This window comes from Podarcis vaucheri (assembly GCF_965113315.1).
Source record: "Podarcis vaucheri genome assembly, chromosome: 10".
NCBI lineage: Eukaryota > Metazoa > Chordata > Lepidosauria > Squamata > Lacertidae > Podarcis > Podarcis vaucheri.
The window spans coordinates 34,709,645-34,998,002 of record NC_138748.1 but is presented as its reverse complement, the minus strand read 5'-3'; the positions used below and the strand labels follow the sequence as shown (position 1 = coordinate 34,998,002).

The following is a 288,358-nucleotide window of genomic DNA, read 5'->3' as shown; positions in this document are numbered from 1 at the left end:
ATCAGCCCAATATTGTTCATTAGTTGAAACAGTGCCCTAGAATTGGTTTTTTTTAAGCCTTCCACAGTAACCTCACTAGTAAACATTCACTATATACTTCTAGACCTTCACGATATCTAGAGCAACACAATTGTCTAGTTTCTGTGGCCTTATTTTGTGTCTATAAACAAAAACTAAACACAAGACACTTAAATCTGATTTTACTGCTTGCTCTGATATATTTCCATTTTTAAAGTTCTCTAAAATCAATAGTTTACAGCTGAGAAATTAAAACCAAAAAAAACACAGAAGGAAGAAGCCTACTGACATTCCAAATACCCCACCTATTGTTCTCTACAGGACTAAGAATTCTTTAGCAGCTGCAAGAGAATCTTTATAGGTTTCTCTGGACTCTGTAACACAGTTGTTTTTGGAAACCATCACGGCTATTAGTTCAAAAGAAATGTACACGAGAAAAAGAAAGGCTGGATATGTAGCACAACACTGGAATGCCTCTGAGTGTATTTAAACTGCAATCATCATTAACCTATCTACACACTACATTTATAGCAAAGATGGTAAACCAGTGGCCATCAAGATGTCAGGCATCAATTCCCATCAGTCGCAGCCAATGTGGTCAATGGTCAGGGTTGATGGGAGTTGCAGTCCAACAACTTCGGGATGGCCACAGATTCCCTATGCATACTTTATGGATTCCAGAGAGCCTTAAGGGTCATTTATAGGATTTCAAATCTGGGATTCAAGCCCCAGATGTGATCCCTTAGGGGACAGTCTTGGACATATCTGTCTCCAAAAAGCTTAACAGCTTAAGATAATTCCTAAAAGTGAGTGATAGTGGTAGCAAAATAAACTGCTTCACCAAAGGAAACAGAACTCCTAGGCACTGAACATGTAAATTGTAGGTTACGGTTTAATGCCTAGCCAGTAAGAACATAATTCAGCTTTGTGGAGCCAGTCCAGATGCAACTCAGTTCAAAAATAGGTTCATCTTTAATGCAGAAATGTGCACAGTCTCGCTGGAGTTCTTCCCACATCCTACCATGTGGCTGATCTAGCCATTGGAGGCTCTCTGTGTGAATCAGAGGCATTTGTACATTGTTTTTCCTTCTTGCATGTTTCCCTACTTTGTATGCAGGCTCAAAAATCTTCAGCCCCCCCCCCCAGGGTTGCAAAAGAACGCGGGACATTTTTTAAAAGCATTGGGATGTTCTGAATTTGATTTGTAAGCTAATGACTTTTCATGCCATTGCTGAGCCAGATCCTTACTGCTATAAATCAGAGTAATTTCATTAAATACATGGAGGCACACCAACTGAAGATCTGGAAACAATGTTTTTCTACAGATTCCGACCTTCAGCCAAAATGTATATTTCCATCACCAGGTGGTGGCACACTGGGTCTCCATGTTCCACATGATTTATTGCTCACTGTCAATTAAATGTAGCTTTCAGTGAAGAGGAAAAATTATGTGATTGAAGAATATATGAATACATTCTACAGTGTTTTGAAGTGATGTTGCTTTTTTTTATAAGGAACAAGCAAAAGTCTTTTTACCCACATTCTAATGCATCAGTTTAGTGCATGTAAAGTGTGTACAGAAATTCGCCTATTGTATGAAGGTAAAAAAAAAAAAAAATCACATTCATTGCTCTTCCCACCTTTGTCTTTGGCTCCAAACATCAGTTGTATGCACCTCCCAGAAGACTGCCCAGAACAGAGTACAGCCCTCAAGGCAGAAAACAGCTCCACTTCCAAGTTAGCGTTTGTAAGAACTGCTATATATGTTCATGACCACACTAACATCTGATTTTTATTGTATTTATTCTGACATTTCTGTCTAGTTATCACTACCCAAAATCTACCTCAGAGCTGGCAATATGAAAACATTATGGCAATACTGCAGGCAAGTAATGTGGTTCAAAGGTCTACATTTAAAAAAAAATAAAAACAAGTGAGACACACACTTCTCCCTGCTTGGTTAGGAATTGCAACCAACATCAGATAACTCTTGACAAAAGTCTTCCTTGGTTTGTTTGAGTTTGCAAATTAAACCGTTATTTTATTCTGTTTTTGTCCAGGTACATGCAGGATATTCAGTACTGCCCCTCCCATTCAAAGGGAGGGAACATAATAAGGGCTGCTTTGCTTTTCAAAGGAAAGGTCACATTTACATTTAACATGCCCTGCCCTTCATATATATGCTTCACAATGAATTTCCCCTGTCTCAAGTCATCAGGAATCCATTATCTGCAGTGTTCTGCATGTTGTATTCCCCTTCTTCTTTCTATGGCGCATGTAGCCATGCTAGTCCATTAGGAAAAAATTCAAAAGAAAGACTACAGTTGTGTAACAACATTACTGCAATATAACAAAGTGCTGGCTTTCAAGTTCAAAAACTCCTTGTTGAGCTAAATATAACGTAGGAAAGGAAGCATGATCGCTCCTGCTTTGTGCCAGCAGTAATATACAAATGTACCCCAGCAATAATTTTTAAAAATGGGATCCTTCACTTTTGATCAGTTTTAGCAAACAAGGTGAATTTCATGTCACTTACTAACAACTTTAAAGTAACCACCTTCAGCCCAACAGCAGCTTCCAGCTTTGATTCAAACACCCAAGTATCATAAACTGCAACTTCATTTTATGTAACCTCTTACTTAAATGAGAATTGCATCCTTATTTAAGTAAGGGATTAAGAGTGCAATCCTGTCCCCATTTACCCAGGATTTCACTGTAAAGTAAGTAGCTTCTTAGCATGCACCAAGGCTGGCTGGTTCCTGCCTTTGGCAGCCTGTCCATATGAATGCTGCCAATCACAGAAGCACAGACTACGCAAACACATTACTGGCTGGTAATACATTTCATTATTAGTTATGGCTGAACTAGGAATTTCGACACAAGAGACTTTGGCTTGGAAATGCATGTATCCTTAATTACAGAATTCAACATCCTTACTGCATTTGATATAGAAGGTATTGAGTTTGTTTAACTGGGAGGACAATTACCAATATAATAATGCTCTTGGCCTCATCCATATATCAGTGGCTGTTTTCTTGGGCTGGTGGAAAATCTTAGGAAATCTTTCAGGACAATCAGTTCCTAAATGTCACATTGTACATGTGTTTTGGACTGCAATGGTCTTCCACTGCAAACAGTGAGGACAACTCTGGGATGCAGCTCACCAGCTCACCAGGATGCCATTTAGGAAGTGTATCAGAGAGAGAGAGAGAGAGAGAGAGAGAGAGAGAGAGAGAGAGAGTTTCATGTCTTCAAGAGCACCTGCACCACTAAACAACTGACAGATAGTACAGACTGAGTTGCAAACAATTCAATGGTTGCAAACAATAAAATTGCCCCATATATGGGCCCTTCTAGTTTGGTACAGTTTACAGTGATTGACAGCAGCATTGCTGGACAGGGGTCTTCCCCAGCACTCCTGCTATTGATCCTGGGGACTTCCACATGTATGTGTACTACCACTGAGCTCTAGCCTTTCCCACTCAGGGGGTGATATCATTCTCTGGATTCCCCACTCTGTGGATAATTTGGGGTTTAGCACTATAGTATAGAATGGAAATGTGGGTGGTGCTGTGGTCTAAACCACAGAGCCTAGGGCCTGCCGATCAGAAGGTCGGTGGTTCGAATCCCCGTGATGGGGTGAGCTCCCGTTGCTCGGTCCCTGCTCCTGCCAACCTAGCAGTTCGAAAGCACACCAGTGCAAGTAGATAAATAGGTACCGCTCCAGTGGGAAGGTAAACGGTGTTTCCGTGTGCTGCTCTGCTTCGCCAGAAGCGGTTTGGTCATGCTGGCCACATGACCCATAAGCTGTATGCCGGCTCCCTTTAGGACCAGTAAAGCAAGATGAGTGCCGCAACCCTAGAGTCATCCGTGACTGGACCTAATAGTCAGGGGTCCCTTTACCTTTATAGAATGGAAACATTGAAAGCTCACTTGCAGATGTGCCCATTCATTAGCCTCCTGAATCTGCTTCCCATTCTTGATCATTCTCTAGCTTTTATTTAGTTTTATGTCACAGGTTGTCAACAGTTTCTGAAAAGATAGCCAACCATATTTAAATCTGTTCCTTGTATTTTCTAGGTGTCCATTGCTGTTTCTAGGATTTACCGCCGCACTGGCAGATTTACTGTACAGATATAACATGAGCTGCTAAGTTCCCAACACACAAAAATATGATTGAGGACCAAGTTGAAATGTGTTAGTCAATATCGGCTTATGTTTTCAGCATAAATGGTATCATAGTTCACAATGAATCAGAGGTTGAAATCGGGTTGTTCTCCCCCTGTTTATAATGCCCGAGTTTGCTACAGATGACTTCTCCATGTCCGAGCCATGATCTGCAGTGTCAGTAAAGTGTAAGCTCTGTCACAGTGGATTACTTTGCTCGTGATATGTATTCACTGACAACATCACAGCCTTTTGATTTACATTGACTAGACCTAAAATAAATAAGTGGAATATTCCCTAAGGCATCTAATCAATAGCATCTGTTGCAATGCTGCTATTTCCTTTGCCCTGTTTATACCATTACTGTCTTGATTGAAGCTGTATTTTTTTATAAATGTTTCCAGGAACATATTCTGGGATAAACTCACAGGACTGTTGTATGGATATTAACAGCTCAAATCTCAAAGGGGAAGAGCTGTATTACTATTTTTCCAATATTTTATTGATTATGATTAAGAGTATGACCAAAAGGAAAATTCATTTGTTCCTCAATTTTATTTTATTTTATTGCATCTTCTGTTGTACAGTGCAACTGAGAGGAGAAACATCTGCTGGTTATGCTAAAGTGATTATTTCCTGCATTGCCGAATAATTTCTTTGCAAAATTGCAACACTGTGTTTGAAATCAAGTTTTCTGAAGTGCAGATTACAGTACATTATCAGAAACATGCGACTTCCCTGATTAGAAGATGGTTAGGTCATTTATCCCCATGAATGCTGAACAACAGGGAGTACAATAACAACCAAGCGTGTGTGAACAGTTGTCGTTTTTCCTGCTGATAAGCAGTTTGCCAACTTTCATTATATTCCTTTTTGCTATAAAATAGGGATGGCAAACCTGTGGCTCTTCAAAAGTTGTTGTCCTCCAACTCCGATCATCCCTAGGCAGCAGACCTCAGCGGTTACAGAATGATGAAGGTGGAGTCCATGCTATTTTTCTATAAAAAGAGGTGCAGGAATTCACTATGACTGCCTCCCTCTTTCTCTTAGAATGGCAAAGACGTGAGAGGTGCTGGGACTCACCTGAGAGGTGCCAGAACTGAATTCTGATGCGTTCCCCCTGAAAAAAGCCCTGCCCATCACTGCTAAAAAAAGAGAAAGGGATTTAACTTGCTTTTGAACACCACCTTTTCAGTCCATGTAGATATGAGATGTTTTGGAATGAGCTGCTGATGGGTATGATTTAATAGTATAATATGCCATACCTTGTCTGAACCTCTGGTGGTCTTGACAGTGACCTGGCATGCCCATCAAGCTAATCCAAACCATAGTTTAGCATAAACATGTAAGCATGTGGGCTCTGAGAGAGATCACAGCTGCTTTGCTCTTCCCCTGTCTTTTTGCTGCTGCACCACAGTGAGCTAAACCATAATTTGGCTTAGCATGTTATCTGAATTTCATTTAGCTGTCTCCAACCTAACCAGTAGCTGCAACTAAGGGTGTGTTCGCACTGCTGTTCACTGCAGCTCCAGTGTGCTCTCAGTGCTCAGTTTTTGTTTTTTTTTAGCCAGGCATCTTGACTTGGGGCGAGTGAGGAAGAGAAAAGGCAGCAAAATATCTAGAGACCAGCCCTACCTACTCATTGGGCAAGGACTATATTTCCAGGTAGTCAGTGGAAATAGATTCCCTGAATACTTGGAGAGCTCTCCTTTCCTGGGGTAGGTTAAACATTTATATATAACACTGATATAATTCCAAGAATTTAGAGAGTGATGAAATCTAAAACGCAGGGGAAAATGGACAAGGTAGATGAGCAGCAGGCTTTTAATAATGATCAAAACGATGATGAATTAACTTCCTGTAAGAGCTGGAGGGGGGCCATTGTTTGACTTTCAAGGAACCTCTAGGAAGAGGTTAAGTAGGACATAAAAAGGTTCTGGAGAAGGCGTTCTTCATGTTTTTATCTCTGGAGTGCAAGACCCTTTTGCAATAGGCTTTGCACATAATGATTAATCTCAGTTGTGTCAAGAAAAGTGCTGTGCTGAAGTCCCTTTGGATATTTGGCAACTGAAGTATAAGAGACAGGAGGGTGAAAAACAACAAGGAAAATTGTAGTGACTTCTGAGGAAAAAAGGCAGGAGCTACATTAAAATATTACTTGCATCTCTAGCCACAATGTTTATTTAATGAAGCTCAAAGCTATTTGCATGATTAATGTATATCATTTATATTTCTTTTACATCAACATTATGCTATACTAGGAGATCTCCTTTGATAAAAATGGGGCCTCTGCTAACCTGAATCCATTTTTAATTTTAGCAATTATTTAACAGGTGTCGTTATAAATGATACTGAAAATCTCTGATTTAAAAAAGAAGACAGAGAAAAGAAGGCAACTTATTTTATGTAAGGCATATGAAAATGCCTGGCCATTGTTGCAACTAAGAGCCTAGTATATAGGGTTGGGATAAGACTCTTGTTGTTGCCACTGGAATTTGGAAAAAGAAAGAAAGGGCAGTAGAAACAGCTGATCTGTCACTCAATGAGTGTTTCCACCAATCCACAGGCTCCTTAATTAGTCTAACCAAATAGTGGACAAATTGATTTACTTTAGAAATCCCTCTTCCAAGGGAATGCTGAGAATTGTAGCTTCCTGTGGGAAATAGGGGTCTCCTAACAACTCTCAGCACCCTTCATTCCCAACTGTTTAAAGTAGTATGGTACTGCTTTAAAGCTATAGTGCAGATGGGGCCACAATTTGTAGAACCCTGGCAAGCCTTCACTCTGTCCTATGTTAGTGCTCCCATTACAAACAGTTGAGCTTACTCCCAAGTAACATGCTTAGGGTTGCATGGCATGAATATTATGCTTGCCATCTTTCTGTCCAGTCTTTTAGGTTATTGATCCCAAGCCCGTAAATTCGATTGGAGATTATAAATTGTTGACATTTATCTAGCACTTCTGCACCAGGTATTGTGAAAAATCCCTTGAGAAAAGAAACTAAATTGTTAGAGGAGCAGAGGTAGATATTACAATAGATATTGCAGCAAAGGGTAGTGTTCTTCTCAGGGATTAAAGTATGAGTTGGTGCACAGGGCCAGCCAAAGGTCTGACTTCCACAATGGCTGAAAAGTCTGCACTAAGTATCTCTTTTAGATAGCTAGTTTTATCTTGTTTCTGAATAGCATGGTAGTCGGTTATAGCAATTACCCTTGAATCTTCCTGTCTGGCAGTATTTTTAAATAAATAAGTTTTCATATCCAGCTTTAGCATGCATGCATGCATGCATATATATATATATATTTTCCCTTGGTGTTTCACCCCAGAATTCCCTGATTAGCAAGATGCCATTTTGTAAAAGCAAGTGTCCTTTCACATTTACATGTCTAATCAATAAATCCAATCATTGTTTCCCTTAAAAAAAATTTTCAAATAATTCAAGGGAAATAAATCAAGGTGGTTCGAGTTAAAGTGGATTTTCTGATATATGAATAGCACATCAAGCATCGTATATTAGTGGTACTATTGTTTTCCACAGCTCCTTGGCCACATCGAGATTGATATCTCTAAACATTTGACTGTAATGTAAGAATTATGGGATATTATGCCTATTAAGATTGTCGCATGGAATTTCTCGTCTGACGCTTTAGTGGTCTGTGGGGAAGACTTAGGGGTTCACTGCTATAGTAACTTTTAAAATATGCTACGCACATGAAACATGATTAAATGACTAGTAGAAGAATGCTATGAGATAAGTTTAAAGCCGTCTTTTCAAAATGATTTGGCTAAATCAGCAGTGGCTGATTTGTTGAGTGCAAACATTATCCTCAGCTCTTAACAAAGTGCTCTGGATTTTGTTTCGTTTTTAATCATGTAAACCTACCACAACCACCATTGCAATATCAAGTAATACAATACATGCACAGCAATGTTTCCACCATGCGATGAGCCACAGAGGTTGAAGTGCCTCTGCGTTCTTCACTGGACTTGGCATTGCCAAGCTGTAGCACAATGTACCTTTGTGGCGATCAATTTTATTTGGGGCTCAAATCCCGTCATGCAGATCATCTGATTCCCACTGGATGCAGACATAAGGGCTTACAGGCTCCCCCACTCCCGTTTACTAACAGATACCAACTGTAAGAATCAAATGTTGGCTACAAGTCAGATAGCCAGCTGCCCAACTGTGAATATGCTGGTTTCTTCATGGATCCAGATCTTTTTTGTCAACTTTCAAATCAAAAGGTTTCAAATTTGCCATACAAATATCCCCAGAGTTTTTTTATTTGATAAAATGGCTATTTCAAGTTCTTGGGGAGAGCTGAAGGACACTGTTGGCATTTGATGGCATACACAATGTTAGACGATGAGCAATTAAATAGTCCCGAGATGGTATGTGTGATGTTGTTGGGGCCAGTAATGGTGTTACCAATATAGAGAGCTGAAGGACAACAGTGTCCTTCAGCTCTCTATATTGGACAAACAGGCCAAACCTTACACCAAAGAATAAACGGACATAAATCTGACATCAAGAATCACAAAACAGAGAAACCAGTAGGAGAACACTTCAATCTCCCAGGACATTCTATACAAGATCTCAAAGTAGCTGTTTTACTACAAAGGAATTTCAGAAATAGACTGGAAAGAGAAGCTGCTGAATTGCAACTCATTACCAAACTTAAAACCATGGAGAGACCTGGTCTGAACAAAGACATTGGATTCTTATCTCATTATACATGACTAAGCCATTTCTCACCTTCTCACCCCTTGCCTTTTCCTGTAAGACCTATTGCAGTCGTTAAGAGTCGTCAACAGGCTCATCTCAGCTATCTGCCAATCTCCCATTCCCACCACCCTTCTGAGTAATACCCTTCCCCACCTTCTCACTATATAGAAGGATCTGGCAACTTCTGTTTCAGTGTATCTGAAGAAGTGTGCATGCACACGAAAGCTCATACCAAGAACTAACTTAGTTGGTCTTTAAGGTGCTACTGGAAGGAATTTTTTTATTTTGACTATGGCAGACCAACACGGCTACCTATCTGTAACTGTGTACAGCATGTGAATCTAAAATGCTTTCTCTTGCAGTTATCTCGAAAGAAGACACGAGAGGAAAGGCAACAAAGATCAACAAAGTTTTTCAGCGAGTGTACATGCGCACATGGAAGGTTTCAAATTACACTCTTCACAGAGACTTTTCCAGCCTGTGAACTTCCTGGGAAATTCTTCTTTCTCACAGATAGGTGCATCATGTGATGTCAACAATCTGGCTGTCTGCAGCTGTGATGTTTCCATACACTGACAATTCTGAGCATTGGTGGGGGGAAAAGGATTTCAAATGGAATGGGGTATTGTGTTTGTTTGTTTTGGCGTAAAGGGAATCAACAAGTTTATCTTCTGTTTAATTGCTTTTCAGTAATAGACAATGAACTGGTTTGCATTTAGATACAATTCCACATGGACATAAACAGTCCCAAACCCAAGAACCCCACATATTTTAGCAATAGTGGTCACAAAGCTTAGATCTTATCAATAAATTTCACTAACTCTGCAAACTACTGACTAAATTATTTAAAAGAACAACATTTGAAGCAGAACTTAATTAGACATTGGTGCATTCAAAAGGGCAATGTGCTCCAATAAATGAATGTCTCATATTCTTTTGCAATTATTAATTAGAACTTGATTATCACAGGTTCATTCATGGAACCAATAATTATTGAATTTTTAGGGGGGGGGATTAAAAAATCCAGAAAAGGAACTTTTCTGGAGGAGAATGAAATCAAGACTAAGCTTAATTTGAATTAATAGCAAGCAGCTCTAATTAGATTCTGCTAAAGCTGGCCAGTATGGGAAGACAGAGAGAGAATTCAAAAGAGCTAAGTCATCAGGAAGATTTTTGCTAAATACTCAATCATGTCCTTTTCAAGAGAAAATCTTATTAGTTTTTGCATTTAAAATAAGCAATAATCCTGAAAGGAAACATTTAAAAGCAAATTGATCTACTAAATATGTTATGGTTTCAGTGCAAGAAAATAATGAAAACAATAATTTCATGTATTTTAGTTCATAGACTACAATATTTGAAAGACTGTATTGGTCAAACGATCTGTTTCATTTTCAACAAATAACGTTCTGTTCTTTATTCTTGAAGCCCTTCTCCCTTTTTCCTAATCGGTACTAATCAAACTCCCTTTTCACAAGAACTATTGTCTTCAGACCCAGTAAAAAAATGGGGGGGGGGAGTTATTGAGGTTCATTAACAACCTAAGTGCTCAGTCTTTTCCTCATTGAAGTTGGCTGCTGAATTATATCCCAGTAAATTATATCTGCTCACCAGTTTTCCTATAGATCATTCTTTTATCTGTTACTGACCAATTGCAATTTGAAGCTCTACTGAACATATATTGACAAAGGTAGAGTTAAGCAGATTTCTTGGAAGTTAAGAAAAGGCAGTGTGAAAGATTGATTTTTGTTGCTTCCTTCCTGTCCTGCAGAACTACCGGCAGGGAAAATACTAAATGCCTAATGTAATGATAATATAGGTTTCTGAGTGTACTGTAGATTGTAGACTGTACTGTACTGTACTGTAGACTCCAATTCCCATTTGTCCCAGCCAGCATGGCCAATGGTTAGGGACTGTAAGAAATGAAGGCCAGCAACATATGGGGGTTTCACCAGGATGCTTCACAGCACTGAATTAAGAAAGTTAAGCCTGTAATTCAGTGTCAACTGGATTACTAACCTGGATTACTGAAAGACACAGCACTCTCTCTTCATTGTCCAGGCAACACAGAGTGGGGACATCACAGTTCAGGCCAACATGAAAAGCCTAAGTCCAAATACAAGGTTCAGAGGGCAACAGTGGCAAGGTTTGGCTAGGGGTGGTGCCCTGATCCCCTGCTTATTGGTAGTGGTGGACCATCATGAAGGATATGGTTCTTTTCCTAATTGCCCTTTCCGACTTAAAGATCTTGTCAACCATGGAATACAGTCAAGTTTGAACTCATAACTGGCATCTAGGTATTCACCCTGTCATGGTTTATCAGAAGTTTGACAATGCACACACATACCAACAGAGACCTTCCGTGGTACCGGCAGGGTCTTTCCCCTGCCTCTCTCCGTAACCCCAACCTCAACCCCAACACCTGCTGAAATTATATTTAAAAGAAGCATTCTATAGTAGCCACATGCTTGGTAATAGCTTGTGGGTAGTGCCGACAACAGTTTCTCGAGTTTTCAAATATGCCTGCGGGCCTGAAAAGATTGGTGACTCCTGGTTTATGCAATGACCAAAGGAGAAAATATCCATATAAGCAGTTCATAGTGCAGGACAAGAATCCACACATGTAGACAGGCTACTGAAAACAATGGAGAAATACTAAGAGCAGCTGAGGAAAAAGCAAGCTGAGACCTGTGGCAAACTGTTAGCTAATACATCATGGATTGAAGACCGACCTGAGGCAGCAAGTATTTCGTGCCCTTCCAATAAGTCCAGGCTAGACACCAACCTCAGGAAGCTTTAATTATTGGATAATGGTGCCCAGAAGAAGTGGTCTTGATCTCCTGGAATGACTAAAGAGCAGTTGCTACCTACAGACACAGTTTCTGATCCTAATGTCAGGAGCATTTTACAAGTGAATGGAAGGTGGTGAAAAAAGAAATTTAACTTAGAAAAAGTGGTGTATCTGAGTAGTTAGAGGATAGTAATGTGGTTCCCAAAACAAATGAGATATTGCTACGCAAACTTGAATGGACTGCATTCCAATTAAGATAGTTTGAATAGCAATCTTTCTACATTCCCAGAACAAACAGCTAACAAGAAACCAAATGTATTACAAGGAAACTATTCAAAATCTTCTGTTTCTGATTATCTTTGAAAAGGGTGTGAAACAGATTTGAGGAAGAAGAAGAAGGAAAAAACCAGCCAGCTTATTTTCATCTGTTGCATGTGTGCTCTTCCATGGTATTAAAATGATAATACTTCTCCAATACTGACTTGCAATGTGGCATTTAATTTTAAACAGGAAATCCAGCAGTAAAATGTACCTCAGAATCCACAGTGGAAACCTGTAAGAGGGACATGGAGAAAATACAAGAGATCACTGTCAAATTGAACAAATGTGATATGTGAAGATTTCCCCATTTCCATACCATTCAATCTGTCACTTAGACATATTTTATTCATTGTAGTACTACCACACATACCTAGCTTCTTTAGCGTAAATCCCTGTGAAGTGGGACTGAGGAGACTTTGACTAAAGGTATGTTTAGTCAAAGTCTTGGTGGCCTTAAACCAGTCAAAATGTCCTGCCTATTATATTGTGACTAAACTGCTCACTTCTAAAAGCAGTCATTTGGTTGTAAAATATAAGTGCAAATTTTGCAAGTGTACTTTTAGGTAGATGAAAGGATTATTTTCTAAAAACAGCAGGCTTTCCCTGTCCCACTCCCAAATCAGGTCACAATCCTCATCCCATGGAGCACTGCAAACTCTTTCAAAATTTTACCAAGTTAAAAAAAGCAATTGGTAATCTTTTGCATTATTTCCTTCTGAGGGATCTCCCATGTCATGCTTGGTCAGCCCTCAGAGGGCAGATCAAAGTATTACACTCATGTAATAGTGTACTCAGGAGCAATTCTAACTCCACTTTCATGGGAGTAAGCCTCATTGAATTCTGTAGGAGTAAACATGGTTTGTTGTTGTTGTTGTTTAGTCATTTAGTCATGTCTGACTCTTTGTGACCCCATGGACCAGAGCATGCCAGGCACTCCTGTCTTCGACTGCCTCCCGCAGTTTGGTCAAACTCATGCTGGTAGCTTCGAGAACACTGTCCAACCATCTCATCCTCTGTCATCCCCTTCTCTTTGTGCCCTCCATCTTTCCTTGTGCCCTCCATCTGTCCTTCCAGTGAGCACTCAGGGCTGATTTCCTTAAGAATGGATAGGTTTGATCTTCTTGCAGACCATGGGACTCTCATGGTTAGGACTTCTGTTTTAGACTTTAGCCCTGTTCAGGCATTATTACATTGTATCACTAAAGAGGATGTGGTTACAATTCTCCCTGTGATCAGGGTGCCCAATTGTGAGAATTGAAACCATGTTTGGCCAAAAAGGCTTGCAACCCCCCCTGAAACATTCCCTGTAGGAAAGGCAGGGGTATTTGAGGCTGTCAGCACACATGATGGCATATCCCCATCCACAAATGCAGTTTTAAAACATCTGATATGGGGTTTTCATTGTTACTTTAATGGGAAGCACATAATCAAACTTCACAACAATCCTTCATACAGCACATTCATGCTGGCCAAGTTTTCCTGTTTTCTTTTATATCATGCAAAACAAATTCACTGAGTTGACAGGGACCTCTTTGTGACAATTGTTTGAATACTAGGAAATGATTTATGGTTGTTTGATGACAATGAATGTAATCAGCAGAATTAAATAGGACAAAAAGAAGCTTCCATTCCATGCCCTGTATAGCTTTGCTATTTTCATATGTTGTATCTATCTAGTGTGCGGAATTATAAAAAGGATTTAATCATCTTCTTAAAAAAAGAAAAGTTTCCTATTGCCTGGTTATTACTAGCATTTGATTAGAAAATACTTCTGAATGCAGGTGTTGTAGCTTGCATTTTAAATTAAGATTCCTAATGTAAAATGAATTTAGATTTTACCAATCATCATTATTTGGAATTATATTAAAGGCATTTGAAACGATTATTTTAAAAGTGGAGGGTTTTTTTTTAAAAAAAAAGACAGAAATGTATGTAAAACCTCCCAAAAGAACACAATACTTTAGGTAAATTTACATAAAGTTAATGCCTCATGCAATATGCATGAGTTCCATGGCATATTGCTGTACCACGTTTGCTAAGAGCCTAGTCTGTCATCTTACTAGGGAGAAAAAAATTCTCACTTTTTGTTTCATAAAGAAATAAATGGATCGTGGATTTCTTTGGATGTGTTTCCTACCATGCCATGACAACTGTGGAACTCCCTCTCTTTGACAGTTGGATCATCTCAATCGTTGGTAACCTTTTGACACCAGCTAAAGGTGCTTTTATTTACCCATGCTTTTGAGGGATAATGGGAGCCATGCTGGACACCAGAATGCCATGGAGTTCAGTAGCAGACAGTAGGGTCGGGTGGCAATGCTTATCCGACAGGATCACTGCTGCTTATAGGAAGGAAAGCAAGGCAGTAGGAAGGTCCATGCTGTGCAAAGGCATTGGTGGAGCCAATATGGCATTCCTGTCAGTGTGTCTGCACAACGCCAATGTCCCTGCCACCTTACTCCTCCCAGCTAAGTGCCCCCCCCCAACTCCATCATCTGCTACTGGTGGAGTTATTATGTTGTTTGCTGTGCTGAATATAATATTCTAATTCCAGTTCTAAGTATAATTGGATATGTTTAGCCTGGAGTGGAAACAATGAAGAGGCAATATGAGAGCTATCCTCAAATATCTGGAGGGCTGTCACATAGATGGTGGAGCATATTTGTTCTTTTGCTTCCAGGAGTGGGACCTGAGCCCATGGTTTCTAATTGCAGAAAATGGGTTTCCATTACACATCAGAAAGAACTTCCTGACATTATGAGCTTTTCAGCAGTGGAACAGACTGCCTCAGATGACGGTGGAGTCAGGTATTTACATGGAGGCTGAATGCCCACATAGGAGATTTTCTGCATCATCCACAGGTTGGCCTTTGATGGCCTTTGAGATCTCCTCCAACTCTATGATTCTTAGTACACATGCAAAATTGTGTGCTGCTATTTTGAATTGTATTGCTTCGTTGTGATACTGCAATATTTATCTTATGCTTTGATTATTGAAAATTGTGGATTTATTTTTATTTTAAAAATGAGTATGTTTACCTGTCATTGTTTAGGGAAGTTTTTAATGTTTGATGTTTTATTGTATTTTTAATATTTTGTTGGAAGCCTCCCAGATGGATGGGGTGTAAATAATAACAACTTCAACTTCTTCTTCTTCTTCTTCTTCTTCTTCTTCTTCTTCTTCTTCTTCTTCTATGCAATGCTGCATTTTGATATTTGATGTTGATTCAGAACTATGCTGGACCCAATCTATTGTAGCAACTCAACATTAAAATAAAATAAAAAAATAAAATAGACAGTTGACTTAATTTTAGATGTCAAATCATTGGCTAATGAAATAGATCTGTGTCTAATAATTAAGAGGAGAGAGAATCAGGAAGCACCAATATCCATTACTAATGTCATTGCGTTTTCCATTTCCACACAGATCTTCGTTCCCAAAGAAGAAAGCCACAGCATGTGATGGACTCCTGACAAAATCTCCAATGCATCCATTTGACCATTGATGACCTTCTAGAAGAAGAAGAAGAGGAGGAGGAGGAGGAGGAGGAGGAGGAGTTTGGATTTGATATCCCGCCTTTCACTCCCCTTCAGGAGTCTCAAAGCGGATAACATTCTTCTTTCCCTTCCTCCCCCACAACAAACACTCTGTGAGGTGAGTGGGGCTGAGAGACTTCAAAGAAGTGTGACTAGCCCAAGGTCACCCAGCAGCTGCATGTGGAGGAGCGGAGACGCGAACCCGGTTCCCCAGATTACGAGACTACCGCTCTTAACCACTACACCACACTGGCTCTCTACCCCTTTTCCAAGGTGAGAAGCCCCCTTAACAGCAGGGGATCTTTCTCCACAGGTCCTCTTCAAATCAAGTAGTTCAACTGGCATAGAAGGGGAAGTAACTTATAAAGGAAAATAACTTATAAAGATTTATTTTCTCCACCAAAGAATAAGAAAGGGACAGCTTAGAACAATATGCTGAATGAAACTGAGAAAGAAATATTTGTGTTTTGTAGTATAAAGTGATTGATTTTCACTGTCAGTAGACTGTTTAGACCATCTGTCCATTGATTCTAGTCATTAATCATGAAGCTGGTCATAAAATCCATGTATTTGCACGTTCAGTATATGACAATCTGCAGGCAGAGGCTTTAATGTGGGGGGTTTAACAACAACAGCATGTTTTTGCAGATGAATCCTGAATGTGGCAACTATTATTTCCCTATTTTAAAATCACAGAGTTGGAGGGGAAGTTGTGGGCTAACTAAATCAGCCCCCATGAGTTTATGATTCCGTTCTATGATTCTATGATTCTTTGCTTGAGGCAGGAGATCTAGAGGCAGAACATCCCTGTGAAAGGAAGCAGGCACTGTTGCATCTCCAGAGCTTCAGTGAAAGGTGGAGCTGCATATCAGAAAGCTAACAGGAAACAAACTGTCATAGAGTGTGCCAGTCAGTAAATCACACTCTTCAAATTTGGAGTTAACTCTTTATTAGCAAAACCACTATCTCCACAGACTTGGCTGAGTGCCAGGCCTAATGAGCACCGCAGTTCACTCTCTGTGAGCCTTACTCCATGAAATCAGTTGCTGAGACTAAAGGACCCCACCTCCCCAACAGCTGTCTATATTTCCTCCTCTCCTGGGCTTTTCCCAAGCAATTGGAGACTGGGACTGTGTGTAGCCAGTCTCTCCTCTGCCCTCTTCATGCCTCTCCTGGTTCTGGGAGATGGTGGGGAAGATTATCGCAGCAGGAGGGAGAGACACCCACGACCTTTCACTAGCCTGACTCATCTCTGCCTCTTGACCTCTCTCTTCCAACTTACCAGCTTCAACTTCTGATTCTGGACTTCTCTCTGCCACAGACTCTCCCAGCTCACTACGCCTTGTTATCCCTTCAGCTTCTGACACCTCCTTTTCACAGTCTTCTCCCTCAGACCACTCATCATCATCCCACCACCACTCCACAGGCTCTGAACCTTCTTCCTTTGGTTCCTCACACCATTCCTCTGTGTCCAGCCAGTCCATGACACAAACCTGACTTCCTCCCTCTCAGGAGAAGAGGGGATTTGGCAACAGAACTCTGTGGCCCATAACTACTTCATATACTAACTAGTATATGAAGAGTAAAGCAATGACAAACCTAGACAGCATCTTAAAAAGCAGAGACATCACCTTGCCAACAAAGGTCCGCATAGTTAAAGCCATGGTTTCCCCAGTAGTGATGTGTGGAAGTGAGAGCTGGACCATAAAGAAGGCTGATCACCGAAGAATTGATGCTTTTGAATTATGGTGCTGGAGGAGACTCTTGAGAGTCCCATGGACTGCAAGAAGATCAAACCTATCCATTCTGAAGGAAATCAGCCCTGAGTGCTCACTGGAAGGACAGATCGTGAAGCTGAGGCTCCAATACTTTGGCCACCTCATGAGGAGAGAAGACTCCCTAGAAAAGACCCTGATGTTGGGAAAGATGGAGGGCACAAGGAGAAAGGGACGACAGAGGATGAGATGGTTGGACAGTGTTCTCGAAGCTACCAGCATGAGTTTGACCAAACTGCGGGAGGCAGTGGAAGACAGGAGTGCCTGGCGTGCTCTGGTCCATGGGGTCACGAAGAGTCGGACACAACTAAACAACAACAACATACTAAACTAGTATTGTTAGGTTTCACTGCAACTCTCCCATATATGAGGTGCTGCAGAGTTCTGTGCCAGGTCCGGTGTTTAATATCATTAAAAACTGCTAAGGCAAAGGGGTAGAGGGATGCTAATCAAATTAGCAGGTGGCACCAGACTGGATGAAGTAGTTAATAGACAGAAACAGAGTTCAAGATGATCTTGACAAGATGGAGAGCTAGGCCAAAACTAACAAAATGAATTTCAGCAGAGATGGACAAATCAGATGGACAAATACAGGATGACAGTAGGTTTGTCAAAATGATATTGGGGGTTTAATAAACCAAAACTATATGTGAGTCAGCAGTGTGGTGCAGCATCCAAATAGGCTAATGCATTTCCAGACTACTACAACAGGCGTATAAGGCCCAGGTCTCTAGAAGTCATGGTGCCACTCTATTTTGCTTTGGTGTGCTATGCCCAGTTCTGGCACCATCTATTAGAGGTGCTATGGCAGTGAATTACCTCAATTTAGGATGGGAGTGAGACTGGACTAACACTAAGATTCTGTGGTTTAAATATGACAGCTCTGTATTCAACATTTTTTAAAAAAACAACACCACACATTTTAAATGTGTTTTGTTTTCACAGGCTAGTACTCCAAGAAGGAAGGAAATGACTACTGAACCTGCCCATCCCTATTTGTCTAGTTTTCCATGACTGCTTTTCCATGACTGTTTTCCACAAAGCAGTTATAAAGTTTCTTCTCAAAATAGTTTCTACACACACAATAATGAGTAGACTTGTCCAGCAACTCTGTTTATGGTTCTTATTAATAACCTTTCGGTAACGCACTTCAGAATCATTATGTCATGCCAGTTTAGAAAACCAGCATGCTAGTTCCATTTTTGGCATTTGATGAAAGAAAGCCTATGAATGGTTTCAAATGTAAGTCACGTTATGTGCAGAATTTCCTTAAAGCAAACTCCAGAAGATCAGCACATAACTGTGAAGGAACCAAATTGCTGCTGTATATCGGAGGTGGGTATCCAAAGCTCTGTTTAGGCTCTCTCAATATCATTCAGGTGATGAGCAAGGCTGTGAATGGGCATGCTAAGTCCACTCTCTGGTCACTGTTACTGCCACCCTCCATAAACTGGAAGGGTGACATCTGTATTAAGGAGCCTGTCCTACTCTTTTGCAGTTCTAAATCATACAGGAAGCCAATTCAAGTAGAGCAGACTCTCCACTGTGGACAATTCCTAGCAACTTGTGGAGGGCAGCGAAAATGGTAATGTGGGGTGGGCAGAGCTACTACTATCTTTGTCCACACTTGATTCCAATTGCAAGGGGCATTTAAGCACCCAAATAGGGCTTCCCAATTTGGATTCTTAGGCCCTATTAGCACTATACATTGAAAGCAAAGCAGTCATGGCTTCTCTCAAAAAATCCTCAGTGCTGTCGTTCGTTAAGCTTGCTTAGAGTTGTTAGGAGATTCCTATCCCCCCCCACAGAGGTACTATTCCCCAAGTGATTTAACAGTCAGTTCCTCTTCCTAGTGAACTCTGGTAATTCCTCTGTGAGATGAATAAAATGTCTCCTAAAAATACTCGGCACCCTTTACAAACAAGAGTTCCTAAGATTCTGGGGGAAACCATGATAATTTAAAGTGGTGTGATGCTGCTTTCAATGTGTAATGCACAAAAGGCCTTAATCTCTAATGACCTTTTATACTGAAAGGTCAATGTGACACGTCCCCAATCTGGGACACTATCTTCCAGGTTCAAAATCCTGCACAAGTCATGTGACCTGTGTGAAACTGCAGACCAGGGGAAAGTGGGGTTTTTTTTCAGACACAGTGCCCCAAAATGCAAGATTGTGGACACAGAAAAAAGTTTTTTTTTCTCTGGGCACAGCTCCAAAAAATGTGTGTTTTGGGGCAGTGCACAACATCATCACAGACCCAAAAAACACACATGGGGGGACAACATCTCACCCTGAAATCACAAGAATAGGGCACCCAAAATGGCTGCCGTGCTCTCACAGGGGGAAACAGGAAGTTGATGGGTATGGGGTAATCACAATTTCTTGAAGGTTGAGAGACTGAAAAAACATTTTTAATTTATTCTCTCTATTTATAATCTTGTAACTCTCCATAAAATCTCCCTCAGACTACATAGCCATAACTATTTAAGTATTTATTCATATGAAAATTGATCCACTTCACTTAACTATATTAGTCACCTTGTTCTGCATCTTTTCCATCAGCCTGCCATTTCTTTTTAAAGAGCAGCAGCCCGAATTACACACATTATTCTAAATGCCATCACACCACGGACTCAGATAACAATATTGTACTGCAGTACTGGCCTTATTTCTGACACTTCTCCTTTTAATTCATTAACACTGGCAGATGGACTAATCTGTGCAAGCAACGAGGGATAGACAAATCTGTCCATTTTTGGTTCCTCTTGGCTTCTCATTTTTTGTCAACGTTAAATTCACCACTTTTCTGTATCAGTCTGCAGAAAATATCCTCACGTAAAAATCTTCAGCATTTTTAGTGTGCATTACTCCTAATACCTGCATTTTTGCATGTAATCTTTTCTAGTGGCCACATGTTTACAAGCAATTTCCCTGAATATAATGCATTTTCATGTTATTTTTGCAACTGTATGCACTTTGATACACACTTTCCACTAAGCAACCCAAAATTTCTCTGCCATTCATCATACGGCTAATCTGGGGATAATCAACACATGGAGGGAGAGGAGGGTTGTGATTCTTCATTTCAATCCCCAGCTCTGTGCAAAATAACCAGAAGGGTGGGGGTACAGCCAAGAAGGGCAATTCCAGTCCTATACCCATCACTTTAGTCATTTGAACAGGGCTTTCTTTCTTTTCTTTTCTTTTCTTTTCTTTTCTTTTCTTTTCTTTTCTTTTCTTTTAGCTTCAGAGAGCAATGAGTTGGAGTCACTTCTACACCTACTCAGAGAAGACCCGATGATGTTAATAAACATTCTTTAATTATTTTTATTTATATATATATATATATATACATAAAATTCTGGGACATGATTTATGAAGAAATTTTAAAAAATGATTAGATACACATTCTTAAAAAAAAGAATTATTTTTATTAGGAATTTTCACAATGGACATCCCAAAAGAATGAGTCTTTTTATACGCAATCATAGCCGCCAGGATCATGATAGTGAAACACTGGAAAAGTAATATAATACCAACAAAGGAAGAATGGCTGTTAAAACTAAGTGAATACCGAGAATTGGCTAAACTTACAGACTCAATAAGAAATCATTCAAAGGAGAGAATAAGGAGAGAATGGGATGTTTTTATAAAGCATATGAAAAAATGGAGGTTCCCAGACCATCACTTGGTTTAGCGTACCTTAAAATCCCACTGGCAACCAGAATGTTTCTCCACAGATTTACCAACTGAATACAGATATTTAGGAAAAGAAATGCTCAAGTAACGTTCATGGGTAGCTGAAAGTCATGTTAGGAATCAAGGAGTCAAGCCAGAAGTTGCAAAAAGATGGCTTGCACTCTCTACGAAGAATTGTATTTGAAAATGCTTGTTATTGAGACTTTTTTCATTTCTTTTTCATTTCCTTCTTTTTTAATATTCTGATTATTTGATGTGGGTATGTATGCATATGTAAAATCAATATAAAATTTAAGAAAAAAATGTTAATAAACATTCTTAACTTTGGTTCATTCATTTCAGTGGTCTACTCTGAGTACAGCTTTGCTGAAAACAACCCTTGGCGTTTTCACTGATATTTGTAGATAAAATTATCTTTCTTCCAAAATTTGCTGCTTTGCAGTTATTAATGTTGAATCCCATCTTCCATGCTGTTGTCCATTCATCACAATCTGCCTTCAGTTGTAACATTTGGTGTTGCCTGAAAATATGTCTTCATAATGAGATAATTTATGGTCACCTCGCTGTGTGGGACAGGCTCAACACAGTCAGATCTAAAGCACCTGGTGGTTGCTTCAATCCATGTCATAGTGAATTAAAGTAGGGGTTTTGCACTAGATGATTTGCAACATAATTTCTAAATCCACAATTCCATGAAGATTTTTCTCATCAGTTCCAACTATCCAGTCAATGGACTAGCGATTATTCTTTAAGTTGCTTGAGATTCAGAAGAGGTAAAAGAAAGTGCTTCATACCAGACATAATGAAACTATGATATTTTGTACAAGATGTAGTCATGGCCACCTGCTCTGATGTCTTTAAAAGGGGAACAACAAATTCATGGAGGTGTCATAGACTGGCTGGATACAGAGGAGTGGTAGGAGACATCAGCTGGGGAACCTCCAGGGGAAGAAGGCTTGTAGCCAGGAGATTGGTGGTGGGATGATGAGGGTGGGATGAGTGGCCAAAGGAGCAGCCTGGGAGGAGAAGGTGTCGGAAGCAGAAGAGGTAACAGGATTTAATGAACAGGAAGAGGCTGAGGCAGAGAGAACAGTTTAGACTCGAAGGCAGAAGCGAGAACTAAAAAGGAGTAGGACCAGGAGACAGAAAGACAAGCTGCTGAAAAAACCAGGGAGTCTCCCCCTCCAACTGTGACCAGCTCCCTCCCCTATCTCCAGGCAGAACACAAGGTTGTTGTGTGCAAACGCAGCCTGAGGCTGCATGGGAAAGGTCCTGGGGTGGGCACTGGGAAGGTGGGGGCCTTTAGTCCTCACAACTGCTTTATCTGGGCAAGACCTCCTAGAAAGATTTGCTGAGACCACTAGGCCTAAACTGTGGTTGTTTCCTTGAATAAAGAGTTAACTTCACTGGTCTCGGGTGATCTTTTGATTTATTGCTGACCTACGTCTGAATCCAGCAACTGACAGGAGGATAACTAAGGCAGCCCATAGCCTCTGGTCATAATGTTATATATATATTATCTCCATTGTCAGAGACAGCATGCCCCTAAATACCAGTTGCAGAGAAACACAAGAGGGGATAGTGCTGTGATACCCAGGTTCTTCCTGTTGGCTTCCCATGGGCATCTGCTTGGCCACTGGGAAGACAGCTAAGTTTTTGAGTCCTCCTTCCAGTCACCATTTGCCTCAATTCTCTGCCAATTTACTTCAGCAGCCTGCTTTGTGTCATAAGTTTTGACCTCCTAAATAATTGTTGTTGTAAGATTATAACAGTGGGGCTTATAGCTCCCAGTAGGCATTTTCAAATTGCCTTAATTAGGTTTAACTATATTCAGAAACCTTGCTACTAGCTAACAATGACTTCTTAACATGTAAACAATTCTTGAAGTTTTCAGTCTTACATTCAACTGACTGACAAGACACAGAAGCATGCAAATTAGACAGGAAATCTGACATCACAAAGATCATAACATAGTTTCTCATTCCTTAGGAGCCTCTAGATATCAAATATTATTAAGCTGCCCCACATCCTCTGACACTGTCATAGCCTGACATGAAACTCTCATCTTTTGAGGCTTAGCCATATTAATTCCATTATCTTTGGATTATATCTTTCCCATCTATTAACACTAATTTATTGTAAAGGGGCGAGATGAGGCTTGATATGGATAATGAAGTAATATCAGTCTAGAGAACTTATGCAGCTCAAGACCAGTTCTCATCACTATTATTTAAAGCAGGCTTCCTCAACCTTGGCCCTCCAGATGGTTTTAGCCTACAACTCCCACGATCCCTAGCTAGCAGGACCAGTGGTCAGGGATGCTGGGAATTGTAGTCTTACAACATCTGGAGGGCCGAGGTTGAAGAAGCCTGATTTAAAGTGATTATCTGAAGTTATAACATGAGGACATGGTTGTGTGAAAGGGTTGCCATGGATCAGTTTTCATAGATCATTGATCAATGGAGGTGCATTGCTTATCCACTCTGTTATACCAATAAATGTGTTCATGCAAAATGGGCCTCAATGTATGCACAGATGCTCAATGCAAATAGAAAACAAGAATTTATGATAGATGCTGAACACGCAGCAATCACAATGAAAAAGTACCAAATGATTTATATAAACATCTGGCATTTGACTGTCGGGACAGGTTTCCCATCAACTGCAGCCTTTCTATACTCAAAATGTAGCATTAATGTCAGCTCTGGCCAATCAACAACTGCAACTGAAGCAGTCCTTCAACATGCCCAGCAGAAAAGCGTTCCAGCACTCTGAAGAATGAGCCAGCCCAGAACTTCTGTGCAGCTGGCACCCAATGATAAAACTTACAATAATGTAGTCACATCGCACAACATGGTCAGTACCATTTAAAGGTAATGTTCATGTGAGCAGAGAGCGGTACAGCACTGACTAACCCTACCCCAGATATCGTGCACACTAACTTTCCCCATCAAGGCATTGGGCAAGCTAGTATGTGTGACACCAGGATGGAGCTAATCAGTGAATTTTGCTCCCAACTCAAATTGTGTTACTTCAAAATAGGCTACTGGCTCTTCAGTTTCAGTCAAAGCATTGACACAATTATCCATTGGGGCAAGGCAAGAAGCAGAGTGTAGTGCTCAGTAAGTCTGTATAAATGTGTAGGGGAGAGGTACAGGGGAGGATTGTAATTACCATCTTATTCTGGGACAGGGATCACCTGACATCCCTATCCTGCCATCTCTGATTTACAGCAACCATTCAATTCCACAGGGAATTCCTGAGCTAAGTTCGAATGGCCTTCAGAGTAGACTAGATTTTACACCTGACCCATTTGTTGTTTTACTTCCAGTGCACTTTCTCACTCTACAATATAAAAGAAGACTTGTGTAATGAGAAGACAAGTTATTACCAATCTAGAGTCTTCTCATTATTCCATACAGTATTTTCCTTGCTAAATCAAAATCATGTGCAGTTTTACCCAGTCTACACTGATGTGTTGAATAGATTATCGTAATATAGAGCAGTTGTTGTTGTTGTTTAGTCGTTTAGTCGTGTCCGACTCTTCGTGACCCCATGGACCAGAGCATGCCAGGCACTTCTGTCCTCCACTGCCTCCCGCAGTTTGATCAAGCTCATGCTAGTAGATTCAAGAACACCATCCAACCATCTCATTCTCTGTCGTCCCCTTCTCCTTGTGCCCTCCATCTTTCCCAACATCAGGGTCTTTTCCAGGGAGTCCTCTCTTCTCATGAGGTGGCCAAAGTATTGGAGCCTCAGCTTCACGATCTGTCCTTCCAGTGAGCACTCAGGGCTGATTTCCTTCAGAATGGAGATGTTTGAGTAGTTTATATGGTATAGTGTAGTTTATATGGTATAGTGGAAGCTCAGTCTAAAAAGTTCACGAATGCCAAACAAAGGTTGAAATGACCTTCACTGACTTTTTTATTTTGGCCAGTTTGCTGTCGAGCCAAAGATGCAAACAATAAACTCTTATGCATGTGTTGTATTCACATGACAAGTTGTTTAAATGTGCAAGTCACCGAGTCCATTATATAATACTCATTAAAAAGGCTCATCTCATTCATATATATATATATATATATATATATATATATATATATATATATATTTGTTTTGACTAACAGATTTATATGTCATCTACTGTGACTGATTGTGCTCAATTTACTTTCTGTTGTATCACAAATAGGCCTGTGAATCTTGTTCACATAGCTCCTAAATGTCTGCAGCAGTAAATATCCACTGCTCCTGACTGGTGGATTGAATAAGTGGGGGACCTGGGCACACAGAAGGATGCTAATATCATCATAATGCACTTATAAAATGGATTCTGGAACCTCTTGACCCTGTTAAGGCAATTACAATGTTTGATGGAGTCATCAGTAGGAGCAATCTGATTAGAGAACTGGTGATATTAGTGTTGACCAAAGACCCGGTCAATACCTCCCATTTTACTTGGAGTATCCTGCTTTCATATTGGGCTTTTAAAAACAGATACATTACAGCAATTTCAATATGATTAAAATGTGCCAACAAAATTCTGAGGTCACTATTGTCTTCACTGCTTGCTTTGTTTATTTGCCCTGTCATTCAGAACAAGCCAGCAGGAAAGCCAACAATTATTTTTGGTATATCATTATAATTGCTGGAGCAGAAAGCAAATAAAGGCAGAGCTGTTGCCAAAAATATTGTGACTAAAATCATTTTCATGCATTACTCACTTGTAGGGCAATCATGGATACAACAGGTGCCCCTTTGCTAAACACACTGCTGCCACGTCCCATGGAATGCCCTGAGGGATCAAGGTGCCATTTACAGGAGGTACAAACCTTCACCAAAGCACTCAGAAATGAGGGCAGGGTTGTGGACGTACCATGATATTCAAAACACAGAAATATATAGGAGTTAAAAACTCTATGAATCTAGAAGAGAAACAAGGTCTGGGTTCCAGAATTGCAAATCATATGTAAAACAGGGGATTTAGAACAAAGACGTTATTTTAGGGGGGAAATTAGATTAACACAGCTGAATGTACTGATTTTAAAGCTTTCTTTCTATTTTTTGAAAAGAAAACATTCTTAATATACTCCAAACGCTCTAATATGTATGAAACATCACTTTTCAACAGCCAGATGCCCACCTGGATTTTGGTGGTTAATTATCAAATAGGCTTACCAGAAATAGGTAGGGGATTTTAATTTTATTTGTGTGGTAGAAATGAGTAATCTGGTACAATTGGTTTCTGTAATGTTAACAAAGCAGTCCGGTTTGAGATTTACCAGATATTTACTTTTTGTAAAAACATCATGTTAAAAATTTGGTCTACATACACAGGTGCGTAGCTTCTTTAGTAAATGCAAATCTTATTGCCTCTTGCTGCAAGAAAAACAATGATGGCAAACTCAACATCTCCAGAAACAAGGAGAAAACTAAGAGTGCGAGCTAATCTTCTACACAATTTAAAAGCCTATGGTTGTGTACATACCATACATTTAAAGCACATCTTGGCCCCCCCCCCAAAAAAAAAAAAAAATCCTGGGAACCGAGAGCTATGATTCCCAGCAATATTAACAAACTACAGCTCCCAGCATTTTGGGGGAGGGAGGGGTACATTCCCACCTTAGGGAACTTCCCTTCTTGGACTATATTTTGATTCAGCTTATTTTCTTTGGTTGTATGCAGATCCTCTATGTTTGTAACTTTCCCCACCACAATTATGGTTTCTTAAGCCTTATTTAAGGGTGTGCTGGAGAAGATACTCACTTACCCTATTGGCCTCTTATTCCCTCTTTGCTGTCATAGCTCTTGCACAAAACTTCCAATGTATCTCTGAGCCGAAATGAATTCTAGCCGACACTAGGGAATTTAACAAGAACTCAAGAGACGTAAGGAAGTTTCTCAACACTGGATTAAGCTTTGAAGCAATTTATAGGTTCTTCATGGAAGACTGTGTAACCAGACATAACATGATGGTGTAATGCTGTCTCAGGAATCGCAGTGTTTAAGAAGGGCCTGTTTATAAGCCTGAAGACACTTAATAAATTGGAATGATTTGGCAGCCTTTTTCAAAGGTGAGTCTGTAAAGGATATAAAACGATATCCGTGCGTTGTTCATGGTTCCGGTGTCTTGGAAAGGATCACTCATTTTCCTCACTTCTGATTATGTACTCCCTTTGAACATCTGGAATTCTACTATCGTATGGTGAATTAATCTTCCCTTGCTATCCATCAGATCCCATTATCTCTGTCATGCCATGTATGTCTGCCCTCGTGTTTTCTGAACCCGGTTCTTGTTTATTTCATCCTGCCTGTAAGTCTGCATCTGGTAAACTGGCATATGGCCATTCCCAGCTATAATCCCTTTCCAGAAGGTAATGCATTTACTCTACATCTGGAAGAAGGTTTAGGGCCTTTTTAGAAATGATATTAGAACACGGACAAGATGGATGTTAATTAGGTGCACCGGTTTCATTGTCTTGTAAAAACATAATAAAAAAATAATCACATGGAAGGAAGACGGGCAATTTCTCCCACTGGATGGCTTCTATTTATTTGTGTATGTCTCAGTCCAGAGACACTTAACTTTCCAGTCGGGTAAATAGCATCAAGCAGCAACAATGGGGCATATGCACAAGATATTTCAAATGGTCAAAGGTACTCTGTCAATGTATTCAGTAGAGTACATTCAATAGAAAGCCTTCGTGACTGGTCATTTTTTTCCTGTAACAATAATCAATAGCTGTACTTACTGGAAATACACGCTCAGTTCTCCTTTTCACAAAATGGAATATACATTGCATTTCCTAACAAAAGCCTTCTACCCACGCTCCCACAGCCTTCCAATATATCTTGTTTTGATCTCTGTAGCTCAGCTGCATCAGCCACTGTATGGAAGCAGCCCCTGTAAGAACAGGAACAGTGTGTCTTGTTGACAGGCTAGACCCAATCTCAGCATCAGCACCAGCTCACCAGTGACCATTCTTCAGTGCTAATGCTAATGAATGAATGATCATCCTCCTACAGGCAATAGGCTAATAGGTTTGGCCTGGGTAATGTAAACCTCTTGTTAACCAGATGTCTATGGAAAGCTCACAAGCAGGATCTGGACACAACTGTACTCTTCCAACTTGTGAATCCCAGAAACACAAGAGTTAGGATGCAGCCATTGGGGCTGGTAGCCACCTATAGCCTAATCCTCCCATGAATCTGTCTTTTAAAGCTATTCAGGTTGCTGTGGGTGTTATTAATGTTTAAAGAAGATAACTGCCATTTAAATATGCATGTGCCATTCTCAGCTGACACGTATTTGGTATATGAATACAAAATACAAAGTATGAAGTTGGCTAGAAATCCCAGGTTGCCTCTGATATTTAGGGGGAATTCTTTAAGTCAACAGAGGATTATACCTTGGTTTACAGAAGAACCAACAAGGTGGTGGAAACACCCTCAAGATAGATAGCCATCTTCATTCTTTCCTTCTCACATGAAGCCTAAAACCTGTTTATTCTCCAGGTGCTCTTGTTCCTTTTAATGTCTCTTCCCTTCTTTCTTTCTTTTAAATATGGAGTAATGCATTTATATGATTTTATTGTTTTATAGAAGCCGTGTGAGCGCAGGTGTGTTGTTTCCTTTTTTCCTAAGATCCCTCAAGTGCCAACTAGCAAGTGTTGAAGAAGCTGTAGAAATAAAAATGAAAAATATGACTATTTTTGTGGCAGCAGAGCCAAAATGAATAGACACCAAATGTTCTGTTTGCTCTCTGTAATGAGCTTCGTCTCACTCTTTTTCCCCACCTCAAAATCTCCCAGTTCACTGACCCAATTCCTATCACACAGTCTTCTTTTACTTTTAGAAGTGAAAGCCATTCAATACATTAAATTGCTAAAGATAGTTTCTCCTAAATCCTGTGATTTTACAGGATTTAGTAGTGCTGGTTGGGGAATGGAAGGATTAATAGTTACTGTGGGGAAAGAAGGAAGCATTGACTTCCTCACCACTATCCCCATGATGGAACCATGTAAAGAAATAATTAGCTCTCAGTTGTGAAATCCTATGCATGTATGCTCAGAAGTTCTATTGTCTTGGTACTTAGTTCTCCAGCCTCCATTTTATCCTCAAAATAATCCTGTGAAATACCGTAGGTTGGACCACCTAGTGAAGGCATAGGCAAACTCGGCCCTCCAGATGTTTGGGGACTACAACTCCCATGATCCCTAGCTAACAGGACCAGTGGTCAGGGATAATGGGAACTGTAGTCCCAAAACATCTAGAGGGCCGAGTTTGCCTGTGCCTGACCTAGTGAGAGTCACAACTAAGAAGAAAGTTAAAGCTGGGTCTCCTCTGGAAGCAATAAGACTGCTAATTTCTAATGCTTTATTATATATATATATATATATATATATATATATATATATATATATATGCAGGTTTTGGTGTCTTCGGGTGTCTTCCCGTGTAAGAGTCGGGGTGTCTGGGCGACGTTTCGACGAGGTCTCACTCGTCATCTTCAGGCTGGTGCTTTCGGCTTCTTGTTACTGGAACAGCTCTGTTCCAGTAACAAGAAGCCGAAAGCACCAGCCTGAAGATGACGAGTGAGACCTCGTCGAAACGTCGCCCAGACACCCCGACTCTTACACGGGAAGACACCCGAAGACACCAAAACCTGCATATATATATATATATATATATATATATATAACCTCTAGCTTAGATTACTGCAATGTGGCCTCAGTGGTGCAGAGTGCCTTTCATCAGCTTCAGCTGGCAGCCCAGCTGTACCCCTATCTGTACAGGGACAGCCTAATTACGATTGCCTATGCTCTGGCAACTGTATTGAATCATAGGTGAGTTGTTCCGGGAGCTTTGCTAGCACCAGCTGAATACTCAAGATAACCTTACAATGGGTGGCAGCTGTAGTGCTAAACTTTCATGCAGCGCACTTGGGAAGCAGGCTAATTGACCTGCTCAAGGAAGGGAGCTACCCACATCCATGTGTGTGGGAAACTAGGCTCCAGGCCTAATTAGAGCAATAGCTACCTGCAGGAAACCTTGGGCGTGGTGGAGATCATGGCCACCTGTGGGCTGCTCTGCTGTATAAAAAGCATTTGTCCAGTGCTCAGGCATGGATAAGCCACCTCCTTGCCATGGTGTCCGTCCCACAGTATTCTGGAAACAAGGAGGGAGCCTTCAGACCTATTGTTGTCAGTTTGCTTTTCCTTTAAATAAACCACTATGACCTAATCAGCCTAGCAGTGTGGACAGCTTGCTTTGCAAACCTGAGTATCTGGACTCCTGTGAGCCCTTCTGTGCCTCAGCGGGATATAACAGGCAACCTCTAGGTTAGATTACTGCAATGCATTATATATAGGGTTGCCTCTAAAGACAATGCAGAAAACTCGGCTCTTTCAGAATTTGGTGGCCAGGTGGCTGACTGGGACAAGACAGTTTGAGCATATTGCACCAAGCCTGGCCCAACTGCACTGACTGCCAATTAGTTTCTGGGCCCCATTCAAAGTGCTGGCGTTGACCTATAAAACCCCAAATGGCTCAGGACTGCAATACCTCAAGGACCACCTCTCCCCATATCAACTGACCCAGATCCTGTGATCATCTTCTGAGGCCCTTCTTTGTGGGCCTCCTCCACAAGAGTGCCAGAGGATGGCCACACAAGAATGGGCCTTTGCTACAGTGGCTCTCCATTTGCGGAATGTTCTTCCCAGGGAAGTTTACCTGGCACCAGCATTACATATCTTTAGGCACCAAGCAAAAGCATTTCTCTTTAACCAGGAGTTTGACTGATTAACATTCTATGGCTTTTTAAATGTGTTTGTGGGAAGAAAGTAATTGGTTTGTTTTTGTTTTATTGTGTATTCTCATTTTGTATTTTTCTGTTGTCAACTGTCCTGGAATCTTCAAATGAAGGGTGGTATACAAATTTTAATAATAATAATAATAATAATAATAATAATAATAATAATAATAATAATAATAATAGAGAGGGTCAGGTCAGGTCAGGCGATGTAGGTTCTGGACTAGTTTCTGTCTGCTGCAATGGACTAGGGCTAGGGCTAATAAAATGAAAACTGGATCCTGATAAGCTCGGACAGGTATATAATATGGAAATGCTCCTTGATTCCACCTTATAATTGATTTCTGGAAGTGGTACAGAGTGCCTTTTCCCACCTCTGGCTGATTCTCCAGCCAAGACCATTGTTGGGCAGGGATAGCCTGGCAGCAGTTAGGCATTTAACTGTTTTGATACTCTTGATAATTTCCTACTCTATGCAGGGCTAGGAAACTGCAGCTAGCACAAAATATGGCACAAAACATTTCAGTGTTCCCTTGTTGTGTGACTTGAGAGCTTCTGATTAAGAGAGGAAACATAAATTGTCAAAATAAAGGAAAGCTAGAGCTAATACCAAATGCAGAGCACATTTTGTGAGCTTTTTTCCGTTAAAGCATGTTCCGCTTTGAGGGACATTGTTCAAGGCACTGTAAGAAAGGATGCAAAACTGTTCACAGGTGGCATTTTGGGGGAAGAAGGGCAGGTAGTTTCTCATTGTTGAAGCAGCCTGAATGATGTGCTCTCACATCAGGATTCACAAAGGCCACTGCAAGTATCCCAAAGTGCCTCTAAATGCAGATATTGTTCCTTCTTTTCAAAGAGATACACACTAGGGCTTGTATCCCATGCAAGGGGTGCTCATTCTCTCTCACTGTTCAACCAGCAGTAGATTGAATAAGTGATGGCCTCAGACAGATGCAATAAATGTGCAAAAGAACGGAAGGCTGAAAGATAGTTTTTTTATGAATATGCCTCCACTTCAAATGACAGCATTCACCAAGACAATCTAAACTTGGCTCATGAAAATTCTGTGCCAAACTAATTTCTAATTCTTGTCAAATAAAAGACATTGTAAAGCAATTGGTGGTTCATGATCCTTTAAATAGAGCAGTTTTGAAATAGGTTATTCCTTTTGGGAGAAAATATATAATCTCCCATTTGTGTGTGTGTGTGTCCCATTAGAGTTCTTCCCACTATCTGATCAGGGCAACATGTTCTGTCAACAGCTCTGCAATAAAGTCCAGCAGTGGCAAACTGTGTTCAAAGCATACTAATCAGCACAGTATATAAATAAGTGTGTGCAGCACTCCACTTTCTGGCAGCTCATTGTCCAAACATTTTACTGACATACTAAGTGCTTTTTGAAGAAGGGGGCTGTGGGGAGACAAAGCTTCTCCAGCAGCAGAAAATATCAAAGGGGCCTCATAGCAAAATGATAAGATTGAGCTTTATCTTTCGTGATGTGCTTTTTGCAACTCCTGGCTCCGCTGATGTTATCAAGTAATTGCTCAATTTGTACAGCTTCTCTCTTGCCACAGTCAGAATTCAAAGCTTTGTTGTAATTCCTAGCATTCCCAACGCAGCTTATGGTAGAAGCATCCATTCTTCTGGGTATGATACAGTATTTCCCCCTTGCTTTGTTTTCATTCATTGCATAGAAATATGTCTGTTTCTGTGTGTGGAATCAGTTGTTGAAAGACACCCTATACTGAATCAGATCATTGGTCCATCTACTTCAGTGTCATCTTCATGAGGGCTGGTGAGACTGTGGTCCTCCAGCTGTTGTTGCACTTCAACTCCTACCAACTCTGAGCATTGGCAATGCAGGATGGAGCTGAGGGAGTCCATACTGACGGTCATAGTATCTGTATCCCTGGTTTATACTGACTTGCTGTGGCTCTCTAGGGTTTGAAACATGGGTCTTTCCAAACTCTAGGAGTTGTGTAGGTGCTTATTACTGTGATCTGGTCCTTCTTGAAAACAGATCTTTTCAGAGGTCCAGTGGACCTATTTCAGACTTGAACAAGAAAATTCAAGCTTCTCAGAAAGAACCAAACACATATTGTGCTACCATGATTTCTATCTTTTCAAACCAGGCCAGTTTGAAAGGGTATGGAAACCTGCCATTTCCTGGTTGCCCAAGACTAATTCTAAGGCTAGCTGTCGCATTATTATTATTATTATTATTATTATTATTATTATTATTATTATTCAAAAGTGATTAGGTGTAGAGAAGAAGACGTCTCATGCAGGAAGAAATTTTAACTTTTATCTTTGAACTATTTTATTTTAATAAGGTTCAATTATTAAAGAGCAACACATTAACTGATATTTCATTAACTTTTCAATCACTGCCAAAGCAAGTCTAGCTTACAAAAGAGGGGTAGCCAATGTGGTACCTGCCAGATGTTGTTGATTCCAACTCCCATCATCTCCAGCCAGCATGGCCAATAATAAGAGATTATAAGAGTTGGAGGCCAACTACATCTGGAAGGTACCACATTGGTTATTCTTGTGGCAGAGGAAAAGCAATTCCTGAGTAAAATTTGGCTACCAAAATTCCACCTGGAGCAACAGAAAATTTTGAGGTAGGGCAAAAGTTTTCATTTGGTACTTCCTATGTTCCTGTAGAGTACTTCTAGCACAGTATCAAACACTAAAGTGATGTTTTAAATATGGCCAAATTAAATAAAGCATTCTTGGCTATTCAGTCTTATGTATTTAATACCAAAGGCCATTATTAAGACCTTGCTGATGATAAAAGGTATCACTGCACACCATTTAGTACTAAAACAGAACATAAATTGAGCAAGGCAGATAGTTTAAATTTATTTATCTGAAAGCTGAAGATATATTTTACTGCATGAGTAAAATGGGATAGATCTAATGGCTTCCATAACAAGAAGCAGCAATGACCTATGTATGTGTGTTTCAAACTGTATAAGCTGCAAATTTGTAATATATTTATCTGAGTCTTGCAGGAGGGTTTATCTGTATCACTTGTTCAAAAGCGCTCTTTGTTGTTCAGGACCAAAGTGTTTCTCTGCCCATGATGTAACAGTAGGTTAGGTAAAGGAAAACATAGCTGAATGAGCATTCTGCGGTCAAATGAGTTGAATGAACATTAGAATGAAAATGCAAAGCTTTATGAAGGCAGTAACCCATGCAAAGGTTAATCTTTATTTTTCTTTCTATCCTCTTTATTTTCATAACTAAAGAGAGCTGTAATCCCAAACACAGAGATTTCCTCCGCTACATTTTTACTGGTGAAAATATTAACAAATAATCAGTTCGAAATCATTTCTGAATACTTCAGGTTGCCATCATGATTAGCAGAAACAGAAGCAATGAATGCCTCCTCAACCAATACATCCTTGCGCATTTTGTAATCACAAAATGAATGGACAGTTGTCACCCACCTCTTGAAGGCAATAAGACTAATTGTCTTGGCAATTTCTTACCAGTGTGAGAGGTTTATAATCCGATGCTGTGAAAAAGCATGGGGGCGGGGAAATTAAGGCAAATCTAGTTAAATCCTTAGAACAAAAACCCACTCGTTTCTGCATAACAGCATTTTATCTGCACAACGAGTCAATGATCAAGCTGTCCTGGGTAAAGCTCTCTTACATGGTCATCTGTATAATCCTGCTGTATGGTAGCATGTCTAGTGCAATGATCATTTCATAGGACCAAAGGAAGTTAACTTACTCCCAGGGCAGATCTATACACAGGGGGTGGGGAACAAAAGGGGGGAAAACACTATGGAAAATCACTTAGAATCCCCCCCCCGGCACCATCTAGTGTTGAATGTTTATAACACATTCAAAATGCTGTTTCTTGACTAATGTAGCTAAGTCCCAAGTCGAGCTATTGGTCCATCTAGATCCATATAATCCACACTGACTGGCAATTTCCCAGCAATTAAGTAAAGAACCTCTCCCAGTCCTACTAGGAGATGGTAGGAATTGTACCTAGGACCTTTTGCATGCAAAGCAGATGTTCTGAGCTAGGGCCCCTCTCCAATTTACATATCCACCCATTGGTTCAGTTGGGATTTTTGCACCAGGTTGTGCAAGCCATTGTTTGTTCCTGAACCTGGTGCTCTCCATATGTTTTGGACTAGAGCTCTATGCTAACTGGGACCAGTCCATTTTTTTAATGTTTAGGGATACTCTCATTTTCCTACTCATGTTGAAATACTGCCCCTCAATGAGGCAAGATTCACAAAATGTTTAGGGGTATGTGTACCCCTACATCCCTCACCCAGATGGCTGGGACTGATGGGAATTATAGTCCAAACAACTGGAGGGTGCCGGGTTTGGGAAGGCTAGTGTAAACCCTAGAGCCTGTTCCCAGCCAGACGCTTGCAGTTCTCTTAGCTCTATATGGAGCTTCTTAAACTACGAGTGAAAGTTCACCTTTTAAGAGAAATGTAGGAGAGAAATGTATTCTCACTGTAAAGTCTATCTGCATGTGCTCTGACAGCTGTATATTACAGAAACATAATAGTGGCACCTGCTCATAAGTTGCAGTAATTCTTTAACAATCCATTGCTAAACTTGGCAGTAAATGGGAATGTAGATGCACTGTTTATTTCCATAATTAACAACTGGGTGGTAGATGTTTTAAAAGAGCAGTTATGAGGGAGCACAATCTGGATTGGGATCATGGTGTGGTCCAGTGTGATAGGAACTTTAATTCTCTCCCCCCCCCACTCCAACATCAATCCAAAACACACACCGCTATTTCCACTGAGAGGGAAACAACCAAAGAGCAGTGCAAATAAAATAATTCTATGTTGTTATCAAAATGGATAGCCAGCAATGCCATTTTATCTTCTTTCATGGGTGGAACAGAAGAAATGAAATATATAGTAGAGAAACTCCTATTTTCACAGTCATCATTATCCATTAAGAACTATATATATATATATTTTTTTTTATGTCTCATGACATTTGTAATGGAATACAGCCTTTGTGCTTACTGGGTTTTTTTTTTCTCTTAATGAGACTAGAATCCATTCATTTACTACTTCTTCATTCTTCTTTTGTGGTTTTCACTTATATTTCTATTGTAAACAGATGGATTCGCTACAAGGGATTTTTTTCTTTTATCTGAACTTTGCTTCCGTTTAGAAGCAGATTTCCATTACCAGGAAAGCACTGCGCCCTAAGCCCGGTTTAGCCCCTTGAGGGAAGCAGCACTATAAAACGACAGGAAGTGTTAATGGCTTCACTAAAGGTGAAACTTATCATGCTAGTGGAATCTTCCATTGTTACACAACGCAGATAGTCTTTCAGAAGTCAATGGGAGGTGCAATACACAGGGATTTCTCTTCATCCTCATTATGTTTTTATTGTCATTTTCCCCCAATGCAACCTTGAAAAGGAGGCTCAGTTTTGAAAGGGGAAAAGATCCCCTACTTTCCCCCACTTCCACTGAATAGCCAGTCAGTGCACTAAAAAGAAGAGAAAAGCAGTCTTCCTTTGCATAAATAATTTAATTCCAGCGACTGTGGTAGCAATCACTCAGAATGTAAATGGCTAATTCCAGACCCTTATGCTCCCTGATTTCAATATTAAGGCTATTAAGATGTTACAGTAAGCAAACCGCAAACAAATACTCAGTTCCAAAAAGCCCATACTGAACTGTACTTACAGAAAATGAGTTCTCTACCACTCTTCGCCAAGAAACACTCGCAGCTTTTGCCTTGTCAAACCAACATCTGATTTTTTCAAATGAAAAACTAAACTGCCTTAAACCTGAAAGTTGTATAAAACTAAATGTGTTGCTATGTCCAGCGATTTGAATGTCCATGTGACTAGAATTTAGAACGAACTATCCCACAACCAACCCTTCCTACTTAGAATTCCACTACTCGTAAGAAGAAAACAAGACAGTAAAAAAACCCAAAAAAACCCAGGGGGTATAATATCTACAAATCAAAATCGAATGTCCAAAACCTTGCCAGTTCTATGCCTCATCTGCCTTGAAAATACTATTTCAGCAGTGTCACTGTATACCGATAAGAACGTAAGAAGAGTCTGTTGGGTTTGGCCAGTCCACCATCCTGTCCCCAAAGTGGCCAATCAGATGCCTATGGGAGACCCACAAGCAGGACCAGAGAACATCAGAATTCTTCCCACTTGTGATTGCAGCAGCTGGCATTCAGGGAAATGCTGCCTGGAGGTAGATCACAGCCTTGCCCTCCATGAATTTACCTCACCCTCTTTTAAAGCCATCCAAGTTGGTAGCCATCACTACTTCTTAACGCTCCCTTAAATCATATTCCTTATTGTCCTCCAATCTACAGGCTGAACATGGGCTGGCAGACATGATGGAAGCGTTATGTTCACTGTGCTTCCTTTTCCCCATTCTTTTCCCCTTTGTAGCCCTGGATATATGTCAGCAGAACCGAATATATAAGTGTCTTCACCCAGGTCAGAAAAGGGGGATCTGTGTCGCTCCCAGTTGTTCTTGAACTCCCATCAGTCTCATGAAGCATGGCTGATGGTCAGGGGAGATGGGAGATGAAGTCCAGCAATATTTGGAGGGCCACTGGTTTGCTACTCCAAGTTTTCATGGTTGGGGTATGGAGTTTTTATGTCTGCCTTTGTGGCATGAGCCACAAAGCTTGGATCAGGCTTCCTCAACCGTGGCCCTCCAGATGTTTTTGGCCTACAACTCCCATGATCCCTAGCTAGCAGGACCAGTGGTCAGGGATGATGGGAATTGTAGTCTCAAAACATCTGGAGGGCCAAGGTTGAGGAAGCCTGCTATAGATCTATTCACCTGGCAAACACCTAAATAAGCCCTTCTCGTGCATTGGATGTAGGACTGCCAATTTTGCAACGCTTACCCCACGTCCCATTGAGCAGGACATATGTAAAGGACCATCTATAGTTGCATTATTTATTTATTATTAAGTATTAAATTTGTATACACACATGTACTCTATACAGTCCTACTGTTGCATGTCTGAAAAGGGCTGTGGTGATCAGGGAATCAGGATTGTGTCTATCATCCCCCATTCAGTGGCAGCTCTGAACAGGCTACATGTATTGGGCTGTATGTATGTAGTAGGGTTAATAAATCTTAATTGATTAGATTCAGTTGATCAATCCATTAAATTTGCATTAATTTCACAGGATAAATGTGACTCATTCTGAAGTCAAAGTGAACTCAGAACACTTAACCATTTTTCTTTCTAAAGAAAAGTGCATAATGCATTTTATAAGATAGTCAAATCCTGATTTAAAGAAGTGCTTTATTCCTCCAACACACATTCATACTCATTGAGAGACTCAAAGAAATCTGTAAACACTTGGCTCATGAATTTTGTTATACTGAAAAACAAATCACTTTCCTACATTTCCCCTCTCTTTTTAATCCTGCGTGTTCAAAGTAAAATGCAGTTCAAAACAGTAAGATTGGGATTGATTGAAAAACATGTTCTGGGTGTTTCTAAAATTCATAGCTCAAAAAACAATCACCATTTTGTCTCTGTTTTAAATTCTCTTCCCTTGTTCTATGCAGTGATATTCCAAGACCCAACTGTTGGGGACCCTATAGTCATGGAGAATTAATCACAATGTGCATGGAGTTGTTTAGCAATTAGGGTGATGAAATGCCCTATAATGCAACCTGTCAAATGGCTACCTGGACAGTAGCTTGGGTTGTTCCAGAAACACCTGTAGTATGTGATTGATAAATAGCTCTGTGAGGGAAACAGCCAAGCAACTCTGGCAAGTCAGGGTCCATGCCTGCTTGATTGTCTCTGTGGTCAAGCATTGTACACCAACTGTATGCATCGCACTACTGAGGCAGTGTTCTGATCCTGCTTGACTTCCAGCTTCTCTGCAGTGTGGCCAGGGCTCAGGTAGTTCTCTTCCTTACTCCTCCTGGCTTAGTGCCACTGCAATTTAGCCTGAGTGAAAGGAGACCACTATGTGTTACTTGATGTCTAAACACCTGCCAAATAAACACTGAGTAGGAGGATAGTGGAACTTTGTCCATTAGTTCAGCCAACACACTCAAAAAAAGGTGACTCTCATATATATACACCCCTCCTAACAACAATCCACACAATCCAAAGGGAGCTTTGTTTTCTTCTACAAAGGAATATCTCATCTACCCGACGTAAAATAGGGATAAACTAATTGACATTTTCCAGAACACTGTTGCATTATTTTTTATTATGTTTTTGTTTCGATGTTATGTCAAAGATGCCCAGCAATGTCCAGGACAATGTTCTTTTCCTGACTCTTATGATTGTACTTGCACATATCTATAATTAAGGTAAAACCATTATTCTAAAGAACATAGCATAGATATAAACACAAGGGGATGCACGTATTTCACCATGGTGGTCCTTATGCAGATTCTCACTTCTCTTAAACTTTAAATCATGCATGGGGGACCTGGGGGACCTCCTATCATCCTTGACTATTGTCTATGCTGACTAGGGCTGATGGGAGCTGGATGCCCACCCCACCTAGGGCACCAGGCTAGGGAAGATTGCTCTGACCCCCTACATCACACTGGTTCTCCTGTTCTGCAATCAATACCTTTCTACCAATACCAAACATCAAAATCCACTTTTCTTTATCCATGGAACAATCACACTAGAGCTTAGATAAGGTCTGATCTGGGATACGTTTTGTAAACAACAACAGAGAATCTGAGTTGAAAGAATTAAAGAATTACTGCTGTAAGAAACAAAAACCGCTGTACTAAACCTTTGATGCTGAATGAGCCTGTTGGTAGTCCAACAACATCTGGGAGGCCACAGCTTCTTCACTCCAAATCTGTTCCTCCATGGGCAGATTGCTGTGATCCCATGCTGCACGTTGAGTATGGAACAAAGAAAGGCATAGAAATGCCTCAATCTGCCCATGGAGGAAGAAAGCAGCTCTCAGTCTCCCACAGCTGTTTAGTGAGAAGCTTATGAGCAGTAGAGGAAATGGGGTCAAGGAGTGGGCAGAGACTGGTAGGAATTGCCGGCAGGCTGAAGGTTCACCACTCCTGCCTTAAAGCTAAGGGAAACTTTCTTCTTCTTTCTAAGCAGAAGGAATGGCCTTTACAAATCAATCCCTTGAGGTGAACTCAATTCACATCTCTCATATATCATCACTAGAGAAAGGCTCTGTTTATAGCATAGCAGGTATTGAGGAGTGGAGGGACAGCACACCATCTGTAGCACTGAGTGGGCACCAAGAAAATTGATTTACCCACCCACAGGTTTGATGGATTCCTTGGTGTGTCATGATTCTCTGATTAGCGTAGGCAGTTTCTACAGTCTGACAGCGGTCACAGCATTATTTAATATAGTTCTACCTAATTAACAAACCTTCCTTACATCTATTTATTCCTAAGACATTCTGCTTTTTCTTTCCTAAAATTTCAAGGCAGCTGATGAATTCCAAATAGAGTATTGCCATCACTAATTAAATATTAGAAAGCTAATGACAATTAGGAAACAAAAAGAGTGTAAGAAACTTTAGCCACATTAAGAAAAGCACCCTAAAAACTAAGGTCAAGCAAAACCATAAAAAGAAAAAACTCTAGCAACATTATCAAGTAACAGCAACAGAACATCAGTCTGGGGTGGGGGCTGATATGAGCCAAAAAAATCCTATGAGGCTTGATTGCTACATAGGAAGATATAATACTGCCTTATACTGAATTTGAACACTGATCCAACTAGTTTAGTATTGTCTGCAATAACTGGCAGCAGCTGTCCTGGGCTTCAGATAAGGGTCTCTCAGTCCCCTCCAGAGATGCTGGTGTTTGAATTTGGGACCTTTGGCGTGAATATCAGATGCTCTGCCACTAAGCTACAGCGCTTCCTTCAACTGACTGGCGTTTGACAGGGAGAAAAGAGTTGAATTTTCAAAATTACATTAAATTGACATCTCATTTTAGGAAGGGTTATGGGACCACAGTGTCACCTGGTATTTGAAATGAACGCTTCTACTTCACTTTTCTATTTCTGTGCAACTTTTGGAGACATCATAAACATGGATGGGTGCTTCTGGATCTCCTTAATTGGACAGATTACAAAGTGTGGGCAGCGACTGAACAGGGAGCGGGAAAAGAGGGGGAAATATTATTTCACTTTGTCTTGTGTGCCTATTTTAAAAATAAATTTTAAAAAATCAAAATATTTATAGTTAAAAGTGGGAGATGAAACCAAAAGGGTAGGAGCAAAATGTGTGTGAAACTTTTCCACAGTTGTACATTTCTTATGAGCACGATGCATGCACAGATGCTTGTGTTAAAAAATAGAGCACCACATGTCACCTCGCCATTTCAGTTTACCCAATGCAGTTATATATATGCCTGAACGTCAGTGAGGCAGAGGAAGTGAAAACTGGCTTTAATATTAGGTGAAGAGCTTACGTCTGAGACTAAAAGCAGCCTTAGAACTATCGTATTTCTTTCAAACAACAGCAATAGCAACAATTTATTACATTTGTTTCCTCTCCTTCTTCCAAGCGTTTTGGGCAGTATTGGTTCTTTACCAACCATTGCCCTATTTTATTCTCACATGAGCTCAGTGAAATACTGTATGATAGACTGCAAAAGAGTGACTAGTCCACTCCACCCAGTGAGCATTGTGCCTGAGTAAGGACTTGAATCTGGGCCTCCCTGGTCCAACACTTTAATTCAGATTTAGGGGCATCTTTGGGCCTTCAGATGTTGCTGAACTGCTCATCACTGCTCATCATCGGTGGCTATGCATGCTAGGGCTGATCAGAGGTGTCATTCAGCAGCACCTGCATGCTCCTCCAATGCTATCTTCACTGATCTGGGGCCCTCTGGATGTTGTTGGTACTACAGCTCCCATCATCCTTGGCCACTGGCCATGCTGGCTGAGGCTGATGGGAGCTGGAGTCCCACACCATCACACTGGCTCTCCTCTTTTGCAACCAATACCTTTTTACCAATACCAGACATCAAAATCCACTTTTCCTTCCCCATTAAACAATCACACTAAATCTTAGATAAGGGCTGGCCTGGGATAGTTTTTGTATCAGAGAATCTGAGTTGAAAGAATTAAAGAATTACTGCTGTAAAAAACAACACAGAACCTGTTTTCCCAACCATCAGTTTATACTTAACTGTTTCCAGAGTTGCATTTTTCCCTAGTTGCTTTTTTTTATTTAGTTATTGATTCAGATTGTTTTAATTACATAAAAAATCATTATGCTTTCGACTGAAACCCCTACCATTTCCTGCTGTGCTGTGGCTTCACCACACACTCCCGGGTTGGTCTGGCGCTCTCTGCATGTTTTTGTCCCATGTTAGCCACCATTCCCTTCCTCCGTTTTGATGGCAAAAGATCAAACCAGCTAAGCAAGAAAGGAGAACTCTTGCATCTCAATGCAATTACATGATGGAGAATGGTGAAGGCTCGTTTATCAGCACTAAATACTTCATAAATACTTTCTGCAGTCAGAGGCATTCATTTGTTGGCTAACAACAAAAATCCAGTCTGTCAGTTTTACTGCCTGTTAATAGAAAAGATAATAGAAACAAAATGGAAGGAACATTATCAGCTGCTTTTGACAGATGTTTTAGCATATTTTAACAATCTGAGTTGATATTTCATCTTGGGTTGCTTTAAGGAAACCCAGCTGAGATTATTCGCCACTGAGAAAGCTCATGCAGTAGATTTCACCCACCCTTTCATCAGAAGAAAGATATGAAATCCACAGATGGCAAAACTCCATATAAAAGGCCTTCCAGGTGGCTTCGAGAAATTTATCTTTTCAATGAGAATCCCAAAAGACTGTGAGAATCTGGCATACCAGTTAGTCAGCTCCAAGTTATTATTTATTTTTCATCTATGCTCTCTTAAGGTGAGATCAAATAAATATGAGAATGATGCCCAGGGCTTTGATGAGAACAAACAGGAAGAAGATTCTGCCTCAACAAACAAGGGAATGGGGGAGCAGAATATCTTAGAATCACAGATTTGTAGAGTTGGAAGGGATCACGAGGGTCATCTAGTCCAACCCCCTGCAGTGAAGGAATCTTTTGTCCAACATAGGGCTCAGACACACAACACTGGGATTTAGCATCCCATGTCCTACCAACTGAGTACTCTGCATAAGGGGCATCACCATAATATCAGTTATTGTGAGCTTCTAGTTTCTTTTTTTGTTATGAGCTTGTGGGTGCCAGGTGTCTATAATTCCTGGATCCTGCAAGTGTTAGAATTTAATCAAGGCTTGAGGTGTTAAGCTAGTTGCCAGACTTCTAACCCCTGGATCCAGCAAGTGTTAAAAGCTAATCAAAGAAAGGGGCTCTGTGGGAGACACAAATGGATGTGGACCCTCCCTCAGCTCACAGTGAGAAGGAATAAAACCAGAGTTCAGAGCTAGAAGTCAGGTGAGCTAGAAGCTGGATACAAAAGTGGCAGGCTGGGAAAGCAAGATCTCTGTTGGAATCCAAGGCTGTGACTATGGGAGAAACAAGACCCTTTTGGGATTGTTAATGCTGTGAATTCCTCTATCGCAGGCTCAGGTTGAATATATGAGTAAATAAACCTCACAATCTCTGCAGAGACATCACAATCTCTGCTGTACCTCATTTCCATAAGGAAACACGGACCCTCAATAAACGTCTGGAACCCCTGGAATCTCACACTGCTCTGAGATTAGAGTGGTGTACAACAGTATTCACTGTTGTGTCCAAATATGGCAGATGTGGAGCCATGCATTCATTATCAGTTTGACGGATGAAATTATGCATTTGCACACATCTGCTCTGTGCTGCTTAGCTGTGTTGTTGAATGCACAACATGATATGCATGCTGTGATGTTTCTGTGTTATGGATCAGCATTGCAGAATCACCTCTTGTGGGATCAGTGGTCTGAAAATGCAATGCAAAAATACTGGAGGTGAAAGGAAATAGGGAAATAAAAGGAGAGGCATACGGTACATCTCTTCTTTTATTTCCATATTTCTTCTCACCTCCAGTATTTTATGTATGCAACAACAGCAGCAAGAATTCTTTTAGTCCAAAAATGGAAACAACAAGAAGTACCAACGAAAGAAGAGTGGCAGATGAAAATGATGGACTTTGAGGAATTGGCGAACCCGACAGGAAAAATCCAGAACCAGCATGATTAAGTATTCCAAAAGGACTGGAATAAATTTATACGATATTTGAAAGATTACTGTCGGCAATTAACATCACTAGCAGGGTTGTCTGAAGACTTGCAATGAGAAATTTTCTCCCTTTCTATATTTAAATTTTAAGGTATTTTGTAAGGAATGTAACTAGAAAAGGAAAACGCACAAAATGCAATGATATAAAGGTTAATTTTGAAAGCCATGAGGCAGGAGGGAAGGAAGTCGATGGGCTCTAAAGAGCCAGAGAGGTAAATAATGATGTGATTGCATATTACTAAATGGGAAAAAATACATATAAAATGGAAATAAAAGGAGAGGCTTCACAAAGAATATACTCAGAATATATCTAAGTCGCATTCCCTCCCTCTTTGACACGTCTGAGTTTGGGAAAACAAACATCTAAATTGTGGGCATGTTTGGAAGTCTGAGACACTTACATGCCCCTCTGCCAAGGCAAATGCCAGCTGTCCCAAACATGCCAATTGCCATTTGAAAGTGATGTTGATAGGTGAGGATGATGGGCCGTCCAATGGAATGGAAACAAAGCTAAGCATTTCCTGAAACGACAGAACTAATTTAGTTGTTGGATGTTCTTGAGATCCTGCAGGAGTTTGGTTCCACTTAGTATGCAAAAAATAGGGTAGACACTCAAAATCAGGATTGCATTTCAGTTTCCCTTACTTGATAAGCATGAGAAGAAATGTTCTTTCTTCTGGTCACCATCTCCAACAATGCCTGTACTTCATCAGTTCTTTAGTTCATTCACCCCACTAATTTGCCTCAAGAACTCATAAGTTTTTGATGATTTTGTCCAGCATCTGTTCACTTGTCACACCTCCATGATCCATGAAGTATGGATGATGCTGTTCTTCCCATGATATGCAGTATGGATTCAGGCCCTCCACCATAGTTTTGGATGAGATTTATTCCTTCCAGGCTGAAATTTGGGGGAATATGTAAAGTATACACATTGCGGACTGGAATAATACAGAAATTTCCAATAGAGTCAAATACCAAAATAGAAGTCATTTTTTCTTTGCATCCTACAGCCCTCTAGCTTTGGTGGTCATGTATTTTCCTAGTTTCTGGATATGGCAAGCCTATACTCCAGTTTCTTAGGAGTAACCTCACTTAACTTAATGGGAGTAGAGGCTTGCACTGCTAGGGAAACTATTGTAATAGGTAATTGTCATACTTCTTTGAAATATTTGCAGTTGTAATAGTTTTCTTTATAAGATAGGCCTCTCCATGTGGTAATCCTCAAAGTCAGTTTTGAAGCTCTTGCCCATTCCTAAATTAATGAGACTGCAGAGAGAGCTTTACTAATTTCAATAAAACTGAATGTCTTGAGGCTTTCCATTGGTCAGCAAAGTGGCTTCATGTCCGCACATCTGTATACATGTCAAACTCCCCTGAAGGAAACTGACTTTAGCCGGTTTCTGCCATTTCGCTGCCTTGTTTGTGTGACACAACTTGTGCCTTTGTTGGGTTAGCAAAGTCTGTTTGCCTTCAAATATTAATATCCTGGCTGGCTGACTTCAGTCACTTTATAAGCTTTGAAAGTGGTCCAGCAACGGCTTCCTGGATTGCTTCAAAACAATTCAACTTTAATTTAAGACAGAACATTAGCATTACCAATGAACTCCAAAATAACATCTTAAAGCTCTCAGCAGGTGGAGATTTGGGTGTTTCCACTTCATTCAGTGCTTCAAATGATATCAATGGTGAGAGGAATTGGTGGGGAGAAATCCTGTCAGCAGAGTCCTCTTACAGAATGCCAGTTCCAGCTGGAGTGTTCAGACGTGAAGCTCATTAAAGAGTTTAACGATCAGGATAAATGTCATACCCATTAATCTCCCCCTGAAATAGACAAAGTAAATAGCAATGAGTGAGTTAAATCTGATTTCCTCAGGAAGCTGGATGGTTGATAAAGATTAACGCTAGCTTTAATAGCGCTAAATAAAAAAGAGGACCATTCCTTTATTAATGAAGGCTGCAAGCTGACATGAAGTTCAGTTTTCTTTTTCTTTTTTCTTCCCTGTGGCATTGACCATTCTGGGTCACTCTAGAGGCAAACAATTGAAAGGTTACTGTCAAAAAGGAGCGAGAAGAGATTCTGAAGGCAACATGGCTTATTCATGGGACTAAAGAAATGGAAAGATAGTCTCTTGAGACTGTTAAGAGCCTCATAGGAATACACTAGAAAATATACTTAGCCTGTCTTCCTCAATGTGGTGAAATTATTTCATTTATACCATCAACATCCAGTACCTCTAACTTCAACTTAGAAAATCCCATGGGACTCAAAGTATTTAGGGTTCATATGGCCACCCAAGGTCTTATTTTTCAGTCTGTGCAGGTTTCTTAGTCAAAGCAAGAAAAATAAAGGACAACCTGGATGGAATTAAGTCCTCTCCCGCAGGATCTTGGCACAGGGATGGGCATCTTCCCTGCTTCTTTGAAATTTACTGACATTATCCATTTCTTATATTCAGTTCTACTGGTTTCAAATCCAGGCGTTCACAACTTCTAAGCAGTGCCATGTATTGCATAGTATAACCTCCAACATTTCATGCAAGCTTGTCTACTTAGTCCTCCACAGGTGTGCACATTAGAGTTAAGAGGGTCCCGGTTGGATGAGCAAGCCAGCTCTGTTCTGCATTGCTATTCTTGTCACCTTCAACTTGTGGGATGTGGAGGATATTGTCTGAAGAGGGGAGCCTCTGGTATGTTTTGTGGCTCCTAGTATGTATTAGAACTCTGAAAAATTAGGGTTCACAAATGTGTGGGGAGCTTCTATTTATTTATTTCATAAAATTTATATACTGCTTGATTGTTAAAAACCTCAAAGAGGTTTTAAAAAACCTCCAAGGGGTTAATAATAATAATAATACAGTCGTACCCCAGAAGTTGAACGCAATCCGTTCCGGAAGTCCCTTGTTAGGAAACCAAGGGGCAGCTTCCAATTGGCTGCAGAAAGCTCCTGCAGCCAATCAGAAGCCATGGAAATCCGACGTTCGGGTTCCAAAGAACATTCCCAAACCAGAACACTCACTTCTGGGTTTGCGACGTTCAGAAGCCAAAACGTTCAAGTCACAAGGCATTTGTCAACCAATGTATGACTGTAATAAGAATTTTAATATTTACCGTATTTTGCGCCCCATAGGATGCTCCAGCCCATAGGACGCACCTAGTTTTTTGGGGGGGAAATAAAGGGAAAAAAATTATTTCCCCCCCAGGTGCAGGGCTGGAAGAACCAGGTCGGGGAACAGTGGGAAGGCACGCTCTGCCTCCCCGTTGTCCCCCGAGCTTGTGGGGCTGGCGATGAGGAGAAGTGCGCTGATCCCGGGACTGCAGGCAGCTCTGCACCGCCATCCGGAGCGGGGCGGGACTTAGCGCCCTGCTCCCGATGGCCGCGCAGAGCTGTGCTGAGCCGGGGACTGCAGGCAGCTCTGCGCAACCCTCGGAGCAGGTCTCCCGAGGGTTGCGCAGAGCTTCCTGAAGCCTGGAGAGCAAGAGGGGTCGGTGCTCACCGACCCCTCTTGCTCTCCAGGCTTCAGTGAAAGCCTGCATTCGCCCCATAGGACGCACCCAGATTTCCCCTTCATTTTTGGAGGGGGGAAAGTGCGTCCTATAGAGCGAAAAATACGGTTTACCCAACCCATCTTGCTGGATTTCCCCAGCCACTTTATGAATAGAGGATTGCTTCAGACAACCCCCTCCCATGTGTTTCTTTAATCCTAACATGCATGCCTGAAAAGGAACTGCAATTTATTAATAGTACCCAGAATGTGCAACAGCTCCACCTCCACCCTGTTACACGCTGCTGAATTGCCTTCTCCACGTACTACATTAATTTACTCTGCAAATAGCTGACCTTGCCTTAGTTTTAATTATCTCTGTAGTTTATACCTCAACCCTTCATCCCATGCACAGCCTATGTTCTAAATAAACAAAGGAAGAAGTTAATATGAGAACTTTATAAGGCAATTTATAAACCGTCTGAACATATAAAGTTATTTCTTGAACTTATGTTTAAGCCTATATTTACCACTGCATAAAGTGGGACCTTCCTGGATAAAAGTCAAGGCTGGTTACTTCAACAAGTACAAGGAGAGGAGATCACCACCTAGAAAATTGTCATGCCTGAATCCGAAGAAGCAAATAATTATCAAGCCACAAGTGTTGGCTATAAATGAGTCTATTTGAAAGGATGAAGTATTTTGCTGAAAGGAAAGCATCTGGCTTAGGGATGGGGAACCTGTGGCCCTGCAGATGGTGGTGAAGTCCAACTCCCATCACCCCCAGCCATCATGGTCATTGGACTGGGATGGTGAGAGCTGGAGAACAGCAACATTTGGAGAGTTTACAGATTCCTCGTGCCTGTTCTATCTAGAAAGAAGTAGCCGGTTTGAAGCATCAGATGCTATTTCGTTCACTATTGCGATCAGCAACCTGGCCCTGCCTAAGGGAAATGGTCCCATGCGGACAAAATTTGCAGGTTACACCAATGCAGGAGGGTATTGCAAAAGGATTGTGAAATTATGCAGGTCACATTTCTTCTTCTCACAAAAGCAAATTATTGACAGATACTAATGTAATGAAAGAAGTCTGCTCATTATTTCTGTTTGTAATCTTTATTAGTTTTATTAGCACTAATTGCATTTGTGATAAATGTGAAGCAATATTCCTCACCCGCATTAAAGCAGCCAGGCTTTTGATTGGTATTCTGTGCAATAGCAGCTTCATTGTGATAAATGAACCAGTCGACAACAAATCAACAACACAATACACCATAAAAGGCCTTTATTAGCTATAGGAGAGTGGATTCTACCCCCCGCTCACCCCCACACAAGCACACACACTTAACGCTATTCAAGAAGCATTGTATTTTCACCTTGGGCAAACATTCCGGGTCATAGAAAAAGCTTTTATTGCCTCTGCAGACCTTTTAGTATCACTTGCTTCCCACTAAATCAAAACCTTGCTCCTAATTGGTAAACCTTATAGACAATGATGCGTTTCCAGTGGGTTGCCGTTAGCAGTGGTTCATTTATCATAGCAGACAGAGAGGCGGAACAATTCCTATCAAATACCTGCCTACTTTCTCACTTGTGAATCCAGTTTTAGAGTTATTTACTCAGCACTTTAGTAGTAAACGTATCAGCTGGCCTGAAGGAAAAATGAGAGGTTTGAAGAATGTCAATTTTATTGCAGAGGAGGAAGGGAGGAAGATAGCTACACTAGTAGCATCAAAGTTTTCGATCTGAGAGATGACAGTACACATTTTTCTTTCTTTCTGAAGTCTTCGTACAGTTCCTATGCATGCACACACACAGAATTCCTCCTCTACATTCTTAGAACATTGGGCCAACTTACTTAAACTGCTTTTAATAGTGTGTTTTCATTGTTGTGTTCCATACTTTGGGATGAAGGGCAATAACTTGAAACAACAACAACTCCTCTTGTGTAACAATTGTACCATGTCTTCCAAACAGATTTAGACCACATTTTTTACAATCGCTGACCTGAGAGTAAAGCCTGGCTAAATTCAGTGGGATGTACCGGGGGGGGGGGGCGGACTACAGCCCAAGAGGCCTGGGATTAAAGATTGAAAAATGTCATCTAGCAAAATGAGAAAAAGCTGGGTATTACAGCCAGACGTTATCCTGGATTGCAAAATTTCATTATTTTGATTAATTGTTATATACATAATTGGCAGACAGAGAAGTGGAAGACTTTTTTCACCCTCCTTTACCTCTTTCCTTGGCTTGTTTTCTCTATGCCTTTTAATTTTTGTTAGTTCTCAGTCAATTTTATTTCTATGTACATTTTGGGTTTTGAAGTTTTATATTTTGGATAAATGAAGATACATGCAGGAAGGTGATGGGCAGGAGATGAAGGACCCTGCATGGAAGGCAGGTTAGAGAAGAACCCTCAGGGTGAGAGGCCAAGGGAAGAGGGGGAAGCTCCCAGATGAGAGCTGGGAGGATTCATTCTTTTGTGTGTGGTTAAAGTATAACTGTGATAAAGAGCTTGGCATTATTATCCTCTCCCCATCCCCTTTCTTTTTTTTCTCTTCTTTTTTGGCTTCTTCCCTATCTTTCTCTCTTAGACTAGTCTATCTTTTATTGTGTATTATGTTGAAAACTTTCAATAAAACATGATTATGAAATGAACTACATAGGATTGCATGGCACACTGATTTTTGAACTTTTAAAAGAAGATTAGGCAAATTCTTAGAGACTAAGGCTATTGATGGCTACTAACCAGGATGACAATGTTCTACCTACATTCCCAGAGGCAGTATGCTTTTGTATACCAGTTGCTGAGAATACTTTTGCATTCAGGTCCTGTTTGTAGGCTTCCTGTAGGCATTTTGGACTAGATGGGCCTTTCGCCTGATCCAGCAGAGCTCTTCATATGCTCTTATGTAAACAATATTTTCTTCTATATATATAATAGAGTAACTGCCATTATTACCACTTCCAGTCCCAAGCCTAGACATTTCTATTCTTCAACATTTTTCTTTAGTTTCTTTAACCTGGGGAAAAATAATTCTCAAGTGCTATGGTAAGCTTAAGGGTTTCTTATCGTTTCTTTTGTATTTTCTTTGGAAACTCTAAGGCTTATACTGGTTGAGTTTTAATTTTGCTCTTTGGTTTTTCCTCAAGGACAGGCTCATTTCTTTCTCAGCTCCCCACTGCTTCCATGTGCTCTGAGGGTAACCCCAAATTGTGTCCTTTTAAATTCCCTTTGATCCTTTCTCTTTATATCTCTCTCATTTCAGTAAATTAAGCCATCTTTCTTCTCACTGGCTTCAGGTAAAAGAAATGGCAATAAAAATATCACACTAAAGTATACATGTAGAACCCCCAGTGGGACTTTTCAGCTACAAATAAATGTTATTTTCCACGCTGTGCAAATAAATGTGTCAAAGTGGAAATAAATCATTAATTCCCACTGTAGGGCTATTGATTTAAGTAGCAACAGCATTATCATCTTTTCAGACCAAAAAAAGGAAACCAGTCAGTCAGTAGCAATTGACAGATCCATTGGCCAATAATACTCTCACAAAAATAGACCAGTTGACTCACATTGCAAAACACACTGGGCAGCGCAGAGGTTGACTGTTCAGTATTGGAAAGTGAAAGACTGTAATGTCCTAAAGGTGTGGCACCACTATGGGTGTTCAGAATTGGTGAACAGGCTGAAAATAAGTTCCACTGAAATCAACTGTATATTCCCCATAACTGCAGCATATTCCCTGTTTCAAACATGGTTAGGCCACATGGGAAGTATTTTCCCAGCTAGGTGCCCCATGTGGCTGCTGCAGTTATGTGTCCATTGCATCCAAAATAATCTGCAACATGGAGGGTCCTCCCCACATGGCCTCATAAATGAGATAAATAAGTATTCTCCATCCACACATGATCAAGTCCCATTTAAACAGTCAGCATAGCTCCAAGTGGAGTCCCTAAGACGGTTAGATGGCGCCTTGTATGCTTCCTTCCAGCAATTCCTACAGCCAAGCTGATGACAAACATATTGCTCTGCTTTTCTTTGGACCACATCAGTGAGGCCAAGAGGGGAGTCTTGTTGTCTGGGCAGCATCTCTATACACACTACCCAGGCTTGTGCAGCAAAAACAACATGGGAGGCAGCAGCTAAAACTTACAGGTCTCTGCAACCACAGCAGGCATTGTAATTCTCAAGCAATTTGATTTCACCCCCAAAGGCACACTCCATTGTGTCTTCAGACAGAAGCCAACAACAATAGCTCAAACACCCCAAACAGAGTTATTATATGTCAACATAATAATAAGAAACTAATTCAGCACACCCCAAAAGGAACTAATTCATGTCCATCCCTTTACAAAACAAACAAGTTTGGTTCATGTTCAGTTCACCTTTCAATTCATGTTCATCCAAATTTTATATGTAACATCTATCTATCTATCTATCTATCTATTATCTATAAAATCAACATCCACAATGCTACAAGCCACTTTAAGGCAATGAACTTGAAAATAAACTAGAAATCATTCAAAGTTCTGTCCTCAAATAAACTTAATTAACATTTGATTCATTGAGTATGGGACTAGTTTCATAGTACAATTCAGAATTTTAAAATCTAATTTATTGAACTTTGTTAAACTAAACCAGTTCATTCAAAGCACTGGTTAGGTCCAAAGGGATTCATAGGGTTAGATTCAACCAACCTAGCATGCTAGCAGAAGGACTCCCAATAGCTCAATGGGGCTTCCCTCTCTTCTCTCCCACATGCCCAACTCAGCTCCCCAAATTGGTTCTGGGGAGTTGGGAAAAACCCCAGAACAAGATGCAGGGGGAAGAGAAGGTAGGTTGTTCCATCTGGCAAGTATAAATGCTTGCACTGATGGAATGATCGTATTAGTACCTCACTGATTTCATTACACTGGGCCTTTCAACCAAGCAACTGCTCTATATTCAAAAGATGCAGTCAGTCTTCCACTGGGCTGTGTTATTTTTGATTTAATTCTGCTGATAATGGTGGGACACTTTGATGTTCAGCTTAATTGGTTTTTCTTGTGACTCCCACCCAGCCAGGGGAGGCAGGGGGCAGAGAAGGGTTAGGAAACTCTTTAAGGACCAGGCTGTCTCACCAAGGTTAAAAAGGCAAGTTAAGATATTGTTCTACAGGCAAGGTTCCGACTTTAAAACACCAGTTGACATTTAAGGGGAGGGAACACCAAAGAAAACAGGAGGATCAGCGCTAAACCTGAGTCTTATTATAATAAGCAATGAAGAAAGATTAATTGTGCTGCCACAAGATTACTGAAGATTAATGCTAACACCATCACATTTGGGCCTTCCAAAGATCTGGATTATGACAAAGATTATGCAGAATTTCCGTTCCTGCTTATTTGTTCTTTTATTTATTTAAGATAATGCTGCTGCAATATTGCAAATGTTGGCTCAACTGTAGATGGATTCTGAATTTGTAAAAAAAGAATGTATTTTGATATGCATCAGTAATGCTGTATTTTTACTTTTGTACAAATAGCTGCTTTATTCCAACAGCTGTAAACCACAGAGCAACTGACATTTTTTAACTTTGACAGAAGGTTTTTACAAACAATTAAGCTGGATAATTCTAGATTAGCTTTCATTAAATCACTGTCTTTGCTTAATACCCTTTGTGATTCTTCGTAAATGAGTTTTAGATAATCTTGAGATGCAACAGTTAATCTTTCCTCCTGATTACCTCCTTATAATGCCCTAATTAAATCTGCCTGTTGACACTTTTTCACCTACTTCTACAACTGGTAACTCTGTGTATTTAGGTCATCTGCAATCTCTTTGGTTGGTGCTCTCATTTACACTGCTTAAAAAAGAAACATTCATAAATATGGCAAAAATATGACTGTTTAGTTGCAAATCAAATGTTTAAATTGAACCTTCCCTTGGAGTAAAAGCCGATTGTTTAAGATTTCTTAATGCAATTTGGCCATTAGCTATGTATGTTGATGAGATGGACTGAATAAGTTTGTTCCAGCAAAAACAAGGAGGAGTCTCATAGCACCTTATAGTTTAACACATTTTAACACACTACAATCCACTTCATCAAAAACATGAAATGTTATCCCAATTTACAGGCATGTGTGTGTGTGTGTGTGTGTGTGTACACACACACAGAAAGAGAGAGTAGTTGGGAAGGTAAGCAGTAATTTCAGAAGGAAAAGAAATACAGAAATTATTGATATCATTATAATTCACACAGAGAGAGCTTTACTGCGATCCATAGACCCAAAATTGTAATTTGTAGCTAACTGTGGTCGCTTCACAAAATAGTTTGCTTGTGATAACACAGACATCCTGGTATTGGTCAGCTAGGTATCACATGAGATTAAAAACAAACATTCAAACAATGGGCGGTACCACTGAACCTTTAGATCAGGGATGTCCAACTCCCAACAGACTGCGATCTACTCACAGAATAAAAAAACTGGCAGTGATCTACCCCTTTTTTGTGGGGGGTGTTTCAGGTCAAAGATGTTAAGCTTTTTTTAGGGAAGAATGCCACATTATGGAAAGGGAGATTTCGGAATTAAGAAAAGGGGGAAAGGGGGAAAATCACTCACCAACAGATCGCTATGGAATCAATCTGCATCAAAGTGAAAACTCCATCTTCTGTTTCAGCAATCATGTGAAAATGGAGGATGGGGCAAGGGAAAAGGATCTACCAGAACATGCCAGGGATCGACCAGTCAGATGCGACCAACCTGTTGGACACCCCTGCTTTAGATGAATAGTACAGTTTTCTGTTCAAATTCTGTTGTTCTAGAACACGTACGGAGAGTGTTTGGCTCTTAGGCATTGCTGAACTACAACTTCCATCAGCCTCGGCAAGCATGGCCAACAGCCAGGGGTTGTGGGAACTGCAACATCATTATTACTTATTAAATTTGTATCTCTGGAGGGCTAAAGGTTCCCCATGCCTGTTCTAGAATAACTACTTCAAGATTAATAACAGAATGTCCAGGGAAGTTGAAATATTCACCTGCTGCTTTTAAAATACTGCCATTTTTTTATGTCAAACTGTCAGACTGACAGTCAAACAAACTAATTGACAAAAGATTGTTTACATGCAAATACTGTCACTTGTCTTCTCAAATACCTTTTCCTGACAAATTCTGTTCAAGGGACACAGAAGGTTATTAATTAAAAAACGTGAGCAGTTTAATTAGGTATTCTCTATGTAATTTAATCTGACTTCACATTTCCTAAATGGAAAATGTGCTTGATGTCCCTTCAGCATCATGGAGGATGCCTTCCATCTTCCCTGTCGCAGGCATTCTATTAACTCTGCAGTTATGAATTGTCTTGTTGACAAATATAAAATCCTGTTGCATGGGATGGAAGGAAACAACAGAAGAGGAGTCTGCCCAGAATTTCTACCGATAACATTCAGCAAGACAAACATAAGAAAAATACATAATCAGGTGTGTGTTTTTTAGTTGTTCTTGACTGGCAGTCACACCAAGTTTTTAATTGGATATTTGATATAAGAAAATGTATAATGTGGGGAATTAGATGTGGCAGGAAACAGGACAGACAAATAGCATATGTGGTAATGAAATCTCAGCACACTGAGTGCTCCAAAAATGCAGATACAATTTTACCTTGACACGCTCAGACCTTTCTTTACACCCACCCACCCACAAACTATTACCACTACAACCGATCCTTGGATACATTGCTCCTAACCTTAGCCATGCTAGAAGGTCCAAGGACACAGCTAAAACTAAAGTAGTGTAGCTCAAGGCAGGACATCTATGATGAGCTCAGCCAAGGAGTGAATGTCCCTGTCAACAGAACTAGGAGAGCTGACACTGCCTGAGCTAGGGAGAGAGTCCAGAAGCATAGAAATTCCCACACATTCCTGTTCTGGTTTGTCAGCTATGTGAGCCTTGAAGGATCAGCTTTGTACAGCTTTCCAGGGTTGACAATCAACATAGTCTTCATCCGGCCTTTCTTTTACCTATATTCTGCAGAACATCAGAGGGCCTGCATCTGTGAGCTGACATCTCTCTCCAGCAGCCAATGTCCTAGTTCATTTGTTGCCCCCTCTGACCCCTCCTTCTGGAGCTAAGAACCTACACTATACAGCTGAAAGACACCAGAAAAGTCTGCCATAATGCTGCCCACATGGACCTAAAATACTTTAACTTTTGTAGATTGTACTTTCTTCAGTCTAGTGTATATGTTCGTCAGTCTAGTTAAGGTCAACGGAAGCTGCTCCCATAGTCTATCGCATGGGGGGGGTGGACTACCTGTCCTGGTACTGTAATATATATAGATAAATAAAAACCATTTTGCTTCAAAGGAAGATTTCTCCCTTACGCAAATTGCTAGCCCAGTGGTCCTGATACATAGCAGGGAGCAAAAGCCCATTTTCTCCATGCTATAATCCCAAAGCAAACAGCGTCCCCACAAAGGCAATCTGTGTTTTTTTTAGAAATACAGTGGTACCTCGGGTTACAGACGCTTCAGGTTACAGACTCTGCTAACCCAGAAATAGTACCTCGGGTTAAGAACTTTGCTTCAGGATAAGAACAGAATCACGCAGCGGTGGCGCGCAAGCAGTGGGAGGCCCCATTAGCTAAAGTGGTACCTCAAGTTAAGAACAGTTTCAGGTTAAGAACAGACCTCCAGAACAAATTAAGTTCTTAACCAGAGGTACCACTGTACCAACAACAACAGCCCTGCACTTAAGGCCACAGCTACAAGCTAACATGTGTGGTTTGGCCCTTATATTCCTCTGCCATTCCACAGAAAACAGATGGTAGCAGTCCCTTTTGCAGATTCGGAGGCTGTCAGACAGGGGTGGAATTTTCTCTTCTTTTTTGACATTTCAATAGGTCATCTTTGTCAAAATGTTCTTCTAGGAGCTTTCAGCCCAAGAGTTCTTACTTCCCTTCCAAGAGATTAACATGTAGTATTTATCTCTCATGTTGACAGAAATGCAAGGGCAGTCTGGTCCTAGCACATCAGGTGCATAAACAGGGTGACGTTTTGAGGTGGACTTTTGCGTCTTAAATACTATCTCAGTTTGGCATTCTTTATTTGCCTTTATGGTACCGACAGGAGACAGTAATTATTGTATCAGTGAACTTGACTCCTTACTGTTGCTTCATCTTAGATTGAAGAAAAATGTTTCTTTAAAAAAAAAAGACTGTCATCATGTTCACAGCGGTTTCAGCTCATCTTCACAATTGAACTGTTAGTGAACATAGTGAAGATCCAACCACCTGAGCGGGTGACTCACTGCTTTTGCCTTCGCCGCTCTTTTTAGCTGTTTGCAAAGTTTTCAGGTAGTGAAAAGACCAAGTATAAGGATCATGAGCTAGAAGAGCAGAGATGGATGGATCTGCTAATTTCAGCCCTCTCAGTTTCTCACTTTTCCCAATCTTATATTCAGTTCTCACACTTCTGCAGCAATGTGCTTAAAAAAAATAAAACTTCCTGAAAATTGGTATGTATTTTAGTGCAGTTTGACTTACACACACATTTTTGCACGTTGTTTCCCCTAATATAATGCACTTTTTAGATTATTTTGAAGAATATATTCATTTTCTCTCTCTCTCTCTCTCTCTCTCTCACACACACACACACACATTTTGTAAATACTGGTTAGTTGGGATACTACATCGCAAAATTCAAATAAGTGTGAATTCTGAAGGTTGGCCGAGATTTGGTTCTCATATTGTTTCAGAAACTGCAGATTAAGTGGTTTTATCTTTTAATGCAAACTGAATTGAATTTCTCTCTTGTCCCTAAGAAGGGGATACCAGGTCATTAACAAGGTCAAATCACACAATATTTTTTAGAGAAACGCCTAGCACTTGAAGTGCTAGTCTCCTTCTATAGTCATTCACAGTGGACATTGTCTGCTGTTCACTTCATTAATTGAACTTTTTTTTTTTTGCAACAAGCATATTTGAAAAAGGAAGCCTTTGCCTGAATAATAAATAATACTTACTGCATCCCTTCCCTGTAAGTATACATGTTTTCATTAGTGTCTTGAATTTGCTTCCGTTACAGATGTGAATGGGCACATTGATCTCTCCTGTCAAATTAGAAAGAAACAGCAAGACCCTGTTACAATTACACAACATCCATTTACTGCAATGGAATGTGAATGGGAGTGACTATAGTGGCAATCGTATTCATAACCACCTATGAAGATTATTTGAATGCAAGGTGGCCTGCTGTTAGTCAAGGCAGCCGGGACAGCAGTGACACTGGCTGGCTGCCTTAAGATATTCAATACATGGCATACTAGGGAAAAACGAGGCAGTTAGGTCCCAAGCATAATTGACAACTATTCTTTCCTAGAGCATCTGGAAGGAGAGATAGGATAGGGATCATTTCATTTTTGTTGCTTTAAAGCATTCTTGCATGACATTCCCTGCCCTTGATATATCCCATCCCTTCTATTAGCGATGAATTGCACCATACACTGCTGGCTCCCCTTGACTGGGTTTCAGCAGATATTTTATTCAAAAGACATTTTCTCATTACCTATTCCCTTGTCTCCCCACCCCACCCAAAAAAATGTCAGTTTGTTTTCATTCGGCTTACATCAGGGAAGCCTGTGTTCAAAGGGAACTTCTATCCTCATTCTCCTTGATTTTTTCCAGCATTTTAATGTTGGAATTTGAAGGGTGCCTCCCACAGGAATGAGGTGAAGTGGTTAGAAAAGGCATTGGCTTCTTCCACATGCCTTTCAGTAGTGGCTGTTTGTGAGTATTTATTGGGACAGCAATCAAAATATTATCTTCATCCACCAAGCTGACATTTAATGTGGGGAACAGTCACTGTGGAGTTAAACTGTTGCTAACACTTCTCTTTGGGGGTTTCTTTCTTTCTTTCTTTCTTTCTTTCTTTCTTTCTTGCCTCTACTCTTTTAGAAACTGTAAAGCACATATTGCCATTTGGTGATACTGGATCATATTTGGTCTGCCTGGCTTCAGGCCACTGGAAGGCCAACCAATATGGTGGTCTTTGCATTGCCCAGTAAGGTAATTATTATTTTTTTAAAAGAAACCTGGTTACTCATGTCATGCCATATCCATTTGCTAGTGACACAGAGGCAGGCTTCTTTCATTGGTGGCACCCGTGTTATGGGATGCCCTCCTCACTGAAATACAAGAGGACCCAACTGTATTGACAATCCCATGGGGGTTTTTTTGAAGCCACACCTGCTCACATAGGCATACCCTTGATCTCTCAGTATCCTGTTTTAATTACTGTGTTTTAATAGGACTGCTTTATTGCACATTTTAATAATGGATTTTTATATTTTTAATGTTTTAATGGCATTGTGTATTTAATTGTGGGTGTTTATATTTTAATGCTTGCATAGGTGGTTGGAAGCCTATTTTGGTATTAAGCAGATGATGATGATCATCATCACTTTTAATTTGTATACCGTCTTTCTATCTTACAGTACCCAAGGCGGTTTACAAGATGAAGAAACAAAGAATGTACACCTTATAACAATCTAATCCAATACAAAAATGTGATAATAAAATATAACTATATCCATCTTTTCTATCACTTTCTGATTTTTTTATAGTGGGTCCCCACAGACTCTTGGGGAAAACAATGGGCAAGATCCAACATTGTTGCTCCATTAATAGATGGAGTATGGCACCCAAAGAATCAACTCTCCACAAGCACAACTCTTCTTCTGAGAACAAAAGCGCCTCCTACATGGAGCAACAACATTAGATCCTACCCAATGATCCTAGACTCCTATTCTTCACATTATTAAAATTTCTCTCAGTGGCCAGAACAGGACAGCCATCAGCATTCTCTCTCTCTCTCTCTCTCTCTCTCTCTCCTGCAATTACAATCATATGTTTACAATTAAGTTATTTGAAATAGCTGGTGGAAGCTTATCAATGGCAAGAAAGTATTTTAGAAAACTGCAGTGGAATACACTTAAGAGGCTGAATTTCTGCATGCCAATCTGATACAAGAAAACCCTCCTGTTCTCAGATGAAAGATGGAGTGCAATTGCCAATGACACAGCTTGGAATGAGATCCTGTAGAGAGTGATAAGGGCTATTTGCATTGGAAGCAAAGGCGTATTCCCAGCTCTGCTCACCAATTCAAATTAGAGCTTCCCATGCAACCTTTCCCTTGAAAGTTTCCAGGCTGATAGTCCTGAAATGTTACAGAGCAATTATTTTTATAATATACAAAGAAATCACTGGTGGACTCTGAACCCTAAACTCTGGCAAGGGGTAGAGATCTGTGCCTTGGCTCACTATGGAGAATGATACCAAGGGCATTTTGAACCCTGGTAGGGCACATGCATTGTGTCAAATGGTCCCAAGTTTAAACCCTGTTAAAATGTTATCTAGTAAAAGGATTGGCAAGCAGCTCCTTGCAGTTCGTACTAACAAGGAGACTAACAATGTCAATCAGCAGATGGAAGTGACTGGGACTTAAATATGATTATTATAGTAATGTAACATGAAGCCAAATGACTCTTCCCCCTCCCCCAATAGTTACAATGCTGGTAAAGTTCTATACAAATCAGGATTCAATTAAAAGATGGGATGAGCAGTCCAAAATGTGAGCCTCCTTGCCACCCTAGTCAAATAAAACAGCCTTAATTTCACCATTTACATCCCCCTTTAAGTAGAGCCCAAGTCAAACTGGAGCTCACACAACTTTATTTCTACCACTCTCCTTTTGCCTTCCCTAAGAGGAAAAATGGTTTTACTCGGCAATAAGCAATGTCTGGAGCATCTTTTTTTCTACTAGGGTTGATAGGACTTTCCTATAAGCTCTGCTGGTCCACTGCCACCCATTTCTTCCCTGCTTTCCCTTTACAACCAGTGATTATTTGAAATCAGTTCAAGGTCTTGTGAAGTCTTCTCCTTAGTAGCAAATGACCCATGTCCCACCATTTCAATTGGAAAAGAAATTGTTGTATGGAAGAGGCGGATGAATTTGAATATATTAATGTTAGATGAACTGACGAACAAAGAGGATTTTTGTACATATTCCATTTTAAGAGACAAATATATAATACCTACAAATGCTAATGGCAATATCTCCAGATAAAAACTTGGAAACCACCAGCTATGGACAGCAGCTTTTACCGCCTCAGAGACCCCAGAGATATTGAAGCAGTTTATTAATTCTTACACAACAACAACAACAACAACAACAACAACAACAACAACAACAAAATCCGGCCAGCAACATGTATAAGTCTTTGTTACTAGCAAACCAATTTGATATACCAATTTGAGGGAGGAGTGGAATAAAGAATTAGAGATCTCAATTTCGACCACACAGTGAGAAACTGTTTTAAGTGCTACAACAAGGGCATCTCTGGACCTTAAATTGAGGCTCATATGCCAAAAAATAATATTTAGAATATACCGGACCCCGTTATGTTTGTTTAAAAAAGGGTTGTCTAAGGTATCTAATGGTTGGAGATGCAATAGGGATAATGCTTCCCTAAAACATGTATTTTCTTTGTCCTATATTGAAAGATTTTTGGCAGAAGGTAACTGAAACTATCAACAGTACTGTACGGAATAATCTTACATTTACAGAGCAAAATATCCTTTTGAATTATATACCCAGCAGATGGAACCTTGCAAAAGGACAATATGAATGGACTTTCCGCGCCCTTACCACAGCAAAAAGACTGATACTGATGAATTGTAAAAATAAAGATGTGGCTCCCTTCTAGGATTGAATTGAAGACTTATACAAACTCGCAACATATAATAACTTGCATATAAACGCAGACTTTCCACGGACAAATTCAATGATATTTGGAATCCATTATAAATACTGTAATAGGTTAAGATCAGGTGAATTACAATAACAACTTTGTAAAGTATACAGTTTTGGGTCGTCATCCCCCCCCTTACTTTCCCTTCTACATGGGTGCTGTTTCTCTTATTCCTTTTCTTTCTTTCTTTATGTCTCACCATGTTCAGTGCACATATAAGTATGTACTTTTAAACTTTCAATAAAAACGTAAAAAGGGGAAAGAACATGAAAGTTTACAGCTTTTCTTCTTTTATGTTTGATGCTGATGTCCTATTTGTGTCTATGCAAAGGATGAAATCCCTGCTTCATGAGGCTGCATTGTTCCTCACAATTTGCACATTGTGCTTGTAAAACCTCCTTAAACATGAAAAACAGAATGTAGCGAAGAGGCTCACAGACTTCAGGACATTTGAGACATTACCCAGCATCAAAGTCTCCCTCTTTAGGTCCCTAGGATCCTCAGAACCCCAGCTGGTCTCAGAGACTGGCTGGTAGGACCCTTACCTCTAGGGCTTGGAAATCCCCTCTTCAACACAGGATCCCTTCTTAATTTCCTAGGGCTGCCATACATCTCTAGGGCTGCTCAACAACTTTCGGGTTTTCCTTAAAAAACCAAAAAACCTGTCCTGGTTTTTTTTACTTTTTGAAATATGGCAACCCTAAATTTCCTACCTAAACCTGAAGGGCCCACACTGTTCCTCAGTTTTCCCTTACTAAAACCCTTTCCTCTCTGGCTCTAATTGCAGCCAGTCAAGTTTTGTTCCTAGTCTTTTCCTTTCCCCTCTTCTAGCATCTTTTGCATCCCAGTCATGAATTTCCAGGGGCCTCTTCTCCAACACTCCTGCGTCTTGCCTTTTATATGGTCACTCTGGGCATCTGATTCATGTTTCACATCTGCTACATCCAGCTGCTCCTTCTCCAGCTCACCTGTGTTTTCATTTGAATGAACTGGGAGAGGAATGCTATGGAATGTGGCCAGAACCACAGCTCCTCCATCTTAGTGTCACCCAGCAACAAACCTGTGGCTTTTACCTCAGATGCCCTTTCCATGCACTATTCTTGGGCACACAAAATGACAATCACACAAGGGAGCGTCTGAGGCATGTTGCCAGTCTCCCGGGCCCTTCATTACATCCTTTTATTTTTCCCAGCCATCAACAAAATTCAAAGGCAGGAGTCTCCTGTACCTGTGAGGAATTCCCACGCAATCCAAAACTTGTCCTCAATCACACAGTAATTTTCCTCTCCACTTCATACATTCAGCTTCCAATTCATGGAGGGCTTTAAAAGATGGAGGAAGTGATGTGCCAAGAGGTGGCAGGGTTCGGCAGGATGTTACCACCCCTTGTGTGATTGGACAAGCAGAACGCCCAAAAAGGGCACCACTGAACATGCAACAGGAAGCCACTTTTAATCCTTGCTCTCCAAGGAGTGTAGCAGCATAATGCATGGCTCATAAATGCCTATTTTGTTCACACAGAGAATTATTTTAAGATGTAAACTTTTTAAAAACATCTCCAGTTTACACCTAAAAGATGTAAAGTGCAGTTTCTCTTATCCTGTGCAATTTGCAACATTATTGTGAGTAGGAATGAACCCATATGATATACTAGCAAAATATTGCCTAGTTCTGGAAAAATATTGCTATAGAGCTTGGAATCCCAGAATAAAAATGATAGCTCAGGGGAAGGGAAAAAGAGAATCTGACTTCAGGTATTTTCTTACCTAGCAGCAGAGAATTTGAAACACATCAGAAATGGTACTGCTTTTTTCTTTTATTAAAATCAGTGGAGACTGTGCTTCTTCACTGCTATATACTGCATGCAACAACCTCAGTTTATTGAGATAAGGTTAATTCTAAAAGAAAAGCCAGTCATCCCCCCTCCCCTTATAGTCAAAGTCATTTACTATCAAGAGATCTCGGATGTGATACTGTTAGCAGGCCGCCAACAAAGTCACCCCTGTACAAAGAGACTTGCTAATTACTGTCTTCAGTGAGAAAGATAAATACGGAAATCTAGTCTCATAAATAGAAAGGAAGCAGAAAAAAATATGAAGCCATTGCTCACTTTTAAGATTCTAAGAGTATTTCATGCCACTCCCCAGAGTTCTCAGCTGTAGATTTTGCTACACATTCCCCAGTTCCCAAAACAATGAGAAGTCCAGCAGCAGCATGGCAAGATTTAGCTGTGTTTTGATTACAGAATGCTGGAGACTTATGATGTGTGCATAATATTTGTTAGTATAGATGTACAAGCTTGTCCACTGGAAGCAAAACAGATGTTTATTAAACAGGCAGCAAAACCACTGATCCAGCATCAGATTCCTAGGGAGCCACTATTGCACCCGCCAAACCTGCACTCGGAATTAGCTAATCCAGGCTAAACCTCTTCACTCATTGGCAGCCTCTCTCTAAATTAAAGCGACAACCTGCCTCTAAAATTTTGGCTTCCTCCTGCCTTTAGCTGGCAGGTGTCTCCTTCCCAAACTGTGCAGCACATTATTTTCCAAAACCTGAAGTGAGTATTGTAGCAATCACCATTGTTCCTTTGTCTAAGTGCAACAAAAGAACTCATGCACTTAAACAAAAAAAGATAAATAATCCCATTCAGATCAAACTACCATTAAAATAAAATAAAAATGGCAACCAACCATCCTCCCCTTATTCTTTTCTTTTTGGATTCTAAAGTGTGTAATTTAAAATGAAGAGGTTCCCCCCCACAAATTATGTTTGAATTTCCCCCCCTGGATTACAGAACATTTTGAGAACAGTTTCTCTCTCATGATTGCCACTCTTTGTCCTATCAATCATTATTATAGTCCTGTTACAATAATTAGGGTTTTTAATCAATTTTCGAACTGTGCTGTTCAGTAGACTGTGAAGTATAGCTTGTGTGTGTCAGGAGAGAGGTTAGTCTGGAAATTACTAGGCATAATGCTTTTTGCAAATGGTGGATATGTTTGCTGAACAGAAAGAGTGAGATCACCTCCTTATCAGGCTTTAGCACCTTCGTGTTGGGCTTTTGAATACTTTTGGAGAATGACACTACAATAATTATAAGCAAACACTCGACAAACAAACACAAATTAATGCTCGGCCAGAAATGGTAGCGTAACACTAACATAAATTCTCTTGCATTTCAGAACGGAACTATCCCCCAGTAAATGGGGTTTCTCTTAAACAAATGAAATAAAATTTCATTTTTATAAAGTCTGTTGTTATTTGATAATGCGACCTTGCTCGGTAAAACACAACACGTTGACTGCAAATAATTACAAAGGCTGGATTGACTTCAGCAAATATTCTTTCAAAAAGCTTTGTTGTTGTCTTTTGTACATTGACTGTGCTCAATTCCAAGGCAGCAAGCCCACTGCAACAAGCTTGCCTCACCCTTCAGAAAGTCAGCCATGATCTAACAGTTACCCAGTATGGCTTCACAGTTGTCCTTTCAGATACAAAGGTGATGGCAAGTGGAACCAAAGGTCTAAGCTGGTCAATAAAAGCCACCCACATTAAGCTGGCATCTTTGTTTACCGTAGTGTCCACTTTGAGAGGTTTAGAAACCTGTAGGCCTTAAAGTCTGTAGCACCTTTATGTCAAGACCAAAATAGTGACACAGCTTCTCTGGCAAATTTCCCAGTTACTCCAAACTATTAATTCCTATCATAGGAGCCAACTCCAGGGGGGCGTGGGTGCTTGGGCACCCACAATAATATAATTGTGGGGGCCAGGCACCCACAAAATCAATTAGAAAAGTGTGATGTCTTCAAGAGAGAAGCAGTTCAGCCAGCGAGTGAGGCACCCTTTTCTGGGGTGAGGGTCTGGACAGAGGCAGAGTCTGAGCCCCTCCCTGCAGAAAAGGGTGCCTTGCTGGCTGTGGAGAGGGAGAAGAAGAATTACTGCTGGCTGCCACAACTTCCATGTTGTTTTGGTGGGCAGCCACAATCCTGAGGGCGAGATGGCACCCCTAATTCCTATGAATATTGCTGATGGATGAAGGAAGGGATGTAGCTGAATGGTCGAGCATCTCCTGGTAAGCCTGGGAAAGATTCCCTGTCTGAAATCCGGAAGAGCTACTGCAAGTCAGAAGAGGCATTACTGAGCTAAATGGGCCTATGGACTCTTTATAGGGCAGCTTCCTGTGTAGGGCAGCCAGTGTGGTATAGTGGTTAAGAGCGGTAGACTCGTAATCTGGGAAACCGGGTTCGTGTCTCCGCTTCTCCACATGCAGCTGCTGGGTGACCTTGGGCTAGTCACACTTCTCTGAAGTCTCTCAGCCCCACTCACCTCACAGAGTGTTCGTTGTGGGGGAGGAAGGGAAAGGAGAATGTTTGCCGCTTTGAGACTCCTTCGGGTAGTGATAAAGCAGGATATCAAATCCAAACTCTTCTCCTCCTCCTCCTCCTCCTCCTCCTCCTCCTTTCTATTCAGTGTACGTAGATCTGCTTGAAAAAAGGACAGTTGGAATGAAGATTCTACAATGATTTTGACCAACCAACTTTCTCCTCAACATCTGACCTTGACTTGGAATTCGTGTAGGCCAATGTAATTGAATCCAGATAAGACTGGAGTAGGGATGGCTGGAAGGTAGAACAAGGACCTCTGTGCAAAAACTTGTGTAGCTGGAGCATCTGCTGTCACCAGACGTCATTCCCTTTAAAGCCCTGTTCTATTTTATTTTTCATTTGTCAGGAAAACAAAAACCTAGTGGTGGATGGGTTATTTGTAGGCTGGGATGTGATAGCATCTCCAGAAACTCAGTGATATTTTAGGTCTGGATCCTATATACGGTTTAGGGTATTGAACCGGATAACCATGAGATCCGATCCCAGCCTATGATCACAGACTTTTTGGATACTTCATGAAAATGAATATGTTCTATTAAACATTAATTGCATTTTTAAAAAGCAATATTGTTTTCCCATGTCCCGTGTTTACTTCAATGCTAATCATGTACATTGTTACTGCTGGAATAGTTTTCTCGTCTATTATTTATTCCAGGGTGGGTGGAAAGTGAAAGGAAAATAAGCATATTCAGGTACCAAGACTGTAGCCTATGACAGTTCTGATGAAGGAGGGCCCAAATAGTACTTGGTCCTCACTAGCCTGATGGAAGGGCTTCATCTGCTTCCCAGGTGCACACATATGATCATAGAATTGTAGAGTTGGAAGGAACCCCAAGGAAATTCTCGTCCAATCCCCTGCAATGCAGGAATCGCAGCTAAAGCATCCAAGTAGGACAGCTGCTGATGAATAGACTTCAAGAAGAGATGGAGCCAAATGCTGGCGATTCTGGCCAGGCTGAGCTAAGCCATTTAGGCGAACATCTCTCTCTCTTTAAAATAAAGCAGTTTGTAGCCTGCTGAGTGTTTTAGTCTCTCTACAGTCCCCACTACAATAACAGAGAATGTCCTGATCATCATGCCTTATAGCTATGCCAATGTTATGGCTACACAATCTGCAGAATGAGTATTGTGTTGTGTACAACACAATGCTTTGAGCTAACAGATGGCCTAGCATATGCTGATACTGAGTTTGAGTACAGCACAGCAGTTGGTTGACTATTTTTAACCAAAGTGATTGAAATATGAAACAAATATTCAGGTCTTTAATCTATAGTCTACTCCTTAATAGAAGGTTTGGGGAATATGTTTAAATTTGGTTTTGCTATAATCAGTTGTTTATTCTGATTCCATCTAATGAGGGTAACACAATATGTTGGGTCTCCAATTATTACAGCTGGTGTTTAAATAATATGGGCCTTTTTGTGTTAAAGAATCCATATATTGCCTCTGGTTCTTTTTCAGCATTTTTACCTCAACAATATGGGAGTCTTCTGATGTTCACTTCTCTGAAAACTCACATCAAAGCTCACTGTGACAAACCAGAATAGATCATCTAATATATTTTGGCAAAGCAGATGTCTTCATGCTGCTTTCTTGAAAATCTGTGCACATGCCCAACTCGTAGAGTCCTCTGCTTCTAAGAGGAAGAATCAAAATGAAAAATTTGTAACACAGCATACTACAAGCAAAAAACAGGTGCCCCACCCTTAATTTATCAGAAATGTTAATAATAAATATGTATGTTGGGTTAATCACAGCAGTGCTTTTAGCACTGTCCGCAAACTTGGCTGAAATGGTACCTTCTGAGAAGAATGAGACAAATCTCTGCCTATCTTCAGGTGAGATCCTCATTCTAAACTGTATTATTTAGTTAGGCACATAAGTGAATAGCAAGGTACCCAATTAATTGTCATGCCACAATGCTAATGCAAAGCTGTTGGGGTGTCTCCATCCCTCAAATATTGCCGAAAGGGGGATGAGCTCTGGCCTCTGTAGAAATGCAAAAACGGATGCTGAATTTAATCGAGGCATGATATGCGGGCTGTCTGGCTATTCATTCCCAAGAGGTGATTAATGACCAACTGAAAGGTGTTGCTTGCAACAGAGATGGCACAAGGTTCCAGAGAATCAGTTAAGCAATCCCAAACTACTGTTAGTGTGGCTGGGTTGTGGTGTGAACAACACTTATTAAAAGCATAAGGGCATGCCTTGATCTACTGCCAGGAGGCTCTTATTGCTCACACAAACCCACACAGAGTCCTGCGGCATGTAGAGAGTTCCATCTGAATGGAGCCACTTGGTAACAACAGGATCAACAGGAAGTTGCCTCCTAGCAGCTGGCAATCAGTCACATTAATGAACCTTCTGGCAACAGGAAAGCCCAGAGTTGCATACAGAAATCATGACTAATAGCAACGGACAGATGGGTTCTCCATGAATCCATTGAATTCATTTTAAAGTTGTCTAAGCTAGTGACGATCAACACATCTCATGGCAATGAAATCCATGGATTTATTTTACACCGTGCTCACATGCACACAATATGCTTAAAGCAAATTTATAGTGTGCTAACAGTCACAGCTTCCGCCAAAGAATCCTGGGAACTTCAGTTTACCCTCACTCTTAAAGGTAAAGGGACCCCTGACCATTAGGTCCAGTCGTGGCTGACTCTGGGGTTGCGGCGCTCATCTTGCTTTATTGGCTGAGGGAGCCGGCGTACAGCTTCCGGGTCATGTGGCCAGCATGACTAAGCCACTTCTGGCGAACCAGAGCAGTGCACGGAAATGCTGTTTACCTTTCTGCTGGAGTGGTACCTATTTACCTACTTGCACTTTGATGTGCTTTCGAACTGCTAGGTTGGCAGGAGCAGGGACTGAGCAACGGGAGCTCACCCCATCACGGGGATTCGAACCGCCGACCTTCTGATCAGCAAGTCCTAGGCTCTGTGGTTTAACCCACAGTGCCACCCACGTCCCCCCCTCACTCTTAACAAACTACAATTCCCTGGATTCTTTGGGAGAAGCCATGTAGTTGTTACCTGCCTGTTATGAATCTCTTGCTAATCAGGGGTTTTTTATGAGTTCAAGTATTGTGAGAGAAAAACCCTTCTTTTTCCACTTTCTCAATGTCATTTATCATATTCTAAACCTCTATAAAGAACTCCCCACCTTACTAATAGTTTCCAGCACAGAATTTGCCTTCACATCATTTTCATTGACCTATCCACAATAACCAAGATGTCTTTCCTGGATAGTTCAGATCTTAGATACAACTGACATCTTCAGTGCTTTAGAAAAACCTTCACAGCTAGAAGACTGCCAAACATGACTTCTTCCTTGCGGAATAAAAGGGTTCTTGGTATATAAGTGACTCCTTGAGTATTTGTTGTTAATTAAACCTGCTGGCAAAAAGGTAAATGCCAGCAATACTGAACAAATTAAACACTCAAGTGAATAAATAATTATGAGGACAGGCAAGCAAACAAACCAAAGTGGTTTTTTTAAAAGTCTCTCTCTCTCTCTCTTCTTTCACACACACACACACACACACACACACACAATAATATAAAAAATATTTGAGCTTTCAAACTGGCATAAAGACCCAGATGAAAAGCATTTAACGTGGCCAATGTTAGTCCATTGATTAATCAAGCAAGCGTTAAGGCAAAGGACAACACTTTCCCCCTTTTCTTTTAGTCCTCCAAAGTCAGCAAACTTGAAACAAATCACACTTGTATAAGGTCAGAAAATATTGACAATCACATATTACCGGTACAGAGACGGCAAAAGCTTTGAGAAGAATATGTGTGGTGTTAATGACTTGCCCTTTCGGTCCTAGTCAGGGTCATTTGGATTAAGTCAACCCCTTCTCAGTCAGAACGACTGATTGCTGTTTATGCTAATATAACACAGGATGATGATAGTGAGACAGCTAAAGGTTGAGCCTAGCTTGGTTATAGAGAAATTGGGTGGTGGTGGTCAGAAACCAAAGTCTAATGTGGCATGATAAATAGCAAAAATATTGATTTAGTATGGCTGATCACAGGCAGAACCATTGTGTATTCTATCCATAACCTGCACTGATAAAATAACCCTAATTATTTTCAAATTATTCACAGCTCATGTTGATCATGCACTTATTAAAGGCAATTTTATGCATTTCTTAGTGAGAACAATTGCATGCTTACATTAATTCAGCGGATGTTTTATGCAGATGTCTCAAACCATTTTGTTACAAAGTAATCCTACTGAGACAAGTGTGTTTTGAATTTTAGTCATATTGGTATTTCCACTAAGTCACCAGTGGCTTTCATGGATTTACTGCAGAGTTTTGCCCCAACATAATTTGAGGTCTAGAATCACTTTCTTGCAAGCTTCCCCCCCCCCCACTGGGGAATGACAGCTGTCAGTAAAGATTTGGTTCTATGCTTTGTCTTTGGCTATAGATACATGGAGCCCTAAATGGTATGGGAACATGGTATCTTAAGAGAATGCCTTCTAAATGTAAGATCTTCAGTATAAGATGTGCATTAAGATTTTCACATAGAATCTTTGCTTGCTTGCCCTCTTTTATGAGGGATAAAGCTTACATCTAACTGGGGCAGGTCTTTTTCAGCACCGATACCCTCCCTTTACTACAGTTTCTGCTCAGCTCCTGTGCCAGATTCAAACTTGGTTAGCTTGGGGAAAGTTGTGCATGGTGCCACCTTTAGGACAGCAAATTATTTCTGCAGTAAGTGTTGGTTTGCTCACAGTCAATCACATGTAAGTTAGTCACCTGCACAGAGTAATAGCTGGGAAATAGTAAGACGGAGCCTTTCAAGGAAGTTATATGAACAAAGTAGAGCTTCCAATATATGCAACTCATTCATTCACCTTCCTTTTGAATAATGATACAGATAAAATATTTTGTTGGATCTTTTCACTCGTGTTGAAAGAGCAAGCATTCAAATTAAAGGCTAGAAGATGGATCAAATAAAGAAAAAAGGAAGACAAAGATGTTGCATGCATTTTCTCCAGATATTAATGAGTTTTGTTGTAAATTCCAGACCAATGATAACTCCGTCTTGCTGGCACCATATGCTCCCCATCTCTTAATACAGAACATACAACCACAGCACAAAGGGGAACTTGAATTCCTGCATTTGTGGGAGTTGAAGGAGAATATGCTTTAGTATTTGCTGGAATTGTGCCTTCTCTAGGAGGATGTAAACCAGAAAAAGGAAAGAACAGTTTTGCATTAAGGCAAGAAACAATAGATTGCATTGTATTAATTTTATTGTATACTTCAGGAAATTTCAGAATACCACGGCAACCACTACCATACCATACTAATAGAAAATGCATTGCATTTCAAATTTGTCATTATAATGAAGTTTTGAAAAAGAACTCATTTCGCCCCCCTTAGATTATTATACACATTATTACTATTCCTTCCTAAGCTCAAGAATACAGATAATATTCAGCACATCCAGACACCTCATATGTACGATTGCAAAAGCATTTATTTTTTTTAAGATAGCAATGCGCTCTCTCTCTCGCTCTCTCAAACACACACTTATTTTAAATATATATAATGTGGCTTAAGATTACTCTGATAAATCAAAGCATGTATGGTGCCAAAGTCTGACCTTCTCTCCACTTCTTGGGCAAGCACATATATTGCTCTTGGGTCAGTGATATGTACTTAATAAAAGGAAAATACTGCAAATAGTTGTGGGGATGAGATATGGTCTTCAGGAGTGAAGCAAGACATTTGTGCAACTTCTTAATTTGCACTGCAATTGGCTTCCCATGAAAAACTCAATACCTTTCACAGACGGAAAGGGGAAGACTCCTGTGTGCCGGTAGGCAGCTTATTTTTGCTTATCCAGTGGAACTTCCCCTCCTCTCACATTACTCCCCCCACCCAAGTATATGCAAAGTATATGTAAAGTATGGAGGGAGTTAAAGAGAGAGAGAGAAGTTCCATTGCAAAAGAAGAGGTTGTTCTGTGAGAGCAATGACTTTGTTGGATACAACCCTGTTTGAAATGAGTAGTTAATGAATGTTGGTCAATGTAATATTAAGGCTTACAAAGACTGAGAGCCAGTGCTCTGAGGATGCTGCAATCCCATTTTCTTGAGGGAATGTTTGGCACTAGAGTAGTGCCAGTGGTCCCTGCTGCCTTTTCACACTGACTTCCTCCTAATAGATTGACTGACTAAGATATGCAGTAGGCTAAGTGCTACTTCTTAGCTGATGTCAAAACATATTTATATGTGTTTTATGTACTAATGGGACTTCTACATCAGTCACCTAAGTGCTTAATAGCTCTAATGTGGTTGCTTAATGTACTTTACTGAGAAGACAAACTGAGAACCCAAACCACTTGCTTTCATCCCATCCAAGAGATTGTTAACGGCACAATCTTGTTCAAGTCTACTCAAAGTACCCTTTGAGTTCACGGGAGCTTATTCCCAGGTGGGTGTGTATAGGTTAGAAGCCCAAATTGGCCAGAGAATGAGCTGCTTGCAGTGAGATTTGTTCCCTCTTCCTAACAATAAATAAATGAAAATGCTCCAACATTAAGCTGCTCTGAGAGAGGACAAAGTAAAGGGAAAGACACTCTGGCCTCTGGCAGAGGTACAAAAGCAGCTGTGAAGTTTCATCCCTGCCTTTCAGGAAGAGCGCCACGCTAAGAGGAAGCCAGCCTGGCTGCAGACTATGGCTAGAGGACCAACAGGAATCCAAGCTGTGTCTATCACAGAAAGATTATCAGTTTGGAGGAAATCAGCTTACCCCTTGTTGTTTAGTTGTTTAGTCGTGTCCGACTCTTTGTGACCCCATGGACCAGAGCACGCCAGGCACTCCTATCTTCCACTGCCTCCCCCAGTTTGGTCAGACTCATGTTTGTAGCTTCGAGAATGCTGTCTAACCATCTTGTCCTCTGTCGTCCCCTTCTTCTTGTGCCCTCAATCTTTCCCAACATCAGGGTCTTTTCCAGGGAGTCTTCTCTTCTCATGAGGTGGCCAAAGTATTGGAGCCTCAGCTTCACGATCTGTCCTTCCAGTGAGCACTCAGGGCCGATTTCTTTCAGAATGGATAGGTTTGATCTTCTTGCACTCCATGGGACTCTCAAGAGTCTCCTCCAGCACCACAGTTCAAAAGCATCAATTCTTCAGCCATCAGCCTTCTTTACCTTGCCCCTAGTAAGACAAAATGTCTGTTGACCTTCATTTCTTTGTTCTGGCATGGTGAAGCTGACCTCATTTGACCACTGTTTCTCTCTGCTCCTTTCTGGCTTGGGCAGAGCAAGTCTCATAAGGGAGGTACAGAAAGGCAGATTCACCACTGCAGCCATGCTGGCCTTATTGGTATGCCAACTCTGGGCTGGTACAGCTGATGGACCAGAGGACTGAGCTCTTGGAGGAATTTATGGGCTTCAGATGTAAAGCTGCTGGGATTCCAGCCCAAATAAAACATTCCAGGGCTTTCCACCACTCATGTGGTGGAAGCTTAGGAATAGCTCAAAAACTCCATGATGGCAGACCCCCAACCACCAGTGGCGTACCTCTCTCTCTGGCAAAGGTCAGTGAAAAGAAATCTATGCAGCATCCTAGCCAACAACAATGGGTGTGGACTGGGACTGTGCTCTTAAAACTAAGTTCTCAGATTTGCAAACTATGTATGAGCCTCTCAGTATCATTGTTTTTGGATTTACAGTGGTACCTCTAGTTATGAACTTAATTCGTTCCAGAGGTCCGTTCTTAACCTGAAGCTGTTCTTAACTAGAGGCATGCTTTCGCTAATGAGGCCTCTTGCTGCCACTGCACCGCCGGCACACGATTTCCCTTCTCATCCTGGGGCAAAGTTCTCAATTCGAGGTAACTCTTCCAGGTTAGCGGAGTTTGTAACCTAAGGTGTTTGTAACTCGAGGTACCACTGTAGTTGCTGAGAGGCCACTTTTGGAGACACCCCCCCCCTTTTACAAAAATAAATAAATAAAGCTGGATAAGAAAGACAATACCTAAGTAAAATTTTATGATTTTGGCTCTCTTTGTAAAATCCAGCTCCTTTGTACTTCTCCATGGACTCTCTTTGATGTCACTATCACTGACACATGGCAAGCCACAGAATCAATTTTTAAAAATGGCCTAGCAGGGTAGGTACTCATAGTGAGCAGTTTTCTGACATGCTGTGTACAGTACCTTTCTATTTTTTTTTTTTTTATAATATTTTTTATTAGTTTTACAAAAGTTTTTATAACAGACAAACACAAAAAAGAAAACAAACAAACAAACAAGTATAATTTCATAATGTCATTTCATAAACTTCTTTCCTCGGACTTCCCCATACCTCCCCTTTCTGCATCCTCATGTCCAAATTTTATAGCAACTTATAAATGTTTTTTCCAACTCTAATTCGTCATAGTCCTTTCTTATTCTAATCTTATATTACTGCAACCCTTTCTCTCTATAGAATCTCGACATTCTAAACTTCATCAAGTTTATAGTAGTCCTTAAGATAAATCTTGAATTTCTTCCAATCTTCTTCCGCAGTCTCCTTTCCCTGGTCTCGAATTCTGCTCGTCATTTCCGCCAATGTCATATAGTCAATCACTTTCATCTGCCATTCTTCCACGGTGGGTAGATCTTGTGTCTTCCAATACTTTGCGATCAGTATTCTTGCTGCTGTTGTTGCGTACATAAAGAAAGTTCTATCCTTTTTTTGCACCAATTGGCCGACAATGCCCAAGAGAAAGGCCTCTGGTTTCTTAAGAAAGGTATATTTAAATACCTTTTTCATTTCATTATATATCATCTCCCAGAAGACCTTAATCTTCGGGCATGTCCACCAAAGATGATAAAAAGTACCTTCAGTTTCCTTACATTTCCAGCATTTATTGTCAGGCAAATGGTAAATTTTTGCTAGCTTAACTGGGGTCATGTACCACCTGTATACCATTTTCATCACATTTTCCTTTAAGGCACTACATGCCGTAAATTTAATTCCGGTGTTCCACAACCTTTCCCAGTCAGCAGACATAATATTATGACCAATGTCCTGTGCCCACTTAATCATAGCTGATTTAACTATTTCATCTTGTGTGTTCCATTTCAACAGCAAGTTATACATTCTTGACAAACTCTTAGTATTGGGTTCTAGCAGTTCTGTCTCGAGTTTTGATTTTTCCACCTGGAAGCCAATTTTCCTGTCTTGTTTAAAAACCTCCGTTATTTGATAATAGTGGAGCCAATCTTGTACTTTGGGTTTTAGTTTTTCATGGCTCTTTAATTTCAGTTTCTCTCCTTGCTGTGTACAGTACCTTTCTAAACAGCCATCACAACATTCTGACTGGGAGACAAAATGATGATATGCTTGATAGATTATGACAGTAGCCTGGAAGGGGGTGGGGAGAAACCAAACCAAAAATCTATATATGCATTCATGCCATCAGCACAGAAAACTGCTTGGTATGCCTGACTTGTAGCACCCAGTCATCAAATGAAATTTTTGAGTGATTGATTATCGTTTGAAGAATGCTGATGAGCTCTACATTCTGAAAATCTGCTTGCAGATAATTGGCTTTATTTGTGATGCGTGTAGGATGCTGAGTCATTAATGAGGCAGATTCTACTAGCAATTTAATTTGATCAAATGTTATGAGCACCAGACACTGTTCTTCCAAATATTTCATCCAGATAAAGTGAGCATTCTTCCATCACTGGTGGCTTTCCTGAATATGTCAGAGCTGACCAGGTATTAGCAGATTTCAAAATACGTTACTGCTGTTTACCATATGATCTTTTAGCCTCACTGTATTAAAATGTACCACTAAGTACAAAGACTTTGTCAAAGTTTGAGGGGATGGTGTTGTGTAATCCTATATGTATCTACACTTACACAGAACCATGCCCTGTTGGATTCAATAGTGGCATAAAGTGAGACTCCATAAAATACAAAACATGACCCTAAAATTATAAGCTTGATAGACCAAAAACCAGGTAGGGGGTTGAAAAGTTCACACAGCATGAATTAAAGAGATCAAGCTTCATACAGCTTACCCAAGTGATGGAATGCACCTGAAAAACAAGGTTTTCTGCTTCCACTTAATTCAAAAGTGAACAATTTGTGGCCTGCAGCCTAATTCAATGCAGGTAATGAGGAGAGAGAAAAATGTGTAGCAAAGTCCTGGTATCTACCCCTGACATAGATTCCACCAAGGGAATGCAGCCACAACAGGGGGAAAAAACAGCTGTCCACTCCTGGTATAAATTATACTTTGCACTGTTCCAGTGTCAGATTAATTTCCAATGTGTTCTAGAAGATAAACTACCATTGGGTGCTTATGGACCATTCCATATCCTTATCAATCGTATCTGAATTGTAGGACGTGGTCAATTGCCTTCCTTGCTGATCCCAGGAAAAAGAGAGAAGACGAGGTATTGGGAGAACAACTCTGGAATGTTGGATTCATGGGATGCTCAGCTTTGATGTTATTTAACACAGGCATCCCCTTTCTATTATTTCCTTTTGCCCTTGCTTCAGAATGTTCCAGTTTGTACATACAGGTTGCTTATTACAAGAACCGACAAAAACCTGCTTTGAGACTTCTGGAAAATAACAACCTGATATAAAGAATCAGGAAGTAGGATGCACTGTGGACACAGTTGTGTCACTGTCACATATCCACAAAATCTTAAACATAAAGTGGAAGAGCATTTGCCCTTCTTTAAAATGGGCAAGTGTTTATAGACAAAATGGGCAAGTGTTTAGAGAACATAATACAGATAAAGTATTCTATGTCTGCAAGAAATGATATTCACCCATTGCAACACCCCCACAAATACAAGTTCTTAAAATAGATGAGCTTTAGTGTCCCAAACACCAATAACAAAAAAAGTGAAGTACTCCCCAATATAATCAAGGACTGCACACATATTCACATTAAAATACAACCGCATACAAATGTCTAGAATAAGTAATCCTGGCCCTGTTCAAACATTACAATACCAACATTACAAATGGTAGCTGCTGATAAACCCAAGGTACATTTTAATTAGGCCTTTGATGCCCTAACAGTACATGTTTAAAGACTTATGAATCCATCAGGATAATCAATGAATTATTAGTACCAAGTGTTAAAAATGAAACGAAACTTCAGACTTCAGGGGTTGTTTTTGAAGGATGTTTCCTTATGTAATAAGAATAATCACAGACTGTAGGACAAGTTTCTGCTCTGACGATCTTCACAGGAATGAGGGTGTCTTATCTGCTAGCAGCAGCATACCCCTAAACATTTTGTGAATCTAAGTTTTGACTCATTGAGGGGCAGTATTTCAATATGAGTAGGAAAATGAGAGTACCCCTAAACATTTTATTATTATTTTAGAAAAAAAGCACTGGGTAGTAGTATGGCCTTTGAAAAAAGGAAAGGTTTTTTCCCCCTTTAAGGTCAGAGGCATTGTAGACAGAAAGTCTCAAATCAAACCAAAATTCAGAATTATTATCTCATCTTACTGTTGTGCAGTCCTGAAACCTGAAGTTCTTTCCCCACGTGCTTCTTTCTGCTGCGTTTTCCTAAGCTACTCTTATGCCTCTACCAGGAATATGATGTTCCTGTCATACCACTGTTGGAGTAAAGAACTACTAACTGTGCAAGCATGTTTAGTCAGAAGTAGGCCCTACTATGTGTATGGGATTGCAATCTTCCTCCCATTCTCTACAACAGTGGTGGCCTTCCGATGTTGTTGGCCACCAGTTCCCATAAGGCCCATGTCCAATGGTCAGGTATGACAGGACCTGTGGTCTAACAATATCTAGAAGATCACAGGGAAGCCACCCCTGCTATGTAGCTACTGCTGTTGGTTGGGCTTGGCATGCCAATGGAAACAGTGGTTGGCATGCCAATGGAAACAGTGGTTGCTGTTAAGGTGATGTGACTTCTCTTGTTCTCTTGTTCTTATGTAAAGCCTAACAGTGAAAGAAGAACATTGGTCTTCCCAATTTAAATTGGGTACAGAGTTCTTGCATACAGAGCATAGGGATGAATCTTTTTTAGAATAACTGTAGTACACACACACACACACACACACACACACACACACACACGCAAAGACCAACACGTACCTATTTTAAATGTACATGAAAATGTACTTTCTGAAGTTCTGGCAAGTGATTTACATCCCAAATGTTGGCTTCTTTAACTGATTATGGGTAGAATCATTCGTTTTGCGATAATATCGAGTGCAATAGATGACAGCATGTGCAAAGTATTTGTTATCAATCATTTATTACTGAAAACAAAAAGGATTTTCTTATCTGGCACATAAACAATCATGTCTACAAAAAGGAAAGCCTACAAATCTTGATAATTTATACAAATAACAGTTCTCAAAAAAATAAAAATTTAATTTAGTAAACTTGTGCTCTCTTTTTTTTTAAGCACTGTCTGCAATATCCACCACAAATCCCTGAGCAGAGACAACAATTTAAACTTATTCCAAAATTGAAAGTTAGAAATCCCAGCCCCATAGTGAAAATGTATGGAGGAACATGGAACAATCTTCTTTTTTTAAAAAAAAAAAAAAACCTTCCACCTGTCGTTGTTTGAAATGAGACAGACAATGCCACCATAAAAGTGTGAACTGCTTTTGTGCAATTAATGTGGGGGAAAAGAATGAAACACAAGAAATGGAGAAGCTAGAGCAACAGTGAAATGTTACAATCAGGAAGTTGTACTTGCATCTGAAAGCTGAAATTTGAGCCATTTGGGGATGCCAGTTAGGCTGCAATCCAACACACGAGTACATAGGAGTAAGCCCATTGAAATCAGTGGAATTTACTTCTAAGTAGATATGCATAGGATTACAATTTTAAAAAGAAGAAGCAGTTTTAGAGGTTAATATAGCATTTATTTTTATAGCTGCTCAGAAATATGGTGTGGAATGATGGCTGTAGTACTAAAGACTGTAATATGTTATCATATGACTTAACCTGAAATGTTGAATTTCAAACTTGTAAGATTTTAGTTTCCTCCTTCCTAAACAGCAGTGTTTAGGCTTTCACCTTGAGCCAAGTCCAAAGGTCATTGATTCTGCAGAAGGTCAATAAGTTAGAGCTGAGGATAGGGTTGTAAGACACTTGTAACTGATGGTCTATGATTACCAAGCTTGCTAAAAGAAAAACAAAGTGCATCTAATGCAAAATGCTATTACAAATAGTGACAAATAGTAGTTATGCCGATAGAGCGATATTGCAAGACTCCTTAACATGTATACATTAAGATAGCTGAAGTGATTAAACAGCACAGAATAAATGTGTTCTCATTTCCTTCTAAGCACCAATACACACCTCAAAACATTTAAAAACACAGCGTGAAAAGCAAACTAGAAGGCTAACAACAGTTGTGAAACACTAGGTCATGACTTTATTTTTTGCTTCAGTTTAAAAATAAAGAATGTCAACAATGTATTAATCCAGGAGTACGCAGCAATGGAATGATACTCAGTCAAAGGAAACTTTCACATAATGGATTATGGGAGTTCCCTTAATAATCTTCATTTCAAGGGTATTCCATGATATAAGGCCAGGATACAAAAAACACATTTCGGAAACTGCAGCCCCACCTTCCATTGAAAATGGCCGCTGAAACAAAAAAAGAGTTTCAGTAGCAGCTTGTGCTACGGCATGGAAGTAAAAAAAAAAAAAAATTGCCCTCAGACATGCCTAAAATTGTTTTTTGGAACCTGGCCTAAATTTATGCCCACTTGTGTTGAAGTGAATGTTGAAATAGATCCTATTATGTCATTTAAAAACCTGCCTACCCAATAAAAGAAGTTGGTAAATGGCCGAAAGAGCACAGATCAGTCTAATATGTTTTAAAATATTTTTTTTTAAAAAATACAGATTGTAATAACTATGCCAAATGAACTGAAATGTTAAGGAAAATGAATGGTGCCACTTTATTGCGATAAAGAAAAAAAAAAGATGCAATATTGAGTTGGAAACTGCACAAATGTTTTGCCCCCTGTATGTAAAAACGTTAAGCATATGCAAAAATAATTGGCAACCATTGTCAGTCACATAATCCCTTTCAGTCTAACACCCTGTGAATTCGCTAGATGCTAAAAGCATTAAATCCTTTTAGTTTCTTGCTGCCTGTAGCAAAATATTTCCCTTCCCACAAACTGCTGATAAATCTCATTGCTAACATTTCACAAACATATTCACCAACTGCACCCGTCTTCAAATTGTTCCAGTAACATGTAGCTGCTCCGTAGGCAGAGATGCAAGTAAAAGGTTAGCATTCCGTTTTGACAGTAATAACAGGCACACAGCTGCACTGCGCTTCGGCACAAGGTAGCTGTGTATCAGCTTGATGCTGACAACTGTCCTGTGTGAGCCACAAGGCATGGTATATTCAAGCTAAAGGACTATACTGTGTGGATGGATGCAACTGTTGTCGGCATAATTTCAAGAGCAGTGCCACTGCCAGCTGGTCCTACACAGCACCTTGCTCTCAAACTAAATGTGACAGCTCCCCCATGTTTCTTTTTCATGCGCCTGTCCCATTTGCATCTAAAGAGTGGTGTGTGTGTGCGCGTGTGCATGTGTAGGACTCTCTTCTTTTTCAAAAGTTGCATGGTAGTAGAAGAAACTGATCCCTCTTCCTGCAAGGCATGGGCAAATCTAACAATTTTGGCTTTTCTACATTTTCCATCTTTCCCATCTTCACATTTCTCCACATCAGATTGTGGATTTTTCTAAACTGCTCTCATGAAAATTCACCAGAATTTCAGTGCAACTTTCTCCTAATATTCACCTATTTGTATGCAATTTTACCTCAGACACTTTATTTGTTTTTGCACACATCACTTCCCCTCAGTTATATCCATTTTTGTGCTCATTATTTGGTTGGAGAACTGCATTGCAAAATTCAGAAAAGTGTCGATTTTGAAGGATGGCTGTGTTTTGGATCTGATTGTTCTGGAAAGTGTGAATTGTATAAGATTTATCCCCACCTGTACTTCCTGCCTTGCAACCTGTTTCTCCATCACTCGGGGTACTTTTTTTGCAACCTGATTCCAGTCCCAGAAGTGAGCTAAACCGGTATAACTTGCCTAAATCTTTAAAGCACAATAAAAAAGGTGGCAGAGGAATGCTCTCTGAGGAATGTTCAGCTCTCTTCTTCAATACACACTTTTCATTTCAATTTTTTTTAGACCCCTCCCACTTTTGACAGGAACAAAGCAGCTACACAAGAAAACAAACATGGTTGTGTTTATCGCATCTACAGCCTGCCTTAATTCTTCCTGCTTGGAGACATTTCTGTTGGGTGAGTGCAATGCTGCCCCTTGCTTACTCCCCTCAAAACACAGCTAACAAGGTATTTGTTAACGTCTTCAAATAATGTTCTTAACAACAGGCTGAAACAAAATGTGCCCTTGTCAAGATAGATTGCAAATTGTGTTTCATCTTTCAAATGGTTGCACTCATCTGTGAAACAGATAAGCAGGCAGCCCTAAGGAGATACACAATATTAAGACAAATTGCAAACACATTGGGTTTTAGTATACATTTTAATGAATTACAGCCTCAGAAAATAACTTAAGCCAGTCTATATCCTTTACTAAAATCCCATGTTGACTGGATGGATGTTATATAGGCCAGCATGATTCTTCTACCAGAAACCACGTGAAAATGACTACGATGGCCTGGCAAATATGCTTGAAAGGGCCCCCCTTTCAAGTGCTCAAGTTTCAAATCTAATTCATTTTTATGCTTGTGGGAGTAACTATAAAGTCCTTCATGAAACTCCTGAGAGAGTTTCCACCTTTCTCTCATTATCAAAATGTCACACCAAGAAGCAGCCCTGTAGGTTCTCCTAGCAGCAATTACAACCTTCAACATTTGCAGTGCAGTCCAACAAGAGCACTCAGCAAAGCAGCACCCTGGAAGTTGTTCTGGATTTGACTTCTTTCATCCTTTGCAAAGAAAGGTTCTGGGTTTTCCCCCTTCCAGCGCATGTCAGGTCATGTTTTAGATGTTCTTAAGCCTTGCTTTTCCATAATATTCCAGAGTTTGCGTAGATTTGACTGTGTTATGACATCATCTGGTTTAAACTGAAGGGCATGGAGATAGTTTGATTCTGCCTCCAGAAGTTTGCCGTTGAGATGAAGAATCGCCCCCAGATTCATTAGGGCAGCTGGATACTGGAGCAAGAAAGAGGAAAGCAAACATGATTAAAAGTTTATTTTGTATTTTCTTTCTCTAGATAACCTTCACCAAAGTCACAAAATTAGTCCTTCATGTTTTTGTGGCCTACTTTCATGGAAGCAACTTAACAATTCGTAATAAGCATGTAAAGGGAAGAAGGGTAAGGGCGGATTTACTGCTTACTCCATTTTTTTTATTTATTAAATTTATACCCATGCTCCCAAAGGAGCTCAGGACAGCAAACAACAAATGATGAAACAATGAAACACATTTAAAACATTTGCAGTTCAGATACAGAAAGGGAAAGATCTCAGGTCAAAAGACTTGTTGGAGGGGGAGGGACTTCAGTAGGTGCCAAAAATACATCAGAGATGGTGTTGGACTAATATTTATGGGCAGTGCATTCCGAAGGGTAGATGCCACAACTCTAAAGACCCACTTCCCATATCATGTGGAACAGACCTCCTGAGAAGATGGTATCTGCAGGAGGCAGTCATCTGCAGAGCACAGTGATCAACTGGGTATTTAAGAAATGGTCCTGAGCTATATTGGGCTTTGTGCATCAGACATGGCACTGTGTAGTGTAGACATGGAAGAGTTTTTGTTCCTCTCCCATCCCAAATTGATGACCAAACAACAGGTATTACATGTAGTAATACAGGTCGGGCAGTGCCAGTCTGATGGCTGACATGAGAGGTAATTAATTTTAAATCAACCCAAAGATTTCATAAATTATTGTAATAGTTAAGGGCTTGCTTACTTTGTTATTTTTCAAAGTGCAAAGCTGATGATCGTATTATTCTGATTAGTGTTAAGACAAGTGGCGTTTAACTGAAATCTGGCAATCAAAAATAATTATAGACAAACGTTTAAAAGAGGCATCCACAAAACCGTCTGGCATCCTACTCCACAAAATGGGTAGGAAATAACAGCAAAACTCTGCACCAGGCAAGGGAGTTTTCCTAGCTGAAATCTCATTAAAAGCTTGCTACCAAATAATAGGTTAGCAATAGTGAATTGCTAGCCGAGTTGTGACCTAAATGCATTTTTGGATCCATAGAGCTGAGTCCAACCAATGTCCTGTCCCCTCTTTATTGTTTTAGAGCCTAAAATAAAGGCACTATTGCATGTGACTTGGTCTACACTGGAAGATATAATGAATAAGGTTAATTATCATTACACCACCACACACTACTACCCAGAACATATCATAGACATATCCCACCACTACCAGTGTGAAAACTGATTGCCACTGAGATTCATGGCAAAGCTGTAACTAATGTTCAAGATGCAGCTCAAAATCCCACATGTACTTTCCAGGCAATGTCAAAGGAATTAGGAATGCCAAAGGAAATAACAGTGTTATAATAATTGGCATAGAGCTATAATCAACATAGTGTATTTCATGGCGGTTAAAATATTGAAATAGCGCTTCCCTTTCCAGATGTTTATTAGATTCCTTGCCACTCTCCCCCCAATGTGAACAAAATATGAAGCTCCAATTGAGACAGGCATATGTATTCTCACAAATCAATGGGTACCACCCAATGATGTTCACCCATCTCCACAGCCAAAATTCACCTGGATTCTGGGACACCTGGATTCTCTTTCTACCCTGAAGTTCTCCAAATCCTTTTAGAGCAGTATTATATTTTTTTTGGGGGGGGGGGTTAAGTGGCTGGTTTGCATGAGGAGAACAGAAAGGAGACTTCACCCAATATATGTATATAACTGGTACAGTCCTCTTTAATCCTGTTTTCTTCTTATTGGAAAATGAGGTGTGGAAGAGGAAATAAAGAGGTAAAGCAAAATAATTTACCCTTTGCAAACCAAACCAGGTAACACTGGGCATATAAAACATAGACTACCATTTGCAGATTTTGGTTTTGCAACATGAGCCTAAATTGTTTTTTCTCTCTCTGTTAGGGAATTAGAATTTAACAGTAGTATTACCTGCCATATGTGCACTATTTCTCAGTACAGCCAGTATGCCATTCTACTCAAACATTGTAAACAAGGAGAACTAATAAATGAATTCATAAAGTACCTTTATTTCCATGCAGTACACAACACCCTGATTACCATACTGCTAGCTCTGAAAGCAATCTTGTTTACATGTATCGAAAATATCATGCTTTTTCATTCTCAGCTCATGAAAGCAGGTTAAATATCAAATAAAGTGAAATCTCGTTTTAGATGTTATTTCATATTATATTTAGACACTATCCTAGTTGACATTTGCAACCTGTTTTCTCTATAAATATAGCTAATAAACCAGCAGCTTTCATTGAATTGTAAGTTCTGAAGCTGACACAAATATCATCTGGCCCAGCTTTCTGCCCCAGCATAGATACTTCACAGAGCAAGTCATATCCACAATGCATGAGTAACTCAGAATAAAGGAGATAATATCACAAACAGAAAACAAGGGGAACTTCATCTATGACACACAGGTGAAAATAAAGCAAGACTTAACAAATAAAGTATCTCCCACGAACCGTCTGGAAATATGTGAAAGCACACCATTCTATTGGACAGGGGCTGAGGAAAAAAGGAACACACCTCCAGAGTTGACAGCTAATTTTGTTTGGGTGAAAATCTCTTTCTCAGCCTAAATGTGAAAATCTAGGAGGGCTGAATCTTGTCCATTCTTATCTGATGAAATCAACAGATTGAATTTTCAAGCAATCTTTTGCATGCAAGACCAATTTTGGGATTGGCTCCATTTTTCTGGAGCAACAACTGTTGTGACAGTAGGATGTTACAAAAACAGGACACATTACAGAGGTGGGAAATTTCGTTTTGTGCTCGTTTCACTTCCTTTTTGTAAGGCATATCCTACGTTGAACAGACCAATTCTAAATATCTCCCACAGAGAAAATACATTTCCCCTGTCAACTAATTCTCCAGAGGATCACGGCACTCAGAACCTCTGAAGGATGGCTTGCTGGAAAATGAGAAACACCTCATTCTCAATGTCAACAGATTGTGAAGAGATGGGCAGAAGTGAGGAGAAGTCCCTAACTCCAAGAGGCCTGTAGTGGAGCACCAGATTAAAAGAAATGTGAGATACCTTTTAAAGATAAGAATTCTACTTGGTTTTTAAATCATGGACGTTCCTCATTAGTCTCTCTGCATATTTCACTTCAAACAAGAATGTAATAGGGTTCTCATGCATCCAGAATTTCCCAGACATATCCAGAATATCGCATTCACCAGCAGTGTCTGGAAATCGGCCAAATGTCCGGGAAAATCCGGCCGTATAATAGCCCATGTTGGCAGTGCTGATTTTGCCAATTTCCCCTTTAAATAGTTCAAAAGCGGGAAATGTTTTTGTGATCTTGCAAAAAAAAACAAAAAAAAAACTTAGGGGAAAACTAAAAAAACAAACAAATTCTGTCTGAATTTTCACTGTTTGAAATATGGCAACTCTAGAATGTAATAAATTAATCACCTAGCTTTAGTTGATATCTTTCTGGGGGGTGGAAGTCATTTTTAACATTAGAAATGGGGAACTATGCAAATTGCTTACTATTTCTCTGCAGACTCTGTGCTTGCCTGTCTGAAATATTATTTATTTAGCATTTTCACCCAGCTTAGACATTTTCACCTCTGAAGGAAAGAGTCATTCCTCTCCCACAGATGACACATAAAGTTGAAAGCATCCACACAGCACCACCACCTCTTCGCCAAGCAACTCTTCCACATTGCTTTGTGATGCGTGAGATTTGGCACTGGCACACTCTCTCTGTGGCTCACGGATGACAGAAGAATGGATGGCACCTGTCTGCTCAGGCCAGTGTTATCGCATTCTGCCAGCTGAACGCGATGAAGCCTCCGCCACAATTGCTGGGGCTTTTCTCCAAACACATAATCTTTGATTTAAGATAGATGAAGAAGCTTTACGGCACATGAGTGGTGCCAGTCAGCAGCTACCAGCGTAACAGTGTGGAACTCGCTGCAACCGCAGAACAAATGACCTCCCACACCACATGAAAGGAAAACCAACTCCTTCATTCATTTCCTTTTGGAGACGGAGGCTTTGCATCAAACGGAGCCAGCTGGAAGTCCTATTAGAGTTTTAATGGAAGTCTCTTTATGGCATTCTAGGAATTATTCCATTATTAGAGAATTCCCATCTAATCATTTTGTAGGCTTTGTAAACTTATTGCCTTACTCCTCAGACTTTGCTGTGTTAGTTAAAAAAGAAAACTGTTCGCCAGCGAGTGCGTGAGCTCAGCCACCTTGGTACTGTGGCAAATGCACATGATAAGGGTCACAAGCAAATATCGGAGTGCAACTGGTTCAGCCTAAGAAGTGAAATGTCCTTTACGCAACAGAATTTTAACAAGCAATAGGTTAAGGAGTGAACTAAAAGGGGAAATATTGCATTTGCAAGTACAGGCAATTTCTCATTTGTGTGCATGCACATGGCCACAAACCCAGAAGTGGCACAAATGGGGAGAAATGGCTGTAAAAGAGGGCAAAAAGGGCAAAAATGGTGCAAAAACAGTGTCTAGCAATCCCACGACCTTCACAAGTGCAATCCTAGGAGCCTTTGCACTGATGTCTGAGGCCTGTAGAGCTGGCTTCCTCAGCCTCGGCCCTCCAAATGTTTTGAGACTACAATCCCCATCATCCCTGACCACTGGTCCTGCTAGCTAGGGATGATGGGAGTTGTAGACCAAAAACGTTTGGAGGGCCGAGGTTGAGGAAGCCTGCTGTAGAGAGTAGGAGTTTGAGCAATTAGGTTTGGAGGGAGCAATTGTGGTGGAGTTGGTGGGTTTTTGCTTTTTCAAAGATTTCCAGAGGTTTAGAGGTTGTTTGCAGGCTTTTTCAATGGTGTTTCCAATATACGCAATTTCACTTAAGTGTGCGGTGCCTCAGAACGTAACCTCCACATAAATGGGGAGTGGCCTATAGAGGATAAAGAGTACACCCTGAACCCAAATTAGAATCCTTTGTGGAAGGACCACCTTTCAGGAATCAGATTTGTGTGCTGCGACAAGCATTATGGACTCCTAGGGATAGTTGGTAGTGCCATGCTCTGCTCCGCTACAGCAGGGGTGGGGAATTTAAGTTGTTGGGCTCCAACTCCCATCAACCCTGGTGTTTTGGCTTTGCTTGCTGGGGCTGATGGGAGTGCAGGAACATCTGGAGGGCTTCAATCTTGCTGCTTCTTCTGTTCTGCCTTTTCTCACACAGTTTGGTCTCCCCACTTCCCTGGCTGACTTTTATGTATTTCTCTTTTCAGCATATATGACCACATCCTGTATTCTCCATTCACTCCCACACAGCTCTTCTAAATAACCCCTCATTTGCCTTTATACTATCAGCCAACAGAACTCCATTTCTTCAATCTGTCTCCCTGCTACGTTCAAGTCATATACTCTATCATTCCAAAATGCAATCTTCTTTTGCATTGCCTCTGCTGTTCTCCATCTTGAACAGGGCCAGGGAAGGTCTTAATTTGTATGCTAACTCAGACTACCCTCGGGCCATTGACAATTATTTGAAATTGCTGCCTGAATTAGCTCCCTGCTTATAGGTAGACAATTACAGACACCACCACATACAAGGCCAAACTCCTTGCACACCTCTGTTAAATGCTGAGCGTGTTCTGAATAGGAAGACAAACATGCATTGCTAGTCTGCTGCCCATGTGACAATTACTACCACGAGAAAAATTTCAAGAAGATGCCATCGGACCAATGGTCCGGACATTCAGTCCTTTGTTATTTCCTGACAGGGGAGGCCATGCACAACCAAAAATGCACTGGGTGGCTAACGTTTTGTCTAAGGTCCATTCATGGTACCTGATGTTTAAGTGAACCTGAGCTTGAGCAAAGGTTCACCCAGTATGGAAGCAGGATCTGCAGCAGATATGTTGTGATACTTGAGGGCTGCTTAAAGCTAAGAGACTGCTCATCAGCAGGAGCTGGGATGGGAACTCAGATGCAAACTGGGCCTCAGACATAAATTCAGAGACCCCAAATTAGGGATACCTAAAGGAGAGCTAGAGATGCGGGTGGTGCTGTGGTCTAAAACACTTAGCCTCCTGGGCTTGCTGATCAGGTTGGTGGTTTGAATCCCTCAATGCGGTGAGCTCCTGTTGTTCAGTCCCAGCTCCTGCCAACCTAGCAGTTTGAAAGCATGCAGTGCAAGTAGATAAAAAGGTACCACTCCGGTGGGAAGGTAAACTGTGTTTTCGTGCGCTGCTCTGGTTTTGGCTAAAGCGGCTTAGGCATGCTGGCCACATGACCCAGAAAAACTATCTGCGGAATCGGACAAACGCCAGCTCCCTCAGCCTGTAAAGTGAGATGAGCACCGCAACCGCAGACTGGACTTAATTGTCAGGGCTCCCTTCACTTTTACCTTTAAAGGAGACCTATAGGGAGCTGCTATCCAACCTTTATAGCTAGCCCCTCCTCTACCTGGGTGACCTGCGGAGTTATAAGGTACATTTGGTCCCAATCTTGGCTTTTCCGTGTTTCTGACGATTGCCATTCCTGAACAGGCCCCTGGCAGCAAGATGTGAATCTCATGAGTATTCAGCACCATTTGGAATGGCTGGGGAGAGATGATCCAGCATAACCTTGATGTCCATTTTTCATGGATGAACCTTATGCCCTGGAATCCAGGAGTTTAAATATAGATTTAATTTAAGAACTAGTTAAGGGGGCTCACTGCTGAACTTTACTGAAGTGAAAAATCTTCAGGACACAGAAACGGCTTTAATATTTGAATAGTGAAAGTTCACTTCGAAAACATGCAGAGCTTGTGAATACGAAAGAATGAAAAATAACATATTGTTGTTAAATTGTGTGTGTTCATGTGCTTGTAGGCATGCCTTGGTGGGTGGGATGGCCATTGAAAGTCAGATTTCTCACCCTGACCAGGAATGAATGGAGGGAGGGAGGGATTTCTGCATTCCAGTGCAGAATATGTGATTAAAATATGCTGGCAAGACATCCAAGTTCCTCTCTCTCTCCTTCCCCATTTCTAACAAGTTTCTCTCTGGTAAACAAAATACCCTTGTTTGCTGGGTTTTAGTGAAAAAAATAAAAAATAAAATAGAGGTCAAATCTCCTGACTCTCCAAAACTGATTGAAGTGTCATTAGTTCACATCAGGCATGCTCAGTCAGGTGGTTTTCTTTTCTTTTTAAAGAACAAGCAGTTGCAAGGCCTTTGCAGCTGAATGAGATTTAATGCTCTGAAAAGCACGCTTCCCAAATATTTTAGCCGTGTCATTAGACAGCTCCCTCTTCTAAATATAAAGAGCAACTGATCTCCATTTGGAGGTTTCAGCTTGCTAATTGAAAACATGCACAGTGGCTTGATAAAGCGCAATGAAGTAATAAAAGGAGAAAATGAAAAAAGATTTATCTGCAGGAAGCATCACCGAGCATGAAAGCTCCTCTTGGTGGCCCTGATTCATCTTGCCGATGACCAAGTTATAATGTGCTGTCAGGCCTTTTAATCCTCCTGTGGTGACGGCAAGAATTTTCACTTGAACTTTTATTACTGATGTCACTGTCATGCTGCAGTGTGCTATTTTCCAAAGCAATCAAAATGTCAACAGCTTCTTTTTATTGCTAAAGAGAACTGTGCACAGCTGAATCATTCCGGATGTGGCATTTATTTTTTGACAAACCCCAAAGTGTTACCTTCAGAGTTAGACTGGGACAAAGAGGCTGCCCTTGAGGTTATTGGGGATGCTACTTTAGAAAGAAGGTGCCGATCCCCAACAAGGAACTACAACACACAAATCCTGACCGGGAAAGCTGTCTGCAAACAGACGCCGGCTCCCTTGGCCTGAAATGCATGAGCACCATAGTCAAGTTTGACTGGACTTAACCGTCCATGGGTCCTTTACTTGCGTCTGGGTGGGAATCTGAATTTTAAACAACAGGAAACCACAGAAAGAAATGCTCTGTACATGACGGAACTGTTTGTAACGATCTTTACTTCTGGACCATCTCCTTTCAACAGATAATGGATAGTTGACATACAACCCTAACAGGGAGAAGCATCTTGGAACTGGTTTAGTCTACTTTACTTTTTCAAATGACCATATCCAAAGAGAACAGTTTCTTAGCACAATGAAATGAACGTCATGCTGTTTGGGTTCTGATCCTCCAAACTTTTCTTCCAACTTGGATTTTTTAATTTTTTTTATAAAAAAAATCTTATATTTTTTAATTTTTTAAATTGTTTTTGCGGGGGCGACTGTTGTTCAAATATACTCAACTGGTGAAAGCTATTTGCCATTTACATTTGTACAAATTTCTTATGTAATGGATTATATACTGGCAAAGTATGAATACAAAACTTTAAACTACTAAGTATTACATGGCAGCCTAGGAATCCCCGGGGAACATTTACTGTAAAAGTAAGCCTACAGTTTTTGCAATAGCTATGCACCGAGAGCTCTGATATACAGTTAAATACGTATGCTCTCCACAATTATTCATTCAAGCCATATGGAAACCAAGCTGCATATTTAAAAATATTATTTCATTAGTATAATAAAACTTACCAAACACTGATAAAAGCTATATATATTTTTTAAATACTGCAGCTATTTTTTTTTTAATACTGCAGCTATAATTTTTTTTTTTAAGTAAAATTCTAACGTATGTGTTACGGACCTCACAAAGTGCTTATAATTAAACTCCTCTGGCTTTCTAAACCGAATACTTTCAGGATTATACAGCCCATAATTATTGCATGCAATTGTCAAACCATTTGGCGTTAAATGCAAGCATATTCAAATCACTGATTTTTTGTTTATAGGTCTCAAGCTGTGCTTTCATTCCTAAAACCTGCAATTCAATCATTTTCACATCTAGCAATTTGTTGGATTTATCAGACAGTAGCTTTTTTCCCCTACTAGCAGTTGGGAGTTCTATCAAATGAAAGATGTGATTCAGATCAATGGCAACCTTGCAACTTCTGCAATATCTGACATTTGATGCCATAAGCTGTAATAGCTTGGCAAAACAAATACCAGAGGTAGAACGGAATGACTGCAAGCCAGTATGATCAGAGACACGCTGATCCAGGGAAGTACACTGGCTGCAAGATCATTTCTATTTGTATTATGGAGTTCTGTACTCTCACTTACACAAAGAATTTCAAGTTGTTATCATACTTCTGATGTTTTGAATATGGTTCAAATTAAAATAAGCCACCGAGAAAGGAGTTAGGTTTATGAATTATTATTGTTCTTGTTATTTATTAATTTATGTACCACTTATAGGCCAAAATGGCTTCTACGCAGTTTACAGCTTTAAAATCAATTATTCAAGCCGTATGTAATTAAATTCCACAATAACAACTCCATAAGCACATTAAAGTATGCTTAGTTAAAACAGACAAACCCGTTAAAAAAAGTGACAATGAAAACGTTTTTTTTAAAAAAAGTAACATTCTAAGATCAAATGCAACCTGCCAATAATCAAGAATTTCCACAAATCCTGCGAGTACAACTAGCAGTCTAGTCCATGGGTAGGCAAACTAAGGCCTGGGGGCCAGATCCGGCCCAATGGCCTTCTAAATCTGGCCTGCGGACAGTCTGGGAATCAGCATATTTTTACATGAGTAGAATGCGTCCTTTTATTTAAAATGCATCACTGGGTTATTTGTGGGGCCTGCCTGGTGGTTTTACATGAGTAGAATATGTACTTTTATTTAAAATGCATCTCTGGGTTATTTGTGGGGCCTGCCTGGTGGTTTTACATGAGTAGAATGTGTACTTTTATTTAAAATACATCTCTGCATTACTTGTGGGGCATAGGAATTCATTCATTCCCCCCCCCCCAAAAAAAAATAGCCCGGCCCCCCACAAGGTCTGAGGGACAGTGGACTGGCCCCCCTGCTGAAAAAGTTTGCTGACCCCTGGTCTAGTCCATCAAAACCGGTTCTGTCAATGAACATGATAGCTTCATTGCAAGATTCCTCTCCAAGCTCTACTTTCATTGATATGTTCTCATATTCACTTGAGGCTATGAGGAGAAAATAGCTAACAGGAACAGATGAAGCTGCCTTGTGCTATGCCAAACCATTGGCCCATCTGGTTCACTACTGTGGCTCCCCAGGGTTTCAGGTAAGGAGCCTCTCCTAGTCGTACCTGGAGATGTTGAGGCTCACACCTGTGACCTTCTGCATGCAGAGCTGATACTCTGCTACTGAGCTACAGCCCAAATATTTGTAAACATGCTAATGGCCAAAAAGTCAGAGGCATTGGCCCAAAGCTGCTCTGCCATTCACATCACTCAAATTTCCACCTGACAGTTCCCACCTTTCGCTTGTTTGTGGAGCAATTCTCTGTTTCTATCACTCTCTGTAGGAGAGAAAAAAATGTGGTGTGAGAAAATGCTCTCTGCGTTCTCCAACCAGGGCATTGAAAAGAGCTATCCAGAGTGCTGCTGACCACTTTAAGCAATACGACTCCACGGCAGGAAAACTTGGGCAGAGATGATTAATTGAGAGCTGACAGTACATGACAGGTGCATCTTTTGTGATTCAGGAAAAGCTTTGTGAAGCAAGGCATCAAGATTAGGAAAGGGACAGGGACCTTAGCCGGAATCACAATGATTGTCAACATGAATATTCAAGAACTCCATGAATGGGCCACTGTTTGCATTTCCAAATGCAAACTACAAAACAGAACATGGCAGTGATATTTATCAAATGAAACAGTTAGTAGTAATGTGACACCTGAGGTTACAGCCTTTAAACAGACCCCAAAGACTTCTCCCGCCCCTTCCCCCAACCCCATCCTTTTTACTTATTTTACTGCTGGCCCCCAACACATAAAATTTTATCTGATGCTGTTTTTATTACATTATCTATTCCATTGTTTTTACTATTTTTATCATAAGATGCCTTGGGAGAACTTAGTATAAAAGGCGGGGAAGAAATTGAAACAAACCAAAACATGCATATACACCAGTTCACTTTATGTCTTTTTAAAATTTAGGCCAATGAAGCTAGAAATGGTCCTAGGTTTTGATTTAAGTTAAGCGGCAACCTTGATCTTTGTACTCTCTGTCCATTAAGTTAAAGTCTATTGTAGTTATTTCAACAGAAAAGTACTATTAGCTTAAGGTTACCAGACGTCCCCAGGTTTACAAATCAGTCCCCATACAAAATCAATTGAAGTTGAAAAGTGTCCCTGGATTCATTGGAAAAAATCTGGTAACCTTATATTAGCTTCACCTTGCCCTGATAAAGAATGTACAATAAATCCATGAATCTGACAAAAATTGGAAGATTTTGAGGTTAGGTTTTTATAATAATAATAATAATAATAATAATAATAATAATAATAAGTCAATTTGCAAGATAAATTTGAGCCCCAGGGCAAGGCAAGCATAGAGAGTTAACCCAATAATTCTCAACCAAACAGACTAGTAAAATACACACTCCCATACAGTATGCAACAAGCCATAAAAGCAGAAGCTATGAAAAAGGTCAATTTCCTTCACATCATGTAATGTATTGTTTTTTTTAAAAAAAATGCAAAGTAGTTGTGAAATATTAAATATAAAAGGCAGGTGGGATAGCTCAGTCGGTAGAGCATGAGACTCATCATCTCAGGGTCATAGGTTTGAACCCCACACTGGAAAAAAAGATCCCTGCATCGCAGGGGGGTTGTGACTAGATGACCCTCACGCTCCCTTCCAACTCTACAATTCTATGGTCCTATGATATCAACTATGCTCCAGCTCTAAACAGTGTTCTCCAGATAACACCAGAGGTGCTGATCAGCAACCAAGCCTTCAAAACATAAAGGTGAGAAGGACTGAAGAGCTACTGAACAGGATAATTTCCAACCATAACACTGGAACATTTCAATGCTATTTAAAGGATGTGTATTTTGTATGCAATTCCAGTACACACAGGTGGAGCTGAGCTCCTGGTCAGCAGCTTTTGAACTAGCTGCTAATTTCTTTTCCATGAAATAAGATCACATGGAGAGACTCATAGTATCTGCATGTGGTTTTCCAATTAAATTTTTCAATCGTGGCCTGTTTTTCATGTGCCCTTGCTCTGTTTAATGTAGTAATTATTTTTTAATTTGGCCAGTTGCCTAATGCCAGGGCAGCGGGGTCCATTATGAAAAATAGTGACATACAGCAAAAACAAAACAAACTTAACTGTTTCAGTTCTGAAGACGTTTATACCAGTAAGGGGGGGGGGGGAAGATGTGTAGCACTCTACTGTAAGGAAAAGGTATCGGGGAAAAGAAAAGTGGAATGTGGACTTAAATATATGACTAGGATAGCCACATTTCTTGGGACCAAGTTCTCAAAAACAGCAAATGAAGAAGTAAATTGTTTCTGCCCCTCTTATAGAATTAGAGGGTACCTCCAGGGCCGTCTATCCCAACCCTCTGAAATGATGGGGTCATTGCAGAATGGTGGGTGGCCGTTTACACAATTGAGTAATACCACCTACAGTATGAGACTATACAGGCAAGATTTGTTCATGACAACTAGGCCGTAGAGGGGGTGGTTCGGGATTCCCTTTGAAATCAGACTGTTTAATCAGAGAATATTTATGTATTTAGAAGACCTCTGTACCACTGTTTAGAGCAATCACCTCACAAAATGGTATCTAGTCCATAAAAAGTCATTTTAACAACAGACTAAAACCAACCCTAAACAATAGTCTCCGCTATCCTGCATAGCCAGTGTTATAGTCCCAGACTAGGCCCCAAGGGCCCAGGGTTCAAATATAAACTCATCTATAAACTCAATGAGTGACTTTAGGCCCGTCACAGCCACACAGCTTAATCTACCCAATGGGGTTGTTGTAGGACTTAAATGAGGAAGGGGTGAATCATGTTTACCACCCTGAACTCTTTGAAGAAGAAGGTAGGATATAAATTCAATAAACAAACAAACAAACAAACTCCATCAGATACTGCTACACTAAGCATTTGTCTCTTACCAAACACATTGCTTTCTTTATTAAATTTCTATGCAACCCTTCATTCTAGGGTCACAGAGCGGTTTACAATATAAAAACACAAAAATACATATACTATAATTTAGAAGAAAGGGTTTAGAATATTATCACAAAAGCACACTAATGGACAAGCAGTTAGAGGAAGTTTTGCTTTAAAAGAAATCCCTCCATCATCTAATCAATTAATGGGGCTGTTTTCGAAATAAGACTTAAAATACTCTACAAGGGGTGAAAATCTTGCTGGATTCTTTTTAGCAGTAATTCAAATAGATGGTTTTATTTCTGAAATGCTGATGTACTGCTGTGACCTCTATATTTCGCTGCACTTTATTTTGATTGACACTGAGGGGTACATTCAAAAGGCACAGACCACAGCTCTGGAGAGAAAATTATGTGGACATAATTGTTATAGGATTATGAGTAATTGGTGAGAAATAAAAAGCACAGGCATGTGCCCAATTCAGTCTACACTTCCTATTCAAGCATGACTACATAGCCATCACATTTTAAAAGTTATGAACAATCATCCCCTTAGCTTAATGACTACTCATAATTTTGTATGTGTATTATCTTATAACTTTCAAATGTATTCTCAAATAAGGTGCAAAACAAGGCAAGAAGAACTCTGCTATCTGAGATGAAAAGTTTATCTAGTCTAGAATCCTGCTTCCTAGAGCAGCCAACCATGAATGACTAAGAAATCTGGAAGAGGTCCTGCAAAGCAAAAGCCTTCTCCTGCTTTTGCACCCCACCACCTTGAACTCATAGAATCACAGAATTGCAGAGTTGGAAGGGGTCACAAGAGTCATCTAGTCCAACCCCCTGCAATGCAGGAATATTCTGCCCAACCCAGGCTTGAACCCACAACCTTCTGATTAAGTTTCATGCTCTACCAACTGAGTTATTGGTTGTTGGCATATTGCCTAGGAGATCCACACAGCTATCATGATGAACAGTCACTGACTGATCACACCAAGAAAACAAAGGGAACATACATAATTATTTCAGCGCTAACTATGAAGTGGATCTGGCTGAGAGGCAAGGGCTGCTGGCTCATGGTCGCCAATCAGCTTCACAGCTGAGTGGAGATCTGAACCTGGGTCTCCCCAGTCCAGATTCTGATATGCTAACAGTTACACACACTGGACACTGTTTTAATTTGGTTGAAGTAAATTTGGCATGATCAATATTTCTCCTCAAAGCACCCTCCCATGACGAGGGCTGCTTGATTCAGGCTGGAGAAAAGCACTGCGGACTTTTAATTAGTTGGACGCGTAATGAAATAGAAAGTGCCATCAGTTATGAAGACAGCACATGATAATCATTATTAGGAGGCACCGCAATCCGTTTCTTATTAAGAGGGTTATTAACATAGCATAGTTTGCTGGTAATAGAAACCAGAAAGCTATGCAAAAAGTTGCTGGGAAATTCCATGTGTGGCAGAGACCTTTTATTCTTTCGTAAGACTTCCTTTGTGCAAGACAGCTTGACTGCTTTACTTGCTAGACCTTTGAACAACAAAAAACACATTTCAAGGTGCTCAAGATATACTGGCCATTTACATACACGGAACTCTCACGCTGTAATTACTTTCCATCTCCCAAAAAAGCTGTGCAGTGTAGGCTGCATTTGTTTTGCCCAAAGCTAATCCCAAGCCTTTCATTTGGGTGGGTGGGTGCACACTTGTGTGTCTTGCTACAGTAAGATATTCAATCAAAGCTTTTTGAAGTGGTAGAGTGGAAACAGCTGCATCTGACAAGGTGTTAAGGCATAAGTTTATAGCTGTCAAAAGTTGAAGTTTGTAAGCTGGACTGATATGAGACCAGGAGGTTGATAGCTTGTAGGCTGTGGCATCTTCATAAGGAAAGCACCAAGGTTGTGGGCTAAAAACTCTATGATCTAGTAAGCTTTTATTTGATATTCTAGAGGCCAGATTTCAAAGCGCCTTGTTAAGAGCAGATGTGTGGGTAGCTTCAGTAACCTTCTTTTGAAGGTATTTTTTTAGTTCATACATAAAAAACCCAGACATTGAATGTTGCCTCGTTAGAGAACTACTGCTCCATCCAACAAAGACATAGGGTTCACTTTGAAGATGCAAGTTAGAGTTGGAATGGATCACAAAGGTCATCTAGTCCAACTGCCTGCAATGCAGGGATCTTCTACCCAACGCAGGGCTTGAACCCATGAGCCTGAGATTAAGAGTGTCATGCTCTACCAACTAAGCTATTTGTGTTTTTGAAAAGGTCATTAGAATGAAGGAAATTAGATTTTTACAAACTAGCCTAATATATGCTTTTAAAGTAACTAAATCCTGGTTTCTAAACATACAACAAGAATTACCAGTAAGGTCTTGTCCCTGAGATGAATACATTGAGGAACACTACAAATTGTGGTGACCAAACAACCCAGATAAACTTTCTTTGAAGAGGCATTTCTATCAATCATAGAGAAATAATACTTTGCAACAGACTACATGTTCTGATAATGCTGCTAAAGGTTCATATGGCCACAAATTTTCTGAGGATGAGGAGAATTTCTATGTTTTGCTCTGTAAAGCCTTGGTGAAGACTGAAATCAATACATTCTGATCTGCAAAAATGTCCTCATCCATTCATTTCGGGGGGGGGGGCCTTTTCAGAAACCCTTTCTGGCCAGACACTGAGGTCCAGCTCCGAGGGCCTTCTGATTGTTCCCTCGCTGCGAGAAGCCAAGTTACAGGGAACCAGGCAGAGGGCCTTCTTGGTAGTGGCACCCACCCTGTGGAACGCCCTCCCACCAGATGTCAAAGAGAAAAATAACTACAACACTTTTAGAATACATCTGAAGGCAGCCCTGTTTAGGGAAGCTTTTAATGTTTAATAGGTTATTGTATTTTAGTATTTTGTTGGAAGCCACCCAGAGTGGCTGGGGAAATCCAGCCAGATGGGTGGGGTATAAATAATAATAAATTATTATTATTATTATTATTATTATTATTATTATTATTATTATTATTATTATATTATTATTATTATTATTATTATTATTATTTCCTATAGGTACATAGAAGCCAGCAAGTAGGAAGAATCTGAAATAGATGCCAATTTGCAGGTGATTTAATACATTATGCAGGGACAGATCTGGGTTAAGTATTGAGTGTAAACTGAACAGAAAGATGTTGCTGCCTAGTATACCTGTATTATACATGTGCTTGCAAAAATGTATTGCATTCACACTGTACATTGTGCTGTGTACTCTTGGACTTAACTGTACACCTAAAAATATAATATATGAAGTGACCTTAAGTCACCTGTAGTCTTTAACACTTGATACTAACCTATGCACACTTCCAACAATTTATTGTATTACTGTAATAAATGAGTTGGGAAGAAAAAGCACTTCCTTTCTTCCCTTCCACATCTCAATTTAGCCAGAAGGAATCAGTTTCACTGACAAAAGCTCTGGGCAGAACATCTGAAGCGTGGCATTATAAACCAGTAATATCCTATTATTAGAGTGCCTATTTCTGACATCTAACACCAAGTATCCTTTCTTCCTGCTCTGTAAAGCTTTGTAGCATTTTATGGCAACTATTTCAGTCAAAACAAGTTAGTTGAATAGGATCAATCATTCCGTCTATTTCTGATGTTCAAGCCAAGAGTGCTGTGGCAAAAGTGGGATGACATACAAGGAAGACAAATGATCAGGCTTGGGGGAACCCTAAGATTTCCAGAAGTACTAAAAAAAAGTAAAATATGTGGGAGGGGGGATGTCCCCTCACACCAAAACACCTCAACTAGTACTGAGCATGCTGAATGGCTACAGAATGAACAATTTTTCAGCAGGGAGTCCGGGGCAATGGATGGAGAGGCAGGAAACCTCAGTAGCAGCATCCCACACTACTATATTAAACAATGATGCATATAACTTAATTAAGGAATGAAGCACTTCTTCAATAACAAATACATTTTTTAAAAGACATTGTTTCCTTTTCTTTTTAGAAGTGTTTCTAAACATTTTAATGTTACTTACAAAAATCAACAGGAAAAGCAATTCATACACATGAAGCATGAATTCCACCTTCAACATGAATTCTATAGTCAAGCTTCCTCACGCAGATTGGAACTGCCCTGCATTTCCCTTAAATGTGTGGTATTAAAACCCTGGCAAAAGGTACATTAGCACGGTGTAAAATAATGATTAATTGAACAACCTGTAGCTATCCACAGAGTGATGCCCACTCAAGTAAAATTGGACTGAGAGAATATGGTAAAATAGAAGAGGTTGTTCCATCCCTAGCAAACAGAGTGGGGGTGGACTGTATTTCAATTTGTTTCCTTTTTTCTTTTTTTTTAGTTTCATAGATCTCATAGTTCATTCACCTGTATATCACATGTTCAGAAACATTTCCGTTTCTATTCATCTGAATTGCATTCATTCACTAGTTAGTTTTTTCCATTGGTTTCCAGTGAAAACACCAAAGTTGCAGGCAACAGAATAGAAAGCCCAGGCAACCCTCTGAAACTATGTCAATAATAACATCCCCTATATAAGACATATCAAATTTCAAATAGATGAGGCAAAGGGGGCCTCTCATATAGGCAATTATATAAAAAATGATCCTATAATCTACCCATTAATTTCAGCTGGAGATAGCTGAATTTTTTCTGCCTGTGACTTCTATATTTTTCATCCTATTGCCTATTTTCAAACATACTAGTACCCACTCCCTCACCAGCACATCATAATTGCCACATTTCAATTATGTATGAAAAAGGATCCTCGTGTTATCTGTAACCTTAAAAAAGAGGCAAACAATCTTTTTTCTATCTAAAATAAATAGTGCTTTCCATTATGTCAGTTTCACTGCTTTCCCTTTTACCCTTCCCTGTGACCTCTCTATGAACTGTAGATAGCACTGCAGTTTATTTTTTCAGTGCAAAATAATGCCTCTGGTGTAAAACAATTTAATAAAATTAACAAATTTCAGTCCATTTCCTTTCATTTTCCCTCCAAAAACTAATGAATACATTGGCATTCATGCATGTTGTTTTTCATTTGTTTTCAGCAACTACCTATGCTTTTTAAGATTCAAATCTAGGCCAAGAAGCTGAATTTAAAACATAGAAATAGTAAGCGGGAAATTGAGCATTTCTAAACACTGCATCAAGATTCCTGTCTGCAGCAATTGATTTGACAAATGTCAAAGGTTTCATCAGAATATTAATAATGAATAAATTATCTCTTAAATTATCCTTTGCAATATACGCTTAGAGATCAAACCGTCACAAAATTAAATTCTCCTCAGGATAGCACATTTTCTTGCACTACTATAAGCAAAGCAGGCTTGAACTGTGCATCCCTCTCTACGGAAGTACTTACATGAGGTCTCAGCTCAGCTGCCATTTTATAATACTTCTCAGCTGCTTCATTGAGGCTAGCTTGTCTGTTGGAGCAGAAGGGGAGACAATTAAAGTTCAGTTGAAACCACATTGGGAGCCTACAATTCTTCAGAGGGGAAATAAAAAATAATTTATTTTTACAATTAATCAACAATAATGATATTATTTAAAAAATAGGGATTAATAACTGCTGCAAACAATTAATGCAGTTTCATGGTTTACATCTCTACAGCTTAGAGAGATAGATGATAAATCGATGATAGATGATTGATTGATTGATTGATTGATTGGTAGGTAGATATAACTTTACATAGTTTTCAAACAAGCTGAAATTGCTTTGTGATGTATCTATTTACTAAATAGATTTACAAGCAGAGCAAACCAAATTCTGGTTGGCGAGTAGCAGGGTGGAGCAACAGATTAATCGTGGCATTGCAAGGCTTGCTGGAAGGCACGTGAGTAGAACTGGGGGGGGGGGTTAGCTGCACTGGGCCATTCTGAAAAGGTTCTATCAGCTTTGGATACAGCAGTTCCACAAATGGTTCTGCTCCACCCAGCCCTCATAATGCCCCGTTTCAGGATCCTACACTTGCTAGCTTCGCAAGCTTGCTAGCTTCGCAGCTTGTGGATAACTCAGATAAGACACACCTCTGTCTTATCCCAACCCCTTTCCAGCAGCATGTATCAGGGTTAGGTTTGCTCTGTAAGGAGATTTGGCTATTTACTACTGCCCACTAGTTGGCTTGAGTGGTCTCAATGACTGGAAACTGTTTAAAGGTAAATTCACCTATTTAAAAAGTAACTTCTTTCTCAGAAATAAATTATAGAACTGGTGCATAGTTTAACAAGAGAATTGATTTCCAAAACTTGGTAACTGGCAACTAAGAGAAAACAGGACAACAAATTGATTACTCAAAAGTTAATAATAAAAAAGACCTGCTCTCAGGGAAGCAGGTTTGGAAGATACCAATTTCCTCAGGTATAGTATGCTGAAAAAAGGGGCAGCATTTGATTCCCCACCCCCTTTGTAGTGCATTTTTTTACCATTTACACAAATGGAATTTAAGAGACACCTACAACAAAATGAATGTTAAGCTTCTTGCTAAAACTATTTTAGCAATGCAAACAAACCACACAAGCTTGAAGGAAAGTAAAAGAAGCCAGCTGAGCATTAGAGCAAAGCTGCCTGAATTAGTCCCATGGGTAATTCTTACCAATCAGGTAGATTGTACAGATTCTACAGATTGTACAGATTGTACAGTAGATTGTACAGACAATGTTTCTGGCTCAGTAAACCATAGTTTATGAAGTATTGGATCAGTGTGGTCCTAATTTCCCTTAACCCAGGATGTGTCTGCTCTTGCTACATTAAAACTCTGTTCCTCCTTAGGTCCAAGATGAAGAACTGTGGTTTAATATCAATTTACAAACCAGGATCTGAAACCACAGGTTATTAACCAGGATCTGAAACCAGTGTCAAACTGACATTTCATCACACTTCCTCGTTTCAGAAAGAATGATAAACTGTGGTTTAATGTAATCTAAGATTTGAGCAATAAAGCCAGTACGCAAGTAGAAGAGACAAAGGGAGGAATGAAGGCAGATTCATGGCCCCAGTACTTCTTCCCAGTTTGGCAGAATCTCCTTGCTTGATAGAGGATTAATGCACTTGCCCTTAAGCAGAGGGTATGACTTTGGCTGGCACTGGGACATTCCAGCTATGTTATCATGTTAATGAAATGTAATCATGGATGCAGCAGTAAGATTAAAAAGCAAGATAAATTAGCGGTGAATGAAAGAAACGAAACCCAAGAGACCTGTGATCTGCTCTTCACTTCATTTGAGAGCTATCTGTGTGGAATAGACCAGACAGATCTTCTACAGGGTGAAAGGTAGCTTCTTTTAAGTATGTGTGAAGGCTCTGGAGACCTCAGAATAAGGACTTTGGCAGCAATGGCAAAGAACATCACTTTCTGAGTCACTGGGTCAAACCTAAGGCAGGCAGAGTTATTATCCTTTTTTCTGCTGTGCCTCAGTCATATAATGGCCAAAGAGAGTTCTGCTGATGCAGGGGATCTGAGGAAGCAATATGGATCTGAGGAGCTCTATGCCTGGTTCACCTGTCTAAAGAACTTGTCACTCAAGTAGTCCAGATACTGCCATAAATCATTCTCTACCTGCTCCAGAACATAACCACATGGTCTTCAGCCATTTTGCTAATTTCTGGTCCCTTCAGTCTTGATCTGTGCTTGGATTTTAGCATTTGGCTCTGACCCCACCAGGTCTTGATGCTATAAAACACTAATACAGTAAGACAATATCTAATTTAGAGACTAAAGAAGGGAAATCATCTTCACACGGAAATTAATTGTCTTGAATGCATGCATTTCATGTTGTCATTTGTTCAAAATGTGTTATCGAGCACAGAATTTTATATAATGAAAGTACAGATTTCAAAACCTAAAAATGAAAGGATGACAAAAAGTAAGAGACAAATACAAACAAACCTGAGCATGTGAGCTGCATTGAAGACAACATCAAACTCTGTGTTATCCAATTCAGCTGCTTTCTTTGCCATCTCTGCAGCTTCTATCAGGCGAGAATCTTCTAAGAGAAACTGGCCTGAAATACATGTAGCACTGATATGAGCTCAAAAGGGAAGGCACACACTTAAGTATGGGAAACAAAGTTAGAAAGGACTATTCTTTTACATATTACATTACTATCCTGAATTACCTTGTCATATTAACTTCAGATGAACTATTACAGAATAATTTGGCAAATATTTGTTTACATTTGCATTCCAACCTTTTCTCCAAGGAACGGAAGGGGACATACTTCGCCCTCCCCAAAATCAGAGACAGAATGCTATGGTGGAATGGGAAGTGAACCAAGGTATTCCTTGGTCTAAATACAAATCTCTTACCATTTCATCACACCAAAAATACTGCAGCATGGTACCATGAAAAACCTATTAAGTGACCCGGAAGCATTAAAAGGAGAATCAGCATCTATGTCCATACTAGGTGATGACTTGGTAAGATGACTTGCCACCAACAGTCTCAGACCCATTATTAGACTAAACTTTGCCTGAAACTGATCTAGAAATCCACTTCCTCTTGAAATGGCAAATGTTGTGAGGTAAACATCTCTTATCAATCATAGATAGATAGATATGGATATCGGCTGATAATTCCCTAAATCGATTAGATTGAGAGTACATCTTAAATAAGTTGATTTTGCACTCTTTCTGCAAAGATGGAAACTTGCCCTCAGCATTTACAATCAGCTTGTGTGGTTGGGGACCTAAATCAGTTTAGTCTTGGAGTGATGCAATATACCAGGGAGGACATGAATAAAGTGCATGTGGTAAATTGTATCTCTACAATAGAGGTGGGAATTCTCAGGATCAGGGGCCAAATGCAGCCCTCTGGGATCTCCCTAGACCATTCCCTCCCCAGGCCCACACTTTGCGCCAATCCTGTTCCACATCCAGTTTTGTTCAACTAAGTAATACTCAGAGGAGATCCACTTAAATCAATGGACAAGTTAGTTATCAACTGATTTCAACAGGTCCACTCTTGAGTATTATTTAATCTAACGAAAGCCTATGTATTTCTCAATGTATCATTTCTGCGGATTGCCTAGATCAGCTGCGGACTACACCAGCTTTTATGAATGATAGAGGCTACAACAATCCCATGCACATAACATCCAAAGATTACTACAGAAAAATAAAAACAGTTTTAACTTTTAAAAATGGTAACAATGTACTTTTAGAGGCTAGCCGATGATTCTCCCCAATTATTATTATTCATTTGAAGTGTTGTACTTTAAAGCATAAAAAAATCTGATGCCAAAAATACTTTTAGCACTCCAGGATCTTTGTGATCCAGTCCTACTTACAATAATAGACTGATACATGTAATTTATTAACTGCATGCTATGTTAACCAGACTGAACCAAGAACAAAAATTAGAAACATTAACCAACAAAAACTCTGCAGGTTCAGCTACAGAGAACAGCACACTACATGATCAATTGTTCATTACATCAAGTGAGTGCATAATTACAGTAATTTAATGTGAATAATCAATTTTATTATAACACAGAATCATTAAGTGATTTACAATTATTAGGAAAATGTATTATTCAACGGAAATTAACTTCAAATCTCAGTGGTTATTAATAAAAGGGGTGCTATTTAGCAGAACATCTCTGTTGTTTTGTAGCTATTATAATATAAATCAAGCCTTTTTTCTATCTGTGTCAGTGGGGTTTTGGAAACCCTCCTCATTTTTCACCTTCATCCTTCCGTGCATTTAAGTACCTCACAGGCAAATCATTCTTTCATGAACCATATACAGTTGCCAGGTATTCTAAATAAAACCATTATTTTAACTATTATGTTTCCAAAAAGAAATAAACTTATAGAAGGGGAGGTCTGGTCAGGGATGGCAGGAGTTGTCCAAGAAAACTAAGGGGCGCTATACTGGCTACCCTCATGCAGGAGGTGTCAACTGTCAACCCTGAAAGAATCCTCTGCACATTATTTTAGCGTATCAAGGGACTCATACATATTTGGCAAGGAGACTCCAAGGATTCTAGAGTGGCACACACAGTGTAACTACAACTACAGCAACCTAACTTGAATAACCAAGAAAAGGTGACAACCCCAAACCACTTGAGGATCAGGATGAATATCTCTGATCCAGAAAATGCTCTGTATACATGGGTCACTGCACAGGGCAATTTTTCTTTGGAAAATCATTTTCAGTTAATAGTACTTAATTATTTCCTGAAGCCTTGAAGGGGGTTACTTGATGTTTAAGTGTTGCTATTCTGTCCTGGACCTGGAGCATGCACCAAAATACCTAAAATACCACCACCATGTGTTTGCTACACAACCCTTTAACATTTGAGTAGGAAATTGGAAAACATTGGAGAAATTAAGGAGTTATTCCTCAAAGACTTACATTTTTTTTTAATAAGAAAGATTCCTAAATAAATGGGGAAGGAGTCATGTCTAGACACTGCAGAAATATATGTGTTGATACATGTATTGCCTGTTCTAGCAAATTGTATGAAATCAACTGCCAATGGATGTCTATGACATGATGGTTTAGTGGGATTACAGAGACCTTCCCCGCACCCCCGTATAGAAATCTAAACATGTGACTCCAAATTACAATTAAAAATGTGTGTTTAATTTCTGAGCAACCCTTTGAAAATTTCATCCAACAACAAACCAGTGAATAGTTATGGATTTATTTCCATGGTACAGAACAAAAGACCCTAAGCATCTTATTTTCTGTCATTTTGATGTTTTATTTATTCAACCCTTCTCTATCCTTAGCTGTATTAATCACAATTTGGAATATAAGACAAAATTCATATTCCTATACAGTGGTATCTCGGTTTTCATACGTAATCCGTTCCGGAAGACCGTTCAAGTTCTGAAATGTTCGAAAACTGAAAACTCAATAGCCGACAGCTAGGCCTCAGGATCTTGCACTCGGCGGTAGCGGCCTGGCATGTTTGACTTCCGAGGCGTGTTTGAAAACTGAAGCATTTACCTCCGGGTTCACAGCAATTGAAAACCGAAATGTTTGTCAACGGAGACATTTGAAAACCGAGGTACCACTGGATATACTTGCACATGAACATCAGTGGATTTCACTCTATTTCAATTTACATAAAACCTATATGGTGTTACAAAGGAAACATAAAAATGTATAGAGGGCAAGCAGATGAATATCATCAGAAGAAACTCTCAATACTTCAGAAATAAAATACATAATGCATAGAGTATGACTAGATTCCAAGTCACAAGTGACCATTTATTCCTTTTGACTCCTTGGTGAGCAGCACTAGAGATGTTTCCATCAGTTTTATATTCCCTATGTGTGCCAAGAGGTTCTACTTTGAGATTTACATTGGTAACGTGGATATATTTTCCTGTGGTTTTGCAGGGAAATATATATATGTGGGTTATGAAGTATACTTGCTCAAGCAGATGCATGAAGAGTGGAGAGCAAATGTTTTGAGTGTCAACTTGAGATATGCTTTTGCTAATGGTAATTGCTATGGAGTCAAACTATTCATGCTGCTTGATAGGTGGTTTAAAATAAGAGCAGCAAAAAAAGGAAGACAAAAGGATGCTTAAATGTTGGTTAAATCTATACATTTGATTGGAAACCTTACAAAACACCGCTCGCTTAAAGAAACAGCATATAGTCAAGTGAAGTGTGGCATATTGGGGGGGGGGTTGGTTGGTCACTCTCTTCATTATCTTCAAATCCACTTATTTATTCAATTTTCAATGAACTTTCATAACATTGTTCTCTCCGAAACTTTCAAAACTCTATCTTCCACCAGGAAGTGTCAAATAGTGTCAGTTTTTGTGCTGCTTCAGTCCACTCATTCTTGGGTTGCCAAATGGCTGTATCCTTGGTCACATATTTTTAAAGGAAGGGTCATAGCTCAATGGCATCTCCAGGTAGGGCTGCAAAAGACACTGGCCTGAAACTGCTGGAAGCTGCTGCCATTCAGTGTGGGACCAGGTATAGCCAAGAAGGTACCTTACAGATGTTGTGGACTACAGCCCCCTTCACCCAGCCCAACAGGACAAATGGTTAGGAATCATGCAAATTGTAGTTCCCAATTTTTGGAGTGCACCATGTTGGCTACTGCTGCTGCAGATGATACAGAGTTGTTGACTAGTGGTCTGATTTAGTAGAGAAGCAGCTTCCTATCTTCTTACTTTATAGAATTTCTGGGGACTGACTTAAATACAGAAATTTATCTGTAGGTGAATCATGCAAGATTCCTCTCATACTTGACTTTCTGTGTTCTGTATCTCAGGTAGATAGATTTGTAGTAATGGATATCTATTTTAAAGCAGTAGCATCCTACTGAAAAGGTAGTCCTGACTTCACACAACTGTTACACTACTACGTTTTATAGCAGCAGTAGAGGACTGGTGGCCCACTGGACGTTGTAGCCCAACACCTCCCATTCATTCCAGCCGGCATAACTCATGGTCTGAGATGACAGGAATTCTAGAACATCCCTGCAATTCCACCAAATATTGTAGTCCAACACTTCCCATCCATCCCAGTTAGCATGGCAAATATTGGACTGCAACTCCCATCATCCCTCACCACAGGTCATGCTGCCTGGGTAGATGGAAAGTGTTGAGACTACAATTTCTGGAGGACCACAGGACTGTACTGAGTGATGACACCATACAAGTATTCTCTCCTGAGTTTTAGTTTAACTAAATTTATATGCCATTTAGTACATCTGGAAGCCAATAAAAATGCAAAGATAAAAAAATGTGACAGAAAAGTCATTAAACCAATACATACAGTGGGGGGGGGGAGTATTTGATCCCCTGCTAAATTTGCCTGTTTGCCCCCTGACGAAGAAATGACCAGTCCATAATTTTAATGGTAGGTTTATTGTAGCTGTGAGAGGCAGAGTAACAACAGGAAAAACCCCAGAAACCCAGAAGACATAAGTCAGAGATTGATGTGCATTATAATGAGTGAAATAATTATTTGATCCCTTTGCAAAAGATGACTTAGCACTGGTGGCAAAACCCTTGCTGGCAATTACACAGGCCAGACGTTTCTTGTAGGTGGCCACCAGGTTTGCACACATCTCAGGAGGTATTTTGTCCCACTCCTCTTTGCAGATCCTCTCCAAGTCAGTAAGATTTCCAGGCTGATTTCCAGGGGGTTTCCTGTTGTTATTTTGTCTCTCACAGCTACAATAAACCTACCATTAAAATGATGGACTGGTCATTTCTTCGTCAGAGGGCAAATGGGCAAATTTAGCAGGGGATCAAATACTTTCCCCCCTCACTGTACGTGCTAAAGGCCCTCACCCCCTTTTGCCAAATCACCCAAGAACATAAACTATCCAACCACATCAAACAGCCACCAAATGCCAGATAATTATTGCTAATTAAATGCCTTTTGGTAGGGAGCATATTTGCCTGAAACTGAAAAGATGACAAAGTCAGTGCCAGGCAATCTTCCCCGGGAGACCATTTCACAGGCAGGGGACTGCCACACACACACAAAAAAGAGCTTCCTTATGCTGACCAAAAAGCACATTTCCTATAGATGAGGTGATCCAGAAATGGAAATTTGTGGGTATGTATTGTTAAGATTCACTAGTTCTCTTGTACTCCATGGATGGGCTATTAGTAACATGCAGCTAAAAGCTGAATCAAACCTCACAAGTTATAAATCTTAGACCAAAATGAGATAAGATAAAATAACCAACTTTTGCTTTGTACTGTTTCCATTTGCATACCATGCCTGCTGTTCATTTAATTGTGCCAGTTGGAATGAGAAGGTAAATTAAAATAACTAAACAAAAACACATCCTGCAGCGGCTGTTGTTGCTCATTATCAATTCAACTTACTCAGTTTCCTTGCAGTTTTACAATTCCAGGTTTCATGATCAGTGAATTTATCCTCATCAAATTAGAAACAGTATAAAAAGCTAACCACAATGTATCTTTGACAGTCCAAAAGAGACATTCTAACTCCAAATTAGCAATGTACTGCATACTCATTATATATCCTTGGGTCTTAACTAAAACAGTTTTTTAAAAAGGAGAGTTGCGAACCAACAGTGTGATTTTTCTGTGCAAACTGAACATTTCTGTACATCCGCCACATGCATAAGAAGCTGCTGGAACATGGGTGCATGTGTAAAGGAGCCCAGCTCCCTCTCCTTCACAACCCAGCTCTGTGTCTATGATTTCGCATCTGTTCATAAAGCCTTTAAGTGCAGTTGCACTTAATGCACATGGAATATCACAACTCAATCCAGATCTGCCCTCTCTCCTCCACACAGGTGGTCAATACTGTCAAAGTTGAAAGCACAAAGCAATTTCTTGATGGTGGGAGGGGGCCTCTGTGTTCTGCGTATTGGGGCCAGTATAATCTTGGAAGGCAGAAGGAGGTTAGATTTCAAATTTTCAAATTCTTGAAGTAGAATCCTGGTTGTCCTGTACTGATGCTCACTATTGGATAATACTGATTTGCCCACCCAATATCAAGAAGGGCCTGATGCCATTATTTCAGTGATAACAAAGATGTCTATTAATCTTTCAACACTTAATAACTATTAATCTTCCTCCCATGCCAACTGAGCCGACCAGGAATTTTGAAGTGAGATTCATCTTTGTATCATGTAATTCACAAAGGAAAGGGACTTTCTATTTTGACTGTGATTTACACATCAGAAGGATAATTCGTTTTAACTGGCATGATTATTATTTTTCCTTTACTGTCCTGCCAGAAGCAGTTTTTAAATCCTTGAGTGCGACAGCAATGTGAGGAAACACTATCTATTGAAAACTTACCATAATGCATATAACAGTTTCCCTTGGTGGGATCCAGCTGAATTGCCTTTAAGAAATACTTTTCTGCTTCACTCTTGCGGCCCTTAAGGAGAAGAGAAGAAAACATACACAAATGGATCATCTGGACACTGTGTCATTGCAACTTTGCCATGCTTTAAAACTACCCTATGAATAAGTAAGATAAGGATCTACACCGGGGGGGGGGGGAATAGAATGGTCTTGATTTCATTTAATGATAGCTTAGACCTCCATGAATATGAAGTTCACGCCATTTCTCTTCTGTTAAGATTCATAAATACATATATATATTCTCCAAACATCCATGCCATGGTGTTGGTTCTTTGCTAATGCAAGGTTTGTGTCCAGGGCAGGTCCAAATTGAGTTTTTGTCCAGGGCAGGTCCAAATTGAGATGGTTCACTTCACTGCCTTCCATTTTTTGAAGAGATGCATAGCAAACTGTTCTTCCATCACACACCCTTTTGGTGTCTCTTCCTAAGGACTGCAAACCCTGGGATTAAGGAGATAAACTGTCTCCATCCCTATACTCCAACATTTCTGTTTCTAGGGGTTGCCTGTGGGAGTTTCCATGCCTTCTGGCAAGTTCAGCTCAGCTTACTGCTGTCTGCATCTGGGTAGGCATGGGAGGGTCAGGCGAATTTTCCTCAACAAGGACTCCTTCGTGTCCCAGAGGTAAGACCATCCTGTTCCATCCCTGGTAATATGCAATCATGTAGAAAGTTTTCTGCAGAAGGTTAGGTGCTTTCCCATAGGAGACCCATGAGATGAGAGCTTGAAGTTAACTTCAATCTTACACTGGTGCCACATGTTTTATTGTTAACCTTGTGAGTTGAACAGGAGAGGTGTAATCATGAACAAAGGAATAAAAGGGTCTTTCAAAGTACAGCTAAAAGAGAAAATACGCAATGGTCTGCCCCACATAGACCAGGAGTTCCTTGTAGCAACAGTCATCTCATTTCAAGTGGAGTCCCAGACCTCCAAAGGACTGCTGACCAAATCTGCATTAAAAACACCCAACCATTACCCCCAGCGTCAGAAATCTACCTGGATTCATCTGTATTTTAAACAATGCCCTGAGGGAGGAATACAATAATGAGTAAGAAAGAAGAATTGGTGCCTCCTGGCACAACTGTAAGACAAATATGGATTATAGGAGAAATGCAACATATTAAAAATCACAACAGGGCATTAAAGTTATTATCCTCCTTTGGCAAAACATTTAAAGTAACAAAGCATTCATCTTCAGGTCTCCCAAATAACAGGATGAAACTGGAACACATTGCTAATGCTGACTGAATTAACATTTACATCTCTTGTGTCATTGCCCTGAAACAGGCAAATACTATTAGTCTTAGCTGGCTAATTATAATGTCTCATTGCATACTCAGATTTCTATTCCTAAGAAAAAAGAAACAATTCTCTGGATCCCCTGCCTTTTTCTGTTAAGCTTCAGCCTACAGAATTATCTCCATGAAACCAAAAGGAATGCCAGATAGTTTCCCCATTCATTCAGTTCTTCATAATATGTCACAATAATACTATGGTTAGCTTCCTGAAATTACTACTAAATTCAGTTTGAACGCACTGGTGGGCTGCAATGCGAGGGGACTAGAATTCAAGATGGCACCAAGTATAAGAAATGGGTGTTTTCTGAATAGATGAAATAAAAAGAAAAAGAAAATCATTAGCAGAAAATCTTTTCAGATTTCTTTGCTTAGCCCTAGGTGGAGTAACTGAAAATGACTAATTTAATCACCCTGACTATATCTAAATTTTGTTAAATAATTACCAGAGACCTTGCATACTCTCTTCTCCAACTCTTAAAAAACAAGAACATCATTAACCATGTATTTTTCAAGTTTCCTCCAAACCTCTTCTTTCCTGTCAAACAGTGTAACATCTATCATTTGACAGAATCAGGCTATTTTACTACTAATTTGCAGCATTTATCAAACTTTCATCTTGTCAGGCAACAATTTTATTTTTTTTTTAGTCTAATGACGTGAATGTTCCTTTTCTTAATACGATTTACTAGGAACGCACATAAAGCTAAATAAGAGCACACATATGCTGCAGTAGTTAGACATGCACTCTGAAGTTTATAGCTCCGACATTGCAGGAATTTAACCCAAGGAAGGATTAGAACTTTGGAAAATGACAGACAGAGGAATCTTTTCTCATTTTAAGGCAAAAACCTGGTGTGACTGTTAAAATGGCTTAAGTAATTTACACCATATTCTATTGCCTGCAAATTCTCCCCTTCCCTTTAATGTGTGCTGAATGACTATTAGTATTTTTTGTTATTCATAAATGGAATGATTTCTGAATATTAGGGTGCTATGAAACGTCATTCTCCCACAAATCACTAACTTCCTCTTGACACAAAATAGACACAAGCACAAAGATACTATTTATCATCTAAATGCCTCCAGTAAATGAACAATTGGGTAGGCTATGGACTAGTTTACACACAGCATGGGAATGTATGTTTCCCTATATATGGTTGGTTGATTTTGGAGTAGGTGGTTTTTTAAAAATATTTGGGCCGGAGCCATTTAGTACCTACACCTTTGTAAATAAAGCAAATAATAGGCTCCAGTCTTTGAATCACCTTCATACAAAGGAAACTAAATCCTGTATGATTGCTCCTGAAACTATTCACCATTCAGGGTGGCTGGTGAGAGCATAACAATATCCTAGTGGCCTTAGGCTAATCCAGTAAGCAATGCTAGATATATACCACTGAGGATTCTGATTGAAAACATTTTTGAAATAATAGAACCCAGGGAATAATTGAAAGGAAGGAAATCCAATTATTCAATAAAATGTGACATTTTATTCAAATAGACTGACATTATTCTTTGATTAAGAAGCTATAAAATTTGCATGCAAGGAAGGAAGAAATCTGCACCAACATCTCTCTCGATCACTGGACGTTTTGGTTTCCCCATTAATACTGGTATCTTCTGACAGCTGGTAGAATGTTCTGCAACCAGTCAAGGCAGCTGGCACACTTTAAGCTACTGGAGAATTTAAAATTCTAAGAAGCTAATAGGAGGGAGATTAATGCAGTCAAGCAGTTCTGAATAATGCACTTGTAGAGAATCATATTCACTGCCAGGTAACAATTAGTTTACTCTCTCAATCTAATTCATTTTCTACGTTTCCCACAAAAAAAAAGTGTATTAAGACTCCCTCCTTTCAGTTAAACAAGGTGTGTATGAACAGACAGAAACTTAACTGTGGCAGCTTAAGTTCATGATGCAGCACACTTCAGTGGCTGGGGAAACCCAGCCAGATGGACTGGGTATAAATAATAAATTATTATTACTATTACAACTACTATGAAGCTTTGCAATAATTATATGTCCAGATAGGTCCAGTGGCTCCAAAACATTTATTGAGGGGAACTCACTGATTGAATTATCTCACCTGAGCAGGTGAACTGTCGGATCTGGAGGTGAAATTCTTAGATGCCTATGAAGCGCTACCTGGTGTCCACTACTAAAATCATCTGTCTACAAGGCTGCTGTGATCCTTAGTTTGAAGGTGGGTGAATATGTGTAAGACCTCTAAATAAAGCCAGTAGGAAGGTTAAAAGGGATGAGACTGAAAAGTGCCAATTACAACCTTCCCTCTCACCATCAAGAAATGAAAAACATAGTGTCACCACTGGATGCTATTAAGTATTTATTTTAAAATGTAAAGTGCCTTCTGTTTCATAATTAGAGTTACAAAATTTTGGCAAGCAGACAAATCTGCTGTAATTGGACGGCAAAGTCAGTGCAAATATAAACGAAAACGTAATTTTTGGGCATGTGGCCAAATTCAAAAGGAAGCAAAGTTGACAGATGCCAGTTTACAAAAGTAACTACAATTTGGAACTGCTTTCATTTGCTACAGTCATGCTAATGTTTAAGTTCTGGGATAAAAATATTCAGCGAAGCATGTTGGCAAAATGACTGAAAAGTTACGCAGAAGGACATATGGAGACAAGGAGAAAGGCATGAAATAAAGGCGTACACATGAAACTGTGTTCACCAAGACTGCACACTTAGCTAACTTTACTCTGAAGTATATTATCTTTCCATAGTCACCCATGACCTAGTAACATTCAAGTTTGACTGTAGATTCAACATGATGGTGGCTTTTAAGAGCTAGGTTAAAATTGAGAGTGGTTAATACTTTCCAGGACCAACTGTTTTCACTGATCATATAAGGACTGTGAACAGGCTGGGAGGCCTCCTTCATGCTTGTCCTTATACAAAGGAAAATAGGTCAGACTGCATCCTGGCATAAGCAGGAAGCATTTGTGGAAATTGGCTTTCCGTTCATAAACCCTGAAACTACTCAACCAATATGTAGCAACAACATGTTATCCCAAAGCCCATGGGCACGCAGGCAATACAGAGGTAAATGCAGCATGATTCCTGTCCCAAGGGCAAAAGTCTCCAAGTCCACCTGAGCACACAGCTACTTTGGCCAAGATTTCTACTCTGTGGCATCACAGCAGCTAAGCCAATGACAGCTCTCCTGCCAAGGTCCTCTGTGACATCAGAGAAGATCAACTGTACCAACTATAACCGCCTGCTGCCTGTAGGCTGTGAATATGCTAGTTAGATTATAACTGCATTCAAGCAAGACTATGGTACAGTGTAGAGAGAGATATGCAATCTGGGATAAGTACATTTGAGAACTCAAACCCGACATTATGTGATAAATGTCACAGCAGACATACCAGTACAGATAAAATGCCTCTCAAGCTGAAGTCAGAAGCCTGGCCAACATTATGAAAACCTCAACCTCCATTTTTTGTATAAAAAATTGCCTTCACATTAGATTGCTGACACTTTTTTTGTACCTTCAGGTCTTGTTCAAATGATAATTAACTATTCTAAATACTCAAGACTGCCCCTTTCACTGTTATTTTTGTCAGAAGCACAATTACATATATTACAGGAACGCTGTAATGTTAGAGTTTTTTTCTAAAATAAACATGTTTATATTCAGAAAATACATATATTGTAAATGATCACAATCAGGGAAGGACTTCAGCACTCTGGCAATACCAGTCAACCAGCTCTAGAACAAGGAAGTTAGCTTCAACAGTGTCTTCCCATAAGCAACTCATTTTGACAATGAGATATTGGGGAGTTTATAACAGCACCATCATGGTGCTATGTACCTTCAAAAAGCTAAATAGCGTTTCTGGAAAAATAAATAAAATGAAAACAGGGGCTTTAGCTCAGGGTTGGCCGCCTTCCAGTTATTCAACTAGCTGAGCCACTACTCATATGCCTTAACCACTAAATTTTCCTCCTCTTATGCTTTCTGGTAAAATACACCCTGGCGAGTTATAATTTTAACATATGAATTTATAATATTACTTGATATGTGGGTTGTGAAGAAATTTCTTCCAGTTGACTGTAGGCAGGGAGATCATAATTTCACTAGCCATTCTGTTACAAATATAGATTCGGGTGTGATTTACATTGTTAAAAGTGTTCCATGTTCCCATTCTGTGCCACCCAAACTAAGATATAAAACGCTTTTCATAAAATAGTTAAGGTACATAAAATACTATCTCCTACTAAGCTTTTATTAATCTATCAAATTAGCATAGGAAACATAATAGAACACAGATAAAATTTGTGCTTAAAATGTGATAACATAAACAAGGTTAAGCAGAAAATCTAGAGCAGTGCTATGCAAAACTGGCATAGCTTTATCTACATACTGACATGGGCATGAATAATGAGTTTCAAATGAATGACGAAGTCACATTATTTGTCTTCTGCACTAATTCATGCTTCTTTGAGCACCATAACTTTAGTGCACTTCATTAATTTCTATGAACACAAACATTTTATATGGCACCATATTATATGCTAAACTCACACAAGAACATATGCCTTAAAACTCTAACAATTGCAGGAAGTATGGAAACTAAAGTCACCATCAGCTTTACTGTATTAGGCATTGGCCTTGAGACTTTTCAGGTAAAATTTCAAAAAAATAAACTTTTTTAAAAACCTGATACAATAAAATTCTCAGTTAAGTTAAACTAAAAACATCCATTATCTAAAAAATATCTATTATCTTCTTAGAACTCCTTAGTTGTCCTAATCCTTTACTCTTCTTTCACTTGAAGTTTCCTTGCAGTTAAAACATACAGTGCTGTTCTACATGTCACAAAGGATGTAATTTTGCTAATAGAAAACAGATGATTTCTCGGTCAGAACAAGATGTTAATCTAGCCAAAATCCCCCCGCCCCATTTTCCCTTGGCCCATCATAGGGGACATTATAGAACGGAATTGATTACATTGTCTGGCTTGATTCAGGTTACAAATACAATTCCACTGGGAGACAGGAGCTTGTTTCTATCTGCCATTCAACATGGCAGAAGGCATAACCTGTAAGCAGAGCGTGAGAAAAGCATTCTGCAAGGTGAAGAATGTTAAATCCTCAAGGTATCTAAACCTATGACGGTCCTTTTAAAAGAGACAAAACCATTGATAGGCTTTAAATTGTCGCAACAGCCTCATATCTCCCCCCCACTCCCCTTGGACTTTCATATATCCTGTCGCTTAGTTTGTTTTTTGTGTATTACCTAGGAGATCCCATAATACTTCAAGCAAATTATACATTTGAGACAGCAAGATATGTCTGTTTTACTAATCATGTACACACAACTATGAAATCTCAATAATGTCACATGTATCCTTGTTTCAACCGATGGCCAGTCTACCTCTGAGGATTTGGTCAAAGCTCTCTCTCATCTATAGCTGAAAGCCTGAAGTGATGACCTGCTCCAAGCCACAGTTTTCCCAATTCATTTCAAACGCTGATATCACCAGGGATGCAGACAGGATTTAGCCTCAACTGAAGTGGTGTCTCTGGTAGAATTGTCTCATTCATGTCCATGTTCTCATTCATGTACATGGGGAAAAGCCAAATGCCTCATCTGGCAATAAGCTGCAGTCCCACCATGCCTGACAATGGACCATCTAGCCATCAGCAGCAGTGACTTCCACAGGGATGGGAACACCACCTCCTGCTGAAAGGAGCCCCATGGTTTAGAACAGAAGGCAATAGGTTTATAATACCCCAGCGTCACTACGAGCTGGGTTGAGGAGAGGGAACAGAGGATGAACAACAAAGTTTGTCTGTTGTGGAGGAGCTCATCTTCATGTCTTGTGGTCTGGGGGAACAGCTCTTCCTATTCAGGGCTCACCGGTCATGTTTAGCTTTGGGGCACAGGGCACACTGTGTCCTCTCTCTCTTCAGATTCAGTGATGGTTGGGAAATTGAGGAATGAGTTGGGAAGAGAGCAGAGTTGGGAAGAGGGAGCCTATTAGGGTTTTTAAAATAAATAAACACTGAATTAAAGGCAAACTTTGAGAAGTCTGGCTATTAAGATAACGTTTTAGAAACACTCACTAGAATTTTAGCCAAAATGAACATCTTCTTTCCCAATAGTTATGTATTTGTGTGGTTTTTTATATTGTAAATCACCCTGTGATCTTCTGATGAAGGGTGGTATAGAAATATAATAAATAATAACAACTTACCGTTAAAGCCAGGAGTTTCCCATATGTGAGATGAGCTGGGATATGGTCTGTTTTGGCCCGCAGTGATTCCACATACCAGTGTTCTGCTTCAGGTAATCTGCTGAGCCTCATGTAGGCTTCCCCTGCACAGCAGAATTGGAAACCAATTAGAGGACATGGAGTTATATATATATAGAGAGAGAAGAAAATGGGTTAATTTAATGGGATATAACCATTTAACTTAGTTCACAAGGCATCTTCCTCAGTCCTAGCTGGAGATGCTGGGGATTGAACCTGGGGTCTTCTACATGCAAAGCAGATGCTCTATCCTTAATAATAATAATAATAATAATAATTTATTATTTGTACCCCACCCATCTGTCTGGGTTTCCCCAGCCACTCTGGGCGGCTTCCACAAAGACCAAAAATACACTAAGATGTCACACATTAAAAACTTCCCTGAACAGGGCTGTCTTAAGATGTCTTCTGAATGTCAGGTAGTTGTTTTTCTCTTTGACATCTGGTGGGAGGGCGTTCCACAGGGCGGGCGCCACTACCGAGAAGGCCCTCTGCCTGGTTCCCTGTAGCTTTGCTTCTCGCAATGAGGGGACCGCCAGAAGGCCCTCGGTGCTGGACCTCAGTGTCCGGGCAGAACGATGAGGGTGAAGACGCTCCTTCAGGTATACTGGGCCGAAGCCGTTTAGGGCTTTAAAGGTCAACAGCAACACTTTGAATTGTGCTCGGAAACGTACTGGGAGCCAATGCAGGTCTTTCAAGACCGGTGTTATGTGGTCTCGGCGGTCGCCCCCAGTCACCAGTCTAGCTGCCGCATGACTGGTCTTGACTATCCTTGAGCTCCAACCTTTCTCTAGCATCACCACTGGAAACAGGATAGAATCTAGACTTTGCCTCCAGTGTATTAAGGCATCAGGCTAGTTAAGAGGTAGGTACATTTAGCTCTGAACTCCCAAGAATAGTCAAGGGCTTAGGGAGAAAAGCCCTATGGGAAGAAAAGATTCCGCTGCTGCCTGAGGCTACTGTCTCTCTTCTTAACTGGAAAGACAGTGCTATCCAGACCAGGCAGTAATTTGAAACAAAGACAGGTGACCTTGGAAGCTACAGCTGGGTGTTCCCCTTTACCACATGACCTTGACATGTATTACAATATGAAAACTTAAACCAATCATGAAAAAAACAAAGCAGGGGTTCATTAAAACTCAACTGTCTGTTAATAGGACTGGATAGTTACTCAGGTCAATCAGAAAGCCCGATGAAAAGGAAAAGTCTACAGCTGGCATCTAAAAATTGACATTATTGTCAGTGGGACCTCGAGAGGCAGCATTTTTCATAACCGGTAAGCATTTTGCCAGTGAGCAAGATCAAATAATCTCCCCTCAGTTTGCAGAAGAAGTTCATAAATAAAGGGATCCTAATATTGAGGCTACAATACTTTGGCCACCTCATGAGAAGAGAAGACTCCCTGGAAAAGACCCTGATGTTGGGAAAGATGGAGGGCACAAGGAGAAGGGGATGACAGAGGATGGGATGGTTGGACAGTGTTCTTGAAGCTACGAACATGGGTTTGACCAAACTGCGGGAGGCAGTGGAAGACAGGAGTGCCTGGCGTGCTCTGGTCCATGGGGTCACGAAGAGTTGGACACGACTAAACGACTAAACAGATCAAAATCCCTGACTGAAATGGGGCATGAAAGGAAGCTTCATCCAGATATACCTGTCCTTGTTCTACTACCATATGTTCAACGATATCTGATGTGCTGTCTTCTATATGAGAGTACAGCAATTAAGAGGGAAAGGAAATTCAGGACACCATGGGCTAGATTTCATACGATCCTCTCAGAACAACTAGATCGTTGTAGATTGTCTACTAAAATTAGCTGCTCTCTGAAAGTTATCTTAGACCGTGCTGCCAGAAATTCCACTGCTGATCCCTGAATGTCAAGCAGTATTAAAATGCATCACCATAAATATATGCAATGATGATTTATATAGAACTTTCAGTTTGCAATAATGCATCTGTCTATAGCTGATACTAACAGCTGTGGTCAGTTGGTTAAAAATTTAGGCAATAAGATACTTCAAGCTTTATGGTGAGAAATAAGGGTTTCAAACACAAGAGTGTGATGAACTTTAATGCGTTTCCCCTTTATACGAATTCACACACATAGCTGAACAGTGGATTTTAAATTTCCAATATCTACTACACAGTAACTTCTAAACATGCGAATATAGCTGAGTATGCAGCAGAATTTCCTCCTGCAGCATCATATTTGTAAAAGACAAACAAATTATAGTTAAAAGCAGAAATAAGACTCAGCCAAAAGATTTCAGCGAAGTAAATTATTCATTTTTGTTGAAATAAATCCATTTTTATAGCTCCAGATGCTTCTTGGCAACCTGAATATGCAGTTTTGAGGGGAGCAAAAGGAAGCTTAAAATATTAAGGTCTGTAAAATGCTACTGTTTGTTACAAAAAAATGACAGACACAAGCAAATCCTCTTTGCTTAGCCTGTCCCTTTATGGAAAAGGGATGCAAGCATTTGCTGAATGTGTTTTAAGGGTCCAATTTACCTTAGAACTAGGAGCCTTTAGAGCTCATTTGTTTGAAAATACAAATGATGTGTACAATTTGTACCTTTTCCAAACACATGAGGACATACCAGTTAACCTGTGGCAAACCAGATGTTTCTGAATTACAGCTCCCATCAGACCCAGCAAGGCCCAGTAGTCAGAGATGATATGCGCTGTAGTTCAATCAACATCTGGAAGGCTACAGGTTAGCCATCCTGGTGGACTAACAGATTCAAGCCTCTTGAAACATGTAACACTGTCTCAAAAGTCTATGCTACATGAAACATGATTTTAGGTATATTTAAACTGCTGCACAGCAGAAGCTGATTTACAGAATGACGAACGAAGCTCTGCAAAGCATTTGTTAAGAGGTTACCATGCAAATATATTTGTTTGCTTTGTTTAAAATATTTCTTAATCGTCCGTCATTAAAATATAACAGCGTGAATAAAAAGTCACAACTACCAAATAAATATAATGGACACATATCCTCCCAGGCACATCTTCCCTTCCTCAAGAATAACAAACACTACCACCACCACCATCAAACACCACATAAATTAAAAACAGTTAAAAGATTTTTTAAAAACAACAACAACAACAACAACAACACACAGTTAAAACAATTGTTTTAACAATTGTGGCCCTGTCTCTGCTTTGTAGCTGGTGCTGCAGCTAGGAGATGCAGAGTGACTGCAGGTGCAGAGGTCACAAGACTACAGCTGTGCTCAGCGGCTGGGGCTGGCTTGCCTAATGGTGAGAGGCTCAGCAGGTAGAAGGCTACCAGGAAGGAAGAGATAGATGTAGATGGCGAAAAGACTGAATAGTAGAGAAGGGGCAGTGGGTATACTGAATCAAAAGCCTTGCTTCCCATTGTAGCTTTGCGGGGGGAGACCCCCAAAGAGAAAGAAGAATGGCAGCTGAAACTGATGGAGTATGAGGAGATGGCGAGATTGACAGGGAAGATCAGAAACCAGGAAGATCAAATATTTACTAAAGACTGGAGTAAAATTGTAATTTACTTAAAAGACCACTGTAAACAGTTAAAATCTTTGGCATGGATGTAAGGACACTTGTAATGTGGAATTATTTATGATAAAGGTAAAGGTAAAGGTACCCCTGCCCGAACGGGCCAGTCTTGACAGACTCTGGGGTTTGTGCGCCCATCTCACTCAAGAGGCCGGGGGCCAGCGCTGTCCGGAGACACTTCCGGGTCACGTGGCTGGTCACATCTGGTGAGCCAGTGCAGCACACGGAACGCCGTTTACCTTCCCGCTGGTAAGCGGTACCTATTTATCTACTTGCACCCGGGGGTGCTTTCGAACTGCTAGGTTGGCAGGCGCTGGGACCGAGCAGCGGGAGCGCACCCCGCCGCAGGGATTCGAACCGCCGACCTTTCGATCGGCAAGCCCTAGGCGCTGAGGCTTTTACCCACAGCGCCACCCGCGTCCCTGATTTATGATAATTATGGTTAATTAATAGATAAAAAGGTGAAGAGACCCCGACCGTTAGGTCCAGTCGCGGACGACTCTGGGGTTGCGACATTCATCTCGCTCTATAGGCCGAGGGAGCAGGTGTTTGTCCACAGACAGTTGGTCATGTGGCGAAACCAGAGAAGTGCACAGAAATGCCATTTACCTTCCCGCTGGAGTGGTACATATTTATCTACTTGCACTTTTACATGCTTTCGAACTGCTTGCTGGGCAGGAGCTGGGACCGAGCAACGGGAGCTCACCCCATCGCGGGGATTTGAACCGCCAACCTTCTGATCAGCAAGCCCTAGGCTCAGTGGTTTAGAACATAGCACTACCTGCATCCCCTAAATAATAGATAGATAAAGGTAAAAGAGTGGGATACGGGTGGCGCTGTGGGTTAAACCACAGAGCCTAGGACTTGCCGATCAGAAAGTCGGTGGTTCGAATCCCCGTGATGGGGTGAGCTCCCGTTGCTCGGTCCCTGCTCCTGCTAACCTAGCAGTTCGAAAGCATGTCAAAGTGCAAGTAGATAAATATGTACCACTCCGGCGGGAGTAAGTAGGTCCACTCCGGCGGGAAGGTAAACGGCGTTTCCGTGTGCTGCTCTGGTTCGCCAGAAGCAGTTTAGTCATGCTGGCCACATGACCCGGAAGCTGTACGCCGGCTCCCTCGGCCAATAAAGCGAGATGAGCACCGCAACCCCAGAGTCAGTCACGACGACCTAATGGTCAGGGGTCCCTTTACCTTTACCTAAAGGTAAAAGATGAGGCAAACTTAATTTTAAATATGGAATCCATGGAGGGAGGGAAGGAGGTCCGAAGGTTCAAAGGAACCTTGTATTTAAATGTTTGAAAAGGTTATGTTTTATATGTATAAAATTATAAAAAACCTAATAAAAATATTATTTTTAAAAAAGACCCCTAAAGAGTGGAATAGCCCTTGGATTGGAAATGGAAATCTAACATGCAGTTCCCCACCCAGTTAAGAAAGTATAGCTGGATGTGAACGAAGTATGTAGCAACGAACGCTATATTTTCATGAGGACATTTTTTGCCCTGCATTGTGTTAGTGCTCACAATTTAATACAAAAATAGGAAACTTATATGCAGTGTAGAACTTTGAACTGGGCTTGCATCAACAAAAATATTGTGATTAATGACAGCTTTGCTCTTTAAGTGATACGTGTAACAGAGAAAGATCAATTGTGAGACTTCTAGTATAGTCCCAAGAGAAATCTGATGACTTTTAATAATGCATCCCTAGAGTCTGTGTGATAGAAATGCTATTGTACATTACTTAAATCATAGCACAAAAAGGGGAAGGTAGGGAAAGATTCATTAGTTGCCCAAGAGAATACCAAAGTCTTAATTATGCCAGACAAAAATTGTTATATGAAGTGAAAGATTAGGAACTGTTTAATATATGCAGGCAGTGAGGCACCTTGTTTAGCATACTAATTGAATGTCATCTTAGTATTTAAGGGACAAGGGGGAAAGAGGCAATTATATTTTACTTAATTTCTCAGTGGGGGCAAATTGTAACAAAATCTGGATTTACATAATCTGAATAGAGGAGGTACGCATTCTGTTCCAGATTTAAAAGACTATGCCTGTAGGGTCTTCCTTTTGGTTTATTCCCAGTTAATAAAAATGTCTCCTGATTCGAGGTTGGCTTCAAGCACAGAAAAATAAAAACGAAAACATTCCACAAATATTGGTGCAAAGGAACATGTGCTACAATGCCCAGAACACTTAAATTAATTCACTTCCACTTAAAACGCTCCTTGTTTTATTAAATACAATAAGTGTAAGACAAGGGATGTCAGCTTGAATACAGACTGAACTGAAGCACTCTGTGCAAGTAAGAGAGGTGAAGAACACATTGTTGAGGCTTCCAAAAAGCTGCTCAGCTTGCCATCTGTGGCAAGTAAGAACTATTTCCTAGTAACTTTCACAAGCTAGGGGTCTTGTTTGTTTCATGCTGTCAGTAACTAACACGTGTGTGCTATGTGGGTTTTATCTGCAAGGTTGTGTTAACAGAGCAAATATGAGATTCACTGAATACTGGAAAGAAATTAGGGGATAGTGAAGGTAACTAGGTGCACTTTCATTTCAATTCCTGACTGAATTTGAGGAAGCAGCATCTCTGGTGGGAAATAAAGAATAGCCCGGAAATAGAGAGCAAAAAGAAATAAAAAATTGTCAAGACTGGTAGTGCTGGTGGTCTTTTGCAGAATAATTTGGAGGTCCAATGACACCTTTTGTTACTAGTGAAGCGCATAGTTTCCTACGACTGTTATGTGCAATTTGTTTTGTTCTGTTTCTATGGTATCATTTGTTTATGTTCTTAAAGGTGTTGTAAGACACTCTGTGTAACAATTGATTAACAAGTTGAAATGGTGATGGTGGTGATAATTTCAAAACAAATATTTATCTGAGTGTACATTTATATCTATATAAAACTATAACTATATACAAAACTCAGGCTCATGAGTTCCCCATCTTCTCTGGCACCACCACAAAGAAGAGATTGAATGCTTTTGTTTCTGTTTCTATCTATCCACTCTTTGCCACTGTGTCCAAACCCTGACAAACTGTGGTTATTCTTAACTATGGCTTATGGAAACAAAGCTAGCTTCAAACAGTAGTATGGAAGTATGGCTCTTACGTTACACAAAACTATAGTTTAGCATTATCTCATAACTTGTGTAGCGCATGTCTGGGTTTCATCATTCAGTCTCATTGTCAGCTACTGTGAAAGAGAAATACCTGCATGGGAAATAACTCTGCAGTTCCCTCTAATCTTATCATTCAACCTTAATACCAGTAAACCTCCATCTGTTTACAGATGTTAACACTGTGGATATAAGACTGGCCCATGTGTAACTGATCTTATATCAAAATGTCAATGAATTAACCAGATTTCTAGTGTATTTAAGTGTGAAGATAAAAGGGAGGCAAAGGGATAGCATATTGTTGTTGAGTATACATATAATCATACTATATTCATACTGTTTCTGTGTCAGAACTGTCATGGAATGCAACTTTTTAGACCAGGTGTGGGGAAACCTTTGGCCCCCCAGATGTTGCTGAAGTACAACTCCCATCATCATCCACAAACATGGCTATTTCCCAGGGATTATGGGAGTTGTACGTCAGCAACATCTGGAAAGCCAAAGGTTTCCCTCAGCTGATCTAAACAATGACCTAAATATTTTATAGCCTAACTTATGCATGAAGAAATCCAACTGTATGAGAAATCCAAATGTAAACAGATAAAATATCTTTTATAATTTGCATATATATATATATATATATATCTATGTATATAAATGAAGGATGCTCCTTCAACATGTGTCTGGGCAGATCAAGAACATCTTCCATTTTTGTACTAAGAGCCCAGGCACCTTGATCTAATTTGTAAGTGTTTGTTAACAGAGTCAATTTCTATTTATTTCGCTTGAATGGTTCCTTATGGACCCAGACACCCAATTAACACCAAGCTTAGTTAATTGGCTTCACTAGAATAAAAAAAAGTAATTTAGCAGAATCAACAGCTAAAACGGAGATGCAAAATGAAATCCAAAGTTAATCAATTTCAACAAGGAAGAGAGAAATCGTTTAGACCATAGGAGCTCTGCAATCCTATAACCTCCAGAGCATGAACAAATCATGATCAAAATGAGGGCCCTGAACTCAGCTTAGATTGTCTTTTATAAAGGTATCCACATTCAGCAGATAAAGAAGAGCACATAGTTACTAAGATTTTGCATAAACTAACATTTATTCTGATACCTATTTTGGTATATGCAGTACTTATCAGATAGATGAGCCATTGCATATGGCATGACAAAAGGGAAACAACAATTAGAATACCAGACTTATTTTCTAGATTTCCTAGATAGAAATTATATGAACTAGCCCTGTTCACATTACATGGTAAGTCATAAACTATGTCTTACCATGAATGGACAGCATGCTAGTGCATGCTGTTGAATTGTTACCATTTCACCCTTTACTCCCTATAGCCAAGAGAAACCACAAACCTTGACTTATCATGATGTGTGAACCAACATTAATAGTTTCTACCAAATCAACCATGACTGGTAAGCCAAGACCAAACCTTGGATTATTATCATGGTTTGCAGAGAAACAAGTTGTGAGTGCTGATATACTCGTCATGGTAACTCCAGCCTGATGGTTTGTTTCTCTTGGCTCCAAGAAGGATGGAGCAATGCAGGAATCATTCATCAGCATGGATTTATTCCTTAACTGTGCTGTGTAAATATGGGTGGACACACACACACACACACACACACACACACACAGAGAGAGAGAGTCACTGGCTTGGATCCAGAGATGTCTGGCACAAGTGGTCTTTTGCTTCTATAAGGTAGCCCAGTCAAATTCTACAAATTCCCTTGACCTGCTGCAGTCTCCCATGCCCCATCATATTGCAGTCCAAAGGGTCCAACAGCTGTCAGGAATGGCTTCTCAGAGAAAGGAAGCTGTAGTAGGGGAATGATGATGAACTGTCACAACCCCATGCCAACCTGGTGCATATTCATGTGTTCTTTTCAAGTAGGGCAGCCATCCATGCAATATGGTAGGTTGGTTATTATAGACTCCCCGAATTATATTCAACTGGCCTGCAACTAGACCTATTTTTTGAGTTTCAGGAACATCTACCGATCAGTCAAGTTTCTTAGGTATCCTGTTTTTCTTTCTGAAGCACCCCCACCGCCGCAAGCAAAGAAAAGGCCTGCTGAAATCGATTCACTCTGAAAGGCACTAAAGTTGCACAGTTTAAGAAATATTTTGTAGACGTTAATCCATCAATTTGCAAATGTGGTAAATTAGTATTGACTAGGGTGAGTCGGACTGTTACTGTTGTTTAGACCCATTGCTTATGTTTGTTTTAAAGCTATCTGATTGTTTAATATTGCATTGGCTTTGACTATCTAGAAAACAACACATGCAAACCTTGGCTGACAAAAGGAAGCACGGACCAGTTTCACAAGTAATGCTAAGCCATAGTTTACCTAAACCAAGGTTTATAAAACAACAAACCATGGCTTACAAGCTTAGTGTGTTTGTGATTAACAAACTATATTTAAGGGAAGGGTTGGGTTTGGATAATTGAATTAAACCATGGCTTGGGTTATGTGCAAACCAGGCCACTGTGTCACCATTTGCAAGTCTAAAGCAGCCCTTCTTTTTATGTCGACCACCCAGTGATCAACTTATACAACTACACTGTAAGTGTCAGAAACCCCACTGCTGTTACTATGGATTTCCAAGTCTTCACACTCAGCACATGCTTACAAGGCAGAAGTTGACAGAATGTATTACTAAGCCATTTAGGGGCATCTTCATGAATTCCTGTGCATCTTGTATGCCTTCTTCCTGCAACATCTGCAGCAAAACTTCTGCCAAGTGTATTACTCTGCTTTCCTTTGGTCCACAGCAGCAAGACCAAGTGGGTGGTCATGTCATCTGAGCAGCCCAAGACCTCCATACACACTGCCCAGGCTTGTGTCCCAAAGAGCTCACTTTGGTGTTGCTACTGCAGCAAAAACAGTACAGGTGGCAGCAGTTACTGGTTTCTGCAGCCACAGCAGGCAACAGCGGTTTGACTTCACTCCCAGAGGCACATGCCATTGTCACCTGAGACAGACAGATGCCAAAAACAGCTGCAACAACTACTTGCACATGAGCCTAATAATAATAATAAATAATAATGATAACAATGATAACAACAACAACAACAACAACAACAACAATAACAATAACAACTTATTATTTGCACCCTGCCCATCTGGCTGAATTTCTCCAGACACTCTGGGCGGCTCCCAATCGAGTGTTAAAAACAATACAGCATTAAATATTAAAAACTTCCCTAAACATAGGATAGCTGCTTATGGCCTTGACATCTGATGGGAGGGCGTTCCACAGGGCGGGCGCCACTACTGAGAAGGCCCTCTGCCTGGTTCCCTGTAACCACACTTCTCGCAGTGAGGGAGCCGCCAGAAGCCACACCTGAATCTCCTAATTTATCACCTCATATTTATGATAAGTAAGGAAAACCATGTGTATTTGAAGAGGGATACCTAATTGTGACCAGTAGTGGTAGGCACAAATGATGAACAAAGTGTCAAAATACCACCTAGATGATTTATCAAAATTACACCTGAAGGACAGGCATTCAGGTGCACTTAGAGGAATGAAGTTACATACAGGAAAAAATGTATGTAACTAATGATCTGAAACCTGAGTATATTCAGCCTTGCTCTCTTTCCTATTACCTTTTAATATTAAAATAAAGCCCCTATGCTCCAACTTACATTTATACCATTAAGCTGACTAACATATGAATTATTCTAGCAGGTGGGCTTGTGTGGTTTTAAGAGCAATGCAACACAATCAACTGCATAATATCATATTTCCAAGACAGAAAAGGCCCAAGCAAGCCTAATTTTAACATTAAACTACTCAAGTTCCCATAGGGACCATTATTTCGTTTGACCCCAAGAATTAATTGAAGCCTTAAAACAAAATAGATTACCTATTTAATGCAGCTGAGTTGGACTTTAGCCTTTGTATGGCATGTCCGAATGCCAAGCCAATTAATCTGTGTTACCCTTATACTTTCTTCTTAAAATGAAGTGCCAAAAAAGGAAAACATACACCAAACAAACACTTCATGCAATCTTTAAAAATTAGACTGATAATCATTTTAAATCATACTAATTCTCCCTTTTGAAAGTGAAATGAAAAGACTGATAAATTGTTTTCCTTTGGTAAAGGGCCAAACATATGGTTTCCTTACTTTGAATCAAGCACACCTGACCAAATAAATCACACCAATACTGAAAACCAAATTTATTTCACAATTTCATATACGATGCACATTCTGGGTAGACAATGCAAGAACGACCATGATACCAATAAGTAGAAGAGAGAACTAAACTGTCAAACTTTAGACTTCCGGAGGCGGCGCGAAACAAGTAATGGCGGTCCTCTTCGCGCTGCGAAGAGGGGCTCCGCAGAAAAGGGTCGTTCGCTGCGGCAAAGCGACGACCCACTAAGAAAAACCACGAGCAGAGTGAGCTCGTGGCCGTGGGATCCGGCGGGCACCTAGAGCAACCCCCAAAACGAAGAAGGGACCCCGTAAGGGGCTCCGGAAGCGCGGAGGGGAAGCGGTGCTGTGGATTCATCGCTCTTTCTGCGAGAGTGAAGCCGCGCGGCTGTTACGGATGAGCGCCGACCTTTCTTCCTTCTACATTGGATTACAAACCAACTACTCGTGAGTAAGACTCACCTGAGATTGGATTACAAAATTTATGAATTTGGCTGAAAGCGGGAGACGAGAAAAAGGAAGTCCGTCTCCCGATGGTGCTTAGTGATCAAAGGCAAAGGATTTGACAAGCTGGAAGCAGCACAGAAGGGCTTTAAAACAAGAGAAATCATACGCTTAGAGAAGCTGGAAACTGAAAGGCAAGTTACTTTTATTTCTTTGGGACTGGCTCTATCTTTTTTTATGGGGACTTTCTCCTCTGCTAAACTTACTAAAAAATTTTAAAGACTTTAAAAACCCAAGCCCCGGGCTTGCAGCGGGACAAAAGGCTGCTTTGCAGATACACTTACAAATCTGAAATGGATATTTAGAGGCATCACTGTTGGATACAATTTAACAACTGTACTTTGCACCTTTTAAGAGACTTGTGGTAACATTGTGAGAGCTCTGCTAGAGGGAAAAGGTCTTCTCCAAAGACTATTGTTAATTTACTTAATTGCAGGAGCTTTAATGGCGACTGAAATTTTGTTTCTTCCTCCCTGAACTGTAACATTACTCCCTCTAGTGGAGTTTGGGACTTACAATCTCCTGAGAACCAACTTTGCTTTGTCTCTCTGTGGTTTGGTTGTTTACTCCAAGGCCTGCCTTTCCCATGAAATTTTTGACAGCTTGACCTTGAATCCAGAGACAGGTGGGGAATGAGCGACAGAGTAAAAACAAGAGCTGCGTCGAAGGCAGGGAAAGGCAAACTGACACAAACAACCCTATTTTCTCAGGGACGCAGATCTTCAGTCCCTGCCGTCTTGCAGACTGCACCCTCGCCAACAACTCTAGCTGAAGAAGCTGAACAATTAACAGGTGAGGATATGGCATCTGGAGGGTCTAACACTTTGTTAGAGGAAATGTTACAACAATTTGCAATTTTGAACAAAAAAGTGGATGACCAAACTGCAAAAATTGATTTAGCCACATCCTCAATTACCAAACTTTCAGAACAGGTGGCTAAGCACTCACAAGACATTGGAAATCTAAACGACGTAACATCTGAAAATCGAAAATTGGCGGAGGCTGCGAACCAAAAAGCAGAGGCCGCAGCAAAAGGAGTGGAGGAACTGAAAGGAGAGGTAAGACCGCTCCACAAACATATTACCGACCAGCAGGCCTACCTGTCTTTGGTGGAACTGCGAAACAAGGAAAATAATCTGAGATTACGCTCTATCCCAGAGATTGAGAAAGAGGACTTGATAGGTTTTCTAACAGCAGAATTCTCTAAATTCTGGGGTATTAATGAAGACACAGATTTTAAAATAACAACTGCATTTAGATTGGGAAGAGTCGTTGGAAAAGACAGGCCTAGAGACTGTTTGATCATCCTAAGGACTAAACAGGAGAGAGACAAGCTACTTGACCTACATTTTAACAAAGCACTTGTGATACAGGACAGAAGAGCACAAATCTACAAGGACATCCCTAAGCAACTACTGGATCTCAGATCTAACTATACTGACCTAGCTGGACTTTTGAGAGGTAACGGAATACCATACAGGTGGGAGTTTCCACAAGGCCTTTCATTCAAATACAAAGGAAAGAAGATAAAAATCAAAACGAAAGAGGACAGCCAGAAGTTCCTACACGACAACGGAGAAGACTTGCAGAAAGGAGCAGCAGCTATTTGGCCACCACCAGAGTCTGGGAAAGAGCCACCACCTTCGGACTCGGACAAAAAAGAAGACACCCAATAAAGAGTAACAACAGATCGATACAGGATGTCTCTGCAGCTGTATAGTTGGAACATTAATGGCGCGAATTCCCCAGAAAAACGCAAAAGGATCTTCCATATTCTAAAGAAAGAGAATTTGGACATAATTTGTTTGCAAGAAACTCATGTGACCAGGTTACACAAGAAGGTGTTAACAAATAAAAGATTAGGCCAAGAATTTATTTCATCAGACAGAGTTAAAAAGAGAGGCGTGGTGATCTACGCCAAGGAGAACCTTTCACCAAAATTCTTGTTTAAAGATGAACAAGGAAGAATCCTGGCTATTGAAATATCGACCCAAGGAGAGAAAATTTTGATATTAGGAATTTACGCACCAAATGAGGGGAAATCAGAATTTTATAAGAAGCTGCATGAGACATTACTGGACTATCTGGACTATTCTAACATCATTATGATGGGAGATATGAATGGGGTTGTCTCTACTTTTATGGATAAGTCACAGAACCAGAATTTGACCAAAGATGGAAGACTACCAAAAACCTTTTTTGAATTAACTGACAATATGGATTTAATTGATTTATGGAGGACGAGAAACCCCCTTGGTAAAGAAGGAACTTTCTTTTCTGAGGCCCATCTGTCATGGACAAGAATCGACCAAATTTGGACAACTAGAGGGCTGGCACCTAAGACTACAAAAATAGAAATCTGCCCAAAGACATGCTCCGACCATAACGCTCTGAAAATGGAAATGAGACTTACTACTGCCGATTCCTTCAGATGGAAAATGAATGACAACCTGTTAAGAGATCAAGAGATTGTAAAGAAGGCCCAAAAAGCTTTAAAGGACTACTTTGAAATTAACTTGAATACCTCGGTGGAAAAAAGAATAATCTGGGACGCGAGTAAAGCTGTTATGAGAGGGTTCCTGATACAACAGAATACGATCAAGAAAAAGTTCTGGAATGGTAAAAAGGATAAGATATTGGAGAAGATAAGGGATGGTGAGAAAAAATTAAGATTAAACCCAAAATCAAAGGAGACTTTAAGAGAAATTAAATTCCACCAGTCACAATACGCGAAACTGATTAATCAAGAAGTGGAATGGAAGATTAAACAAATGAAACAAAGATCTTTTGAGTCGGCGAATAAATGTGGGAAACTGCTAGCTTGGCAGTTGAAAAAGAGACAAAAATTAAATTACGTTACCAATCTAGAAGTTGAAGGAAAGAACATTCAGAAACCGGGAGAAATTAGAAAGTGTTTCCAGAAATATTTTAAAAAACTGTATACACAAGGATCCGAGGATGCGACTGAGATAGAACAATTTTTGAAAGAAAACGGCCTTCCAGAATTATCACAAGAAAAGAGATCAATCTTGAACTGTAAAATAACACAACAGGAAATTGAGGATGCCATTCAGAATATGCAGCCAGGCAAATCTCCAGGTCCTGATGGACTCACCTCCAAATACTATAAGACCTTAAAAGACTACTTGACACAACCATTAATGGAGGTTTGTAACCAGATTATGGGGGGAGGGAGGGCACCAGATACGTGGAAAGAAGCATTCATCACACTGATACCTAAGGTGGAAACTGAAAAGACTCAACTTAAGAACTACCGACCCATCTCACTCCTAAACGTGGATTACAAAATATTTGCGGATGTTTTAGCTAATAGATTTAAAAAAGTACTAAATGAAGTAATTCATAAGGACCAAGCAGGCTTTCTCCCAGGTAGACATTTGTTTGACAACACTAGGAACATTATCGATATTCTGGAACTTTTACAAACAAATATTAACACCAAAGCAGTGTTAATTTTTATTGATGCGGAGAAGGCCTTTGACAACATTTCTTGGAAATTTATGAAGAAAAATTTGGAAGGGATGGGAGTGGGAAGGGGGTTTGAGAATGGAATAGAGGCAATCTATTCAGAACAAAAAGCTAAGTTGATAGTGAACAATGTGGTGACAGAAGAACTTCATATTGAAAAAGGAACACGCCAGGGGTGCCCCCTATCCCCTCTGTTGTTTATTTCGGTCCTGGAGGTTTTGCTGAATATGATAAGGGAGGATCGGCAGGTACAAGGAATACGGGTCGGAGCGAAACAATATAAACTGAAAGCATTTGCAGACGACTTGGTTTTAACATTACAGGAGCCAGAACCTAGTACAAAAAGAGTTTTGGAATTGATTCAGAAATTTGGTCGGGTGGCGGGTTTTAAGTTGAACAAACAAAAAACTAAGGTGTTAGGGAAAAATTTGACGGTTATCGAAACAGAGGGGTTTCAGAAGGAAACAGAACTAAACATTGTTAAAAAAGTGAAATACCTGGGGGTCAATCTGTCTTCTAAGAATTTGAACCTATTTAAAGATAATTATGAAAAATGCTGGTCAGAGGTTAAAAAAGATTTTGAAATTTGGTCAAGATTGAAATTATCCTTGTTAGGCCGAATTGCAGTTATAAAAATGAACGTTTTGCCTAAAATGTTGTTTCTGTTTCAAGCCTTGCAGGTCGTGGACAGAGTGGAATGTTTTGGAAAGTGGCAGAGGGATATTTCTAGGTTTGTCTGGCAGGGCAAAAAGCCCCGAATAAAGTTTAAAATACTAACTGATGCAAAGGAGAGAGGGGGGTTTGCCCTGCCGGACTTAAGGTTATATTATGAAGCTGCGGCCTTCTGCTGGATGAAAGATTGGATCTTATTGGAAAACACTGATGTCCTAGATCTGGAAGGCTTTAACAATTCGTTAGGTTGGCATGCGTATTTGTGGTATGACAAGGGGAAAACATATGGAATGTTCAAAAACCATATTGTCAGGAAAGCAATATATATGGTCTGGAAAAAATATAAAGACTTATTGGAAAGTAAAACTCCGAGGTGGATCTCACCAATAGAGGCCAAAGCTCGGAAAACAGCCAATATGGAGGCACATTGGCCGAAATATTGGGAAATAATAGAAAACATTGGAGGTAATTGGAGGTTGCAGAGCTTTGAAAAACTAAAGGATAAGGTGCAAAATTGGCTACACTATGCCCAAATTAATGAGGTTTTTAAGCTAGATAAAAAAATAGGATTCCAGGTGGAAAAATCGAAACTTGAGACAGAGTTGCTAGAACCAAAGACCAAGGTATTATCGAGAATGTACAACTTGCTGCTTAAATGGAACACTCAGGATGAGACAGTTAAGTCAGCCATGATAAAATGGGCTCAAGACATTGGTTACAATATTATGTCTGAAGACTGGGAAAGGTTATGGACCACCGGTATGAAATTTACGGCATGTAATGCCTTGAAAGAAAACATTATGAAAATGGTATACCGGTGGTACATGACCCCAGTCAAGCTTGCTAAGATATACCATTTGTCTGACAATAAATGTTGGAAATGTAAGGAGGCTGAAGGGACATTCTTTCACCTCTGGTGGACTTGTCCAAGATTGAAGGCCTTTTGGGAAATGATTTATAACGAGTTAAAAAAGGTGTTCAAGTACACCTTCCCCAAGAAACCAGAGGCCTTCCTTCTGGGCATTGTCGGCCAGAAGGTGTTAAAAAAGGATAGAACTTTGTTTATGTATGCTACAACAGCAGCAAGAATCCTTATCGCTAAGCATTGGAAGACCCAAGATTTGCCCACACTGGAGGACTGGCAGACGCAATTGATGAACTACATGGAACTGGCCGAGATGACTGCAAGGATCCGAGACTTGGGAGAAGAGGCAATGGAGGAGGACTGGAAAAAATTTAAAGACTATTTGCAGAAGTATTATAAGTTGTATGAAACATAAGACGTCGTATGATTTGGAACGTTAGCCCCAGCAATGAAATTTAATTATTTATGAAACTGATAACACTCATGAAAGAATCAAAGTTTAAACGGGTAAAAAGGATATTATGCTATATTTTTAGAGTAATTGGAGAATAAGAGATTTAAACTTAAATTGCAACTGAAAATATAAAGAAACACACGAAATAAGGGTATAATTTGCTGACAATTTTATTATCAAGAATGCATTTATGTGGGAGATGTGGGGAAGTCCAATGGAAATTTGAAATAAGTTGTCGAAATGGTTGAGATTTTCTGTTCTTTTTTCCTTTCTTTCTTTTGTTCTGCTTTTCTTTCTGTTTTCTTTGTAATTTGGAAAAAATGTAATAAAAATTATTATAAAAAAAAAAAAATAAACTGTCAAACTTTAAACCTGAAGGCTAAAAATGTCAATCTACAGTAAAAGTAGCAACATTTTTAAAGTAGGAACCAGCTGGCCAGACCAGTGAGACAAAAGCCACTGGGCATATTCCTTGAAATTCATGGAAAACAGATGGTACAAGTGACTTAATATTAACAATTTAGCACTAAATTATTGATAATAGGTCTAACTGGAGTTCTTGTTCTTTGAAAGCACCAAACACATTGTAATCGAAGAGTTAAACAGACCCAGTATTTGAACTTTTATTTTTGCATGAAACCTTAGTTCAAATAAAATACAACACCCATGAGCATTTATCTTCTCAAGCTTAGAATTGTCCAAAGCTTTCTACAGGGAGTTAGTTCAACTACCTTACTGTGTAGTGAGCAAGGAAGAAAAAGAAGAGATTTGTGGGGCCATGTGCAAGCCTAGCTTCAGTCCTTTTCAATAATTATGGTAAGTAGAAGTACGAATAATTTGTTTGTCCCTTTCCCAGTTTGTTTAGAAGAAGTTGGTTCAGGGAATCTCGTCAATGTACAATGGCAGCTACCTAGAACATTAAATCTCAAGTCCTGAAGATCACACCTGACTAAGAATAACCTTGCTATATTAAAATATATAGTTCTTTAGGTTCTTTGTCACAAGAAAATAAAATGAATGTCCAACTTGCATAATACAAACCCTTTTCAGACATTCAGCTGAATGTAGGTTGTGGGCACTATGGGATCATGGTCACAAGCAGTTTGCTGACTAAACACACACATTTGCAGATATAAACAGAGCCATATGGTAGCCAGAAGATTATGATGGTTTTATATCAACTGGTTGCCCATCTGTGTGCTAATCCTGACAAACTCCTTACTAGTCTAGGTCAGGACCAAGTGAAAGACTGCTTTTAAGCCCATAGGAACTTACCAAGCCCTTCAATCAGCTTTGGGTGCCCTGTTTCCATGGGCTGTAGACTGGAAGAAAGGTCTTGGGCAAGGAGCAAACTATTAAATGCAAGCTCGCTCTCCCGAGGCGATTGGCCCAAAGCAGGCCACATGGGGAGGAAGAAATGTCCCCTCACCCTCCAAAGAAAGCCACATGAGACTTCCTTCCTCCTTGGGGTGGAGAAAACCCACTCACAAATGAAAGTATGGTGTGACCTTTTCAGTGGTGGTAGTGGGACAATTCTGGAGATTCCCTCTTGGGAAGATACAGCAGGCCCTCTTTTTTTAATCACTTCTAGATATGATCTTAAGATTATTTTATTTCAACAGGCATTCAGAGTTTGAAATTTGTCTTGCCTGATTCATCTGCTACTGCTTTTTTAGTCTGAGTTTTACGTATTGATCTTTTGTTGCTTTAAATTGGTTTTATTGACTGTACAGCACTTTGGATACACAAATATAGGAAAGTGGTTTATACATAATTTAAAATTAAAAAAACAGTGCAGACATCTAGGCTTCTCTCCGTCTGATCAAGGAGCCTGGTACCTCCCCCCCCCAAAAAAAAAAACCTTCTGTGGAAGACATTACACACATACATTTGTACACATGTATGGGTCTAGTTGCCCATGTGAATGTACATTCATAGGTCATCGGGGATGAGGTCTGTTTCCATAATCCTCGTCTATGAACTTTGAAAGTATGAAGAGGGAATAATACATTCCCTAAACTTTAAAAAAAATAATTTAACAGAAAAACAGAAATTTGTACCGTGGGCAGAACGATAAGGTCTCAGTGTCTCATATATAATGGCCAATATAAATAATCTTGAATGAAACTGCAGGAATCGAATGGGGAGTTACAAATAATCTAATCACCTTGATGGTGAAAATGCTGAATTTTCTTTTCAAATGTTTGCTTTGTACTCACCCATCATGTTATATAAACTTTGTGGTGCAAACTGCCTTGGCATTTTCTGTATTGCTTCTTTGTAAACTGTAAGGGCATCCTGGGGGGGGGGGGGACGGAGAGAGAAAGAAAAAAATGTTCTTATTAGAGAATTCAGAAGCAATTTCTACATGCAAATTTAATACAAGAAAGATGCAATTGTCTTCATTAATCATGAAGAGGGTCGCATTTCCCACTTATAAAAAAGTCAACAAAAAAGATGAGTCTCTTCAACGCAATGCAGAATAATTTTCATCATTTCCCATCTCATTTGAAGAAGGGGAAATGGAATATTTAATAACTTCCAAAGGCTCATTAGCTTACATTTAAAATTCAGTAGAATTACACAATATACAAATTAGGATTTAACTACAGACAAGTATTTTTATTATCATGTGATTCAAATGCTCACAATGATACCTCTCAATCTACTATAAACACAAATCACTATTACAATCTGTATTGTTTCATACAAAAGGCTGGAAGAATATGAAGGACAACTGATTTATGCAGAATGCATAAAATACAAGCAGCTTTGCATTGAGGCTTATTCAGCTGGCCTACCTTAGCCCAAGCATAAACATACAAAAACCACAGGACAAGGGTCAAAGCTCACTAGGGAGCTTAGCGATAGAGAAACTCCTTTGCATGCAGAAAGCCCCCAGTTCCTGGCATCTCCACATGGGGCTTGAAAAGACTCCTGTCTAAAACCCTGGAGAACTGCTGTCAGTCAGTGCAAAGAGTATTGAAACAGATGCAAGACCTGCCTGCTCATAAGGCTCAATGAGGCAGTCACCTCAAGTAGCAGGCTGGGGACAACAGGGAGGTGCCATTTGCTGCCTCCTGCACTTGTCACCCTCTGCTGCCTCCTTCACCACTACTCCTCCTGCCTGCTCCTCTCTGGCCTCCTTTATTCTCCCCCACTGCATTTAGCATGCCAGGGCTCCAGTAACATCAGGCAGTGGTAGAGGTGGAGAGATGGAGCAGGTGTGTGTTTGCATTTTCTAGCCCTGGTTGGATGGACCCATGAGTATAAGGGTATAAAGCAGCTTCCTATGTCCCAATGGTTGTTCACAGTTTATTTATTGAAATTGCTTGAAATTTATGTTCCTTCTCACAGAATGACACCCTCCCATACCCTTTGCAGATCTCTAGAAGCATCATGCTGGGTTCAAAGCCATGTTCTCACAAATAAAAATTCTGCCTTCCCTGTGCTGCCTCACGGAAGGCTCCAAACCTTCAGGAAATGTAAAGGTGGAACACTGCTAAGCACAGCTCTGGCCTCAACCAATTGCTTTTAAGCAACTATTATAATGAAGCTTGTGAAGGTATCTAACATGGTTGTGGAAGAAAAAGCTCTCACCTCATACTGTCCTTGTTCATGGTAGAGTTTCCCCAAATTATAAAGGCAGCTAGTAACCGAGCTCTTGTGAGCATGTGGATCTTTTAAATTTTCATCAGGAATTTCTGAACACTTCAGGAATGTCTTCCTGGCTTCGTCAGCCTTGCCTTGGTTCATTAAGATGATACCAGTATTTAAATAGGCAGCTGTGTGAGAGAAAAATAAAAAGACATCACACGTTCATATGAGATCCCACTATAGCCAGGCTTGCTTAAAACCATCAAAGCCATGAGGACTACAGTTGCTAGTACTTTTTTGTAAAACTAGACTGATCTTTACAATCTCCAACATGGTCCAATTCTTTATTGTCAAAACAGTATGTTATAAAGGATGGGTGATGAACCTGCAGCCCTCCAGATGTTGCTGAACTTGTACCATCATGACTGGCAATGGTCATGTTATAGATTTAATGACTCTTGCCACAACCCACTCCCCTAGAGAAGATTATGTACGATAAAATGCCACATTCTACTACTGCAACAAGAAAAACATTTGAGCCCCAACAAGGTAGGTATGTGAGTCTGAAGAACAAACAAAGCTTCTGTCATAAAATTCAACAGGAATGGTAGCTATTCTCCAAATAAATAAGGAAGGCTGGTAATGAGCAACCTTTGCACGTAGGGGGGCTTAGGAGGTATTATGAAAAATACCTATTCTGCAAGCAGAATCTCTCCCTTGCGCACAATTAATTCTTTACAGATAAAATGTATTTTTCAGCGCTCTTTTCCAAAAGTGGTATTTATACCACAGCACGAGAGAAAAGCATCTTTTAAAAACAAATGAACATGCAGCTTTACTTACAGGCTAAAGTAGGTCTGCTTCCAATGGCCAATTTATAGTAATGTAGTGCTTCTGAAAGCCTGCTGTTCTCCTGTAGCAACAACCCTCTGTATTTAAAAGAAAAATGGAGGGGGGAAAGATAATTGTATAGAGAGTGAGAATTTAATTATAAAAAATAAAGTAACAAGAGTCAAATTTATTGGTCTATATACTGGCAATGTACTGTAAAAGAAAAACGTTTAACCACAAGCAAGGAAGAAACTAAAAAGAGGTGAATTTCTAAGTACAAAAGCTGAAGCAGTTCACTAAAACATTTATATTTATATATGCAGAAAAAGGCCGTTTAAGGCAAGCACTTTTATAGCTGTTTATGTTATTTAGGATAATTTGTTCTGTTTAGCTCTCTTGATTAAAGAATCTGAATGCTAAGAAAATGGGATTTTATAAATATGCATTTTTGTAACCTCCAAAGCCTTGATGCAAAACCTCAAGATTTTTTTTAAAATGGTAACGCCATTTGTTGTGATGCAAATGATAGCCTATGTTTGCATGGGACTGGTCCTGCGCATGGTTGAATACTGTTATGAATAGTCAATAGAAATGTCTGCACACATCCTAGTAGTGTGTTTTTGGTTGGAAATGATTGAAGCTTTTGAAAACTGAATTATTTGTTCTTTCAAGAAAAAATGGTATCAAACCCAGGGCTTTGTATTAAATACAACAAAACATCTGCTGTATGCTTTCAGGAAGTGGCTGTGTGGTACATCCAAATAACACAGAAAAGTTTGAGAGGGATGTCTTCTTAAACAGCACGTATCTTTCAGAGAAAATGCATGCAGTCCACAAAGAGCAATCTTCTTGCTACAAAAACTGAACCCCACAAATTTTTGGTTCAGCTCCCACTTAAAATAAATTTCAGTGTTTGGAATTTCCATCAATGGCATATTAAATCTAGAGGGAGAATACTACAAAAGAACAAAAAGACAGCTGCACAGACTGGTAGCGTTCCTGCTGAAATGTTTTGAGAAATGTTTCTTTGTCAAGGAAATGTTTGGCTGCTGAAAACAAAGTTGAATACTGTGATGGTGGTACCAGTGATGGACAGAACATAGTGTCAATTTCCTGGATACTCTCAACCAATCATGGCTGGGAAGCATGGGAAACATTCAATCAAGAAGGAGAGAGGTTGGAAAAGGTTGGATTTGTAAGTATAACTGCAAGATAGGGCCTTGCTAGTGATTTGTTTAGTAGATTTAACCTGATAAATTCCTCAGGTAGAGGGAAGGATAATAGAAAATGGCTAGAGTTGTTTCACAGACAGGGTAAAGCAGATTGCTACCTAGAATGGCTATCTACTATTAGTTCAGAAAGTAGCCTGACTGTCTCTCCATCTGTTCTCCATAGGTTCGGCTGCCTCTTGAGATATCATCATCAAACCTAGCCCGAGGGTTCCAAAGCTGGGAGCAGTGGTCATTGTCAATATTTGGATGCCAGTCATCATTTTGAACCAATATGGTAGACCAAAATGTCACTTTGGCATGACTTTCCCCATTTGGCGGGGGGAATATATGTTCAGTTGCCCCTCGCTATATTATCAACAATCAGCCAATCAGAATCACACATACTTCATATAGGTATTGCTTTTCTGAATCTGTGTACTGTAGATAATTTTATCCCTAGCCCACAACTCTCGGCGGGGGCGGGGGGCAAGAGGGAGAGGGTGGAAGGCAGGCAGGCAATAATTTTATTTCGTTTTTTGAACACAAGGCATAGGACAGGAAAATAATTCTCTACAGTTTTCTGAGTTGAGTAGATAAGAAGGCAAGAAAGTTTTCTTTTTAGTAAAGCCCTTTATTTTTTATTAAAGTTATAGTAAAATTACTTTGATACATTCCAACAAAACTTATAGAGTGTTACATGCTTATATCAGTCACATATAAGAAAAAAAGACTGAGTGAGGACACTGTTGAATAACTGAATCACTGAATACCAAAGGCTTCAACTCTCCATGGCATGGCCTCTTTATAAGCATGGCAAAAGGTCATATATTAATGCCAACTTCTATTTGCATGGATTTTTGGGGACCGTACATTAACAAATTGATTGTGTTGTATAGATGCTTGGAAGGAGTCAGATTCTGCACTTTCCCTTGCCATCCTCTCAGAGATGGTCTACTGGAATCTTTGCAATGGATGGCAACATCTGAACAGGCAGCCCTTAGTTTTCCATTTACAACAGGTTAGACATGGAAGAGCATACAGTAACAGCATGACACAAGCTAGTGTGGTGTTCATGTGTTGCACTAGGATCTCAGAGACCAGAGTTCAAATCCCCACTCAGAAATAAAGTGACATAGGGGTAATTGCTATAATTTTATTTTGGTGAATGATACATGCTGCCTGCAATCTTCTCTTACGTGGAGTAAGTTACATGGAGCCTATTCATTTCATTGAACAGAGAAACAAGCCACAGAGTGGTTGGCTTAATATCACAACAGATCACTCACTAGTTGGCAGTTTTTCTTTTTATTATTTTATAGGATTGAGAGAGCACTGCTGAACAAAGATCTAAGTTTGTGTACACCACTGAGGATGGATGACTTGTAGCCAGCGGCTAAACAGTTAAATATAGTAACTCTAATAATAATAGATCCCAAGTTCAGGCCTGCTGTCCACAGCTGTTGTATTTTTTCCTCTCTCTCCTGGCGATAAGTCACTAGAATGATACTTTGCTAAGCCACAATGAAAGACAGAGACAAGAATAAAGCTCAAAAACTTTTTCTGGATAAAGATAGAAAATTGGATAACTATAGCAAAATTATATGATTGCATAGGATGCAAAATTGTAGTGATTATATTTGAAGAAGATGCAAGATATATGACTGGAAAAACTCCCTGAGAAAATGCAATACTTACTCTCAGAGAGAAAATGAAGAAGAAAATCAGGTTTTTGAAACTATCTGAATATAGACAGGATAGTTATCAAAGGCCTGGAAAGATACTGGCCTGTGGTCGATATATATGTGTAATATATTACATTCACAAACACCTGCATGCATGTTCCACAAAAATTACGCCTAAATCCTGAAATTTCCCCCATCTTCTAAAATACATGAAGTCCACAGAAGGAAGACAAAGCATTTGTAGACCAAGCTATGCTCTAGAAACGCTCCCAAACCCACTATCACTTCTTTGGCCTGTTCCTTTCTGTCTGTAAGGTAAAGGGTAAAGGGGCCCCTGACCATTAGGTCTAGTTGTGGCCGACTCTGGGGTTGCGGCACTCATCTCGCTTTATTGGCCGAGGGAGCCGGCATGCAGCTTCCAGGTCATGTGGCCAGCATGACTAAGCCGCTTCAGGTGAACCAGAGCAGCACATGGAAACACCGTTTACCTTCCCGCCGGAGCGGTACCTATTTATCTACTTGCACTTTGACGTGCTTTCAAACTGCTAGGTTGGCAGGAGCAGGGACTGAGCGATGGGAGCTCACCCCATCACGGGGATTCGAACCGCCAACCTTCTGATCGGCAAGTCCTAGGCTCTGTGATTTAACCCACAGTGCCACCCGTGTCACTTCTTTGGCCTGTTCCTTTCAGTCTGTGCTGATGCCCAAATATTGGGCGCTATCCCAGAGAATTGCCATTCCTCCTTTGGTCTCTCAAAGTAAAACTGCACACCACTTTTCTTCCCTATTGTGCCATGCTGAAATAGTATGGGTAGGGGTGAAGGGATGTCTATCTGTAACTTTTCTCGTTACAGAAACAGTGACATAACATCATCATACAAAGGCTGTTGCACCACACTTGCAAGGAGCAAGATGCAATGCTGCAAGGAGATCCTGGTTTATTTTCTTCTTCTTTTTAAAGAGTGTCCTGAATATACCATCATTTGCAGATTGCAAACTGAGGTTGACTCTTAACAAGAAACAGAAGCTTTCAATCTCATCTTGCAGTATGAAAAGGAGAGGGGAAGCCACAAGATTCATGCAAGAACAACAAACGGTGATCTGTTATTATGTCTGAACCATGCCATTGTAGTGGCCTTCTCTTCATCCATAACAATCACAAAGTTTGAGACAAAGCAGTGATGGGCATACTGAAAGGTAGATGTAGAACAACGCTTCAGTCACAACAACACGTGACAATTTTGGGATACTAAAGCAAGCACAAAGGTTGAATTAATTTTCTAGTTGCTCTCTGCTTTGCCTATACAATTACTCTTTGATATATTCACTCCATAATCCCCTTGTTTTGGAAAGTCTCTATTGTTATGAACTTTAGATTAGATGCTTGCACATACTGAAACAATTAACTATTGTTTTTGTAGTGCTCAGTATATAGCATCACTTTTGTATTGTGTTTATGCCACTTGGATATTCTGCTCTCTTCATTAGAGGACCTCAGAACTAATTTTCTGCTTTTATTAGCAGCTTTAATATTGGCATCCACTGAGGCAATACAGATTTATTTTTCCCTTCTGTTTCAGAATACAGACTGTTTTACAGCTGTTTTACTAGCTATTTAAAATTCATATAGATGCAAAATGAAGAGCAGATGCAAGAGTGAATATTGAATTCTGGTAAATAATTAGCCTTGCTTAATACTGTTTATAAACTTTGGTGGAACATAGTCTTGCACATGACCTAGAGATTCTTCATCAGGCAAAAATAAGGAAATAAAAATCTTTTTCCAAAAGTGAAATTGCCTCTGGATGGGTGTTTGATACCCTATCCCTTTTGCTGTAGTGTCCAAAAGAAAATGTTGAGTGGGCTTCTGCAGTTTTATTTCCACCTTTAAAAGGAAAATATCTAACAAAGACACATATATTATACGCACACAAAGGAAGAGAGAAGAATCATAAAATTTTACAATTGGAAGCAACTTTGGAAGTAATCTTGTTCAATCTTAGAACCACACTGCTCAATTAGGAAATACAATACAGGATGCATTTGCAGCATTTTACTCTGTCAGATGACTATCTAGCCACCAGTGAAGAAGAGTCATCACTTTTTGACATTTTCTGTTCCATCGTCCAACAGTTTTCACCCTTAAGAAGGTTCTCCTAATGCTAGGTAACTTCTTAAGGGTAAAAACAGAAAATGTCTCTGTGATACTGGAAGACAGGCATCAAATCTCCCCTTAATCTTCTATATCCAGTTCTTTCAACCATTTGTCACAGAACTTGGTTTCCAGACCCCTCACAGTCCTGGCTGAGCCTCTGGATCCACTCTACTGTATCAATGTCCTTCTTACACTGTAATTCCAGAAACTGGCAACTTTGTGAAAGCAAACAAGTACAGTCGTACATCGGTTCTCAAATGCCCCGGAACTCATAAGTTTCAGCTCCCCGACGATCGAAAACCAGAAGTGAGTGTTCCGGTTTATGAACGTTCTTTTGGAAGCCGAACATCCAACGGGGCTTCAGCGGCTTCTGATCGGCTGCAGGAGCATCCTGCAGCCAATCAGAAGCCGTGCTTTGGAAGTCGAACAGACTTCCGGTACGGATTCTGTTCGACTTCCAAGGTACGACTGTAGCAGCATTTATGGGGCAGGAAATAATGTCTAACAACAACAGCAGCAACAGCAATTTTATATGCCGCCCATCTGACTGGTTTGTCCCAGCCACTCTAGTTGGCTTCCAACAAAATAAAATATCAAGCACAGTAAAATGAAACCTCCAGTTTAAAAGTGAAGAAACACTGCTAGGTATTTTTGCGAAGTATCTTGAACCAAAAACATGTGTTTCTCCAAACTCATTTATTTATTGATAACTGATATTTTGGAACTAGTGTAGCTTTTTAATAGATTTTTAAAAAAGACTTTCCCCCACAAAACAGCTGAAATGTTCAGTCAGTTACCTAATAATCAGTATAAAATGCTTGTAGAACCCGCTGCAAAAGTTAGTTCACCCTTGAGAAACAATTCCCACCCACACAAATTGTCTTAGATTGAAAAAACAACAACATTTTGCTTTGGGCTCTTATGTCAAAGTTAAATAAGGAAGCAGGAGACTGAAAACATATCTACATTGCTAACAATTCAACGTACTAAAAAATAATGTTTCAGAGAAAATTATTTTACATCTCTCTAGTTTGTACATTCTGTCCTTGAATATACTTTAAAGGCATGGCACATCAACGATAATAAGGATTAATTTCAAGTGAACTATCAAGACATGATGAGTCTAAGTAAGGTAGAATTAGTGCTAGGCACAGACTTTTTGCAACATACAGATTTCCTACAGTTAACCTTTTAAACTTGTAAAAAGACAAAAGATGTAATTATTAGATGGTTAAAATAATTTATTCTGATGTTTCCCAGGCAGTTTCTACTCCCTACCATCCTCTGCTTTTGAACTTTACACACTATAACTTCAGCCTTGAAAAGTCTCACATTGGCATAATTCAGACATTATGCTATAATAAGGCATGCCTAATGTCCTTCTTTTCTTACATCTTATCATCTCCTCTCCTTCTGCAAAGCTGGGAGGAGTTGCTCAGAAGCTTCTGCCTTTGATGAACCATGACTTACCATAATGGCTGAATTCATTGATTGTGATTAACTGTGGTTGTTTTAAGCCAGTCAGTGTTGGAAACCAAGCTTTGAAGTTGTCCTGTTTGAAATTAACTAAAGTTAATGCTAGTTTATGTTATCCACAGTTTGTTGATTCAGATGACATGACAAACTGTAGTAAACCAAAAGTAGAAGCTTCCAAAATCTTCCTCCTGGATTTAGCATGCTGCCCAAGCTTAGCTAATAGGTCAAGTTTAGGCATATACTATATGCTGTATCTGCATGATATGATAATATGCTAAACTTTTCATTTTAAAATGATGCAAATGTGTTAGGCTGATGTAGCTGAACTGATAGCAAGGCTTCATTCAGTGGAATGGAAATATAAGCAATTTTTGGCACTCACCCCTCCCCCTGAATCCCTGCCAAATTTGTTCCAGATGACTGGGGATCCCCACATAAAAAATTTAGGGGAGTAGAGACTCAGAGGGAAACTGCTGAAAATTGCTTCCTTCCTCATTTCATTGAAGGAAGCCTTATCATCAGCTGAGAAAAACCAGTTGATACAATCCTAAATCTCTATTCATGTAGAGATACTTCCTCATGGAAATAATTTTGTCTGTGTGTCACATTGATAAAATATCACTTTTAATTAGGGGTGCATTGAATATTCATGATTTTTGCTTGCAATAGCAAGCATAACAGCAAACCATTTGGCTCTTTAATTTAGAATAGTGATAAGCAACAGCCAAGAACCAAGGGTAGAACAGGCTGGTTGACCTTTTGGCTGTGAAACAATGCGCACTAATCACAGACAAAACCCTGTCCTTGTGTACTTGTTTTTGCATATGAATGCCACAAGCATGCAATATCACTCTGCAATGCAAGAATATACTTATCCATAAATAGGGAAGATTTTGCATCTACCTATATTTAATATGATTCTAAAGAACCAGTTAATGCTATGACAAGTGATAAAATGATTTACTGCTCTGACACTTCCCTTTCTTAAAGCCATCTTGGTTGGGACTTTTTGAACTCTTTCATAAAATTCTCTGAAAGCTCAAAAGGACCATTCTGAGTGCTTTCTTGACAGCCATTTATTCTCTCCAACCTTCCCTACACTTGCCTTCATTACTCTAGCCAAGTTCAAGCATTTGCCTGAACCATACCTCTGTTGAAATGTGGGGATGGGGCATGGACCATGCACAAAAGCCCTGCTCCTAGCAATCCCATGTGCATCAGGCTGGTGTGTTCAGACTCCAGCCTTCTGCTTTGAACAGGGAAGACGTGCAACACATTTTTACTTGTATTTACTTAAACCCGAGTAGAACCCTCTTAGCAATCGGGGACACTAATCAAGCAACGTCACCCATCATCCAAGGTGTTCCACTCCCATTCAAGAGAACAATCACCACCACCCCTACGTATGTTGCCCACTCAACAGCAGAAGCTCAAAGGGAATTCAAACAGGGGTGTTTGGGTGGGGCTTGCATGAGTGCCACACCCTCATCCTCACATTTAAACACTGCATGTTTGGGAAAATATCAGAACATGGATGCTTTCAGCAAACTTACCAAGCAAGATGGGTAAGGAGGTAAACCATCTGCAAGGAAAGCTCTCTCACTGGTGGCCTCTCCTCCATCCCTTTCTAAGGGCCCAGAATCCCTGGCAATCTATAGCCCTACACCCTGTTGGTATGGTTTTATGACCTAACAGTGACCCAAGAAACAGCTTCCTCCTTCTGGCTGCTGCTGCTGCTGATAGAATATGAGGGCAGAGGTAGTCTGGAATAAGGCTGAGTGTATTTACAGACCAAGCCAAAATTAAAAGGCATTTTTGGTTTGCCTTGTAAAAAGACCATTGTTTTCAACCTGGGGGAGGGTCACTTCAAAATCCATTCAATTCAGAAAATTGGCAACAACACTATATGAGCATGGTCAGTGGTAGTTAAGGCTGGCAGGAGGGTGCAGAAGGGGGTGGGAATCATGCTTTGAAGGAGCAGGGGTGGGGGAGATAATATATGTTCCTATGCCTGCCCCCAACCCCTTAACTATGGTTAAAGATTGGTTGTGTTTTGTTTGCACTGGTGATGAATTTGCTGCGGCTTACTTTGTATCCTGCGCAACACAATATGGGTATCATTATTTTTCCTCTTTCATCCACTTTTCTTTCTATAAAAGTAGTATTAAACCCAAGTACTATATATTCCAAATTTGCAAAAGCCTCTGGAGGTAGATAAGCCAATAATTATAATCCAAAGCTAACAGGCTGGCTCAGACTGTTTTCAAATCAAAGGGTCAATTTTGTGACAGATCGTCATGGCTAGATATCTGTAAAAAATATATGCTTGGTTTGCAGCTTGCTATAACCATGCACTTTCGAGTTTCCAGTTCAGAATACACAGTTTGTAGGGAAATAAATGGTGCGTATACAAATTTAGAAAATTGAGGCACGGCTACTTGCCAGAGCATTCCAAACTGAGAAGCCTATCACCTTCAGGATAGCATTAGGGTGGCCAATTTGCACAACTTACATGACTATACAGGGAAGCACTGCACACACAGCAGGAAGTTTACTGAAACTTTTTCCTGTACCCACTCACAGGGCTACACTTGAAAATTGTATTTCGTTTCAAAATTGCCTTGCCCATTCATTGTGTGCAAGCTGCTGTAGTAGAAAATTCAAGGATACCTTTGGCTGCACATTGCTCACTAAGATGGAAGGCAAGTCAGACACAGCAGAATTTAGAATCTTAATTTCATGAAGTGTGTCCACAATTTTCCCTGAAGATTTAGTTTGTGTAGTTCCTGATAAACATAAGCACTGAAGTTAAATATATTAGCAAGACATGTTTCCTTTTTCCTGTGGCAGCTTGCCAGCTAACTATTGCCCATGGCAATTCTACTATTGTTTTCATAAACCACAGGTTTCTGTTGCACCTTTGGAAACAGCCAGTTGCCCCAGGACACAAATGAAGACAGAGTGAGACCGAGAGCTGGTGTTATTAAAAACGAATCCTTTAAAAACAATGGAAGCGTAATTTACACAAGATAAATTGAAGAGCACATAAAACTTGGCTCAGGAATTCCAAAGAGCATCTTCAACAGCTGAAGATGCAAATACATTTTTAAAAATATTAAAAGTAAAAGGTCTTGCTGTGATATTAATAACTGGCCACAGGCACATCAGGGCTAAGAGAAGTTTGCTCCCACCTGTTGTGGAATGCTACATCTAGGAGCATTGTTGCGGCCAGCCCTGGAAGATGGGAGACAAGGTTGCTTGGCGTACGCACATATGCCAGCACCCATGTTGGGGGGGAGGAGTTTAGTAGCCTTGGTTATACCCCTAAGGGACTCTCTGGGCCATTGTTCACATCTCCCTGACCCCTGGGTGACCTTGGGCCAGTCACACTTCTGTGAAGTCTCTCAGCCCCACTCACCTCACAGAGTGTTTGTTGTGGGGGAGGAAGGGAAAGGAGAATGTTAGCCGCTTTGAGACTCCTGAAGGGGAGTGAAAGGCGGGATATCAAATCCAAACTCTCCAAACTCTTGTTTCATGGGACGCGGGTGGTGCTGTGGGTTAAACCACAGAGCCTAGGACTTGCTGATCAGAAGGTTCGAATCCCCATGACGGGGTGAGCTCCCATTGCTCGGTGCCTGCTCCTGCCAACCTAGCAGTTTGAAAGTACGTCAAAGTGCAAGTAGATAAATAGGTACCGCTCCGGCGGGAAGGTAAACAGCGTTTCCGTACACTGCTCTGGTTCGCCAGAAGCGGCTTAGTCATGCTGGCCACATGACCTGTAAGCTGGCTCCCTCGGCCAATAAAGCGAGATGAGTGCCGCAACCCCAGAGTCGGCCACGACTAGACCTAATGGTCAGGGGTCCCTTTACCCTTTATCTTTACCAGTTGTTTCAGGGCTGTGTAGGAATTTCTTGCTTGCCTGCACATTTGGAACAGCAGAGTTTTTTCTTTCTTTCTTTGCCTACTGGATTCAGAGAAGATTGGTGTTTAGGAGTAGGTGCTGTTCAATAGGTTGATATGGTCAATATGATTTCATGGTGAAGCTGGCAGGGAAGTGTGGGAAAGGTTATGGTTAGCTAAGGTAACAGGTGAGCACACTGCAGCACTGTCTAGGCTATGAGGCCCTTGGTCTGGATACAGAGCATTCTTAAGGCTTATCTGTGCACCTGCTCAGAGTTTTGGGGCCTGGAAAAGGAAATGCCTTGTCCTGTCCCTTAGAATGGGTAAGATTTGGCTCACCAAAAGCTGAAGTTAAGATCGCTTTCCCCACTCTTCTCATTTCCCCATGCATATGTAGTTTAAATAAAATGTGTTCATAGTTCAACCCATCACTTGTGTTTCACCTCTTAATTCCTGGATCCAGTCGCAAATACGCAGGATTCAGATATTGTAGAGAGCCACTTCTCTTCTGTCTTTTCAAAAAGAGATACTGAAGAGATAGGCATATCTTAACGGCACTTGCCAAGATAACAAATGAGGGGCACTGTCATAAATCTCTGTAGAGGAGATTTATAAAAGTTAAATGACAGATTAAGCTGAAAATCATTGATTCCTGCATAATTGGCATTTGGCAAAGAATTCGGGGTTTAGCCATCCTCTAACATCAGCCAAAGGACTTAAAGGTAGGTAGTAAATCTCTGGAAGTGTTGGTTGAAAACAAGGGTTCATTCAGTATAAGGCAAATTAGCTAATGCTCTGAGAAATATGTACTAGGAATGAATTTGGGAAGGGGAAACAATTAAAAACACACTGAAATATGAATGTATCAGTTAACAGATAACAACTGATACAGCATGCCTGGGTTCAGTATAACCAAATTCCCAAAAAGTATTTTATTTAAAAGATTTATCTTCTGTCAATTACCAAACAACAGCAGGAACAACAACAACAATTCAGTGCAATTTATAACAATTTGATAATGGTCAGAATGCTAATGATCTTGTCACATCCTATATCCATATACATATATAAAGCACCATATAAACAATACCATCAAAATGTAGCATTCATGACCAAATCAGTATATTCAAATGGGTTCATGCATCTGGAGGCTGTCATATGTACAGGCTTCTCAGTGAACATACATAGATGGAAACTAACAGACATTACATAGGAGTGAAATCATGATGACTGTTGTGGGCAGTAGATGGAAGTAGTGTTATTTTCGCTGGAAGATATGAAGACCACAACATGTGTGTGTATGTGTGTGTGTACGTGCATGCGCTGTACTTCTACACTGAAGAAGTCAAATATTTATGCATCATTACAGTTCTTCTTGCAATTCTGCATATGCCTGGCTTCAGAAAAGAGAGAACGAACAATAGCTTCAATAAGCCTGCTTTTAGAAATGTTCATGTTTGATCTTATGCTTTTTATTTTCAAAACTTACTCTTCATTACACATTTCTTGATCTCTACAGCATATTAGAAAATGAGCTTCCAATTCCTAAACAGGTGTTGTTATGAAGATTAATTTATCAATTACACATTACCACCAAACATTATTTTTTGTAAAGCAATGGTTGCTACGGAGAAAGATATATTGTGAAGCTGTATTCTAATTTCATTTCACATTAATTCATATGTACCACAACAAAGAAGACAGGAAGGTGCCATATGGTACACAACTTAAGTGGCCTGACTAAGCAAGTGGTAACTTTTCGGACAGGCAAGGCAGACTAGGGGGCTGACTGTATCTAGCTAGTTAAGGCTGCAGTGATTCTAAATAATCCTAGCACCAACATATATAGCACTGCACACACCACACACATTGTTTACAAACTTTTACTCAGAATAGTCCTATTGAAATGAATGATCATGACTAAGTTAGGACCATTAATTTCAATGGGTCTTTTTGAATGAAAGCAAGTTGAATACCACCCTTTGTATTTACCAAGAGCCTTCCTATCCAGAGGTACTCAAATATGCCTTCAAAAAGTCTTCACATAACACAAACTGATTAAGGAGGTTGACAGGTTCTTTCAGGAATGAATTTCATCATATCGGTGTGACAAGGCAGAAAACTCTCCTTAACCTCAACAACTTCACTGTGCAGCATATAGAACGCAGAACAGGAGATTCCCAACAGATATCACACAGCAGGGATAAATGATGGAGGAATGCATTCCCAAAGGCTCTGTGAACCACTTTTAGTACAAATATATTTGTGGGAAACATGACTCTGTTCCAGGCCATTTTGGGCTTTAAAGTTAAGCACTAGTGGGGTAAAATTGGGCTCGGGAGTACTATATAGGCAAGTATTTCAGATGAACTAAATATGGTATTGTATTCTCTCTGAATTCCACCACTGTTAGAAGGCTCACTACAAGAATACTGCATTAACCTTGAACTTCCAAGTCATTTTCTAAAGATAGCTCCATGCAGATTGCAACACAGTGGTCTAAACAGGAGATACCCAGAACATCGAGGATGGGTGTCAAAGAGAAATGGCTATAATTGTTGATTCCCTAACTCAAGCTGACAGGCAAAGTTGTACTGCTTCAGGATTTTTGGGCATGCTGAGAAATACTAGTGAATGGTCTCTTTGTTGGGGAGGGGCTGGGACACAGGCAAGGGCCTATTCAGAGACACAGCAGCAGAACACCAGATCTTTAGGGAAATCAACTTCTGCTACTCACCGCAGAACAGAGTTGAAATACATGATGATCTGATAAATGTGGAGAACAGAAGGAACCCTGTCTATCTGAGTTTGAAGTATGATGAATGAAAGGGCAAGGGGGCAGAGGCAGAAAAAACAACAGCTAAATATCATCTCCATTTCCAGGAGCCAAATAAATGGCCTCATTCACAACCAGGCTTGGCAGATGAAAATAGCATAAGGAAAGCTATGCATACTTACAAATTATAAAGCATATCAGCCATGTTGCTGCGGTAGTACAAGGCATTCCTATAGGCGCTTTCAGCTTCAGAAATCTTGCTCTGACTCTTCAGAACATTTCCAAGGTTACCCCATGCTGCCAAGAGAAAAAAAAGCAGTGTTCAGAGAGAGAGACAATCCAATTATATGGAATGTAGTACCTGAAGATCAAGAAGGACCTCAGGGAGAAAAACCCACACAACTCTCTCTTTTCTTTTCTCCATCCTGGAGCAGCAGAAGAAAACATCCTCTCTTTTTATTATACTGCATTGTTTCTTCTATTAGCAACAACAATATGCATGCTCTACAGTTTAATCCCCAGAGTGCATATATATTAGGGGGAAAGTCATCTGTTGGTAGGATCAGGAGCAACAGTGGAATGCTGAAAGTTGAGAGGAAGCAAACAAGTGAGGCACAGCAATTGAATCATGCAGCCTGCACAGGCCTCGGATAACAAAAGAGGAAATTCCCCTTGAGATAGCACACTTCAAGAGCATCAGCTTTGTAGCATGGGCACTTTTATACCGTTTTATTTATAAATGACTTCTATTCAGAAAAACTCACCTTCAGAGGCAGGACATAAACAATCAGGATTTCAATGGGACATAAAAGCAATTACCGTATCATAGGTATGCTTGAAATCAATAGACAAGCAGATGGATCAGGGAGCATTACCATGTGAACAACTGAAGTACACTGGTATGCAAGAATAGACAAATGAAACATAGATTTGTGAACAAGTGAGTAGATGTCCCTACAACATTTGTGTTACGGTGTGAAACGGGAAAGTTCAAGCTATCGGATCTGGGCAACAGAAAACAAGAACATTATTGATTCTGCCCAAGTCGCTAGGAAATAAAGAAATAGAAGATGGAGGGAGGGGAATTATAGGGATATCCATGGCTTGGTCAAAACCAAGGGATTCTCCTTTGCAGAATGCAATATTCTCTGCATCATTTTCCTATATATTTTTAGACTGACTCTCAACATTCTGTGTAGCTTCATATACTGTAGTTCAGCTCCAACATTTATATCTCCCAAATCAGGCAGGTGCATCAATGTCTTAAGAGCACTAGGCTGGTAACTGGCTGGCAGAGGCAGTATTAAATAATGAACAATAGATACACTCACATGTATCACAAACATAATAATAATAATAAATAAATAAATAAATAAATAAATAAATAATTTATACCCTGCCCTCCCCGGCCAGGGCCAGGCTCAGGGTGGCTACAACCAAATATAAATTACAATAAAACGTAATGGGGGGGACAGTAAATTAAAATACGACTTAAAATACAGTTTAAAATGCAGTCTCATTTTAGTAGTAGCCCATAAATCAAGACCATAAAGGGAGGAAACACCAAGTATTCACCCAAGCCAGCTATCCATGCTGGTCCTACATGGGCGAGCAAAAAAGCCAAGGGAAAATTTATATAGCAAATCCCATATAAGGGGTCAGAGCGAGTCCAAGCCGAAGGCCAAGCAGAACAGCTCCATCTTGCAGGTCCTGTGGAAAGATGTCAAATCCCGCAGGGCCCTGGTCTCTTGTGACAGAGCGTTCCACCAAGTCGGGGCCAGTGCTGAAAAGGCCCTGGACCTAGTTGAGACCAATCTAAGCTCCTTGAGACTCGGGACTAACTACACTACACTTGATCTTAGCCAAAAGGGGACCTCCAAAGTGTTGTTATTTATGGACCTTAAGGTCCTCCGCGGGGCATACTAGAAGAGGAGGTCCCATAGGCGCGAGGGTCCTAAGCCACATAGGGCTTTAAAGGTCAAAACCAGCACTTTAAACCTGACCCTGTACTCCACCGGGAGCCAGTGCAGTTGGTAAAGCACTGGATGAATGTGATCCCACAGCAAGGACCCCATAAGGGGTCCTTTACTTTACTCTGCTTTGCAAAGTAAAATTGCTAAGATGCTAGTATGGGACAAGCTTCTTTAGACCACAGAAGTATTTCATATTTCCTTTAATTAGTGCATTTAAATGAAAAAAGAAAGACTTCACAACCAAAACTACATGGGAAAGAGTGCTTCCTATGATACCATATACACAATAAAGTTAAACAAACACAACTGCAGCATTATCTAAAATGTTTAAGATTGAAAGAACAGCACGATTGGCTTCAAATACCTGAAGGGGGATTTGGTCTTCTGTTTCGTGAACGGCAGGCCCTCGTGACAAGTGTCAGGCTGTTTTTGAAACTTACATTTTCAACCACTGCTTGCAATACAGCCTGGGAATCAGCTGTTGAAAGAGGGAAATCCCACTGGCCATAAGCAACGCCTTGGGCTTGCCTAAGGTAGCTGTTTGGATCCCAGGCAAAAAGGTGTATGAGCAACAATAGATTTCTGTCAACGTACACATCTCAGAGTACTCAAAACACTCAATAAATGTACTTATGAAATATTTAGATGTGGAGAAAATGTGAAGATAGCCACTTAAATGTCAGTTTCAATCTATTGGAGGAAATGAATCCCCTCCCTCATTTTATCTGAATGGCTTTTCAGAAAATGGGACATGGCAATAACGTCCAAATTAGCACATTATTGTTTGGGCAAGAGAATATGTGATGTATTGAAAAATGAACACTTTTTATGTCTCTTTGGAATGAGTAATTTGGCAACGTTGTGAGACCTTATTCATTGCTTTTGCTAAATAGTGGATTGTAATATTTGATTGTAAGTGGGAAACATCAAATCTGGCAGGCCCAGACATGTGAAATAGTAGCTTTCACAATATGCACTCAACAAGTGGCCAAAACTAAATTACAGTCAATGGGTTCCAAATCTAAGTCAAAATGTACAATGAGGATGAGAAGAAGGATAGGGAACCTGTGGCCTTCCAGATGTTGCTCCCATCTTTCATCACCTCTAGACAGCAATGGGAATGGGTCTGGAAACTGGAATCCAACAGCATGTGAAGAGCAATAGGCTCCCCACTCGCTGGATTACAGGAATGGGAGCTATGTGTGTACCTAATACACAATGGAAAACAAACATTAAAAAATATATGTAATGAGCATTGTTGGATTTCCTCTGTAATACTCTATATGCTCCTATTTCACAAACACACTTGGGGTTGAGAAATGGAATACTGGGTGGAGTTGAATTACGAGTGGGCAGGTACTTGTCCCTGTGTTACAGATGCATTTACTCTAAACAGGGACAAACACAAGAAATGCCCAATCTGGATGACTGCCTACAGAAGACACTGATGAAACCACTTCCAAAGGTGCTCAGCTAATTAAACCACAGTACAGTGGTGCCCCGCAAGACGAATGCCTCGCAAGACGAAAAACTCGCTAGACGAAAGGGCTTTGCGGTTTTTGAGCTGCTTCGCAAGACAAATTTCCCTATGGGCTTGCTTCGCAAGACAAAAACGTCTTGCAAGTTTGTTTCCTTTTTCTTAACACCGTTAATACAGTTGCGACTTGACTTCGAGGAGCAACTCATAGAACGCGGTGTGGTAGCCTTTTTTGAGGTTTTTGAAGACTTTGGTGATTTTTGAAGCTTTACCAAAACTTTTCCGACACCGTGCTTCGCAAGACGAAAAATTCGCTAGACGAAAAAACTCGCGGAACGAATTAATTTCGTCTTGCGAGGCACCACTGTATCAGATTCTAAGATTTCTTCATTTAATGGAAGGAAATGCATACTAAGCAAGACAAGCTCTAAAACGTTTAGGTCTTGGTGATATATTGTTATTAATGTGTGCTTTAGGGTTAGAATATTGCTGGGTTTTATTCCTTATGTTCTTCCTATATCACTCAGCACTAACGCTATGGTTGCCATAAATTAGCAAGTTTAAAATAATACAAATACCTCTGTGACAAAGCAAATTTCCTCTTTAAAATACTTCCATTTATGAAAACATGCCTCCAGCATTAGAGAACAGTTTTGGCTCTTGTTTCATATTCACTGACCATCTAAAGGCTGGAACAGTTCAATCCTTTCTCTTTAAAATTCTTTGTTTCCATTGTTTGCAGAAGCTGTCTTTACTGCCTTGGCTCCTTTTCAATTCATTTTTGTTCAGAGTGAACACTTAGCTGCAGCATAGTTACTTCAAAATTGACTTCATACATAACCATGAAACACTGTGGTATATTAAAGGAAAATTGACAAAATTGATTTCAGAACAAATGTCAGTAGACCTAGTTCAGAGGTCACGGTGAAATTGTGAGCTTCAAGCTTATGCATTCTTTCCTTCCCATGCAAACTCTGTTCTCTCCTATTTTTTCTAGTGTGAGCAAACCACAGTTTTCCAAACTGGGCAAACAATGGTTTTGCAGAAACAACAATTTGTTTCCAATCCAAACTTGGAAACTCAACTCAAACCATAGTTTCCAATTATGATTTGAAAGCAAAGCATACGCTCCTTTTATGTCTCCCACCACCACCTCCAGCACAAAATGGTTTGTGCACCAAGTCTGGACCAGGCTTTTGTCCAAATTCTGAAGATAATCATGGCAGTCGCCTATGGCCTGATTGCCGCATTACAATGGTTAGGAGGGCACTTCCACTGCCATTGTTTCTTGGTTACAACCAACTCTAGCCAACCCATGCTTAAAAACCAAAATGGTTTATTTATTTATTAAAATTTATATAACTGATTGATTTCAAAAGATTATCAGCAAAAAATTATAAACAGTTAAAAGGAACTACCGGTACTTGAAACATTCAAAAACTAGGCAAAATCAGTGCTAAGTTCAAAAACAGATTAAAACACACACCAACATTCTACATATCTGATAACACTATGTAAAGGACCCCTGACAGTTAAGTCCAGTCGCAGACAACTCTGGGGTTGCAGCGCTCATCTCACTTTACAGGCTGAGGGAGCCAGCGTTTGTCCGCAGACAATTTTTCCAGGTCATGTGGCCAGCATGACTAAGCCGTTTCTGGCGAAACCAGAGCAGCACACGGAAACGCCATTTACCTTCCCGGCGGAGTGGTACTTATTTATCTGCCTGCTCTTTTTGGGGTGCTTTCAAACTGCTAGGTTGGCAGGAGCTGGGACCGAGCAATGGGAGCTCACCCCATTGCAGGGATTCGAACCACCAACCTTCTGACCAGCAAGCCCAAGAGGCTCAGTGGTTTAGACCACAGTGCCATCCGCGTTCCCTAACACTGATGTTATTTTACCCTGAATCTTCTAATGACATTTCCCAGTGACTTCATATATGAAGCACTGGGAACAAGATGGAACCCTGTGGCTACCTATTATACAGTGGTACCTCAGGTTAAGTACTTAATTCGTTTCAGAGGTCCATACTTAACCTCAAACTGTTCTTAACCTGAAGCACCACTTTAGCTAATGGGGCCTCCTGCTGCTGCCGTGCCGCCGGAGCACAATTTCTGTTCTCATCCTGAAGCAAAGTACTTAACCTGAGGTAATATTTCTGGGTTAGCGGAGTCTGTAACCTGAAGCGTATGTAACCTGAAGCGTATGTAACCTGAGGTACCACTGTATAGATATCTACTGAGGGTACCAGCCAAAATCAGCAACCAGAAGCACTAAATGCAATAGCCAGTGGAACAGCTTATTCTGTCACTGGGGAAGAGACTGTTCAATATAAAGGGGCTCTCAGCTGAACAGTTTTGATGAGCACCATTCACCTATAAGTTTTAGAAGATTAGAAATAAATCCAATATGACCACTAAATCTCCTCTTTTTTGTTTGTTATTAAACTTTTATGGGCATCAAATTCCTAGACCATGACAGATTAGGTTTGGTGTTATACATCATCCTGCACCACCTTTCCTAATCCTCACCACCTTTTCCTCACCACCTTTTCATAGCATGCTATAAAGTACAGTGGCAAAACATAAATAAAGATGTACAACACACATCAACTAGGTTCAGTTGCGCTGCAACATCCGCTACTTTCATTAGGGCTTGTGTCAATTCCCCTGAAACCAGCAGCTAAAGCATCTCTTTTCTCACGTCTGAAGCTCCTCAAAACAAAAAACAGTCTAATATTGTAGATACTAGTTTTCAAGGTGAATCACATCAGTTGCTTCTGTTCTCTGTCAAAAGTACTTGAAAACCTCTTATCTTCCCTTGAGCACTTGACTGATATTAATAATCATCAACACTTCTGTGACGCACTGAAGAAGTACCTGCACTTCGCAAAGTAATTTTCAATAAATCACCATGGGGAGGTGCCTCAAAAGGCAGGATGTGAGCCTGAATTCACTGCCTTCAAGTTGCAAAATCTCCTGGGGTGGGGTGAGGGAATCAGTGCAGAGCCGAATCATCATTTCAAATTTGCATATCACAGTGTACTGTTAATCCCACAGCATATTCAAGTACCTATTAGGCATTTGTGTTGCTCTGGCCTTCTGGAATGTACTGTTCAGCATTCTGAGTTCTACTACCATCAAGTGTAGAAAACATATTTTTTTTAAACCTAGTTGAAAGCATCATTATTTCTGGGTGCTCAGGAAACAAAGCCCTTGGAATATCTTGTGCCCTGCAAAGCAAAAGGTATAAAACTGTATACACTTTTCTGGAATACACTTTAATTTTATCTGCGTCTGGAATTTTATGTAATATGAGAAATCTGTCAGCATCTTTTAGATTAATTCTGTTACTGCAAGCCAAGGTTTTAACTCGCCAAAATAAATGCTCTTATAACTCATTTCTTAATAAATAAATGTTTTCTACAAGCTCAAGTTCCAAAATTAATCTGTTTTATGCATTCATTTTACATACAAGCAAATATCTGCAATTGCTCATGCTAGCTCAAGTCTGACAACCAATATTTCTTATAACGTCCATAAGGTATACTTTTTTGCATTAGCAATGTCATGAATATAGTTTGTTCAATGTCACTGTTCAATTTATTTCAAGAATTTAGGAATCACTACCAATGGGAGTTGGTATACACTAGTCAATTGTTCCACAAGTCTGAAATTCATTTTAGTAATACGAAAATAGATTTTACAAGAACTTTTGACAATGTGGTTATAACAGCTTTCTTCAATCAAATGCAGCTTATATGGTTGACACCAAAATGTATTGCTATGATCCCTATGATTTCTTCCTAGATTCATTGGTTCATATATGATATGCACAAAAGGACATGAAGGTGTTGACAAAATGTATTTCAAAATCTGAGAGGCATTTGAGAGCACCCTGGCCAAAGAGACTAGAATGTGTTTATTTAATTGGAACCAATGGCCTGATCTTACAACTTACTACACCAGGAAAAAAGCAATTAGAATATATCATTATAACATCACAGCGTAAGCTGTGCACGGGTCTTGCTGTGCAAATGACAGCTGATGTATGTATGCAAATAAAAATGGTTTTCCCAGGAGAAGCAAGTGGAGCCTGGCCAAGTGTTTAGAATTTGCTTTCCTATAGGATGTAAGATATCCGTCTGAAATAAGACAAACAATGAAATTTAGAGGTATGTACAGCCAATACTGTCCACAATCCTATATTAATTTATGCCAATTGTCTGAACTTAAGCTCTTAAGATCAACTGCAAACCATTGTTCAAACATTCAAAAGAAAGTTGCAGCCAGATGGGTGGAGTATAAACAATACTACTACTATTACTAAAAAAATTAATTAAGGAAGAGTTCGCCTTAATTTTTACAGCCACTCTTCTCCTGATCCTACTAAAAACAAAAACAAAGAAAGCCACTGTTAAACGGTGTGACTCAACTAATTTGGAGTTATTTAAATATAACATTAACCAACCCCCCCCCCCAAACCCTGAGTATATCAGAAAAGCAAATGGGCAGACATGCAGAGGTGATCTTCCCAATCTTTACTCTGCAGCTTCCGCTCAGTTAATGACTGGCAGATTCCCTGCCAACTTGGGGTCAAACAGACTGGCCTTTGCATATGAGAATTTTAGGCAGCAGCACAATATTCCTTTCAGCTTGTACTCTTGGGTATCCTTTCCTTCCCCGAAAGTGAGCAAAACTGTGTGTTGTGCATTTTGGAGTAGCTCATTTTCACTTTGCTCACGAACTACATAAATATGAAATGGCGCTCCACCTGCCCTGTCGATCGGAAGGGCTATATTCCTATTTTATTTCTGTTTCTCAAGTAATCCTGAACCTAACAGTATTCTGCAGAACTTCTCCAATTGTTCTCAGAGCTCACTTTCAAAAAAAGTCTTCAGTTTATTTAACCTTTTTAATGAGAACTCCTAGAAAATTAAGTTCCAAAAATAACGTCTGTTGATAGCTCAGTCAGTAAAGCATGAGACTCTTAGCCTAAGGTTCATGGTTCGAGCCCCATGTTCAGCAAAATATTCCTGCACTGCTTGGACTTGGAGTAGATGTTCCTCATGGTCCCTTCCAATCCTACAGTTCTATGATTCTGTGAATAATCTCACCCCATATCTGCCAAATCAATCACTGCCAAATCAAATCAATTCTGCAGTTTCCATTTTATTAGGAGGTCCATTTTATAAGATGTGAGCAAACAACTTTTGGTATGGCAGCACCTGAACTTCAGTACTTCCTCCTGTTGCCATCTCTCCTGTTTCCTTCAGTGCCTTCCTTTCTCAACAAGCCTTTTAAAGCAAAGATTTTTATCCCAGTCCCTATGGGAGGCAAAATTGTTTTTCTATTGGTTTTCACAAGAACACAAGGAGAGCATGCTGGATCAGACCTAGTCCACCATCCTGCTCTCACAGTAGACAACCAGATGCCTGTGGAAAACCTGCAAGCAGGACCTGAGCCCAAAGGAACTCTCCCCTCTTGTGGTTTCCAGCAACTGGTATCAAAAACATTGCTGCCCCCAACTGGAAAGGCACAGCATCGCTATCATGGATAGCTGCCACTCATAGCCTTTCATTGTTAAATTGGTTTGGGGGGTTTCATGACAAGCGATTCATAAAATGAGAAGAAGTTGAATAAATGAATAATTCTCTAAGCCAGCGGTTCTCATCCTGTGGGTCCCCCAGATGTTGTTGGACTACAACTCCCATCATCCCTGAGCTCCTGCCTTGCTAGCTAGGGGTGATGGGAGTTGTAGTTCAACAACATCTGAGGACCCACAGGTTGAGAAAGGCTGCTCTAAGCTTTGTTCAGGCATCCCTACATATGGGAATGGGAACACGATCATTAGCCCCAGCTAGTGCTCCCGAGGGCCGACCCTCCCCACTTCTCATTTTCTGGGGCTGAGTTTCTGCAGCAAGTTGGCTGATCTAATCATGTAGGTAACCTTGCACATTCAGGGGTGCCTCGTCTGCTGCACTTCAGCCTGAACGGACCGAGGGCTACAGGGGTGGGCCATTGGGAAAGCCAAAGAGAGAATGGCGAGAGGGGAAGCATTCCTATCTTATCCATCTTTATCGCAAGCTCTCTGTCTCACTTAGGAAAGCAGGCTAGAGGCAAGTGTGTCATTTGTACCTTACAAAGTGTAGCTCTTTTAGTCTCACCTTTCCGGTAACTATCAATAAGCGTAAAAAAAAAAAAATGGCAGCAGAGAAAAAGACTTGTCCTCATGACCACAAAGATAACCTAGTTGTTGGCTAAAGTGGTATATTTCCTTCATTTCAGATCTCGGCATTCCTACAAAGTTCGGATCTCTCCCTCATGTCCCATTTAAACCCCACCCCTCCAGATAAATAAATAAATATATAAATGCAGGCCCAAATATATTCCTATGTCAAGGAGATAAAGAACTACCTACGGTAACTTTTAGAAGACATCTGAAGGCAGCCCAGTATTGGGAAGTTTCTTTTAATGTTTGATATTTTACTATGTTTTACAGTGGTGCCCCGCAAGACAAATGCCTCACAAGACGGAAAACCCGTTAGACGAAAGGGTTTTCCATTTTTGAGCTGCTTCGCAAGACGATTTCCCCTATGGGCTTGCTTTGCAAGACGAAAACGTCTTGCAAGTGTTCCAATTTTTCCCCGCTTTCCCCCCTTTTTCTAAGCCGCTAAGCCGCTAATAGCCTTTTAGCCACTAATCCGCTAAGCCTTTAATAGCCGCTAAGCCTTTAATAGCCGCTAAACCGCTAATAGCGCTAATCCGCTAAGCCGCTAATAGGGTTGCTTCGCAAGACGAAAACAACGCTAGACGAAGAGGCTCGCGGAACGGATTAATTTTGTCTTGCGAGGCACCACTGTATATATGCTGTAAGCTGCCCAGGGGTATGGGCGGGGTATACATAATAATTAAATTATTATTAATTATTATTTAGAATCCTGAAATTCCAGTATTAAAGAAGTGCTACTGAGAATAAGGCTAATTAATACTGGATTGTCTGAATTACATAAAAAATCATATTGTGTTAACTAGGAGAAGTTTATGTTGGTTATCTGATGTTGGAGTTCACTTAGTGAGAACCTTATGAATTTGGGTTACTCTCTGCACTTAGTATTGCAGGTCTCATCTGCACTATACATTTAAAGCAGCATCATACCACTTTAAACAGTGATGGAATCCCCCAAAGAATCCTGGGAAATAGGAGTGGCAATACAGAAAAACATCTGGAAGACAGCATAGATAAATTGTTAGTGCCATTTCACTTAAGAGTCATTGCTAGTTGTGCATTACTTGTCAACAAATTATTTACTGGCTTGATTTCTCTGTTTGATTGAGTGGAGAACAAGCATTGCATTTATCTATTATTACATATATATCCCATCTTTTCTTCAAGAAGTATCAATTGCTAGGCTGGGCAGCTAGTATGGGAAGATATTTTTGTTAAATCTTTTGTTTTTTTCTTAAGGAAAAACAAGCGATATCTACCTACCCCCTAGGGCCCAGAAAATATAAATCTGATATTACTATCAAAACATAAAGGAACAGAAATGCCAACCTGTTTACTCTCCCATCTTCTCAAAACTGATTCATTCACCAAGGGTTCTGTCCAGCACATATACGTACATTATGCATGAGCAAGCAAACAGCTTGATGCACAAAATGATGCAAAAACTATGTTTGTTCTCCTGTCTTTTTTGCTTCTGAAGGAATATCTGAAGTAGAAACTTAACAATTTCTCCAGAAACAAAATGCATTCACAGAAGATGCAGGAACAGCTCAGGCATTTCACTTCGTGAGAAAAATGTACATATCTGCATAACAGCCAAAACTGTTTAGAATTGAGTGCTACGTTCACAATAGTCTGAAATCCCTTATGGACATGAAAAGCATACTGTTGTGTTGCTGTGTCTATATACAACAGCAGGAACTATATTCTTCCATGTACAGTACATCATATAAGATATTTGCTGTTTCCACTGCTATAATAATGGAACCACAGGAAGTAGATATGAAGAAGTGTGTCTAAGAATGTGAAAGAGCTGAAGAGAAGAGAACTTTTCCAAGTTTTGGTAGCCTCTATGAACATCACTGAATCTGATCTGTCTCATATTTTGCTATGTAACTGTAGTTTCAGGAGTGCCAGATAATTTCATGATGCTATCAAATATGATGAGTAATGTTGCCAGAAAACTAATACAGAGGTCTGAAGTTCTTCTAAAGGGGATAAACGTTCTAAACATTATCGGTTGAACCCAAAGGTTCCAACAGAAAGCCTCTTCCCATCAAATAAGGCAACCTTTGCTTCCCATCCATTTGTTTCTGAAATACTGGACTGTTATTTACAACAGGATAATAACACTATGCACCTCAGCACCCATTTCCCCACCCTTAGTCTGCATTTTTAAGCTACAATTTATAAAACTTTATTGCTAAATGTAGCTTGCTTTGCTACAAATAGCAATCAGCAGATCCAAGTCCTGGAGTATGCTTGAAAATAATACTGTTTCTTACATACAAGCCATTTTGAATTTGTTTAAATCTAACCTAAATTTCCCAGGTGCACTGCTGCGGCCACACACCATGTGAAACAAAGACAGGCTGTTCATTCAGATATGCAGCTATTAACAGGTTAGATTTTCCTAACATTTCAAATACCTGGAAAATGCAACAGAGAGATGTTTCATCAGGGAAGCTGAGAATAAATCACCCTGTTTATGTAACAATACTGATGTTTCATTATAATTGTCAAAAGGACAGTACCACTAATATTAAATATCTATGTTGGCTGTCTTTTTAAAGTTTCAAGTTTGGCCATAATCAAAGGAAAACAAGAAAAGGGGGGGAAGTTGATCTGATTCGCATGTTTTAGACACCCCAGTAATTACCAAACTTTTCTTCACTTGTGGAAATAGATTCAAATATCTGAATCAAAGACAAAGTTAAAACATGTTCATACATGGGGGTTATGTTCCAAGGAACCATGTGCCTCAGTGAAATCGCATATAATCAAAACCCATTGAAAATGCCTGCAAACACCCTGTTCTGCCCCACCCCACCCTTTTAGTGATGTTTCAGTGATTTCTTTTTGATGTTTCCGGGTCACTTCCAGGTTCGGTGCAATGCACATATACACGACCGTGTGCATATTTTAAGTGCGTAAACTGGGGGCCTGTCTGTATTGCTTATTAAGTAGCAATTCATTATAGCATAGTTTGTTAGATGTGTGAAATGTTTGTAAAACATTTTTGTGGTTGTTTTTACTGCATGCTAAAATGATTCCTCTTAATATGGAATCAAAACAAATCTATATTCTATATGACTGTACTATTTGTATGGTATACTACTATACACTAGTGCATGGGTAGGCAAACTAAGGCCTGGGGGCCGGATCCGGCCCAATCGCCTTCTAAATCCAGTCAGCAGAAGGTTCAGGAATCAGCATGTTTTTACATGAGTAGAATGTGTCATTTTATTTAAAATGCATCTCTGGGTTATTTGTGGGGCACAGGAATTCATTCATTTTTTTTCCAAAATATAGTCTGGCTCCCCACAAAAGTTTGCTGACCCCTGCGACTTGTGTATTTAAACGGTTCATAAATGCACATGTAGGATCCATATCCTAAGTGTTCAATCCAGAAAGAGAAAATAGAATTATAGACAGTGGATTTTTTTTAACATAACAAAACAAAATAGAGAACATTACCTTTAGCTGGATTTACTTTTATCCCTGACTTATACAGCATCTCTTCATTCTGCCAGTCCCCATTCCTGACAAAAGTCTTGAGTCCATAGAAAAATATTAATGCAGCTGTGGCAAAAAAAATCAAGTTCTTCAGAAAGCGCTTTTGGGCTTTGATGTAGAGGGCCCTGGTGCCCACAGTGATCAGCAGGCAGAAGCCCATACTAGGTATATACAAGACACGCTCTGCTATCACAAAGCCTACATAGAAAAAAAAGTTTGTGGCTGGAATAAAGGGCACAATTAATAAGGACAGAGACAGAACTACAATATTCTCAGTTGAGGGGAGTTGCGGTCTCTGCGGCAAGTGTTTGTTAATGCCGTTTTCTTCTTTAGATACAAAGCTGGGCTTCAACTCCAAGCTTTTATACTCCATTTCTGATAGGCAGTTATGGCCATTGGTGTTCTGCTTGCCATTTGTTACGTTTTTCCCATTGCATTCTCTCTCTTTGCTGGAGCTTTTCAAACCGGTGTAAGCAAGGAGGAGAAGTCCAGCATAAAAGGCCACTGTGTGTAGGTTCCTCCAGTCACTGACTGTTTTGAGAAGAGGCACAGCATCCATGGACCAATCAAAGCTAAGAGTGTCCGGGCACAGCAATAGCCAAAGATTTTTGGTTGGCAGGTAAAAAAAGGTCAAGGTTCGTGTTAGAAAACTCTCCGAGTCAGCTGCTGGGTTGTCAGAGTTGGAAAAGCTGGGAGGTTTGTTCCCCATCCAATAAAAGCGAAGACCTAGTAGCAAAGCTCCCCAGAAGATCAATAAACCAATGCTCAAAAGAAGGGGTAAATTCTTCCGCTGAAAGGGAAAAAAGAACAATAAATAAAATTACATTCATATTTTGGTTTTGGGGATTCTGAAGTTGCTTCTGTGAGCTTTTAAAAACCTTACCTAAAGAAACTATACAGTCCTACAAGCTTTTCCAGTACAATCTATTATGTCTAAATGCTTTTATAGAATTGCTTGTCCATCACTAAGGTTTGTTGTAAACCAGAAGCTACACTGTTATAAAAACAGAAATACTGTCTTATCTTGCAAATTTTCCACCTTTTTTGTGTGTGCGTGTGCAATTAAGCCACTTGCATGATTTGATTCTGCATGTGAGCATCTGGCATGTGCATGAAATGGTCATGTGATTTCATCACACTTTGCTTAATCTGCTTTTTGCCTTACACAAAGAAGCTACCAGAATTTCAATTGCACAAGGAGCAATCTAAACTCACACTTGTAATAATACAGTTGCAATCAGCATACTGAAAATCTGTTGCTCCTTTCCCATTCATTAACTCCAGTCTCTGCTTTAGCCTGGACATCAAATACACTTTTTTTCAAAGGACACGTAAAATTGTTTCTCTCCAGAATCCTCCCCATAGTGTGCGCTCTCTCTCTCTCTCTCTCTCTCTCTCTCTCTCTCTCTCTCTCTCTCTCTTCCATTTCTTTTTCCCTCCAGGGACGATCTGGAGCTCCATTCAAAATAGCAATTTCAGCTATACTGAGCTGCTATGCGGGGTCCAAAGGTCAAAGACATGAGCAAACTAGCTACAACAAGTGCACTTTAAAGCATGCCTTTAGTTTACTTATGGTAGGCAGTAATAGCTTGACATTTGCTTGAACTGCTCATCATATTCATGCTGTATATCTTGGTCAATTATTTGGTTTCTGTGTGTGGTTTTTCTGGCTTCTGAAATTGCAGAAATTGCTTTAGCATCCCTCCCCCCCCCCCAATCATCCTCAGTGCTTACATATTGCTTAGGTGTTCACTGAGCTTTCCATAGTTTTAGATTGGAAGCCTTCCTAATAATCTCCAGCATGCCAACCATAACACAAGATAATGTTATGAGCCACAAAGTATGCATAAATACACCATGCTTAAGAATTTCTGCTTCTCTCCCAAGATTCTTAAATGAAGACTGTGAAAGAGAAAACTTTGACCATCAGCATATTTTAGAATATGCTGCTACAGTATATCTTGTGGAATCAATACAGAGTACAATTAGCAAAATTAACAAGGAACCACAACTCAAAAGATGCGTTGGTAACCCTGGTGCCAGCACTAGCAAAGGTTACACGTGCATCTGTGATTGACCATTTTATGCAATACTGAAACTTGGAATATCACATTTTCCAGCATACCGTAGAACTGTAGCAAAACTAGAGAGAAGCAGTTTCAAGTCCAACATTGTAAGCGTGAAGGAGGCAGGAAGCATGTGACAAAGTTGCCTTCCCTAACAACAGGGCATATGTTGCTTGACAAAAGCTCTTCTAAAAGTCAGGAAAGTGCAGAAAGTTGCGAGTTTGGGGAGCGGGGGCGGAGAATTCTGAACATACTAAGGAGCTATTGGAACCAATACAAGTAATAATAATAATCATTTTATTATTTATATGCCGCCCATCTGACTGGGCTGCCCTAGCCACTCTGGGAGGCTCCCAACAAAATGTAATAAAACATAAACCATTTAAAAACTTCCCAATACTGTGCTGCATTCAGATGTCTTCTAAAAGTCATATAGTTATTTATCTGTTTTACATTTGATGGGAGGGCATTCCACAGGGCAGGTTCCCTGTAACTTCACTTCTTGCAGTGGGGAAACTGCCAGAAGGCCCCCATAGCTGGGTCTCAGTGTCTGGGCTGAGCGATGGGGGTGGAGATGCTCCTTCAGCTATACAGGGCTTGGTTCTAAGGATCCAGGTGTATACACAAAAACTGGAAAGCCTGGAACCCCTGGAACCAGACCCCACAAGGTGGAGGGTGCCTTACTTGGCTTTGGGAAGGAGTCAGGAGGGCTCTGGCAGGGTCCTAGAACCCTCTCACCTACTTCCCAAAGTTCTGCAAGCACTTGCCCAGCTTTGGGAAGGAGGCGTAAGGGCTCTAGAACCCTGCCAAAATTAATGGGCACTGCCATTCAAATAAATAACAACAACAATAATAATAATTTATTATTTGTACCCCGCCCATCTGGCTGGGTTTTCCCAGCCACTCTGAGCTGCTTCAGATTAAGATTAAGAATACATTAAAATGTCACACATTAAAAACTCCCCTGATGTCTTCTAAATGATGCTTATGTGTGCCAAGTCGTGTGGTTGATTATATGGGGCAGGGCTTACTTCCCCCCCCACCCCTCAATTTTTTTTAATTTAAGTTGGCACCCTTGACTAATGCTTAGGTTGAATCCCTTTATTATATGCTTTTCCCTGATGCTTCACAATATGGGATTGTAGATTTGTGGGACTGTTTCCAGCCACATGGACCAAGGAAGCAAATTTCATCCACTTCTGTCAAAAAGAATGGAAGTTATAGCCTTAAAAAAACAAATTCCAATGGTGATTTCAGGGTGGAGATGGGATAAAGAATGATGCAGACTCAGGAAGACACTGATCTCAATCAAGACAGCCTTCACATCAAAACAAGCTGCTTTATGAAGTGTCAAACCTAATATTGTGGGCAGTGCGTATCTCAAACCATTTCCAAACACAACCTACAAACACATCACCACTCTTAGTAGCTCATAACATGGTGCTTTGTAATAAATTTCAGTGAGGGTAGGATAATGATTGGAGTGGAAAAGCCAAAGGAGTTGTTTATCCAGACATTAATTTAGGGAACAGCTCTATAAACAGTACTTTTATTTTCGGTATCTGCAGCCCTTGCTTTTTAGGCTATAAATTTAGAAGAGCCCAGCAGGAGGCAGAGTTCTTTATAATACTTGGCAACAAGGATTTGGATTACTGTACTCCCGAGTCCTAATCCAGCCCATCTGCCATATGCTTTGGCACCCTCATAAATCCTCTAACCCTTCATCAGCTATAATTTTCCTCTGGGAAAGAAAACGAATGTGCACAGGGGGTTTTTCTTCCAAAGATCTGATTAAAAGCACAGCGATCATGTGTGGCATTTCAATCAGTGAATCGTCTTGCACATTCACCAAACCCAACCAATCCATATATTGCATGATGCAATACTTTTGCTCAGATTCCGACTGCACACCTCTACCATAAATACTGCTGAATTAAATTCCGCAGCAGATTATCCCACACTGTAGCCCTTGTCAATGTGAAGTCCTCATTTATCCAGTGACATATGGTGTTTCCAGAAGGCAAGCATTATTTCCCTCTGCCCTTTCCTTATCCTTTTAGGAACAAACATCAAAGAAGCACACTCTGAAGATCTGAAAGCATGGCACGCAGCAAGAAAAGGTTCAACAACACACAAGACTATTCTCACATTACAAAGAGGTGTATATGCCGGCATTTATAAATAAATATAACCTTCCACATATCTCAAAAGAACATAAATGCCTTCAACCAATATAAATTGGGCTGCATTATACAAATGTTCAGAATTTTTTGTTTGCACAGACTATAGAAGGTAAGCCACTTCCTGAAGAGCTGGGTCACTTGGACTTTATTAAAGCGGTTCAGAGTACCCACAGTGGTTTTTTATAGTTTCTAAAGCTCTCAGCAACCTCAGCTTCATGCATCTAAAGGTGACTGCATACAATATCCACTTGACATCTGGTGGTGGAGAGAGCCATGGACATCAAGGATCATTCTCCATTTGTTATCCATGCTAAAGAGGTATTCGAAAATGTATTCTTCAGCAACATGTCAACATTTTTATCATATAAATTCTAAGGGGTCTTCATATGTACACAAAAAAAGTATAAATCAAAAGGGTGTTGAAGATACCCTAGATATTTGTTTTTGTTTTTAGATTTATAACTGCACCCTAACAATGCTTAGGGCTGAGAAGCAATCTTCAGGTGCCAATAAAATTATAATACAAAATTAAACTTAAAATATTTAAAAAGCCATCAGATCACAGTTTTAGTAACACGCCTATACATTTCCAGCAGAAATAGAGCAGCTGGAGAAAGAGGGGGGGGACTGTGAGTGCACAAGGGTGTTTCCCATCCTTTGGACCCCCTGGGAAACTCAACAACTTGCTGTACCTGGAACGATGTGTGGAGAGTACAGCTGAATAGGACACAGCTGTGGGCATTCTGAGGAAGCGCCATCCACCTTGTGCCTGCCCATAAAAAGCAAGTCTAGATAGCTCAGTCAGTAAAGCATAAGACACTTAATCTCAGGGTCATGGGTTTGAGCCCCTCATTGGGCAAAAAGATTTCAGCATTGCAGGGGGTTAGACTAGATGAGCATCATGGTCCCTTCCAAATCTAAAATGCTATGGTTCTAGTGAGAGACAAGGGTGATGTCTGCTGAACTCTTCTTTTTTGTGGATGAGCTGAGTTTGTTTGGAGGCTGATAGTGGGGGGTAGTCCAAAAGAGAATGAACTGATATTGATTTACATATGTATAATAGTAACTTTGTATTAATGTAACATTTTTATATGTTACTGTGTATTTTTGTAATGTTTTGTTTAAGTTGTCTGTTGTTGCTTCTATTTTGTACACTGCTTAGAATTTTTTTAAAAAATAATCAATCAAGAAAAACAGGGTCTCTGGAAGATACCACGCCCTCACAAGTTCACACAAAAGCATTATATATCTATGTGCCCTGGACAAACAGCGTAGGCAAACAGAGACACATTGCAAGCTGTACTTCTATAAAAGTAGAAATAATGAGTCTCCAAGCCAAAATGCAGCTAGTTTTTAGGAACGGTGAGAGATGTTGTTACATGGGCTGCTTTTTGAAGGCACTAGGATATAAGCACAGCTATATTTTGTTTGATGGATATGTTGCTTTGTTCAGTAGGTTTTTAAATGTGCTAAACCACCTGGTGCCTTTCAGATAATAATAATAAATAATAAATTTTATTTATATCCCGCCCTCCCCAGCCGAAGCTGGGCTCAGGGCGGCTAACAACAATCAAAATAGTCCAACATTCTAAAACATTCATTATAAAATTAATTAAATCAAATTAAAATCAAATTAATGGCAACCATCAAGCAAAATTTTGTGCAGATTGCCAGAGGAGGGGGTCAGGCTGCGCCCTGACAAAAGGCCTGGTGGAACAGCTCTGTCTTGCAGGCCCTGCGGAAGGATGTCAGGTCCTGCAGGGCCCTAGTCTCTTGTGATAGAGCGTTCCACCAGATTGGAGCCGCGGCCAAGAAAGCCCTGGCTCTAGTTGAGGCCAACCTAACCTCTCTGTGGCCTGGGATCTTTAGGGTGTTTTTATTTGCAGACCGTAAATTTCTCTGTGGGACATACCAGGAGAGGCGGTCCCGTAGGTACGAGGGTCCTAGGCCGTATAGGGCTTTAAAAGTTAAAACCAGCACCTTAAACCTGATCCTGTACTCCACCGGGAGCCAGTGCAGCTGGTATAGTACCGGATGGATATGATCTCGCAGCGAAGACCCCATAAGGAGTCTCGCCGCGGCATTCTGCACCCGCTGGAGTTTCTGGGTCAGTCTCAAGGGCAGCCCCACGTAGAGCGAGTTACAATAATCCAGTCTGGAGGTGACCGTCGCGTGGATCACAGTGGCTAGGTCAGGGCGAGAGAGATAAGGAGCCAACTGCTTAGCCTGGCGGAGATGAAAAAATGCCGCCTTTGTTACAGCTGTAATCTGCGCCTCCATAGAGAGGGAGGTATCGAAGATTACACCCAAACTCTTAACAGACGATGCTGGCACTAATTGCACCCCCGCAAGAGATGGGAGTTGCCCCCTCAATCCCATATCGCTCCGTCCCAGCCAGAGGACCTCTGTCTTCGAAGGATTTAACTTCAACCGGCTCCCACGTAACCATCCAGCCACAGCTTCCAGACATCTGGTCAGTGTGTCTGGGGCCGAGTCAGGATGGTCATCCATCAACAGATAGAGTTGGGTGTCATCGGCATACTGATGGCAACCCAGCCCAAAACTCTGGACAAGCTGGGCGAGGGGGCGCATAAAGATGTTAAAAAGCATCGGGGGGAGTATCGCACCCTGAGGCACTCCACACACCAAGGAGTGGCGCAATGACAATTCCCCAAGCGCCACCCTCTGTCCCTGACCGGAGAGAAACGAGCGCAGCCATTGAAGGACTGTGCCCTGGATCCCCACGCCGGCAAGGCGGTGGTCCAGAAGTTCGTGATCGACCATGTCGAAGGCTGCTGACAAAGATGTGTTCCAGTTGTTCTCAACCTTGGGTCCCCAGATGTTTTTGGCCTACAACTCCCTTGATCCCTAGCTCACAGGACCAGTGGTCAGGGATGATGGGAACTGTAGGACAAAAACATCTGAGGAGCCAAGGTTGAGAAAAGCTGCAAGCTTTCATAATTCCTGATGATTTGCCATGGTGGCTGGGGTTTAAGGGAATTTGAATCCAATAACTTCTGGAGGGCACAAGATTGGGGAAACACTATGTTAAACATCCAATGGAATGCTGAACTTTTCGATAAAGCCAAATTTCAAAGTTGGGCACAGAAGGGGGGGGGCGATAGAAAAAACTTGACCGGATCTTGTGAACAGGCCATGCCGGTTACTGCTTCTTTCATGCAAAGCCAAGGAGAAAACTTCAAGTGTTCAAACATGCCTTCTGCATGTACCAGGCCTTGTAACAGCAGATGTTATATGCTGGGGTCATATTGCAGACTTTTGGGTGGACTACGACAGCAGTAGATTCTTGTCTGCCATTTTCTGTAGTACAGAAAACGTACAAATTAGGCCGAAATGTTCAAATGTTGCTAAGAGTTACAGCAGTTACAAAATGTGCTCAAATGATTATGCCAAGTCTTTCATTTGTTTGCAGTATTATTAATACCTAATAGTGCCTTGCTAAAGCAAACCCAAAGCCAAGAAGCATGTTTTATTTCAAACAGAAGAAGAAAAAATAAGTAGTACATTAAAACTGCAGGAGGGGAGACACTTTGCAAGCGAATTAACTAAATGGATTTTATGAGCAAAATGTCATTTAATCCCAAATTAAGCCTCTGGAAGGTCTAAGCAGCTTTAACAATCCAGCAGTGGAAAACCATCCAATACTGAATTCTATTTGTAGTATAAATAGCAAGCTGGCTCTGGGATTGACAGAAAAAGCTATCCAGATGTAACTGGAATCCAATCAGCTGAAGTACCTGCCAGTCATCAACTGAGTCAGCATTATCTATATTTCCTCTTTTTATGTGCTGCTGCCTATGGATTTATCCCCTTTTATGTTTGAATCGAGGAGATGAGGAAGAGGGAAGAATGACATGATAAACTGTTTCATACGGCTGGCCTACACATTACTTTCATCGCATAGAGGAAGCTGCAAATAGTTTCCACATGATAGATTTTGGTGGTAACATAATATGTTATAGTGCTCTCCCTTTTCTTCTGCCTGGTATGGAGATTGGCTGCTTCCAGTCTCTAGGAACCATACAGACCAAATCTTAGGCTCCATGGTGCTTAGTCAGCAATGGGATGTAGGTTAGGAAGCATGTTGATCCTGGTAGCTCACTTGCACATGGTTTTCAGCCCACATTGATTTTTATCTCATCTAGAGTGTACTTCTTGCAACTATTTGCATTATTCATATTAACTAGGGACAGACCAGGGTTTTATTACAAGCCAATAATATATTTTTTAATAAACTCTGGCTGAGTTTGGACTTTGGCTGCAAACAGATGTAAATTTACCTAGGAGCAAGCACCACTGAACACACTGATTTACTTTCAAGTACATGCACAAAGGACTGCACTTTTACTATAGAAAGGTACCCTGAACATGCTGTTAACTCTCTTTATATTTAATGCCCATCCAACTGTGGGGTGCTTGATTTCCTATAGGAAAAGAGAGAGAGAGAGGTGCTTGGAACTACAGTCTGCTTTGGTTACCTGCAGTATTCAAGTTTCGTCTAGTAAACTTTTCCCATGAAAAATAAATGTTTTCAAAAACCATTGGGAACAATGCCAATTTGTATGATTGGCCTTTTGTTTTTTGGTGTCTTTCTCAGGGCTGCATTGGATCCCCTGTTTTGTCTGTGCTTGGCTTCCCAGCGACAAAGATGAGTAAGCAATGTATTAGTGGACTGCAGTTTGCTACTCGAAGAGTTCTATGCATTTACAGATGTGTGAGTTCATTTCCTTTATTAAACATCTCTTCCACCTTTGTAGTTTCTGAATTCTTGGCATGGCACAGTTTGTGAAAGCGCATTGCTACAGACGCTGATCAACCCTCATCTTAGCGTATGATGCCTTGTCATAGCTTCTTTCTTTGAGGCTTATCATTCGTCTCAGTCTCGTAAAACAGTGTTATCCTCAACGCGCTCTTTTTAAAATTGCTGCTTCTAGGATTAACTTTTACTGGCTTTTTTTTTTACATTAATATTATCAGCAGCCTGAAGCCCCCATGACTGCAGCTTCACGGAATCGTAAATTTCACATAGTTGGTGAACACTTCTACTCCCCTGAGACAATCTAGGGTAAGGATAAGGCAATTTATATTATACATCGAGAAATGTGAGAATTCTCTGTGGAAAAGGCTTTTCCTCAACCACTGACAGAACCCTGAGCTAAACAATGCATGGTGGTTGCAGCTAAAGGATAAGCTAATAGCAGACTGCAGCTTTTTAGAATAGCCAGTCTTACCTCCCTAGCTCAAAATGCACACATACACAAGCTTCAAAGAAATCTAAGTTTCCATGTTGATGCCAAATTCCCAGGGAGCCTCAGCTACTGAGATTTCACCTTCCTTTTTGAGGCACAAAACTTGTACGGTAAGTTCCAGAGAGTGGTTATCCTGGATGAAATGTTACTTCTCCCATGTGGGAGCAATGATGTGCCCACCCCAAGTGTAAGAAAAAGCAAGGGTTAGCCTTATAAATCATGTAAACTACATGTGTTGGTCTCACTCTCCCTCTCTCTCTCCCTCTCTCTCTCTCTGACTCTCCTTCTTTGGAGTTTGGCTTTTTCATTAACTTTCTATGTATTCTACTAAGTGGAAATTGGAATGGAGCACTATTAGAAGAAGAATGAAAGGAACAAATTAAAATTATGTGCAGCAAGTACCATTTTCTTGCTATGGATAATGAGTATCTGACAATCCATTTATCAGCAAGCTCAGTATTAAAAGGTGCAAAACCTTCAAGCAACAGTAAATTACCGCAAATGTAATACAATAATTTGATGGGCTGGACATGGGTTAGGAAGAGTCCTCCCAAAGCTGAAGATTTGTTAAATGCATGTTGTTATAAGACTTAAGAAATTATAAAATGACATGAAATTCTTTTGATATACTTCTGAATCTCTTATATAGGTCAAAACATTTTAACATTCTTAATATAGCCGTTAGATCCTCAGCATACAAAGCTATCAGAAACTTAACAATTGATAAGTGGTAGCCTCAATCAAGTGAAAGGAAGGGGTGGGGGGGACAGAGATCCTTGTGGAGAGAATAGAACAGGAAATGCTTATTCCATTTCATGGTATTGTAGCTGACATGGTGACTTCTTTGTTAAACTAATGTCAGGAAATCAAATACTTAGCAGTCTTTTGCCTTCTAAAGGCAAGCTAATTCTAAAGTAAACTTCTAGAATGTTAAGCACCTAAAGAGTTCAATTGTTGATTCTGCACTGGAGACTGTAGGAACCCCTAACCTATTATGCCATTACGCAAAAAGCTATTTGAATGCCAGCTTTTGGAGTGATCTTGTTTAGCTTTAAAGAAAGAGATTTAGCCATTCCCGCCAGGGAGCAGACTATGGCTGAACCAGTTTTAGCTGTGAAGCAATTTGGTCTTTGTGGCTGAAAGCATTCTTTTTTCCTTCTGTTTGAAAAAACAGCATATTCTTCAAACAAAGTTCAGTTTCACTGGATTGTTGTTGTTTTTTAAAGTAATAATTCCTATGTATTTTGTCAAAAGGAAACTTTTTAAAAAACGTTGATATACAGATGAGACACAGGAAAAACAAAAGTAACTGGATTTCATTTTTGGAGGGGGGGGAGAGTTGGAATCAATCTTCATGAGTTCTCTTTAGCAGGCTTGCTGAAGTGCAAATGTGTTTCCAGCACCAATGAATTAAACTGCAACATTCTTTTTTACTCTGTGTGGTTCTGGTGCAACAAGCCAGCCATTATGAAATACATTCCTGTCTCATTAATGAGCTAAGCTTGGGAACCCAGCATTTTGGAAACATAGAGAGACAATTTATAATGAGACTTCAACTCAGTGGGAAGGCTGAAGACTGCAGCCTCCTCTCAAAGTTATCATAATAGAAACTCCTTAATGAGTGAAAGACCTTCTTGAAGAGACTCAAAGCACCCTAAATATGAAGAGGATATATTATGTTACATGTATGCCCACCTTGCTGAGTTTCAGCTGAAGTAAAGGCCCTTTTGTGTCTTAGAAAAGCAGGCTGGTGCCAGATTTACATATATCAGAAGAAACAGGGCAAAGTTTACTGAACAGGATACCTCAAGCTCACACCTTCAAAGTGTTAAGGGACCTGCAGTGCTCCAAGGCAAAATGGAGGCTGGCAACTGACAGCAATGGGGCAGAGTCAAGATCATGGGTAGGCAAACTAAGGCCCGGGGGCAGGATCCAGCCCAATCGCCTTCTAAATCCGGCCCACGGACAATCTGCAAATCTGTGTTTTTACATGAGTAGAATGTGTCCTTTTATTTAAAATGCATCTCTAGGTTGTTTGTGGGGCCTGCCTGGTGTTTTTACATGAGTAGAATGTGTGCTTTTATTTAAAACGCATCTCTGGGTTATTTGTGGGGCATAGGAATTCATTCATTTCCCCCCAAAATATAGTCCAGCCCCCCACAAGGTCTGAGGGGCAGTGGACCAGCCCCCTGCTGAAAAACTTTGCTGGCCCCTGGTCTAGATCAGTCAATATTTTCAATGGTCAGAAAAAAATGGAAGCCAGCATTGCTGATCCCCACTTCTAACCTTCAGGCTTACAGAAGCCTGCTTATGAAATATATTGTCACTCACACCTTGAATTGCTTGTCAGGATTGCAAATGACATGGGACTGCAAAGCCTCTGTCATGTGCTTGAGAGGCTGCCTCCCAAGAAGATCATGATGAGTGGGTGGGGAGACCACCCTAGTCCCATCATTTGGTCAGAGTAGGAGCAACAGCATGGAGCTTCCTTCTCCCCTCCCTGCTGGAAGGGGAGGTTGGCTTGCTCCTTGCTTCCTCCCAAATCCTTCTCCTATTGTGCGATGTCTTTTAGACTGCGTATTTTATTGATTGCTGTAAGCTACTGGAGAGGAATTTTTTTAGATGAACAGTGGGGTAAACATTGTTTTAAATACGATGGTTCAGCAAGAGATCTCCAGGGCACTTCTGTTCAGAATCCTCCATTTCAGGATCAATTCATATTGGGTCCTTATGAGGATAAATGTCAAGGAATCTATTCTTAACTGAGAATAACCAGTGCCCAAGGCACTTTTCAGGATATTTGCGAATGTGTGATTCAGCTCTGCTCCAGGAGCTGTTTTAAGTCCTGCAGATCTGGAACACCCAACTGTCTGCCTACCTGGCTTCACCTTTCCTAGATCTTGCCAAAGTAAGATGAATGGCAATCTCTGGCTTCAGTTGCCACTGCCTGCAGCTTCAGTCTTTATTGTAGCAAACCTTACACCATGAATTTCAACCCACCACAACAACACATCATTACAGTAATGCTAATATACTCCCAGATTTAAAAAATGAATAAAAAAGGTGTGAATTGAAATGTTGTATAAATACCTTTGTCACTTTTTCAGTTGTCTGCTATGTACCGGTAAATGCCTCTCCACAAAGACAAGCAATGCTAGTGCCTCTGCCGCTTTGATGAAGACCAAATATATTTAACGGTTGCATAATACTAATTATGGGGCAGTAGCTTGCATGTGGGACGCAGGTGGCACTGTGGGTTAAACCACAGAGCCTAGGACTTGCCGATCAGAAGGTCGGTGGTTCAAATCCCTGTGACAGGGTGAGCTCCTGTTGTTCGGTCCCCGCTCCTGCCCACCTAGCAGTTCGAAAGCACATCAAAGTGCAAGTAGATAAATAGGTACCACTCTGACGGGAAGGTAAACGACGTTTAGTCATGCTGGCCACATGATCCGGAAGCTGTACGCCGGCTCCCTTGCCCAATAAAGTGAGATGAGCGCCGCAACCCCAGAGTCGATCACGACTGGACCTAATGGTCAGGGGTCCCTTTACCTTTTAGCTTGCATGTATCTGGCATCAGATTCAATTCCATGCCTCTCCACTTGAAAGGATCAGGTAGCAGGTGACGAGAAAAGTTTCTGTCCCAGATTCTGAAAACTTGTTGCCAGTTAGATCAAGCTAGATCAACCTTTGGCCCTCCAGATCTTGCTGAATTACAGCTTCCACATTCTCATCAGTACTGTACAGTGGTACCTCTGGTTACATACTTAACTTGTTCTGGAGGTCCGTTCTTAACCTGAAACTGTTCTTAACCCGAACCACCACTTTAGCTACTGGGGCCTCCTGCTGCTGTTGTGCTGCCGCCGTGCAATTTCTGTTCTCATCCTGAAGCAAAGTTCTTAACCCGAGGTACTATTTCTGGGTTAGCGGAGTCTGTAACCTGAAGCGTATGTAACCTGAAGCATATGTAACCCAAGGTAACACTGTAGTACCCATTAGCAAAGTGCAACTGTTGCAAAAACTGTTGCAAAAAAAAAAAGTTTGAGGCTGAAGGAAATTTCCACACGGCAGTGAAAAAAACCAAAGGTGTTTATTGCTAGCAATAAAGGCTCAGTGCGATTACTCTCCAAAGGCTGAGCAACCCGCCAGGGGAGGGGCTCATATGCATCACAACCATATGACTCGCACATGCATGAAGACATACAAGGATCCCGTTATGGAAACAGAGGCCTCAAATGAATTTTGCATGATTGATGGATTAAATGAATTTATATACCACCCTATACCCGGAGATCTCAGTATGAGAGGCAGTATAAGAGATGCTGTGAAAATGCCCTGCATAGCTAGCCCCCCAGTGCAGATACATGAATGTTTACACAAAATTTGTCCCAAGCTTTTGCACTCTCTAAATTCCTAAAGGCAGCATAGAGAAATAAACATTCAAAAGTGAGAAATGTATGTTGCAGCTATGTCATTTCCAGTAGCAAAAACACCCTCGTTTTTATTTTAGTGAAACCATGCTACTTACTGTTGAAAAGCTGTTGCAGCAGAATTTCCCAAAAAAGAGAAAAGGGTAGTGCCTTACAGAAATGTTGAAATATACTTTCATGTAATTAATCTTATGCCTTTAGATGTATTAATATCAGAGGCAAAATTTTTGAACACAAATGTCAACCCATGAAGTTAACAACAGGAAGTTATGCTTTGTTATAAGCCTGAATCAGGACTGGTTTCAGCAGAATGAGCTGGTTAAAGTCCTGAAGTGTACCAGTTTCAGGACATATGGTGATGGTAGCAGTGCTGGGGATGTTTATACGCCTTCTCCATATTAAAAGCAAAGATAATTAGTGCAGTGGGGAGAAAAGTTCTGCCCCAGCCTTATCACTGATGTGCTAGGTTTCTACCTGAGCATGCGTTTCAAAAGTAAAATGTGAAGTTTTCAAAAATGATGTTCTCCCTCATCTGCGATCTGAAGTGGCACAGTTCATTCTACCACCTGTATTTAGATGTGCAGCTTCAAACTAAGTTTGTGCAGAGGGACAGGCCAAAAGCTTTTAATCTTGGTTGTGAAGATCAGTGCCATCTTGGCTTTGAGAATTTGACACACATCCCATTCCTTAATTTAAAACTCACACCAACACCACCCATATTTTTTTTAAAAAAGAAAACTCTGATCAAAATGCCATTTTCATTATGCACAAGTTAGTTTTGAGTCTTCCAGTTCTCTGGGTGCCTGCACTGTAAACTCACTACCTCATACCAATGTAATGTCCTAATTTAGGATAGTTCAGGAATAGATCGAAATATGTCGGCTCTAGAGGAAAGGAAAGGCTGAAAAGATGGCTGCTAGGTTGCCAGCAGTCAGCCTGAGGGCAGATAAGTAGCTCTACAGTTCATTAAAAATGCCAGTATCCTTCATTCTTTCACCCAGGAGGGGTTCCCAGAAAAATAAAATGCAGAGACAACATTCTAAACACTGGCATTTATATTTCCCTAGAAAAACAATAATTTTATAGTACATATTTACTTTGGACTGGTTGTTCTTTCACAGATATCTAAAGCACTTACTAAAAAAACATTCACGATCCAATAAAGCATGGGGAATTGAGAAAAAAACATAGGAAGGAAAAGATACTAACCCCAGTTTAAGCAGACAATCAAAATCCCACATCCCCACCACTCAGAATGGCCTGGCCAATGACACTAATGACCTGAGATGTGTTTGGTTCAAGAAAGTGAACTCCAAGGGACAGACAGTGCTATGTTGTGCTGTCTCGTGTTCCCAAGGGGGGACTAAGGTACAGCAAGAGTGTAATTGGCCAACTAAATGGAAAGCAGCACCCTGAGTAGTTTGGTGCATTGACTTTTATGACAAAGAAGTCTTGTACGTATACACAAACATGGGACTGAGCTGGAAAGCTTGCATAGGAAGCAAAAGGTTGTAAGAGCAAGCTGAGAAGCAAAGGGGAGAAGAGAAGATCTTTTCCAACACTTGTGGTGCTAAAAATCAGTTAGCAGCCAAGCTGCTAGGAAGGTCATGGCATCTGACCTAGAAGAGGGCACTCCTTATGTTTTCATTTTGAAACTACAGAATGCACCCATTTTTAAAATGCCTGCATGAGATCATATTGACTCGAAAACATCTCTACTTCTCAAAACATGTGCTTTGGCTCCCTTCCAAGACAATTTTCTCATGCTATCTGACCCATGGGACATAGCTGGGGTGGACCTGAGCAGAAATTTCCCAGGAGACACTTTTCTCAGAAATATTCCAAGATTTTTCTTTTTCTCACCCCACCTTAAAAAAAAAGTCTCGTGGAATTTTTTTCTATATATCCACTCCCTGTTTGTGGTAAAAAATAATTTTCCCTGCCCCAAATGCCTTGGAACGAATCCAGGCCATTATGGAGGCTGCAAAATGGCAGCCAAGCTGCCAATACAATTCCTACTGCTGTCATTTACAGTGGCAGCAGCCACAACAGCGTACTACCAACACTGCTAATGGTAAGCCCTACTCTAAGAAATAACTACATTTGCTCATTTGTTAAACTTTCCACCTATTGGAAGAGCTCAAGAGTCATATGAAGTTAAGGCATATCCTTAGAAAAGGACTGACTGGGTAAATCTGATATTTTCATGGCAGCTAGCATATCCAAACATATATTGCATTTCCTCCAAGAGATTGTTTACAGATATAGAACCAAACATTACTCCTGAAAAGTAAAAAGTAGCCACAGTGGCTCACAGTAAAAAAATTCCAAATTACCTATACCATTATTAGACCAACTAAAATGACATAAAACTATGTGCAAACTTTCAAGCTCCCTTGACCTTTCCCCCAGGCTACATGGTTAAAGAAAAATGCAGTAAGGAAGAGAGAGGAAGGGCTATATTGCTCAAGTCATGTCTGTATTTGCCAATAATCTTACGACAGAGTGTTGGAGAAGCTAGTAAACTCTCAAAGAAGGCCCTTTCAAAAAAAAAAAAGTTCTTACTCAGCTCTGCTTCCATGAGTTCTGCATCACTGAGCCTGATGAAGAGTTCTGTGGAACTTGGAATTTCTATTTTCTGACATTTTGGTAGGCCTGATAAAGATACTGCCCTAATAAAAGGTAAACTCGGAAAGCTGCCTGCGGACAAATGCCGGCTCCTTCGGCCTGAAAGCGAGATGAGAGCCACAGCCCCACAGTCGCCTTTGACTGGACTTAACCATCCAGGGGTCCTGTACCTTACCTTTACCTTTTTTATTGCTCTAATATGTATTTTGAAGCATTATCCAGCAGCCCAGATGAAGCAGAAAGAACACTCTGGGTGTTGTAAAATATTGGCATCTAGAAGCACACAGTTTCAAGTCTTGATTTATGGCGCTGGGTGGAAAGCAGGGCAGGGGAGAAACACACCTTGACAGAGAAAGTTCTGTCTGTGCCCCAGGATATCCTAATGATATTCTCTGTGGTTTTTGCTTTGCTTCATTTATAGTGAATTTGCTATGTATGAACCACTGCTTCTTCTATTGCTATAACTTAGAAACATTCTCTTCCCTTCCCAAGGCCATAATATAGCAGGAAATTGTTTATTTTGATTCAACAACCTGGTTTAATAAATCCTGCAACATACTGAAGACAATATTATATAGCTTTAAAACCTACACGAGGGACAAAGACAACCCAATAATGAGTGAAACTCTCCAAATTTAGAACTTATCCATGTAAACAAAAAAATGTGAACAATGCGCAAGTACTTCTACTGTAAAATTGCACTGCATGTCAACATTAAACAGCAACAATACAAACAAAAATAGCTACTACCAAGAATTTCAAGAGGGAAAATTCTCAAAACCATAATTCAGTGTGACTGAAGACCACTGTGTCCCCATGGTATAATCTTACATGGCTTCCCAAAGCTGGGATTTCTTTTTCCCCCCTCCTTTTTTATTGTGGGAAGGTGTTCCCACAGATAAGGAGCCACAGAGGGGGAGTCACAATGGAAAAGGCCCTCCCTTCAGCTGCTACAAAGTTGACTTCAGCAGACCAGACAGGCTTCATCTGAAAACCTCAACATACAGGCAAGAGTATATTGGGGGAAAGTATATACAGGTTCCAAATTTTGAAAATTTCATAAACAGATATAAGTACCTTAAGATTGAGCTCGATAGCAAATTGACAGCCTGTTCTTTCAGAAGAGATATCATATGCACATGCTAGGTCACTCCTGTCAGTGCCCCTAATGACTGCATTGTGCACTGAAAGAACTAATGTTACTGTGATGTGCTCTACCTGGTAGCTCCACACAGGGCACCTTACAATAATCAAATATTCAGTTTATCTATGCATGGAACAGCCTATGCCTGTCCAGAAATGGCCTTACCTGCAACACCAGTCAAAGATGGGGAAAGAAAGCTTTGAACCTTTGGTGATGAAGGCTGTGTTCTTTGTTCTTCAGAAGGTATGCAGACCTGATCAGATCAGGCAGCTATCCTAACTCCTGGAAACAGAAACCATCCATCCACAGCCTCTCCATCTTATTGGGCTTCAGTTTCTAATTTCAACTTACTGGCTCTTATCCAGTCCACCACTCATTGAAGCACCAATTCAGAACATGCACAGCCATACTCAGCTCAACTGTAACAGAGGAACAGAGCTGGGTATCATCTGCATACTGATGACACTCTGCCCCAAATCCATTCCCTATCACTTCATATAGATGTTAAACAACAGTGGGGGAAAGAAGATGGAGCCTTGTGGCACCTTCACAGCATAACTTCCAGGGGGTCAAAATGTAGTCACCTAATGATACTCTCAGGTACAAGTCTCATAGGCAGGAATAGACCTCCTGCCTCTTGTTCCAAACCTGCAGAGACAGTCCAGTATGATACCATGGTTGATGGTATCAAAAGCCATGGAACCAGGTAAAGCTAGAAGGGTCACATTCCCTCTGGCCCACCCCATACAAAAGGTCATCCAATTTGTATAATCTTCCTCTCGCCAATCAAAGCAAAGCCACTATATACTCCTTTTCAGAATGCATTTTCTGTTATGCTGTTCCAATTGCCCATCCTACCAGCTGGCTTGGTTCAAATTATTTCTTTAAAAATCTATAAATGCATTGCGATCAGCAAGTTTCCTGTCAGCATTAAAGGAGATAATCCAGGATTCTAGGGGTGAGATGATGATTGATAGATAGATAGATAGATAGATAGATGGCATAAAGTTAAAAAAGGGGGAGAGTTAGAAGTTACTTGAAATAAGAGAGAGGCACACAAAATGACTATCTAGGAACCATCTAAATGCTAATTAGCAATAGTGTTAGAGTCTTGAATATCCAAGTATAATAAATGTAAATTGTGGTATATTTAGATTTTCTGCTTGCACAGGCGGCAGCACATTCTTCTCAAAATAAAAGTGGGCATCCTAAACCATAGCACTTAATACTAGGTCTGCACTTAATTAAAATGTACACAAACATCTGTGTTTCTCTATTTAGAGGACAAACAAAGGAGACCCACAAGGGGAAAGGGTAATTAACAGGTGGTGTGGGCTTCCGACTGACACCTGACTGAAGTTATAGCACTGACCAGCTGCCTCTCACACAGCACAGGTGGCTACTCATGGTAATTACTTCCACTATCTAGTGAAGTGTACAACAATGACATTCCTGTATATGCGCACCAAGAATATCCTTATCTCTTGTGAATGAAGCTGGGAGATTTCCAAGATTCCCAGGATTCCAGGCAATAATTGCTGTCCTGCCCTTGAAAATTCTCAGGAAAGCATTTCTAATTTTCACACTGAAAAAGACTAGTTTTGGGGAAACTCTTATTTAAGGAAATATTCCAACTGAAAAGCCAAGTGTATGTGAAGAATGGTTCGTTTTCATTTTCTGGGAATCAGCGATGTTTTTCTCCTGATAACTTACACTAGCAGTCAATCCCTGCTCACTCTCAGCTTCAGGTAGAATGGGTGTATGTGGACATATGGATAGGATTATGAAGATATGCAAAAGGGGTTGCAAATGAGTACATTAACAGAGAGGGAGTACATTTGTTCATACTTTTATTTCCTACCTAATAACATGGTAGATTTTCATCATATATAATGACATGAGAAACATTAGTTGACTTATCCAGTGATTTCCATTGTTATCCCAACATTATCTTACCCTGTGTTTAAATTCACCCACAGACAGACTTCATTTTAGCATTTGGCAATTTGCTTATCTGAATGATATATGTATTGCAATAAACTTATTATAACCATATTGAACTGGCTTAAAAAGGTCCTCTTTTATCAGTTTCTTCAAATTATCATACCGTTCCAGGAAAGCAAAAAACACCTTTCAAATATGGTGTCTCTTGAAACATTGATCTTAAAAGGATATTGTAATTCCTAAAGTTACTTCTCCAGCATTAAAAAAAATAAAATACTAGTCACACCCTGTAAGCCACAACTGACTAACATTATAGATTCATAGATTTTTCTATTCATCTTCTAGGATCAACTTAAGACACAAACCCACAATCTGAATAAAGCGTGCATCATTTACTCCAGACAATATATGCTGAAAGATTATGCACTAATGTTACCAGCGTATAATAAATCACATGGAATATATTGTCAGATTGACATCTTGAGCTAATCAATAAAAGCAAGACAATGACTAACAGCTGAATCTATTTTCATGCAACCTACAGCCCTTAACATAGTTCATCTTGTTAGGTGTGCCGCAGCATGATAGGGATGGAAGATAATTTAACCTTGCATCAATTCGCCAGTTAAATTCCGTAGTGATGTCAGAACCACTACATCTGCCTATGTTTCAGCTTTTTGTAATAATTATATGCTGTAATCAGTTAACGGATGGCTAGTGTAAAACCAACTCACTTTAATGATCTAGAGCAATGACTCTGACCTGACATGGTCTTTTGCAATTACTGCAGCTCATCGGTGTGTGCTAAATTACGCTGACAATGCTGCCACTCTTAAGGACATTGTGCACCCACCCCTCTTTGCTAATAGCCAAACTCATGAGATTAGACAACTTGCGCCACAAACTGCAGTAATTGTATTAGCTCCTAAAGGTATGTGTCTAATGGGAATTCTGCCTCATTTAGGCATCGTGCTCCAGCTGAAGTACTTTCATCAAGCTGTCCATCATTCCCTGGATAGGTTTTCAACATTTGCAAGCCCGCTGGGAAGAGATGTGTGGTGTTTTATCAGATGTTCCAACTTCCACAGGTCAAGTTCTGAAAATGCCAGCAAGGAAAGAGCTAACAGCATCAATGAAATCTGAATTGCTGCTGGATATTAATCTGAATATAAACTTTCCTACTTGAGCAACAGTAAAAAAAATAATATCTTTGCGTTACTATAACTGTGGCACACGTAGCACAGATCCTAATTCAAACACACATAGGATGTAACAGGTAAAAACATATTGCTAAGACTCAGAAACTGAATAGATTGCTACAATTAATAATAATAATAATAATAATAATAATAATAATTTATTATTTATACCCCACCCATCTGGCTGGGCCTCCCCAGCCACTCTGGGCGGCTTCCATAAAAACCCCAAATACAATAAAATATCACACGTTAAAAACTTCCCTGAACAGGGCTGCCTTAAGATGTCTCCTGAATGTCAGGTAGTTGTTTATCGCTTTGACATCTGCTGGAAGGGCGTTCCACAGGGCGGGCGCCACTACCGAGAAGGCCCTCTGCCTGGTTCCCTGTAGCTTTGCTTCTCGCAATGAGGGAACTGCCAGAAGGCGGTTCACAGCCAGCAATCATACTTGCCTGGCATGGATTCAGTGCTCCCATTACTGGCTAAGGGATGAAAATGAGCATAAACTCGCAGGAATCACCATAACCTAGGGAGAGGCCACCATATGTTGCTGGAAGACAACTCCCATCATTCCTGACCATTGCTGGGGGTAGTGAGTGCAGGTGTCCAGCAATGCTCTAAGAGCACTACAATGGTTACGTCCATCATAGCCAACATAATGGAACACCTGCTATACATGCCATGACAGGTCTGCTGATTTTTGACCTCTAGTACAATTAAGGAATTAACATAAAATAGATATTGCACTGGACTTTTTTTTTTTTTAGATCACCACATCTCAGGACATTGAGGAAGACAATTGGCTTAATTATATTTAAGTGGGTGCATGCCTGCAGCATTGCAGCAACCTGACTGTTCTGTATAACCTGTTCATTTGAAGGCAGACCAGAAACAGGCATGAGTGGAAACCATACAGCCATTCAAGAGAAGTGGTAAACAGGCTAAATCAGAAACACAAATAGGTATTAGTGCAAGAACTCCACAGCATTCCTGTCCTTTCTCTTCATCACAGGGCTTAGAACCCAGCAGAGCATAGAGAAACCATCTGGTGCTCTTTAGAGTCATAGAGATTAACTTTAGAAAGCAAGGTCACAGGAACCTTCCAGGCCACTATGCAACTGCAAACTGCTGACACAAAATTCCTTACAAAGCCATTGAGTCTTTTTATGTGCGCACACTGAAACCGCACCACAAAATCTGCAAAAGTGCAGAATACAACTGGGAGTTGCATGCTAATCCGCAATCAAGCTTAGAAGTGTCAGATTGGGTCAGACTGTTAAAAAAAGATCATCCGCCATCTACTCTAACACACACTAACACCACTTAAAACAATCCAGAGTCTAGCAATGAATTTTTTTTTCTGTGAAATATATAAACTAGTTGCCAAATACCTCTTTCTAGAAAGAATCTCCCAAATATACTTTGGACTAATTTGTGTCAAATGCAGGCTCTTTGAAAATTTGGGTTTTCTTAAGGTTGTCCTTTCATGCAACATTTTGTGTCAGTCATCTAAAAGGCAACATATATTGAGAAGGGGAGAAATTCATCTGAATGCATGTGACAAGTCCACCAATACCCTGAAGAATAGATGTACCTGAGAATAAGCCATACTGTTCTTGAAGTTGGCAATTGGCATGTAAAGTCAACATGACAAGCAACCTTTAACACCATCTGTACAAATCCCCATGAAAACTTATATTCTCACCTCATGCCTCAAAGAATAATTGCACCCTAGGGAAACTCTAGAGGACATTCAAATGATTTTGCTACTTTGCTTCTTAAGGTTTGAGTTTCTGACAACATTATGCTTATGCCTTGTCATAAAGGGCAAATGTGTAATAGAAAATATTAATATTCCCTTCACAGAATAAGCTGATTACCTTACCAGTGGAACTACTTTAACTCGTTTTTAGATTTGATTACTATTGTATATGATAAACAATGTATTCTATAATTCTTGTTAACTTAATAATGAGACAGGGTTTTTGTCAGCTCTAAAACCCTATCTAAAACTATGTCTATAGAAGAGAGGGTGAGTAAGAAACAGCTTACATAAAATATCAATAAAATACACAGAACAGGAAAAAATGCAATCTAAACGCAAAAGAAAAACCTAACTACAGAAAGAAAATGAAAGGCTTTCTTCAAAACAAAGAAACTCATACACCACTGAAACACAGCAAAAATACAAAATATGAACTAGCTAAAATCAAAGGATAAAATGAACAGCATAACAATTAAATCGCAAAAGCAGTGCTAAAATAAACTTCACTGCTCATTTAAACTATATAAAACAGATGTCGGTGAGATGTTGGGTGCAGATGCTTCACAATTGGGGCAACCACAACAGAACATGCTCACTTTCTAGTAATCATCAGAATCAACTCTGTGTGGACAGAGCATGAAATCCATGGTTCAGGATGGCATTTCATACCATATCGACTACCAAAAAGAGGGGTCTTCTGCGTCAGTTCTGTGACTGATTTTGAAACTGAAACCCAGTGATGGGGAAACTTTCTTCCCAGGTGGTGGAAAGGGCAAGAGACAAACAGTGGGTGGAACAATGGGTCTTGTTAAGTAGATAACATTCTGGCCATTCAAAAAGCAAGCAGTTTCTATACACAATCTATACACATAATGCAACAGGCATTATGTTTCAGGAGTACGTTCCAGCTAGCAAAAGCACTAGAGGAAAGTTCAGGTGTGGATTTGAGAGAGTGGTGTTGGCCAGATAAAAAGGTCTAGAGTGCTTGGGATTGAAGTTCCCCACCCCTTTTCCACTATGGACCTCTTTCTTCACTAAGATATTAAGCCACACAACCTTCAGAGCTTCGTCTCGTGGAACCTTGCAAGGTGGCATTTCAGCACAGTGGCATCCAAGCTATACAGTGGTGCCCCGCAAGACGAATGCCTCGCAAGACGGAAAACTCGCTAGACGAAAGAGTTTTCCATTTTGGAGGTGCTTCGCAAAACGAATTTCCTATGGGCTTGCTTCGCAAGATGACAATGTCTTGCGAGTTCCTGCTGTTTTTTTTTCCTTCCCCCCCTTTTTCTAAGCCGCTTATCAGCTGATCCGATCAGCAGATAAGCCACTAAAAGCCGCTAATAGCGCTAATCTGCTAATCCTTCAATGGGCTTGCTTTGCAAGACAAAAAAACCGCTAGACGAAGTGAATCACAGAACGGATTCTTTTCGTCTTGCGAGGCACCACTGTACAATGAGCTTCCCACTGAAATACATCAGACACTTAAGTTGGTGAGTTTTCACCAGGTGTTAAAATATTTCTATTTGCTCCAGCTTTCCCTGCTCTTAGATATCAGTAGAATGGTCAGTTATTACCATTTTGATATGGTGCTTTGAATTGTGGCTTTGTATTTGATGGCTTTATTCTTCACCACCTTAGGAGGTGGTATTGAAATGTTTTAGATAAATAATATAGATAATAAGAGGGGAATAATCATCACAGCTCTGTACAGAGTTATTCCTTCCAGTTGTGTAATACCTGCCTTCTACAAAGCAACGGTCTACAGTAATTGCCATTTGTATCACTATAGCTATCCTACAATAGTATATCATGCATAACAACCTGAAACATTGAAAGCTATGATGGCGTACGCTCTGGCTCCACAGTTGGTGGCAGTAATGCTTCTGAATATTAGTTGCTGGAAACAAAAGGAGGGGAGAGTACTCATATCCTGCTTACTGTATTTTTTGCTCTATAAGACTCACTTTTTCCCTCCTAAAAAGTAAGGGGAAATGTGTGTGCGTCTTATGGAGCGAATGCAAGCTGCGCAGCTATCCCAGAAGCCAGAACAGCGAGAGGGATCCTTGCTTTCACTGCGTAGTGTTGCTGTTCTGGCTTCTGGGATTCATAATATTTTTTTCTTGTTTTCCTCCTCCAAAAACTAGGTGCGTTTGATGGTCTGCTGCATCTTATAGAGCGAAAAATACGGTAACTCAAGGGCATTTGGGTGAACACTGTGAGAACAGGATGTTGGACTAGATGGGCCACTGGCCTGATCCAGCAAGCTCTTCTTAACTACATTGTATTCAGAAGCCAACTTGAGTAACATTTGACTTGACATGCTGAACTGGATTTGTCAAGCCAAAACTATTCCTGGTTTCTGCTGAACTTCCTCTCGCCTTACAACAGAATAATTTTCCCCAGAAAGTCTTGCTAAAACTTTCCTCTTATGTCTTTAATGCCCAGAACTGTAACAATAAAGAGCTGAGACTTCCCATATGGCTTAAAAGGAATCCTGAAAATTCTCCATTGCTCCATTTTTCACAAGACGTTTCCAGGCCAAATGGCAATGATGGTGAATGAGAAGCCCATGTCTAATCTATGTCCCAAAGTTGGAAAGCAATTTCTTAACTTCCCTCTTTCTTAACCATGTCGTATTTAGCCACAGTGTAGTATTGCAGCATTGCCAACATTAACCATAGCTAATGTGAACCAGGTTCCTGCAGACCTGATTCACTTGGTTAAATTAGGGCCCTTTTGTGTTAATCATGTTCCATAGTGCAGACACAATGCTAAGATATTTAACTGAGAGGGAGGGGACAACAGCAGCCTACAGCAGCCTACAACCCTTCTGACTACTTTAGCATGATTAAGAAATTGCAGTGCTAGATTTGTACTGAGACTATAGATACCAATTCTTTATCACTCCCTTTTTCTATCCTTGCTTTCTTTTCCTATCAAACTTTTGGTTTACTGAGTAGAGAACTGCCACTCATGCTATCCAGGCAAAGCACCAACTGAGTGGCTGGGGAAATCCAGTCCGATGGACGGGGTATAAATAATAAAATTTATTAGTAGCAGTAGTAGTAAAAGATGAATAATCATGAAAGAATCTGCTCCAGACATTTGACCTAAGTACCAACCATGGCTTTGTTTTTTAGAGAGCACCTGTTGTTCGCTAGAAGAAAGGAAGCTGCAGGGCACAAACAAATGCAAATATTTGTTCAGACTTTCACACGTTTATAATGAGATATAAATGCTGGATAAATTAATTCTCAGCTGAATAACCCTGAATGAAGGGACTCCACAAGGGAGTAATCAGTTGTGGTCCCGATCTTTTATTTAGCCCTTCAAAGTGTAAGAATCCACAAGACAAACAAAGGCCATGTTTAACAGTTTAGTGCACTTGTGTGCTCACATTTGTCTCCAATCACTTATGCGTAGATAGCAAAATTGGCAAGAGGTCAGGCTGCATTCTAAATCTAACAATCATTTACTACATAGCAGGTTGTTAGGAACTAATTTTTGCTAGGACACAGTCGTTTTCTAATTATGATTACAGAGTGTTGTCCTAAGTGCTGCAAAGGAACCCCTTGAGCTCAGGAGCACCAATGGGTAGAGTCACAAATGAAGACTGAAAAATCCCCAATGCCATTCTTAAAAAGCTAATTTACCGAAATGCTATGGGGATTTTATACAATGGTGCTTGATCTTTAGTGATTATTGTGTCGTTAATGTTTGAGTTTAAAAAACAGTCAGAAAAGCTGTATGGTGTGATGTGTGGAAAGAAAAGTGAATGAATAAGGTTAAACATTTCATTTATCATATTACGACATACTATCCTAAATATCTGAGTTGAGCAAGTTGTTTCACTCTAGCCAATTTGCTGCTGCAACAAGTCTTACAACTCAACTAGGTATTCGAAAATTGCAATGATATTTCTAGATTATTTTTCTGATACCAGCTTGCAGAGTTTCATTAGGCAAGGTTGACTCTGTATTTTTAAACACACACTTGCTTTGAGAAATATAACTTCTGGAGTAGCAGAAAAAATAAGGAAACTGCAGACTTGAAGTAATCTTTAGTTCAAAGTGAACGTGTGAATCTTTCTCCCAGTTCAAACTTAAGGTGAAGTGTTAGCTGTGTCACTCTTAGAGCATTAGGTTTCCACAACTAAAATTAGCTGCCATATAATTTCATTAAATATGCTATGACACTGTGGGTATAACACCAGATTACATTAACAGACTTCATTATCACATTTGTGACACATTTAATGTTACAGATAACTGGAAACGTATTCCGTATGAATTACACATTTCCCATTTAAAATAATAATAAGGAGAGAAACTTTTTTCAATTCACATTTTGGAAAGCATGGTTCCTGACCTACTCATAATAATGGCATGTTGTTTGGTAGCATTTCCTAACACTACGTGGTGTGCATTCAGATCAGATAATTTCTATAACAGTGACTTGAACATATAATGCTAAGCATTTAGCACTGCTGAATTAATAACATATCCAATAAAGAGCTAGTTTCAATGCATTTTAAATCAAAATATTGTCGTGGCCTCTGCCCCATTTGCTTCATCTTTCCCCCACCTTTTTCAAAGGCAGAGCACAAAGGCTTAAATTAGCTTTGTAGTACTAATTGGACAGAATAGTGCAATCTGCAAAGTTGATTAATGGCCCTGTTCTCAGGCTGGGAATTGCAACTGCAAAAGAATTAGGCCTCTGAATTTGCATAGTTTCTATAATTACAACCCTCTTCAAATCTCATTTCCTGGCTAAATTTTGGCTCCACATTAATGTTTTAGTATAATTTGTACAGATTTCGCTGCTGACATGCAGAATGACGGGATACACAAGTTACATGTACCTGGCAAATCAGTCTAACCACAAGCAGTCTACTTAACACAATTGTAGAAGTTGTGGGAAGCTATTCAAGAAAGCTTCAATATAGAGTATTTTCCTCAGTCCAGTCAACACACCCTTCAAGCCAATCTTGCACAATATTGAGGTGCAAACACAGTTCTTTTCAATTTATATTAATAAAATAAAATAAAATTAAGAAAAACATTTTTAAAACATTTCGTATCTCTTTTAGGACTGTTACATCTTGAGATAACCCTACATTGGTTTGAGGATCAGTTCATATCACCTTTAGGCACAAGGCCAGCTGCCTATTTTTCTGGCCAGCTTAACATTTTTCATCATAGTGAGTGGCTTCAAGCATATCGACAGCAAAGAAGCTCTATGAGAGCTCCACTGTAGCCACAATTCAAGATTAAATATGTCACCCCACAACACACATTAGGGTTGATTAAATTACTGTGCAGAACCATGGTTCTTGCTCACAGTGAAGTTGCCATGAACAAGTAAATGCAATCTGGGCCAGTCACCTGGTTAAAATCAAACGGGAACATGCAAAGACACTATGGTAGAGAGGGCATATATGTATACCCAAGGGGGTCTGTGTAACCCACCCAAGGGGACCGTGGCACCTTTCACATGACAAAAACTACCATAGAGATATCAACATTTTCAAAAGTAGGAGGTCCAAGGTTTGGCTTTGGAAAACAGAGGGTCTCTGCAGTACAGAGCTAACTGGGAACCAGTGCAATACAGAATCAGTGGTTAATAAAGTCAATTATTACAGGACAAAAATGTGCATTTTCCTGCCTCCCGCCCCCCATCATTGGAAAAGAAGCTGTTAGAGCAAGTCAACAATAATACTTGCCCAAGAAGCATTTAGTGGACAGCACAGCAAGGTGGAAATGCCAAATGCCAGCTTTAAGAAGAACCACTGTGGAATGATTTGAATTCTATTTCTACCATAAGGCATCTGTGTGTGTTTTTTAAATATGGCAGGATTTAAGTGATTCTTTCTTCTTTTAGATAAGCGCACTTCGTCAATATGGTGCAGAAACTGATACGTCTGAGCCACAGTTCTTACCTTATAGACAGCAGGAATGATTTGGTGCATTTTTAGCCTATGAAATATAAAGACATCGTAAACGGCTGAAACTGCTAGAACAGTCACTCCTTGCTCCTTCCACAACATGCTGCAGGTGGCGCATAGCCCCGTACCCAAGATCCAGCCCCAGGTTCCTTCTGAGTAGTTCCTTGTGCAGCAGTGTTTAGTATAGCAGACCAGGGAAAGCAGAAAGAAAAGGCAAGCTCCAATATCAGCCCTTCCTACAATTCCTGCAACCGCTTCAGTATGGATGGGATGCGAAGCAAACAGCAAGCCAGCCAGTAAGGTCCAATATCCATCGCCAAACAATATTCGGGAAAAATTTGTGAAAAGACCTGTGACTGCAGCATGTAAGAGGACATTTACAAGGTGGTAGCTCCAAGGATCCATTCCTCCGATGGCATGGTTAATTCGAAAAGAGAGTGTACAGAGAGGTCGATATGACTTGTGACTCCCGCTGTGAGTAAGGAGAGTGCCCCAGAAGTCATTGTAGAATATCTGAGTCCATGGCGTTTCAGGAAGAAGGTCCTGGTTTGTCTTGATAGCTCGGCTGAAAAATAAGAGCAAAGACAAAAAGAATCAGACTACGTGACCACTACAGTCGAGATTACTAAATTATATGCACATTCTCTCTTCTTCTTTTTCTAAATTAACACAAAAAATATGTAATATCAGAGCTATTCCACTTCTTAAAATTTCATACTTTGCAGTACAAGCAGTGTTAGAAGTATCTCTTCTATTGACTTTTTGCTACAATAAATTTCCATATAAATTGGCTTTTAAAACCTTAGAAACAGATGTTATGCTGGATCCATTAAATTAAAACACCCTTCAATGACATTCATCTGAGTCTAACCCAGAAGCAATCACTTATGAGTTGATGGGTTATAATTAAAACCTAAAAGAAATATGAGTAGCTGACAAAAAAAGTGTGGCTTAAACTAGCAATTCCTTACCAGTTCCAAACTAAAACCCCAACTGGCCTTTTGCACACCTATTTTAATTTACATGATGGAATTAAATTTGCTGACATGAACTAGCAATAACTACACAAAGTTACCAGATGTATGCAAATTTTTAATCCACAGAGAAATTCCTTGACAGACACAACAAATCTGTCTAATAAAGATAATTCTGCAGCCCATGTTTGACCAACTATAGGTGGCTAAAAGATGATGGATTTCACAGGGACCTGAAGTCAAGTTTTGCTGGTAGCCAGTTCCATAAATTCAAAGTGACTGTTTTATTTTGTCCCTTCTAACCCCATATTTTCCATAGCAGCTTCCATACAGGTAATGGCATTGGTATAAACTCTGTTTCCTCAGCTACTGTATCATACCAGCTGAAATGAAACAGAAATGGAATCTCTCTCTGTGTGTGTTTATTTTTGCATAAAAGGAATCTGTTCCTGGTGTGAGTTTATACACATACATGTAGAAGAAGAAGAGGAGTTTGGATTTGATATCCTGCCTTTCACTCCCCTTCAGGAGTCTCAAAGCGGCTAACATTCTCCTTTCCCTTCCTCCCCCACAACAAACACTCTGTGAGGTGAGTGGGGCTGAGAGACTTCAGAGAAGGGTGACTGGTCCAAGGTCACCCAGCAGCTGCATGTGGAGGAGCGGAGACGCGAACCCGGTTCCCCAGATTACAAGACTACCGCTCTTAACCACTGCACCACACTGGCTTGGATGCAAAGTTGTTAATCTTGGGTTTCCTTCCCAATTGTTAGTTGCAAATATCTCTCTATTAGCAGGTCTATAGGTAAATCACTAAAAGGATATGTAACAATTAAGCACAAACACACATACAATACAGCCAAGTGTTACACTGGACAACTTTATCTTATGAATGGGATGGCTGATATTGGGCTTAGGTTGGCAAAGAAGATACAAAAAGTATGTTCTCCCACTTTTTGCAAACAGAATTAATGGAAAAACAGATTTATTCAAAATTTCAGACACAGCTATATGTTTTATGACCAGAGTTCATTCCTGCAGTGATGCAACAGAAACTGAAAGAAAGAAAACATCAGAGATCCTCACACACATTACTACCCATCCTTTTTTTTTTAAGCCAATAGAAGGTCGGTGGTTCGAATCCCCGCAACAGGGTGAGCTCTTGTTCTATCCCAGCTCCTGCCAACCTAGCAGTTTGAAAGCATGTCAGTGCAAGTAGATAAATAGGTACTGCTGCGGCGGGAAAGTAAATGGCATTTCCATGCACTCTGGTTTCCGCCACAGTGTCCCATTGTGCCAGAAGTGGTTTACTCATGCTGGCCACATGACCCAGAAAGCTGACAAACGCCGGCTCCCTTGGCCTGAAAGCGAGATGAGCACCGCAACCCCATGGCCGTCTTTGACTTTACAAAAAAATCCCCTGACAAGTCCCACTCCCATCTTCTCTTTTACCTATTTGATAACCCACATATTAGGGCCCATTTGCAGGTATCCTGGGAAAAGAGACCCTGCAGTGGGCAGATTTCCTCAAGGTCTCACTAAGGGAAGAGAATGCTGCTTTGTTACAACTAAGAATTGTGACTTGGCAGCTGGTGTCTTCCCCACAGTTTACCAACACACAAGTCCTTTTGGACCGGGATGAGGGCAGAATCCCCTCATAGGTACTGCTGCGGCGGGAAAGTAAATGGCATTACCATGCGCTCTGGTTTCCGCCACAGTGTCCCATTGTGCCAGAAGCGGTTTACTCATGCTGGCCACATGACCCAGAAAGGGATATTCCCAGGGGAACTGAAGGAGGCGGTGGTGCGTCCGCTCTTAAAGAAAACATCATTAGATCCCTCAGATCTATCCAATTACCGCCCGGTCTCGAATCTTCCATTCCTGGGTAAGGTGATTGAGAGAGCGGTTGCTGAACAGCTTGGTAGGTTTCTGGATGAAACATCTGCTCTGGATCCATTCCAGTCCGGCTTCCGCGCTGGTCATGGGACCGAGACGGCTCTGGTCGCCCTAACAGATGATCTCCGCAGGCAGCTGGATCGAGGCGGGTCGGGGCTGCTGATTCTTCTAGATCTGTCAGCAGCCTTTGACATGGTCGATCACGAACTCCTGGACCACTGCCTTGCCGACGTGGGGATCCAGGGCACAGTCCTTCAATGGCTGCGCTCGTTTCTCTCTGAGGGTGGCGCTTGGGGGGGAATTGTCATCACGCCACTCCTTGGTGTGTGGAGTGCCTCAGGGTGCAATTCTCTCCCCGATGCTTTTTAACATCTTTATGCGCCCCCTCGCCCAGCTTGTCCGGAGTTTTGGGCTGGGTTGCCATCAGTATGCTGATGACACCCAACTCTATCTGTTGATGGATGGCCATCCTGACCCGGCCCCAGACACACTGACCAGATGTCTGGAAGCTGTGGCTGGATGGTTACGTGGGAGCCGGTTGAAGTTAAATCATTCGAAGACAGAGGTCCTCTGGCTGCGGCAGGACGATATGGGATCGAGGGGGCAACTCCCATCTCTTGCGGGGGTGCAATTAGTGCCAGCACCGGCCGTTAAGAGTTTGGGTGTAATCTTCGATACCTCCCTCTCTATGGAGGCGCAGATTACAGCTATAACAAAGGCGGCATTTTTTCATCTCCGCCAAGCTAAGCAGTTGGCCCCTTATCTCTCTCGTCCTGACCTAGCCACTGTGATCCATGCGACGGTCACCTCCAGACTGGATTATTGTAACTCGCTCTACGTGGGGCTGCCCTTGAGACTGACCCAGAAACTCCAGCGGGTGCAGAATGCCGCGGCGAGACTCCTTATGGGGTCTTCGCTGCGAGAGCACATTCATCCGGTATTATACCAGCTGCACTGGCTCCCGGTGGAGTACAGGATCAGGATTAAGGTGCTGGTTTTAACCTTTGAAGCCCTATACGGCCTAGGACCCTCGTACCTACGGGACCGCCTCTCCTGGTATGCCCCACAGAGAAACCTACGGTCTGCAAACAATAACATCCTCAAGGTCCCAGGCCTCAGAGAGGTTAGGCTGGCCTCAACTAGAGCCAGGGCCTTCTCGGCTGCGGCTCCAAACTGGTGGAATGCTCTGTCACAAGAGACTAGGGCCCTGCGGGACCTGACATCTTTCCGCAGGGCCTGCAAGACAGAGTTGTTCCACCAGGCCTTTGGTCAGGGCGCAGCCTGACTCCCTCCTCTGGCAACCTGCACAGAATTTTGCTTAATTGGTTGCCATCAATTTGATTTAATTAATTTTTATAATGAAATATTTTTAGATTTTGTGATCATTTGACTGATTATTTGATTGTTGTTAGCCGCCCTGAGCCCGGCTTCGGCTGGGGAGGGCGGGATATAAATAAAATTTATTATTATTATTATTATTATTATTATTATTATTATTATAGCAGGACGAAGCATGCTAATGCATGCTCTGCGAACACGTGCAGGTAACAGAAATGGAACCCCTACATGGTTGTCGCCTGTATACAAAGGGATCCCTTTGTTTACTGCACTGCAGCACCACACAAATAATGGCCAGAGATAGGTATTGCAGCTGGCTGGCTAGAGTTCATATAGGTGCCTCAGTGGCTTTCCTGGTTTGATTGATCTTCCTCAATCTAAGAAAAAACATCAAATAAGAGAAGCTTCTCCAGAGAGATTCCTCTGTCTTGTTTTACTTCCCCTCCCCTGGACTGCTATGAAACAGGTAGAGAAATCTGTCTTCATAGGCCACTGACACTTCATGACAAAAACGCTTCTGTCATAATTGAACTTTAAAGGATATAAGGGGTTTATAAAATTCCTATTTTACTTAATTTTCTTGTGACTCTAATGGAACACTTATTTAAACATACTGAACTTTATGTATGAGTGATGGCTGCTTTGTCTTTAGGTGCATGCCTCTATATCTGTTTATGTTTAAGCTACTTTAACATGCTATACTATTTGTTTCCAAAGACCTTTTGATGTTTATAGTGTAACAGTGCTCATATCATCTCCTGTGCCGAGACCTGCTCAAATATGATTTTCTTTCATAGCAGGCAGTAGAGATATACAAACTCTCTCCTGTCTTAATTCCTGATTTTTATGTTTACAAAGAATTGATTGTGAACCCCATACTCCTATGCACATTAATAGGCATATCTTCACTTGTATATAGTCCATGTATGAGTATGTTGCTGTTGTTTTTAAGTATTTGAATGAAACAGCCTAAGCCAAAGAAACTAATGCATGAGTAGACCCAAAAATAAATGTGGAATAAGTAAGCTCCTGGCAACTGTTGATGTACATCACTTGCATTTTCAGTAGACTGCAGTTATCCTGATACTTTACAATGTAATTTCTATTCTTGGTCTGGTCAATATTTGACCTATATGTGCATGTGTTCTTTAGAGCAGACTTAAATTGGAAATGCTCATATCCAGCTTTTGTTATGAGAAATCAACAGAGTTCTGTACAGGTGTTAAGAGTTCCCACTCCAGTGAATTCTTGGGAGCAGGGATGAAGGTTGCACAGGAATTTGTTTCATAAGCCTGAGATACCTTGTAGAAGAAAATAGGTTTTGTATTAAGTCTGTTGAAGCTCTTCAGTTGTACGGTGATGACTGGTGGGAACTACATGAAAAGAGAACTTTAAAAATTCCATTTCAACTTAAAACTATGAGACGGGTCACAGATCAGTAGCAGAAAGCATGCTTTGCATATAGAAGGAACCACATTCAACCAATATGTAATTGATGGACTTGCACATAGTATTACTGTGCACTGGTAAACAGATTCAATTGTTTTACTATTCAAACAGCTACTTAGTTTCCTACACTAAACTTTATTGAAACTACATTTAAGAAGGAAAACATTTATTCTAAACCATGTATCAAAACTTTTGAACAAAGTGGATGTTTGTCTACAAAAAGGATACTTTTTAGAGACTTAATATCCATGCTCCTAGACCACTTGTTTGCCCTAGAACAAGACTAGCATCTATATGTGGTTTCTGTTTTGTGATAACTAGCAGTCATTTCATTGGGAACAAAGTCATTTTGTTGGGAACAATACTACTCTATTACTCCATTTTTAAAATAAGTGGGAGGGGAATAGAGAAGAGAGAAATACCTGGAACTACTTTTAAAAAGGCAATAAATGAATGAAGAAAACTGATAAAAATGCAGTAATTGCTTACTATTAGGTGTCTAGAAAATAAAACACCCGCTACACACACCTGTTAAGTATTAGAAGAGAAATGGTCATGATGCTAAATCAATTGACTGATACTAAATCAATTCCAACTAAAAATAAAAAGGTACTGACTTATTTAGGCTTTACAGCAGGTGAGACTAACTTGACATTCTCCAGTTGTTGTTGTTGGGCTCCAACTCCCATCACCTCCAGGCAGCATGGGCCAATGGTCAGGGATAATGTGAGTTTCAGTCCAAGAACATATGGAGGGCTATAGTTTCCTCATATGTCCTTTAGAACGATGCATGCCAGGAAAGCTATTCCTTGGAGCAGTTACCAGAAAAGCCTTGGAGACTGAACAACTACAGCATCGAATGGTAAACGCTGCTATCTCAGTTATGAGGGTGCTTGCAACGCCTGAATCTTGCTACTTTCAGCTGTGCAGGTGTGATCAAGTTGTTTTTTTCTTCCTCCCCAAATAAAAAGAAAAATTCAAGAAGAAACTAAGAACAAATGGTGGGAAGGTTTATTTCACCTATTAAATGTTTGTTGGCCAAATCAAAAGCAATGTTTGAAGCAGTTTCCTTAACACCTTAGCAAGTGCTACAGACACTATCTGCACAATATTCAGGTGGTTAACTTCTGCAGGAAGAATCTAGGTTAAAGGAACCAGCAAACATTAGATCACTACTATCAGCTAGTTTTCTCATGAAGATTTTATCTTCAGATTCTAGTCATTATTCCAGCATTACAAATGGGGATTTAAAAAAAAAAAATCTGAAAGGCAAAAGTGTCACAAGGAGAGCCATTTGTCAAAGTTCCAGCAGAACTGGCACTTTTCTGTCAGCCACAGATATTTTCAGGCTCAATAAGTGAGTCTACCCCTTTAGGTTTTAATGCCTGCCCATTCTGCGCATCCCAGGGGGAATCTGTGGCTTACTCATAATATCACTAATGGCTTGTATTTTTAAATATATCTTGTATTGTCAAAATGGCTAAAAGAAATATTGGGAAAAGATTGAAAGTCAAGGCAAAGGACTTCCTTATTTCCCCACCAAAAGAAGAAATCTATTTATGGAATACTGAAGTGATGATATTTGTGCATAGTGCATGCAGCTGGCTCACATTTTTTAAAAAAATAACACTTTCCAGAGATTAGGAATAATTTTCTAGTCTTTGGCCTGCTTCTATGGGAAAAACAGAAAACCAGGCAAGCCCATAGGACATATTATCTGAAGCTGTGGCTATCCTGAGAATTTCCTCCCCTCACTTTCTACAATACCCAATGGGGCGGGGGGGGGGGCTTCCAAAAAACTGCAAGAACAACATTGCAGCAGTACAGCGACCTTAGGAAGAAAGGCGTCAGGTGACACCAGGGCAAGATTCAGAGTAAGGTCAAGCAGACATTTGCCACTGGAGATACAGGTATGTTGGGACTAGAATAGATGATCCACTTCTGGTTCTGTGATTCCGTGGACGAATTATCTACTGAAAGTGTGAAGAGGAAAAAAATGCTGCATTCCCTCTCCAGCCTTCATCCCTTGCTTGCCTTGAAGCAGATCTTCCTTTATGACTCAGACGTTAGAGTTAATTCAATTTGTGCATAACAGCAGCCTGTGCCTCCTATTAACCAGAGGGGTAAGTGCAATCCGCTCTCTATAAAACTGTCTACCAAAATTGATGAGAGAAAGTGTATGGTTCAATGATGAAGGACAAAGTTGCTTGAAAGGAGAGAGATGATGATACTCAATGACTTAACCTATAACCCTAAGCTGATCCAAATGATATCACTACAGTGGCCCAAACACTTTCTTTCTTTCTTTCTCTCTCTCTCTCTCTCTCTATCTCTCTCTCTCTCTCTCTCTCTCTCTGTGTGTGTGTGTGTGTGTGTGTGTGTGTGTGTGTTCAACCATGTGTCTGGCTTCAATACTGTTGTAACAGTTCCCATATGCTATACGTACTAATCATGAAACACTCAGGCATGTTAAGATAAAAGTGGCATTGCTGGTATCAAAAGTTCCACAAGTAGTTTCAGGGTTTTTTCAGATGCTGCATACATAATCATGAGCAAGAAACTGTGTCATTAGTACAGTTGGGTCTGATCATACTTGAGTTTAATGCTGCTGCCCAGCATAGATGCATGACAAAAGAGTCATCAAACTTAATTTATTGCTCTCTCAAAAACAAATAATGGTTTACTTACCTTGCTGTAATGGTGTAACATTTATGCTAGTTCAATTAACTCCTAATCACTACAGGGTACATAAAATGGGATACAGCTCAGATATACGACACTGAAAAAGAATCTCCACCGCACCTTTCTAAGTGTGTTATATCATGTTTAAGCATCCACCATTGTGTATAACTGCAACAGGAGACTCCACTGCAATTATCTTACTTTTTACAGTAAACTATGTGAAAGAAAAAAACTAAATAGATTAACTTGGCAGGGAAGTGTTATTAGAATATGATGTCTAGAAGTCAATGAAAGTCCCTAGAAACATAATAATGCTGCCCGTAAGCTCAGCAATCTTGAACCTTCAGCATTATTAATAGTGTAAGAGTTTGTGCTAGCATTTTATAATTTTTTTAAAAGTCCAAACAAGCAAACCATCAAGCTCAAAGTAATAATAAAAACAGGAAGAATAAAATTACAAGATAATAAAAAGGAATGAATGGCATAAAATATATTCCATAGTGGAATACAAGATGTGTATTTGTACCAAACATACAAAATATTCTTGAATGTTGCCAAATAAATTCATTTCTAATGGGAACGTGCCAACCATGAGATTGTTTGGTCATATAAACCACAAAGAAACTAATTCGGAGGGGTCTCACATCACTCCTGGTGCACATATTTTCTGAGTCAGTTTTTCGGAAATGGCAATGAACATGACTTTTTTAAAACCACAGATCCACAGAATAAACAGATGTGCCATTCCACCCTTGAGATATAGAATCAATTGTTGAGAAGCAAGGTCAGGACTGGCACCATCAAAAATGGATAGGAGATACAACTTGGCATCCATGGTGACCTGTTTGCCAACAATACTGCCAATCACCTCTACAACCTGTTTGTGTACATAGCTATATCCCCACCACATATGCCAATATGTTCCTCGTACTTTACAACTCCATCAGCATAAGGGGGAACCAGATCTTACAATATGGGTGGGGTTAAAACTAGTGGTGGACCACCTTCAAAGAATTCCCCCTAATGTTAGCAGGCACGTATCTAAAGAGACAAGTGGGCCAGCTCTTAAGCCATTGAGAATCTTTCAGTTCTCTATTATTATTATTATTATTATTATTATTATTATTATTATTATTTGGTCCGTCTGTTACACTGATTTCAAAGTAGTAAGTAGAGAGAACTGGAATTGTATCAGTAGGGAACATACCATTTCAGGGCTCTAACAAAGTGCTCTTGCCATGCTAACAGTGCTCTTGCCATGCTAACATTTGAAACTAAGCCACAATTCTACTTTAGGCTTTACTTTCTTTAAATCAATGCGAAATAATATTTGCAATCTCTCAGATTCTGACATCAAGATTATTCTAGGAAGAACTATGTGGCAGAAGCAGTTCCAATTTCCTGACCTGGATATTATTACCAATGGAGGGGCCCAGATTTGAAGATACCTGGAACCCAAGTAGAAAATATACATAGGGTGAGGGCATCAGTTGCTTTGTTATAAGGTGAAAGACCTTCGTATGGAAGCAACTCCTGCTGATACTGCAAACAATTTTATTCAAACATGTTTCTAAGGAGACCTGCCAATCTAAGTCAGAGATAGCTAACACAATGCCCTCCAGATGTTGTTGGCCTAAAACTCCCATCATCCCTGACCATTGGCTGTGCCAGCTGGAGTCAAAGGGAACTGTACTCCAATGATTTTCAAAGAACAAATCTCATAGAATAAAACAGAATAAAATACCATAAAAAATTCAGAGAAATGTAGTTTCTAGAGAACCCAAGTCAACAGTAGGATGAATCAATATCAGCCTTCCAGGAATGCTTCAGTAAAAAGAAATGTTTTTAGCCTGCTCAAAACCATAAAATAGTTACTGCATGCTATATCTATAGAGATGCAGTTTCATATGGTAGGTGCTACTCCAGGTAACCATAGGCATGTGTGTGATGTTGCACGTCTACGCTGCAGCGGCAGGCACCCACAATCCTGGGGGCGTGATGACACCCCTGAGAAGTGGAACATCATTGGATGTTCACATACTATGCATTGGCCCCGATTCACAAGTTGGATGTTTTAAGTAGAAATTTCACTATGGAGAATCTGTTTTCAGCACCTTTTGATTTATGATCAATGCCTAATCTAGTCTTAGAATAAAAAGCCTGGAATGCCAGGATTTAAATACTAGTGCTGAATGTCTGGATGAGATTGTGAAAGTATTTGGGGTGACATGTGCATAAGAACATGAGCCAAGGAGTAGTTCTCCTTTCTTTTATTTTCTTGAGTTCAGAGAGAGCATTAATATTAACATGCAGCAGAAGACTGGCACATAAATCATCTACAGAACTATTTATATTATGTACAATTTGGGATCTGCAAAAGGAGAATAATAATAATCATGTTCCTACATCAGAGGACAGCTAATGAAATTCACCCGCTGACTGCACTGCTTGCACACAGCTCTAGAATTTGACAAACTAGTTATGGATAATCAATGTTATGGTTTCTCCATGAAATATACCATGTTATACATAGTAAATGAGGAAATATTAACATCTGTTTGGTCTTCAAAAGCTAGCCTAAATAGCATACAACTTCCATTTAAGGGATTGTTCTAAGGATCCACATCACTTAGAACATGGCTAGGCAAACTAAGGCCAGATCCGGCCCAATCGCCTTCTAAATCTGGCCTGCGGACGGTCCGGGAATCAGCATGTTTTTACATATGTAGAATGTGTCCTTTTATTTAAAATGCATCTCTGGGTTATTTGTGGGGCAAAGGACTTTGTTCGTCCCCCCCCCTCAAAATATAGTCCGCCCCCCCCACAAGGTCTGAGGTACAGTGGACCAGCACCCTGCTGAAAAAGTTTGCTGATCCCTGTTTTAGAACCTAGGTTATAAGGTGTGTTTCAGAAATACAGAGAGGAGCAAAATAATATTGCTCCCATTCATCCTTTGCTTAAGGCCAAAAATAAAAATTAAAAGAATCTATAGCACCAAGGTTAGATTGCTATCTGTGTCATTTTCCCCCAGGTTACTAAGTACCAAGTATCTTTTAAAGCATTTTTGGTTCTCAACAATATGACTGAATTAGTTTATACAAATTATACAAATATAAATAGAATGGAAGAACAAATAAAACAAACCTTTTTTAAAAAAATATATGGAGCGTGTCTACATGCCAGCAAAAATCATCTATTCTTTATAATATTGCCAGTCTTGTTAGTGGCTATAAATGAGTTAACAGATGAAAGCTATCACTGGGAATCAAGGTCCCACTATAAAAATGCAAAATCGAAAACCTATTATCAGCTAGTCTCAGTTCTCACACCACCATTTGAAAGGCTGTCTATATCCTGTCATACCAAAAACTAAGAGAATGATAAATGTATTAGAGGTGGGGCAGAAAGGGGGAGGTTAAGCACTCAAGCATTCAGAACTGTAAAGCTGCATCAGCTCCTCAAAGCAAAAGCAAAAATATTAACAACAAACCTTTTATCCCCCAATACTGATAAAGCTTCAGAAACAGTAGCATACAGTGGCAACATAGCAAGGTTAGAAAGACCCAAGCCATCTGAGGTTGAACATTACGTAACTAGCAATACAGAATAAGTTGTTGCAACTTCTGTTAGGATGTTTTAAAGCACCATTATTTTATTAACCATATGTCGGCCATCCTTATTAAACACAATATTAAATGTTGTATCCTGATTAATTATGGCTGCAAAGCACTGTGCACCTGTGCAGAAAGCAACTTAAATACACTTATGAGAAGCATTTCTCGTCCCAATTTAATACTTCTTTTTTACCACTGAGAAGGAACACAGAGAAACAGGCATACCAACTTAGTCATACAATGGAATGAAATGTGATAAAATATATTGTGGGATTGGAATAAAAAAATTTGTTTTTTATAAGTGTCCTACTTAGCCTGATGACAGGCTAAGTCATCACACCGTTTAATTGCCTCTTGGGCAAATGTACAAGTTTTGGTGAGTGCTAGCAGTGGGTATGGATAGAAGCAAAGGTGTGTAGAGAAGCAGCTCTGAATCTTTACCTACACACAGTAGGCTATGTTACAGCCACATAAAAGAAAGGTTTCTGCCCACACACATCTCTCCATTCCAGCAAGCAAGAGGCACCACCACAGTTCAAGTGAACTTTCCAGCCAGGCAAAAGCAGTCAAAGAGGGCACAGATTATTGCCAGTGTGAGGCAGGGCCTGGGAAGAGGAAGTGGGGTTTATGGAGAATAACGAGGGGCAGATAAAAGAGGTCATAGGCCTGAGTTTCCCCAGGGGGTAATTGGGTTGGTTTATTTGTTTTAAGGGACGCTGTGGGTTAAACCACAGAGCCTAGGACTTGCCGATCAGAAGGTCGGCGGTTCGAATCCCTGCGACAGGGTGAGCTCCCGTTGCTCATTCCCTGCTCCTGCCAACCTAGCAGTTCGAAAGCACATCAAAGTGCAAGTAGCTAAATAAGTACCACTCCAGCGGGAAGGTAAACAGCGTTTCCGTGCGCTGCTCTGATTCGCCAGAAGCAGCTTAGTCATGCTGGCCACATGACCTGGAAGCTGTATGCCGGCTCCCTCGGCCAATAAAGCGAGATGAGCGCTGCAACCCCAGAGTCGGCCATGACTGGACCTAATGGTCAGGGGTCCCTTTACCTTTACCTTTATTTATTTTTATTGCGTATTTTGTGGTTGGCTTGTTTTTATTCCTTGACCCACCCTGAGACCTCCAGGTATAGGGTGGTATATAAATTCAGATGATGTTGATAGGGTTGAAACAGACACTGGCCACATACATGCCAGGCAAATTCTTTTCTCTTCTGCAGACCAAGTGGGGCTTGCTGTAGAGACCTGTGTCAAAATCAATTAGAAAATGTTTCTCGTGAATAGTGCTGTCATATGTAAAATATCCTGTGGTCCTCCAAGGATGAACAATGGTTTTAAGGGAACTGGGGAAATGTTCTGCATAATTATGGGCTTTATGGATTTCAGCTTGGTTCCAACCTCATCACCATAGCCTTTCATTGGGAAAAACTATAAATCGGAAAGTGAAAAATGAATTCTGATGACACAGAAAAATCTGTTTTATCTGTAAGTATTATCATGCAGAGAAGCTTGGAAGATCTGAGCAAATATAATCATAAGGAATAGGCAACGAAGTTTTCACAAGATGACTTAAATTCTCAAAACTTTATTGGGTTACTAAATTTCTGAAGTAAGCTGGTTCAGTAGTTCTCTTAAGAGAACCAGTCTCCTGGCCAAAGTTTGAAACATGTGTATTGTTTGCTATTTAACACTCAACCTTAGGAACTATGAAGGAATCAAGGAAAATGAAAGAAGAAATGGCAATTCCATGGGCCTTCTTTTCCCATTTCAGATAACTCCATGGGAGGGGAATCTTTTTGAATCCACAAGCCTTATCGCGATTGGCCTCATTGGCCAAATTTGACTGGTGTGTGGCCCTTTCCACCTCGCAGGATCCCAAATGTGGGTTTTCCAAGCCCCGGATAGACAGCTGGTGGAAAAGTAACCTGCATTGTACAGGCTCCTTTTTTCCTCTTCCCCGCCTACCTGTGCACTGATGAAAGGCCATTGAATGCTGCTGCCTTGGCTGTGCAATCCTGCTCCTGCCAATGCAGGATTAAATCCTGCCCTCCTATCCATCAGCCAACATTGCAAGTAATATCAGCTGATAGGAAGGTGGGTGTGGTTTGAAGAAGATTAGCCTGTGAGCCTGTTGTTCCCCACTGCTGCTCCAGAAGAACATAAAAACCTATGTAGAGTCCTACTGGAACAGATCAAAGATCATCCTTTTTTTCACTGGTGCCAACCAGATGCCTATTGGAACAGGACCTGAGTACAATAGCCCCCTCCTCACTTGTGATTCCCAGCAATTCAGAGAACACCATCCTTCATGCCACATAATGAGCAAAAGAAAAATAGAATTGCCTGGATAGACACCTAAGAGAGAGAGTACAAGCCTAGTACTCACAAGTTTACATCCTCTCACTCCACAAATGCTCTTCACATCATTGAACTCACATAGCAGATCATCTTCATCCCACATTTCCCCATATTTTCCTCTCTTCTAACCACATTCTGATCCCAACGCAACCCAACAGGGTTTAAATTATTTGACTGCTGGCAGAGACACATGTTTGAGGATCATGGTAGGCAACATATGTTTTGGTTCATTTCTTTGCCCAAAACAGTGCAGTGATCTTTGTGATGTGAAGCTAATTGCACCCATCTTCCCTCTCCTTCCTGAACTTTATAACCCCAAGTTATGAAAGCCATGAAAGGACCAGCTACATCTGCTCTCCCTTGTGTCTTTTCTTGAGTCTGAACTTCTGCAAGCCTTGACTATTCTGGACTCATGAAAACGCACTGACGTGTATGCCAGCAAGCTGGTGGCAGATTCACTGCATCTTGACAATTTTAGGATGTATTCACCTTTGAACATGCTAGCTGCTGATCTGCCAACAGATGACTGACATAAACACCAGAGCATTCTAGTGAGTGTCAATACTGCATCACATTTGCATGACTTAAGTCTCTTATGCCCTATATAAAGCAAAGAGGGAGGAACCAAAACACTCGAAACAGACAGATATCCCTCAGTTGCTGCAATTTAAAAACATGGGAGACTGACCCATAAAATGAAAAACAATTCAACTGATTGAATACTATAGTTTCCGTGATTTGGGTAGTCAAATGAGAAATTGCTTTAGAAGAGGTAAAATGAACACAATGAGCTTGGGGCAGTGCAATTTTGGGTAATACTCCCCATGAATAGAATAAAAATGTGAGCAATATGGAAAATCTGTTCACATGAGAGGATTTGCAATAAAGTTCCCATTCCTTCCTACTACATCTGCAACAATAAGCGCACTGCAATTTCAATACCTTCGACTGAATTTGGCTGGTGGCGTTCGTGAAAATATAACTCTATTCTCAGTATTCTTCCTACCTGGTGCCCCTAACAACTTAAGGGCCAAGCGTCAGTTAGCAGTTATCACCTTCTCTTTGGTACTAACTTGGATGCCGAGCAAAAATTAACAGCTATTTTCCAGGAGGTTTAGCTTTCCTAAGGATCATGTGGGTGAAACACGAAGCTCTTTTACAATCCTACTAAAAAACCAAAGTCACTGGTAAACCACTTTCCTCAGCTCCCTAGCGCAATATTAAAAGGCCATCCACTTCTCAAACAGCAGCAGCAACTGTTTCCATCTCCAGCTGTAAAAGCACCCAAATATCACAAAAGGCTGTGCTGGATTAAGACAATGATTAGCTCTCTCAACACTCGACCATAAATTTTCGTCGTAGAGTAGCACAGCGACATGACAAGAAGTGAGAAACAAAATCTTACCAAATTACTGTTACATTGTGGGGGTGGGAAGAGAAAGGAAACTTGGAAGCTTCTGCCTGATATACATTTCTGTGTTGATTCCATGAAGCTACTGAAGCCAGAGCCACCCGTGTAAGTAATAGGATAATAAAAAGAGCTTTAAAGAGTTACGCGGGCTTCCCACAAAAGGTCAATATTTATTTTAATGTGCATAATTAAGCTGAGCAGCAGGCAACCAGTTTTTGTTTTAAAGGGATAACTGTCAACTTGCCTCTCCCCCCCCACAGTCAACATTGATACAAGTGAACACAAAACTTGCAGATTCAGAAAAGATGCTTTTGAGGAGTTCTGTGTATCCTAAGCTATGGTCTCTCGGCATTGCAACCCACAGGAATTTAACAGAAACACACACTTATCTACACACGCACACAGGCAGCTCAGAAACTAAATATCATATATTTCAGCACAACCCAGCCAGAACTTTCATACACCTTTTCCCCCAATCAAGTAGTTATTTCTTGATTTGTAAGCCATTTGCCAGGTCACACAAATATTAGAATATATCCACCGTCCCTCATTAACATTTAGTTTATTTGAGAACAAAAAGCTTCATGCTGTAATGAAACTGTTATATCTGTGTAGGTTTTCTTCATCTTATTTAAAAATAATGTGCTGAAAGGTAAACTAACTACTGAATATAAACTATTTCTTATTTGCCTACAGTTATGCTTACTAATGGGGTAGGGGGCATGAGAACACAGATTGCCAGATATCTGCTCTGAATACTGTTGCAACAACACCAGCAGCCATGCAAAAATTCACCATTCAGTTGTCAAATCAGTTCACGTCACCTAAGACAAAGAAAGTTCAAACCTTGAAGGGTTTTTTCCCCTCTCCAGATATGTCCCTTACAATATTTTAAGATAATCCTTTTGCACTAGACCTTTTCCTGGAATCCTACTGAATACCTTAACAGGCATATAACCAAGAGTGAAAAATGTATGCAAGAGGAGCAACGCATTAACACAGCTTGAAGAAAATAAGAGCCAAGATCCATAGCACTCACCAGTGAAGGTGTGTGTATCTTAGGTAACTGGAATGTTGAATGCAAGTAGATGAATGATAAAGCACAGAATGAACAGATTAAGAGGTATGTAAATATGGTCACCAGTAATGACTAGAAATTTAAGATGGAGCCTTGATTGTACTCTTACATGCCAACACCAACAGTAATTGCATCTGTTCAACCAGTGAAGCCATGTCTACCAATGGTTAATATAATTAATGTCATGCAGTTCTATGCCAGCTATAATATGGGACTCTGCAAGCATTAGTACAAAGTTACTGCGTTTCTCACCACACCTCTCCATATTACCTAGCATCTCCAGTTTACAACTGAAATACAGTATAGATGTATGATTCATACCAGCACCAGTCATGTGGCAACTTTTCTTTCTTTTTTTTCCAACAGCAAAAAGTTTGTCAGGGTGTCACATCAAAAATGAATGTATGCAAGTCCCATTTGCACAGTTTGTCCTAATCATGTAAGGTGGTTTCCAAACTTGTGGCCACGGATGCAATGAATGGTATTAGCATAGGAATGATCCATGCAAACTGATGAAACACCTGAGTGGCATTTCCATACATTGCATACAACTATGATGTGAAAGACAAAGCCAGGTAGAAGATTCCCTCCCCCCCCCCCGTCACTACCACATCACCAAAGTACCATACTTTGAGGTGCAACTGCCTACTACCTTTTGTAAAACACAGTACAGTGTGGAATGCTTAAATAGAACAGTTGAGAGCAGCTATTCATAAAAACAGGGGTATTTCATACCATAGCAAAAGACTGGGCATGATTTCTTAGACAGGCATCATTAAAGATGATATCTTTACTGGGGTCTAGGGGTGGAAGTAGCTGTTCCTAAAAAGAGGCAGCTCCGCTAAGCCTGTAATTATTGGGAATTATGGCTTCCTTGTAGCACTGAAATAGTCAACCAAAAACAGAGAAGCCAAGGATTACGGAATCTTTGGAGCTCTTCTGAACACTAAGTTTAGCACAACATAGAAAACAGAGGACTAAATAAGTATCTGCAAGGCCAAAGCTATATGAATTACTTCTAGGTGGACTAGCTCTCAAAAGGGAAATGTCTTTTTACTGCACAATGCAGCATTCGTGTGATACATAGAATGCCCTATCCAAAGAATTCAAAAGAAGGTCATGCTAAGGGAAATATTTCACCTTTAAAAGCATTCATGGACCATGTTTCAACACTAACTACGGTCAGTTTCAAAACAAACCTATCTCAAACCATGGGTTACGAAAATGCCTTTGTTTCAAAACTATGCTTAGTGTTAAATCATAACCCTGGATTCAAACAAAACATGAAAACATGTTTAAGGAAAACAAAGTAAAAGCTTCCAAGTCATGCTTGGCTGCAAGCAAGAGGCTGTGGGGAGTAGGCCTGAGGCTCATTACAGCCTGCACACATCATGTCAAATCATGGTTTACTGTGACAGGCAAATGTGGGCATCAAATGCGAGAGATAGACATACCATAAGTAAAGGGAAACTATGGCCTGGTTGACCCAGTGAGCCAAACTATGGCTTGCTGCGACAGCATAAACATGTGGGCTTCCAGAAATGAGATGGCAGTCACTTTGCTCCTCCCTACTCATTTTGACTCCTATACCACACTGAGCTAAGGTTTGTTCTTGGCTACAGTTCATGGTTAGCATGTGAAGCCTAGGTTTGGGCAACGTGTGAAGCCAAATCTTGGCTTAGCTGAGCACGGTAAGGGAACAAAGAAAACCAGGAGGAAGCGAAGTTGTTGCATGCTCTGCTTCAGGAGCCTGCACAGTCATGGTAAGCCATAGCTTGTCTTGCTGTGTTGTATGAATAACTGAGGGCCATTAAAGAGGGAACAATGTAAAGCTAGAATGCACATTATTTAAATTTATAGGGTTGTGGGGTTTTTTAAAGTACTGTATTAGAAAAGCATATGCATGGGCACATTCTTTAGACAAACACAAAAATCTTAACATTTTGTCGGTGTTTCCTTTGAAAAGTTGAACACAGAAATTTTCCACACATTACCCCAATTTTCTGCATGTCTTCCTTGAGAAACTTGAAACAAAGTTAGTTCTTTGTGCTGAACTATGGCATAACAAGGTACCTTGTTACAAGGTACTATAACTCTTAGAAATTAGTCCTTGTGTCTCAGAGGGGTGTTTATACACAGGTACATCAAACAGAGGTTACCTAGATGCATTGAGATTTTTTTACAGATCTTGGATATACAATGGAAGAGGGCATCCTTTGCACCCATCTGTAAGTGTATAGTTTGGAGCCAATTTCTCCTGTTCGGTTAAGTTAGCTCCATTTTTTACATTATTGTGCCATCTTTGAATTCATTCTTTTGCCTCAAAGATTGAATGCCTTGTTAAACATACGGCACTCCACAAGCAAATCTGTACAAGACAGCATTCATCTCTATTTGCCCCCAACTGCAAGGATCATGCTAATGAACTGATGTATCATTTTTATTGCAACCAAATCAAGGCCCATAACAGGTTCCCATTACTTAAGTTTCCTTCAGCTATGCCCACGGCCATTTGGCTTAGTCTACCTATAAATCACGGCTTAGCTGGATGATGGCACAGTAGCACACCATTGAGGGTAGCATAACCATCTCTTTACCCAGCTACTGGGATGTATTTCAACCATGAGCTGAATCCAACAAGGAAGATCCACTTCCAACACCTGGATGTATTTGTTTACACAGCATCTTTGCTTGAAGGATGTAGTTGTCTCCTGCATGTGTTCACATAATCCTTCAAAAACCTATTTCAGGTACTGTATAATAATGACCTGACAACTGAAGTTTCATGGTAGTGTTTTTCAAGCTCAGATAACTAAAGCTTGTTTAATGGGACTTGAAGAAAATATATTATCCACCTTAATGAGAATTTATGTAAATCACTGGCAGTGGCTTGTGCAGGATACAGTTACCATTAATTATCATTAGCCTTTTTTTTGGTTTACTGCCTAATTGTTCCTTTTGCCTAAACCTATTTCCCCTTTATTTTCTATTTTTTCAATTCCCCTCCAAAAAAACATCCTTCCAAAAGTAAGAGGAATTTCACTTGAAACTATGCCCCTTGATGTAAATTTAAATTGTCAGATGGAAATGAAGTTATTTCAGTTTTCCAGTTTGATATTTTTTATTAACCTACACAAGTAAATTAAGAGAGAAGCTGTAAGGCCTATGTGTCTAAGAAAACCAATTTACAGGAATAGGTATGGAGATGGATCAAGAAACTATGTCCTGTGCTTTTTTCTGCTAAAGTTTTATCTTCTAATAAAAATTATAAACCCTGGAGTTTGAATGGCTGAGCAGGCTCCTAAGCAGCTGCTTGCCTGATCATCTACTACAAAAGCAAAGTTGTGCATCCCACATCAACCTGTTTTCTTGAAACCCCATTTGTCTCTTTTTTGCAAAACAGCATTGTGGTGGGGTGCAAGTTGCAGGGGGATAAATACACAGTGGCGAGGAGGGGGTGGGTGCTTTTCTTTTGCAACTCCCCCACTCCTTGCTTCCAATCCATTCCCCACCCACCCACCCAATATGGGATAACAGACCAATGTTCCCATTGCAGTTTCCAACAAAAACCCTCCAAAAAGACCCAGCAAGACACTTTTTATAAAGAGGAACAGAGTTGTCCCCTTTCTCTCTACACTTAACTGTGCGCACTGAACAGTAAAATATTTGTGAGCTGTCCACTTCTTTCGACATATTTGCAAGTACACACAGTAGAAACTGGATATGTAGTTTGCTTTACACAGAATATTTTAAGGGTATCTTCTGAGGGGAAAGAACGGGAAGCTGTGCCTCTGCGTACAAATTCAGGGATATATGCAGCTTCACCATTTTTCTCTCCATAAAAGCCAGACACAGGGCCACAGAAGTGGGGGGGGGGATAGTTGTACAGAATGCTAGAAGCCTTAAGTCACTGTAGTGCAATAACAGAGAAAGAGAAATAGAGAAGTGCAAGGCTTGTGAAGGGATTACAGGCTGACTCTGAAATATATCCTGACACTAATTTCATAAAATTGCTTGATTTGATTGATGTGTCATTAACGGACTGTAAGGTATCCACTAACTGCAGTAAGATAAACTAAAAAGAATAATTACATCTTCAGTGGGACTCTAGTATTAAGTAATTTTTTCCCCTATTATAAATGGTCATTCTGTATACAACATTCAATACCGTAATAGCGAGGACTGGCTTTCAGCACTGTAATTTAGTAAATTACAGTTTCTGATTCCTAAAATGCAGATGTATTCCTGCTTAAAGTGGCCCTTTTATTTTAGCTTTTCCCACTGCCATTGAGAACATACGATTATAAGGTCCCCACAACCCATCCTATTTTTTGAACCTCCAGTGTTCTATCAGTTAAAAGTACCTAGGATTTTTAAAAAGAAGTTTGCACATTGGATGTGCAATAGGTCTAGAAAGTTTCCAAAAGAAGAAAATCATCCCACAATTCTAAGAACACTTGCTTGCAAGTAAATCCCATTCATTCATTATGAAAGTTATTTCCACATCAGTGTATTCATAGTTTTAACCTCAGGGGTTTCCTACATATATAAGGGTATGCTTTGACAGCCGTTTGGTAGTGCAATAAAAGTGTAGTTGTTCCCAACTTCTCTTTCTCGGGGTTTGGTTTCTCTTGTAGCAATGCCATTTTCTTAATAATAGATGTCTTCTATTTGTAGCTGGGAATTTCTTCCCCATTTCCAAACAGCAGCCATCGTTATTTCAGTTAAGTAGAGAGAAACGAGACCCCTACTCTTCGAAGAGCTGTGTGATGAGTGTTGCTTTATTAATGCTTTAGACCAGGAATGAGGAGCTGGTGGCCTTCCAGATGTTGCTGGACTACAGCTCCCATCATCCCTGATCACTGCCCATGCTGCCTTAGGCCAATAACATCTGGAGGCTATAGGTCCCCATCCCTGCTTTAGACAAAGAGCATCCTCAGCTCTCCAAGAGTCCCATAATTTCTGGTACTTTTATAGAGGGCTATATATGGCTTTAAAAGCATGGTGCATTTCCAGAATTGTCATTCACATCTATCATCAATTATTTTTAAACTATTTATCTCAACTATTATATGTGGCTGAATATGACATTGCTGGCTTTGAGAAGTTACAGGTGACTATTTTCTGAGGGTTAAAATGTGTCTCAGGCACATAAATTCTTTGATCTTATGGGAACACCATTATCCATAGACCTCTGCATTTAGGTGCTAGGTAAGCACCTATTATATTAAACTACCAACTCATTCTGAGGATGTCACTTAAAATAGCAACCCCCAGTTACTATTTATAAACTCTTTGAAATGCTACAGTAGTAGCCTTGAAGTAAATGTTACTTCCACTTCAGGCAGATTCTAGGTTAAGGTCTTTAGAAGTCCCCTCTACACATACATACACACACACACACACACACACACACACACACACACACAACCTGTGTGTGGAAAAAACAAAGGAAATCTGTCATGTCCCTTCAGTTGAAGTTGCTTACTTTCCTGTCGGAAAGCATTATTTGGAAAATAATTAGGACTGTCAATTGTAAACTTCCTTCAAGTCAGTCAAATGATGTCATTTCATATATTTAAACAGATGTGGGAATTTCAAAAATCAGGAGCTGACAAAGGATGGGTGGGAGAGACAGACAGGAAGCGACCAAAGTAGTTATTTTGGAAAGCCTTCTGAGAGAAATACAACAGTGACTTCCCCCTATCGCAACCCACCAAAAAGCAGATTTAATGTCAGAAACATAGGGCTACCTTATCTGCGCTTCATGAGGACCTATGAAGTTGCCCAATACCAAAATAGAACATATTGTGCAGTTTTGTCTATGTTGACTGGCAATACGGTTTCTTTAGGAAGAAATGGAAGCATTTCCCAGCCCTGCTGTAAGTCACTGAGGACTGAACTTGAGGCCTTATTCATGCAGGTACCATACCACAAAGGCACAGCTCTTTTATTAAGAACCCTTTGTCTTGGTGACTCAATAAGGAGGTTTACTTTTTAAATGTATTGTAGGATGCATCAAAATAATTGCACTTCCTGGTTTGAGGGCAATATTGGCAAAGGAGTTAATATGTTATGATATGTGTTATGATCATTACGTGTTACCAGAGACACTATGAATAAATAATAACCGGGTCACTAAATTGGCCTCTTGTAGATCTGAAAAAAGAGATGCACTGTTGCATTATACCCCTAAGACCAAGGAACATCTACAGACAGAGGGACCATTGGGCTTCCATGAAAATTAACAGCACTTGCTGAAACTTGCCAGCACATACATCAAAGCATTCGAAAAATAAATGTTTGTATTCTCTCTTCCCTTTCCTAAATTACTCCTCTGCTTTCACATTTTAGAGTTAGCCATGAAGCAGGTTTACATCATCCAGAGTTTAAGAAACCATTTCAAGTTCTACTTGCAAATTAGTTTACAGCACATTGATGACATCAACTTCAGTGGAGACATAATGCTAGGGTTAGCATCAGAAGAAGAAAAAAGAGGATAATCCACAGGGAGGGGGAGGGGGGACTGCGAGTCCACAACTAACTCCCAATATATTAAGAGAAAGAAAATACATTTTACTCTCATTACTTTCTTTTTTAAAAAAATTAAAAATTCTGTTTTTACTGCTTTTTTATACCATCAATATCAAACACCTTTTACATGGTTGTAACATGTGGGTTAAACCACAAAGCCTAGGACTTGCCAATCAGAATGTCGGCGGTTCAAATCCCCGCAACGGGGTGAGCTCCCGTTGTTCGGTCCCTGCTCCTGCCAACCTAGCGGTTCGAAAGCATGTCAAAGTGCAAGTAGATAAATAGGTACCACTCCGGTGGGAAGGTAAATGGCATTTCTGTGCGCTGCTCTGGTTCGCCAGAAGTGGCTTAGTCATGCTGGCCACATGACCCGGAAGCTGTCTGCCGGCTTCCTCAGCCAATAAAGCGAAATGAGCGCCGCAACCCCAGAGTTGGTCACGACTAGACCTAATGGTCAGAGGTCCCTTTACCTTTTAACAGAGATCAAAAGACAAAGATTCAGATGAATTCAAATACCAAGCCCCTTTGGACAAATTCGGAGATAAATTCTGCTGTACAGAACTAACAATAACTGCATTTTTTCAAAAAGGAACTTAGCAAATCTAGATGCACAGTTTCTTAGTTTTCTTTAAATATCATCCTAATTATAAGGGTTTTGAACAACACTGAGGAAGCCTCTGGGCTAATACAAAATCAGTTTTCAGTAAGGAACAAAACATTGTTTTTGAAATCACCTAAGATGAGCTTGTTTCTTTAAGACAAATCTATTTTCAAAATTTTATTATACACAGAAGGTGTAATATTACTTCAATATGTCCCCTTCATATTAATTAATTAATATAAAAAGTAAACAGAAAACATGATTTTGCATTTCTTAATGCATTCTTTGGTTAGACTTCTGTTATGGAAAATAGTACAAAACTTAGTAAAAAGTCATTAAAATAGGTGTGTTCAAATGTGATTTTAAAAATCACAGTGCTGGGCATCCACTCTTGACCAGCAACTGAAAAACAATCAAACATGGATAAGTCTTCTCTTTCTGTGAAATGGTTGGTGCACTGTTCTGTGCTCAGAATCGCTAAAACATTTTCACACACTTTGCGCACTTTTAAAAACATGTTGAACGCTTAAAACACTCAGAAAAGGAAAGACAAAGATTTTCTTTAAGCAGATGTAGATTGTTGTATAATTGAAGGCATTTTGCAACTAAGGATAATTCTCTCAGCTCATCAGCTTTTTAGCACTGAGATAGAATCCACATAATAAAGCCCACAGCTCCCAATTAAAAAGGAAAATATGAGGATTTTTGACTATTCCTGGTGTGTAGTTTCATTTGCACTCAAATTTCATCAGTAAAAGCACCTGGGCCTCAGTGTGAATGCCATGACATCCAAATTCATGCATGATTTACTTCCTCAGCTAAAGCACTTTCTGTCCAACAAATAATTGGCATACAACGTTGACATGGGTGTAAGTAATTTGAAACCTGTTCATGTATAGCTGCTTGCAAACCAAAGTCCATTTTCATCATATCCTTCCCTACTTTTCTGAGATTTAAAAGAAGGAAAACGCAACTCCCACGGAAACTCTCTTCTCCATCTTTTAAAATATAACAAAGCAGTGTTTTAGTATTACAGCAGAACTTTGTTCTACACATCATTTGAAAGGTTACAGGGGGAAATGGGAATTGGGAAAGATATAGGAAGAAATAAAATACATGACAATTTGACACATGTGTTGTAAGAAGCCTGCATAGCAGCTGAAAACATGTATTTCTGTAGTCGCGAACTAGTTTTAGTTAACTACCTAGATGCCTCCCTTGCCCAGCCATCTAAGCACACAACATTATTATTCTATTCTACATCCACTCAGTCCAATATTATATGTTAATATCTCGGAAATTGTAATGGAGATGAAGGAAGCCCATCAAAACTAAAAGGAAAGGACACTAAGAAAACCTTACTTTTCAAGACCACCAGTGTAGCATTTTGGTTGGGACCTGATTTCAAAAAGGCATACACTGGTAAACAGTGCCCTAATTAGCATTCCATGTGTGAACAAAGAAACAAGGGTCAGTAGATCCAGGATAGGGTCAAGTTATCAAAACGCTATGGGACAATACAGAGCCTCTCTCTAAAAGAAGTGGCTCATCCCATGAAACCACACTAAGGTCCCTTAACCTTTTTCTCCCTCCTTCTCCCCCATTCTCATTTCTAAGAGGAAGAAAAACAAATCACTTCAATGCAGTGCTATTACTAATTGGTAATTATTCTGCTATGAAGACAGCAAGGAAAAAAGGGCAAGCTCCACTCACAGGCTGCCCAACAAAAAAATTTTAAAAGGACACAATTAGCATACCTAGTTAGGTTGGGCTTCCTTGCTTTCAACGAAAAGCATGCAAACACTGTCTTACTTTGAATATTGATTATATTGAGTCCTGAATTATGCACATCAGAAAGTATCTATACAAGAAAAAAAAATCATTTGAAAAGCAAAAGCAAGTTTTCATGGTGAACAAAACAGCTACAAAATAGTGTTGCGTGTACCTAAGTTATCCGAACCATGAGAATTTCCAGGGGGTGTAGCACTAACTAGGATTTGTGGAATGTTACAGGAAGCTTGTGACATTTTTGAATTGTTGTGTTTATTTAGAAATATGCAGGTTGAGCAAAGATGGAGGCTCACTCCAACTGACGCCTACCCAACATTTTCTGCTCCCACATCAGATCTTCTAGCATCTCTAAGTTGCTTCTAGAACTCCAAAGAGCTTCCAACCCTTTTCAGTATCACTCTAACCGCTCTTGACACTCAAGAAGGGGATCTGGATGACTTCTTAAAACCATTTAATGGGCAGTTAGCAATATCAGTCAGTGAGTGTAACCAACACAAGAAATAGACGTGGTTTGACCTTTCCTCCATTCCTGGAATCAATAATCACAGGTAGTGATGTGAAGTGAAAATTCTCTAGAAAATTCTCTGGAAAATATTGTCCACAAACTGTAAATTCTAATGTAAGGACCAATTTTACAACCCACATTAAAAAAATCTAGAAAATAATAAGTCAAGCTGTGATATTGCCAGTGTAAGTAATGAATACTGGGGGGTTTTTTTGATCCAGTTACATTACTGAGCATTGTGTCATTCACCATTGGCAGTTCGAAATGTGAGCTACATAAAACTTTTTTATTTATTTTTTAGTTTTAAAAGTGCTATTCATTGAATTTGATGAACATTTGAATTCATATGTTTTTCAACTATATGTGATAGGCTTTTTTCTATTTTGGTGTGCCCTTATTCTTAGCAATTCTATACCCTTGGCCAGTGTGATTTTTTTTTACAGAAAGTAGCTTTAATGCTTTATACACTGAAAGTACCTAGGCCTAATACAATTATGTGTAACAGCATGTGAGGTGGCCTTGATTTAAACCGTTGATGTTTCTATATTTTTATTTAGTGCCAGTAACTGGTTTTTGCAGTGCCATTCAATGGTACAAGGTGCCATTTTCCAGAGATTGACATATAGAAATATATTATCATATAATGATAATATATTTAATGTTAATTGCTTCTTTTTATATGTATGCATAGAGGTTTGTTTATCAAGCTGTGTTTAATCACCAAAACAGTTATTAAGTGTTAGAGCTATTAGAAGCACAAGATAGTCTATTGCTGAATTTACTTGAATCAAACCTTAACATGCCAATTGTATTTTATGACTTGTCCTATAACATGTACATGTTCTAATGGAAGAATAAAATACGATTTAACTACTGAGTTTCCTTATACCAAAGCTTAAGATGACAATTACTGGTGCCATCACTTTAGAATGGTTTAACTTTAACTATAAAACATGGTTTACTTTTTAATTTGATACTTGCAAGTGACAAGTAGGCTTGTGCTTATATATTTTCACTGTGGTTCCTTTACTAAAAAACAAGTTTAAATGAAAATTCTCTAATATTTTCATTAATCGTGAATATTCACCAAAAGATTATTCTCGAGAATTTAACATCACTAATAACAGAGTCAGAAAGTCTTATCCAGATCAACTTCAATTCTGCAAACAATCGGTCAGATCCTCCAAGTGTCCCTATTTTCCAGGGACAGTCCCAGATTTACAGAAACTGTCCTGGTTTCTGATTTGATCCTGGAATGTCCCACTTTTCCTTAGGACATCCCTATTTTTATTAAAGAAATATTGGAGGATATGACAGGATGTCCCTATTTTCATTCAATAAATATTGGAAGGTATGGATTTATGTAACCCCCGAGCCAAGGAGATAGACCCTTTAGAAGGCAACTGAATTATAATTATTATTTTATTTGTATGCCACCCAGTCACTCTGGGCAGCTCCCAACAGAATATTAAAAACACAATTGAAACATTTCTCTTCTGTTGTGTTTTTTTTAAAAGAAAACCTCAAAGTGGCTTATAAAAATACACAAAATAAAAACTATCAACAGGAAATACAAAAAAAATTTTACTATAAAAGTTGAGATGTTTTAAAACAGATAAGGGTTTTAAAAAATCATTCACCAAAATGCTTAATGAAGGTGCCCGGAAGATTGTTAGGCTGCTGCCACAAATATCTTAGGGAAAGGAATTCCACAGACAAAGCTCTGTCATTGGTCTCCACGCATCTCACCTCAAAGCACTCTGAGCACTCAGACAAGCCTCCAGTCATGCAATTCAAAAGGTACTATAAAATTCCCTTTTACAACAACAAGGAACAATGAATCTGAGATGACACCTTCGCAGTGGGGGGAAAACCTGTGCTTGTCTGATGACATTTGTCTGCACTAATTCATTCAAAACTGCAAGGATTAGGTGGCCCTAGTTATTCACTGAGGCACAAAAATGGTAAAACCAAATACCTGCTACTATTTCTTTTGTTAAATCGCTTTAAGAAATGCTAGATAAATATTGCACACTTCTTAACTGCAGATAGTTCACCTTGATCCATAAACTCTAATGTACACAAAGGGACTACAATGTTGTCTGGAAGAATGAGCAAACAAGAGCTGCTCCATTCTTCTTACTGTTGGAGAATGCTTCATGTTTGCAATGGATAATTTAAAATCTCTCTCTCTCTCTCTCTCTCTCTCTCTCACACACACACACACACACACACACACACACCAAAGAACATAAATCAAGCCCTCTTTATGCGCTGAAGTCCTGCTCAACCGGAACATTGCTAAAGAAAACAACAGTGGTACAAAATACAGTGGCTTCCTATTAGTAGCTTATGAGTTCCTTAAACAATGTTTTCCAACATTTTTTTTTCCTAATTCAGGCTGTTTCAGGGTAGGTAACAATAAAATTTAATAAAACACATTCAGCTTCGATAAAATCACAGCTACATTAAATAATTAATTTTGCATCATAAAAGGCGTTTCCTGCTTGGCAGGGGGTTGGACTCGATGGCCCTTGTGGTCTCTTCCAACTCTATGATTCTATGATTCTAAGGCAGTTTTGTGCTTTCAGCTGTTGCAAGGTAGGGATACATTTCCTTAAAAGGGTTTCATGTAGCACCTAAGTCAACATACTATTGTCTTTGGAGAGGAGGATCAAGCTCTCATGTTCACCATCCATAGGGTTAAAACAAATTGCTGAGTTGGAGAGTGCACCCTTTGTGCTCAGAGGCAACATAAAGCAGCAAGGTGCCTATGATATAAGGCCTGTCCTTTGTACCACTGTAAACATGCTGCCATAGTGACAACAGAAAAATGTAACAATTTAGCAAAGTCTTAAATGCATTGAGATCAGCTTCAGCTTGCTAAGAAGTGTCTTTTGTATCGTTCAGGGTTTAGGTTTATTAGCTATCAACCAGCTATTATAAACATTAACTGATTTATAAGAGGTCAATGGCTTGGGTCCTCTGATAAGCTAACTTAAGGAAATTAATGGAAGAAGAGTTGCCTGCTCACTCTTTCACCTGCAACTGAGAGTCCCAAAAAGCCTTTCAGAATGATGCAGAGCCCCGCCTAAATCATTCAGAGGGACTGCTGGGGAAGAGAGAGAATTATCTAAAATGGCTTGGAGTTAAAGTAAGGAAATTCACAAAAGGAAAAAATTATCAGTGCCTCATGTTCCACCCAAGATTGTATAGGAGGGTCCTCAAACATGCCAGAGAGCCTTTGGGGTGGGAGGCTTCATTGGAGAAATGGGGACAGGAAACCTTACTTTTATGGATTTTGTTAAACTATGTAGAAGCCATACTGAAGTCTACACAAGCCAGCTTACTAACAGTTAACAAAGTCCTCATTTGATACCACAACTATAATACTCCCACTTTCAAATTTAGTCACAGAAAAGCAAGAATGCCGCTGAACTACAAAATTAGTGCAGTTACAGCACTAATTTTGTGGACAACCTGTGGGGCTGGGATCATAGAATCATAGAGTTGAAAGAGACCACAAGGGCCATCGAGTCCTGCCAAGCAGGAAACACCATCAGAGCACTCCTGACATATGGTTGTCAAGCCTCTGCTTAAAGACCTCCAAAGAAGGAGACTCCACCACACTCCTTGACAGCAAATTCCACTGTCAAACAGCTCTTACTGTTCATCAGACAAACTGTCTGTGGACAAAGGCCGGCTCCCTCGGCCTGAAGAGAGATGAGCACCTCACCCCATAGTCTCCTTTGACTGGATTTAACCATCCAGAGGTCATTTATCTTTACCCCTATGTGAGCAATTAACCTGAAATTCTATAAGTATTCGACTCCACCACACACACAGAGACACACCAATTGCACCAAGTGAAATATTTCTTATCTGATTTTTTTTTCCAGGTCAAAAAGAACCTAACCTCTACACAGTGGGTCACGCAGCAAGTTAAAATTGATACCTGATACAGAGTTGTGTTACGGTAGTGGCATACATTTAGCAATTCTAAGCACCCGGATTCATTCTCCAGGGCAGTTGGTTTGGATCAGCCTCTGGTTGAAGTTTAAACAAATTTGTTGGCCTCTGTTCAGACTCTATAAAATAAAGTGTTCCACACCACAAAACCACAAAATGGTTCTGCAAAATCTACCAACATACAAGAGACTAGCAAGTCAGAGTCAAGTGAATGATAAATATCCAACTGCCAACACTCAAATGGAGCAGCAGGGATCTATCGTGTGTGTTTTGAAATGCATTGTAAGTACAGACTTAAAAATCAACATAGACTTTGGGAATCAAACAAAACATTATTTTCTAGCTCTCTTCTGCTTTACTTTCTTTCTCTTCAACAATACCTTCCAAAACCACCAACCCTCCATTTACATCTCTCAAGAAACTGGCTTGCGGAATGGGGGAGTCAGTTTAATTGCTGTTTACTGTTGCAGTTAGTCTCATTGTGTAAGTATGCACATTGTGCAATAGACTAATATTGACTGCAGTGGTTTTTAAAAAATCAAGAGAATTTTTTAAAAATTATTTTACCATGCTTGTTTTGCTGGCAGTATATTACTTTGTGCAAAGCTTCATGAGCCTGAAAGGTTTATTGCTTCCTAGGCGAACAGAAGTTAAAGTCACAGTTGGACTTTTAATGGTGCATTTTATTAACAGTCGAATAATAAATTACCCGGAGCCACTTTAAAAAAAAATAGATTCACATACATATGGAGAAAGAGAACTTTGAAGCTTTGGTCAAAACTCTCTGAAAATGTCAAATGAACTTTGGGATTCCCATGGATGAAACTGCAGTTGAGGTTTCCCAGGTAGAAACTAACACTCTTTTATCCCCCTGCCCCATGCATACTGTATTTGAGAAATCTGCAATAGAAATAATTTTAATAATATTTCTGAAAGGAATACTAACACAGTGTATCAATTTGACAACATATACCAAGTTATATTAAAAATGAGCTCAAAATATATTTCAACCCATCTCTTGACATATAAGCATTTTAGAGCATCCTAACAAGATTTATAGGACTAAACATATGCAGGAAACAGACTACACTCACATAGTGAGTCAATAATTACCCATCAATCCCAACCCAAGAGAAAACCAGGAAAGGTGGAGAAATGCTCTACCACTGAGCCACAATCTATGTCTTGCGGGCAGAATGGCTCTAGATTTAAGCTCCAAAGAAGTTTAAACCCCTTTCTGAAACCCTGGAGGAGCCACTACCAGCAAAACTGAGCAAGATGGATCTATGATCTGACTCAATATAAGGAAACTTCCTATATTCCTAAAGCTAGTTTGTGAAACAGTTGTTTTACCTGGTTCCTAGAAACATATTTTCCTCCCACTCTATAGCTTTTAAAACCAGACACTTCATAATTAGATTTTATCAGTTCTGTTTCATCATCACTTGAAGCATGAAAACAACATGAAAGTATCCCTCCAAATAGATCCTCACAAGAGTTGAAATGGACCATAGCGAAGGGGAAGGAAATGGATGGCAGAGTTTGCTTGTTGAAACAGGAACAACATTAAAGAGATTGTTAGTCATCCTAAAGCCACCATCACATTCTTTCAAAGTCTACAGGAAGTGGCTCTGTAGAGAGAGATGCATACAGCTAAGGGCTGTTTGGATCAACTTCGTTATATTCTTTTCTTTTTACCAAGAGGGGAGTAGTTTCAGAATGTGTAACATTGACCCACATGAGCTTTAATTTGGAGGAAAAAAATACAGCATCTGAAAGAACCCATAGGATAAAACAGTGGCACGTGAGATTTATGAAAATCATTAAATTTGGTTAAATAGATTCTACAGTTCCAGCTACTATCAGGAACAGAATGCAAATGCAAGGCTGACTGTCAGTGGAATCTCAATCTGTGATGCAGAAACAGAAGCCAATGTTGAGCTGTCACCATCCCTGAGGTTTGCTTAGAGCAGTCTTTGCTGACCTGATGCTCTCAAGATATTTGGGGCGGTAAATCCCATTAGCCCCAGCTAGCATGGTCATAAGGTCCGTATAGTTAAAGCTATGGTTTTCCCAGTAGTGATGTAAGGAAATGAGAGTAGGACCATAAAGAAGGCTAATCACTGAAGAATTGATGCTTTTGAATTATGGTGCTGGAGGAGACTCTTGAGAGTCCCATGGACTGCAAGAAGATCAAACCTATCCATTCTTAAGGAAATAAGCCCTAAGTGGACAGATCCTGAAGCTGAGGCTCCAATACTTTGGCCACCTCATGAGAAGAGAAGACTCCCTGGAAGACCCTGAAGTTGGAAAAGATGGAGGGCACAAGGAGAAGGGGACGACAGAAGACGAGATGGTTGGACAGTGTTCTCAAAGCTGTCAACATGAGTTTGACCAAACTGCGGGAGACAGTGGAAGACAGAAGTGCCTGGCGTGCTCTAGTCCATGGGGTCACGAAGAGTCGGACATGACTAAGCAACAACAGCATGGTCATGCTGGCTGGGCCTGATGGGAATTGTAGTCCAAAACATTTGGACAGCACCTGTTAGGAAGCAGGTGGCTTACAGTTAGATCAACCTGTGCATCTTGATGTAACCATTCTGACCAGGGTAACAATGTACATCTAGTGGCTACAAGAGGAAATTTTGCCAAGTTGTTACACCAGGACAAAAAGGGAAAAAAACTGTTTCAGAAACTGTTTCCCTTCCTAAAATGCAAAGAGGCAAAGATGCCTCCCCGCCCCCCCTTCTCAGATCACACTCAATTTCAACAGCCATTTTCCTTCAGGGTGCTTGGCCACAATGTGCCAAGAGTTTTCAGGGGGTAGGGGAAATTTAACATGTACCCTAATTTTGGCACTATAGTTACCCTATAATTCTTCCAAGTGAGAGTGCCATGAGAACTCTGATTGTACGATAGCTGCCATCTTATAATTGCTTACTGGTGAGAGGCGTAGGATAACAAAATCTCCTTCTTTCTTATAACCTCTTGAAGGCTGAAAGAGAATCTTTCTTTTTCTTTCTTTCTTTCTTTCTTTCTTTCTTTCTCTCTCTCTCTCTCTCTCTCTCTCTCTCTCTCTCTCTCCTGCTTATTCAAGGACTAGAAAGCCCAGCAGATTCCAGCATCAGAATTGGTACCACTTGATGCCAGCTGCCTTTTCCTGCCCATTTCATGCCACAAAAAGCACACAGCTCTGAACAAGCAAATTCAGCAAGCTCATCAATGCCAGCATTTTGTTACTGTTAATAAATGGACATGTGAAGAAAGACCGGGGCTAGTAATTTTCCCAGCTGTTAATGAAAGCACTAGAAGTCACTCAGAATAACTAAGAATAAGAACATTCTGTGCATGACACATCCTTTTCCTTATGAGTGTTAGAAGACAGTACATAGCAACAGGTCTCACACCTCTGCAATCTTTCCCATACAAACTCTCAACAGGAGGAAGGTAACAAGGACAATCCCATTTCACATTTTAGAGGGCTGCTGTTAAAAGTGAAACACATTCCTGCGGACTTTATTTTGTCAAATAAGGTTTTTTTTAAAAAAATCTCTCAACTGTGTACTGATTGGCCTTCATCATACCCTTTTCTATTACTGAACTCTTTTTAAAAATGCAGTACACAAACACCTCATTATAGCATGCAAATTCTCTCCTTGCCAACCTCATTAGAGATGGTGCACTGTATTAAAATAAAGCTCTTCTCCCTGCTTCCTAAATGAAGAGGATTAAAATAATCCAACAAAGAAAAAGAACAGCATTAGAACTAGAGATTCAACCATCTAGAATCGCTTTTGCCATACAGCAAGCTAAGACCACATTTTGCCACGCTACGAACACTTCTTAATAAATCAAAGATAGACAGAAATATTCTAAGTCTATTTTACATCTTAATGTTCCCACAGTCAAACTAAATGCCTAAGGTTTTTTAGCATTAAAAATGAAGTGGTATCATGAATATACAACCAGTTATTCCTCAATTTTGAAAGTACTGCCTATTGCACAGATGACACTCTTATCTGACTTCATAGATCAGATGAGTGGAAAATAATCAATTGTGCATGACAGGAATTGTTGCCATATGACAGCACTTTTAAGCAAAGTTTACCTACCTATTCTGTTCTGCTCCTTTCAGAATCTAAGAGGCATATGCACAGCAAACCTGAAGATAACATTATGAGAGACATATATCATGTATTATATATTTTATTATCACATTTCTATCCCAACTTTTCTCCAAGGAGCTCAATGCAATGTATCCACTTCTCCTCCATTCCCACTTTATCCTCACAAGAAACCTGTGGTGTAGGTGAGGCTGAGAGATAATGAGAGAGACTGTGACTGAACCCAGGTTGCCCAGTGGACTTTATGGCTGAGTGGGGATGTGAACCCTGGTTTCCCAGATCCAGCACTCTAACCACTATGTGACACTGTTGAATGTATGAGCAGCAGAATGAACACCAAAAGGCTCCATATGCCTACATAAATTTAAAATTGGGAAACTGGTGTCATTGTTGTTGTTTAGTCATTTAGTCATGTCCGACTCTTCGTGACCCCATGGACCAAAGCACGCCAGGCACTCCTGTCTTCCACTGCCTCCCGCAGTTTGGTCAAACTCATGTTCGTAGCTTCGAGAACACTGTCCAACCATCTCGTCCTCTGTCGTCCCCTTCTCCTTGTGCCCTCAATCTTTCCCAACATCAGGGTCTTTTCTAGAGAGTCTTCTCTTATCATGAGGTGGCCAAAGTATTGTAGCCTCAGCTTCAGGATCTGTCCAATCAATTGCTAAAACTAGATATGTATACATATCTTCTACCTATTGCATCCTCATTGCAAAGTAAGACACCCTCACTTTAAATAGGTTTTTTTCTGAACAAGCAGAGTCGCAGAATTGAATCTTCACTGTTATCCTACAGCAGTCTTCCTCGGCCCTCCAGATGTTTTGAGACTACAGTCCCCATCATCCCTGACCACTGGTCCTGCTAGCTAGGGATAATGGGAGTTGCAGGCCAAAAACATCAGGAGGGCTGAGGTTGAGGAAGCCTGTCCTACAGTCATGGAGCAACATGAGAAGCTGCCTCACAGAGCTACAATTCCCAGTGCCCTTACCAAACTACAGCACCCATAATTATTTGGTGGGAGTCCTGTGCTTTAAATGCACATCAGGTGTGCTTTAAATGTATGCCATGGCTCTGCCCTTATCCTGAGTCAGACAACTGCTCCATCTAGCTCAGTACTGTCTATTCAGACTGACAGTAGCTCTCCAGCGTTTCAGGCAGGGAATATTTCCCAGCTCTACCTGGAGGCGCCGGGATTTGAGCCTGCAAGCTTCTGCATACAAAGCAGATGCTCCACCACTGAGCTACAGCCCTTCCCAAATGATTGATTACTGGAGGACCATGGATTAATAGCAACGTCAAAAGCATCCCTGAGCTGCTCTAGGAAAACAGCCAACAGACTGCGCTGCTATTTTCCCACCACTCTTTTCAAACAAGGTATTCTGGAATTCTGCTGGAGTGCTAGTGGCCTCCCTGGATTCTAAGGCATAGAAATCAGAGTACAAAACATCTGCAGTGGAGCTGTTATGTAGGCTGTAAGCATAGCTACGGAGCATGGCTTTTCTTCAAAGTGTGAGTGTGGATAAATCTGTTCTTTGCATACTTGTCATTAGGGCTAGGTGAAATTGATATACAGTCATACCTTGGGTTACAGACGTTTCATGTTACTTTTTTTGGGGGGGGGGTTATAGACCTGCCAAAACCCAGAAGTATGGAATGGGTTACTTCCAAGTTTTGGGGGTTGCACATGCGCAGAAACACTAAAATCACGCTTTGCACATGCACAGAAGCACCCAATTGCAACCGTGCATGCGCAGATGCGCAGATGCGGATTGTGAATGCTGCGGGTTGCGAACTTGCATCCCGCACTGATCATGTTCGCAACCCAAGCATCCACTGTACTGTCCAAAGCTGGTTTGAAGTCCATATTGTGATACCAAAGAGAGGAAAGGGAGGGAAGTTCTGTTTCGTTGCATAAGTGGAAATTCTTGCACTAACATAACTCCTTCATTGGATGACACCCCTATAATTAGTACATGCAAGCTTACTTTGCAAGTTAAACACAATACGCATGTCTGACACCGCTTGAAAGGCTTTTTCTGCATCACAAGTGGTTCACATGGCACACTTAGCATGTGGGACTCACTGGTCTGCTGCACTGCATGAAGAGCCCCCACCACAGTTTCCAACAATGGCAACTGAGGATGGTGTGAAGAGCTGGTCTCTGTTGCTCCAGGTGGAGAGCATCTTTCATGAGTTATGGGCACAGCATGCAGCAGCTGCCACTCAGATACTTTCAGCATGGCTTTCATTATGACCTCACAGCGCTCACAGTAACATGGAGCATGCAAAAAAACCAGCAGGGCCCAGCCACTATCTAGTGGCACTTCCCGGTTTCCCTTACCCTAAGCATTCAATCAAAACAAAGCAGAAACCTCTCTTTGGAAGTTTGGGACAGACACATGGGCATTTCACATCAATTATGATTCCTCTTCAGAGCCAAGCCAAACCAAAGGCCACCTTTAAAATTATGCACATGATCACCCCCTCATTTCTGTTCACACCACAGAAGCAGGAAGCAGTGCTAGGCTTTCTGCTACATTTAGAAGTGGTTAAGCTTCAATTCTTCACTAGTGACAAGACAAAAATAATATGTCCCCACCAAGACTATTTGAGGTTCTGCGTAGTGTGTGCCAAACATCCAGTTTGTAGCTGCATCTGAAAACCCCAGAAAAGCCCTGAGAGAGAGAAGCTAAGCCAAGTCTCTTTGCACCAAAGCAAACAAAAGGCCAACTATGCCAAAACATTATAGAAGATTAACTTCTAGTTTTATTGTTACTGAATCACATCACCCTCATGAGCAGCCCATAACACTATTATTGCTATTTTTCCAAGGTGTCATTGAAATATAGGAAACTTCTTTTCTAGCTTTTAGTCTATTAATCGCTAATTCTTATCACTGAAGCTGGGTAAAAAAAAAAAAAAAGTTACATGCAATTCCTCCAACGAACCTTACATCTTATCGTAACTCTTGCCAAAAATTAACCCCCAAAAATGTACTTTTATACAAAAGGAAACAAGAGAAGATTTGTCTCTGGCCTCCTGATACTGAAAGAACAGCTGTGAAATGCTAATTGTTTAAAGTCTAACACACAGTTTCTATTACAGTCAGTGGAAAAGAGCATTAGATAATGTGAACTCCATACAAACTATTGTAGATAATGGGAAACTGTTTACAGTTATGAAATTTCTCCAGTGGTCAAACGTTAAAGACTTCATTTAGTTTTTGTATCGGTTCTTTTACCAGCTATTAGTGCTCATAAGGTTTAAACAAAAGTGCTCTAGGAGCAAGGCGAAGCTGCAAAGAGCAAACTTAAAACAGAGGAACAACTTTACCAAAAGCTTACTAGAATTACAAACAGCTTAAAATAGTATCATCACATAACCACAGAGTAGTTTAAAGTAGATCTGCAGTTGATCCATAATGTGCAGTCTTAAACCCTTTCATTCAGAAGTCGTTCTGAGTTCAAATGGAACTCGGCACACAGTAAGGCTGTGTGTATCCACTATACCTTTAAAGCACATTCAAAGCACACTCTTTCCCTAAAAGAATTCTGGGTACTGCAGTTAAAGGTTGCTCGGAATTGTAACTCTGCGAGAGGTGAACTACAGTGCCCAGAATTCTTTGCAGGAAAGAAGGTGTATTGAATGTGTTTTTGATTTACAGCGTGTACAAATGTGTTAAAACATCTTGAAACAAAATTCTGGGAAGTTCCAATAGCACCATCTATTCCGCAAATCCAGAAACAATTTTCACAGGAAGAAGCTACGGGACAAAAACTGGAGAATGTCTAGAAAGAGCAACAGTCCTAAGGAACTGATGCCAATGCAAAGGGGGTGGCTTAATTTATTTCATTTAAAAATATTTATATTCCACTTTTCTGGGCAAAACAGCTTACAATAAAACTAAAAATATAAAAACATCACTATGAATAAAAGCAGAGACTATAAATAAAACTCAGTTTCTAAAATCCCTTCTCCTCCCCCACAAATTTGGCCTGTTCTTCCCCTCAAAACGTAGTATGTAATAAAATAAACTATTTAAAGCAAAGGAACCACATATAATGCAATTATATTTCTTTACAAACCAACCAGTTTTACAAGCTTTTGTTTCCAGTTTCTAGGATTTCATATCTCTAGACACCACTCTATTTTTTCATAACATCTAGATCAGGCCAGACCGGGCCAGGCAGGACATAGCCTGGATGCAACAGGAATTGATAAGGGGAAATAAGTTGAGCTTGAATCCTGGCAAGATGGAGACACTGTGGGTAAGTTTGTCTGAGAAATTGGTCCATTTCCTGTCCTGGGCGAAGTAGGTATGGAGTCTGGGGTTGCTTCTGGACACAGCTCTGTCACTGGAGGATGTGGTAAAAGTACCATTTTACCAGCTGCAAGTGGTGAGAGAGCTATAACTTTTATGGGAGTAGGAGAGCGTGGCTACAGTAGTTCAGACACCAGTGACTTCAAGGTTGGATCACTGCAATGCACTTTGTGTGGGGCTTCCTTTGAGCTTGAACCAGAAGCAGGAATGAGGCTCTGTTAGCATAGCATATAACACTTTGGCTCAGAGATGTCCACTGGTTGCCTATTTGCTACTGAGCCAAGTTCAAGTTGTTACTATTAGTATATAAAGCCATTAAAAGCTTGGGACCAGTTTAGTTGTGGGATTGCCACAAGCACTTCAATCTGTGGAACTGGTACTGTTCAAGTGTCACACAGTACTCATTCTGCACTTGTAAGAAAACCATTTTTTAAATGCCAAAGCATTTTCCAACCAATTGACATTAGGAAGTCGCCTTCACAGCACTCTTTTTGCTGCCTGATTAAAACATTTTTATTTCACAAACCTATCCTGACACATAGGTGCTGAAGTGTTTTGATATTTTAGTTTAAAAAACTACTATTGGCTTTAATCATATTTTCAATATTTTAAAACCCTGTTCCATGAACAATTTTTAACGCTCTATTTTATAAACCGCTTAGAGTTTGTTTTCATAATCAGGTAGTATCTAAAATTTTGCTAAATAATAAAAAACAAATAATGTCAAAGCATCTTTTTAAGTTCCCCATCGCCGCCAATTACCGTATTAGCTGCTCTGGGCTACACTTTGTAAGAGCCATCTTGCAGAAAAGCCCTCAGAAGACATGCACCCTGCCCTTTTTCTTCCCAACATGTGAAGTGTTTTCAAGATGAGCAGCGGCAAAACTGAAATAAAACCTGAGCGCCAATTTTTAAAATGTTGCAGAAAGAAACTGAGCCGTCAATCTCCACTTTTCCTCTGGGAAACTTCGAGCACACAGTTCACCATAGCTCTTTGAGTGTGAACCCTATAAAGTTTGCCTCTGGGAATGCTGGTAATAGAGGCAATTCCATGCTGGGAGGAAATTGCATCATAGGGTTGCACCTCCACTCCAGCCCCACTTTGGCACAACCTCCCTCATCAGCCTTGCAGAAGTCTCATCAGATCAGCTTTTGCAGGCTCTCCTCATCTTCGAGTCCAAAGGCAGGGGAACATGCCCATTTTCCCCATTCACCTATTATTTTTCATTTTAAGAGGCATATCAAAGACTACTCTCTGACACTTAATCACTTAGGGAAGGGAGGAGAGAATGAAATATGGCAGTGTAGAAAAAGAATCCCTTTAGAAGGCTTCAAAAGGTACAAGAAGAATTGCTGATACAGGCCAACTGTCAGACAACTGCAATGCAGAAGATGTGGAACATTCATAATTTTATCTCTTTTCTGTAATTACTACACAACAAACCAACTCTCTCATTCAGTTAATACCTTAGAAAAATATATCAAAGTCAGGAATTCTGCTGGCCGGCAATATACAGTTCAGTGGTTTCAGTTATTTCCCAAAATATTGCCGTGTTTTGTAGCAAGTGATTAAACGTTCACCCTTCAATAGACAAGAGTTTACATATTCAAACTCGCATTCATGAGAAACATATAGCTGCAATTAATTCTTTGTTAGACAAGCCATTTTGAAGCTGTTGAGTAAACAAAAGCAATTTATACTTGTTGCTTCTGAAGCTGCATATTACTCAATAGTGTAGGGAAATAGTGTTTCTTAGTTGTGTTGTATTGAAACAAAGTGGAAACTTATGTTGCAAAGTCTGCGAGAAGAGCTGAGTTTGGTTTGGAAACGGGGAGAAAAGGAGATTAATTTCTGTTTGCCACACAAAATGTTAAAAAGCACGGGAGGTTTTAAGAGAAGCAAGTTGGTAATACACTTAACAACATACTACAGGTAGATCTGTTAGCAGCCTTTAGGCACAGATAATTATATCTGGATGCATGATCCTGGGTACTCAGATAGGTAGTTATGAGTAAAAGCCATACGCTTTTAAATTACTACCTAGTATTCCCACAAAGGAGATGCCAAGTTGACTACTTATCATAATGGGCTCTTGGTCAAACAAAGTATACCATTTTGAAAATAGCAAATTATTGAAGGCAACGGTTTGCTCACAGCACTGGCAATAAAGTTATTATTTGTACCAGGAGCAGAGCATTAGGCACAAATACTTAGAGCTAACAACAATGAAAACAATGAGAGGCTACTATACTCTTGCACTAATCCTACATCTGCCTTTCCATGAGTCAGATAATAAAAAAAATATATGTAGCTTCAACACCATAAAAATAAGCTGTGGGTGTCAAAAATATTGAAGATCAATATTTTCCTCCTTGAAACTGTCAAAGTATACTAAAACATGTTGTTCTAAACATATGCTTTGCCCAGTATATAGCACTGTCAAAGTGTCTAGACTGCGGTTTCTCAGTAACCCAGATTTAGATTAGATTCATATCATCATTTAGCACTTTTTTCTGCCAGGAATAGAAATGAAACTCCACTTGAGTTTTTGCTCTTATCCTGTCAGTGTACTACTAAGCATCGATTCCAAGTTTCTCTTCATCATAAGCCATTCCAGGCTTATCCTTCTGCGTGAAAGAATAACCTGTTCCTTTACAGATTATGTCAAAGGATCTCCTGATATGGTAGCAGATAGTTGGTTATTTTCATTTTCAGTTTTACAAAGCCAGAGACATACAACATTCATTTATCCTTCCAATCAAGGCCACTTAGCGCTTTTAAAAGCTTAGAAGAGTAGAAATGTGGCACATTGTATTAATCAGAAAAGCTAAATCTACTGACTATTCCATTTCCTCAACATCAAATCTAAGGAAGGATATGATTATCTTAGCTTTCTGGTCAAGAAAACATTCTTTTTTTTAAGTCTAAGACTAAGTTATGTGTGACAATAAATAAGTATTTCAGAAAACAATATATTGCATTTTAGGGTGACTCTCTTACCCACCTTCCACCATAATGTCCCAGGGTGGGTTACAACAAGAGAATATACCATTATAAAAACAAGTAATACCATTATCATTTAAAGCACATAAATAAGATAGCGAACAGAAATTAAACACAGAACTAGCAAATTAACCAAAATATTGGCAAATAAGCCAAATAATTTCACCAGTAAAAAGTTAACGAATAATTTTAAATGTTTTTAAGAACTGCTGTATGTACCACCTGGGTCAAGGAGTCCAAACATGTGGGGCCACCATCAAAAAGCCCCTGATACCTACCAACCTGATGGTTCTTCCTTAATGGTGGGTAAAATAGAATCACAAAATTGTAAAGTTGGAAGGGACCCAGGGCCATCTAGTGCAGGGGTAGGCAACTTAAGGCCTGGGGGCCGAATTGTCTTCTCAATCTGGCCCGTGGATGGTTCGGGAATCAGCATGTTTTTACATTAGTAGAATGTGTCCTTTTATTTAAAATGCATCTCTGGGTTATTTGTGGGGCATGCATGGTGTTTTTATATGAGTAGAATGTGTGATTTGTGGGGCATAGGAATTTGCTCATTTTTAATTTATTTTTCAAAATATAGTCCGGCCCCCCATATGGTCTGACGAACGGTGGACCGGCCCATGGGTGAAAAAGATTGCTGACCCCTGATCTAGTCCAACCCCCTGCAAAGCAGGAATCCTGCCCACAGTCATCCCTGGGTAGGCTCGAACCACCAACTTTCTGGTTAAAATCCAGGTGCACTGACCTATTGCATCGCACCTCTGAAGCTGATCTTAGAGCCTGGCAAATCTACAAGTAGCACAGACCCAAACCATCTGAAGTTTTTAAAAGTCAAAATCAGCACCTTAAATTAAGAGAGGATCCTACTGTGTCAGAGCTCTGATGAAGGAAGAAAGAGGCACTAGTAAAAAGTAGCTTTTTTGCACATTCAAGGCCTAGTAGTTAGCCTGACTGCCACTTCAGGGCTGCCACTCCCAGTAAAAGGAAGCCTGCCACCCTCTACTAAAGAGCACATGTAAATTAGGAGCAGAGAGTTCAAAGGAAAAATGTTGTTTAAGATCATTTTAGCAAAAGACGGGAGTCAAGTTGGGAGCCCCTCATCCCTTAGACCAGGCACCCCCAAACTCACCCCTTCAGATGTTTTGGGACTACAACTCCCATCATACCTAGCTGATAGGGCCAGTGGTCAGGGGTGATGGAAGTTGTAGTCCCAAAACATCTAGAGGACCAAGTTTGCCTATGCCTGCTGTCAGGGAACTGCCATCGGAGGGACAGGTGGTGGAAGGGCTCACAGAGGTTGGGAGGGAGTCAGCAGCGAAAGCAGGGACCAGCAGGGGGAGAGATGGGTCTCTGGAGGAAGGTCTCATGAATGCGGAGAGAGACGCAGCAGCTAAACCAGGAACTAGCAGGGAAGAGGGAGGGATCAGGGACACGTCCAGCGAGAACAGCGGGGAGGTGTCAGAAGCTCCCATAGGGAGACCCATTCTTCGCCGGAAGCTGCCACGTCGTGAGTCCAGAAGACGCGTTTCCGTTAAGGAGCTTCTTTGCTGGAAGCGCTTCCGCAAACAACCACTGTCGGAATCTACAAGTGACTAGGGCAGACATGTTTGAGGAGCTCTGTCACACACAGAGGTTTGTGGAGTTGCACAAACTCTGAGGGACCACGATTTTACGCACAAGCAGCTAACCATCCCATCATAGCATTCCGACAGTCTTTGTAAGCTGCCTGTGCAGGAGAAGGCATCATGAGCGACCCAGCCGGAACCGGAGAGGCAGGAGTTGGAGCGGGTCCAAGCTTGGAAGAAAGGTACCGAGCGTTGGAAATCCAATTGGCGCTGCAGACGGCTAGGCTTGAGGAGAGAAGGGCTCAGGATGCAGACAAGAAGGGGAGAGCCACCCAGTTCAACAGAAAGGTACCAGGATTGGTGCAGAAATTTGGGGGGGACCCCAAGGACTATCATGCCTTTAGAACAGAGATGCAATATGCCCTCAATGTGCAGTTTGATGAATTCCCCGACGAGGAATCGCGAGTGGCTTTTGTGATTGGGCATCTTGAAAAAGGGGCGAGGGACTGGGTTAGACCCCTGATGGCAACGCACAATGACGTCCTAAAGGACACCATGAAGTTCTTTCGTGCAATGGATCTCATGTTTTCCAGCGATATTGAGGAGGGAGTGGTGCGCAGACAGCTAATGGCTTGCAAGCAGGGAAGCCGATCTGTCCGTGAGTACTGGACTGAGTTCACTATGCTGGTTCACAGATTGGGGTGGGACTTATCGGCGCCACCCATTCAAATGCTATTTGAGGAAGGCCTGGCTTCGGCTGTGAAAGACGAATTGTCCTGGGGTCCTAGGGCAGATTCCATGGATCAGCTGACCAAATCTGCGCTGACCATAGGAGCGCGCCAGGAGGCGAGAGCTTTGGAGAGGCGGGAAGGGAAGGGGGAACACTGGAAGGAGTTCCGCATTCCTGAGATTCCAGAGACAACTTTCCCGCCGGCAGAGCCGATGGAAATCGGAACAGCGCGCGCGCAGTTTCAAAGCCCAGTGAGGGGGCAAAGAAGGAGGGAAAAGGCGCCCGGAAATGCTATCTCTGCCAACAGCCAGGCCACTTTGCCAGAGTCTGCCCCCAGAGGAAGGAATGGCAAGGGATGGTGGGAGCTGTTAAGGGAAGAGAGCAGGGAGAACCGGAGCAGGTAAAAGCCAACGCCTGGTTGCCACAGTCGGGGCACAGCAGCCAGGCCAAAGAGCAGTGAAAGTGCCCATGCCAGAAGCTCCTCAACCTGCTCTAGTGGTTGAAGTGTCGCTAGAGCTGCAAAATGGACACCCCCTAAAGATAAAGGCGCTGTTGGACTCAGGCAGCTCCTGCAATTTTATGAGCAAAGAGTTTGCTGCTGAACACCAGATACAGACGATCCCTTTAAGCAACCCCCTGCAGGTGACCACGATCGATGGCAGGGAGTTGTTGGGAGGAGGAGTCAGCTTGCAGACCGTCCCAATGATAATGAGGGTGGCAAGGCACACAGAACTGATAGCGTTTAATGTGGCCACCTTGGGAGGAGCTCCCATTATTTTGGGAATGAGCTAGCTAGCGCTACATGATCCGCTGGTGGGCTGGCATCAGAGAGTGGTTTCCTTTGGTTCAGCACATTGCTTAGAACACTGCAAAGGGGGAAAGGGTTCAGCAGGGGCCCAAGCCACCCTAGCAGGGACAGAAGTAATGGAGAAGGTGAAGGTACCACCACAATACGCAGATCTCAGCGACGTGTTCAGCGAGAAGGAAGCTGACCAACTACCCCCGCATAGGCCCTTTGACTGTCAAATCAATTTACTCCCTGGAGCACAGCTTCCTGTAGGCAAGTTGTATGCCATGTCAGACAGAGAAATGCAGGAGCTGCGGGAGTTCATTGACAAGAACCTGAAGAGAGGCTTCATCAGAGAGTCCAAAGCAGCGGGGGGTAGCCCAGTGTTTTTTGTGGATAAAAGAAACACGGACAAGCCGAGACTTGTGTGTGACTTTAGGGGGTTAAATGCAGTGACAGAACCAGTGGCTTTCCCTATGCCCAGGATTGACGACATTTTGACCAGGGTGCGGAAGGGAAAGATTTTTACCAAGCTGGACCTAAGGGGGGCGTACAACCTGATACGTATAAGGAAAGGGGATGAATGGAAAACCACCATGTTCACCCCTTTGGGGGCATTTGAATATCTCGTGATGCCATTTGGCTTACAAGCAGGCTCGGCGTGCTTCCAATCGTTTATGAACCACGTACTGGGGCCTTTGCTTTACAAGAATTGCGTGGCCTTCCTAGATGACGTGTTGGTGTATTCGGAGAATGAGGAGCAGCATGTGAGAGACGTCAGAGAAGTGTTGAGCAGGCTGCAAGCCAACAGGCTGTGGGTGAAACTGGAGAAGTGTCAGTTTCATACCAAGGAGGTGGAATTCCTGGGGTACCGCCTGTCAGACAAGGGATTGGCCATGGATCCCGGCAAGGTGCAGGCAGTGCTGGAATGGAAAACACCCAAAACCAAGAAGGATGTGCAGAGGTTCCTAGGGTTTGGAAACTTTTATCGTAAGTTCATCCGAAACTTTGCACACCTGACGGCGCCCATTACGGACTGTCTCAGCAGTAAGAAGAAATTTGTTTGGACTGCGGAGGCGGAGCGAGCGTTTGAGGAACTGAAAAGGGCCTTCGCCTCTGAAGGACAACTTCTGCATGTGGATTTACAAAAAAAGATGAGAGTCGAAATAGACGCATCAGATAGAGCCATAGGGGCGGTGCTTCTTCTGCAGCCAGGGAAGGAGGAGTCAGAGTGGCGACCGTGTGCCTTTTTTTCGCGAAAGCTGAACAAATCCGAGAGGAACTACACGGTGTACGACCGAGAACTTCTTGCTATTCATGAGGCTTTCCGGAGATGGAGGCACCTGCTAATTGGTGCACAACATAAGGTGCAAGTGTGCACAGACCATAAGAACCTAGAGTATTGGAGAACTGCGCGAGTGCTCAACCAACGGCAGTTGAGATGGGCCCAGGAGTTCTCCAAATTTAACTCTGAGATTTGTTACGTGCCAGGCCCAGAGAACGTTAGGGCGGACGCTCTCTCACGTAAACCTGAATATTTGGAGGGGGAGGGAGCACCAGAAGAAACACATGTCATTCCAGAGGACCGCTGGGTGTGTGGGGCGGCATGGGTGGGGCAAAGGGAACTGGTAGAGGGAACGGTGCATGATGAATATGCCCAAGACAAACTCAGAGGTCTCAGGAGGGAGGGAGACAAACCCGGGGGTTTTGAGGAGAGAAACGGGGCGTTGTATTACAAGGGAGCGTTATATATACCTGAAGGGGAATTGAGGGAGAAGGTACTCAAGCAACTGCACGATAGCCCCACCGCAGGGCATTTTGGACAACACAAAACCATGTGGCTGGTTACCAGGGAATTTTGGTGGCCCAAGGTCAGGGAAGATGTGCGGGAGTATGTGAGAGGGTGTAACCAATGCCAGCGAGCCAAGGGGGAGAGGCGGGCACCGGCAGGGTTATTAGAACCACTACCCACACCTGAAAGACCATGGGAAACAGTGGCCATAGATTTTATGACTGATCTGCCAAGGTCCAGAGGGAAAACAGCCATCATGGTTGTGGTAGACCTGTTAACCAAAATGGCCCACTTTATAGCCTGCTCACATGCGGTCACGGCAGAAGAAACCGCTAAATTGTTTGTAGAAAATGTGTTTAGGTTGCATGGCGCCCCCTTGAGGGTGGTTTCAGACCGAGGGAAACAATTTACTTCCAGGTTCTGGAGGAAGCTCATGAGCTTACTGCATGTAGAGGTTAATTTCTCAACTGCCCGGCATCCTGAAACCAACGGGCAGGCGGAAAGAGCCAATGGCGTCCTCCAGCAATATTTGAGGTGTTATGTGAATGATAGAGAGAATGATTGGGTGGAGAAGCTGGCGTTGGCAGAATTTGCCTACAACAATGCAGAGAACGTGTCCACGGGGATGAGCCCCTTTTTGGCTAATTACGGGTGCCATCCCCGAGCCTTCCCAGGGGGGGGAGGGGAGAGCTGGAGCGTTCCAGCTGCAGAACAGTTCGTAGAAGAAATGGAAGCGATCCATCGCCAGCTCCAACTTAACTTAAACAGGGCCAAGGAGGAATATAAGAGGCAGGCAGACAAAAACAGAAGAGAAGGTGAAACCATTAGGGTGGGGGACCAGGTGTGGCTGTCAACCCAAGGGTTACCATTCAAAGGGGGTTGTAAGAAGTTAAGACCCAAAAGACTGGGCCCATTTGAAGTCACGCAGCAGGTCAACCCAGTGGCTTTCAGACTCCGGTTACCGAACCACATGAAGCTGCATCCAGTTTTCCACAGGTCGTTGCTGTCACCGTATAAAGGGGACAGAGAAGGGAGGGTCACTAGGGGACCAGCAATGGAGGAGAGGGAACACAGCTACCATGTAGCGGAGATTCTCGATTCCAGGTGGAAGGGAGATCAAGTAGAGTATTTGGTAATGTGGGAAGGGGAACCGGAGTCGGAAAACACCTGAGTCATGGCAGAGGATGTCGACGACGAGGTTTTAATAGAAACTTTTCATCAGAGGTTCCCACGTAAACCTCAGCCAGTGGCGAGGTTCCGGAGGGAATACTTTGCCACCACCGACGAAGAAGAGTTGGAGGGGTTCCCTGATTCCGAGGAGGAGGAGGATTCAGCGAGCCGGAACGAAGACCGATGGAGGGAAATGTTCGAGACGTCTGAAGATGAAGAGGATTCTTTTCGGGGTTTTACCTCCTCACCGCCCAGAGGAGAGGGAATGGGCGGGGGTAAAGGGGGCCCTGGAGGGGAAGTGGATGTCAGGGAACTGCCATCGGAGGGACAGGTGGTGGAAGGGCTCACAGAGGTTGGGAGGGAGTCAGCAGCGAAAGCAGGGACCAGCAGGGGGAGAGATGGGTCTCTGGAGGAAGGTCTCATGAATGCGGAGAGAGACGCAGCAGCTAAACCAGGAACTAGCAGGGAAGAGGGAGGGATCAGGGACACGTCCAGCGAGAACAGCGGGGAGGTGTCAGAAGCTCCCATAGGGAGACCCATTCTTCGCCGGAAGCTGCCACGTCGTGAGTCCAGAAGACGCGTTTCCGTTAAGGAGCTTCTTTGCTGGAAGCGCTTCCGCAAACAACCACTGTCGGAATCTACAAGTGACTAGGGCAGACATGTTTGAGGAGCTCTGTCACACACAGAGGTTTGTGGAGTTGCACAAACTCTGAGGGACCACGATTTTACGCACAAGCAGCTAATCATCCCATCATACCTGCCTTAGAGCTTCTAGACAGACAGCCTCCTGGAGGCCTTCATAAGAAAATATATTTCCCAGCTTTCCTACTGATTCAATCAAGAATGTAGTTAGCAACCTTGTCCCCTTGCCACAAGCCATTAAGGTGGAGAACAGAAGACACCTAACCGATGTAATCAATTCAAAACTATTTATAAACTTTTAAAAAGAGAAACTAAGTATTTTTTAAAAAAAAATCATACAAAAGAATCGCATCGAATTCCACAACATCAGAAGCAGAGAATCCCATGCTTCTTTGAAATATTACAAAACAAAACAGATATAAAAAGCCTTGAAGCAATATACAGAGTTGAGAATTCATCATTACAAAGTCATTACTATAAAGCATTTAGATAGACAGTCTCTGGGGCAAGGAGCCGTTTACAGTTTCTGTAATTCATCTAGTGAATATATCTCTTCTTAGGAACAATAAAAATTTGTTAGAAGGCAAAAATGTTCCTACATTGGATGGCTATGGCCTTCTATATGTGAAAAAAAAGTAAAAATACTACCAACACTGGAACATCAACTCCACTGTATCCACAGTTGTAAAATTTGGATTGAAGATGCACCAGCCAGCAAATCTTCTAGTAGTTGGTAGAGCTCTTGCTCTATACATATCATTTATCAGCACATTAGGCAGCACTAATCACAGTGCAGAGGTGCAGATTTCCTGCCTTTAAATACAAGAAAGCCCCACTGTCAGTTTTACTATTTGTGGCAATAAATTCCTGAGACATTATTGCAGCTGTTTCTATAGAAAGTGGGTACCTTGGTTTACAACTATAATCTATTCCGGAGGCCCATTTGTAAACCAAAACAGGGTGTAACCCAAGGCGTGCTTTCGCCAATGGGGCCTCCCAAAAAATCTGTTGTAATCCAAAAAAATGGGTTGTAATCCAAAAAAAGGTTGCAAACTGGGACACACACTTCCAGGTTCAACATGTTTGTACAGTGGTACCTTGGGTTAAGTACTTAACCTGAAACTGTTCTTAACCTGAAGCACCATTTTAGCTAATGGGGCCTCCTGCTGCCGCCGTGCCGCCGGAGCCCGATTTCTGTTCTTATCCTGAGGCAAAGTTCTTAACCTGAAGCACTATTTCTAGGATAGCGGAGTGTGTAACCTGAAGCTTATGTAACCCGAGGTACCACTGTAATCCAAAATGTATGCAAACCAAGACATATGTAAACCAAAGTACCACTGTATATACATCTTAAGTAAACCACTGGTCTTCACTTATACTTGAGACTAACTGGCTCTGTCCAGATGTGTCCCTGCTCCCCCCAAAAAAAGATTCCAGTGGGAGAATCCCCGAAACAGGACAAGACCCCACAGGCAGCTCCAGCCTCAAAGGTCAGTGCAAAGGCTCATGGGGTCGCTAGATGCTGTTTTTGCCCTTTTTTTAGTCACTTCCAGGTTCGTGGCAATGCCTGTGTTCGCAATCATGCACATACTGAATGTGCATGTTTTTTTAAAAAAGGTTGTTTTCTCTTATCCTCAGAACAGCGTTTTTAATTTTTTTAAAAAGTAGCTTTGCTCTCAGGGACAGCAGCGAACATCCAAGAGCTGTCAGTTTCAAAGACCTGGCAGTGTCTTCCAAGGCAGAAGGCAACCTGCAGCCTGCGTTGTTTAAATGAACCAAACACCTGCTGAAATGAAGGGGGAAATCTGGAGCTCTGGAAATTTATGACTGTGAGAGGTGAGGAGTTTTCGTAATGCCACCATGCTAGAGATAGTAGAACACCATGAGGGCATATGAGAGAGAGAAATATATATATATATATAAAGCAAATATATATATATATATATTTATATATATATATATATATATATATATATATATGCGCTTAAGTAGCTCTCCTAGGAGTACAATGTATTAGTTGCATCTCAAATGCTGATCTGGCTCATTGTAAATGCTTACAATCAGCTGAGGAAAGTGTGAGAGTAGCTATAAAAAGTAAAAGGAGAACAGAAAGTTACAGAAAGCAGTAGCAGGCTCTTGGTCTGAGCACAGGTTATTGAAGCACACAATTTTATCAACATTATCAAGGAGCATATGCAGCAATGGGGTGTCATCAAATATCTGCCTGCTGTTTCCAGCCCCCGATTCCTGCCTTGCAAGCCCAGACACCAGTAAAACCAACCACCCTGGAAAGAAACTGGAGGGGGGGGGAGAGAATTTGCTGCCACCACATTTTCTACCAGCTGAGACAGGGCCCAACAGCTCCTCCCTCCATCCCTTTGGCTGTGCAGCCAGGAGTTCATGAACTTTCAGCTCCACTTTAAACTAACTGCTAGTCTACTTAAGCATTATGTTCAAATGCCAGACAAACAGCAGTTAACTAAGTAAGTTGAAATAAGTCAAGCTCAAACCATAGTTTATTGTGGTGGCTTGTTTCAACTCACCATGATTAAGATTAACCACAGTTTAGGGTTTAGGTGCAACACAAAAAACTGTGGTGACTTAGAATGGAAGCAAAAGCTAGCAATCTTCTCTTTATAGGTCTGTTGGAGGGTAAGAGGGAAGGGGCATAGCGATAAATTGTTTATCACTGTATCCAAACAAGGCCTTGGGCTTCACTCTTCTCTGTCTTGATTCTCAAGGTATAAATCAAGGATTTTAGTTCCAGATACTGTATGCCAATTTTTTTGTACAGGCTGACACGAACACCCAAAAACAGATTAGGAAATTAACAAAATTAACAAAAGCAGATTCAGAGCAAAATTTTCATGAGAATTTAGTTATTACAGAAATGAAAGTGGTAAAAAGATTCCATACCTAGATTTTGGTAAAGTAATGCAGCCTTTTAAAATATTGATTTTAAAGGTCGCCCATTGCAGGTCCAAAACAGCTGTGACCAATACTCTCCTAATGACTCATCGGAAGGGACGCCTCTTGAAACTTCATGATGCATATAATTGGATGTGAGAATTGAAAGCATATATAAGCATCCTATAAAGTCAATAGAACAACTCTGAGTCCTTCCAGTCATCTCAAGTGAGGCCTGTAGTTTAATTTGCTCATTTGGCATTCTGTTTGTTGTGAATGTAATAACACAGTAGGGTGTTGGAATTAAAGTTGGTACACATGTTGAGGACACAGATTGTTATTTAAAACATTTATATCTTGCCTTGAGCAAAGCTTCCAAGATAACCAGGTAAAATATTAAAAACAAAGCATAAAAAACTATCCTCAGAGGCCAGCTTGACTTCTATCCAAGATTTCAAAGGGAGAAGAAAAACAAGAAAATACAATGTGGATTGTTGTTGTTTTTTAAGACTGAAACAGAGGAATTGAAATTGGTACATGCAGAACATTCTATGTTTCAAGTACAGACCCATCTCAAATCCTACAGTAATTTTCAACAATGACAGAAAAGATGAGGCTGGCCACAGTGGGATACTGGGGACTGAGATAGAGGAGTGAAAGCTGGTGGGAACACTGAGCAAGGCAACAGAATGCTCCATTATTGCCTGACGCCTGCACCCTGACCTCTCTCTCTTGTTTTCAGAGGTACACTTTGGGTTCATTTCCAGCTACTCCACATTGCCTTAGGTTTCTATACACACAAGCAAGTTTGAACACAGTATTTTTGTATACAATGCAGCCAATATGACCTGCATCTCCAAAGTTTAAATTGACTCCTTAAACTATACTGTTTAAGGAATCAATTTAAACTTTGGAGATGCAGGTCATAAGGACATTGCTTAGAACATTGATGGCATTTTAAAATGTGGCTAGAGAAAAATAAGCATAGGAAGTAGTGAGGGACGAATGCCTGTTAAACTAGAAGTAGAGCTGAACTTTGCAGAATCACGGCATTCTGAGCAGTCATTACTGCAACTACACGTGGCCCATCCTGACCTACAATTCAGGCCAGCTGCTGTGATTTAGAGATAGAAACTGCCTTAGCTCTGTGCAGCCTATGCTCAACACATTGCAAACAGAGGACATAAACACAGCAGTTCTATAGCTTACAGTGCACTTTATATGAACAGCGTTGTTCTGCCTCACCTGTTTTTGCATGTGCATGTGGGAATGCCTCTCCATTTGAATCATATATTGCTACTAATTATGAGCTTCTTCTGCAAATTATCAGCATCCTTTAGAGAAACCTAAAGTGGCTTAATGTTTGACACATGAACTTTCCCATGATGTTGCTTGGTGATTGTAGTGAAGGGACCAACAGCAAGTTTACAACTTGCTATGTGTCAAAGCTCCCCAACTCCTTGGCCCTTGAATGGCTGCCGCAGTTCTCACCTGCCCTCTGGCTTCCAATGTGTACCAAAGTTGCACATGCTCCATTCCATCTAACTTCCACCTCCCTTCCTATGTGAAAGCAGAGCTTAGTGCTGGGAAGCAATAGCAGTGATTTTTAGTAAGCATGAATCCTGAAGGTAGGTGGTGGGACTTGAAGAGGAAAGCCACTCTCCCTACCTGGGATACTAAGAGACAAAGAGAAACAGGTTTTTCGCACAGGGCAACAGCAGCAACCAGCCTTACTGGCCTGACCTCTCAATACTGATCAGTTGTGTATGGTCAACTACGTAAGTATTTGATACCTTTGCCAGCACTTTCCTGCTCTTTCTCCAAAGGAGATCGAATGATCTATACCTTTAAAAAAAAAAAAAAGCTTCGCAATGCCAGAAAGCCTCGCCCTGGATTAGGCATGAATTAGGGGCATGGATTTTGTACATGGTGCTCAAACAAATATTGGCTTTGTACTTATCTATGCATTCATAAAACTTGATACATCGGATTACCTCTATTTCACACGCAAGCAAAACTGTTAACAAACAGTAAGGTCAGTGTCACATACTCCAAATATTTGTTCTGTCTGCTCATCTGTGAGGTAGTTTAATGAAAGTTTCAATGTATCAAGCTTAGCAGAGTATACATGGCAACTGAAACAAACAGTTGCTGACCTAGGCCACTGTCGCAATTTTATGGTTTCACAGCAGCAGAAGACTTTTCATTTTCATTGCATAACAAAGACAACCTCGAGAAAATGGAGAAAAAGAATCCTTACTATTTATGAAAGGCAGGAAGATATTACCAAGTTCCTTGCCAAAAATTTAATCCTTTAGTTTTATTATGTAACCTATTTCTAGTTGAAGAATGACAGCAACTTTTTCTTTTCAATCGGTTGGCTGCTAAATTTGTATCCTGTCTGCATGCTAAATGATGCCTTAGGCAGCCACCAGTAATACAAATTCAAAAGAATAAAATACAGGCAGTGACCATTTTAGGTCCGTTCAATGCACATGCAACTGTGCACATGCACATCACAGCAATGCAAAAGGGGCCAGAAAGGGGAGCAGGGCAGGGGAGCCTTACATGCACTCTGCCGATGTGCATGGGGCTCAGGAATGCAACCCACACACAAAACAGTCATTGACTGTATAAGTAAAAAGGCATAAGGGTATTAAAACAAACAAACAAAACCCTTGCTATTAACTTCTTAAAGTCCACACAACTTCATACAGGAAAGTGATGTCTTTCAGGCAACCTGGCCCCATCATGTAGGGCTTTTTGATCATAATAAGCACTCTGACTTATGTATGAAACAGCCCCAAATCTGCTGAAGCTGCTGTGACATATGGGTCACATGTTCCATATAAGCGTTGCTGGTCAATTTTTCTGGCTGCAGCATCACCAAGTGCCATTCCTGTTCTTCAAAGCCAAGTGTGGTCAATTACAATTCCAAACAAATTTCAGGATATCTCAAGAATGGCAAAATTTTCCAGAAGCTGTGAGTTGGTGAAGTATTCAGCACCACATGCCGAAATCAGACATGCTCTGTGGTTCTCCTACCCACTCCATCCAGCAATCTTGTGCAAAACCTTGTATCAGGCATAGGCAAACTTGGTCCTCCAGATGTTTCCTGATGATCCCTAGCTAACAGGACCAGTGGTCAGGGATGATGGGAAGTGCAGTCCCAAAACATCTGGGGGGGCTGAGTTTGCCTATGCCTGTCTTGTATCTTGATAGAGGTAAACATTCCCTGCCCAATTGGCCTGAACAGAACACACATCAGGGGTTGTAGTTCAAAACATCTATAGGGCACCACGTTGCAGTGGGCTGCTATAAGTCTAGAAGGACGTATAGATGGATCTGTAGTTCAAAACATATGAAGCCACCAGGTTAGGGTAATCTGACTAGGAGAATGTATGGGTAGATTTGTTTCAAGTCAGTGGGGGAAACAGCTGGAATAAGTTGTGACAGGATGACTGATCTGCGGAGCTTCTACCATGGCACTCTCAAATAGTATGGTACACCACAGTAGTGCAGAAGAATAGGAAAACAAATGCTACATTTGCTTTCTGTCAAACACCTGAGTAGATGCTTAGCTTCCAACCAGTTTTTCCCAAGGAAAGCAAGGGTCAGAAATCAAGTAATACAGATTTTTTCCAGCTCCCAAGAACTATTCATCTAAAAAAAACCACTATTTTTTTAAAAAAATCAGCCAAAAGAGGCATTAAGACAGGAAAAATCTGAATAAAAAACAGATTCCGTCCCACCTGTTTTGGTGTTCTGCCCAAGGGCATTTCTTCAGTAAGCTATCTACACAACAGGAGGAAGGCAAAAAGTCTGTGTGCCTTATCCTCCTCAAATCTCCAGTATTAAGCACCTTCCAACTCCTCTTCAGCCATGTGAGAAATCTATACACAGTTCCAAAAAAACCATTAGGCTCACACAGACTCTGCTGAATTTGCGTGCAAATTCAGCAAACTTGATATAAAACGGATCATGTTTACAGGGAGAAAAATGATTAAATTACTTAGCAGAAGCACTAGCATGGGAGCCTGGTTTTATAAAGATAACAATGAGGTTATCTGGAAGCATTAGTACAGTACTGCAGTAAGGGAAGAAAGAAACCATGCACAGCACAAGGAAGACATCTGCAAGTAGTACTGTGTTCCTGGTTGGGACTGAGTATTCAATAGTCACATCCTTTTTCTCAATTTGAAACAGAAGAAAGTTCAGTACCCACTAGAAGCCTATCCAAATTAAAAACCTTTTTACAAAATAGGTTAAATAACTTGAATCCATGTTCCAGTAATATTTCTCAGGCTCTTCACTCTCCCACTAAGCTTTTTTTTCTTGTTCAAAATCCACAGATTAGGTCCCACCCCCCATTACACAATTTTTCCTAAGAATTAATATTTGATTTCTTTTCAATGTTTCAAGCTTACTTCAGAAAACAGAATAGGGAAGGAGAGAAACTAAGAAATGAATCTAATTGTGCTACCACACACCACATCTAGCCCAGTGAAAATGAAAGAACACAGCCACACAAGATTCACCTCCTCATCCATGTGCTCCTTTGCTGGCAGTCTACTATTTTAACCAACACAAGCTGCAACCCTATACCAAATTACCTAGGAGCAACTCCCATGGAACTGAATGGGTCTTTCTTATGAGTAGACATGTACAGAGTTGCCCTGTTGAGCCCCAACCCACAAATGCTCAGTGCAACCTCAAAAGTATGGTTACTGTTTTTGCCAATGAGTGCATCACTCAACACACAAGTAAAGTAAGCACTTATTTGTTTTTTCCAAGCCAGGTATATTTTTCTTGTTTGTAGGGCATCTTAACAGAACTAACTTTGCAGGTTAGTTTTTTTTTCCAGGTACTGAAAAGAGTGGGTACACGACTTGGATGTGTACTGTGAGTGGATCCACTGCTGTTGCTTGAGGCTCAGGTGGCCTTGGTGGCACGAAGTGCTTTCCATCAATAGCCGGCTGCAACCCTATCTGGACAGGGATAGTCTAATTTCTGTTGTTTATGCTTTGGTAACCTATAGGCAAGGTAACAACATGAGGCTGCCTCTGAAGATGGTTCAGAAACTTCAGCAGGTTTCCTCAGCTGATTTCTGTATGGATTTCTTTTTCCAAAGAAGTTTGCATATTAATACAGGGCTGGACAGATTTAGGGATATCTTAAGTAGCAAAGATTAAAAACAGATTCTTTCACCCACTCCTACCTTTGAGTTACATTCAGTAGAGATCTGCATTGCTCTTAACCATCTAACCATTTACTTCAGTGCTTCTGTTTTAGACTTCCCGACAACCACCATGCCTTGGCAACTGTGCAGCACCACAGTAATCCAATTTGATTATTAAAATTTGAGCTCTTTGCTGCATACAAGCCAAGGTACTTTCATCAATATTCTGCTTGAGAGGTCAAATTGGAAATCCCAATCAAATCGATGACAATAATCACCTTGACCTATGGACGTTTTTCCAAAGAAACGTCAGAAGACAGACCTGCAAGCAAATCAGGCATGAACTGAAAAAGCACCAGAGTGCAGAGCATATTATCTAGTCCAACAGCACCACCTTTGAAATAGCTCTTTGCATTTTTAAACAGCCTTCCTCCTTCACATCCCCAAGCAAACTGTGACAGAAAGATGAGAGGAGAGAGGCATGAGAGGAAGATGGCTCATGAGAAAATGCATGAAAAGGATGAGCGTCAAGTTGCAATACAACTTATTTTACAAAGCACATCATGCTTCAAAGAGAAAGACCACTTTGTGATTGTTATTGCTGGTGTGCTGCATTTTCCCTACTGGAAGAAAATTAGGGACACACGCTAACAAACTCACGATTGTAAAAGCTATCCATCTGAATGAGTTTTGTTTCAAAGCACTAGGAGCAGGAAACACCCAGCAAACCAAAGTAAAATGAAGCTGTTCTTACTCACTTAAACAAGTGGAGCATCAGGTTGTAACCACATCCATCTGCATCCACTCTGTAGCGACACTAATCTTTTACAGGCAGACAAGTTACAGGCACTCAGCTACAGTTTAACTGTACAGCAAATACAGCTTAAGTTGCAAAGATTCCTGTCCTTCAGAAAACATCATGCTGGTACAATTCTTCAGACTATGAAGAATTTCCTCTGGGATTTTATCCAAAACAAGAAACAAAAAAATTCAATGGAACATTGCAAAAAGTTAACACTTTATTTAGGAAGGGCAGCACAAGCAATGTGAGATGATGAGCACCAATTATTTCAAGAAAACAAATGTGGTGGTATTCTAACATGTTTTCCTGCTCTAGGGTAATCAGATTCAACTCAAAATTATTCACAAAGGGATGACTCAATTTGCTACTAACAAATCTTATTCACAAGCTTCCCACCCAAGTATTTTCTCTCACTCTTACAAGTATTATAATTGCTTATTTCATTACAGTGCTTAATTTGTTTTTCAAGAGGACTTTCAGAGGCTTCAAGCAATCTTCCAGCATAACACTTCACTGCTAGAGCTTAATGTCCCACTGTCTATACCAAAGTTTCTCACACAAACCAGATGAAAAAGGCTTGTTAGAAAATTCCTTCCCATGACTCTCATTTCTTTGGCACTCTCTGTATGCTAGACCAGACAATATAAGACTATGTTTGGGCGGGGGGGGGGGGAGAGACCACCTCTCAGAGAACATAGAATTTTCAACTATTTCAACAAAGTCAACTATTTGATCAAATCTCCCCAAAAATGACTTGAGAATTGTATTGCCAATGCTATTCATGTTTAATCATCTTTTTGTCTTTGACTTTTGCCTTACCCAAATCAATGAACACTATTACATTGTTTAAAGTGGGAAATATACTGCAATATATTGAAGCTCTCATGTTCAATACCAAACTCTACAATTATTTTGTCAGCATATACCACAGGTGAAGCCTTTTGTTAAAAGTACAGGCAACTCTCCACTTGTGCAGAATCATACACACTAGGAACCCGGAAATGGGGAGCACCCTGGAGGGTTCTAATGGCTCACAAGGAGACGCTCTCTAAAGCCCAAAGAGACTGGTCTGGTTGGTTATCATAGGCTAATCCCAGGAATTTCCATGTTTTGGGCAGTTTAATCAAACCTTCATTAATTCTAACCTGCTAATTCTTCAAAAATCTGTAACATTATGTTAATTTTAACATGGGAAATATGGACAAGTTGCAAGCTACTGACTTTATTGTGCAAAAATGGATTAAAATTTCAGACGAGGTTCGTGCTAGTTCTCCCTTCCCCCTCCTCTCATGTTTCCCAAGTTGCATGGAATCCTAGAGCTAATCTAGTTTGCTAGAATAATCAGATACACAAGTATTATTGACTTTCGGAGCACTGGAGCAAACAAATCAAAGTAGGTCAAGCAAATTATCAGCTGCCTTGCCGACAAAGATTTACAAAGTATGCAATGTATGCAAACCTTATTCTGAAGGTATAGCTAGGAAAAACCCATGGAAAATATGATTTGGCAAATGTTCCACTTTTACAATGTTCTCATCTAGTAGGCCACCAACAGCTTTGTTTCATGAAAACTATTCACATGCAAATTTCTTGGGTGCAACTGTGGTGGAACAGAAATCTGCTTGTGATGGGGACCACTCCTTCCTGGTACAAAAGTCCTTTCCTCCAAGTTCTCCATTCAGTGCTGATAACACAGAGTTTCTCTGTGCTGGGCATGGGAGAACAACCCTGCTTCTCTCCAACTTCCCTGGCCAGGCTGGAACTTGTACTTCGAAGAGGGGTGGCAAGATGGTAGTGCTGGTTGGCAGGGGGGTTGCTATTTCATGTTATTTTGAAAAATCAATAAAATGTTGTTGTTTCTAAGAAAAGAAATAAAAAGAAGAACAGCAAAGTATGTCTCTCTCAATGCATCTGCCCTGTCCAAAACCTAGCACAAAGTGAGAGACCATCTTCACTCATGGTAACTCATGGAAGTTGTCAGTATCAAGCACAAACAGCTTATTATTAACCAAATTTACAGTGCACCCTGGTGTGAATGGGCAATTCACAGAGCTTCATAAGCCAAATGAACCCACATTGGGTGTCTAAAGTTCCTTCCCACCAAGCTCTCAGCTAGTCACCCAGTGCCTAAGCAGTACTCAGAACAGGAGGTTCTTATAAGCTTCACATAAAGATATGTGTTGTCCCACAGGCTACTCTCACAAAATGCATGAAAGGTGCATACTGTGGACCTAGAGGGGAGCAGGACCACTTCATACCCTATTCTAGTGAGACCCAAATATTTCTCCCATTAAATAGAATGGTTGGGCATTAAGAGGTGATAGGAGGGGAGGAGCAAGAGCTCTATAACCAACCCTATGTGGATCCTTTCCAGTATTTACAGAAGTGACTAAACAGGAACAAGATTGACAATGCTTATTTTGAATTATCAAATCTCACAAGGGTGAGCTACCGCAAAATGTTGCAGTGTGGAATACTCCTGTTCAGTCTTCCAGTCAATCGTAATTACAGGATACTGAATTTATCCTCTCTCTCTCTCTCTCTCTCTCTCTCTCTCTCTTTCTCTCTCTCTCTCTCTCTCTCTCTCTCACACACACACACACCAGCCAGCATTCTGTGTGCCCAGAGCATGCTCAGTCCTCAATGGGTCATTGGGGAGAGGGGAATTTCTGCTTAAGTGCTTTTACCTTAAAATGTTTGTACTTGTGTAACTCTCACCACCACCACACCAAGAATGCTGGTGCTGCCCCATCTTGTTCATTTGTAGTACCATTTTGCCTACATAAGGAGCAACACTCAGAGAAGCAAGTTTGCTATTCATTAATACTACCCAGCCTTTGCCAGCCTGGTGCTGTGTTGACTGGGGCTGGTGGACGTAGTTCTCCAAATCATCTGGAGGGCAGATATGATGGCTGCTGTTATAAAACAAGAACAAAAAAGCCTGAATTAAACCATCAACTGTGGAGGAGTTTTGGGGTTACAATTAAGCATATTTCTTTAAGTGTACTTTCTGTAAGAAACATCATAGGATTCCCTAAGTGTCTTCAATGACAGGCACAGATCTAGTGAAGTTCAGTAATTTAACAACACAGGACATCTTCAAACAGTTGATGTGTGCATATATATCCCTTGTTCTTAAATATTTCACTTAATCGTATGTTACACAGCTTGTTTCATCATAGAAAGTAACTCTCTAACTGACATGATAGGTTCCCTCTTGGCAGCATTTTTACATTAGGAAACATTTAGACTTCCATATATCTGACCTGTGTTCTGCAATGTCAGAGGGATACATCACACTTCCTATTATAGTGCCATTAACACTGGCGATGTTTGAGAAGTACAAGACGACAGATTCATACTCTGGCAGGATCGCAATCTAAAATTTTATACAGTCAAACAGCAGAGGAAGGAAAAGGAAATGAGGTGAAACAGACAAAATATACATTTATTTCAGTTGTATCACATAGACTTGGTAACAGTAGGTCAAAGAGTTGGAGGTGTTTCCACCTTCATAGAAAAGGAGAGTTTCGAGGAGTGATTTGAAGGAAGTAAAACAGGTAGGACCATGTTTTATTGTTTTAAAATGTAAAGCATCAGAAGAAAAAGTGGTAGAAGTGGTGAAAAGGGTACTAAAGCTCTCCCTGTGACTTTCCATATTTCACAAATGCAAGGCATCCCATGGCTATACAGTCAAGTGGAAAAGCATCATCTCTTTTCACAGACTTCTAAAGGATCAAATGTCCTAGTTTGCTATCCACTGCTTAGGAAGCACAAGAATGACAGTTAAATTACAGTGTGATCCTATACAGTACATGTCTGCTTAGACGTAAGTCCTGTTGAGCTCAAATGGTTCCTTACTCCAAGGTAAGAGTGTACAAGCAACCCTAGAACTTTAACAACTTGTTAAAACTACTTTATATATTTCAGCTTTCCTTATAGGGCTACTATCCTCAGGATTACAGAGCACATTCAATATAATTATTATCCATAGCTTTTAAAAGCGACTTCCAGGCTTCCCCTAAGGCCTAATACAGTTATCCAACAATCCTCTATGCCTGGAGAAACAGCATGCCACCTATACCACCCAATGGGAGCAATATAAAATGCTCTTAGAAGCAGGCTTCAGTGGTGATTGAAATATGACTTGTGTACAACTTTGCTAATGTCCTTGAGATGCCGTGGCAAAAGCTTCACTTTGTTTTATTTCCAGCTCTGCTTAGAAATGTGTCAAACACTATATAAAACTTATGGCCAGCCTTCCCTCTCCCAAAGTGAATGCCAACACAGATACGGAGTTCCTGGTTAGAAACATTTTAAAAGGCCCTCAAGTGCTATAGTGTAAACTACCCTTCGCTTCAAATTTTTGCAAATAAACACGCTTGAAATAGAGAAACTTATACTTCCCTAAAGCTTCCCATGAATGTATTATGTCATTATGTTTATTTATACAGATTATTTTTGAAGATATCAAATGTTCCAGGCCAACCCACTCTTCTACCACTTGATTATATTTGTTAAATACGGTTGCAACAATTTGCAGCCTTACTTTCCTATAACTGACAATGGCAATGAGATCCCAAAGCCAGATTTTGCTGGGCTTGCTTTGTCACAAGCCCTGGCTGTGGTCTGCGGCATACCCCACAAGAGATTCCCTAAATACAGACAGACTTTGTTGTTCTTCCACAGAATGAAACTGCTTAAATAAAACTGGCCAAGGGTTAGCTCCCTCTATTCAAGTGCAGCACAGTAAATTCCATTCTACGCCCCAGGTCGCTGCTGCCTTTTGTCCCCATCTCCCAACACATGTTCAGCTAATGCAGTTTTCACTATGACCCAAACAAGCCTAGGCTTTACCTCTACCTGAAGGTCAGCAACAGCTTTATGAGTCATCACAGTAACTGGGGCTACTAACAGCAACTGCTGCCAAATGCTGGTATGGACCCAATACCTGACACTCACACACCCCAAAGCGTATAACTTTTTACACTACCTCTATAATTCATACCTCTATGATTCTAAGAGCTATACGAAAGTTATTTGATATTCAAGAACCAATGCAACAAAAATTCTGGGCTTCCTGGGTAGCCCAAATGATAAATACACCTATTGTCACCTATTAATTCCACAGGTGGACGAGATGGTTGGACAGTGTTCTCGAAGCTACAAACATAAGTCTGACCAAACTGCGGGAGGCAGTGGAAGACAGCAGTGCCTAGCGTGATCTGGTCCATGGGGTCACGAAGAGTCGGACACGACTAAACGACTAAACAATAACAAAATTCCACAGGTGTTGCTAATCTCTAACCAATATTCATCAAATCTTCAGCCCACAAAAGTGTGGTTCCATCACTTGAAAATTGTTATAGTGCAATGTTGTCGGTGCTGTTGCTGCCTAGTCAGAAGCAAGTCTTGTTGAGTTCAGTAGGGCTCAGCCCAATTAGTTAGAAGGTTTTTGTGACTCTTACTGGGTTTATGAAGCAGAAGCAAGGTGGGAAAGAGCAGTTCATCCTGTTAACACCTCAGAGTGCAAGTGGAGGCCAAGGCATACCATTTTTAATGCCTTTCCTTATTAAAAAATAAAGACGTAATTTAAAAAACCTGTATCTATATGGAGTGCCAGTTTGGAGATACCAACCTTTCAGCCAGCCATTTAACTGTTCCTTCTAAAACAGCTTGTGTGAGCAAATATTATTAGCAGGTCAAGACCTGTCCCTGGTGATTAAAAAAGGCTTCTGATTAAAAAAGGCTAGAGTGGGAAATTTAGGCCACAAGCTTCCTGGTCAGATAAGGAGCCCTGGTTAAAGAGCAGCAGAAACTCTGGAAAAAAAGTTTTGTCCTGTGGTAGCTGCCTGGATAATACTGCCATTTATGAAAGTAGAAAATGTGCGATATTAGAATCACACACACCCTAGAGGCCTGCCTGGCACAAGAGCAGGATATCTAGGGATCTTTACTGATGTCTGTGTTAATACTGGCAGCAGTCCCAGGATATCTGCAGTATTAACGTAGGGAGGTCTTCTTGTACGGGCTTAAGGGCTTCCTGTGCTGGAATCAAGAAGACTTATAAATTACTCAGCACTTATTATGCACTGTCAAGAAATTAGACTAGGACAAAGCATGCCTAACCATAGGCTGCCGTCTAAATTGTTACAGTTTGCAAATGAAGGGACTTGTTTGCATCAGAGCCTTTGTAACACTTTTCCTTTAGACGCTGCTGGATACCAGCTTTCAGCCTTTTAAAAGAAACCCTAGCAACTAGCATTTTAGGAATCAGTAAGGAGGAGGGCAAGCATTAAAGAAAGCGTAATTTACAAGAAACTGCAACTGTAGCATTTTAAGCATTTATATTTTTTTTCCCCAAGCCATTATTTGCATGTAATGATTTGCATTGTCACACAAATATTGTCAAACTGCAGCAGGGCTGGTTGCTAACCACTACAAATGCAATGTTAATTTACATTTCACATAGCCTTTCAAATACTGAAAGCCCTGCTTATCTAAATCTCGTGGGATTAAGCAAGCTTTAATTTACACTGTTCTTTCTAGCCAAGATATATGAAACCGTAAGATGACTTTCAGACACTTTATATGCTTTTAAAAAAATGCATGTACAGTGTGAAGGAGACTTGGAAATGCTATGTGCGACAATGATCTCTTTACGGGGGGGGGGACAGATTTAAATGGGTGTAAGAAAATGTGGCTAGGATTTCACTTTATCTGATGGGGAACTAAACTATACAAGCTAGTGCAGAGCTTTCCAAACTGAGTGTGTCAAATGAAGTGTAGGTGTGTCACACGAGTGCTCCCCATGCTCCTCCAGGGGCTGGAAAGAGGTTAGTTTAACCCCCCTTTTGCTAGTAAAACTGAATTACTGTGTTGGCAAAATGATGCATGTCTAAAAAGTGTGTCACCAACATGAAAAGTCTGGAAAGCTCCGAGCTAGTGTATAAAACCCAAGAATCAATATAAAGACAAAGCATACATTCAGACTTCAGTGGTCATTTAGCGTGTTCTTGTGACCCAATGTCTGTGCCTGTGTCTATATGTACGCAGCTCAACTTTTCATTTGTGAAACATAATGGTATGAGAGGTGTTCGCACATTATTATTCAACAAGTGTACAATCTGTGTACCTAGGTAACCAAGTATTTGAGCTGTACGCTCATACAGTTATTTACATGTAACAATCAGTGAGCATACAGCCCCCAGTATATACACATTTAATGCCAGCAAAAAAGAAAATGGCCTCAATGACACAAATTTTGCTGTTGAAGCAATCCCCTTTTATGGCAACAAGGCAAGGAATGCTGGGTCTGTTATACTTCCTAAAACAGTTTCCTATTAAGGTTTACCTTTTTGTTTTTCCTGCAGTGTCTGGTTGGCAATTACCCATAGCAGGACCTTCTCAGTAGTGGCTCCACATTTATGGAATGCTTTCCCATCTGAGGTGCATCTGTCCCCCATGTATAATAATTTTTAAGAATTCATGTTCACCCAAGCATTTGGTGGCAGAAATATACTGGTCTGGCAACAATGTATCTATGAGGAGGTGTTATTGGTTTTTACTTAACTAGATTTCAGCCCTTCCAGCCAAAGGACTGGCAAACCAAAGCAGCAAACTAATGCAAACATTAGAAAAACAAGCATGAAAAGAGTTCAGCCTGGCCTGTTACCAGACATACTAGCATTCTATCTGTAGGATTTTCTCCCCTATGAAACAAACAGGATGAAGTTTACACCACCCCAAAAATTAGCTATTCCAGTCACTTTTGCTAAACATACAACCTGAATTCAAACTTTTTCTACCAATGCACATGCCAAGCAGTTTTGACAACAGGACTGCATATAAACAAACAAAAATATTCTACATACATCGTTCACACCATGTTCCAAGAAAGCAAACTAGAGATATTCCCTTTTTTTCTACAGACTGAAGTCAGCCACTTCATCTTCAATGATTCTGTGAACTTTAAAAAAGATGAATAATGTATGACTGTGCCTTAAATCACAATCTGAGTCAGGTATATGTGCCTGAGTATATAAACATGTTGCCCAAGAAGTCCTTATCAACAGAAACATGTTATGCCAGCAGTGAGGTGATGCTACTACACTGGCACAGATTCAAGGTTACGTGTGAAGACTTCTGGAAGTCAGAAAGATCTTAAAAGAATTTCATCATAAAGACATGACATTATGCAGCTATTACAGCACAGGTACCCTCCATAATGTAGGACTCCAACTCCCATCAGTCCCAGCCAGCAAGGCCAATGGTTGGGGATTATGGGAGTTGTATTAGAACAGCATTTGGAGGTCCCTTGTATTACAGGGACATTTTAATGACACCGCTCACATGCGTGTAACCAGGATTTATGTTGGGGGTGGCAGAACCTTAGCTATTTTTTTTGATTTACTTGATTGTGGGGCGGGACAGATGCCCCCTGCCCCCACCCCCGGTTACGCCCATGGTTTGATATCCCTCAGACAGGTAGGAATAGAAAGAGCAACAGCAACAAATGGACATGATGAGACAAGTTTCATGCTCCGCATTGCTCCTAAATATTCAAACTCTTCAGCATTTTATCTTGAAGATAAAAGGTCAAAATTTATCACCTCACCCCATATAACCTTAAGAAGACCCTTCAAAGACAGAAATTAAGCCTGAACTAATAAAGCACTCAAACCCCAAAGTAATATCACTGCAAATTCAATGGAGCCAGAATTTATAAGGCCTTGAGGAAGCCATTATTTCCAGTTCAGGTACTGATTTTTCCATGTCCAAAACCATATACAGTGGTACCTCACGTTAAGTACTTAATTTGTTCTGGAGGTCCGTTCTTAACCTGAAACTGTTCTTAACCTGAGGTACCACTTTAGCTAATGGGGCCTGCCACCGCCGATGCTGCGCAATTTCTGTTCTCATCCTGAAGCAAAGTTCTTAACCCGAGGTACTATTTCTGGGTTAGCGGAGTCTGTAACCTGAAGTGTATGTAACCTGAAGCGTATGTAACCTGAGGTACCACTGTACTGCACCAGACACAATTATACACACATGGCATACTTCTTGGGGAACGAAGGTTGTTATGCTGCATCTCTTCACAGAGATGATTAAAAGATAAATTTGTAAGAGACACTCACAAAGTTACCTTTGAAATAAGCAAAATTTAAAATCACTCAACAAGATTAATTTAACCCCATTTAAGATCAAAACCTATTTCATACTTTCAAAGTGGTGGGGGGGGGGACTTAGCGAATCAGTGGAGATGGGCAGAATATTGCACAAGACTTGCATGTACTTGGTTCTGTATAGATTTTGTCTTGATAGCAGGGAGGAAAGTCATTTTATCTTTAAAGGATATTTTTTGGAATTAAAATATTTCTCCTACAAGTCCCTTTTACTATTACACAAGTATGTTTCAGTCAACGCCATGTATAAAGCAGACATTCTCACGAAGCGGCTATCAGTTCAATCATTTTCAAGTGGTGCCTGCTAATAAATGTCTTCAAACGGTCGGCAAACCTGAACCATCAACATGTGAAAGAGAATACAAATGGCATGTACAACCATGGAGGGCAACCAAAATGGTCAAAGGCCTGGAAACGATGCCTTATGAGGAACGGCTAAGGGAGCTGGGCATGTTTAGCCTGGAGAAGAGGAGGTTAAGGGGTGATATGATAGCCATGTTCAAATATATAAAAGGATGTCACATAGAGGAGGGAGAAAGGTTGTTTTCTGCTGCTCCAGAGAAGCGGACACGGAGCAATGGATCGAAACTACAAGAAAGAAGATTCCACCTAAACATTAGGAAGAACTTCCTGACAGTAAGAGCTGTTTGACAGTGGAATTTGCTGCCAAGGAGTGTGGTAGAGTCTCCTTCTTTGGAGGTCTTTAAGCAGAGGCTTGACACCCATATGTCAGGAGTGCTCAGATGGTGTTTCCTGCTTGGCAGGGGGTTGGACTCGATGGCCCTTGTGGTCTCTTCCAACTCTATGATTCTAGGATTCTATGAATTTTGGAAAAGATGAGTGTACCTGTGCAATGCTACTGAAGCAGCAGAGATCTTTTCCACTCCTCGAAATAACCTCCTCAGATCTCCTTCAGCAAATATTTTCTACATGGCCCAAGCTGCATTTCTCTGTCTGTCTCCGATTCACTTTCACTCTGACACACACAACATCTTTAACTTCAGTTCTGCCTTTTCTTAGCTTCTAAGTGCTCCCTGAGCAAGGAAGAACGCTACTTAAATATTACGTGCAACATCTATTCCGCTACTGCTAGACTAGGTTTGAAATTGTAATACAATAATAGTAATGGCTACAAATGCTTTCCCTCCCTTTAACAAAACATATTTTCCAATGAGCTAATCCTAGTATTTATCAGGCTATATAGCTCACTGTGGGGTTGAAAAGAAACTCAATTATCTCACATCTCTCCACCACAGGGTAAGCCTTTGACAAAACCACTACTAAGGAAGTACCCTGCAAAGGCACACGACATTTCTATGTACTTAATCTCATTAAAAGCCTTACTTCTTCGCACTTTTTTTTTGCCTCAAAATACCATTTAGAAGCCACATTTGATGTCGTGATACAAAATCATGAGCATACCTACATTGAGAGTCATTGTAAAAGTAAGGTCTTTATCAGGAGTTGGGAACAGGTTTTATCCAGTGGGCTGAATCTTGAGCTGCACCACTCACCCCAGGCCATTCTGACAGGTTAGTATGTTGATTCAACTGTCAATCACCTGATGCCACTAAGAGGTCAGGAAACCCAACTTCAAAGTAAAGATTGGGGAGTACACTTGCAATATTTTCATTTCTTCCTTGTCAGCTGCACTTGAACTCAATCTGGGCTGCAAAGGAAGATGAAAGCAGGAATCGGTCGCACTAGAAAAGCCCTAAGAATTATTATTATTAATTATAGATATCATAGTCAAGAAGGAGAATGAAAAGACTGCCATACTGATTGGCTGGGTTTTGGGCAGTGCCTATATCAAGCTTTCCACATTTGGGGGGGGGGGTAGTTTCAGAATAAGAAGTACAATATGTCCATCAACTGTAGTTGGCATGACAATACAGTGGTACCTCGGGTTACATACGCTTCAGGTTACATACGCTTCAGGTTACAGTCTCCACTAACCCAGAAATAGTGCTTCAGGTTAAGAACTTTGCTTCAGGATGAGAACAGAAATCGTGCTCCAGCGGTGCGGCGGCAGCAGGAGGCCCCATTAGCTAAAGTGGTGCTTCAGGTTAAGAACAGTTTCAGGTTAAGAACAGACCTCCAGAACGAATTAAGTACTTAACCTGAGGTACCACTGTACTCCATAACTTCAAGTTACAAAGCTATTTTAAAAAGCAACTGAAGTTAACTAAAACCGTTAACACATTTGCAAAGCTAAGCAGGGTCTGATCCAGTTTCAAATTGTATGTTGAGATGCAAGGCACGAGCACTGAAGGGTCTTGGACTAGATGACCCTCAGGGTCCCTTCCAACTCTACAATTCTATCTGTTATAAATTTGTGTATTGCCCTTAATCCGAAGATCCCAGGGCAGTTCAAAACAGAAAAATACAAAAGAAGAATACAAACCAATGACCCCCCACAACATATTTAAAAATCCATAGAGCATTAATCAGCTGGTTGAAAAGAAATAGGGTTGAAGGACAGGATAATAGGAAAATAAACAAAAAGAACACAGATTGCAGTATGTAATTTGATGCACAGAGTTAACCAGGCGAGGAAAGCAGTTCAGCCCTTGTAACAGTGACAATTCTGAATACAATGAAATAACGTAAGAACATTATATTACAATAAAGCAAAACTCCACCCTCAATGCTGGGAGACTGGTCCTCAAATCACAGGAGTCCTCCAGGAGAGGTTTGAAGAAGAGCTTGTGAATTACGCTCCTGTCTAGGGCCCTTAAATATCACTACAAGAATAGGGGGGGTGTATACATACATAATGTAACCATGCAGAACTTCAATGAAGGAGTATCAGATTAGTTGGAAAAGTAAACACCTGCTTCAACTAAACATTGCAGAGACAGGAAAATCTTGGACAGCAACATTTAAAACTTTAGTCCTCATCTACATGCTGAACCAGTGGATTTAACTTTTTAAAATGCAAAACAGTATAAATAATTATATCCATCCACACAGGAAGGGGGAAAATGTGTGTCAACCAGCTTTATTAGCAGACTTTTTTTTTTAACCCAATCTCATTTTTCTTAAACCTAAAGTTTCCACTGTTAAAAAGAACACAACAGAACAATGTCCCACCCCCCAATCCCACATTCAGATCTTCAGAAATCTTTAAAACCACTGAAACCCGTTAACGTCAAAGGAGCTTGGATAAGAATGCAAAATGAGGCAAGCATTTCAGGCAAAGCAGATAGTAAGAGAATTGCAATTATATGGTGGGAAAGGCCATGAAAGCCTAGCCTGAATATACTGAAAGGCAAGTGCACTTGCACTTTGAACAAAACAACTCCTGTGTCCTATTTTTCCTAATGCATTTCTTTCCATCGAAAGCAAAAAGCATCAGTAACAATGTCACAGTCAAGCATTCCAAAGTTACAAATCCTAAACAACTGACCAATGCCATAATTACACTGGACAGTGAAATGCTCTTCCACAGGAAGAGAAAAGGAAGTGCAAGGTTACAAAACAAGTTCCTGAACTTTGTGCTAAAATCTTCTTCAGACAACCAAAATTCCACAAACTCCTGTCTCCACTCATCTTCACTACTGTCAAGGGACAACTGTCCCAAGTGTTTGTTGCCTAGTTGTTGGTCAATAAGCCAAACAGCAGCAGCAAGGAAGGTAGCCTTTATTCTTGATCAAGAATGGTGTCTTACCAACCTCACGGTTCAGGAAAGAGCCCAGAGCACCCAACATTCACATTTTTTCATTCATTTACTTAACACACCAGCAGTTACAGTGGTTACATGTTTATTCATGCTCCCCCAATCATGTCTACCCAGCAAGAGCAGTTTTAACTTTTTGCCATAGTTTCAAGCTTCTCCCACTTCCAAACTACTGGTGTTCCAGACAGTTATCACATCCCACTGACTTCACCCCTCTGAACGCAACTTCCATGGAAATCAAGAACAAAAATGAGTCTTGCAGCTGCTTGATGCCTTAACATTTTTATATAAATAAATATTTGGGTTTTGCTATAAGGATACCCCTCTGGAATTTAATTCACTAGTTCTATCACAAGCCAACTCAGCTTCACTAGATTAACTCCCTTACATGGTGGGCAGTGTTTGAAACTCCCACTGTTCTAGGTGCATTTTGCAATGGGGAATTTCATTAGCACGAGCAGTTTCTGAGCTCTGGGAGCAGTACTGCGCCTAAGATTTCAGATTAAAACTGCAGAGTGGCTCCACTCCCTGTCACATGTGGCCTCCAACTGATTTTCCCCGTAGGTGAATATCCTTTCACAAGAAAAAAAGGTTTGCTACCCCTGATCTAGGCAATGTTTGGAAAGGTTGGAAATCTCCTCAGAGGTCAGCCATCAGATTTCAGTGGTTGTTAGTGGACTGAGAGCCAGTGCTCACATGCCCTGAACTGAAATATTTAGTATCCCAGGAAGCTGCTACAAAACTGAATCTCCCCCCCACCTCAAGATGTCTGATGTCCTTTAAAGGGTGAGGGACCCTTAAGTGGCAAAGAGGTACACAAACCTTCTCTCTCATGCATGCCTTAAGAACACCAAGAGCTTGATGTACAGAAATCAGGAGGAGACCAAATAGAGAGAAAAACATCACTACCTGCTAATATATTTGCCCACTGACCAACAAGCTGTCAGAAGAAACAGCTCAATTTTCTCCTTAAAAAAATGGGAATACATGTATAAGCAAGGATGGAGAAACTATAGCCCTTCAGGTTATTCCTCACCATTGGCTAGCTCCCACCATTCGTGGCCACTGGCAATGCAGGATTTCGGCGGGTAGAGGCTGAAGTCCAACAACATCCAGAGAACCACAAGTTCCCCGCTCCTAACATATAAGGTCTCCTGTTACTAGAGACATAAAATGTCATAGTTAATATAACATTAGCCTACTTAGTTACAGAAGATATTAACATTCAGGTAGTGTTCACACATCACACACCATAGGTAATTATTTGCTGTGAAAGAGCAGCCTCCTACTTTGCTCCAACCCTAGCACTAGCAACAAACCTTGATCCATTATTCATAATTATTTCTGAACCAGAAACTGTGGTATGTTCAGGGGAAAGAAGCAAATCATGATTCCCAAGTCAAATGTAATGCTGCCAGGGATCATGGTTTGTTGCTCCTTATCACTGTAGGAAAGGAGCAAAACATGAGTGATGTCCACATCACTCATATAAAATACTTAATATATACCGTATTTTTCGCCCCATAAGGCGCACCGGCCCATAGGACGCACCTAGTTTTTTGGGGGGGAAATAAAGGGAAAAAAATTATTTTCCCCCCCAGGCGTGGGGCTGGGGCGGGAAGCTGTCCCCCGAGCTTGTGGGGCTGGCAGCGGGGAGAAGCAGGCTTCTCCCGCCGCCAGCCTTCAAACCAGGTCAAGGGACAGCGGGAAAGGCGCGCTGCGCCTCTCCCGCTGTCCCCCGAGTTTGCGGGGCTAGTGGCGGGGAGAAGCAGGCTTCTCCCGCCGCCAGCATTCTAACCAAGTCAGGGGACAACGGGAAAGGCACGCCGCGCCTCTCCTGCTATCCCCCGAGTTTGCGGGGCTGGCGACAGGGAGGAGCAGGCTTCTCCTGCCGCCAGCCTTCTAACCAAGTCGGGGGACAGCGGGAAAGGCACGTTGTGCCTCTCCCGCTATCCCCTGAGTTTTCAGGGCTGGCGACAGGGAGGAGCAGGCTTCTCCTGCCGCCAGCCTTCTAACCAAGTCGGGGGACAGCGGGAAAGGTGTACCGTGCCTCTCCTGCTATCCCCCGAGTTTGCGGGGCTGGCGACAGGGCTCTCCTGAAGCCTGGAGAGCGAGAGGGGTCACATGCACATTTTCCCTTCATTTTTGGAGGGGAAAAAGTGCGTCCTATAGGGCGAAAAATACGGTAAGTGCGTCTCTAGCAGGCACGAAATATGGAAATCAAGGTCATTGGTAAAACAAAGGCAAGTGCTCAAAAGTACCATTCAAGTCCTTGCTTTGAAAATTCGGCCCTGAATAGAAGAAAACAGGCCTTGATCAGCTAAACCAATTTCAATATATAACATTTTTTTAAAAGAAGACGACAGGAGGTGCTAATCTCCAAGGGACTAAGTGCTATTTAAAATTGGCAATCCATTTCTAAAATGCTAGCATCAAGTGCGCCAGATACTTTAATAAAGCAACCATGTTAATTTTTGCAATGGCAATTTACATATGCTTCTATAAGCATGTAATTAAAAAGGTAAAGGTACCCCTGCCCGAACGGGCCAGTCTTGACAGACTCTGGGGTTTGTGCGCCCATCTCACATCTATTGGCCGGGGGCCAGCGCTGTCCAGAGACACTTCCGGGTCATGTGGCCAGCGTGACAACGCTGCTCTGGCGAGCCAGAGCCGCACACGGAACGCCGTTTACCTTCCCGCTGGTAAGCGGTACCTATTTATCTACTTGCCCCCGGGGGTGCTTTCGAACTGCTAGGTGGGCAGGCGCTGGGACCGAGCAGCAGGAGCGCACCCCGCCGCGGGGATTCGAACCGCCGACCTTTCGATCGGCAAGCCCTAGGTGCTGAGGCTTTAGCCCACAGCGCCACCCGCGTCCCAAGCATGTAATTATCACCACTCAAATTGAAAATATGGCCCAGGCAGAGATAATTCAGTATTATCTAGATACTTAAACTAGAACAGAGGTCATAAGCATAGGTCGTCCTAACCACAACCACAAAGATCTATGCTAGGTTTTAAGCATCACTGGCCACTCATAAGCCTGAAATACATTCTAGCTAACCAGAGTCAAAGTTCAACATCTCCTTTGTCTAACAACAGCTCCATGAATAGAGACGGAATCTTGCAGGCCAGCCCAGTTGTCTGTTAGAAACGTTTTGTACTCCCATGTGGAAAATCCTGGTTCAATTACCTGTCAGTCCTTGCTTCAAGGACCAGCTGGGTTTGGGAGACTTTCTGATGCAGCCTTCGTGGCTCTTGGGAAGGAGGAGGGTTACAAGTAATTCAGCAATTACTTTACAAAAGTCTTAGGGGAGTTCTACCATGAGAATTCAACATCTGATCCACTCTTGTCTGACAGAAGGAAAGGCAAAAATATTGACCTTCAGAGTTTACGGTAAGTAGCGTGTCCTGTGATTCATTAACATTATGGCTGGTACTTAAACAAACATTCTAAGCCATAATGCTGATTTGCAAGGCATCCTGCTGCATGAAAACATGTCATTATTATGATGAACATTAGACAAGACAAAAAATATTGTCATATGGCACTCTGCCAAAATGAATAGCTTACCTGATGTAAAGTAACACATTTATGGTAAGAAAAGACTGCTTGTCTTGAAAAGGGAATCAGATACGTTATACTGCATTAACTCGGAATCCCATCTTCAAAATCCATTTTCTCTATTTTTTTCAGAGTTCCTCAGCAACAAAAAAAGCACTACAAGTACCATCTTCCAAGGAAGAATACATTAAAAACTATGTGAGCACAATATCTAGCAAAGTATATAAAATTCTATTTAAATTCCCCTTCCACTTTTTAGACCACCATCAAAGAAACGTTATTTGTTAAATATCACTTGGGTACAAAAGTTACCATGTTGAACCAAACTTTTAGCAATGTGCTGAAAGGCAAGAGCCTTGCATGGCTTTCTGTCAACATGACAACCTGCCTACACAATCTGTTCAGCCCTTTTGAAAAGAGATACGAAGAATCCACATGGTCAGTCATGCGAAAGAGGAGACACAAAGAGTTCAAAGGTTACTAAACCTTAATGGTCAACAAGACCACCATAAACAGTCAAGGAGTGTTGCAAACTAGCTTGTGGATCCAGAAGGTTAGTGACTAAGAATTATGCACATCCAGTTAAAATTTAAATTCAAAGTTGTGTATTTCATGGTTTTTCAAGTAAATAGTATTTTTATAGTTAAAAATACAGAAGTTCGTGACTAACCATAACAAAGCCACTTGTTTCAGTTACAAACCCTTGCTCAGAGAGACCTGCTACGTCAGCCACCAGTAACTCTTAGACAGCACATTGGAACATTTAAAAGAAGAAAATAAGCTAGGTAACGAGGAAATGAAGAAGTAATGAAGCTCACAACTCCAATCCATATGTGAAGAGGCTATTTCCAGCAACCATTCTTCTTGGAAAATTCATGCACTCAAATAAAGGTTAATACTCTAGCAACTCTATCAGTACGAGAGCATAAATCGTATAAATACAAATCCTTTGGTGCATTGCTTCAACCAGCTTATCAAGCGATAAAGTCTACAAGATATTCAAGTCTGCAATTCTAACGCATTTACTAAGACCTAAGCCCCACTGGAGACAGGTCTCTAATAATGCCTCACATCGCAGCTATTTAAAATACATGCCGGTATGTGGTAAAGATAGAGCTGTAGCACGTGTGCACCTCGATACTGAATACAATTGCCGCAATTCAGAGCCCTCTCCTTCTTGCTGAGCAACACTTTGCTTTTTAAACTGTGAAGAGTTAAAGAGCTGTTTGGGGGCTTACCGTGACAATATTGTTAGCAAAGCCAGCTGCACATATTTGTCCGTCTCTGCAATCAGCATTGCTTATTATGACCAGCTGAGCATGGTCTGGGTACAATAGCAGCTCACACTTTGAGAAGGGTGCAGCTAGCACACTTGGCTCACCTGAACTACAGTTTGACTTAAGACAAACTTCACTTGAATGTGCATTTCACATACAACTCATCAGCAGATATCTGAGCAAAGCACAAACTGAATCCTGGGTAGCACTCGGTTTTCATGTCAGCCACTTGGATTAAATAGGATTTTAATCATACCACTGCATTTTCCAGCATGTTTATACAAGTAGACAAGCACAAACCTCAGATTATTAGCTCTTAGAACTCAACAATTACAGCTGTAGGGTATGAGTGGAACCATTATGCTTCTTTGTTCCTTTATCATCCTCCAATACATAAATTGGAACAAGAGAATTGGCACCTCCCTTTTCATGAGGTCTTCTGCAAATATAGCCTAAGGCAGTTGTCCCACTCTATATACCCACCTGGCTTCTATAGCTTCTTGTAATACTTCATTTCATGGCAAACTCTTACACTGCTTCTTGTACTTTTCTTCTCATTGTCAATTCATCTCCAATTTTATTGGATGTATGCCTCCATGCATCCCGTTGGGGTAATGCTCAAAAATTTGGCGAAGTCTGAGCTCTGATCAGAGGCAAAGTACAAAACAGTTTTTGCATAGGAATACTTACTTGCTAGGGACGCAGGTGGCACTGTGGGTTAAGGACAGAGCCTAGGACTTGTCGATCAGAAGGTCAGCGGTTCGAATCCCCACAACGGGGTGAGCTCCCGTTGCTCGGTCCCTGCTCCTGCCAACCTAGCCGTTCGAAAGCACGTCAAAGTGCAAGTAGATAAATAGGTACTGCTCCGACAGGAAGGTAAACGGCATTTCCGTGTGCTGCTCTGGTTCACCAGAAGCAGCTTAGTCATGCTGGCCACATGACCCGGAAGCTGTACGCCGGCTTCCTCGGCCACTAAAGCGAGATGAGTGCCACAACCCAAGAGTCGGCCATGACTGGCCCTAATGGTCAGGGGTCCCTTTACCTTTATTTATCTGCTGGTGAAAGTGCCACACTTCCTAGAAAGAACCCACTACTCAATTGTCCTTTAAGATGCAAGGTCAAATGTGATAACATGGGGCAGGATTTACCAGCAAGCCCCAAAAGGAGAAGGCCTGCACATGAACCTCTGCTTGCACAATGGGGTTTTAACCCCCTCCTCCCACTTCATGCTCCTTGAAATTAGCTTGAGGGGGGGTGTCAGAACACCACATGGGGGGAGGAGATGGGGGCTCATTCCACCTGTCAAGCTGCAATGCTTGCACAGGTGGAATGTTTATGATAACGCAAAATTGAATTCAACCCAGGGAAATCCTGTAATGAAGACACAGAATACACACCATTACATACATCTACGGAAATGATAGAGTGAGTTGTAGTCAACCGAATTCTACTCAGAGTAGACCCACAGGAATTAATGACTCTAAGTTAGTCATGTCTATTAATTCCAATGCATCTACTCAGGGTAGGCCTAAAAGTAAATGCCACCCGTTAAGTTTTTAAAAACCAAAATAATTAAGAGATAGATGGCTATCTATTCTTCTCTGGTTTTTAAACTCTTTCTTCCACTGCATGTATTGGATCAGTTTTCAGATACAGTGGTACCTTGGGTCTCGAACTTAATCCATTCCAGGAGTCCGTTCAACTCCCAAAACCATTTGAAAACCAAGGCACGGCTTCTGATTGGCTGTAGGAGCTTCCTGCACTCAAGCGAAAGCTGCGTCAGACATTTGGCTTCTGAAAAACATTCGCAAACCGGAACACTTACTTCCGGGTTTGCAGCATTTGGGAGTCGATTTGTTCGGGAGCCAAGCCATTTGAGTACCAAGATACTGCTGTAATGTCTTTTGTGGCACGACAAACAGACGAACTGAGCAATAGCGTACGAAGCTTAAAAAGGAAAAGGTAAAGGACCCCTGACAGTTAAGTCCAATTGCAAATGACTCTGGGGTTGCGGAGCTCATCTCACTTTACTGGCCGAGGGAGCCGACGTTTGTCCGCAGACAGTTTTTCCTGGTCATATGGCCAGCATGACTAAGCTGCTTCTGGTGAAACCAGAGAAGTACACGGAAACGCCATTTACCTTCCCATTGGAGCGGTACCTATTTATCTACTTGCACTTTGACATGCTTTCGAACTGCTAGGTTGGCAGGAGCTGGGACCGAGCAACGGGAGCTCACCCCATTGTGGGGATTTGAACTGCCGACCTTCCGATCGGCAAGCCCTAGGCTCAGTGGTTTAGACCACAGCGCCACCCGCGTACCTGTTACTAAGCTTGTACTAAGCTTACAGAATTTTAATTGGGACAATCATGGCATATAATGTACCATTTTAAAATTTTAGGAAGAATTGTTTTTTAAATCTGTAAAACTAAGCTCAGGTGATAGATTAACACGTTTCTTTACACTTTTTAAAAATTATGAGGTTCTATGCAAACTGTATCATTAAACAGAGCTAATAAAAATGTGCTTCAGAATTACTTGATAAGCCTTTAAGAAAGTTATGGTGTGGCATGTAGCCAAACTTTGAGATAACAGCAATATTTACCTTTTCATGCAAGTCATCTTGAAGTTGCTTTAATTAGCACTACAAAAATGACGTTTAACTGGTCTCTTCTAACCAATGATTTAGTTGACTAAATGTAAATGTATCTACATCTCACCTAAACACCAGTGTGTCTTCTGATGAAACAGGATAAAATGAAATAATTTATACCCTAGTAAAACAAACACTGTTAAAATAAATATTTTTCTTTCTTCAAGCTCCACTACAGATTAAAATTTGGTCCCAACTGAATACTAACTTAACTGGCCAATTTATAAAGCCAATAAATCACTTGAGAAACTTAAAAATAGCATCTGATACATATTTGCCTGCAGTGAAGTGCTTTCACACATTTCAAAAGACAGCAAAATAGAAAAACAATGCCTCATACTTTTTTCTCTCTCTTTCTTTTCCTAACTTGTTAAAAAGAAAATACAAGCATTTCTTTAAAAGTGAGGTGCATGCATGAGATACCCTTGAAACATTACATAAGTAGTGAAAAAATGACACACCATCTCTGGGAACTTGTGAAAGCACTCAGAAATGTTGTAAGTGAAGTTGCAGAATGAAAAATCAATGCCCATGATTGTAGAAACTAAGTTTCAAAGACATTAGTTTTGTAAGAAAAGTTTATCATGCAAGGTTAAAGGGTAATATAATGCTTTCCTTGGAGTGTGCAGCTTGTTGAGCATTTGAGTGTATACTGGAATGCAGTACTTCAGTGGATCTGCATGGGTGTTTTTAGATTATTGCTGCAATTATTTATGATTGCCAGTATCCTAAGACACCAAATCTTACACACCAACAATCACTTTTCCTCTTTATACAAATCACCCATATATCTCAACTTAAATAACGACCTGCCAACTATTTCAAATTTTAAAAAGTTTTCAAAGTATGGTAGTTCAACTGATGCAGTAGGTATCTTTAACAACCATGACGAACACACAATTCTAAGAGAATGTACACTAATTTTTCCCTTGCTATTTTGCTTCCAAGTGGGAACAAACTCACCTCTTGCCAGACCTCACTTTCCCTTTCTCCCATATATCAAGCCTTTGAAAATACTGCCACATTTCCCCCCTCTCTGTATTTAACATGTCCCATTATCTTTGGTCACTCCTTTAATCTTTGCAGATGACTCAGAATATGTGGAATTTTAGAACTACAGAAGGCGGCATGGGGAGGGGGGCACTTGCTACGCAATGGTTACTAAACCCCATATGCATTTTTCAGGAACTGAGAGAGGTGCTTTTCTCTCTATCGTATCTTTGAATTGGCAGTCCTTAGTTTCATGTTTCAGCAACTGGACCAGTCATATGGATACAAGCAAGTATTTATTTTCCCCTCTTGCCATGCCTTCATCCATTCTTCCCACATACATTGTGTATGCCAGATCTTTTCAAACTCCTCTTTAAACTCAATAATGAATTGACTTCATTTTCCTTAAAATGAGATTTGGCCTCAGAATAAAGGATTGTTTTGAGACGGTAAGTAACTTCATTCCAGGCGAGTAATGCACGTTGTTTTCCATTACTTTTTATCATTGATCTTGCTGTAAAGAAGGTTTTATGACACCATTTAATCTTTGCCAACCTACTAAAACACAGAATGCAATTACAGACACCTTTTATATAGCAATCTTGGTCACTGTATCAAGAAGAAAAACAGTCTAAGTCAATGTCACATCTGATAGAACAGAAAACCTGAAGGATTTGGCACTGCTTTATAAGTGATCATCAGCTTCAAAGTTTATATGCACAATTTTGATTCAATTTAACTTGGACGTATGATCCATATCCCACCTGGAAGGCAGTATCCCACAGCTTCTACTCAGTTCACATTTCATCGAGTTACATTCTAAGAAAGCTCCTGATGGTCCACACAACCCTGTGAGTGTAGTTAAAATATTTTAGGTCTGGGAGTTTCACTTTTTAAAAAAGATTTGCAGTGGTGAACTAGAAAAGCATTTGCTAGTTTGCAGTTTTCAACTCTCCTTCCTTCCCAATGTAATTGAAAATGCTGTAATTAACTGACCTACTCTACAGCATAATCAATAATTTCAGTTCACACATGCCAATGAATTTCTAAATCCAAGAGGTGTTTATGTCTTCAGCTTTTAGACAAATTAAACAAACCTGCAGTTTAAATGTCATTTATCCAACGCAAGATTAATGCTAAACCGGTACTGTTGGGATTAACAGAAAGAAAGAAAAAGAGATGGCCTGCAATTAAATTTCCACTAACATTCTGTAAGAGCAATCATGTCAAAATCAACAAAGAGCTTGACCTCTACATCCATGATGTTCAGCAACTGCAATACAATTTTAGGAGAATTAAACTGGCAAAGAGCACTAAATTCCCAATCAGTGTCCTTAAGCAACCTTGATAATGCAACCCCAAGATAATGCAGGAGGCAGGGCTGCAAAAAATATCCACATTCTTAGGTACCATCATCACATATTTAGGCAAGCCAACAACTAGGTGCACAGGATTTTTCCAACTCCGACGATGTAGGTTTACTTATGGCCATATTGATATCCTCCAACTACTGTAATACTGCATATTAACACCTGTAAGTATCTGCCAGCATTAGCAGAGTTATATCAGGTCTTATTTCAAAAGCTTTTATGCTGCTTTTCTATAAAACCGCACAAAGCAGTGTATAATCATTAAACTTCATACACCCATTAAAAGACCACTAACACACTAGAACACAGTTAATGGTTTTCTTAAAAACTTGGAAATAGAAAAGATCACGATCTGTAAAACTGGGAAATCCTTTAGGGTTAAATTGCTGAACTGCTAATCTGCAATGGCTAAGAAGGAAACACACAAGTTGCATTCAATTTTTGTAGAAGGAAAAAGAGCAAATCATGTCTTTATCCTACTAGTAACTCCCAAACTGTGACAGGTGCTGCAGTGTCCTGCAAAGCAGACCAAAATTCAGGATTAAGCAACTTAACTGACTTAAGTACAACCAGTTTATGTCCCAATGCAAATGATCCTTCAAAGCTGGAATAGATCATTTCCCTTACTATTTGCCTGAAAGTTTGAGGCATGTTTTCTGGCAACAGTTATGCTGCTCCAGCTCTTATGTCTGCGTTTATGCATCATCTCTGAACACAAACACATGACTGAATAATAATACCTTTGTAGCCACAGTAGAACAACAATGTAACTGAATGAATATATGAAGTCAGAACTGTCAATGTACCATGTGTAAGATCCACTTAGTTTGGACTTTTCCGACACTGTGGTGCTTGATTACTCCCATATATGAGAATTCAAGGGGCATCCCCTCAATACAAAGGCACTCTGCTGAAAGGCAGTTCACCCTAACCCAGGGGACCTATTCAGTTTCCAAACAGAGAGGGACCGATGAAAAGCTGTCAAAGTAAATCTATGCTCACTTTTTGGATGGTTTAACGTCAATGGAGCATGCAAACACCCCAAGATGGCTCATAAATTCAGCCAGGCGTGCTGCTCTCCCTAATATATTTTAATTATGCATCTGTTTTAATTGTAATCAGAGTAAGTCACCGGAAAAGGCGCAAATTGGAATTTTCTCTAACTGCTAATACAGCTTCTCAGCAGTGCCTAAGCACTTGTCCATTTTAAGGGGAGGGAGAAGCACCCAGAACAACTGTGACATTTTCTACAACTCGATGCAGTTTTCTTCAACCACATGGTTCACTTCTCATTAGCTGTCCAAACTCAAAAGAGCCAAATTCAAGTCCTGGGGGGCTTCATCTTTGCTAATTAGCATAAAGGAATGTTGAGCATACAGGCTGGGGAGCAGAACAGAAGAGCTTTCAGGAAGAAAAGCTGCTCAGCAGATCTTCAGAGGGCAAATGCGCACACGAACACTAACATGCAAACACAGCTAACATGCAAACACAGCCAAACTGATGATTTTCAAGTAAGCACTGCCCCTGTGAGCAAAGTTAAAGCAGAGGTTCCTATTCCAAGGCTCAGTTTCAGGCAGGGATCAATGCACTTTAGCTCCAGAACAAGCATTTTCAATGACAGGGCAACTTCTATGCAACAACAGCATGTGCAGAGTACCTTCCCCTTCAACACTCATTAACTACAAAGAAACTTGGGCACATCTGTGGGTTTTAAAGGGAAGGGGTTCCTAGTTAGAAAGCCCAGTTTCCATTCAAGCTGCAGCTTGGACACCCTTTAAAAATTCAGAGCATCCCTGTCCCTTTCATACACTTACAAGCGCAAGGGAGTTTAAGTGTCAAATGCTCTGGAAACAAGAGCATCAAGAGAAACAAGCTGAATCCATCCCCCTTCAAACAGCAATGGCTTTGTGGATGAAAGGGGGGAAGGGTTTGTTTCTAACCCAAACTTAACACCATTTAATGATCAAACTGGTTGGCAGGGTGAGGATAGATGGAGAATGTTTTCCTTTTGGAAAATAACACATGTGTGTATGGAATTATTCCCCAAAGAACAAAGATTTCCCTTCCCCCCGAACTTCCAAAAAGTGACCAGAAAGAGTCATCTTGGCAAATGCATAACGAGAGAAAGAATGCTCAGCTGTAACAGGGGACCTATGTTCCCCGACCTAACTTGACAGCCAGCTCTGCAAACTGCGTCTCTCCACTAGGGTGGGCAGATGGTAGATCGGGATCTACCGGCACATCGCTGCTAACCAGGAGTGGAACGGATGGCAAGTTCAGCTCAGGTACCGGGAACAAATCCGTAGCCGGAGAATGTCCTCAAAGGCACCCAAGCGCCCCCATTCTGCGTGCCTTTTGTTGTTGTTGTTGTTGCACCTGCCTCTGATTGGTAGATTCAAGCGCAAAGCGAAGTCGATCCGGGAAGCCCTGAACACTCTTCCCACCCTTCCTGAGCCGAAATTACCCAAGGGAAAGGCAGGCGCGCGAGAGAAAGAGAGAGAGAGAACGCGCAAAGGAAGAAAAGGTGCGATGAAATCCGTAAAGCGTTAAGCCGGGGAGAGATAATCGGATTAACCCTTCTTCCGCAGGTGAGAGCGCGGATTAGAGGAGGAGGCGGCAGTCCGGGCAAGGAAAGTAAGGACGCCAAGTTGTGCGTTGTGTTTGCACAGCCTCGCACAAAACCCCACGGCGCAGAGAGCGCGCTCCCTTTGGAACTGCCGGCGAGCGCAACCGAGCCGGACGCGCCCCCCGAGCAGGCAGCCCCGAGTCCGCCTCTCCTTCTTCTTCTTCCTCCTCCGCCACCACCTACCTGTCATCGTAGCAGAAATCTGCGCCGAGGGTGTTGAGATAGAGGGCGAGCCCCAGGGCGCTGCTCACCAACTCTGCGATCATCTCTCCGCCGCCGCCGCCGCCCTCCTCCGTCTTCTCCCCCTTCGCCGCCGCCGCCTCCCGCCGGCCGCGCAAAGCATCCGCCGCGCGCGCTTTCCCGGGCGCCCGCTGCTCCGCCGCCTCGCTCCACTTTCGCCGCCGCCGCCGAGTGCGCCGCTCGGTCCGCTCAGCGAGCGCCTGGCATCCCCCGCTTTCTCTCGCTCGCCCAGGCAGTCAGCGCTGCCGCCGCCGCCTCGCCGCTTTTATTGTTCCGCGCCGCTCGCTCGCTCCCCCTTTTTACCCCATGACTGGCCGGGGCTGAGCAACCGCCGGAGAGCAAAGCTGGCCGCTCCGCCCCTGCGCGAAAGAGAGAGCGAGCGAGAGCGCTGCCCGCCCGCCCGCCCGGCTCCGCTCTTCTTCGCCGGCTCCTCCGCGCGCCTCGCCGCCCTGAGGCCCCTTCGCGGCTCAACTGGAAGCGCCGCTGCCGAGGCTCTGAGAGCGCCCGCGTGGGGCTCGGCGAGGCTCCCATCGCGCTTGCGTGCCGCCCCGCCCTCCTCGCGCTCGGACCGCCTCCGCCTCCGCCCCCGCCCCTCGGCCTCCCCCGGACCGCTTCCCTCCCTTTTCCCCTCCCTCCCCGCGCGGGCACGCGCGCGCGCTCCGTTAGCTGAGGGTCTGTCGCTCCCGCCCACTCCCTCCCCCCCCTCCTTAGTTTCACGCTGGAAGAGGGGGGAGGCAAAATAGGTTGCTGCTGGAGGGGAGCCCAGGGTGGAGAGGAGGGGCGAAGCTGGCTGGCTGGCTGCGTCCGCGACTGGCACAGGCTCCCCACCTCTCCCCGCCCGTTCCGGAGCAAGCCAGGTGGAAACTCGTCTCGCCACCGCGAGGAAGGATGCTGCCGAGGCATCTGTGGGGGTGGCAACCTGGCAGGGCATCGCATTGTTCTGCACTGGCTCCTTTGTCGCACCTCTCTGGCCGGGCTGTGTTTCTTAAAAGTGTCCTGAAGTGCAAGCTAGTTTGTTGGTGGGTTTTTTTTATTTTTCCTTTAAAAGACCGCAACGATCCATTATTATTTATTGAAAAGAATCTAAACCGCATTGTTTTCATTGCCTTCTTTTAAACTTTGCAAACCGTCCATTTCTTGGAGTTGGGTCTTTCTGAGAAAGGCGTCTGAAATCCTTTACCTTAGTTATCGCCATCATCGTTACCCTTTATCAATTTATGTGCTGCTTAGTGCTAAATAGGATTCTAAGTGGATTGCAGATATATAAAGCAATCAGAGAAGCATTACAATATAAACATCTGTAATTAAAACAAGCAATAAAACAATCACATTCATTGCTGCACAATAATGCTGTAATGTCAATAGGATAATTTATGACACCAATGTGATACGTGTTGTCAATTGCGGGGGGAGGAGACATAAAACAATAAAAAAAATTTTTAATAAAGCACTGTAAAACAAAAATGCAGACTAAATGCAAATACAACCCCTGGGCAAACAGGAACATCTTAACCTAGACCCTGAGTCTGTTTTTGTGTGTCTAGAATGAAAACTACCGTACATATTTGGCATACATGATTGGGGGTTTCCAGAGGGTGTGAAAACAACATATTAGTCTTTTAGCCAGTGTCAGGTTATTGTGCTGCTAATATTTTAAAGAGCTTGATCTCCCCGAAGAAGCCACAATGTGGGAAGTAGGTATACAAATATAAAAAATAAAAATAATAAAGTAATTTCTGCCCCCAGCTTTCCTTCATGTTTTATGCCAGTCATCTGCAATGAAAGTGTTTCTTCAAGTGGCACAGCAAGCGGTGCAGCAATTCGCAAGAGCGCTACATGCCCAGCTGCAGGATGAGAAACCCTTTTAACCATCAAACCCTCCTCCCATTATTATTTAACACAATCCTCTCCAGACAAGCCAGGCATTAAGCACATTTGGGCCTTTTCCCTGGCAGCGCTTAAAGTGCTCTTGTGAAGCCTGTCTTTGAATGTCACCATTCCCCCCCCCTGCTGATCTCAGTTAGTTCCAATGGCTTCAATGTGTCATCACCAATCCTCGTAATTTCGGAACTGGGGGCATGATGCATTATGTGTGAAATATTAAAGCACTGAGAGAGCCCTTAGTCAACCTTCAATGGAGTGTGCTGATTTCTAGAAAGCCACTGTGTGCTGAATCTATACAGCCTTCCACTTGGAGGATATTAATTTAGGTCAGTGTCATCTAACTTTTTCAGCCTGAGGGCCACATTTGCTTCTTGGCAACCTCCCAGGGGCCACCTGCCAATAGTAATCAGGGCTATGAGCCAATGTTAATGTACATACCTCACTCTGTCCTCCAACCAAACAAGGAAGAATAATAACCAGAGTTCAAGTATATGTTTTATCCAGGCAACAACTCAGAGGTTACAAAACAGGGCTGGAGAGGAATGTGGTCTGGAGAAAGGTATTGCCAGGGAAGTGAGATGGGCTAGGAAGAGTTCTGAGGGCCAGGTAGAAACTTCTGAGGGCCATCCCTGTTTTACGCCTTTTCCTCTCTGCTCTGCACAGCTAAAAAGAAAACCAGATTTTCCCCTCCACAAATCAACTATGAATATAATTTGTGTTTATTGACTGATCTCAAGCACCTGCTCGTCCCTTTTCTGTAGAGTTTTTGAGGTGCTTCACAAGAGATAAAATTACAGCAGCAAAAAAACATAGAAATCAATTGCAATTACACACAGCAAAGTTGCAAATGGTTGAAATGAAAGCATTCTTTGTGCAAATCTTGTATTAGGATGGTTGGGATAACACGTTGTCTGTCTGAAGACACGCAAGACTTTTAGCGACACTAGAAGGTCGCTCCCACTCTCTTTCATTCTGGTGTTCAATCGACTGAACTTTGGCTTGTGTTTGTGCTTACACAATGGCGTGACACAGCGAGCCACTGCTTTCTTTTGCACTGCTTGCCCTCACTTTGTAATTTGTTCCTTTAAAATTTCTGCACCTATAAGTTCAGTGTGTGTGTATGTATATCCATGTATCTGACAACATCTGCTCTGGCTCACGTAGATTTATGCCACAATCTAGGTGTTAGCTTTGAAGGTGCCGCAAGATTCTGTTGTTTTGGATGGAATGGATTGACACAGCTACACTAATGAATCATTTACCATAGTCAGGTGTCCAAACCTTATTTTGAAAACATCGTCATAACTTCTAAGCAACAACAACTGGAGGAAGCATCATCTAGTTTATGCCAGCTATAAATTAGATTTTGCCATTAAACAACAAGGAACCTGGTACCCATACACCCCAAATGTTTTAGAGGGCAAACCTCCATACTGATCTGCTTTACATGCATACATTTGTTGTAACATTGGTGCAGCGCTCAAGATGCTATTGGACTCCAATTCTAACCAATCCCCACAAACATGACCAATGATCAAGATGAGGAGACATGCAGTCCACAGGTCTCCAGCTATTTCAGCTATTTAAATTTATCAAAGAAAATATCCAGCTTCCTTTGCCAACCTGGTACCCCCCCCCCGATGCTTTGGACTACAACTCCCATCGGCTACAACCAGCATGGCCAACAGTCAGAGATAATGGGAGCTCTGGTTCAGCAACATTTGAAGAGCCTTTCACATTTGGGCTGGCTTTACCCAGTGGCTATTGTATGAACATTTTGTGTCATACCACCACCCCACACCAAGTTTCTCCTCTGTGCTAATCATAACATTGACTTTGTCATTAAGGCAAGGATTTCACTGCAGTCGATAGTTTCTGAGAAATGGCAATGTATGAAAGTATAAAGCAGGATTCAACACAGCTGAATTTCTGTCGGGTTTTAAATCTGCAGAACATCAGATGAAATAGGTCTGCTTCACCTGCTGTTCCAGAGTTTCTCTGACCAGCAGAGGAAATAATTCCATATGACAGAGAGAACAGTATATATTCAAGAGAGTAAAGGCTTGGGAAAGGGTACCCCTTTTTTCATTTAGCTGGTTAAAATAGATGAATGGCATGCTATGCGCTAAATTGTGAAATACTTTAGCAGATCTTCCCAAGATTGCAAGTTCCTCAGTAGGCTGAGTGTTTGACATGTGCGATAATTACCAAGTATAAGGCGAGGTAATTTAGGAGTTCACATATATCACCAAGTAGTCATTTTCAAAATAACTTTTCATTCTATGAAATGAACATTGTCACAGTCTCTCAGAGGAAGGAAAGAGTGGGAGGGTTGTAACAACACATACTAATAACAGTAATTGTGGAGATGAGATGAGCCGCATAACCTAAAAGCTATTCAAGAGGTGCTGAAATTGTGTCTAATTTGCTATTTCAAAGGCGCATCTGCATGTGGTGTTGTGAAAGTCCCTATTCACATTGGACAAACAGATGCAGCATAGGAGCAAAATATCCATTCACCTAATAAAATACACAACGCCACATTTAGAGGATAACAGTTGTGGTACCACAGTAGCAGCAGTGCTGTCAGGGGAGGACTTGGGGGGGAGTCCAGAGTCCCACTCAGCAGAAAGGGTTCCCAAATGAAGCAATGTTGTCTTAGCACTTTTTCAAGTGAAGCTTTGCACACTGCCATCTAAAGAGGGTGCCTCCCATAAGACAAAGTCCAGAGTCTAAAATTACTACTGTACAGTGCAAACAATTTATAGTACAGGCCTGTCCAAAGTCCGTTTCGGCAGCCTAATCCGGCCTGCCAGTCAGTTTAATATCAGGCCCCTGTGGCAGTTAATTTCCTGGAGTAAAATCCTAAAAAAACCCTCAACAACTCCAACCCTAAGAAAAGCTCAACAACAACAAAAAAGGTCGACAACTTTGGTTGGCTCTTTGGTCAGCCTCCACAGCCCTTCACATCATCAAATCTGTCTGTCTTTGAAAAAAGTTTGGACACCACTGTTATACAGTGGACATTTGGGTTGCGAACGTGATCCGTGCAGGAGGCACATTCTCAACCTGCAGTGTTCGCAACCCACAGCACCATGTCTGTGCACGCTTAGGTTGCAATTCACTGCTTCTGAGCATGCGCAAAGTGCCAAAACCCAGAAGTATCCTGTTCTGGTACTTCCGGGTTCGGTGCGGTGCGCAACCCAAAAACGTGCAACCTGAAGCGTCTGTAACCCAAGGTATGACTGTAGTAGGACACTGTAAGGTTCACTAGCATGGGCAAAACTGCAGTGTCCTTCTGATAATGATGGTGAACCCCTCCATGGAATAATGTCTTCTGTCAGGTGCAGCTGAGCTTGCTTTAGGAACCCTGTGGATTGACATTGCTTCCCTGTGCAGCCATCGCGGCTGGTTAGAGGAAGAAAATATAGACAGTTGAAGCTGCAGCATTCAAGCCAGACCATAGTATCCTGCGGATCTGACCTGGCAAATCAGGTGACACCAGGTGGCCAATGTGGTGCTACTGCCTGATATAAACATCCCAAATCTGCTGCCTTCTTTCAGTCTGGACAGCTTGCTGGCAGTGATGCCACCAGGTTCTTCCTTTCTGCCACCCAACTGGTGACTTGATTACCTTACTGCAAGTCTAAGACTTGACAAAACAGCTTCATATCACCTATCATATACTTCCCTGTGCCTTTCTAGAAAGTGTGCCAACTTCATAAGGTTGTCCAAAGAATAAATCCTCAGCAAACTGAATATAGGAACCTTCTAAGAAATAAGAGGGAATTGTGCTAATACACTTTGGAAGCAGTAATGTAGAAGAACGTGCTTTGGAAAGGGGCAACATACTTCGTATTTAACACCTAAATAACAGAAGGAACTTGGAGAAGAGCATAAAAATGCCATTGCTGTTGTCAATGCACAACATACATGATTATTGCAATGAGCTGTGTATAATGTTACGGAGTTCAATATATTCTCCATTGTAATGTGTTTAAGTGCAAAGAATTGATGCTTTTGAATTATGGTGCTGGAGGAGACTCTTGAGAGTGCCATGGACTGCAAGAAGATCAAACCTATCCATTCTGAAGGAAATCAGCCCTGAGTGCTCACTGGAAGGACAGATCCTGAAGCTGAAGCTCCAATACTTTGGCCACCTCATGAGAAGAGAAGACTCCCTGGAAAAGACCCTGATGTTGGGAAAGATGGAGGGCACAAGGAGAAGAGGACGACAGAGGACGAGATGGTTGGACAGTGTTCTTGAAGCTACAAACATGAGTCTGACCAAACTGCGAAAGGCAGTGGAAGACAGGAGTGCCTGGCGTGCTCTGGTCCATGGGGTCACGAAGAGTCGGACACGACTAAACGACTAAACAACAATTAGGAAGAGACTCTTAAAACGAATTATAACCAGCACCCTAATGCTTAGCTCATTGCTTGGGTTCATAGTGGGATAGCTCAGTCAGTAGACCACGAAACCTAATCTCAGGATCATAGGTTTGAGCCCCACTTTGGGCAAAAGATTCCTGCATATCAGGGGGTTGGACTAGATGACCCTCGTGGTCCTTTCCAACTCTTAAATTCTACAATTCTGTGAAACACATGTCTGAAATCAGTGGATCATGGGAACAAATAATGGCACCAAACTAAGGCTGCAATCCTGTGCACACTTCTCTAGATGTAAGCACCACTGAACAGAATGGAACTTACTTCTGAGTAATCATGTACAGGTATAAGGATTTCATTGCAGTCTTCATTACGCAAGTGCAGCTGACCTATCCTAAAGAAACATGTCTAGGTCCAGGTTAACTAAACTTATATTTGAAAATGTGTTTCTCTTGTGAACTATCCATTTATGGTTCAAATTAAATCAAGTATTTATGAGCTGCATTTGGGTTTTAAAGCCATAATTTTACATGTTCACTCTTCTGAAATTTCATCAAACAATTCAAGAGATGCTAGAGATTTGCCTCTGGGACTTTATGCATTCAAAGCATGTGCTCAAGTATGCTTTGGTAGCTACTCCCAATGATGAGTTATAGATCTACAAGCTACCCATTTATTTAGAGGGAAATATCAGGTGTGAGAGGGGAGGGGGAAATCCATGTTTCATTCCTAGAGTCTCTTTTTAAATCACAAAGGGATTCACAGGAGCAGGGGTTGCTTAAAAGCAATCATTTGTGGACATCTTCAGAGGTTTAGCTGCTGGCCTCCTGCCACGGTGTCATATATGTAAAGATTCGTTCTGTCTCAAGAGAGATCACCATCGCAGCGTTCCTTCATTCCTGCATGATTTACTCTGAAATAGGAAACCATTGTATTCAAAGCAAATCCATTTCACAATAATAAAATCTATGCTGTGCCATTTGACTTCCTTGTTTCCCAGGGCCCCAAGCAGAAAATGGGTTGTATAAGCCGTTATTTCCACAAGGAAAATACTTACAATGAAAGAGAAGTTCAGAAAGAATCTCTGCAGAGCAATTAATGTAAAGTTTTGTTTCTAGGAAGGACTAGCTCCTAATTTTGATCAGTCAGTGGAGCTAGAGCAGCAGTTCTCAAGGGGTGTGGCAAGAGAGGATGGCAATGTGCAGGATTCAAGGGCAATCAATTTCAACATTTCAGTGTAGTATAGTATAGTATCAAAATATATATTTTTTCTTATTTAGTGTACTGTTTTATATTTTTTGGATACCCTATGATCCTATTATAAAGCACTTGTGTTCTCAAGCACTGCTAGGAGTTGTTTATTTTTGTTTTCTGGTGTATTTCTTAACAACAACAAAAATCAGTGTGGCACGAGCCAATTTTCATTCTGAAAGTGTGGCCCAGAGAAAAAAGTTTGAGAGCCACTGAGCTAGAGTATAGCAGCAGGACAGAAGCACCTAAGGAGAAAAAGAAAGGATGCGTTAAGGTGCAGGGATTTTTTATTCTCCTGTCTGATGCCTGCAGGCCTTGATGTGGGAAACACCATAGCTCAGTGGTACAGCACATGCTTTGCACACACATATGGTCCCAGAAACAATCCCTGGCATCTCTAAAGTTAAAAAGATTAGTACTCATCGAGCAGGACTAGTAAATACCTCTGCATGAAATCCTAGAATGCCATTGCGAGAAAAGGTCAAATTTGAGGAACCCACCCAGATGCTATTGGATTCCAGCTCCCATCAACATAGGCAATATTAAGGGATGATGGGAGCTGTAGGGTCAACATCTGGTTGCCCATACCTGAAATAGACAATACTTAGCTAGATGGACCTGATATATAGGGCACCTTCAAAGGACTATGGCCATCTTTGAAATTCCAAACTACAGAGTGGAAACTAGCAAGATAAATGCAATATGATATTTGCTACATGCTCTAAACCACCAAGTCTCTTGGGCTTGCCAATCAGAAGGTTGTGGTTCGAATCTCCGCGACCGGGGTGAGCTCCCATTGCTCTGTCCCAGCTCCTGCCAACCCAGCAGTTCGAAAGCATGCCAGTGCAAGTAGATAAATAGGTACTGTACTGCTGCAGAAGGAAACAGCGTTTCCGTGTGCTCTGGTTTCCAGCATGGTGTTCCATTGTGCCAGAAGTGGTTTAGTGATGCTGGCCACATGACCTGGAAAGCTGTCTGTGGACAAAAGCTGGCTCCCTCAGCCTGAAGCGAGATGAGCACCGCAACCCCATAGTTGCCTTGGACAGGACTTAACCATCCAGAGGTCCTTTATCATTACCTTTTTTTACATGCAGTTATACCCCTTCTAATTAAGTACAGTAGTATAATGACAACAATGGAGGAAGCATCTGTCTGGAAAAGCCCTATAGTGCTATTATGCATAATCTCACAGCCAACAGACATGGGATTATCAGTAAAATAATGGAGTTTATCTTTGAAAATAAAGGTCACTGGCTTTGCTTTCCTTCTTAACATCTGTAAGTGCTATTACAATTAGGCTATTTGTTTTCCGTAATAAAGAAAGTTAAGGCACATGCAAATGTTTCCAAAGACAAGTACACTTCTGGAATCCAAATCCTAACTATTTGATGTGTCTGTTAATAATCCCAAAGTAATGTCCCTACAAAATGAGCGCAACATAATTGTTTGTGACACTGTGCAGATTCAGCGGTAAAACCAATATGAATTTCTTTTGCTACGTGAAAATGTACTTGTTGCCTGTTTTTTATCTTTTCCAGTGAGACTGCTCAAACCTTGTTTTATGTCATGTTTATTACATTTAATGTAAATAACTTCAACCCACTCGCTCTTGATATTTTAATAGACAAGGATATTATGAAAGGTAGCAGTCTGACTGTAACCAATTGAGAAAGTGTGGACTGAAATCTCGATCTTGACTTAAGGCTCAGTTTAGATATCAGTTTTCACTGGACCAGCTCATTATGCTTAAGTAGTGCCTAGGAATCAAGGAAGAACCTTTACATGAAATAGGAGTTCCTGGGAGGTTTTAGATTTCTTAGGTTGAAATGATGGCTTGGTATGAGTGGCCGCAACTGCTCTCTTTGATCACTAGTGCAGGCAGAGAAGAGAGGAAGCAGTAGATGTATCTGGTATTTTTCTAAATAGATTGGCAGGCAGGGAATCCAGGGTGTGGCGAAGCCAAAATTAAAATAGTATGGTGGGTAGACTTGTTTTCTCCTTGTCGAAGTGCTTTCATATTGTGTCTCTGGAGTTCAAGTCAGAAGTGGAAAAATCACATCCGTTTTCAAATTATATGTATGTGATGCAGTATGTATGTGATCCCAATGCTCACAGTCAAGCTTCTAACATAACTTCCTCTAGTATGCAGCCTGAACATTCACTATTCACACCAACCATGCTCACCTGGCCCACAGTTTTCTTAATAATCTTTTGCAGGCCTGTTGTGCTGGATATTTCAGGATACCTACATCTATGAAGCCCAAGGTAAAATACATATAACAAGAATGCAAATAATTGAGAAAGTGAGATGCTCTTAATTGTGTGTGTGTGTGTGTGTGGAGGAGCACAGTACGCAACCTGAACGGTTTGTCCAATGCCCTTCTGATAAGAACCACCAGATCAGAGCCTGCAGGCTAACGTACCAATTGGTGAAATGCAGAAAGATCAACCAGAAGGTCACCAGAGAACTAGCAATGTGCCCCTGCAATGCCCATCACCAAGTTCCAAAGCGGGAGTTAAAATTGCACATTGCAACTTGTGAGAACAAAGTTTCTCCAGAGGTCTTGGAGGTCGCTGCAAGCAGCAGAGGCGATCCAAATAACAGAATCAAAGAGGTGACAGCCTGGCAGTGCCCCCCTCCGGAAGAAGACTGGGCTGCTGATGCTGATGAATCTCCTCCTCCTCCTTTTGTTTTTGGCACCAGAGGCTCTCCTACATTTTATCAGATTTGGGAAATGCTACTGCAAAGGTTTGGGGACCATCCTAAAATACTCTGGCAGGCTACCAATGGTTGTTTTTTTTAAAAAAAAAAAAGAGCTCAAAATGTCATTGCAGGATTACCACAGGAATTCACCAGAAGGAGCAACAGAATACAAACCTTTTAAAAACCCAACTTGTTAAGAAATGCTTTAAAAAAAAAAAAAAAAAGCCAGACAGCTCCCATGGAGTATTGAACTGCCATTAAGCAATTGGTGACTCTGCAAAGATTGTTCTTAAGAAATGCTTTTAAAATGTTTGAAAAAATACTTTTCCAATAAAAATTCTATAAAGGGAAAAAAAGAATGCAAATAATTCACAGGTCATGGATGAAATAAGCATTAGTCAGGTATTCCTGAGTAATTATCTACAGAGCTGAGATGGAGAACCTGTGTCGTCCTATTCCCCCCATCAATTGATGTCAGGGCCGTCTTTAGCAGATGTGGCACCGGGGTGAAAATATCCACCCAGTGCCCCCAAATTACCATGGATATTGGGGGGGGGGTGAATGAGGCTGTGCAGTGCCAGCCATTGCGGGCAGCGCAACTCTTCCCCATGCTGCTGCGGGAGAGCAATCACCACAGAGCCTTGGGGGGAAGCTGCAATCCCACCAGCCACATGGTTGGTGGGGCGCTGCTGGCGGGCATGCAAGGAAAGGGGAGGCCGCTGGCAAAGTCACACAGCTTCCCCCACTTGCTGGGGCACCCCTGAGAGGCCGAAGTCCTGGCGTGATGCACCACTAAGCCCTATGGGAAAGACGGCTCTGATTGGTGTTGAACTCCAACTTCCACCAGTTCACAGAAGGTACAACCAATGGACAGGGGTTATGAGAGCTGTAGTCCGAGAATATCTGGAAGACCACAGGTTCCCCAACAGTGCCATCTAGAGATAAGCAATATATTTATGGCAATACATGTCATTAATTATAAAACAGGGATTCCCAGGCTGTGAACCACCAGTAGTTCCTGAGCTTTGTTCAGTGGGGTCCACCGAGTGTCTGTGGATTTGTGGTTGAAGATGTGAGGTGGCACATCTATTGCATTAAACATCCATACAGATTACTGGCACCAAACATTAGCCAACTAAAGATACATGCATAAATGTTCATTCACACAGCTACTGACATTGTATTATGCACATGTGCATGCAATTTATGCTTACAAGCCTGATACTATTGCAATAAATCGCAATTAAATTTTTAAAAACACTCTTAAGGCCAAACTAGATGATATACATATTAGTGCTATGCATTAATGAAAAGCAACCTTGCAAGGTTTGAGCAAGTGGAGGAGATGCCTAATTCTTTCCCAAGCTTTAAAAACAAACAAACAAAAAAAACCCTTCAGGGGTAACTTTGTACCTTTTCCCCTTCAGGGGAGAAAGTAGCCAGTTTGACAAAAACAACAACAACTTGCTGGCAGTGAAAGGGTTAAGCACTCCTTCTAGCCTCATCATTCCATATTTAAGACTATTTATTACAAATGATCTACATTAAAAATCAAAATCTCTCCCCCACCCTGAAAAAAGGTCTGCCTTTTATTTTTCGAAAAACTAGTAATGTCTAGTTCAGCCCTTCTACAAAGCAGAATATATTTGCCTGGGATTGGAATCAAATAAGATAATTTGAAATGAAGCTCCCATGTCAAATGTCTACAGAGGTACAAGGAAATTGTAGCCTGTGGCCTGGATTTTCTGCAGGTGGGGAGGGAAGGAGGTTGCGTTCACAGTGTGTGTATCATATCCTGTCTT

At 40.8% G+C, this 288,358-nt stretch overlaps 1 protein-coding gene and 1 long non-coding RNA gene across 2 annotated transcripts; both read right to left on the bottom strand.

The window, feature by feature from the left end:
• Positions 1-40,828: 40,828 nt before the first annotated feature.
• LOC309542316 lies at positions 40,829-58,066 on the bottom strand. Its single transcript, XR_014224193.1, has 6 exons — positions 57,546-58,066; positions 45,656-45,880; positions 44,702-44,957; positions 44,458-44,577; positions 42,109-42,390; positions 40,829-40,953 (listed from the first exon to the last, which is right to left on the bottom strand). It is a non-coding gene; the product is annotated as an uncharacterized lncRNA (long non-coding RNA).
• Positions 58,067-78,283: 20,217 nt separating this feature from the next.
• Positions 78,284-276,822, bottom strand: TMTC2 (transmembrane O-mannosyltransferase targeting cadherins 2). Its single transcript, XM_082240978.1, has 12 exons — positions 276,272-276,822; positions 193,524-194,094; positions 164,923-165,751; positions 151,953-152,067; positions 138,583-138,668; positions 137,743-137,927; positions 136,362-136,440; positions 117,257-117,378; positions 109,664-109,745; positions 102,786-102,900; positions 100,259-100,322; positions 78,284-81,914 (listed from the first exon to the last, which is right to left on the bottom strand). Exons 1-12 carry the CDS (start codon positions 276,352-276,354, stop codon positions 81,735-81,737), a joined length of 2,511 nt encoding a protein of 836 aa, XP_082097104.1. The 5' UTR covers positions 276,355-276,822; the 3' UTR covers positions 78,284-81,734.
• Positions 276,823-288,358: the final 11,536 nt, after the last annotated feature.

Bases quoted from the DNA above. Each gene is read 5' to 3' on its own strand.
- TMTC2 (XM_082240978.1), bottom strand. From the start codon at position 276,354: ATGATCGCAGAGTTGGTGAGCAGCGCCCTGGGGCTCGCCCTCTATCTC. The intron at 138,669-151,952 runs GTAAGTATGCAT...TTTTAAATACAG, and splicing joins GCTGATATGCTTTATAATTT to AGGGTTGTTGCTACAGGAGA. The intron at 117,379-136,361 runs GTGAGTACAAAG...TCTGCTGTGCAG, and splicing joins AAGTTTATATAACATGATGG to GGGAAGCCTACATGAGGCTC.